We start from the raw sequence: 240,071 nt of genomic DNA on the forward strand, positions 1-240,071 counted from the left end.
GAGCGAGGGCGTATAGTGGGCATGCGGGAGGCCGGGTGGACGTACCGCCGAATTGCTCAACACGTGGGGCGTGAGGTCTCCACAGTACATCGATGTTGTCGCCAGTGGTCGGCGGTGGGTGCACGTGCCCGTCGACCTGGGACCGGACCGCAGCGACGCACGGATGCACGCCAAGACCGTAGGATCCTACGCAGTGCCGTAGGGGACCGCACCGCCACTTCCCAGCAAATTAGGGACACTGTTGCTCCTGGTGTATCGGCGAGGACCATTCGCAACCGTCTCCATGAAGCTGGGCTACGGTCCCGCACACCGTTAGGCCGTCTTCCGCTCACGCCCCAACATCGTGCAGCCCGCCTCCAGTGGTGTCGCGACAGGCGTGAATGGAGGGACGAATGGAGACGTGTCGTCTTCAGCGATGAGAGTCGCTTCTGCCTTGGTGCCAATGATGGTCGTATGCGTGTTTGGCGCCGTGCAGGTGAGCGCCACAATCAGGACTGCATACGACCGAGGCACACAGGGCCAACACCCGGCATCATGGTGTGGGGAGCGATCTCCTACACTGGCCGTACACCACTGGTGATCGTCGAGGGGACACTGAATAGTGCACGGTACATCCAAACCGTCATCGAACCCATCGTTCTACCATTCCTAGACTGGCAAGGGAACTTGCTGTTTCAACAGGACAATGCACGTCCGCATGTATCCCGTGCCACCCAACGTGCTCTAGAAGGTGTAAGTCAACTACCCTGGCCAGCAAGATATCTGGATCTGTCCCCCATTGAGCATGTTTGGGACTGGATGAAGCGTCGTCTCACGCGGTCTGCACGTCCAGCACGAACGCTGGTCCAACTGAGGCGCCAGGTGGAAATGGCATGGCAAGCCGTTCCACTGGACTACATCCAGCATCTCTACGATCGTCTCCATGGGAGAATAGCAGCCTGCATTGCTGCGAATGGTGGATATACACTGTACTAGTGCCGACATTGTGGTTCTGTCAGTGTGATCATGTGATGTATCTGACCCCAGGAATGTGTCAATAAAGTTCCCCTTCCTGGGACAATGAATTCACGGTGTTCTTATTTCAATTTCCAGGAGTGTAAATTGCGGCTGTGTGTGCCGTAAGTTTTAATAGCGGAATTGTTCGCCGCTGTAAGGCAGAGTGCCTCGGCCCGCCTGCGGTCTCGTAACATAGAACGGGGGAATGTCGAGAGGTCCGAACCCGTGTCGACGAGGTACCTCACGCCTGCCCCCCGTTCCGCAACAAACAGACGCTTCGATATCATACTGCAGCCGGGTGCGCCTAGGTCCGGTCGCAGCTGGCGTTTGGGTGCGAGCAAGGAGCGCGGCACCTGGTTGCTTCGTTGCCGAAGCGGGCGTGGTACCAGCAGTAGCCGCTTTGTGCGTGCTTTGACGTCGGCGGGGTACCGTTGGAGCGGCTGTTGCTGCGTTGCCGGCTGCGCGAGCCGCGCCGCCTGTCACCCGGTCTGCTGCCGCTGCGGCGCGTGCTGCCCTCTTGCTGCGAGCGCGCCAACCGGTCGATTTGCGTCGAGAGAGCTGCCACCTGTGCGGTCAAGTTTTGCACTAGCTGGTGCAGGTCGGCATCCGATGCGGGTGCGGGAGGCGCTTGCCGCCACAGACGTGGGGGGACGGAGTCGTAAGCTGCCGCAGCCGCGGTGCTAGGCGCCGTTGTTAGCGCGTCGTGCACCCTGTCGGCCAAGTTGGCGACGGCGTCCAGCTGCATCTCCGTCTGTGCGGCTGCCTGCACCTGAGCTGGGAGGCTGCGCACCCAGATAGTGCGTAACAGCGAATCTGGCACCATATCGGACTGCGCGAGGCTCCGCAAGTGGCGCAGGAACTGCGAGGGCCTCCGATCGCCGCATTCCTCTTGCCGCAGCAGTTGGTGCACTCGCTGTTCCTCTGACGACGAAATCCGCCGGATCAGCTCTTCCTTGAGCCGTTTGTAGCTCGACTGCGTCGGCGGGGCGGTGATTATATCCCGCACTTCGGCCGCATAGTTCTGGTCCAGCTGACTCACTACGTGCCCAAATTTCGCCAGGTCGCAGGTCACGTGGTTGCTCATAAATACCGCCTCAACCTGGCTGAACCACATTACAGGGTCGCGCGGCCAAAAGGGACGCAGCCTGATCAATGCCCGTCCAGCGCTTGTAGGCGTTCCGGCGGTTGTAGGAGGCGTCGGTGTGGCGGGGATTTCCGCGCCAACATTGTCCTGAGCTGTCTGTGGCTGCGCGGCGTCCGCGCGTGTAGTCCGTGCCTGTAGCTCACTCTCTAGCCTCGTGTTGCGTGCGAGCAGTTCTTCGACGGTCTTTCGCAACTCCTCTAGTGTCGCCATCTTAGTTCAGAGTCGAATACTCGTACAAGAGGAAAGTACACAGTGAAAATAACACAAGGGAAACACACGAAAAAAAAAAAAATTACTACGGAGCACTGTTCGGCGCGGGCGTATACGCGCAAGCCTACTCGCGGTTCCACGTCTCTCGTACCGACGAACGATCGTCACCACGTGTTTTTTTAGCCTCAGATCACGTCGGGGTCACCAATGAAGCGGGAACGTGTTGTATCTCCGCTTACAGTCGCTCATGTGCAGTGAACCGGCATTTATCGCCGCGCCCACGCACTATGCTCATGGCAGAGGCTTTGTGGCAATAAACGACTAAAGCGGTTTCTGGACAGGACACATTTATTTTTCCTACAGCTACGATAAATGTCACATAACAACCTTCGCTGATGTTCGTCTATACGGGTGCGTTGCACTGGCGGCACGGCTTGCTCACCGATCCCGGAGGGTGTACACTCCAGTGACGAGCCGTGGCGCGACCGCGTGGACCGAGCGAGGCAAAAGGCCGCGTCACCGAATGTTCCGCTCCTGGCGCGACCGGAGACGTGCGTCTCGCGGGCCCCGAGGAATCGCTTCATGACGTCATCAGTAAGGCTGAAAGCGTGACAGCGCTGCCTGGTGACTAGACCTGTAAGCAACTCTGTTGACGTAAGTGACGTCACATGTTGGCTACAGTGTTTATACAGACTTGCCTTCGGCTGTTGTTTTGGAATGTCAAATCAATCCAGATTGTTTGAATGAAGCTTCCGTTAGCAGAATAAAATGTAGCAAGAAGGTTTAAATGCGAATAATCTGCATTATGGTGACATGCTAAATCCGCAGCGTAGTCAAAGTTACATATTAGAGTCGTACGTGATTGATTGAAACCAACCGATTACAAATTATTGGTCGAAAGGCAGAGTGATTTATAGCATAACACATATTACGCATTGCGGACAATGTGTCTAAATGTTTTTCACGCATTAACTGCAGCTTACTACTGTAGGCTAACTACCACTGAGACGTTTGCAGCACGAATTTGTCTTTGAACCCATACCAGCAGTAGCAAATGCGGAAAAACAAATCAAATATGTTAAAGGATGCGTAGTGGAACGCCCATTGCATTTTTCCAGTTTGTGTACGATATCTGTACGTAATATTCGTCAAAACACGTCGGATGATTGTTCATTTTCTAATATATGTTTTTTGGGGGTGACCTAGTAGTTTTATTTTTTTTATTATGAGAAATGCGTTCAATGTGGGAAAGTGCATTTAAATATGCAGCAAACAAATATTAGGCAAAGACACACGTCTGTCTGTTACCACAACCTTTATTCCTCATTCGCTGTGTTCCACAACTGTCAACGAAATTATCGCTTTTCAACCTAATGTAGACCTCAGACTATGCTACAAATAAAGTTATTACTACTGACAAGGTTTCTAGGGAAAAGGGGAGGAGGGGGGCGAAATCCAGTATAGTGCTCTTGCCCTGTGTGTGTTACCGATATGCTTAAATTTTGATCGTTGTTTTTCTGTAAACAAACAGCTATATGCCAATCACATCTTCCTGTATGTAGTTTCTCAAAAATTCAGTTTATGTGATCTTAAGATAAAAGAGCTCAATGAGGGAATATTAATAGATCAATGCAATACTGACATCTCCAAATTGTAAGACTGCTATAGATGCAAGTCACTGATTGTCAGAGTGTGTCACTGGGACAAAACATTTGAAGTAAATCACGAAGCTTTAGGTTAGTTCAACTATTACTTCTTAATGTAGTAGGCAGTCACAATTTTCTTCCGTATTTTTATGTATATACATACTACACAAGCAACCAAATAGTACTGTTCCACTCGCAAATAGAGAGAGGGAAGAAAGGCTGTCTGTCATCCGATCCCTGATTTCTCATGCCTTCTAAATTTTCTCAATAGTGTTATACAAAATAATACTCGCACATAGTTTGAAACTACTGGTAACCTATCTAGAATCCAGCCTCTGACTTGCTTCAATGTGTTGCTTAAATCTGACCTCGATCTCAAACTTTGGAGCAGTACTCATGAATGTGTCACATAAGTGTTCTATACGGGTGGTCTAAGTAATCTTCCCCTCATTTCCAGTCACAAAAAGTATTCATCTTCCCAGAGGAAGGAAGTAATGACCCTGAAAGCTAGAAATGTTTTTTTTTTATTCAAGTGCTGTTTTTCTCTCATACTTCATACAAAGCATTTCAGAATTTTACAATGAGTACTGGCAGCCCTACATATAATGGTAACATTAAAACCCTGTTAATTTGAACCTTAGTGTGAATTAGCATATGCATCCTTGAGTCGAAACATTATGTTTAATTATAATTATAGAAGGAGAGGCTAATAAAATATTTTTTTTACTTTGTATTTTTTTAATATCTTAGGATTTTCAGTTTTCTGCCTGATGTCTAGCAGCAACCTGTTAAAGACTTTCGATCAGAATGTGAAATTCCGTTGTGAATCGTAGGCAGGGATGTATAGTCTACATGGATATTGTTTTTCCTTCCAGTATTTTGCAAGTTCGTTTCACCGAACAGAGTAGAATTACCCCTATTATGAACAGCAAATACTATTAGGGAGTAAATATGTTGACATGTAAGTGAAAGACTCCGAAGTCCCTGAAGAGACTTCTGTAAGAAGCTGCACTATCGATTTTACACAATAATTTTACTCACATGGATCAGAAGTTCTGTTAACTTGCCATATCAGATTTGAATAATATCGCAATCTTTTCATAACAGCCTCCATCACCGTCACCAGTAATGGTGCTGGTGTACTGTAGCAGCACATTAAAAGTGTTTCAACTGAATTGATTCTGCATTATTTCTCTTCCCCATGTCCTTGACATTAATGCTACCAAGTTATGTTCTTGTACGGTAATTAGTTTCCATGTTATAACATGTTAAATATAGAAAGTGTAACTGTAACCAAGCAGTAGTTTTCTTTGATGACAATATCAGTTCCAGTGCACAACTCAATTTCAAAATCTGTCTTGTGGGGTGAAAATCCGTTACTGCTGCTATCTTGTGCTGACAATGAGATGACTTTCATAGAAATACTGAATTATTTCATTTGTAATACAGTTTCATAGTTTTTGTAGTTGCTCATGATCTTTACACTTGCATGCAATGGATGTAGCATCAGCATACAGAATTATCCTTGAATTTGGGGAGCAGTATTTTGCCATTTACATAAATCAACAAAAGAAAGTGTCCCAGTACAAAGTTCTGCGTACCTTGTGTTACACATCAGTAATGTTAGATCTGTGTGTGTCACTCACCATTCTTAACAGTAAAAATTGATTCCTGTTAGATACGATTGTATAAGACCATGAACAATTAACAGCCTATTTACCCAGACATTTTCTCAGAGTATTTATCATCTGTCTCTGCAAGCATGTGATGGAGATTAACTAGAAAAATACCTATACTTGCAGATGGAGGACTGTCCATACACACAATTATGTGTTTCCTTTTCCATCTGTAATTCATCACAGAAAGTCCAATGACATATTCAGCAGGTAAAGAACTTACAATATGGGGCAGTAATTCTTCCAACTTTTTGCAAACTTTGAAACATCATCATAAAGCCTGAGTTTCCTACTGAAAGATGAGGACAGATTCTTTGTTAATGGATGCATACTAAGGTTCACCTTTGGTATCCCAGTGCTCAGTAATAACTGAAAAATCTCATTTATTAACGTATGTTAGATGTCCTAAGCACTGTGCTTACTTCCAAGGCTTATAAAATTTTGGTTTATAATCTTAAAACTGTATTTGGATTTGTGGATCATATCTGCAGATTTAACTCCACACTGTGTATTAACTAACTTTACAGGCTGCATTGTCACTACCTTTTTCATTTCTTTGTTTGAAGCCGTAAGTATCCTCATTAAGCAAAGCAGATGTACTTGTCAAACTGGTAAGAGGCCACACATGTAAAAAGATAATGATGATGACGATAATAATAATAATAATAATAATAATAATAATAACGAGCATAAACTAGCAAAATACACAAAGCAATCACTCATATAAATACATCGGCTACACCACTGCAATTTCATTTGCAAACAACAAATAGAAACAGTAGATCACATCGCAAGCGGATGTAAAATACTAGCAAATACAGAATACCCCAGAAGACATGATAACGTAGCAAAAATAATACATCAACAACTTGCCATACAACATAAACTAATAAAACAACACGTTCCCACATACAAGTACGCACCACAAAATGCAATGGAGAATGATGAATATAAATTATACGGGAACAGAACCATTATAACAGATAAAACAACACCGCGTAACAAACCTGACATCATACTCACCAATAAAAAGAAGAAATTGACGCAACTAATCAAAACATCCATACCCAATACAACAAATATACAGAAGGAAACAGGAAAAAAAATTGAAAAATACATCCAACTGGCTGAGGAAGTCAACGCAATGCAGCTACATCCAAACTTATATATACAATTACAGAAATCTGTAATTATTGATACATGTTCAATTACTCGAAAGTTCCTAAATGCAATGTAACATACACCATACAGTTAAAAGGAAGTCACGCTTGATCAAGGTCCGCGTCACTTTCCATTTTTGACCAGACATAACGTCTGAGAAAAGAAAGAATGATAATAATAATAACAATAATTATAGTATGGTTCATACTGTTATCCATTACTGTCAGAATGTCAACTACTACTACTACTACTCTGTAACAATAAAAAAATAATAATAATAATAATAATAATTATTATTATTATTATTATTATTATTATATTTCAAAGCAGTTTCTGACAGCTGAACATAAAACTTATTTGTTTTAGGAGATATTAAGTAATATCTAAGAATGCTGTTAGTTTTGTGTCTTCAAGGCATAATGCTGCTTCGTTGATCATAGCAACTAACAAGCCTGAGATAACAGTACTGTGGTATTACCTAAGAAGAAATCAATGCACTGGGTGTGAAGTGCACAATTTACTCTACCAGCAGGTATTCCACAACATGGCTTCACACAGTTCTATACCATCATGAATATCTTTGTAGTAAATACATTACTGATATATTCATCATTGACAGAAAATTGAGTCACATTTTTGCTTAAAGTCCCTATAATGGCAGTTGATCAGACCATATCTGAAGAGACAGCTACCAACCTGCACTTCCCACAGGAGGCAGAACTACCGATTAGCAGAATTCTGAAACGTGGATCTTGTAAACCTAGCAAAACAAGTCCGAGGTGGCATGTGTTCTACATGCGCGGTGGCTAGGAAGTGTCTCTAATGACTGTTCAAAGCTATGTAGATTTAATTCATGGTTTAAGTAATTTACATTATTTCATTGTTATGGTTCATACTGTTATCCATTACTGTCAGAATGTCAACTACTACTCTGTTACTTTAAAATCTTCACCAAGTTCACTGTGGTCAACCTAAACCACCAACCCCGTGCTTTCAAGTGTCACCTGCAGTGAACTGTGGAGAGAGAGGGAGGGAAAGAAGTTGCAATGTATTGGGAAGTCCTAATTCAGCTTCCTTTTCAGGTATGTTCATTTTGAAATATTAAAACTAAGAAGAGTTTCATTCCTAGGCCCCTAATTTTGAAATCTGGACCACCTCACCATGCCAGCAGTGGAACAAAAAGTACACCATATGCATGACAGGTCCAATGTAAGCTCTCCTCTCCCAGAAATTCACACCACAGAGATGTTGGGAACACAGGAAACTGCACCAAATATGTAATTATAATTCCACAGTTCATTTTCCAAGTATTTGAGCAAAACCAGTTCTGGCATGCCATAAAATTTGTACGAAGAGTTCTCTGAATATTCTGTACCTACAGCCAATGGGTGCATAACCTAGTGTGCCACTCGGATGGGTTTGCTTGTGTATCAATTGCCATGTTTGATTCTGGGGGTTTCATAAAATGTATTCCCACATCAGTTTTTAAGTATCTATTCTCAGTTGCAAAATATATTATGCACTTGTCAATGCTACTTCAGTGTTAACATTTTAGATCATGCTGGGGAATATACCAATAACACTGTTTGAACATACCTCAGAAATTTTATTTTCTTCAACCACAGAGAACTAGGGACCAAGTTCTGTGTAATAACTGGTTCGCTGGCACAAGGTGCTGGTGGTCACAGCGGATAGCTCTACTGTTACCGGTAGTATGTTATCAGCATTTTTACGCTTTAATTGTATTGAGCAAAAATATTTGCATCTGACATTCCTCATCATTTCCACAACACTTTTGGGATTGCAGTATCTTATAAAATCAAATGATTAAACGATTAGAAAGGTGTCCACAAATTCAGTTTTACACATATTTCAGCACAGGATACCTGACTGTGTAAAGGGCAATCCCGCAGACAGTATTCATGCTCCAGGTTACTAGGAGCCTGGTTAACACACTGACTGCCATCCTGCTACACCAACAATGGCAGAATCACACACCTTACTTGGTGTGCCCAGCCTGCCAGTGAAACATCTGTCACTAACCAAGTCAGTCAACATGTTAAATATAGAAAATTAAGGCCAGCAATTACTATAATCTAAAAAAAGTAAAATTACAACTGAAAAGGCAATTTACAATTGTGTCAATCAAGTAAATTTTGCTTTGTGTCCTTGATTTTTTTGCCACAACTGACTAGTAAACATGCATACTCAAGGACTGCTGAATATTCATACTTTACCTGTTAAAAATAAGCAAAGCCATTAGAAACAGCTATGCACATAGTCCAATTTATGTTGAAATTATTACCTGGGTATTTCAATTACATTTGGGAACTATAGGTAACAAGATAAAAAACAAAAGAAACACACAGACACAGAATTAATTTCTTTATTAACAATGCTTGGGTTTCCACATCACCATAGAGGTACCAAGCTTGATGCGTTACTCATTATTTTACATGGCGAGTTTCCCCAGTAGGCCTACAAACCATGAAACACTCACAAATCAAAGGGAGATCAAGTTAGATCTTACAGTACGTGTGATCGAAACCAGTATGTACTGTCAACACTTCAGATTCAGGTTGTTTCAGTGCACTAGCAATGTTCAACTTCTCGTCAGTGGTTGGTTTGGCAAACGTGCTCTTCGGACGGATGTTATGCTTATTAGGTATTCGTTGTACTTTCACCTTTTCATTACTGGCACAATGTCGACCTTCCCTATTGCAGCGAGAGTTAACAATTAGTAGCAAACTGTCAATTTCTTTTTCCACAGTACCTACAGTTTCTCTATCCAATTGGTCTACTTGGCCTAACAGAACTTTCAATTTGGCTTTTAACTGTGTTCCATGAGAGGCAATTTCCTCATTATCACTTTGTTTTTTCATCAAAGAAAAAATGTCAGAAGCCTCTTTGATTGAAGTAGTTTCCATCATTTTGCCTGTTTTAATAGAATGTAATCCATACATCATCGAGACAGCGTGAATATGTTTACATATATTCAAATTTATTAAATTGTCTGGGCAACAGCAAGAAAAACTGTGCACACATATCTCACATGCAGAGCACAACAGTTTGCACTTCAGGTCACAGTCCAAGGTTTGTAGGACAACAGTGTATGTCATACCACTTTTTGACTGAGATTTTACCTGAAAATGCTTCCCATCATTACTGGCCGCAATCTGTCCCCTGTCAATTTTTTTTGACTCTGTATGTCGTTGTTGAATCTGCTGCAGTCTATAGGAGTGCCCACCCTTAAAGAGTTTCACAATTCTCTCAAAAAATTTATCCCTCGTTAGCTTCATAAGTATCAGCAGCAACTTGTCCAGTCTGTTATTAGTCTTTCCGTCCAGATAACAATACTTCAATACTCTATGCATGGCTTCGAGGTGCATATTAGTGTTGATATTTAAACTGCGGCGATGACAGTAAGCCCAATGTTGAGGCCTGAATCCATAAGTATTCGAGAAATATATTCCAAAGTCTTTTGTGTTTTCATCTTCTTGGAGTTCCCTCTCAAACAACTCCAACAGCTCACCGAACTTGTCTACATCAGGTTCTTCCAGCAGCATGCGTAAGGCTTTGTAAACCTGGGTTTGTCTCTGTGGGCCACCACACACTTTCCTTAAGTTTTTTCTCCAGGAACGGTCAACATGCCACGTACATAGCAAATTATTATCTGCTAGGCCCATTACACGCGCCCATGCACATCGGAAAATTTGCGTATCATCTGACATAAAAACAGATGGTTTTATTAGACCTGCTTTCTCTTTGACACAGGTAAAAAATTGGGTCATTACTGTAGTGTTCTCTTTATTCGAAACACAGAAGGCAACTGGAATGCCGCTTCCAAATTCATCAAGAACTAATAGTGTTGTTACTAGTAACTTGTACACATTTGTACAATGTGTTGAATCTACACATACAGTTTTTGGGCCAAACTTCTGAAGCATCTGACACTGTAGATCTGTCATTAGCACAATCATCACATCATTGTCCGATGAATAGTCCACATTACCGATGACATTTTTGTTCATTAGAACACAGTCTTTTATTTGTTCTAAAAAGATGCTCACACTTGTTGCATCATTGGCATGGAACTGGTGACTATTAATTCCAAAGTCCCTCTTTATGTTATGGAGATCCTTTCGAGTTAAAAGGTGGAGTCTTTCTACCTCTTCGGAATTGATGGACTCTCTCACATCATCCAAAATTCTTTGGAAGGTCACGCCTTCGGCTATTTTACCTGTAACATTTCTACAATTAATAAAGCTAGAAACACATCATTAATCACATATGTTTCACTGTTTACTTAATTCTACCAGGACATATATGTGGGGAGGGGTAATAAATGCCCTCAACAGTCAACACAGTGCACAATTGCCATAATTTATAAAGCTTGCTATAATTCATAAAGGACCACAGAAACAGTCATTTCAATTCAAATATACAGGAATTTTATCTTTCCATTGACGTAAACTGTATTTGTATTTTTACTTTACATTTGTAAGGGATCCAGGTAGCACCAATATGTTCGGGTATATATTATGTGCCACATGAAATTTCAGGTCATACACTGGCAAAACAACACTATGTAGTAAGGCAAATATACTGAGAATGTATCAGACTTTAGCAGCATATTTAATTTTGACCTTTGTTAGTGTTGCTGCTGTGACTAACACTTTTATGAAAGATCAAAACAAATCATTGTCAAACTGTGATAAATAAGCCTTTGTACATGTAGTTTGCTATAGTAGAGTATGGAAGAGAGGCACAACAGGCAGGGCAAAACTGAGGTGGCAGTGACACCTAATTACTACATGGTAGCCAAATGAAAAATGTCCTGAGGGACTATACTGAGAAGGATGAAAAATATCAACATCTTTTCAGATGAAAGAATAGGACCATTACTTGCTATAGAATGGTGAGGATACCGATGTGCTAGACATACAGGTAAACCACAAGCAAACTGCAAAATGGTGGTCAGAAGAAACAGATAAAGGAATAACAAGGATAACAAAGAATGGAATATGAGAAAGGACAGATAGTGAACCAGGGAGTATCAATCTGGAGATTTTGAAACATTGTACCAAGATAGTAAAATCAGTACCAGTTATTCAACAAAATGGTATGTGGAAATTTAATATGTGAAGAAATGTCAGTTACATTACTACCAAATGGAGATCACTAAATTTGTTTGAACTATATAGGAATTTGTGTTACATATCATTAAGAAGAATTTAAAGGTAAAAAGAAAAGACAGGGCTAAACCTAATTTTAAGACTTTACCACATTTTCACACTATAACATTGCAAAAAAAAATTGACACCAGCTAAAAGAAAATTGCATGTTTTCATAGATTTAGATAACACTTATGATACTATTCCAAGGAATGTACTTTGGAAAGCATTACATATGGTGGGCAGGGAGGACCTCTCCATAAAAATAAACATAGTTATAATTACACCAAACTAGAACTACCCACAGCCCCAAGAACATATTATGAACACACTTTAGTTAATTTATTCTTTAAGAGTCACTATCTACATTCCCCATGTAAGAACCTCATAACCAGGAATGCCAATCAATGTGATACACATCAGTCTGCTATGTTTCCACCAGCAAATTTGTTGCATATGTTATGCACAATTTCTGGTCAAACTATGCACACAATCTGATACAAATACCCTTTCTGTAAATAATACAACACACTGTCCTGACTTAAATAGCCTTAAATTATTAAAAAAGTTATAACTAATATTAAATAAATCTGTATAAAAGCACTATTTAATACTGTTGCATCTATTCTACGGTTAAGGTAACACTCACCAGCAATGACTTCCCTTTCAGATCTAGGGAGTTGTAGAAACCCTATATTCTTTTCATGTCCAAAATGGGTTTTGAAATAAACAACATTACAAATACCATTTGTATCTTGGCTAACCTCTATGGCAGCAGTGCAATGACCTCCCATTTTCTTACTGCCTTGCGACTTAGGCTGCCTCTGACCTTTTGATTGAGATTTGAATACCCCAGATCTATGACACATGTAAATGGTCTTAGTGGCACCTTTCATAGGCTTAGCACCACCGTGTGTTACAAAGCTACTGCTTTCTTCCTTCTCTTCTCTCGACTTCCACATCAGAAAGTCTGAAACACCCATTACAAAGAAATATTACACTACTCACAAATCTGCTTTCTGTCGCGCAATCCATACCTATTTTACTGCCAAAAAGACTTACTACGGTCAGTGATGTAACTTTGAACCTCAGAAGTTTTCATGTCTGTATGAACATGTTACTGAACACTATTTGAGCGATACTAAACTTGAATGCAGTTACTACACAATTTCTGATCAACAAATCAGTTCAACATTACATCTGAATACTACAGGCACAAGGATCGAAATTTCGCTAGACATTTTACTTTTCTTGTACATCATAAAATTATTATACGATGATACTTACCGTCCATTGACTGAAATATAAGATTTTCTTTCTCTGTTGGAACCACGTGCTTTTCCTGTACATGTGCTCTCAACTTAGCCAAACCGTTAAACGAATAACTACAATCGTCCTGTGGGCATTTCACTGTACCATCCGTATTCGGTTCTATATCATGCACTTTCCTTATGTGTGCATATAAAGTTTTTCGTAACTGAAATGTCTTATCGCAAACAAAACACGTATTCAAACCCTCCATCTTACGCACCGTATCAGCAAAGAATGCCTTGGTTGAAAGAATATCTACGGTTCGAAAACTACCAGCGATATTGCCTAGCATGAGAGACGACGTCATGTCTCATGTTATGACGTCATGATTCCTCGGGGCCCGCGAGACGCTTCTAGCGTCGAGTCAACGTGACTCCGCCGTAAATGCGTACGCGCGGTCGCAAACGCAGTCGCCGTTAAATTGTCTTCCGTTTCTTCGCGGACGTTACGGCGCCTCCGGTCGCGCCAGGAGCGGAACATTCGGTGACGCGGCCTTTTGCCTCGCTCGGTCCACGCGGTCGCGCCACGGCTCGTCACTGGAGTGTACACCCTCCGGGATCGGTGAGCAAGCCGTGCCGCCAGTGCAACGCACCCGTATAGACGAACATCAGCGAAGGTTGTTATGTGACATTTATCGTAGCTGTAGGAAAAATAAATGTGTCCTGTCCTAAAGCGGTTTCTGGACAGGACACATTTATTTTTCCTACAGCTACGATAAATGTCACATAACAACCTTCGCTGATGTTCGTCTATACGGGTGCGTTGCACTGGCGGCACGGCTTGCTCACCGATCCCGGAGGGTGTACACTCCAGTGACGAGCCGTGGCGCGACCGCGTGGACCGAGCGAGGCAAAAGGCCGCGTCACCGAATGTTCCGCTCCTGGCGCGACTGGAGGCGCCGTAACGTCCGCGAAGAAACGGAAGACAATTTAACGGCGACTGCGTTTGCGACCGCGCGTACGCATTTACGGCGGAGTCACGTTGACTCGACGCACGTGGTCCGCGGCGGAAGAACTGGGGAGACGTGTGTCGCGTCCCGTCGACTAGCTCGCACTGGCGGCAGCTTTGTTCCCGTGCGGTCCGGTGTGCGACGCACCGTTGCCGAAATTCCGCGTAACGGTACAGCTGCGCCTACTTGTGTCGGCAGTGCCGTAGTTCAGCCCTTCGTGCGTTGGACGGTGCTGCCGCCACAAGTCTTTCAATATAGTAGCTGTGCAGATGACGGAATACGTAGCTGACGACAATGCTGAGCTGATGTAGTTTTCTCGTCGAGAACGTGAGTGGCCTCCAGAGCAACGGGTCAGTACAGAACGGGAAATAGTTACAACTCCAGATACCTGGGCCTGTTCACCGGTACCATGCTCTCAATACTTACAGGTTTAACAAAGTAGGTGCGCCTACACTGGCACTATCATAGCTGCACACCGAGACTGCTGGAGTGCACAAGAAACCCTTCCGCAATCCTTTATGATTCGAGCTGCTCTGCTTCCTTTCTGCTCGCAGAGTGACAGAGACTTCCCATACGCAAATATAAACTAATATAAACAACGGGACAGATACTGTCATTTCGTTGTCGCTCCCGATACATTTAAATAAAGTTAAACCAGCAGTTTACAATATTTACATTATAATTGAAACCAGTTATATACATTCAGAAATAAGTACACTATTATATGTATTACATATTAAATATAGCTTCTTAGACGTTCTGAATTAGCAATACAGAACAAGTTATCAATGCATATTAAACGTACCTTCCCTTCTGCCTCATCCTGCATATGTCCACTGAAGTGTTAAAGAAACTGGTACACCTGCCTAATATCATGTAAGGCCCCCACGAGCACGCATAAGTGCCGCACCACGATGTGGCACGGACACGACCCACGTCTGAAGTAGTGCTGGAGGGAACTGACACCATGAATCCTGCAGGGCTGTCCATAAATCAGCAAGAGTACGAGAGGGTGGAGATATCTTCTAAACAGCACGTTGCAAAGAATTCCAGATATGCTCAATAATGTTCATGTCTGGGGAGTTTGGTGGCCAGCGGAAGGGTTTAAACTCAGAAGGGTCTTCCTGGAGCCACTCTATAGCAATTCTGGACGTGTGGGGTGTCACATTGCCCACGTCCGTCGGAATGCCCAGTGGACATGAATGGAAGCAAGTGATCAGCAAGGATGCTTATGTATGTGTCAGCTGTTAGAATCGTTTCTAGACGCACCAGGGGTTCCATATCACACCAACTGCACACGCCCCACACCATTACAGCTTGAGAAATCCCCCGCTGACATTCGTGAGGCTGTCTCCATCAGTACAGTTCCATCCACTAAGACACAATTTGAAACGAGACTCAACCGACGAGGCAACATGTTTCCAGTCATCAATGGTCCAATGTCGTTGTCGACGGGCCCAGGCAGGTGTAAAGCTTTGTGTCGTGCTGTCATCAAGAGTACACGAGTGGGCCTTCGGCTCTGAAAGCCCATATCGATAATGTTTCGTTGAACGGTTTGCATGCTGACACTTGTTGATGACCCAGCACTGAAATCTGCGGCAATAGGCGGAAGGGTTTCACTTCTATCACGTTGATCGATTCTGTGCAGTCGTCGTTGGTCCCATTCTTGCAGGATTTTTTACCGGCCGCAGCGATGTCGGAGATTTGATGTTTTACCGGATTCCTGGTATTCATAGTACACTCGTGTATTGGTCGCCCGGGAAAATCCCCATTTCATCGCTGCCTCGGAGATGCTGTGTCCCATCGCTCGTGCGCCACTATACCGCCATGTTCAACCTTACACAAAGCTTGATAACCTGTGAAAGGTGGCTACACTGAGTCACAGCGCCAGAGATTGCGCCAAAGATTATTATTCCGCCGCCTCCACTGTGCAGTAGTAGTTCAGAGGATGTCGTGTGCAGTTGTTCTGTTGGGCGAGACAGTAGATGCTGTTCGGTTGGTGTAATGTATAGATGGAAGATGTTGCAATGATCACAGTGTATTTTTCGTCAATATATATGGAGGTAAAAAAAATTTATTTCACATTTCCTTAATGACAATGCCTCTTGGTCACAGGTTCAGTCAACAAAGCATCTGGCTCGTGTTCATGTATTAGACTTGTAATTCTGGTTTCTATGTGCAATTACACCATTTCTGGTCTTTCAATTAGTTCATTGTAAATGGTGTTTAAAATATCTTGTCGTATTGAGGAAGAACAGTGCCAGATACATGTACGTTGAATCACACTACCACACACAGAACAGTTACACTTGTGCTTTGTTGTTTCGTAGTTTTTATAGTTGCAGTGGACTTAATTAATCAATTGTGTTAACGGAAATTTCCTTTCATTCTTTATTGTTATTTTATGCAGTCAGATTGCGTACTAATACTAGTCGGCTACCAAAACTATTGCATAAGAATTAAGCCCCCATGCACCTGCCATTGTGGCAGCAGCAATCAACACTTGTGTTATATAGGCGTCGCCGTCCGCAGCGCCGTATACTGCATGTCTACATAACTCTGTACTTGAATAGCACGCCTATACCACTTTCTTTGGCGCTTCAGTGTATCTTCTAGTGGGTAATGCTGAGTTTGCTGATTGTGCCGTTGTCTGCAGCAACGGCTTAGGACCGTAGCGAAATGCTAGAGGGCGTCCAGAGGATCGACGCGTGTTGCAGGCACTGGTAGTTCACCCTGAATGTAAAGATATATAACGTGTTACATGCAAATAGGCGAAGAAATCCATTGCTGTTCGATTACACAGTGGTGAGAGAAAAAGAAGCCTACGAGTAACTATGCACAACGATTTGAATTGTAGGAAAAGCAGGTACCAGGCTGAGATCGGTTGGAAGAATTTATATAACATGTAACTCATCCACGAAAGAAGTGGCTTGTCGCGTGTGGTTGCGCATTTGCCAATTCGGCCTGCCGGGTCTTTATCTGTGCGACCCGTTCTCACGACCGAGAGAAAGTGACCTGCAGCGTTGTGCTTAAAATTATACAACTCTGTTAGGACCTGTTCCGAACTTGCACGTGATCGGCTGCCGGAGCTGGAATGACAGCTAGAGGTGAGAGGGAGGGCGAGGAGGGGAACGCATAGTCGGCGTATAAATAGAGGAGGCGGGGCGGGCGCGGTCCTTCTCTCCCTGAACCATGAGCCTGCTGTCCGCCGGTTGCGTGGCGCTGCTCTGGCTGGCTGCCGGCCTGCTGGCAGTCGCGGCCTGGCTGTGGGCCGCCCGCCGCCGGACGTCGATCCCAGGACCCCCGGCGCTGCCGCTGCTGGGAAACGCGCTCAGCTTCTACCAGCTGCCCGTGCTGTGGGGCCGCCTCGCGGAGCTGCACACCCGCTACGGGGACATCTTCAGGTGAGTCAGGCTTCTTGAACTCTGGCGCACTGCTGCGGTACAATACTACGTCTGCGTCTACGTCGACACGATTACTCTGCTGTCCAAAATTGCCTGGCAGATGAGCTATCGAACCATCTTGAAGCTGTTTCTCTACCGTTCCACTCCGGAACAGCGCGCGGGGAAAGCGAACACTTAACAAAATGAGAGAAAGCAGAGCTCGCACAGAATGATTTATGTTCTGTGGATGCCAACAGCCGGCCGAAGTGGCCGTACGGTTAAAGGCGCTGCAGTCTGGAACCGCGAGACCGCTACGGTCGCAGGTTCGAATCCTGCCTCGGGCATGGATGTTTGTGATGTCCTTAGGTTAGTTAGGTTTAACTAGTTCTAAGTTCTAGGGGACTAATGACCTCAGCAGTTGAGTCCCATAGTGCTCAGAGCCATTTTGATGCCAACAAAATATTTGCACACTTTGAGCAGAAAGATAGTGATTGAAATTACGTGAGAAGTGTGGTGTCACCGCCAGACACCACACTTGCTAGATGGTAGCATTTAAATCGGCCGCGGTCCGTTAGTATACGTCGGACCCGCGTGTCGCCACTGTCAGTGATTGCAGACCGAGCGCCGCCACACGGCAGGTCTAGAGACACTTCCTAGCACTCGCCCCAGTTGTACAGCCGACTTTGCTAGCGATAGTTCACTGACAAATTACGCTCTCATTTGCCGAGACGATAGTTAGCATAGCCTTCAGCTACGTCATTTGCTACGACCTAGCAAGGCGCCATTATCATTTGCTATTTATCTTGTGATCCATGTACCGTCAGACCGATGTTCACCAATTATGGATTAAAGTTAAGTATTCCAGAAGCTCCGTACCTTTTTACTAGACTCAACTCCTTTAACTGTTCCAGACCTCACGCCAGCCTGCGTGAGCTTAAACGCGTGCCTTTCGGCTTCCCGTCCTAGTGGATTGGCTGTCTTGCCAGTCCACAACAAGAAGATCCGGGTCCGATGACCTTTGTAGTTTGGTCCCTTTAATCTTTAACCCAACCAACCAAGAAGATCCTGCCGCAACGAAAAACACCTTTGTCTCAATCGGAGCCACCTCAATTCAAATATCATATCCGCGGCTCACTCTACCCTATATCGCGATCATACAAAACTAATTTTTTCTGTGTCCCCCGTCGATCATGTCTCATGCGGATTCCACGCCGCACAGCATTACTCTAGAAAAGTACGTACAAGCATAGTGTAAGCAGTCACTTCAGTAGATCTGTTATATTATCTCAGTGTTCTGTCAATAAATCGTAGTCTTTTGTTAGCCTTATCCACACCATTAGCTATACGATTGTTGCAACATAAGGTATTTGTAATTGTAATCCCTAAGTATTTAAGTGAACCTACAGCCCTTAGATTTGTGTGATTTATCATGTAACCGAACTCCAGAGTGCTTTTGGTACTCATCTGTATGGTGCGAAAAGTGGCAAATAACTCCAAATAATGAAAAGTGTGACGTCATCCACATATCTTATCTAAATCGTTTCGCAATTTCTTTTGATCATCTGATGACTTTGCAGATGATGCTGTCATTCATCGTCTTATAAACAATCTAAGAATGCTACTGAAATTATCTCCTAAGTCGTTTATCTACTTAAGGAACAACAGAGGGAGTATATCACTTCCTTGGGGAACGTAAGATTTTGGTTCTGTTTTACTCGATAACTTTCCACCCATTACTACGAACTGCGACATTTGTGACAGGTAATCACGAATCATGTCACCCAACTGACACGATACTCCATAGGCACGCTGTTTAATTAGAAGTGGCCTGTGCAGTGCGGTGCGAAAATCTAAAAATATGGAATCAATTTGACATCCTCTGTCAGTTGCACTCTTACTTCGTGAGAATAAAGAGCATGTTGTGTTTCGCAAAGAAACGGTATTTTCTGAATCGGTGTTGGCTGTATGTCAATAAATTGTCTTCTTCTACGTAATTCATAATGTTCGAACACGTCATATGTTGGTCTGTAATGCAATGGATTACTCCTTTTCTTTTCTTGGGTATTGGTGTGACTTCTGCAACCTTCCAATATTTAGATACGGATCTCTTTACTAGCGATCGGTTATATATGACTGCTAAATGTGGAGCCAATGTACACTATGTGATCAAAAGTATCGGGACACCTGCAAACAATTCGTTTTTCATGTTACGTGCATTGAGCTGCCACCTTTTGTCAGGTACTCCATATCAGCGACCTCAGTAGTCATTAGACATAGTGAGAGAGCAGAATCGGGTTCTCTGCGCAACTCACTGACTTCCAACGTTGTCAGGTGATTGGGTGTCACTTGTATCATACGTCTATACACGAGATTTCCAAACTCCTAAACATCCCTAGGTCCACTGTTTTCGATGTGATAGTGAAGTGGAAACGTGAAGGGACACATACAGCATAAAGCCTACAGGCCGACCTCGTCTGTTGACTGACAGAGAAGAAGGTCGCAATGTGTAATAGGCAGATATCTATCCAGACATCACACAGGAATTCCAAACTGCATCAGGATCCACTGCAAGTACTATGACAGTTAGGCGGGAGGTGAAAAAACTTGGATTTCATGGTCGAGCGGCTGCTCATAAGCCACACATAACGCCGGTAAATGCCAAACAACGCCTGGCCTGGTGTAAGGAGCGTAATCGTTGGACGATTTAACAGTGGAAAAACGTTGTGTGGAGCGACGAATCACGCTACACAATGTGGCGATCCGACGGCAGGGTGTGGGTACGACGAATGCTCGGTGAACGTCATCTGACAGCGTGTGAAGTGCCAACAGTAAAATTCGGAGGCGGTGGCGTTATGGCGAGGTCGTGTTTTTCAGGGAAGGGGCTTGCACCCCTTGTTTATGTGGCACTATCACAGCACAGGTCTACATTGATGTTTTCAGCACCTTCTTGCTTCCCACTGTTGAAGACCAATTCGGTGAAGGCGATTGTATCTTTCGACACAATCGGGCACCTGTTCATTATGCACGGCCTGTGGCGGAGTGGTTACACGACAGTAACATCCCTGTAATGGACTGGCATGCACAGTCCTGACTTGAATCCGTCCTCTCCTCAGTGCAGCACTGCGTGAACAATGGGCTGCCATTCCCCAATAAACCTTCCAGCAGATGACTGAACGTATACCAGCGATAGTGGAAGCTGTCATCAAGGCTAAGCGTGGGCCAACACCACATTGAATTCTAGCATTAGCGATGGAGGGAGCCACGAACTTGTAAGTCATTTTCAGCCAGGTGTCTGGATACTTTTGACCACATAGTGTATCAGCATACTTTGAGAGGAACCTGAATGGTGTACAAGCAGGACCAGAGGCCTCACATTTATTAAGTGATTTTAAGTGTTTTGCTACACCGAGGGTATCTACTTTATGTTCCGTTCTGCTACCAGTAACGATATTTATGGTTTAATATGATACATTGCTGCGCCTTTTGTGCATGTTTTGCTCATCATAAGGCGTTTTCCGTTGCTTGCAAATGAAGTTATGTGTACCATAATCTTGACGAAGTCGCTTCTTGTGAGAAAATTGTTTTAGGGAAAAAGGGATTGGTGGAAGGCGGCCGGGGGGGGGGAGGGGGGAGGGAGGGAGTGGAGTGAGTAATTTACAACCAGTGCTGTTGGTGTGCTCACTGCTTATAATATTGTGACGGAATTCTTCAATATAATGTAATCTTTCTACCAGGAAATACGTGTAAATAAAGGTTGATAGACACAGATCGTAGGCGAAATCTGTGACATGCAAAGGAAACGTTACGTAATTAGTGCTGCATGCTAACTGATGCCGAAATATCGTGATGTGTCTAATGCAGGCAGCTCCACGACCCAGAGTACGCAGCTCCGTCCACACACGTGTTCAGCGAACCACTGTGAAGTGTGTGGCAAAGCGCACATAGCGCGGTGCGACGTGCTGCGCTTTCTTCCGCTTCCTGTCGCGAGTGGAACGCGGGAAGACTACATAAATGGCTCTCTGCATGCCGTAATTAGCCTAAGTTAGGTTCACGGTCCCTACCAGAACTACGTATGGAAGGATGGAGAATGTGTGTAGTCTCTTCAGTCAATTTTATAACAGGATTTTCGCATGGTAATCGCCTTCTGTTTGTCGACCTGGAAAAGGCATTCGACAATGTAAAATAGTGTAAGATGTTCGAAATACTGAGAAAAATAGGGGTTAGCTATGGGGATAAACGTGTAATATAGAATATGTACAAGAGCCAAGAACGAATATTAAGAGTGGACGACCAAGAATGAAGTGCTCGGATTAAAAAGGGCGTAATACAGGGATGCATGCAATCTTTCGCCCCTATTGTTCAGTCTGTACATCGACGAAGCAATGATGGAAATAAAAGAAAGGTTCAGGCGTGGGATTAAAATTCAAGGTGAAAGTATATCAATTATATGATTCGCTGATGAAATTGCCATCCCGAGTGAAAATGAAGAAGTGTTACATGATCCGCTAAATGGAATGAGAAGTCTAATGAGAACAGCAGATTCTAATGAGAAGTAGCAGAAATGAAAACAGCGAGAAACTTAACATCAGAATTGATGGTCACAAAGTAAATGAACTTATGGAATTCTACTATTTAGGCAGCAAAACAACCAATGACGGACAGAGCAAGATCGAGATCAAAAGCAGACTAGCACTGGCAAAAAAGGAATTCCTGCTCAGGAAAAGTCTACTATTATGAAACAAAGGCCTTAATTTGAGGAAGAAATTTCTGAGAATGTACATTTGGAGCACAGCATTGCGTGGTAGTGAAATATGGGCTGTGGCAAAATCAGAACAGAAGAGACTAGAAGCATTTGAGATGTCGTGCTACAGATGTATGTTGAAAATTAGATGGACGGATAAGGAATGCGGAGGTTCTGCGCAGAATGCGTGAGGAAAGGAATATTTGGAAAGCACTGACAAATAGAAGGGACAGAATGATAGGACATCTGTTAAGACATCAGGGAATGACTTCCATGGTACTAGAGGGAGCTGTGGAGGGCAAAGATTGTAGAGGAAGACAGAGATTGGAGTACATCCAGCAAATAATTGAGGACGTAGCTTGCAAGTCCTTCGCTGAGATGCAGTGGTTGTCACATGGGAGGTGTTTCTGGCGGGCAGCATTAAGCCAGTCAGGAGACTGATGTCTCAAAGACTAAAAAGTCGTTTTTGCCTTCAGGCTTGTCCCCGAAGACCGTTCACGACATTTTTGCACATTGAAATCATCAGCTTCAAGTTCTTCTATAAAGTCAATAAAGTTTTCCTTTAGTCTACAATCAGTTTCCGTTCTGCTTATGCAACGAATCACCTAGCTCATTTGTTCCGTGTGAGACAAATCTGGAGCTGATGATTTCATACTGTATTGTCTTCGACAAACAGGATACTTCTCCTTTTTTTACACGATATAACTGGTACTTGGTAGGAGGACTGTGTTTGGCGAACATTGTTATCAAATTAAGAAAATTTCCTTGAGTATGTTGAGGAAAATTTTCGTTGAGATCACGTAGTGGGCCTCCAGTTGGTAGATCGACCGCCTGGTGCAAGTCTTTTTTTTTTTCGTTGACGCCACTTCGGCGACTTCACGTCGATGGGGATGATATGATGATGAAGACAACAGAACGCCCAGTTCCTGAGCGGAGGACATCTCCGACTCAGCAAGGCGCGGCCTTATAAACTAAAATGACTATTTAAACAAAACCCATAAAATGCAGACTTACATAAAGTGTACAACACGCTCTACATTACACATATTACCACCTCGCAAGATGATAGGCAAGATAAAAACATATTTCAAGAATTCGGCCTTTAAGCAATAAATTCGTTAATACCGAATCAGACAACCATGCCAGAGGCAGCTATTAACGTATCGCAGATTGACAGGGGGGGGGGGGGGGGTTACTAAACAACCCGAACCGCAGATTGCTCTAAACCTCCCCAATTCCACAAGGGAAAAACGACGGACCACCCAATTCACAAATAACCATCTTCCCGCGGGTGGGCAAACGGAGAAGAATGGTGGGACGACCCCAAAACAAGCGACTGGTGACCTCACCAAGAACACAAGTAGAATTTAACAAGTAAATGAAACAGTATCTCCAATCACTTAACTCTAATAAACTGCGATTTCTGGCGAAGACCCGACGCAGCACCCCAAACGCTCTCCAGAACCGTCCGCTGCCTGCCGCTTCAACGGACGCAGGAAGGCGCGCCCATCTCCCGTCTCACGGCGTCGCAGCTCGCCCCGTCCAGCCCGATGTCGTGGCTTCGCTTCTGTTGCTCTCGTGTGATCCGCGAAGCCACTACCCCTTTCTATACGGCGCTGCCCACAGGATTCACGTGGGGACCTCTCACGCGCCGACGCTCCAGGCGGACAAGTCATCTCGTGTCTCAGTGCGCGACCGACCAACCGACCGATACAACCGCCAATGACCGTTGCCCAAGCAACTCGAGCAGACTGGCGGCCTAACGCGCAGACTCAGATGCAGGAACTCAGCCCCACCGGGAGACCACTAGCTGAGTTCTGTTACTGGCGGAGTGGCAAGACTCTCATTGTCTGGCTTTAAAGTTTGATCCAAACGACAGACATACTAGCACTCCAATGACTGACGGACACTAACTGCCGCACAAATGCAAACGAGTGACAGACCAGCAACTGGTGACGCGAGTCTGACCTAGCCTCACTCCGACTGACCCCCTGACGAGCTGATAGCGCCCCTTAAATGCACGTGAACAGACAACCTTTCCGCTTTCCCACCAGAGGGAAACACCAAAGCTGCGATTACCACAGCGGCGCCACCGCCAGAAACGGAGGGCGACTGCTTCACACAACGCGCTGCGGCGCGCTCTTCAAAACAGCAATTTTTTACTACGGCTCAAGTAGGATAATTCGTATTGTTTTATCCACACGAGTTTCGCGCATCTGAGTGACATTAATGGGGAACAGATGATTCCAGTTAGTATGGATACTCTCGACCGAGGAGAAGTGACTCTGCCAACAGGTGCAATAATAGCCACTCTGGAAGTTTTGGAAATGACTTCAATAGGTCAAGCCTAGAGGAAGACCACAAGCAAACCGTCGATACGGAAGTGTTACGAGTGAAAGTAGATCATTTGGAGGGCAGTGATCGAATGGCTATGGAGAACTCGTCGCTGGGGTTTAGTGCTTTATTTTGTGCGAAATGAAGGTCACCGGCAACTCTGATGACGCAACATCACATACCGACAGGGGATAGCGCACCAGTTTATAGGAAGCCAAACCGTATAGCAAAGCAGCTGCAACCGTTGATAGAAGAAGTCATTGAACAACGACTACTGGATGCGATCACAGAATCGAGCGATTGTGCCTGGAGCACAAATATTGTGGTTGTGCCAAAGAAGTCGGCGGACAGGACACGGAAATACAGATTTTGCTGTGACTGCAGATACGTAAATGCGCGAACTATTGTGGATGCTCATCCAATTACAAACAGCATGGAAACTTTGGATACTCTGGGTCAGTGCCGGTTCTTTACAACTATGGACCTCAGGAGAGGATAACATCAATTGGAGGTGGCGCCTGGAGGTAGGCCGAAAACAGAGTTTGCCGTCTCAGCCGCAGTTCGAAATTATCCGATACCACAAGCAACTACTCAGATACAGTCATTTATTGGCCTCTGTCATTATAATAGACGGTTTGTGAAGGACTTTGCAGAAATAGCCGGACCCCCGAACGTGTTACTGAAGAGTGGACGAAATTCCATTGGTCGCAGGAATGTCAGGAGGCATTTGAAGAACTGGAAGAAATATTAGTTTCAGATCCAGTATTGATTTTTCCGGATTTCGAGAAAGAGTTTATCCTTTCGTGAAATGCTTCAAATGAGGCAGTCAGGAACACCCGGTAGCTTACGCTTCGGGGCAGTTAAACAAGATGGAGCGTAACTGCTCACCAACGGAGAAGGAGATGTTAGCTGCCAAATATGGTAGTACGTATTTTCGGTGTTACCTGTATGGCAGGAGGTTTCATATCGTGGCAGACCATACGTCATCGATATAGTTCCTTGATTTGAAAGATCCATCTAGTAGGTTAACTCGGTGGGCACTTAAACTTAGTCAATTCAAGTGCGAGGTAACCGCAAGCCAGGGACGTCACACGCAAATGCAGATTAGTTGAGCCGCAGGGTAATGATGTTTAAGTACGTTAGGGAAGAGAGTGAAGGAGTGGCAGCGGGCACAGGCAAGGGATAAGGAGTGCCGGGCATTTAAGTCAAAGTCATGTTTCATTATGCACGAGGCTTTGTTATGTACACTACGGCCATCAAAATTACTACACCAAGAAGAAATGCAGATGATAAACGTGTATTCATTGGACAAATGTATTATACTAGAACTGACATGTGATCACGTTTTCACGTAATTTGGGTGCATAGATCCTGAGAAATCAGTACCCAGAACAACCACCTCTGGCCGTAATAACGGCCTTGATACGCCTGGGCATTGAGTCAAACAGAGCTTTGATGGCGTGTACAGGCAGAGCTGCCCATGCAGCTTCAACACGATACCACAGTTCATCAAGAGTAGTGACTGGCGTATTGTGACGAGCCAGTTGCTCGGCCACCATTGACCAGACGTTTTCAGTTGGTGAGAGATCTGGAGAATGTGCTGGCCAGGGCAGCAATCGAACATTTCCTGTATCCAGGACCTGAAACACGCGATAGTGCATTATCCTGCTGAAATGTAGGGTTTCGCAGGGATCGAATAAAGGATGGAGCCACGGGTCGTAAGACATCTGAAATGAAACGTCCACTGTTCAAAGTGCCGTCAATGCGAACAAGAGGTGACCGAGACGTGTAACCAATGGCACCCCATACCATCACGACGGGTGATACGCCAGTATGGCGATAACGAATACACGCTTCCAATTTGCGTTCACCGCGATGTCGCCAAACACGGATGCGACTATCATGATGATGTAAACAGAACCTGGATTGATACAAAAAACTGACATTTTGCCCTTCGTGCACCCAGGTTCGTCGTTGAGTACACCATCGCAGGCGCTCCTGTCTATGATGCAGCGTCAAGGGTAACCGCAGCCATGGTCTCCGAGCTGATAGTCCATGCTGCTGTAAATGTCGTCGAACTGTTCGTGCAGATGGTTGTTGTCTTGCAAACGTCCTCATCTGTTGACTCAGGGATCGAGACGTGGCTGCACGATCCGTTACAGCCATGCGGATAAGATGCCTCTCATCTCGACTGCTAGTGATACGAGGCCGTTGGGATCCAGCACGGCGTTCCGTATTACCCTTCTGAACCCACCGATTCCATATTCTGCTAACAGTCATTGTATCTCGACCAACGCGTGCAGCAATGTCGCGATACGAGAAACCGCAATGGGGATAGGCTACAATCCGACATGCAACGCCGGTCAACTGCTGTTTGTGTATGAGAAATCGGTTGGAAACTTTCCTCATGTCAGCACCTTGTGTGAATGCTCTGAAAAGCTAATCATTTGCATATCACAGCATCTTCTTCCTGTCGGTTAAATTTCGCGTCTGTAGCACCTCATCTTCGTGGTGTAGCAATTTTAATGGCCAGTAGTGTAAAACGAAGAAGCGTGCACCACGTGTGGTGCTACCGGAAGGTTTTTGGAAGGACGTCCTGGAGAAAGTCCACGACCATATGTTGTCAGGTCAGGGTGGGCGTCGAGTGATGGACGGACGTGCAGCAGAGGAACAGGAAGCGTGACGCGGAGCAGTATGTTTAGGACTGTGTGCCATGTGTGCAGAGGGCCGACATTACGCATCAGAATGTGCCGTGGCAAAGGTTAGTAGATCCGTCCAGTCAATTGTCAGTGGTAGATTTGGATGTCCTCGGTCCATTTAATAAAACACCTCCAGGAAATAGGCATGTTCTCAAGATCATTGCTAATTTTTCTCGATGTGTGGCAATGGTAGAGATGCCGGTCTAGCGAGCTAGAACTGTACCGCACGCTTCAGTAAACAATTGGACATCAAAGTTTGTGGTGCCTGAGACCATAATTACCGATCACCGTACGAATTTTTTAATGAAAGCGTGTTGCGTATACGGAAGTTACGCACGAGTCCGATTCATCCGTAGACCAATGGGAGAATGGAATGCGTGCACAAGACAATTGCAAAGATGATGGGCTATTATGCACGTTCCAGGCACGACGATTGGGACGCCTATTTACCTTTTATAAGAATGCGTATAATTCGGAAGGTTCATACTGCAATGGGCTTGTCGGCATTTGACGTCGTGTATGGCATGAAAATACCATCTCCCTTTGACGTTTTGATTCCTAAAGTAGGACCGGATACTGAGTGGTGAGCAAGTTTGCCAAAGGAACTAGGGAAGTTTGGAGGAACGTTCAAAAGGCAAACACGAAGGCGCTAGAACGCCGCAAACAACCGAAAACAGATGCGTGGACAAATTGACAGTAGTGGGAGAATGGGTAACGCTTACCAGTGTCTATACGTCAAAGGCGATTGGGGTTGTTTGGGGGAAGAGACCAAACTGCGAGGTCATCGGTCTCATCGCATTAGGGAAGTACGGGGAAGGAAACCGGCCGTGACCTTTCGGAGGAACTATCCCAGCATTTGCCTGGAGCGATTTAGGGAAATCACGGAAAACCTAAATCAGGATGGCCGGACGTGGGATGGAACTCAAAGGGGAAATCGAAGTTTTTAACAAAATACCAGGGCCCATACCAGGTGGTGGAAATGACTTCATCAGTCAATGTGAAGGCACAGATTCCCACAAAAACGGCTCTTATACACGTCAGTCGCATAAAACCATTTAAAGGAATGGTATTGGGGATACCACAGTTACTGTCAACCAACCAGGAGATGAAAGTTACAAAGCGTAAAAGGAAGGAACCGATCTGCTGACCAACGTAAGGTTCGTGATTTGCGTAAGTTGTATAACTGTAATTTGTTTCTTTTTTCTTTTTTTGTTTGTTTGTTTAGCATATCAGGGAGCATGTAGGGCCTATTTTTACTGCCATACGGATATTTGCTCTTCTTCCGGCAGTTGTTAGTTTCGTCCATTATTTCCGGCCGTGAAAGTTTACATGCTGTTGTTACTAATATTGTTTTTCTTTTTGCGGACTGTGCGTTCTCGGAAGGAAGGAGGGGTGACTTGTAATCTGCCACAGTATGGACTGATAAGCGGACATGTGAAACGTGTTTGTTTCTGTGGAAGTAAACGGGAAGAATTGTGGGAAGGAGCTTGTGTCAGCCCGAACGTACTTACAGAGTCTGAATACACGTTGGTTATACTCTGTATTCATGCCGGAAACTGTATGGTCGCATTGCTACGAAGGAGGCAGACTGGTAAGGCTGAAGAAACTCGAGCTTTGAGAAGGCGGAAACGTTATGAATGGCACGATTTGTGAGGTAGTCGGGACTAGTTTTCCTCTTCCGGCTACACTTACAGACCCAGCTATTATGACATTGTCGCGCAATTGTTGTATTGGCCTAAAGGATCGGGTATTATCCGTTCAAAATTAAACTATTTAAATGACAAACTCAGTCCGGAGCCTCTGCAGTCAGATTAATAGAGTCCCAGCTAGGAGAATTTCGATGCAACACACGTGGCAGCATGTACACCACTCCCGGGAAGAACAGGAGCACAAAATAGCAGTGGTGAGTGTATCAGCCACGAGTTGTGGCGTGATTCTAGCAGGCTTTTGCGTACTGCATTTCTTAAAAAGACGCAGGAGGGCACAAGCTGTGGACGTGCCAACACACCAACTACGAGTACAATGGTTGACCGACATTGGTGGGGGAATCAACTAGTTTTAAGGTCTTAATTAATGTATAAGACTATGATCAGGAGTACATGGCAGTAGTAAAGTATGAGCGTAGGTCTCGAATGGTAAATTCGGGAATTTTCCTCAATATGTAAATTATTAGAGTTTAAGTAATTTATTAGGAGTACAATGTTAATGATTCGGGACGAATCATCTCGGAAGGGAAGAGGTATGCTGGACCAGCCATGGCTTGAGGTAGTAGTTCAGGAGCTGATTGCAAAATAACTGCATTGCCCGCGCCTCTCAGCTGATGTGCCAAACAGTTGTGCAGAGCAGGTTTATGACACCGCTCGCAGGCGAGAAGGCACAGCCTAGCTGGCATTGTATACCACTGTGTAGTACTCAGGACAGCACAGGGCTCTGGCGTGCGGTGATGAAGCCATACGTAGCGGTTACAACAGCGTCTAGTAACCTGTGTGTGGAAGCCGAAGTGAGCTGAGGGAAGCCGACGTCGTAACTATTAAAGAGCACACCAATTGTTTCCTCCACAAGAACGTCAGAGGCGTAGGGATAAGACGTATAAATAAGCGAGCCCGTTGGCTAAAAGCAGCTAGTCGCGTCACACAATCGTCATTCTCTCTGGTTCTAGACGTGGACAGATTGGCAAGATGCAGTCCAACCACGACGACCTTGTGGCGATGCATATCGCGGCCAACCGGGCCACTGAAATTATCTGCAGCCTACGCTGCACAGACGGGTAACAGCTGCAGCGGCCTCGAAGCTTCCTGGCGGCCTCGGAGCTCCACCGGCGCGAGGAGCGAGAGGAGCGAGAGGCCGGCAGGCTCAGCTCTCTGGTAAAGGCGTCTGGAGGAACGAAAGTTCCGTCCACAGGGGCGAGCCCGGGGCGCGAACTCGCAGCCTCCAGGCGGCAGAGCGGTCTGCTGCCACTGACCGAGCTGCTCGGGGCGGGCGGCCGGAGCTTCTGGGGCTCACTACGGCGGCGGTGGACGGCTGTCTCCCTTCGGCGCTTCACGTGGGGTCGCGGAGCTGAGCTCGAGGGAGCAGTCAGCCGTGTGGCGAGCTGACGCCGGAGCCAGCACAGGTGGCGGGCTGCTCGGCCGAGGCGTGAGCGGGAGTGCTGAGTCTGCAGGCCGGGGTGGTCGGACGCCAGCGCAGCAGATTCTCGTACTGGCAGTGCGTGCACGCACACCGCACGGCGCCCTCACCGGGCTCAGCAAAAGGCCAGCTGGCCACCTCCGATGCAATAAAGTCCGTGGCACACTCCCCGGCGTCTCTCTGCGCGCTTCGGTGTGAGTCACCCCTCTTTGTCTAACCGTACCTCTCGGTCGTTCTGACATAGCATTCCCACAAGTTCGGCAAACGTAGATGACTGCATCCTTCTAAGGCGCAGCAACGGGGCATACATAAGCACCGATTTATCACCTAATGCACACATCCAATAGTAATGAAGGCAAACAAAGCGATTACATGTTCACAGAGATCAAATCCCGTAACAGAAAGTGCCCCAGTACGTTTGTCCTCTACAAACCACCTAAAGTAGTCTGTCTTGCCTGCTTCGAAATGGCTCTCTCAAGTATCGAATCAACACACTAGGTTATAATTATAGCTAGTGACACTCATGTAAATTTTATATACAACAATCCTTCCTTCTACTGTAAAAATTTAAGTGGATGCTTCCTTCTTCAAATGTTACGCCAATACAGCTTGCCCCTACCCATCATCCCGGGTTCGATTCCCGGCTGGGTCAGGGATTTTCTCTGCCTCGTGATGACTGGGTGTTGTGTGCTGTCCTTAGGTTAGTTAGGTTTAAGTAGTTCTAGGGGACTGATGACCATAGATGTTAAGTCCCATAGTGCTCAGAGCCATTTTTGAACCCTACCCATCATAAGAACACTGGTCAGACTCTCAGAGATATATCTGAAATGAAAACCCAAATAGACATTTAATAATTTTTTCATAATACGGGGCACAGTCGTAACGTATTTCTTTTAAGTCAGTACCGCCATTTGACTGTTGTTTAATTGCAGTGTTACATTTACACTGACACGATCATGATTTCGGCTTCAAAGTGCACTGTATAACACTTAAAACACTTGATAATGGCACTTTGAAGCCGAAATCATGATCGTGTAAGTGTAAATGTAACACTGCAAATAAACAACAGTCAAATGGCGGTACTGACTTTAAAGCCAAATAGAGTAATTCGTATCTCTCAAATATCTGCCCCTGGTAAGTCTGCCTATGGTCCAATTTTTGGCGTACTCAGGAGAATGTCCCAGATATAAATCACAACTAACTGCGTGCCGAGACATCAGATGCGTAAATTTATCCGAACTTGCAACTGAGGCACAAGAAATAGTTTGTGGAAAGACGTCCATTCCCTTCTCGAACATAAAATAAAAACTTCATGGATTTACTAATAAGCTTACTCGACTGTATCACCAATATGTTCCCCTAAAGACTGTAAGAGAAAGGAAACCTGCACCTTGGATAACTGATGCACTAAAACTGTTCACGAATCTCAGAGACGCTGCACATCGAGCACACAAACTACGCCATACACCTGAAAATCATATTGCTTACAAGCAGAAACGAAGCATAGTCGGTCAAGCAGTGAGAATTGTTAAACTCAGGCAGGTCTATATTGTCGGTTAATGTAGACATAGACCTGCTGTGCTGTGGAAAAACCTGCGTGATCTTGGTGCAGGCATAGTAATAGATTCTGTTGATCTCACTGTCCCAGTGAAAGAACTGAACCCATACTTCACATTACCAACAACTATAACTCAACCGCAAACGAAACAGCGACTGATTGATTACTTCATGTGGATAGACGACTGTAGCCACGAAAAATTCTATGTAAAGCATGTTACTGCAATACTGTCAAGAAAAACATCATGCGTATCAGATTGGTATCTGCTGGACACGATAGCATCACAGTCCAATGATGAAGCTTATGATTGACTCACTACTGCCCACTATAACAGATATCTTCAACCACACCTTAACCACAAGTGTTTACCCTGAGACCTGGAACCACCACCTAAAAAATAACGTTACAACAGCACCCTTTAATTACCAACCTATCTGCATTCTTCCGCAAAATTCAAAGCATAACAATTCATAGTCCATTACCAGCTAACAAACTATTTAACTACAAATAACCTATTAGACGAATATCCATCAGGAATTTGTAAACATCGCTGAGCATATGCTATAAGTGAGTTAGTTAGTTACATGTTCCATAGATCATTTGATGGATTCTTTTATCGAAAAGGTGTGGAAAGAGTCAGTTTACAGAATATGTATATGTGATTAGTGTTAACGTTAATGAACACATTACGATTTTATTCCTACTCGTCCAACTACACTTAAAAAACTACATTTAGAAACAAGTTTTTTTTAATACTAGCTGCCAATTCTTAACTAGAAATTCGTCAGTAGAATAGAAAGAGTTGTCAGGGAGAAATGGTTCTAAATTAGATTTAAACCTTGTTCACTACTTGTCAGGCATTTTACGTTATTCGACAAATGATCCAAAATTTTTATTGCTGCGTACTGAACTTCTCTCTGAGTCATTGACAGGTGTAACCATGGGTATCAAAGGTCATTCTGCCCTCTGGTGTTGTATGTACATCACAGTTCTTCTCAAATTGTGATGAATTATTTATGAAGAATTTCATTACTGAAAATATGTTTTGTGACGCCGCAGTTAAAATGCCTAGCTCCTTGAAGAGGTGCCTGTATTACGTCTCTTGGGTGAATACCACATATTACTCTTAATATTACTGTTACTGCTCGCTTTTGTGCAATTAATACTTGCTTTCTAAGTGAGTAGTTAGCATACAGAATATTCCGCACGGAACTGCTGAGTGGAGATATGCAAAATATGTCAGGAGGTTGATAAGTTTGTTTCCAAGATTAGCAATATTATACAAAGAGACAAAGTAGGAGAAATAAACTGTTTGAGAAGCACAGTAATATGCATCTTCCAGTTAAATTTTTCATCAACATATTCATCCATAAATTTGGAGCATTCCACCCCAATTACTGTCTCCCGCTCATGTTCTACATCAATTGTTGGCGTGACTATTTGTTGCACAGAACTGAATGTAGTATGTTTCCTCAAAATTTAGGGAGACTCCATTTTCAGAGAACCACTGAATAATTCTTAGGACAATATCATTTACTAACCATTCCGTTGCTTTCTCTCTAATGGGATTTATTGTAATACAAGTATTGTCTGCAAAAAGTATCAATTTTACTTTTTAAATGTTAAATGTAAAATCATTCTCATATGTAAAGAGCAAGAGTAGACCAAAAATTAAACTCTGTGGGACACACTTTGTGATTTTATCCCAGTAACCAAAATTTTCTACTCTTCTGACGTTGTCTGGACTATTCAGCACAACCTTGTGCACTCTATGGTTCAAACTATCTGTGTATAAAGCCATCGATTCCTTAAAATTTGAGTTTTTTAAGAGAGTATCATGATCTACACGGTCAAAGCCCTTAGAGAGATCACAAAAAATACCAGCAGGTGATATATTATTATTTAAGGCTTGTACTGTTTGATGAATGAATGTATAAATAGAATTCTCAGTCGAGCAACCTTTCTTGAATCCCAGCTGCAATATACAAAGTAAATTGTTTCCACCTAAGTGTGCGACTACTCTTGAGTACATTAATTTCCTAGAACATTTAGTAAGGAAACTTGACGATAGTTGTTTAAATCAGTCCTGTCATCTTTCTAATGTAGTAGCTTTATTACTGAATATTTTAACCTGTTTGGAAAAATTACACTAACACATTGCATACACCAGTAAGGACATTGCTTATTAGGTAGGAACAAGCTCTCAGAATTCTGTTTGAAATACCATCAACCCCATAACAGCCTTTGTTTTTTGGAGTTTTTATAATTGTCTTAATTTCACGAAGGATATTAGTGCTACTCTTAGTTTTCGTGGAATGACATTTTTAATGTGTTCTCTTGTTTGTTCAATTGAACTATTTAATCTTATATTTGTTGTCACGTTTGGAAGGTGATTATTAAAGGTACACTACTGGCCATTAAAATTGCTACACCACAAAGATGACGTACTAGAGACGCGAAATTTAACCGACAGGAAGAAGATGCTATGACATGTAAATGATTAGCTTTTCAGGGCATTTACACAAGATTGACGCCGGTGGCGACACCTATAACTTACTGACATGAGGAAAGTTTCCAACCGATTTCTCATACACAAACAGCAGTAGACCGGCGTTGCCTGGTGAATGATGCCTCGTGCAAGGAGGGGAAATGCGTACCATCAAGTTTCCGACTTTGATAAAGGTCGGGTTGTAGCCTATCGCCATTGCGGTTTATCGTATCGCGACATTGCTGCTCGCGTTGGTCGAGGTCCAATGACTGTTAACAGAATATGGAATCGGTGGGCTCAGGAGGGTAATACGGAACGCCGTGCTGGATCCCAACGGCCTCGTATCACTAGCAGTCGAGATGAGAGGCATCTTATCCGCATGGCTGTAACGGATCGTGCAGCCACGTCTCGATCCCTGAGTCAACAGATAGGGACGTTTGCAACACAACAACCATCTGCACGAACAGTTCGACGACGTTTGCAGCAGCATGGACTACCAGCTCGGAGACCATGACTGCGGTTAGCCTTGACGTTGCATCACAGACAGGAGCGCCTGCGATGGTGTACTCGACGACGAACCTGGGTGCACGAATGGCAAAACGTCATTTTTTCGGATGAATCCAGGTTCTGTTTACAGCATCATGATGGTCGCATCCGTGTTTGGCGACATCGCGGTGAACGCAAATTGGAAGCGTGTATTCGTTATCATCTGCATTTCTTCTTGGTGTAGCAATTTTAATGGGCTGTAGTGTACTTGTAACTTGTGGATTATCAATCATAACATTAGCATTTAGTTCAACTGTTATGGAATCTTGTACACTGACTGGCTGTTCAGTCTCCCACTTCACAATGTCCCACATAGTTGTAATTTTAGTATCTGCATTATGTATTTCTGTCAGAGCATGCATTGTTCTGGACATTTTAATGGCTTTCCTTAAAATACTACTGTATTTTTGCAGTGTGCAAGTAATTTCAGATCTTGTCTTTCTCTGGCCTTTACAAAAACTTCCCCCTTCCTCTTATGTAAGCCTCTAATTCCCTCACTTATTCACAGCTGATTAGTTTCTTTAATGAATCTTTTGGATATTTTTTTTACAAAATCAACTTCCGAGTATTGACACAAATTTGCTGTGTAGTGCATTGAATTCGACATAAGTATCTCTTTCTACATATACCGCATCACATATCACCCCTTTAAGCTTATTCTTAAAACACTGCATCTCGTTCTCATTAACAAGCCTCATTGCTTTGTATGAACCAGCCTGTGGGCTGTAAGGTGCCACAATGTTAATCAGTTAGTGTCCTACTGTTTTGCTACACAAGAGTTGGAAAACTGACTACTGGAATTAGATTGATACAGCCAAATAATAATTCTAGTTCATTTTTCCTGTCCGTATCTCTTAAGAAATTTACACTGAATTTACACAAACTACTAACTCATTCTTCTTGCCTGACAGGTAGCTCAGTAATGTATCTAGATTTCTTATAAATATAAGTTTCCTAGAGGGGATCTGTAGACTGTTTCAATTATCAGAGAAGTATTACGCAGTAACAACTAACAAGCACAGGCGTCTAGGTTCTGATCAACACAAAAATATATGTTTCAATTTTTTTGACTTTGTGTCCAACTTTTACATATGTTGCATCTTCTCCTTTTTCTATAAAGGTAACGAATGACCTGAAGCTTGTCATGGATGCACAAGAGGCAACTATCATGTGCTTCTTAGACTTCAAAAAAGCCTGTGACACAGTCGGCTTCGTCGTTTTACTTGCCAAAATTAGAAACCTGAATTCCTCAGCAAATGTGTAATGCAATGGTTTCCCTAGTACATGACATCTCGCCAGCAATGCGTCATGTCCGGCACAATGAAATCACAATGGAGACAGGCAGCATTAGGCGTCCGTCAGGGACCGGTATTAGATCCTATACCCTCTCCATTGTACGTAATTTATCTGTCGTCAGTTTTGTCCTACTGCAAATACCATTTGAACACTAATGACCTCCATTTGGGTCTAAGTACGAAACCCGTTTCTAGCAAGACTGTGCAGTGCCAAATGCATCGCAAAGGCTTCCTATGACTTCCACACACTCAGAGTGTTTCTGTATCAGTGTGATTTCAGTGACAGAAGTCTGTAATCCTGATTAAAAGATAACAGCATCAAGACATTTAATGGGAAATGGTATCTATGGTCATGCAGTTCACACTACAGCTATATTTTTTTAAAGTTGTTTTTAGAATGAGCTGTCCTCTATGGGGATAAAAACAAAGTAATTGTTCAATACACCTTACATCAGTATATGCCGAGGTTTTGAAGGATGGAAATGATCTGTTGTGGTTCAACAGATGTTTTAGAAAGTTGTCACGATAAAAAGATAGCTTCATCACAAAAGTAAACGATAAAGGGAGATCAAAAAGTTCCTGTTCTAAGGAGGCCGTACAGTTCAGAATCGGTACGCGAAGCGGGCAAAATCGCTGTGAGCATTAAGGCAATCGTCCCAGGGACGCACCAGTCTGAACATGGCCTTTTTGTAAAAGACTGTCTCCTGCTGGGTGAAGAGGACCATAAACGCCTACGGCACATCCTGGTCCAACAGGAATCGTCGACATTTCAAGGCCTTTTCTAAGGTAATGAAGGCTCGACAATCACATGGCGTGAGGTCAGGACTGCAGAGCGGGTGACCGAGTGTCCCTCTCTGGAGTTGTCATAGCTTCAGCGTTACGACCTTTGTGACATGGGGACATGTGTCATCGCGACCATTCCACAATTGTGATTTACGACAGATGTGCTGCACCATACACATTCTTCGCTCTCCGACTGATGTCTACCGGATTTTACACTTCGGCAGCCAAGGAAAAAATAACAGCACGCTAGTACTGTTTGGACACATTTAGTAATAATGTCACCATAGTTCACGTTTCCGAATTTACCGCATGCGCGTCGGAAAGACAGAAATTCCACACAAGTGCCCTGACTACACGTCAGTGCTTATGTACTCGCATCGGAGTCGTGCTACGTTGCAGCAATGCCCTTAGATGGAAATTTTTTTGATCGTCCCCTCAAAAATCAAAGCCTGGTCGACAAACAAAAGTGAAAATAAATGAAAACGAGCATAAGGAGAAAATTACGAGAAGCGGCCATTGGATTTCAAAGTGAAATTTTTCAACTCCTCTGACTACACAGTGCTAGAACCTTCAGACTTTCGTAAAATCAGTAAGAGGATCGAAATCATCTACTGATCTGCACAGTGTCCATACTGGCACCGAAACGGAAGATGACAGAGAAAACGCCAAAACTCTGAATCTGGTCTTCCACAACTGTTTCACCGCGGAGACTGTAATAGTTCCTCCTTTGAGAACCCTTAAAGGGCAGAAACTGAGATAAGTGGTCAAGGAATCGGAAATGAACTAAAATCGCTCAATAGTGGAAAGGCATTTGGACCAGCTGAAGTGCCTGTGAGATGCTACAGAAATAATGCGAATAAACTCAATCCACTTCTAAAAAGAGGTAACTGTTTGTGGTCGGAGCAAAGAATTTACCTAGCGATTCGAAAAATGATCATTTCAGTTTTCAGGAATCGTCGTTACCACGGATGCTTATAATTATGTGCCAATATCGTTGACGAAAATCTGTTGTACAATCATGACAGCTGCTTTACATTCGCATATTACGATGTTTTTGGAGAACGAAGATCTCCTCCTCAAAAGTCGACATGGATTTCACAACCAGAGAGCCCGCAAAATTCAGCTCGTTCTGTTCGTTCATGAGATTCACCATTCGGGATGGTGCCGTATTCCTTGACTTCAGGGAAGAATTTGATACAATAGTACGCCATGACTTAGTTATCAGAATACAAGCTTACGCCGTATCGGACCAGATTTGCGGTTGGATTCAGCAGATGCCTGCTGATAGATTTTAACATGCGGCTCTTTTCCCTCTCTCTTTAGTGTTCAACCCTGAGGTCTGTCTGCAGCAGTACGCCATTCATCTTTTCTGTCTGTCTTCCTCTTCGTTCCCACGATAGTGCAATCCACACAATACGTAATCTGGTGCTTCTATGACATCCTTGGTTGTCCCCGGCGACACTTTCCCTCAATAGCTCCTTCTGCTATGTTATCAGTAATGCTGTTGTGTATTAAAATGTGACCTACGAGTTTGCGTCTTCTTGTTTGCACGTACCTCCACAGGGATGTAGTTTCCTGTGCTCTTCTCGGCACCTTTTCATTGGTAACTCTGTTCCTGAAGTTGATCTTCACCATCCTTCTGCTGCACCATATCTCCAGAGCTTCCAGCCGTCTTCTCTCTTGCTTTCCTACTTACATTTCCTTATTTCTGAACTGATGTTCTTGCTGGTGAACAAGTTCTTTCTAAAATTAAGTGAAATTTTGCCCTGATACATTCCGCTCATAATTTCTTCCCCGTTTCTACCATCTCTAGTGACCCTGCTTCCCAAGTACATCACTAACTCTATCACTTCTTGCTCCTGTCTTCTAAATCTTATTCTTAAAGGTTCATACTCTTCTTCAGTAGTTGAAAGGTGGCTACACTGAGTGACAGCGCCAGAGATTGCACCAAAGATTATTATTCTGCCGCCTCCACTGGGCAGCAGTAGTTCAGAGGTTGTCGTGGGCAGTGCTTGTTGAGAGGATGTCGAGAGCAGTACTAGTTCAGAGGATGTCGTGTGCAGTTGTTCTGTTGGGCGAGACAGTAGATGCTGTTCGGTTGGTGTAATGTATAGATGGAAGATGTTGCAATGTATTTTTCGTCAATATATGGAGGTAAAAAAAATTTTTATTTCACATTTCCTTAATGACATTGCCTCTTGGTCACAGGTTCAGTCAACAAAGCGTCTGGCTCTTGTTCATGTGTTAGACTTGTAATTCTGGTTTCTATGTGCAATTACAGTATTTCTGGTCTTTCAATTAGATCATTGTAAATGGTGTTTAAAATATCTTGTCGTATTGAGGAAGAACAGTGCCAGATACATGTACGTTGAATCACACTACCACACACAGAACAGTTACACTTGTGCTTTGTTGTTTCGTAGCTTTTATAGTTGCAGTGGACTTAATTAATCAATTGTGTTAACGGAAATTTCCTTTCATTCTTTATTGTTATTTTATGCAGTCAGATTGCGTACTAATACTGGTCAGTGCCAACCGGTTACGAGACTTCGTAACCGGACACACAGCTACTAAAATTATTGCAGAATAATTAAGCCCCCATGCATAGTGTATACCATAAGTTCAGTCTTTTGCTTTTTATTCTTATGTCATACTGATTGCAGAAAATCCTTTTCATTGTGCTGAGGTTTTTCTCTAGATCTACTTTCGTCTCTGTAGCCAAAGGAATACCACCTGCGTACTGCAGCACGTCTAATCTTCTGCCAGTTAATTTTGATCCCCACTACAGTCTTTTCACGAACTTGGTCTATAACTTCCCGTACGTAAGCGTTGAATATAAGAGGGGAGAGAGCACATCGTTGTCCTATGCCCCACTTTTTTAATTTTCCTAATGTCAACCGTTTCCTTCTTTTAGAAGCTATCAACCCCCCATGTCATTGGATTTCAGACCTATCTTTTACAGCACTCTGATCAGCTCATGCCAGGTAACATTACCAAATGCCGTTCCCAGGTCCACAGAAGCAGTACCAGCTGGTTTATTTTTCTGTATTTGCTTTTCGATAAAAAGCCCCAGTTCCAGGATCGCCCCTCTTGTTCGTAATCCTCTCCTGAAACCAAACTGGGCTTCACTCAGTATATGCTCCACCTTCTTTTCAGTTCTCCTCGGAATTACCTCAATGACAATTTTTAATGTAAGCGATAATAGCCTTAAGGTGTGTACTGCTTACAGTGTCAAGCTGCCGCCTTCTTTGATATGGCAACAATATGCATTTCTGAAAGTCAAAAAAACTTTTACCCATAATCGTTGAGGAATATTGCGACTGTAAAAAGAAAAGGTTTCCGGAAACTACTGCGAGCAATCGCCTTTTGTAATTCTTCAGTTTTTATTTAGCATGATCAGTTTCAAATCGCCTAGTGGTACTCACTGACACACACACACACACACACACACATACACACACATTTCTTTGTATACTATCCTCCGAAATGCCTACATAACATATCATTGAAAGGATCCATATGCAATGCTCTGATGTTTAATTCATAAGCAGTGACGAACGTTTGAGCAAAAAGAAACATGGCAAACGTTATTTAATTACTAAAATTGCAGACCAAATATCACTCTGAATCTTAGTTTGATAGATTTTGTAAATAGCACATGTCAGTACTGCAATATGAAGACATGTTCATATTGTAATAATTAAGATAATATAAATCAATACATACTTACTGTCACAAACATGCAATGGTAATCCTGAAGAAAGAAAGTTTCTGTCCCGACACAAATTCTTTGAACATAGTTTTAGTCAAGCTCTTTTGTTTATTTACTTTCTGTTAAGCCTATGGGAGGTGTTATCTGTCACAAAGTTTGTGAAGTGCTTCGAAAGTACGTTACTGGAAAACATGTATTATGTTTACCAGAATAATGTCTGCACTAGGAACAAGACAGCCGATACTAGTAACAGTAAGTGATGCATTTAAGTCGATCTCATAATGTAAACAATCCTCACCACATTCAGTGCTCACATGTTTCGTTTTCACATCTTGCCGTAGCTACGCGTCCCCCAAAATGCTCCAAACACGCAATAAATGTGTACCATCTAATGGTAAATCGCTAGGCAATTGGAAACAGGTCATGTTATATAAGAACTACATAATTACTAAAGGCAACTGGTTGCAGTAATTACTGTAAACATTTATTTCTGGAAGTCGGTTGGTATCTCTGTATTATAGATAGAACTAATGAGTTTCAACAGCACCATTTTCATGTTGTTAGTTCGTTTTCTATAAGTTTAATAAACACAACAGACACACATAACAGAGGTTTTAGGTATGTATAATATGCTCTCCTTTACTATTCACAATAATCTGCCAACACTGTCGCAACTTTTCGGTTCCACGACTGTAGAAATCACGTGGTTTTGAAGGGAAGAACTCGTCGAGCCGTGTTGGGACTTCATTTCCATCCGGAAAGGAAGTTCCTTAGAGTAGTTTGAAGAGAGAGAGGAAAAAATGAAAAAGTGAGGGCGAAAGATCAGGTGAAGAAGGTGGGTGCGCTGTGACTTCCCAAGTCAACTCCTGCATAGTACCTCTTGTCAGTCTAGCATTATTACGGCGTAGCATCACTTCACACACTCTTGCTGGTCATTGTTCTTGGACTGCGTCTGCAAGACGGCTCATTGTTGACATTGAATGTCAGCAGTGACTGTTACACCTCGGGGAAGCAGTTCGCAGTACAGCACACCGTCGCTCTTCCTCCACATACGTAACATTATCTTTCGTGGATGGGCGCGCGCTGCATGCAGATGTCACGCGGTAATGGAATGACCACTGTTCATCACATTTGACGTGGATCAGTGTGGATTAATACGATCAAACGATCGTCATCGAACCCGTAAGATCTTCCTGAACGTGGAGAGTCAGTGATGTCAAAACGATCTGCCCTAAAACTAGAAAGCTGTGCTCTGTCCAATGGCATTATCCCCATAGGCGGTGCACTGGTTGTCTCTCCCCTGCTAAGTCCAACAGAAGAATGTCGGAAATGTTCCGATTTCTCCACTTGCCACTCCATTTTTTAGCGTCCACAGCTCCACTCATTATCTCCAAGTGACCAAATGACAGTATGTAAACTCAAATAGGAACAGTGAACTACAAGTAAAAAGATGACAATCGATATATAAACCCATAGCAACCGGAACCCCAACATACAAAATAAAAACGCTACGAACTGATACGCCAACCTAATAATGTCTTGCCCGACACTATCCTAAACTTATTCTCTCGGAATTTCGAAGGTGAATTTCCCCGCGACGTAACATGCCTCTCTATTAGCGTCTTCCACTGGAATTTGGTGAGCATCGCTATAACACTCTCGCGCCGACTAAACTATCCCTTCGTGAAAGGCACCGCTGTTTTTTGGATCTTCTTTACGTCTTCTATTAATCTATCCTCGCATGGTACCCAGACAGATGCGCAATGAGCAAGAATCGCTCGAAGACGTGACTTGCAAGCCACATCTTTCTTGGATGGTACGCATTCTTACGACGAATCTCAGCCTGGCATCTGCTTTTCCTATTGTTTTCAGTGATATGTCGCAAACAGTAAATTGAATAGTAGTGGATTTTTGCTCCTATTTAGGCGCAGTACGTCACACGTATTTTTTCAGTGTCAGGTGCTAACCACTGCACCAATCATTCATCCTCTGGAGGTCTTCTAGCAATTCGCTGCGGTCTTATGGTGTTGCTACCATCTTACAGACAACCGCATCATCTGCAAACCGCTTCATTGGGCTTCCGACAGTACCCACTAGATCATTTATAAATATTGTAAATAGTAACTGACCTACAACGGATCCTCGAGGTTCTCCAGAAGTTACCTTTACATCTGCAAGAAGGTTTTGAGAAAGGTGTTACGGATCGACGGAACAACAATGCAACGAGTACTGATGACATTTCTGCAGAACTAATCAAGACTGTGGCTCACTGTTATAGGTACGGTAGGCGGCGAGGTAGGTGGGGTAGACGCATTCGCTCACGTTGACTGGTCGCGTCTCCTATTTGTGGCATACAGGCGGAGGGGCTGGAACCTGAGTCTCCTACATGTGGGTCACTGACCGAGGAACAGCGGAACCGCTTCTCAAGGACGACAGAGGGTATTTCGTGAGGGGAGTTTAACTGTTGTTGTTGTTGTTGTGGTCTTCAGTCCTGACACTGGTTTGATGCAGCTCTCCATGATACTCTATCCTGTGCAAGCTTCATCATCTCCCAGTACCTACTGCAGCCTACATCCTTCTGAATCTGCTTAGTGTATTCATCTCTTGGTCTCCCTCTTCGATTTTTACCCTCCTCGCTGCCCTCCAATACTAAACTGGTGATCCCTCGATGTCTCAGAACATGGCCTACCAACCGATCCCTTCTTCTAGTCAAGTTGTGCCACAAGCTCCTCTTCTCCCCAATTCTATTCAATACCTCCTCATTGGTTATGTGATCTACCCATCTAACTTTAGCATTCTTCTGTAGCACCACATTTCGAAAGCTTCTATTCTCTTCTTGTCTAAGCTATTTATCGTCCACGTTTCACTTCCATACATGGCTACACTCCATACAAATACTTTCAGAAACGACTTCCTGACATTTAAATCTATACTCGATCTTAACAAATTTTTCTTCTTCAGAAATGCTTTCCTTGCCATTGCCAGTCTACATTTTATATCCTCTCTACTTATATTGCTCCCCAAGTAACTAAACTCCTTTACTACTATAAGTGTCTCATTTCCTAATCTAATTCCCTCAGTACCCGACTACATTCCATTATCCTCGTTTTGCTTTTGCTGATGTTCATCTTATATCCTCCTTTCTAGACATTATCCATTCCGTTCAACTGCTCTTCCAAGTCCTTTGCCGTCTCTTACAGAATTACAATATCATCGGCGAACCTCAAAGTTTTTATTTTTCTTCTCCATGGATTATAATTCCTACTCCGAACTTTTCTTTTGTTTCCTTCACTGCTTGCTCAATATACAGTTTGAATAACATCGGGGACAGGCTACAACCCCGTCTCACTCCCTTCAATACCACTGATTCCCTTTCATGTCCCTCGACTCTTATAACCGCCATTTGGTTTCTGTACAAATTGTAAATAGCCTTTCGCTCCCTGTATTTTACCCCTGCCACCTTCAGAATTTGAAAGAGAGTATTCCAATCAATATTGTCAAAAGCTTTCTCTAAGTCTACAAATGCTGGAAACGTAGGTTTGCCTTTCCTTAATCTTTCATCTAAGATAAGTCGTAGGGTCAGTATTGCCTCACGTGTTCCAACATTTCTACGGTATCCAAACTGATCTTCCCCGAGGTCGGCTTCTACCAGTTTTTCCATTCGTCTGTAAAGAATTCGTGTTGGTATTTTGCAGCTGTGACTTATTAAACTGATTGTTCGGTAATTTTCACATCTGTGAACACCTGCTTTCTTTAGGATTGGAATTGTTATAGTCTTCTTGAAGTCTGAGGGTATTTCGCCTGTCTCATACATCTTGCTCACCAGACGGTAGAGTTTTGTCAGGACTGGCTCTCCCAAGGCTGTCAGTAGTTCTAATGGAATGTTGTCTACTCCCGGGGCCTTGTTTCGACTTAGGTCTTTCAGTGCTCTGTCAAACTCTTCACGCAGTATCACATCTCCCATTTCATCCTCATCTACATTCTCTTCTATTTCCATAATATTGTCTTCAAGTACATCGCCCTTGTATGGACCCTCTATATACTCCTTCCACCTTTCTGCTTTCCCTTCTTTGCTTAGAACTCGGTTTCCATCTGAGCTCTTGATATTCATGCAAGTGGTTCTCCTTTCTCCAAAGGTCTCTTTAATTTCCCTGTAGGCAGTATCTATCTTACCCCTAGTGAGATAAGCCTCTACATCCTTACATTTGTCCTCTAGCCATCGCTGCTTAGCCATTTTGCACTTCCTGTCGATCTCATTTTTGAGACGTTTATATTCCTTTTTGCCTGCTTCATTTACTGCATTTTTATATTTTCTCCTTTCATCAATTAAATTCAATATTTCTTCTGTTACCCAAGGGTTTCTACTAGCCTCCATCTTTTTACCTATTTGGTCCTCTGCTGCCTTCACTACTTCATCCCTCAAAGCTACCCATTCTTCTTCTACTGTATTTTCCCCCATTCCTGTCAATTGTTCCCTTATGCTCTCCCTGAAATCCTGTACAACCTCTGGTTTAGTCAGTTTATCCAGGTCCCATCTCCTTAAATTCCCACCTTTTTGCAGTTTCTTCAGTTTTAATCTTCAGTTCATAACCAGTAGGTTGTGGTGAGAGTCCACATCTGCCCCTGGAAAAGTCTTACAATTTAAAACCTGGTTCCTAAATCTCTATCTTACCATTATATAATCTATCTGATATTTTCTAGTATCTCCAGGGTTCTTCCATGTATACAATCTTCTTTCATGATTCTTGAACCAAAATTCTACAAGGCGGCTTCCTCTTTCATTTCTTGGCCCCAATCCATATTCACCTACTATGTTTCCTTTTCTGCCTTTTCCTACTCTCGAATTCCAGTCACCCATGACCATTAAATTTTCGTCTCCCTTCACTACCTGAATAATTTCTTTTATCTCATCATACATTTTGTGGTGTCACCACCAGACACCACACTTGCTAGGTGGTAGCCTTTAAATCGGCCGCGGTCCGCTAGTATACGTCGGACCCGCGTGTCGCCACTGTCAGTGATTGCAGACCGAGCGCCACCACACGGCAGGTCTAGAGAGACGTCCTGGCACTCGCCCCAGTTGTACAGCCGACTTTGCTAGCGATGCTACACTGACAAATACGCTCTCATTTGCCGAGACGATAGTTAGCATAGCCTTCAGCTATGTCATTTGCTACGACCTAGCAAGGCGCCATTACCAGTTTGTATTGAGCATATTAATGTACCGTCAAGAGCGATGTACTCCAATTATGGATTAAAGTTAAGTATTACAGCAACTGAGTCCGTTTTTATAAGTTCTCATTTCTCTGACCTGTTCCAGACCTCACGCCAGTCTGCGTGTAATTAAACGCGTGCATTTCGGCCTCCTCTAGCAATACGGTGTTGGCTCTTCTGCCAACACAGCACATTTCATTAATTTCTTCGTCATCTGCAGAGCTAGTTGGCATATAAACTTGTACTACTGTAGTAGGCATGGGCTTCGTGTCTATCTTGGCCACAATAATGCGTTCACCATGCTGTTTCTAGTAGCTTACCCGTACTCCTATTATTTTATTCATTATTAAACCTACTCCTGCATTACCCCTATTTGATTTTGTATTTATAACCCTGTATTCACCTGACCAAAAGTCCTGTTCCTCCTGCCACCGAACTTCACTAATTCCCACTATATCTAACCTATCTATTTCCCTTTTTAAATTTTCTAGCCTACCTGCCCGATTAAGGGATCTGACATTCCACGCTCCGATCCGTAGAACGCCAGTTTTCGTTCTCCTGATAACGACATCCTCTTGAGTAGTCCCCGCCCGGAGATCCGAATGGGGGACTATTTTACCTCCGGAATATTTTACCCAAGAGGACATCATCATCATTTAACCATACAGTAAAGCTGCATGCCCTCGGGAAAAATTACGGCTGTAGTTTCCTCTTGCTTTCAGCCGTTCGCAGTACCAGCACAGCAAGGCAGTTTTGGTTAGTGTTACAAGGCCAGATCAGTCAATCATCCAGACTGTTGCCCCTGCAACTACTGAAAAGGCTGCTGCACCTCTTCAGGAACCACACGTTTGTCTGGCATCTCAACAGATACCCCTCCGTTGTGGTTGCACTTACGGTATGGCTATCTGTATCGTTGAGGCACGCAAGTCTCCCCACCAATGGTAAGGTCCATGGTTCATGCGTTAACTATTCTATTTCTTTACAACAAATTTTTACTCTCTCTCTCTCTCTCTCTCTCTCCCATTCTTTTTTATTTCTCTCTCTCTCCCTCTCCCTCTCTCTCTCTCTCTCTCTCTCTCTCTCTCTCTCTCTGTGTCACACACACACACACACACACATCTTTTTTTTTTATTTGTTTGTTGTGCTCGACTATCAAAAATGGTTCAAATGGCTCTGAGCACTATGGGACTCAACTGCCGAGGTCATTAGTCCCCTAGAACTTAGAACTAGTTAAACCTAACTAACCTAAGGACATCACAAACATCCATGCCCGAGGCAGGATTCGAACCTGCCACCGTAGCGGTATTGCGGTTCTAGACTGCAGCGCCTTTAACCGCACGGCCACTTCGGCCGGCTGCTCGACTATCGGCGAGGCACAAAAACGCCTGTGAATGAGTTTCTTAGTTTTGAGTACACTTGCGAAAGAAATATAAAAACAACTATGAGAGTTACTGATTTATGATGCTTAGCTTGCAGTCAATTCTAAGTATTTTTAGCAACTACGCTTCAGTGCCTGAACCCAGTTACAGAAATGCAAATCAGTCGCATTACGTATTCCAGGCCGTAGCAGCCGCGACTTGGAGACACCAGCTATGGTCACTTCCCAGCCCGCTGTAGGATCACATCGGTTCGTCTTCTTCCTGCTGGTACTGTAACTGAAAAAAATGGCTCTGAGCACTATGGGACTTAACATCTATGGTCATCAGTCCCCTAGAACTTAGAACTACTTAAACCTAACTAACCTAAGGACATCACACAACACCCAGTCATCACGAGGCAGAGAAAATCCCTGACACCGCCGGGAATCGAACCCGGGACCCCGGGCGTGGGAAGCGAGAACGCTACCGCACGACCACGAGCTGCGGACACTGTAAGTGAGATTTGGCAACAAGGCAACGTATGTTTGGCAATTCTGTGATCGACGAGTTACTTCCTTGTGTGCACGGAATTAAGCCTCAAAGCTCACTTGATTTTACCTGTCATTTCCATTGAATAATCTCAGTTATTATCGCTTGAGGTGTGACAAAAGATTGTAAACTTACGGTTTTCAGCCCAGGAAAGTCGTTGCAGGTGGAAACCGCAACTAATCTCGACCTTCAAATAGCAGTTTACGAGTTCTAGTTACTATTGCCTTCGTAATAGGAAGCTAAGACTCATACCTCCTCGCCAGGTCTGTGGTAACGTGCTGACCTGTGAAAAAGCGTCTGTTATGGTTCGCAGTTCCAGTCTCAGTGAACCAACGTTTTTATCCCTTCTGTGAAAGAGCTACAAGCAGTCAGATCAAACATCAATAAGGAAATCGCAAGAAAATACTTTCGGCTCATAGTGCAATGGTGAAAAACTTACAATGCTGCACAACAGGTAACGCCTCTTTCCACTGCTGACAAGCAAATTTTGGGTTTCTAGAAATACATAACTATATTTATCAAATGCCACATTTGCATACCTCTTGAGTATGACACAGCATACCAATTAAACACAGACCCAATCAAAATGTAAGTCAGTAGTATTTTACTAATTCGTGTCGATAGAGGCATGCTTGTGTACAGATACTCAGTTTTATTAAAACAGACTTTCGTCGTAAGGTTATTGTAGGTAGTTTTATTTCATTTCTTATAATACAGTGCACAGTTTTCGTAAGGTTTCCTTTAGTGTTGTTGAAACAATAGTAAACATGAGAGCGAAATTAATCATCAACGATATATGCGAATTCTCTGTTGTTATCTATAACAGTCTGACGATGCACATGCAGTTTCTTGATTACATGCATGTAGACACCTTGTTCTGAGTTAAAGCTGTCAAACAATGTTTGAAGATGAATAAAATGCCACTACCACACGACAGCTAATGTAGAAAATACTTTTCTGACGTATTTGGGCACGATGCGCTCTCCCCATACATAATACAAAAGCTTCGAGATGCATCTGCTGCCTGGCTGTCTATTAAAACTGAAAAGAACAAAATGTCACAGAAGTTAGCCCTTTTTCCTCATGTGACTATTTTGGGTTGAGAAGTGAAGGGAATTATGTTCAAAGTTCCATTAGATTGGTAACTTCAGCAGACAGCAGAATTGCGCTTTAAAGAAATTTAGTAGTAAATGTATCCGAACTCACGACATGTTATCTACGGTGCACGACAGTTACCATTACGCTACTAGCTAACACATAGCTACAACCGCTCCAGAGCTGAACAACAATTCCAAATGGTTCAAATGGCTCTGAGCACTATGGGACTCAACTGCTGAGGTTATTAGTCCCCTAGAACTTAGAACTAGTTAAACCTACCTAACCTAAGGACATCACAAACATCCATGCCCGAGGCAGGATTCGAACCTGCGACCGTAGCGGTCTTGCGGTTCCAGACTGCAGCGCCTTTAACCGCACGGCCACTTCGGCCGGCCGAACAACAATTCCTCCAGAACTTCTGCATACCACAGCGCTGCGAGATAATGCAAATGGTCGGGTCTAGACTTCTGAGAGAAACAGTTACAGCTTTTCTTTTGCGCTGCACGACGTTTTTTTACAAACAGCTAGCGCAATAGAATAGCTCAAGAGGAAAGGAACACTTCCTATTTAAATTTCTGCATCCTACACTGTTGGCAGTTCCATGTAGGTGGCAGTTACGTGATTTTATTTCGGTGATTACATAATGGAGTTGAATGTATGCACTGGGTAGCCGAGGCAGCTAGTTCATGATGATTTGGTCAACCATGTAAATGAATTTACTCAGTACGCTGCAATTTACTACAGGGAGCCTGTGTGTCAGAATTCTCATCCAGTGTGGCGCAACGATAGAAGAATGAGTCATAGAAAAGAGGGTTTGGTGGTCTGTTCGACTGATGGTAGGTTCTTATACCTATGGTCTGGGTTCGATTCCCACTTCTATCAATGATTTTAGATAGGGAGAGAAAGATTCCATTCTCTTCTGACTACACCAAGTGAAGAAGATATAATGGCAGTGTGGTCTGAAATTCACATTTAAGATGATATTCCTTCTCTGCCAAGTAGACGTTATGTTGAACCACAATGAAGTCTGGAGTGGCGACATGTAGAAACTCTATCACCAGTAACCTTTCTTATACTAGTTATTTATTCCTAGTGTCGAAACAAACGCTATGTAGAGCCACAGGACACTTATTCCATCTTTTATCTGAGCTTCTGTATGTCGATAAAATTGGTTCTGAACTGAGAATGTGACTCAGACAGCCCTTAACGCTGAATTTGATCCCTTCGTGGCAATACAGCTTGGCTACAATTTGTTGTTTGCTCAAAACTGCCGATTCCTCAACATCTCCACATATTACGTGTGAATGGGTTCGAATCCTGGCCCGGCACTAAAGTTTTCATTATGTATTATCAAGCTCTAGCATGAGAACACCTATCTGCTGGTGGATAATAATTTTGATTTTTAATGTTTTTTCATTCGTTGTCAACACTAAAGATATCTGACGTTTTTGACTCCCAGTGGGACACAGAACTATTTGCGAGATCACTGTAAGTTCAAGATGTTATTCCGAGCCGGCCAGTGTGGCCAAGCGGTTAAAGGCGCTACAGTCTGGAACCGCGTGGCCGCTACGGTCGCAGGTTCGAATCCTGCCTCGGGCATGGATGTGTGTGATGTCCTTAGGTTAGTTAGGTTTAAGTAGTTCTAAGTTCTAGGGGACTGATGACCTTAGAAGTTCAGTCCCATAGTGCTCAGAGCCATTTGAACCATTTTTGTTATTCCGAGCTGCTGGTGGAGCAAAATTCGGTAGCTGACGTCTCTTTGTGTGTAGTCAACAACGATATGTGTGGGGCTCTATTCCCAGTGAGCGCTGAACTCTTCGTCATATTATTTCTAGTTCAAACATGCTCACATGTCGCTGCTGGTGCAACAAACCCATATTTAGCGTTCGTTTTCTCTAGAATATAAGAGCGATAGGTGCCGGGTTGGAGTCCTGGGAAGGAAAAAATTAATGTTTCTTCTCGTCATTTCAGTTAAAACATCTAGCTACTGCCGAGAAAATCCGATATGTCACAGTTGGCTGTGCTTCGATATCAATCCGATTAGGTTCTGGGTTCGAATCTCTGTCCAACACAAAGCTTTACCTCACGGTATTTCAAGTAAGTTACTTGTGAAGAAGCAATATTTAAAATCTCTCGTAGTTCGTTAACAGGGACAAGAGATGCTGGGGAGGAATTCGCGTCCGTTAAAAATGTTTGTGTTATGTAATTTAAAGTTGATATTTGCTAACTCATACTGTCTAAAATCGAGGTATATCACTCTCTGTATGCCTAATCAGGAATGACTGTTAGTTTGCGTCAGTCACGAAATCTTTGCTTATTTTGCATTACCTAGGTTTGAATCCATATGCAGAACGAGACGGTTCGTCGTGTCATTTGAAGTTCATACATATTCTCAACTAGCAGCTCGTGAATAACTTAAATTTTTAATGTTATTTTGTGTTAAATAATATGTACGGTATGTTACTTTGCAGAGGAAATCATGAATACCACGAACTTATCACGTGCATTACCTATCTGATGTAATAATGAGAGTGGTAACATTTCAGGTATGTGATTTACTGTAATAAATGTGAACTTACAAGCCTTAACGACACTCTTATCTGTGATAACGTGTTCCCTGATATTTGCAGTATCGTGGTATTACGAGGGCTATTCCGAAAGTAAGGTCCGATCGGTCACGAAATGGAAACGACTATGAAAATCCGATAAAGCTTTGCACAGATGTGTTGGGTAGTGTCTCTAGTATACACCCAGTTAGCATCACGTCGCTCTTCTCATTTCTGAGCTCGCAGTGAGTGCGTAAAGATGTCTAGAAAATAGTGTCTGCCGCCAAGTACGGGGGCCTGGTGAGAAATTTCCCCTGAAGCTATGCAGCTAACATTACATAACTGTCGTGCTGTTTCGTCTTCAAGACAATTCTCAGCCGCATTCTGCAGGGGCAATGAAGATGCTCCTGCATCGTTTTCAAATGGAAATGTGAGATTACCCACAATACAGCCCGTAATTGTCTCCCTCTGAGTTTCAGCTCAGGTCACATGAACCGCTGGTTATGAAGACAACATTTCGGCACAAGACAACGAGCCGTAGGCCAGCGTAGAGAATTGGCGGAGAGCACTGGCGGCTGCCTTCTATAGCGAGGGTATGGGAAAGTTGGTACAACGCTACGATACACGTCTAAGTCGGGTCGGCGACTATGGAGATAAGTAGCTGCAAGGTGTATCTAACTGTTGCAAATAAAACATTTTTGATTTTTACCGTGGTTTCCATTTCGCGACCTATCGGACCTTACTTTCGGAATAGCCCTCGTACTTTACATCAGGAGTTATTGCGAGACAGAGCAGTGTTTTCTAGTGGTGACATGTTGGGACCATTTTCAATAGTCAAACGACTGTACCAAGGAGAGATTAGAGGACCTGCTAGACAGCCGCGTTATGCCGGTTGCATGCGAATCAGGCGAAATGCAGTTCAGGTCGTTCGGATAGTTTTTAGCATGACTGTACATCAATGGAAAGACACAATCAATATCTTCATTGCGCGATAACAAGGGTCATGCTGCTAATGGCAGTGCCACCAAAGCTGAGTTACTAAGTTAGATTTTCCGAAATTCCTTCACCATGGGAGACGAAGAAAATAATCCAGCTTTCGACCAAGAACAACTGTAAACACGACAAACTCAGAAGTAGATATTCTGGGTGTAACAGAGCAGCCTAAATCATTTAATACAGGTAAGGCCTCCAGACCTGAGTTTATACCGCTCAGGTTCCTTTCGGAGTATGCTGATGCAATAGCTTCATATTTGGCTATCATATACAACTGATAGCTCGTTGAGACATTCTTACTTAAAACCGGAAAGCTGTATAGGCCGCACCAATACCCAGAAAGAAATAACAGTAATCCGCTGAACTACAGAGCTACATCGCTAACATAGAGTTGAGGTAGGATTTTGGAACATTATTAATTATCTCGAAGAGAACGATATATTGACAGACAGCCAACACGGATTCAGAGAATTTGTGAAACATAACTAGATATTTATTCTCACGAAGTAATGAGTGCTGTTGACAAGGGATGTCAAACTGATTCCAGATTTTTAGCTTTCCAGAAGGCTTTCGACACTGTGCCTGACAAGCTATCTCTAATAAAATTGCGTGTCTATGAACTATTGTCTCAATTGTGCGATTGGATTCCTCATTTCCTGTCAGAAAGATCGTAGTTCGTAGTGACTAAAGGAAAGACATCGAATAAACAAGAAGTAATATCTTTCGTTTGCCAAGGAAGTGTTACAGGTCCTCTGCTGTTCCTGATCTACATAAACGATTTAGGAGACAATCTTAGTAGCACTTTTACAATGTTTTCAGATGATGGTGTCATTCACCGTCTTATAAAGTCACTAGACGATCAAAACAAATTGCAAAACGCTTTAGACAAGCTATCTGTATGATGCAAATAGTGGCAATGGAGTCTTAAATAATGAAAAGTGTGAAGTTATCAACATGAGTACCAAAAGAAAACCGCTAAATTTCTGTTACATGATAAATCACACAAATCTAAAGGCTGTAAATTCAAGTAAGTATTTAGAGATTACTCACACTCCGTCTTCAGGCCACGAGTGGCCTACCGGGACCATTCGACCGCCGTGTCATCCTCAGTCGGAGATGTGGATAGGAGGGGCGTGGGGTCAGCACACCGCTCTCCCGGTCGTTATGATGGTATTCTTGACCGAAGCCGCTACTATTCGGTCGAGTAGCTCCTCAATTGGCATCACGAGGCTGAGTGCACCCCGAAAAATGGCAACAGCACATGGCGGCCTGGATGGTCACCCATCCACATGCCGACCACGCCCGACAGCGCTTAACTTCGGTGATCTCACGGGAACCGGTGTATCCACTGCGGCAAGGCCGTTGCCATTTAGAGATTACAGTTAGGGAAATGTTAAGTCGGAACGATGACATACATAATGTTTCGGGAAAGCAAACCGAAGACTGCGATTTATTGGCGGCACACTGCGAAAACCCAACAGGACTACTGAAGAGACTGGCTACAGTACGCTTGTACGTCCTTTTTTGGAATTGTTCTGGCGCAACCACAAGCGCCGGAACCGAGATGAAGAATGCGAGACCAGAGAAGGCGGTGAAACGACGTCGGCCAGTGGTGCGCGGAAATAGACCGCACCACGACAGGAGCGCCCTCAGGCCGAAGTGAATGTAAGCGCCGCTCCGGCCGCTCCGATCAACACACGCACGCACGCACGCACCCAATCACGCACGCCGCTGCCCGACTTGCTGCGGCTCACTTCGCTACCGTCGCTCGCGCACTCCGACGTCACCAGCCCAACGCGAGGGACAGCAGCTCGCAGCCGCACTGGAGCTTCTCGTCGCCGCGGTGGGGAGCGACAGCGGCCGCCGACGACAGCCTGAGCGCCCTCAGCGGAAACGCGAGGGCGTGCAGTGCTACAGGTGCCAGCAGCTGGGGCGCACTGCGAACGTTTGGGAGAACGGCGTCGCGTGCTCGAAGTGCGCGGCAGCCCACGGCACCCGCAGTTGCACCGAGCCTCGAGGGGCGGCCAGCAGGTGCGCGAACTGCGGCGGTCCAACACACGCCGGCAACTCGCGTAGCTGCGGCTGTCTTTTAAGGAGTTTCGCCGCGACACCCCTGCAGCGGTGTCTAGTGCCAGGACGTCCCCCCCCCCCCCCCTCGCGACGACACGGCCGCCTTCCGAGCCGCCTTTGCGGCCGAGCGGGCCGCACTTAAGGAAGAGCTCGCAAGTGTCCATCGTCAGGTCCAGGAGCTGCGTGGTGCCCACTCCCGCGCCCGCCTGCCCTGCGGGGCGCCCGGTGGGGGTGGACGCCGCCACGCAGACGCCCACCACCTGTCCACCTTCAGAGATGCGGGTGGCGATGGACGTCGACGCACCCGGACTGCCTCCCACTGTGGCGGCGGTCCTGCCAACCAGGAGAGAGGCGCCGCCAGCCACCTCCCACGTCGAGGCACGGACTTCCGTGGAGGGGGGGGGGGGGGGGGGGAGCTGCCCCTATGCCTGCTGCTCCCAGATGAACGCAGCGTGCAGCCCTTCCTTAAGAACAATAAAGCTTTTAACATGGCTGTCAATCGGCGACTGTTGTATAATACAAACTTTGAAAAACACAGCCCTCAGTAGCGAATACAATTAATTTGCGACCTAGGTTTCGGTGTCACAAGGGACACCTTCTTCGGACAAAATTAAAACTAAATGTTACACCGTAACGTACCAAAGCTGCGGTCATACCTGACAGCGTCAGATGGTCAGAATTAAAATAAAATGCAACAGAGGTGCTAGCCACTAGGGGCTGTCATGTGTCCTCCGCTACAGTCAACACAAAACTGAAACATCGTGTGACTTGTGCGCCACGGCAACTTCAAGGCAAGATTGCCATCTGGTGGCTAATTGGTAAAACAAGCTATTTTATAAACATCTCTCGTAACTGCAGAGAAGGAAATGAACGGTGTACATGAAGTAATTACAATTGCGGGATACTGCATGATATAAAATGCAACTAATGAATGACTGGCTGTAGTATAAAAATTCCACAATAAATGCATAAAGAAGACATATACCAAATAATCCATTAAATGACATTACTGCTTACTATAATAGACACGTTATAAAAACCAATTTTTTTTATTTACGTATATGAGCCGTAAAAAGTAGAAAGAAAAGGTATCTCTGACTCTGCAAGAAGTTTTTGGTACAGCAAAGTGTTAGACCTCGTCAAGCAGCGGCTTTATATCATTGAAATAACTTCCTCCGCGCAACTGCACCTGCTCGCTGAGAAAAAGAGCGTCATTCGAAAGTAAATGCTTGAAAATTTCCAGCTCCTCCAAAATATCAAGTTCACGCCCTCCTTTTTTTTTTTTTTTTTTTTTTCAATATGCAAAATTTCCAACTTCTCAACCCCTTTAGGAGAGTGTCCTGTGATTAACAGGTGATCTCCAAAGAACGAATTAGGGGCATACGAACCGTTTTTCCTCAGAAAATGTTCTTTACACCGAACTGAAAAGGCACGTCCTTCCTTAAGAAGATCGCGGCGTCACTCGAGGACGGGTCGTACCCTCACGTGGACGACCCATATCCATTTACGCCGCCTGATGTACCCGAACCTCCCTTCCACTCCACCTCGTGCAACAGGCGGAGGTCGCACGGGCGGAGTCTCGGCGGGAGCTACGAGCGATCGACGCCCTCCCCGTCTCCACACCCGACCACTGGGGGCACGTCTACCAGGTCGCCGAGAAGTGGCTCAAGGAGGAGTGGCGCTCCGGCAAAAGACGACCTGCCCCAGAGGACGCTGCCGCCATCGCCTGCTCCTAAAACCTTCTATAGTAGCCTGAGGACCATCTGTACCAGAGGCCATCGTTTTACCACGATTGCCTACCACGGAGGAACACCAGCTTCGCTACTTAGTCTCCTGCCCCATCTGACTCGAGGTTCAATCCGTGCTTTAAGCGAGTGATTGAGCTCAGATCGGCTCAGTATACCGACATTAGTGGACAGTATTAGCACGAGCTAGCAGAGAGTGTTATGATATCAGCTTGTAGTGATCCATATCCATCGCCTGTTTGAACATTGTGTATAGCAAGAACTCGAATTTATATTGCACGTCGCCCATCACGTGCGACACCATTGTACATTCAAGTTAAGTATTGTCAACTTGCTTCATTGAAATAAAACTACTAATGTTATTTGCTTGAATTGTTGTATAGCATATTGAGAACGCAGCGTCTCTTAGGCACGCTATACGAGACGCGTGGAATGTCAGATCCCTTAATCGGGCAGGTAGGTTAGAAAATTTAAAAAGGGAAATGGATAGGTTAAAGTTAGATATAGTGGGAATTAGTGAAGTTCGGTGGCAGGAGGAACAAGACTTGTGGTCAGGCGAATACAGGATTATAAATACAAAATCAAATAGGGGTAATGCAGAAGTAGGTTTAATAATGAATAAAAAAAAAACAGGAGTGCGAGTAAGCTACTACAAACAGCATAGTGAACGCATTAATGTGGCCAAGATAGACACGAAGCCCACGCCTACTACAGTAGTACAAGTTTATATGCCAACTAGCTCTGCAGATGACGAAGAAATTGAAGAACTGTATGATGAAATCAAAGAAATTACCGAGTAGGAAAAGGGAGAGATGGAAACGTAGTAGGTGAATATGGATTGGGGCTAAGAAATTAAAGACGAAGCCGCCTGGTAGAATTTTGCACAGAGCACAACTTAATCATAGCTAACACTTGGTTCAAGAATCATAAAAGAAGGTTGTATACATGGAAGAATCCTGGAGATACTGACAGGTTTCAGATAGATTATACAGGCTGTCCCAGCTATCTTGTCCACCCAAAATATCTCTGGGACAATAACAGCTATTGGAAAACGACTTTCACCGGTATCAATGTAGGGCTGGGGCCCATGAATGTACATATTTGGAAACATTCTAAAACGAAAGCATATGTGTTTTTTAACACAAACTCATGTTTTTTTTAAATGGACCTCCTATATTTTTTCTTCAGCAATCCATAGCATGACAAAGCACATACACAATGGCGTTGATTGCATCGCAATATTCCCATTACATCCCGAGATATTGAGACGCGAAGTTGACCCTTGAAACACCCGACATGCGCTGCTAGCGCACGTCCTGAGGCTCAGGCGTGAACCCCATGCTGCCCGTAATCGCGATGTGATTGACATGTGTAATCACACCTCCATACTCATCAGGAGGTCCGAAACGAATAATACGGTCTGCTGCCATCCTGCATTAACGTCGTACATTCCAGCAGGTATTTATCCCATAGGCTAGGGGTGATGCGGTTCTGTAACATATATGTGTACCGCAACGTTAGTCACAAAGTTAACTTCGCTTATCGTTAATCCGTTACTAAAAAGGTAATGCCGTTCAACGTTAAAACTTTACTTTACTGTAGATCTAGCGCAAGTGACAGTTAATCATTCACTCGTAATAGTAAAATTCATGTTGATGGTTTTAGTGAAACGAGCAAGTGGACTAAAAGTTTTACCGTTGTTTAGTTAAAAATGTTTTGATTTGGGAAGTTCAGGTAGGACATGGAAGATGAATGTAAATATGTTTAACCAGTTAGTTTTATTATCACATAATTATCAATGTTATGTTTATCTAAATGACAAATTGTTGCAAACAAATGTTTCTTAACATCACTGGGTAAAATGGTCCTTTGTAGAAACTTCCACTGTGATACCAGCACTACATACTAAACATAGCGTTCACATCTCATGCTCAAAGTGATGCCCATTGGCTTGCATACATAGGGTCACTCTGCGGATGAAGGATGCGCTACTTCGTGCTACTGTTTCCTCTTTGATGGCTGTACAAGCATCAATAATGCGTTGCTTCATGTCCTCTGGTGTTGTTGGTTCATGTTGGTAAACAGCATCCTTCACTGCTCCCCAAAGAAAATAATCCAGCGGTGTAAGGTCCGGAGATCGGGCAGGCCACCTAACTGGGCCACCTCGTCCAATCCACCTACCAGGGAACTTACGGTTCAGAAGTCGTCGTGCTCGTAAGGCGCTATGTGCAGGTCATCCGTCATGCTGATACCACATGACCATTCTCCGGTTCAGAGGTACGGTGTCCAAGAGAACAGGAAGATTGTGTCGTATAAATCTGGAGTATTGTCTCCCATTTTGGATGCCATTTATAAAGAAAGGTCCGATAATGGTATCTCCAATAATCCAACACCAAACATTAACTTTCCACGGACGTTGATGCTCTACCTGACGGAGCCATTTTGGATTGCCTGCGGACCAATAATGCATATTCATCATATTGACAATTCCTTTGTTGGAGAATGATGCCTCGTCGGTAAACAGAACATCTGCAAAAAAATTTGGATTAGTCAGAAGTTTTTGCTGAGCCCACCGCCAAAATGTTACCCTATTCCGGAAGTCATTTCCATGAAGATCCTGGTGTAAATGAACATGGTAAGGATGAAATTTATGACGTTTACGAATACGCTGTGCACTTGATTTCGACACACCAACTTCACGTTCAATTTGACGTGTGCTGATTTGAGGATTCACAGCTATGGTAGCGAGCACAGCAACTTCAGCACGTTCATCTGTGCGTGTTCTAGGACGATGTCGAGGTCTTGGATTTAAGCTTCCCGTTTCACGTAGACGAGATGTGAGACGACCAAACATCCGGCGCGAAGGCGATGGCTTGTCAGGGAATCGTCTTCTGTACAGTCGTTCTACCTGAACAGCATTTCGTCCACCTACAACAGGGTACAGTACAGGTATGTAGAGTAGGGTAGAAAACAGACATATTAACTTAATAATAATAATGTTCGCTAACAGTACTATCAACAAACAAGCAATCTCATAACGTATTTCCCGTCAACGTACATTCTCCATAGATCAGCAGCATTTCTACCATATCTTCATGTGAGTACATTATACTGTACAGTATAAGTTCCACAACAAAACGTTTATTCACAATGTGTACTACCTCCGTGCCGTCACTAGATTACTCTGATGCACGACTACACTGGCAAGCGGTGTACTGCACGCCAAAGCAAAAACAAATGGGATGCTCGGAGGGTTGTGGAGCACAGGAGTTTGCATGGGTCGCAAATCGTAAACAAGGCGAAGTGGTAACTGTGGCAGTAGTGGGAACTACGTTGGACACTTGACTAGGTAGAGCCAGGCCCTGCGCGACAGGCGCAATGGGTCATATAACGCAATAGATAACCCTTATTTTGGGTGTGCAGGATAAATAAGACAACCTGACGGGTGTACACCGATCGGTACTGGTTCATATTGTGTACGTAGATACGTAAAACGTGCAAGGGGGAAACCATTATGTGCTTATGAGAGTTGATGGCAGCAGATCGTATTATTCGTTTCGGACCTCTTGATACGTATGGAGGTGTGATTACACATGTCAATCACATCGCGATTACGGGCAGCATGGGGTTCACGCCTGAGCCTCAGGACGTGCGCTAGCAGCGCATGTCGGGTGTTTCAAGGGTCAACTTCGCGTCTCAATATCTCGGGATGTAATGGGAATATTGCGATGCAATCAACGCCATTGTGTATGTGCTTTGTCATGCTATGGATTGCTGAAGAAAAAATATAGGAGGTCCATTTAAAAAAACATGAGTTTGTGTTAAAAAACACATATGCTTTCGTTTTAGAATGTTTCCAAATATGTACATTCATGGGCCCCAGCCCTACATTGATACCGGTGAAAGTCGTTTTCCAATAGCTGTTATTGTCCCAGAGATATTTTGGGTGGACAAGATAGCTGGGACACCCTGTATAATGGTAAGACAGAGATTTAGGAACCAGGTTTTAAATCGTAAGACATTTCCAGGGGCAGATGTGGACTCTCACCACAATCTATTGGTTATGAAATGTAGATTAAAACTGAAGAAACTGCAAAAAGGTGGGAATTTAAGGAGATGGGACCTGGATAAACTGAAAGAACCAGAGGTTGTACAGAGTTTCAGGGAGAGCATAAGGGAACAATTGACAGGAATGGGGGAAAGAAACACAGTAGAAGAAGAATGGGTAGCTTTGAGGGATGAAGTAGTGAAGGCAGCAGAGGATCAAGTAGGTAAAAAGACGAAGGCTAGTAGAACTCCTTGGGTAATAGAAGAAATATTTAATTTAATTGATGAAAGGAGAAAATATAAAAATGCAGTAAATGAAGCAGGCAAAATGGAATACAAACGTCTCAAAAATGAGGTCGACAGCAAGTGCAAAATGGCTAAGCAGGAATGGCTAGAGGACAAATGTAAGGAGGTAGAGGCTTATCTCACTAGGGGTAAGATAGATACTGCCTACAGGAAAATTAAAGAGACCTTTGAAAAAAAGAGAACCACTTGTATGAATATCAAGAACTCAGATGGAAACCCAGTTCTAAGCAAAGAAGGGAAAGCAGAAAGGTGGAAGGAGTATAGAGGTGTGGCTAGAAAAAAACCGGACTAGTACTGGTGAAACAATAAAACGAATGCAATAAGGCTGAAAGTCGCGTGGCCTGTCACGTGACTCTCGCTCCGCCTACTGCTCGAGTTTCATCTGCCTCCTGCACTCAGTCTGCCCGTGGCGTCTGTTTTAAGTAGTTGACGTTTTGTCTGTGGGTCGGAAAATGTTGAGTGTACGGAAAGAACAGCGAGTTAACATCAAATTTTGTTTCAAACTAGGAAAATCTGCAAGTGAAACGTTTGTAATGTTACAACAAGTGTACGGCGATGATTGTTTATCGCGAACACAAGTGTTTGAGTGTTTTAAACGATTTAAAAATGGCCGCGAAGACACCAGTGATGACACTCGCACTGGCAGACCATTGTCAGCAAAAACTGATGCAAACATTGAAAAAATCGGTAAACTTGTTCGACAAGATCGCCGTTTAACAATCAGAGCAGTGTCTGAGTTAACAGGAGTTGACAAGGAAAGTGTTAGGCAGATTCTTCATGAAAGTTTCAACATGAACAAAGTGTGTTCATAAATGGTTCCAAAGTGTCTCACAATTGAACAGAAGGAACGCCGAAGAATGATTTGTTCTGACATCCTGGAAAACATTGAAAGTGATCCCACCTTCTTACAAAATGTTATTACTTGCGATGAATCGTGGTTTTTTACTTACGATCCCGAAACTAAACGCCAATCGATGCATTGGAAAACTCCTGGTTCTCCACGACAAAGAAAAACACGAATGTCAAAATCGAAATTCAAGGCAATGATGATTGTTTTTTTTTTTTTTTTTTTTTTTTGACATCAAAGGGATTGTGCACATTGATTGGGTACCAGAGGGACAAACAGTGAATCAGCATTACTACATTAGCGTCCTGGCTACCCTACGTGAGCAAGTACGGAGAAAACGGAACGATTTGTGGAGAAAAAAGTCATGGATCCTTCACCAAGACAATGCCCCAGCTCACAGTGCGTTGTCAGTGAAGACGTTTTTGGCGAAACACAATATTCCCATCTTAGATCATCCACCCTACTCACCTGATTTGGCCCCCTGTGACTCTTTTCTTTTCCCTAAAGTCAAGTCAGCTTTGAAAGGAACTAGATTTGAGACTGTTGAAGCAGTAAAAGAAAAAGCGACGGAAGTAATGTATGGACTTACCGAAAATGATCTGCAGCATTGCTATGAACAGAGGAAAATTCGTATGGAGCGGTGTAGAGACCGAGGAGGAGAGTACATTGAAGGAGATAACATGAAATTGTAAATAATTGTAAATAAATGTTTTTCCAGCATCAGTCCGGTTTTTTTCTAGCCGCACCTCGTATAGAGGGTCTATACAAGGGCGATGTACTTGAGGACAATATTATGGAAATGGAAGAGAATGTAGATGAGGATGAAATGGGAGATATGATACTGCGTGAAGATTTTGGCACTGAAAAACCTAAGTCGAAACAAGGCCCCGGGAGTAGACAACATTCCATTAGAACTACTGACAGCCTTGGGAGAGCCAGTCCTGACAAAACTCGACCACCTGGTGAGCAAGATGTATGAGACAGGCGAAATACCCTCAGACTTCAAGAAGACTATAACAATTCCAATCCCAAAGAAAGCAGGTGTTGACAGATGTGAAAATTACCAAACAATCAGTTTAATGAGTCTCAGCTGCAAAATACTAACGCGAATTCTTTACAGACGAATGGAAAAACTGGTAGAAGCCGACCTCGGGGAAGATCAGTTTGGATTCCGTAGAAATGGAACACGTGAGGCAATACTGACCGACTTATCTTGGAAGCTAGATTAAGGAAAGGCAAACCTACGTTTCTAGCATTTGCAGACTTAGAGAAAGATTTTGACAATGTTGACTGGAATACTCTCTTTCAAATTCTGAAGGTGGCAGGGGTAAAATACAGGGAGCGAAAGGCTATTTACAATTTGTACAGAAACCAGATGGCAGTTATAAGAGTCGAGGGGCATGAACGGGAATCAGTGGTTGGGAAGGGAGTGAGACAGGGTTGTAGCCTTTCCTCGGTGTTATTCAATCTGTATATTCAGCAAGCAGTGAAGGAAACAAAAGAAAAATTCGGAGTAGGTATTAAAATATATGGAGAAGAAATAAAAACTTTGAGGTTTGCCGATGACATTGTAATTCTGTCAGAGACGGCAAAGGACTTGGAAGAGCAGTTGAACGGAATGGACAGTGTCTTTAAAGGAGGATATAAGATGAACATCAACAAAAGCAAAACGAGGATAATGGAATGTAGTCGAATTAAGTCGGGTGATGCTGAGGGAATTAGATTAGGAAATGAGAAACTTAAAGTAGTAAAGGAGTTTTGCTATTTGGGGAGCAAAATAACTGATGATGGTCGAAGTAGAGAGGATGTAAAATGTAGACTGGCAATGGCAAGGAAAGCGTTTCTGAAGAAGAGGAATTTGTTAACATCGAGTATAGATTTAAGTGTCATGAAGTCGTTTCTGAAAGTATTTGTATGGAGTGTAGCCATGTATGGAAGTGAAACATGGACGATAAATAGTTTGGACAAGAAGAGAATAGGAGCTTTCAAAATGTGGTGCTACAGAAGAATGCTGAAGATTAGATGGGTAGATCACATAACTAATGAGGAGGTATTGAATAGGATTGGGGAGAAGAGAAGTTTGTGGCACAACTTGACTAGAAGTCACAAAAATATTAAAGATAAAGAAAACTGTGATGGCGAGCCACTAAGGGCTGCTCGTTACTGGCGTGGTGCAGGTTTCAACCTGATTCGTAGGAACATATGAGGTGTTTCCACTGAACAGGCGTCCACGACTTATGTTCCTGATACCATGTTTTACGCTTCTTTCCGTTGGTTGTCGTCACTAATGGTTTCAGTATAGCAGTTCGTCCGTGAATGTTCGCTTTATGGAGTTCTCGGCGGACAGCGTCGATAGATACGGGGCCTCGCAGATGGCTGTTGACCTCTGCAGTCACTTTAGCTGCCGTACTTTCATGTCGTTTTGACACAATACGTGTTAGCGTAGTACGATCTCTGTCATTTAGTTCTGATTGGCGCTCACTATTACGTTTACACCATGATGTCTTTCCATGTTTTATGAAGGCTGTCATGACTGTTGAAACAGTTGCTTTTGAAACACTGGCCGGCCACTGTGGCCGAACTGTTCTAGGCGCCTCAGTCCGGAACCGCGCTACTGCTACGGTCGCAGGTTCGAATCCCGCCTCGGGCATGTATGTGTGTGATGTCTTTGTGTTAGTTACGTTTAAGGAGTTCTAAGTCTAGAGGACTGATGACCTAAGATGTTAAGTTCCATAGTGCTTGGTGCCATATGATTTTTTTTCCTTGAAACACTCAGTAACTTGGCTGTCTTCATTACTGAAAGTCCAGCTAACAGGGTCCTCATAGCCTGCCCTCTCTGGAACTCTGTTAGGTCTTTCATTTCATGGCGACCTCGGCCTCTGAATGCAAATACGAATCATACACTACTCGTAAACAAACTGCACTGATGCCTGGTCCCTACTGAACATGCGCGGTCCAGCGCGACACGTGGTTTACCAGCATTGTCGACCACCAAACACAACCATCCCATTACTACCACTGTTCACATTATTTTGCCTATCCCCTATGTTGTTGCTGTTGTGGTTTTCAGTCCAGAGACTGGTTTGATGCAGCTCTCCATGCTACTCTATCCTGTGCAAGGTTCTTCATCTCCCAGTACCTAATGCAACCTACATCCTTCTGAATATGTTTAGTGTATTCATCTCTTGGTCTCCCTCTACGATTTTTACCCTCCACGCTGCCCTCCAATACTAAATTGTTGATCCCTTGATGCCTCACAATATGCCCTACCAACCGATCCCTTCTTCTAGTCAAGTTGTGTCACAAATTTCTCTTTTCTCCAGTTCTATTCAATACCTCCTCATTAGTTATCTGATCTATCCATCTAATCTTCAGGATTCTTGTGTAGCACCACATTTCGAAAACTTCTTTCCTGTCTAAACTATTAATCGTCCACGTTTCACTTTCATACATGGCTACACTCCATACAAATACTTCCATAAACAACTTCCTGACACTTAAATTTAAGCTCGATGTTAACAAATTTCTCTTCTTCAGAAACGCTTTCCTTCCCATTGCCAGTCTACATTTTATATCCTCTCTACTTCGACTATCATCAGTTATTTTGCTCCCCAAATAGCAAAACTCCTTTACTACTTTAAGTTTCTCACTTCCTAATCTAATTCCCTCAGCATCACCCGACTTAATTCGACTACATTCCATTATCCTCGTTTTGCTTTTGTTGATGTTCATGTTATATATGGCACAATTTGGTCCATTAGCTGAAGCAACACTTCTGCCAATATTCTATCACGTCCTGATGCTTTCTTCTTCTCCAACTTCATTATTGCCAGTCTCACTTCCGCCTGGGCAAATGGAATCAGAACACTCTTATTCACATGCTGCTCTAGTACTTCAGAGCGAAGATGCCGATGGAACTCTGTGTCATCCATCGTTTTATCTTTCGGGAACAAAGTTCTGAGTAGGTACTGCATGATGTTTCGCAGTCGTCATCGTGCCGTCGGGTCTTCTCAGGGTCGATACAATAGAGGGTGATCGAACATTATTTATTGCAAGTTTGCGAGGAAAGCTCCAAACATCTGTTACAATTTGATCCTTGATGTACGCCTTCCGTTTTTGTGCTCTTCTCTGGTGTAGTAGTTCTTTATATTGTTTTTTGGCTGTTCGATAGAAAGTCAGCCTCCTTTGTCATTCTGTTTCTCCTAAAGATCTCTGGTAATATCTCCTCGTCTGCTTTGCTCTACATCGTAATGACTGAAGGCAGGATTCAAATCATTTTTGATTTCCTAAAAAATGTTGGGATCAGCTTGTCTTGGGCCATCTGTAGCGTTCGCACCAGTTTCTCTGCTTTGAAGTCAACATCAAATCGGCTTCCTTGCAGTTGTTGTGTCTTGAATTCCTCCTCTAAAAGTTCCCAATTCGCTCTGCGTAGAATGTATATTCTCTCGGGCTGGATTCTAGTGTCTAAGTCATTATCTGCGCTTGTAATTGTGAGGTAAATGAGATTACGGTCACTTGTAAGTTCATAACGGACCTTCCAGTTGTAATGCGGCCACTGACTTTCGAATTTGCGGAGGTAAAAATCAATATTTGTTGCCGCAACAGCGCTATTTTGGGAAGAAGGTGGGTTGAGTGTCCTGTTGATGGTATGCAGATCAAGCTCTTGTATGATGTCCTGAAGGCAGAGCACACTTTCTCCCGTTACCCCCTATGCCAGAATGTTGAGGGGGTTGGGTTGTTTGGGGGAAGAAACCAAACAGCTAGGTCATCGGTCTCATCGTATTAGGGAAGGATGGGGAATGAAGTCTAGCGTGCCCTTTCAAAGGAACCATCCCGGCATTTGCCTGGAGCGATTTACCGAAATCAAGGAAAACCTAAATCAGTGTGGCCGGGTCGGGATTGAACCGTCATCCTCCCGAATGCGAGTCCAGTGTGCTAACCACTGCGCCACCTCGCTCGGTCCAGAATGTTGATTTTGCTTTTGTGTCCATTACGAAAATGTGTCTATCGTGTTGATCCAATATTGCTGCTGTCTTTAATTTTTCTATGTGTGGTTTTATCTTCTGACTGTTTCGAAAATATTGATAAGTTATGTAAAATTTTCCTCATTATTTCTAGTGTCGCTGGATGTTCGTCGCAGAGTTGACGTATCTTTCCCACTGTAATGTCTTTACCTGGCACCACAGTCGCTGCAAGTGGGTGATGTTCTGATGTTTTGATCTGTGCTGCAACTGGCATGTGGAGTACTGCTCCTTTTCTGGAACATAGCTCCCGTACACATATTATGTGTAGCTCCAACTACTGTAACATTTTCCAGAGTTCTTGCATCACCATGACACTGCACATCGCATTTAGCTAGCCGATTTTAATCATTTGTCTCTGTTCCATTGCCGTTGGGGTGAGATTTGATTGTACGTGAATGCGACGGGAACCTAGCGAGCACACAGCCACGAACCAGTGTAACCTGTAATCATATAGAGTTCGGCTATGTGTCATCACTAATTGCCTGTACAGAAGCTCAATATTAAGTGTTTTCTGTCTCCTCTTAAAGATGACTTCAGGTAGAGTCTGCAGTTCCTTCCTTCGTATTTGTAGGCAAGTTGTTGACACTGAGTTGAGTCTGATCAACTTCCACCATGACAGGAAAATTTATAGTACAGCTTTTTTTATGAGTGTACCTAACCCTGTGTCTTACTGCTGTGGTTCACGCATGGATATGCTCTAATTCAGTCGCACTGCATTATCACACATTTCATAAACAGGCCGCAGGTATGGACACAAACTTCATTTTTCATGTCATGTCCATCACTGTTTGTGTCCTTTTCGTAATTCCCATTACCATCTGTAGGTTCTCTTCCTCTATCAGCTGTTGCGTGCTATCACACTCCACTATTACAATGCGTTGGGTGCTCTCACACGTTGCATTATTGCACTTTCAACTTTTTCTGGTTGTGAGAGTATGTCCTTTAAGTCGTCCTCGTCTAGAGGTAAGCCTGCTGACCGTTCCTCCTTTTCCATTCTTCTTGGAGCACACTGAAAGAGAAGTCTGTTGTATGGCAATTACATGCAGACATTTCCCTGCTCAATTGCATCGAGACCTGTCATATCGCAAGTTTGGCGGAGTCCTGCCACCAAGCCATCATCACCGTGTATGCCATGCATTGACGTCTGTACCCCGTCCAAACTACCACTAAACGTTGCCAGCCATTAAGGCTGCTAAGGTGTGCAGTGTTTCATTTCCGCGGTACGTGACTGAGCGAAACTGCCTGCTGTGGGAGGAGGTCGGTGCTGACGTAGGCACAGTGGTCCAAGAAGGCCAAGGGCCAGCGTCCTGCATCTTGGATAGCACTCACGAGACCTAAATTCTCTCCATGCGACTCGCAGAATGACCCGTCTGATATGTATAGCCCTGCACATCGCCATGTCGAATCTCCCACATATCACAGAAGGAAAAGTCGCGGACGGCAAAACACAGTTCCTGGCAGCGGCTGGAGTGTAGTTGTTAGTCCATCCAGTGTAAAACGCAACTCAAGTTGAAAGGTCGAAAGCCACGCTCTCACTTTAACTACTCTGCCAGTCAGATTAATATTCGTATTTTAAATCCTGATCTCCGTGTTCCCCAATACTACATTTGGTATGTGACCTTTTTTTAGATGAGGAAATTGTGAGAAGAATGTTCTTATAACTGCATAAGGGAACCACAATTCATTACACCCCAAGTCAGGGACTGCTCAATATGATAGGGTACTACCCGAGTCATGCACACTAGTATACGGACTGGAATTTGTCTGTGGATACCTGGAAGATTCAGTAGCAAGGCACATGCGTAGCGCTGCGCAAACAGCCGCAAATTCAGAGGGGCTTCCGTAAATACCTACTGGTCACAGGAGACCCAAGAAAGGATTACACAGGAGATTATGTTAGGTAAGGATTACGAAGCATCGGGGTGCCGCAGTCTGGTAAAGTTTTCGAGACGATCGTCAACAAGAAACGTTACCTGGACCAACCACATAGTGATAAAGAGATAATGAGACACTGCCACACGAAACTGCCATTGAGGTACCAGGAACTGCCCATTGGCAAATGTAACGACGCGACACAGTCATTCAAGCGCGCTCTACGAGAGTCAGACTTTGTCAAGGAAACACAAAACGCGAGCGACCGAATGAGACGTAAGGAACGAAATTCGCAAGGTGTATCTGTAGGAAATAACGACGGGCAAAATACAAATAAAAACAGGCCAACAAGACCAGAGATTTAATAATGAGCCGTAGGGGATTAATAGAAGCAGACGGGGGAAGTATGTCGGTAACTTTAATGGAAACGGAAATAGTAGCATGAAGGAGGAATGTAAAATTCTAACCGCTTCTTCGAGTCAGTCTGGAACTCAGGACAAACAAGGAATAATGGAGGGAACGGTAGGCAAAGTCCGCAACGTGATCACCAGAATGAAGCAGTGGAAATCAGAGCACCTAGCCCCCTCCCCCCCCCCCCCCCCAAACAGACAGAAACCGCGTAGGAATTGACAGTCGGCCGCTGCGGCCTCATTATATCATTTATTGCTAAGTATCATTTGTTTCCAATTCATTTAAGTAGCCACTTAGTGTATTATTCTTTATTTGTATGTATTTACATTTTTTGGACGATTTATTATTGTAATTAGTGCATAACATCTTTTCCTGTGACATCTGATTAATGAGTTTGGAGATCGTGGTTTTCTGTCCAGCATTTTCACTTTGATAATTTACTGATATGTGTCGTACTGGTATCCTCTCCTGTTTCTCAGATAAAAATTTATTTCATGGATAGGAATGTGCCGATTTCTCGGAGGAAACATCTCGGATTTATGACAAAACTGGTTGGTTCAACACTTGAACATTTCTGTATTACTAGCGTGTCACGTCACATCAAAGGTATATGTTGGGACAACGTGAAAATTGCATTCTTTGGTTCGGGCATAATTGCACAAGGCTTGGAGATACAATTTTCAGAATTAATCTTGGAATATAGGAATGGTTTGGTTCCTTCCGTTGATATTGTGGGCACTGCCAGTGCGGCATATGCACGGTCCATTACGAAGCATTACGGAGTGAGGAGGTGATGGTGGCGCCACGGGCAGTTGATCTGTGATCCGACAGTGGATCTTGGCGTGATTTGGATCATGCCTCCGATACCGGTGGGGGTATCTTGCGAGATGGGCGTGGGTTGTCCACGCCAGAGGCGTGTTGACGCTCGACTATGGTTATTTTTCTCGGTGTGATTCGATTAGGATTATCGCCAGTGGAGCGATGTGTTCTCGTTGGTTGTTTCCGTGTGTGGTCGCACTTATGGATAATCGCCTACGGTGCGATGTTTTTCGCTGGAGGTACTATTTCGTCTGTGTTATCGCTTATGGATTATCGCCAAGAGTGCGATGATGTTCGTCTTGAGGTCTTTCGATTGTGGATCGCCAGCGTCAGAGGTGCGTCATGGGTAAAGATTTGTATTATGTGGCGTGAACACTTGGAGTGGGAGTCACGGTAGTTCATTTTTAGATGCATAGCAAGGAAATGGTGAATGGTACCGGATGAAAACGAAAGATACTGTTCACTCTGAAACAAAAAATTACCAATAAGACTTGGTATATTCATATCATTGCAGCATCTGTTAATTGATGATATTTGTTTGTCGATTTTTGACAGTTATTGGCCAGTTTTAGAGGGAAAGATGAATTTGTGCCAATGTCTGATCCAAGCTGACAACAGAGAGTGAACAGATGACGGTGAGCAATATTCGACCCAGATTCTGCCCCAGATATCCACATCAGTGTCACAATCCAATAGGTTGAAATGAGGAGAAGTATCAAAATCCAGAGCAGCGTAAAGTAGAAAGGGCTAGAGGTAGCTAAACTTGGTGATGGGTACGATAATTAGAAGTAAGTGATGCATGGTGTGAGAGTGCTTGAAGTATGTACATGCAGGCTGTGTCAGGATGCATTGACGGGTGGGGGGAAACTAACATGGCATTGCCGTACACAACAGCAGCGGCTTCACGACTAGAAATTCATTTTTTAGGTGTCTTTTGAGATAAGAGATTAATTTTTTGTTGTTCTTTATTGTAATGAAAGACAGAAACAGGGCACTTTTCTTCTCCATTAATAATACACTCCTGGAAATGGAAAAAAGAACACATTGACACCGGTGTGTCAGACCCACCATACTTGCTCCGGACACTGCGAGAGGGCTGTACAAGCAATGATCACACGCACGGCACAGCGGACACACCAGGAACCGCGGTGTTGGCCGTCGAATGGCGCTAGCTGCGCAGCATTTGTGCACCGCCGCCGTCAGTGTCAGCCAGTTTGCCGTGGCATACGGAGCTCCATCGCAGTCTTTAACACTGGTAGCATGCCGCGACAGCGTGGACGTGAACCGTATGTGCAGTTGACGGACTTTGAGCGAGGGCGTATAGTGGGCATGCGGGAGGCCGGGTGGACGTACCGCCGAATTGCTCAACACGTGGGGCGTGAGGTCTCCACAGTACATCGATGTTGTCGCCAGTGGTCGGCGGAAGGTGCACGTGCCCGTCGACCTGGGACCGGACCGCAGCGACGCACGGATGCACGCCAAGACCGTAGGATCCTACGCAGTGCCGTAGGGGACCGCACCGCCACTTCCCAGCAAATTAGGGACACTGTTGCTCCTGGGGTATCGGCGAGGACCATTCGCAACCGTCTCCATGAAGCTGGGCTACGGTCCCGCACACCGTTAGGCCGTCTTCCGCTCACGCCCCAACATCGTGCAGCCCGCCTCCAGTGGTGTCGCGACAGGCGTGAATGGAGGGACGAATGGAGACGTGTCGTCTTCATCGATGAGAGTCGCTTCTGCCTTGGTGCCAATGATGGTCGTATGCGTGTTTGGCGCCGTGCAGGTGAGCGCCACAATCAGGACTGCATACGACCGAGGCACACAGGGCCAACACCCGGCATCATGGTGTGGGGAGCGATCTCCTACACTGGCCGTACACCACTGGTGATCGTCGAGGGGACACTGAATAGTGCACGGTACATCCAAACCGTCATCGAACCCATCGTTCTACCATTCCTAGACCGGCAAGGGAACTTGCTGTTCCAACAGGACAATGCACGTCCGCATGTATCCCGTGCCACCCAACGTGCTCTAGAAGGTGTAAGTCAACTACCCTGGCCAGCAAGATCTCCGGATCTGTCCCCCATTGAGCATGTTTGGGACTGGATGAAGCGTCGTCTCACGCGGTCTGCACGTCCAGCACGAACGCTGGTCCAACTGAGGCGCCAGGTGGAAATGGCATGGCAAGCCGTTCCACAGGACTACATCCAGCATCTCTACGATCGTCTCCATGGGAGAATAGCAGCCTGCATTGCTGCGAAATGTGGATATACACTGTACTAGTGCCGACATTGTGCATGCTCTGTTGCCTGTGTCTATGTGCCTGTGGTTCTGTCAGTGTGATCATGTGATGTATCTGACCCCAGGAATGTGTCAATAAAGTTTCCCCTTCCTGGGACAATGAATTCACGGTGTTCTTATTTCAATTTCCAGGAGTGTATTTTAAAGTTTAATGACCACCAGTTCATATATTTGTTATGATTTTCTATGGATTTGTTTTGTAAACATTTATTGTAAAAACTCGGCACTAAAACATGTGCTAAGTATTGTGCAGAGGACTATGGCATGCCAAACAGTGACCAAACAGAAGACCGTGGCTGAACACGGCTTGGCACAATGCGGGCATCCATACCACAGTGCGACAGGCAGGGTTCGGGTGTCACAGCAAGACCTTGGGCATGGCTGCCAGCGTGACATCACAGCACGAGCGACACCCCACGACGAGAGACCAGCTGACTTGATGTTGCCGCAGGAATGCCTCGACTGCAGCCAGCAGGCTCGCCCCTGACGTTAACAACCGCCTGGGACCTCCACAATCTGACGCAAGGGTCTCAAGGGACGTGACCTAAATGTAACACCACTGCCAACCAGGAAGGAGAGTCCGTAGACACCAGAAGAAGCGACTGACGCCTCCGGGCACTTCCCAGTACACTGGCAACTGCTGCTGGAGGAGTGTCTTCAACAAGAGCAGCTGTTCGTCACCTGCTACCCCACCTCTGGTCTGTCAGTAGTCCAGATGCCTGCCATAGACTGGAGACAGCTCCTGCCCTGGCACCACTGCCACCACTGATGATGCTAAGTAATGGGGTAACCCTGCTCTTAGCACCAACTCACCTGCTACACCTGCCACATCCAACCTGTTACGCACCTGTCGAATGTAGTGCTGTGTTTATGTGTCTGTCTAATGTTAAAATTAATTTTTGGACTTCCTTAAGACCCTTGAGAAGGGAGCAATGGGAGACTTAAAAATGTTTCTGTTTTTAAACTCTTATTTTTTTGTGTCTTGCTGTAATTATTTTATTATATTAAAGGCATCTTTTATGGGACAACACAATTTTTAGATGTGTGCTAGGGTACAAGGTCACTCTCATCTAAAATCTAAGATTGACAAAAGATCACACACAAAAATCCGCTAATATTCAAACCACCTTTTCAAATTGATTCATGTATTTATTTTGTCTTTGTCATTTGTGTGATGTCTCACTGTATGGCACATGTCATTTACATTTTGTTCATTTTGTGTTAACACCGTTTACTCTGATGTAATAAAAGAACTAGTTTTGCTGAATGCTTCGATATAATTTGTCATGTTGTATTCTCTATGGAAGACTGAGTCATTGTCAATGCTTGGGTAGGCATAAAAAAATCTCCGAGGCAGAGAATGCAGTGCTGAATGATACTGTATTTTGGTTAGGGAAACCAGTCATCTCTAATCTCAGCTTTGGTGTGAATGGATTAGTTAAATGCTTGGGTGATGTTTTAACGATTCAATCATTGTGTTTATGGTCAGGTGTGTGTGTCAAATACCTGATAGTCCACAGGAACAAAATTTTTGCAAACCTGCAGCACTGATGGTGTGTACGACCCTTGGTTGAATGGGGACTAGACAAGGTGTGGTTTTCTTTTCTTTGTTTTTGGTTGTCAGAGCTGTCATGGTCCAGCATGTTAATCTCAGAGACCCAGTTAGATTGTCGTAATTTCTTCTGCTCCGTGTCACATAAACCTCTTTATTGAAGTGTGACACTCCCTATGCAGAAATTATTCAATAAGAGGGAAGTAGAGAAAGGTGGCAAGCCACTCTCTCACTTTAACTAGTCTATATTCATGTTTTACATGATGATCTCCATGTTCTCCAATACTACATTTGGTATGTATGGCTTATAACTATTTTTTTTCATGAGGAAATTGTGAGCAGAACGTTCTTATAGCTGCATGAATAGCCTTTAGAGAATTTGTACCTGAAGGGCCATAGTGGAGGCGACAGAGAACGGGTAGAAAACTGGACTGTCGGCCATAAATGTTGTGTCTAGCGAGCTGGTTGTGTGGTTGATTTGGGGAAACACAACTCTGTGAAATGCACCTGAAGAGGGACCTCGGGCCGCGGCGCTCCTCTCTTCCTACTTAGGGTCAGAGCAGGAGGGCGCCGGCTCGCAAAACATTTTCCCTGGGCCAAGCGAGAATCCATCGTGAAGGTGGCCAGATGGCGGAAAGTGGGTGGAGGAAGTCATTTACGAAACACTGATGTAATCTGAACTTTTGTGCAAATGGCAGGCTGGTCATAAAACTATAAGCATTCTCATGCTAGAAGCCGGGACGATACGATCCGAGAGGCCGGTGCACGTGATAAGTGGAGGCAAGACTGTAAGTCCCATGATGCCAGGAAGTCGTCAGATTGTTTCAGCGAGCGGAAAAAAATTATATTTCACAGGTACGACTGCCTGGGCAGCTTAACAGCCTTATTTCAGAAACTGGAAATGGTCGTCCTGAAAGATTAGATCTCATCATAAACGAGAGACCGTGGTCCCACCTAGGTGGACGTTTTTTGCCAAAACATGGCCATGCTTACCGTGAGAATGATGCCTCCCTAGTCTAAAATCTTCTTTTTTTAGAAAGTCAAATTTTGAATCGCTGATTGGTTCCTCTCGGGATACGCAAAGCAGAACCTCGCTGCCCCCAGAGTGGCAACTCCGGTGCTGTTTCTGGATTGGCTAGCAGGCCAGCAAAACAGCCAAGAGGGGAGATTCAGTGGTGGAGGGTAGTTTGCTTCGTTTGTACAACGTGGAGGAGTACTTTTTTCCTGCTCATTCGCTCCTGTATGAGGCTCGATGAAAGATAATTGTGATTCTTGGCCTTCTTATTCTTCTTCTTCTTCTTCTTCTTCTTGTGGAGAACTTCAGGTCTTTCCCCAGTGGGTGAGACTTGGGGTATGCGACTTGTGGACTAAGAGCCAGTGGCAATTTCCAACTTTGCCGACAGTGGAACTGCATATAATCTCGGAGATATCATGTGTCAAGAGGCTCAACGTACTTGTTCTGAATTGTTCAAAATGGTTCAAATGGCTCTGAGCACTATGGGACTCAACTGCTGAGGTCATTAGTCCCCTAGAACTTAGAACTAGTTAAACCTAACTAACCTAAGGACATAACAAACATCCATGCCCGAGGCAGGATTCGAACCTGCGACCGTAGCGGTCTTGCGGTTCCAGACTGCAGCGCCTTTAACCGCACGGCCACTTCGGCCGGCTTCTGAATTGTCCGCCTGACGTTTGTCAGTTCCAGCACGCACTGCCATGCCTGTGAGACACACTGGTCGGCCACATCAGTGAACAGGTGGACCTCGCACTGAAATCTGCTGTGACCCCCTCACCTCAGCGTGCCAGTTTGTGCTGCCGCCTGAATCAATGTGAAAGGGTAAAGTGTTGCTGCACCAGCAAAGAGTTCTTCAATGATATTCCCAGCGCAATTAGGCTGTTTATGTGTTTGTATGTTGGCAGCGCTGTGTAGCGCTCTGCATTAATACCTCTGACAGCGCCGTGCGCACTCTGCAAGAGACTCTGTGGCTGGTCGGAGTGGAAGTTGGAGGTGAACAGCCAGCAGTGACGGAAGTTGGGTGTGAGCAGTTGGCATCGATGGAGGTTAGAGGTTTGAAGTGTTGGCGGGAGCAGACGAGCTGGACGTGTGTCCTCCACGCAAATGTGATTTGTCAATGATTATATAATTTTTGGAAATGGATGTCATGCACGGTTATATAATTTTTGTACTGGTTGTCACAATATTAAGGCAAATACATTGTTTGCTCTGCAGCAAAATCTTTCTTTTGCTAACCACATGTCTATCAGCAGTTAGAGCCTTCAGTAGTATGAATCTTTTATTTAGCTGGCAGTATTGGAGCTTGCTGTATTGCAAAAGTTCGTGTAATGGAGATTTTTGCGAGGTAAGTGACTTATGTAATGTATAGGTTATTGTCAGGATTTCTTCTAATTCAGGGCCGTTCTTTTGTATTAATTATTTGAAGTCAGGTTATCAATTTTACAGCAGTCAGATCGCGTTATCCTTGAATATTGTGGGTAATTAATGAATAGGAAAAGTTTGAGTTCTGTTTGTCAGGGCAAATTCTGTGGGTCAGTGTCGATATGATAAAGAATAGTAAAGAGACAGTATAGTCAATTTCACTCAACAGCTTAAGAACATTGCGTGAGCATTCGGCAGTTTAAGTAAAATATTTATTAAGAAGCTTCACTCAGCAGTTGAAGTAAAAACAATGAAGTTTCAACAGCTCCCTGTTCTTCGTGAACCATAGTTTGTGGTGCAACTGGTCATAGTTGATTCGTTTGAATAGAATTTGGTCTCAAGTGGATTCATGTAAATGAATTCTGAAAGCGTTGTAAAATGGAATAATGCAGGGGAGAACTTCTATAGTTTCCACCCCAATGTATGCTTTGCCAGTCAAGCGTCATTGCTTTCCTAATCTCTGTTTGCCATTCTTTTTTTAAGATTTATGAGCACGATTGTAGTTATAAAAGGATGAATAAAAATTTGTCTTTATTTTTGTAAACTTAAATACGCCATTGTTCTCATGCATACTCCCCTAGCCATTCACTGTTTTCATTTCATTGTGGAGATACATGGATACACCAGCAATTCAGAATGCACTCGTAGTGAATTAGTTAATTTGATGATTAATTTGAGTTCTGAAAGTGACCGCAGATAAAAAATTAATGGTGCAGTTCACGATTTGAACGTTGCTGAGAAGATAATGTTTTTGTTTATGAAAAGACAATGACATTTAGCATCTCTTGGACATATATTTATGATAAAGCAATCGACTGCTTGCAAAGTCGCCCTCGCACCTCCCAGCAGTGTTCGTAGTGGCCGAGAAAGAGGGAAATGATCTCTGCAGAGTAAAATGGTGCTCTGACCATTCTACGGTGAGGACCAGATGGGCATACACATTTAGAATGCGGGCGCACATTATGGTGAGCACCAGACCTGTCACAGATGGCAGGTTAATGACATTCTCAACAGATATGCTCTCGTGGAGACACGTGGCCACTCCATGTCCGAGGTCGTCCCCAGGAGAGATGTAAGAGGCGTTACTGGCCACATCCTGCAAGGCGGACAAGTGCACGTCCTGGGGCAGTGTAGCATCAGCGTCGGAAGCCCAAATCATTTTCCACCGGAGCTGAAGTTTCTCGCGGATACTGATGTTGTTGATGGTGATCGTAGTCACGAGGTACTTCTAAAGCTACGGTATGGAAATGGAGGTGGCAGGTGGCAGGAGGGAGGCAGCCAGCAGCGCCGCACGCCGGCTACCCCGGGAGTCCACCGCTGCCATTGCTCTGCCACGGGCCCCGGCACTGCACGTGGTCCGGCACGCCTCGACGCCGTCGCTCCGCGCCGCTGTCGTCGGTGCCTCCCCTGCGTCCAGACGATCCACAGCAGGCACTGCCGACGGCGGCGGCAGAACAGCCAAGTCGCTAGTGGGGCGAAGTTGCTCTAGGTCGCCGGCTTGTGCAGGCATCGCACTGTCACAGCTGGTTCCTAGACCAAAGTAACGTTCAGACCCTCTTCATCTTGAGAAATCTCAACCGTGAATTTATTTTCAAAGAATATACTTAAGAATTTAAATGTGTTAATGTTCTTGATGAATCGCCAGTAAATAAAATAATCATACTATGTGAGCGTGGAAGTACTTGCTTTTAACAAAAGGGAATTTTATTCCTAAAAGCTTTTTTTTTTTAAGAAACAGATTTAAAATTATAAGCAGAAAGCACCCTCTAAATATCAAGTTACAATTTATTCAGAGGCAGAAAGAGTGTATGACCTTTCGGGTCGAGAACCTTGCCGCTCCCTTTTGACACGGCCATAGTCACGACCGCTCACAACAACCTCTGAAAGACTAATCTGGTGTGTTGCAGATTTGCACCAGTGTACTTTTAGTTTAAAGTTTTAACAATTCACACAAACTATACACCCCGTAGGAGGGATGGAAATGGTACAAAACACTAAAATTAAAAAATTAACATGCCACCGAAGGTGCAACTTGATTTTAACTTGTAAGAAAACTCTTACTGTGGAAGAGTGGCAACTTTATATACTAAAATGACCATTAAAATAAAAGCCCATGAAATGCAATCTTATATAAAATTATACAAGGTTGGCCAAACAAGTGAACATGCTCTACAGTACACATATACCGCCTCTCAAGATGACAGGCAAGATCAAAACATATTTCAGGAATTAGGCCGTTACACTCCAAGCAATAAATTCGTTAACACACCGAATCCCACAAACATGACAGTGGCAGCTACTAACGTACGGCAGATTGATAGGGAGATTACCGAACAACCCGAACCGCAGGTTGCTCTAATCCGCCCCTACTCCACAAGGAAAAAAACGGACCACTCAATTCATAAATAACCACCTTCCGCGGGTGGGCAAACGGAGAAGAATGGTGGGACGACCCCAAAGCAAAACAGCTGGTGACCTCACCAAGAAAACAAGTAGGTTGTTTGATTTACTCTTGTTAAATTCTATCACCAATCACTTCCAATAAACTGCGATTTCTCGAGAAGACCTGGCGCGGCACCCCCAAATCGCTCTCCCGAACCGTCCGATGCCAGGTGCTTCAACGGACGCAGGAAGGAGCGCCGATCTCCCGTCTCACGGCGTCGCAGCTAACACCGGCCAGATCGATGTCGTGGGTTGACTCCTGTTGCTCTCGTGTCGACCGCGAAGTCACTACCCCTCACCATACAGCGCGGCCCACTGGACTCACATGCACCGACGCTCAAGGCGGACAAGTCATCTTGTGTCTCAGTGCGCGACTGACCATCCCATCGATCCAACCGCCAATGACCATTGCCTGAGCAACTCGAGCAGACTGGCGGCCTAACGCGCAGACTCAGATGCAGGAACTAAGCCCCCACCAGGCGACCACTCGCTGAGTTCTCTTACTGGCGGAGTGGAAAGACTCATTTATCCGACTTTAAAGATTGCTCCGAACGACAGACATACTAGCACTTCGGACGACAGACAGACACTGTCTCACAAATTCGGACGAGAGACAGACTAGCAAGCTGGGGACGAGAAACTGACCCAGACTCCTTGACTGAGGAGCTTATAGCGCCCCTTAAATCGACGTGAACAGCAAACTTTCCCCCTTTCCCACCAGAGGGAGACACCAAAGCTGCGATTGCCACAGCAGCGCCACCGCCAGAAAAGGAGGGCGACTGCCTCACAGTACGCGCTGCGGCGCTCCCTTCAAAACAGCAATTTTTACCACGGCTCAAAATCACTCAGGTATCACAAGGGCGATCGGTTACAGAATCCCAGGTAGGAGGCGAAGCATCCCAGTCAGAGGCTGCTCGGTACTGCCACTTGCACTTCTAGAGTGACCGCTGTTTCCACATCTGACCTTCAGTGTCGGAAGACGGGAGTCATTCGCCGCCTTGTGGCACAAAAGTCGTCGTAGGAAAGAAAGTTCCATCGAAGCGTCATGGCGTCGATGTGGTAGGAAGAGAGAGGGATGCAGCCGCCTGCACTGTGTCAGGCTCCGCAGGTAGGCGTGTCACTTGCGTCAGAGGCTCTTTCGGTGGCCTACCGGTAGGCGGTCAGAGAGGGCCGCCGCCTAAGTGACCGGCAGTACCATCGGTGGAGTCTCTCTCGGCATCTCAGCGAGCGGCAGTCGATTTATGCGCCGTTGTAGGCATTCCGAACGGAGGTGAGCCTCCTTGCTACAGCTAGAACAGGTCTTGGGTTCGCCGACATATATGACCGCAAACCACCCATTGATGTTTACGTAGGATCGCAAGTGTCAACGAAGATTAGTCTCGATATGACGCACTCCGTTTAAAATGGGGTATGTACTGAACTGCATCCAGCGTTCTGCAACGCAACTGTCAACCACGCCGTAGGGTCCGAAGACCATTATGACTTGTTCTGCCGGTAGCTCCAAAGGCAACCGTTGTAAGTGTATGGTACGAACGCAAAGGCCAGCATACACTATGGTGACCGCACCGACGTTTCCGTCTGTGTGACAAAGCCGGAGATCATGCTGAGCAGATTTCGAGATCCTGTTGCACGCCCCATTGTCAACGACCTTGAGGTATGCGACACTACTAAAAATGGAGAGGTCTACGCCCAGTACGTCTGATGGCGGTATCCTCGCCTCATAACGGAGAAAGCGTTCCACTTCAGCGCTTTAGGTCGTGTGTATTCATTATTAAAGGTGGATCGAAGTGTTGCTTTCCTAAAGCGGCTGGCCATGTTCCTGCTCGCTATCAAGCGAAGTCCACAAAGTAAACAGGGGAAGCTTTGCCCGTCGCTGGCAGAGACACGGAGCGCGTCCGCACCGCTCGGCTTCTGAAGCCAGACTGCTCGGTCGCCGACCTCGTCCAACTGGAAACACGGAAACACAAAAACGTTAAGTCCATCAGTATTAGCTTTGGACCTCATATTGTATTAATAAAAGACGTTTCTTTTTAGACAATATTTCGATATATCGCACTGAAAATACGATCTTCCATCACAAACTTTGACCTCGATTTTCTCGAAACCTAGGGAGTTTCTAGCAAGCAGGCGAAACATCCGTCACTTTACTCTGAATATGGATCGCCCTTGCAACATTTTATCAAAAATGGGTTACCACATTTCACACTTTGTCAGAAGGTACCCAACCTGTGCCTTAGAAAATACGATGTGCTAACAGTTCAGATCCACTGAAGCGCCAAAGAAACTGGTGTAGGCATGTTTATTCTAATACAGAGATACGTAGACAGGCAGAATGCGGCGCTGCGGTCGGCAACACATATATAAAACAAATGTCTGGCGCAGTTGTTAGATCGATCACTGCTGCTAAAATGGTAGGTTATCAAGATTTAAGTGAGTTTGAACGAGGTGTTATAGTCAGCTCACGAGCGCTGGGACTCAGCGTCTCCGAAGAAGCGATGAAGTGGGGATTTTCCCATACGATTATTTCACAAGTGCACTATCCATATCAGGAATATGGTAAAACATCAAATCTCCGACATCTCTGCGGCCGGAAAAAGATCCTGTAAGAACGGGAGCAAAGATGACTGAAGATAATCGTTCAACGTGACAGAATTGCAACAGTTGCTACAGATTTCAATGCTGTGCCATCAACAAGTGTCAGCGTATGAACCATTCAACGAAACATCTCTCGGAGCCGAGGGCCCTCTCGTGAACCCTTGATGACTGCACGACACAAAGCTTTATGCCTCGCCTGGGCCCGTGAACGTCAACACTGGACTGTTGATTACTGGAAACATTTCTCCTGGTCGGACGAGTCTCGTTTCAGATTGTATCGAGCGAATGGGCGCGTACGGATATGGAGACAACCTCACGAATCCATGGCCCCTGCATGTCAGCAGCGGCTGTTCAAGCTGGTGGAGCCTCTGTAATGGTGTGGGGCGTGTGCAGCTGGAGTGATAGGGGACCCCCGATACGTCTACATACGACTCTGACAGATGCACGTACCTTAGAATCCTGTCTAATCACCTGCATCCACTCGTGTCCATTGTGGATTTCGACGGTATTGGGCAATACCAGCAGGACAATGCGACACCCCACACGTTCAGAATTGATAGAGTGGTTCCAGGAACACTCTTCTCAGTTTAAACGCTTCCGCTCGCCACCAATATCCCCAGACATGACCATTATTGAGGATGTGTGGGGTGCCTTTCAGCGGGCTGTTCAGAAGATATTAGGCAGGAGTACCAACCAGTTCCTTTGGCTCCTCACTGTACGATGACACTCGGAACAAATCTTACACGGCTCACAGACAGGGGGCGCACGAATTCCCTAGACGGCGATGGTGACAGGAAGGCTATCCAAACACACAACCAAAGAAAGTAAATTTGCGTAATCGTGAAAGCAGCGGACCTCGCATTATAGGATAAACGATAAAAGAGGCCATTCAAGAGCAGGTAAATATTGGTATCTTTTTCATTTCATTCATCATAGTCGATGTTTTTCCAACGCCTGCAGCTCTGGCAACAGAAGATCTTAGGCTATACCATTCCTTCCAGAAGTCACTTACGATGATAAATGGAGGATCTGGAAATTACTGTACACCACAAAAATTTAGGAAAAAAAGTTCTCACTGACGATTTACGTGGTGTTTGTAATTAAAACACTGCCACTCACGGGGGTACATATGTTGAAGCGTTAATGTGGAACCTATTTCCGCTAAAAATAATAGTTCTAATTTTGTCACTGTTGTGTTGGCAGAAGAGCCAACACCGTGTCACTAGTTGAGGCCGAAATGCACGCGTTTTAGCTCACGCAGGCTGGCGTGAGGAGGGAAGAACTATACTGACGTGAGGTCTGGAACATGACAAGGAATTAGAAATCAGAAAGCGGACGTAATTAGTTTGATACTTAACTTTGATCCATTAATGATGAACGTCGCTCTTGACGGTACGTGATTTACAATATTATCTGTTCAGAATATCTTGTAGTAATTATACACTCCTGGAAATTGAAATAAGAACACCGTGAATTCATTGTCCCAGGAAGGGGAAACTTTATTGACACATTCCTGGGGTCAGATACATCACATGATCACACTGACAGAACCACAGGCACATAGACACAGGCAACAGAGTATGCACAATGTCGGCACTAGTACAGTGTATATCCACCTTTCGCAGCAATGCAGGCTGCTATTCTCCCATGGAGACGATCGTAGAGATGCTGGATGTAGTCCTGTGGAACGGCTTGCCATGCCATTTCCACCTGGCGCCTCAGTTGGACCAGCGTTCGTGCTGGACGTGCAGACCGCGTGAGACGACGCTTCATCCAGTCCCAAACATGCTCAATGGGGGACAGATCCGGAGATCTTGCTGGCCAGGGTAGTTGACCTACACCTTCTAGAGCACGTTGGGTGGCACGGGATACATGCGGACGTGCATTGTCCTGTTGGAACAGCAAGTTCCCTTGCCGGTCTAGGAATGGTAGAACGATGGGTTCGATGACGGTTTGGATGTACCGTGCACTATTCAGTGTCTCCTCGACGATCACCAGTGGTGTACGGCCAGTGTAGGAGATCGCTCCCCACACCATGATGCCGGGTGTTGGCCCTGTGTGCCTCGGTCGTATGCAGTCCTGATTGTGGCGCTCACCTGCACGGCGCCAAACACGCATACGACCATCATTGGCACCAAGGCAGAAGCGACTCTCATCGATGAAGACGACACGTCTCCATTCGTCCCTCCATTCACGCCTGTCGCGACACCACTGGAGGCGGGCTGCACGATGTTGGGGCGTGAGCGGAAGACGGCCTAACGGTGTGCGGGACCGTAGCCCAGCTTCATGGAGACGGTTGCGAATGGTCCTCGCCGATACCCCAGGAGCAACAGTGTCCCTAATTTGCTGGGAAGTGGCGGTGCGGTCCCCTACGGCACTGCGTAGGATCCTACGGTCTTGGCGTGCATCCGTGCGTCGCTGCGGTCCGGTCCCAGGTCGACGGGCACGTGCACCTTCCGCCGACCACTGGCGACAACATCGATGTACTGTGGAGACCTCACGCCCCACGTGTTGAGCAATTCGGCGGTACGTCCACCCGGCCTCCCGCATGCCCACTATACGCCCTCGCTCAAAGTCCGTCAACTGCACATACGGTTCACGTCCACGCTGTCGCGGCATGCTACCAGTGTTAAAGACTGCGATGGAGCTCCGTATGCCACGGCAAACTGGCTGACACTGACGGCGGCGGTGCACAAATGCTGCGCAGCTAGCGCCATTCGACGGCCAACACCGCGGTTTCTGGTGTGTCCGCTGTGCCGTGCGTGTGATCATTGCTTGTACAGCCCTCTCGCAGTGTCCGGAGCAAGTATGGTGGGTCTGACACACCGGTGTCAATGTGTTCTTTTTTCCATTTCCAGGAGTGTAGTAACTGAATATGGCGCCTTGTTAGGTCGTAGCAAATGACGTAGCTGAAGGCTATGCTAAACTGTCGTTTCTGCAAATGAGAGCGTATGCAGACAGTGAACCATCGCTAGCAAAGTCGGCTGTACAACTGGAGCGAGTGCTAGGGAGTCTCTCTAGACTAGACCTGCCGTGTGGCGGCGCTCGGTCTGCAATCACTGATAGTGGCGACACGCGGGTCCGACGTATACTAACGGACCGCGGCCGATTTAAAGGCTACCACCTAGCAAGTGTGGTGTCTGGCGGTGACACCACAGTCACCGGGTACAAACCTGGCGCTGTACCAACATCTCGTCGATGTGTTCGGTGTTCGTATTGCACACTCTGTGTAAATAGCAGTTAATAGTAAAATAACCTTATGCCTCTCTCATTTGTTTGAACTTTTCTGCTCATATTCTGCTCCTAACCCATTACATACCGAAACATTTCTGTAAGTGTTTCTTGCACTGACAGCTCCAAATCTGCACTCGGTGGTCAAAATTGGAACTAACTTTTAGATTGGTTTCGCATTAATGCATTAGAATATGTACAAAGTTTCACTGCCGTGCGATAATTACAGCCCACCGTGAGTAGTTGCACTTTACCTACAACCACCCAGAATATAGCAGTGTACCGTTTAAGTTCTTTAGAACTTTCTCTTGTGTATAATAACGACCATAAATGCATAAAATGTTGTTCCCCTCATTCATTTTTCTCTCTATTTGCAGATAGTACAGAAATAGAATTGAAAGCAAAATTGTTGATACGAATAGCCATTGTTATTATTAATAGCAGTTGCAAGTGATAGTTTAACGCAAATAATGTACTTATTCATTTTATTTACTGTCTAATAAGAGTGACTTGATGCTACTTTGCATCGGACCATAAGAAACACGCACCAATAAATTTTATAAAAAGCTCTCTATTTTTATGCATACTTCTCGTTGAATCGTGTACATCTAAGTAATTAATTGAGAACAATGTAATTACGGACACAAATAATAACAGCGTATAATAATAATAAGAATTTTATCCGCTGAAACGGAATACATCTGACTCTTTGGGAAACAATTCTTTCGCAATAGTTCTGTACCATATTATGATTTTACGTAAGGAATCAAAACGAGTGATTTTCTGCGCATGTGTAAAATTCTGCACAATGAACGAGGCATAATACCTGTCACTGGTACAAGAGAAACACTATTTTCTAACATCAGCATCTAAAAATTCCGGGTTTTACATTTACCTATTGCCCTAAATCCCCAAATAGACGATTTAAAGATACGACAATCAGAACTACTCTCGCGCAGACATCACTTAGAACACTTAAGTAAATTCTAGAAGAGCTTTATGATACACATGAAAAAACGTAACAGGTTCAGTGTTTCATTAGTCAAATTATTTGTGTAAGTGATGAAGTGTTCACCTACAGATACGTTGTCTGTAAGTTTTCTGCTGCCCTGTACAGTTCTGCGGAGGAAATGAACGCTAGAAATCAGGTCACTGGCGGTAATTAATAAAATGGTTCAAATGGCTCTGAGCACTATGGGACTTAACAGCTGTGGTCATCTGTCCCCTAGAACTTAGAACTACTTAAACCTAACTAACCTAAGGACATCACACACATCCATGCCCGAGGCAGGATTCTAACCTGCGACCGTAGCAGTCGCGCAGTTCCGGACTGCGCGCCTAGAACCGCGAGACCACCGCGGCCGGCGGTAATTAACATTTCCAAGTCGTTATTTATCTCTGTTCGCTGAGGTTTACAACGATGCATTACAGTTTGCTAATTCACTCTGATTCATTGTTTTCCAAACAACATGTTTCAGACTCTACGTGGGCCCGAAACTGGTGATTGTGCTAACACAGCCAGAAGACGTCCAGTGCCTGCTTTTGGGCAGCAAACCGCGACAACGCGAACCCTACGTTGCGCACGTACTGCGTACATTTATGGGAGACGGGCTGCTCACCATCAACGGCGAAACCTGGAAAAGACACCGAAAGAACATCGAGCCGGCGTTCCATATAGAAGTGAGTCGAATTCGGTGTAAGATCCTTCTACCTGAAAATGAAGTATTATTAAGTCTACTCACCTGTAATTGCTTATAGGAGAAATGCAGCAGTGTGAACGCTCACGTGCCTTGTTACACTATATATCTTCCCTCTTCCTCTGCCTCTCCTCTCTCCAGCCTAGTGAAAAAGATGTTGCGTTGAGACATTTTCTTGCAGTTGTCAGAACTGCTGGTTCAGACGAGTTGAAATTAGGTAATGATGATTTGAAGTACCTAAGTTCGAGCTAGTTAGGGCGAAATCTCATCTAACCTTGAGCCACAGTAAGAGTGCTTATTGAGTACTGAGCTATATCAAATATTCATTCACTGTAAGCCTCATAGATTAACTTAGTTTGTGCGTATACTGATATAGAAGTTGAACCAGAAATCCGCAGACAAAGTTTCAGAGGTTGTTGAGGGACACCTTCAGAATATTTTGACATAACGGACCCAGTCTCTGGTGGTCCGTTGCAGAATTAACGCACGAGAGTGGCCCATAGAGTAATCCACTGCATTTTTTTTCTCAGCCGAAAACAATGCTACGAATGCGAAACGTAACTCATGTATTATTTGAAATCCCGTGAGTGAGCGCGCCAAGTTTCCGTCACTCTCAACAAATAGCGTAGCTGCAGAACAGTTTCAAAAAGGCGTCTGTAGGTGATGTACGTTACAAGCAACATGCCGTCATTGAATTTCTCACTGCAGAGAAAGAAACTGCAGCCGGCCGAAGTGGCCGTGCGGTTAAAGGCGCTGCAGTCTGGAACCGCAAGACCGCTACGGTCGCAGGTTCGAATCCTGCCTCGGGCATGGATGTTTGTGATGTCCTTAGGTTAGTTAGGTTTAACTAGTTCTAAGTTCTAGGGGACTAATGACCTCAGCAGTTGAGTCCCATAGTGCTCAGAGCCATTTGAACCATTTTTAGAAAGAAACTGCGGGGAATATTCACAAACGCTTGTGCAATGTCTGTGGAGCATCTGCTGTCAACAGAAGTACAGTTAGTCGCTGGTCATGGAAGGTGAGGTCATCGGAAGGCAGTTCAGTGCAGCTCTACGATTTGCAGCAGTTGGGGAGACCATCCGTGGCTGTCAGACTGGATGTGTTGCAACGAGCTGATGTTGTCATTCGCCCTTAAAGGATGCCATTCGTGGATGGCATTTTGAGGACGACGAGGAAGTGATTCACGGACAGGCTCCATCACCAGGACAAGGATTGGTACTGACAGGGCATACACGCCCTTGTTTCACACTGGAGGAAGGCCGTAGAACGGGATGGAGATCACGTGGAAAAACAGGGGGTTTAGATAAAACACCATTCTTTCATGCATGTAATTCACATTATGTTCAATAAATAACTGTTGAAGAAGAAAAAAGCGGTGCATTACTTTCTGGGCAACCCTCGTATTTCGTTTGGTTTCATGTCCCACTTAGCTTTTTATTTATATTGCCCTGAAATTCGTGCATGGTACTACAAATGCCGACAGTATGCGCTGTGTGTCTTTTCTCCATTCACTCACTTTACTCGCTGTTGTCAACTCCGATGCCCTCCTTACTTCGTTGCCCTCAAGTTCATATTCAGCAGTACTAGGTTCTGTGTAGGGTTTTGTTGAACGGCGGTGTTGACTGAGTGTTAACAGTCTTACACTGCAGCACTATGGATAGGTTTTCTGACGGAATGTTGGCTTCTATACATTTCACGTATGGGTTCACTGAATGCAATGGAATAGTGTCATGACGATAACATGCTGAGCAGTTCCTATGCCGATGGCAAGCACAAGGGCGGATTTAGGGGGGGTAGGGGAGGGGGGGTGCAATTGCTCCACCCATATAGTCAGAGAGACAAAACAGAGAGAGAATAATCACAGTTTTTACTTATGGGCATATTTGTAATGTGTAGTATTAGAAATGTAGGGTTAATGGGTGTAAGAGGAGATATATCTATTGGTGACTGAGGATGATGCACTTAACAACAGTATTTATGTCATTTGCAGACTAATAATTAGAACTGTTATGAGCAGCATATTTTTATGTTGGTTAGTACCTCCAAGTAAATGTGGTAAGAGAAAGCCATTAATGCTTATTTTCCCCTGGGCAGCATGGCAGTTGTCAAAGTATAGATGTATTGCTGTCAAACTATTAATGTACACTCCTGGAAATGGAAAAAAGAACACATTGACACCGGTGTGTCAGACCCACCATACTTGCTCCGGACACTGCGAGAGGGCTGTACAAGCAATGATCACACGCACGGCACAGCGGACACACCAGGAACCGCGGTGTCGGCCGTCGAATGGCGCTAGCTGCGCAGCATTTGTGCACCGCCGCCGTCAGTGTCAGCCGGTTTGCCGTGGCATACGGAGCTCCATCGCAGTCTTTAACACTGGTAGCATGCCGCGACAGCGTGGACGTGAACCGTATGTGCAGTTGACGGACTTTGAGCGAGGGCGTATAGTGGGCATGCGGGAGGCCGGGTGGACGTACCGCCGAATTGCTCAACACGTGGGGCGTGAGGTCTCCACAGTACATCGATGTTGTCGCCAGTGGTCGGCGGAAGGTGCACGTACCCGTCGACCTGGGACCGGACCGCAGCGACGCACGGATGCACGCCAAGACCGTAGGATCCTACGCAGTGCCGTAGGGGACCGCACCGCCACTTCCCAGCAAATTAGGGACACTGTTGCTCCTGGGGTATCGGCGAGGACCATTCGCAACCGTCTCCATGAAGCTGCGCTACGGTCCCGCACACCGTTAGGCCGTCTTCCGCTCACGCCCCAACATCGTGCAGCCCGCCTCCAGTGGTGTCGCGACAGGCGTGAATGGAGGGACGAATGGAGACGTGTCGTCTTCAGCGATGAGAGTCGCTTCTGCCTTGGTGCCAATGATGGTCGTATGCGTGTTTGGCGCCGTGCAGGTGAGCGCCACAATCAGGACTGCATACGACCGAGGCACACAGGGCCAACACCCGGCATCATGGTGTGGGGAGCGATCTCCTACACTGGCCGTACACCACTGGTGATCGTCGAGGGGACACTGAATAGTGCACGGTACATCCAAACCGTCATCGAACCCATCGTTCTACCATGCCTAGACCGGCAAGGGAACTTGCTGTTCCAACAGGACAATGCACGTCCGCATGTATCCCGTGCCACCCAACGTGCTCTAGAAGGTGTAAGTCAACTACCCTGGCCAGCAAGATCTCCGGATCTGTCCCCCATTGAGCATGTTTGGGACTGGATGAAGCGTCGTCTCACGCGGTCTGCACGTCCATCACGAACGCTGGTCCAACTGAGGCGCCAGGTGGAAATGGCATGGCAAGCCGTTCCACAGGACTACATCCAGCATCTCTACGATCGTCTCCATGGGAGAATAGCAGCCTGCATTGCTGCGAAAGGTGGATATACACTGTACTAGTGCCGACATTGTGCATGCTCTGTTGCCTGTGTCTATGTGCCTGTGGTTCTGTCAGTGTGATCATGTGATGTATCTGACCCCAGGAATGTGTCAATAAAGTTTCCCCTTCCTGGGACAATGAATTCACGGTGTTCTTATTTCAATTTCCAGGAGTGTATATTGACAGACGTAGTCCACATAGTGGTGCAGTTATGACCATGGAGAAAACATCAGCTACTAAATTATGAGACCTGTTTGTAGGGAGACTATTCGAAGCAGAGAAAAAGCAACCAACACATTTGCGTGTGTCCATTTTAAGGTACCACATTTAAAAGCATGTGTAGTTATAACCGTTACATCCTCTATGTACAGTGTGTCTCTCATAGATCGCCAGACGGATTTTCTCTAGTGTTTCGGCAGATACGTGCAATTTCATTTTTACAACGTGTAGCCAGAGCCAGCCCAAACAAACAATGCTCGTCACATCTTTCATGAACACACAGTATCCATGGAAAGCGTCGGCTTCTTTCCCGTTACAAACAAAAGTATTTTTAAAGAGGTATTTTACGTGCTCATTCCACAGAGTGCTCCAAAATCAGCCTCGTGCGGTATTCCTTTTATTGACGTGTATTGACAGGGACAGCAAAACACTGAGAATAAACAGGACTACTGCAGCGGCAACACCGCTCCGGCACCTGCTGGCTGCTACTGCCATGCTGATGCACCAAGTAGTACTCTGAAGGTAGCCGTGAACACCCTGCGAAAATTTGTCGGGGGAGATCTGGTACACTCTGAATATGTACTGTCTTGTAAAATGGGAAACAAAATGAAATTTCAGGGATCGAGACGGTATATGATGTTATTTCAATTATCACAAAACAGAGTCAAATGAAGAAAGAACTTAGCAGTACAAGCCCAGTTATTACAATGGGGTTGCACCCCCTCTGACCTGGATGTATGTTTCGGTTGAGAAGGCTGCGGTGAAATCTTGTCATCCTCTCTTGGGGCAAACTGGCCCACAATCGTTTTAACTGGTCCTCGACATACTGTATACCGTCGCTGAGATGCAGTTGATGTCCGGGCTGGTCCCACTCACGTGCTGCCGAGACAGATCCAGGGATCTTGCTGATAGATCTTGCCGTGCCGACCACTGGGGTACCACATAATTAGCAGACATGTGCCATGAGTGGACGAGTGTTATCCTGTTGAAAATGGCATCATGACACTGTCACACGAGAAGTAACACATGAGTGTGCTGGCTGTCAGTGACGTGCCAAACGCTCTGTTAGTTACTTCAAGCACTGTCGCCCCTGACCTGATGTCATACGAGATGGCTCCCCAGACCGTGATGTCAGGAGTAACACCGCTGAGCTACTGCAGAACATTGGAAGAGCAGTATCTTTCCTTGGGTTGCCGCCATGCTTGATAATGATGGTCATGAGGAGAACTGTGATTCACAGCTGAACACAACGCGACGATAATCATCGGCAGGCCGCGCATCCCCGTCACGGCAACACACCAAATGCAGCCGCTTGTGTTGTGTTATTAACGGCAGCATACACTACAGACGACAGTTTCCTCACCTGGTTGCTGATAGTCTCCAGCCAGTTGTGTGGAATGATACAGAATTTTGCATCGAGGCCATTACTTAATCTCGGACGGCAGGCACAGGTGTAACGAGGTTTCGAAGTGCATGGTCACATCACGACGATCCTTCCTTTTGATGGCCAGGCGCAGTCCAACGAAACATTGACGATGGGTATTCCTGTCCCCATATTCGCACGCAGTGCAACGTCAGACCACTGTTACATCAGAACACCCTACAAATCTTGATACTATTCTATTCGAATAGCCCGTCAAACGAAGACACACGGTGAGGCTCCTTTGGAACTCTGTCAGGCAACGATACTGCTATCTCACATGAGTGCACCTCATCTCTGTGTCGTTCACAGTGGTTGCGCAGCATCTGACGCTGTTCACGTCTCTAATCTACCCTACCAGCCCTGGTAACAACACTGAACACAAGCAACATTAATCCAATCTGATGGATTTGAATGCTAATCATTTACGTACCCACCGATGCCTTGTATGTGTGTGAAGTTACGTTGACATCTGACCACATCTTTGGGTTCTACACTTTTTTGGATCAGCAGCGTCTCTCCAAAGAGTCGTCAGGCCCATTTTGTTTGGTGTTTCTCAGATATCTGCAATTTTGTTTTTGCCGTCTATAGACGGGATCACGTCAAACAAACATTGCTCATCATACGTGTCATCTGCGATCGGTGTCAACAAAAAAATCAGTTTTTTGCCCCGTTACAAACAAAATGACGTTTAATGTCTAATTTTACGTGCACATTCGATAAAGTGACCCCAAATTGGTCTCATGCTATATTCGTTTCACTGATATGTATTAACAGCGACAGTAAAAGACGAAGAATAAGCAGTACTGCAGCAGGAACGAAGTAGGGTTTCTGCATTGCAGTTGCAGACAGCGTGAGGCAGGGAGGCTGGGCAAGCAGAGGTGCTGCAGTGCCTGTTGCTTGTTGTGCTCTACAGCCACTGTTAATAAATATCGAGAAAAGGAATATCGCATTTGGCTAATACAGGACCACTCCATCGAACGGGCGCGTAAAATTTCGCTTTCAAAATAATTTACTTTGTAATGGGAAACAAACTAACGCTTTTCGTTGGCAATGGGCGTCGCATGAAAGAGGTGATGCGCAGTTATCTGTTTGGGCTGACTCCTGCCACACATTACAAAAACGGAATGAAGACTGACAAAATGACTGGGAAGTTGCACATGTCACACCAATACCAAAGAAAGGAAATAACGGTAATCCGCTGAATCATACACCCTTATCGCTGACGTCGATTTGTAGTAGAATTTCGTAACATATCCTGTATCCGTACATTATGATGTATCTCGAAGAAAACGATATATTGACCAACAGCCAATACCGATCCACAAAATATCGTTCTTGTGAAACACAACTAGCTCTTTCAAAATGGCTCTGAGCACTATGGGACTTAACAGTTATGGTCATCAGTCCCCTAGAACTTAGAACTACTTAAACCTAACTAACCTAAGGACAGCACACAACACCCAGCCATCACGAGGCAGAGAAAATCCCTGACCCCGCCGGGAATCGAACCCGGGAACCCGGGCGTGGGAAGCGAGAGCGCTACCGCACGACCACGAGATGCGGGCAACTAGCTCTTTATTCCCAGTGAGTAATGAGTGTTATTGACAGGGAATATCAAACTGATTCCACATTTTTAGATTTCCAGAAAGCTTTTGACACTGTACCTCACAAGCGACTTCTGATCAAGTTGCGTGCCTATGGACTATCATGTAATTTGTGCCACTGGATTCGTTATTTCCTGTCAGGAAGGTCACAGTCCGTTGTAATTGACGGAAACTCATTGAATAACACAGAAGTAATATATTGCGATCCCGAAGGCAGTGTTATAGGTCCTCTGCTGTTCCTGATATACATAAACGATATAGGAGACAATGTAAATAGAACTTCTACATTGTAGTAGATGTTAGTGCCATTTACCGTCTTATAAAGTCATAAGATGATGAAAACAAATTTCGAAATGATGTAGACAAGATACACTACTGGCCATTAAAATTGCTACACTACGCAGATGACGTGCTACAGACGCGAAATATGACCGACAGGAAGAAGATGCTGTGATACGCAAATGATTAGCTTTTCAGAGCATTCACACAAAGTTGTCGCCGGTGGCGACACCTACAACGTGCTGACATGAGGAAATATTACCAACTGATTTCTCATACACTAACAGCAGTTGACCGGCGTTGCCTGGTGAAATGCTATTGTGATGCCTCGTGTAAGGAGGAGAAATGCGTATCATCACGTTTCCGACTTTTATAAAGGTCGGATTGTAGCCTATCACGATTGCGGTTTATCGTATCGCGACATTGCTACTCGAGTTGGTCGGGATCCAATGTCTGTTTGCAGAATATGGAATCGGTGGGTTCAGAAGGGTAATACGGAACGCCGTGCTGGATCCCAACGGCCTCGTATCACTAGCAGTCGAGATGACAGGCATCTTTTCCGCATGGCTGTAACGGATCGTGCAGCCACGTCTCGATCCCTGAGTCAACAGATGGGGACGTTTTCAAGACAACAACCATCTGCACGAACAGTTCAACGACGTTTGCAGCTGCATGGACTATTAGCTCGGAGACCATGGCTGCGGTAATCCTTGACGCTGCATCACAAACAGGATTCCCTGCGATGGTGTACTCAACGACGAACCTGGGTGCACGAATGGCAAAACGTCATTTTTTCGGATCAATCCAGATTCTGTTTACAGCATCATGATGGTCGCATCCGTGTTTGGAAGCGTGTATTTCGTCATCGCCATACTGGCGCATCACCCGGCGTGATGGTATAGGGTGCCATTGGTTACACGTCTCGGTCACCTCTTGTTCGCATTGATGGCACTTTGAACAGTGGACGTTACATTTCAGACGTGTTACGACCCGTGGCTCTACCCTTCATTCGATCCCTGCGAAACCCTACATTTCAGCAGGATAATGCACGATCGCATGTTGCAGGTCCTGGATACAGAAAATGTTCGACTGCTGCTCTGGCCAACACGTTCTCCAGATCTCTCACCAACTGAAAACGTCTGGTCAATGATGGCCGAGCAACTGGCTCGTTACAATACGCCAGTCACCACTCTTGATGAACTGTGGTATCGTGTTGAAGCTGCATGGGCAGCTGTACCTGTACGCGCCATCCAAGCTCTGTTTGACTCAATGCCCAGGCGAATTAAGGCCGTTATTACGGCCAGAGGTGGTTGTTCTGGGTGCTGATTTCTCAGGATCTATGCACCCAAATTGCGTGAAAATGTAATCACATGTCAGTTCTAGTATAATATACTTGTCCAATGAATACCCGTTTATCATCTGCATTTCTTCTTGGTTTAGCAATTTTAATGGCCAGTTGTGTATCAGTGTGGTGCGAAATGTGGCATTTGACTCTTTAATGAAAAGTGTAAAGACAACCACATGAATACCAAAACGAATCAAATAACTTTCGGTTATAGGATAAAACACACAAATCGAAAGGCTATAAACTCAGCTAAATGCTTGGGGATTCCAGTTATGAATAACTTATTCTGGAGGGATCACACAGAAGAAAGCAAACCATCCACTGCGGTTTATTGGCAAAATACTGAGAAAATGCAACACACCTATTAAAGAAACTGCCTACACCACGCTTGTACCTTCTCTTTTGGAGTAATCCTGTGCATTGTGGGATCCGCACGAGATAGGACCGACGAAGGACATCGAGAAAGTTCGAAGAAGGGCAGCTTGTTTGGAACTATCGCGAAAAAGGGGAGAGAGCGACACGGATATCATACATGCATGATCTGGGGTGGCAATCATTAGAACAACCGCGTTTGTCTTTGCGGCAGGATCTTCTCGTGAAGTGTCAGTCATCAGCTTTCTCCTCAGAGTGTGACCATGTTTCGTTGGCACCCATCTACATAGGGAGAAATGATCTTCGTAACAAAATAGAGAAATGAGAGTTCTCACAGAAATATTTAGTTGTTCGTTTTTTTCCTGCAGGCTGTTCGAGACTAGAACGGTAGAGATAGCTTGAAGGTTGTGCGCGGAACCCTCTGCCCGGCACCTACTTGTGAACTGCAGAGTAATCCTGCAGAAGTAGGTGTAGATAACCACTGATGAACCAAAACATTATGAGCACTTCATGAAAGACATATTTATAGAGTTATACTTTCAGCTGCTGTCAAAAACTTTATTTAGTTGGTATTAGTTGTACCATACACACTGACCACCTTTTGGCACTGGTAAAAAAAAAAAAAAAATTCGTTATGACACTTTGCTTTTCGATGATTTACAGATTGTTACCTTAATATTAAATGAGATAGGGAAGCATCACTGTGTTGCCATGAGAGGGTGATAATTATTTAACTATAAGAAATAATATTCTCATAACTTCTGAACGGTTTGCGTTAGGACGTTCAAACCGCACGTTCGGCCGCAGGGCATGATGGGAATTAGTATGTGAATGCGCACGCGCCTTCTTGTCGCTCACTTGCATCTGAAGATGTCACGGTGCAGTGTGCTAGAGTGTGTTGAGCTTCTGAAGGCCTACTATGCGAGCAATAACAGCTCAACTGCGGCTCAAAGGAAGTTTGAGGCTGAGTTCAAGCTGAAGATGGCCGATCCAAGTGCGCTAACAATCGAGAATTTGATTTGCAAGTTTGAGAACGGATACTGTTTATGATGACAGTGTTGGCAACGTAGGTCGTACAAAAAGGGCGAAAACGCCAGAAAACATCGATAAGACACGAGCTGTGTTTCAAACCAGCCCAGGAAATCGATCAGACGAGCTGCACAGCAGGTGGGAGTCAACCGGGAGACACTGGGACAAATTATTCTTGGTGACCTGGATCTGCTCTCATACAAAATCCAAACCCATCAGCCATCAAGCCCCAGGGCCATGGAACAGCGGTTGTGTTTCGCCAACACTGTTGTCCACAGAATTGACGGACAGGACTTTGATGCGAATATGGTTTGGTGTAGCAATAATGCCCACTTCAATTTGGATGAGTTCGTCAATAAGCAATACTGACGCACTTGGGGGGCTCAGAATCCCCATTTGGCGATCGAGAAGCCTCTTCACCCTCGGCAAGTGACTGTGTGGTGTGCAAGGTCCAGTTACGGAATAATCGGTGCGATATTCCTTGATGTCACGATGACTACCGAACGGTACACGAAGGTTTTGGAAGATGATGCCATCTCTAAAGTGACCCTGATTTCGATAATATGTGGTTCGTGCAAGACGGAGCTTGACCCCATCGAATAAGGAGAGTGTCTGGCGTCCTGGAGGAGCACTCTGGCCTCCATATTCTTCGGATCTGAACTCATGCGACTCCTTTTTATTGGAGGTAAATTAAAGATAAGGTGCACAGCAATAATCCCAAAACGATATCTGAGCTGAAAACAGCCATTCAGGAGGTCTTCGACAGCATCGATATTCCGACACTTCAGCGGGTCACGCAGCATTTCGCTATTCGTCTGCGACATATCACCGTCAATGATGGCAGACACATCGAACATGTCGTAATCTAAGTCCGAATATCTTTAGTGACTTTTACATGTTGAATAATGTGTATGCACACCGAAGTATACAGGGTGTATCATAATTAATGGCGTAACGCATGCAGTTGAAAGTACACGATACTAGAAGCAACAAAGTCTCAGTAAACATAGGGTCGAAAACGCATATCTTAAGAGCTACGAGCAATTTTTCCATCTTCGGTTCTGTGTAACAAATCTCTTCTACTGCAAGTTCTTTGCTTTCCATATTTTGCGAAGTGGTAGTGTGCACCAAAATAAGAAAAAAAATGTCGAGCAAACATGTGCTCTAAAACGCATACCTTAAAAGCTACGAGCACTTGATCATTAGCAGAGTTGTGTTTCAAAGTAGCAAAGATGAACTAGTACTCATAGATCCTAAGGAATGCATTTTAGAGCACATGTTTACTGGACTTTTTTTCTCTTGTTTTGGTCCGTACTACCACTTCCCAAAATATGGAAAGCAAAGAACTATAGGTGCCTCCGTATTATGTCTTTGGAAAAGTAGTAGCACTTTACATGTTGGTAACATGTATTACAAATTATGAAAATGAAATTGTTATATTTTTTAAATGAACACACGGCCATTTGAGTGTATTGTTGTTTAATTACGACCCAGGTTTAGGCCTTTTATGCCATTTTCACTTGAAAATTATTTTAAAAATTGCTGTATGACTGTTGCTCAGCAACATCAAAAACTGTTCACTAAATTGTTAAATTGTTATATGATTTTGAAAGCACACTATCATTTCTAAAATGTAAAAGATTCGCGGTAAATTTTATAAGGTTAAATAGACAAAGTTCCTTTTTTTCCAAAACATTGTTAGTTGTGAGAGGATCATGTATTACAGTTTTTGGTTTTTGAAATATTTCGTTACAGATGTGTAGAAATGAGTTGTTCGCAAAGTCTGTCCGTTCACTGAGAATTATGTGTGATGATTTGGAGTTAAGGATGTAAATTTCATTCTCCTCAAGGAGATTCATTTTCTTTCCTTTGCTGACAGCATGTCTTTAATGGCTGTGGCTGAGTGGTCATATTCTTTCAGATTTGTTGCAAAAGTGGATTTATAAAAATTACTTAGCCAGAAGGCATCTATGTTTTGGCTAAAATGGCTCTGAGCACTATGGGACTTAACATCTGAGGTCATCAGTCCCCTAGAACTTAGAACTACTTAAACCTAACTAACCTAAGGACATCACACACATCCATGCCCGAGGCGGGATTCGAACCTGCGACCGTTGCGGTTGCGCGGTTCCGGACTGAAGCGCCTAGAACCACTTGGCCACACCGGCCGGCCATCTATGTTTTCCCAGTACCTTATAGTGAAACTCCTTCCTGTCTGGTCTTTGTAGGATTGTAGGCAATTGTCTCATAAAAGTTAGTAAATACGTGATTTGCTGTGAAACTGGGTGTGTGTCTGGTTGCAGTGAATCATGCGCTCCTGTAGCTTATTGTTGGTGCTGAAGAGTATTCGAACACCACTGTTACAATGAGGATACACTAGTTTTCTGTAAGTGTTACAATATTTTACAACACACGTCGTTCAGCCACTTGCAGATGTTCGATTTGTGTCTATTTAATCATCACCACATCATCTGTTTTTGATTTAAATAGTGATCTCCTGAAGGTAGGCACAAGCTCGAAACAGATCGTGTGTCAAATAAAATCACCGTCTGTTGTGACTGGTAGCAGTCATTATCCTGCACCGTACAGTGCAAAAGTATTTCGGAGCACACCGCTCAGAGTGCATTGCTGAACGTGAGACTCCACAGTAGACGACCCCCATGACTTCCCATCTTGACCTAAGGGCATCATTAGTAGGCTTTAGGTCATCGAGATTCGACAGTGGATCAACGTAACCGTGTAGCAAGGTCGGATGAATCGAGTTTCTTGTTACGTCAGGTCGACGGTTGTGTCCAGGTGAGCAGCCGCTCGAAACACGCACCGCAGCGCGGACACAGGCCAATATGGTCATGTTATACTTTATGGATTTTCACCTGGACTTCTGTGTGACCTATGGCAGTATTGGAAGGCACAGTAACAGCTGTGGTATATTTGAACGTTAGTTCTGACCACCTGCATTCCTTCATATTTGATGTGTTCGCCGACAGCTTCTGCACAAAGACAAGGGAGGGTCTACGTTTGGCCACTTGGGTCATCAAAAGCTTCCTACGTTCCTGAAACACATTGGTTATCAAAACACAGTTTGCTTTTTCCTTCTACACACATCAAAAAGTTTTTAATCACCTCAGTTCCGAGAGTTCCGGAACCTGTATAGAAAATTGGAGTAGAGATCAACTTAAACATCATCATTTCCGTCCTTTTTATTGCTCATGAAAACCACACATTGTATGTTTTACCACCATACAGCGACACCTTCAGAGGTGGTGGTCCAGATTGCTGTACATACCGGTACCTCTAATACCCAGTAGCACGTCCTCTTGCACTGATGCATGCCTGTATTCGTCGTGGCATACTATCCACAAGTTCATCAAGGCACTGTTGGTCCGGATTGTCCCACTCCTCAATGATGATTCGACATAGATCACTCAGAGTGGTTGGTGGGTCACGTTGTCCATAAACAGCCCTTTTCAATCTATCGCAGGCGTGTTCCATAGGGTTCATGTCTGGAGAACATGCTGGCCAGTCTAGTCGAGCGATGTCGTTATCCTGAAGGAAGTCATTCACAAGATGTAAAAGATGGGGGCGCGAATTGTCGTCCATGAAGACGAATTCTTCGCCAATAAGCTGCCGATACGGTTGCACTATCGGTAGCAGGAGGCCTTCCTGTATCGTACAGCCCTTACGGCGCCTTCCATGGCCACTAGCGGCGTACGTGGGCCTCACATAATGCTACCCGAAAACAGCAGGGAACCTCCACCTTGCTGCACTAGCTGGACACTGCGTCTAAGGCGTTCAGCCTGACCGGCTTGCCTCAAAACACGACTCCGACAATTGTCTGGTTGAAGGCACATGCGATACTCATCGGTGAAGAGGACGTGATGCCAATCCTGAGCAGTCCATATGGCATGTTGTTGGGCCCATCTGTACCGCGCTGCATGCTGTCGTGGTTGCAAATCGCCATTCGTCGCCATGGACGTCGGGAGTGAAGTTGCGCGTCATGCAACCTATTGCGCACAGTTTGAGTCGTAACACGACGTCCTGTGGCTGGCTGCACGAAAAGCATTATTCAACATGATGGCGTTGCTGTCAGGGTACCTCCGAGCCATAGTCCGTAGGTAGCGGTCATCCGTCCTTGGGCGGCGTGAGCGAGACATGTCATCGACAATTCCTGTGTCTCTGTTCCGAACAAGATCGCTTTGGTTCACTCCGAGGCACCTGGACACTTCCCTTGTTGAGAGCCCTTCCTGGTAATTATGTGCATCCGATTTTCTACCCTTTTTATAGATTGCTATGATCTGAGCCTTCTTCCAGTCCCGTGGAACTTCCCGCCGTTCCAATGATCTCTGATAGATGACGGATGAGAATGGTGCTATGGTGCTATATTTGTAGCATAGTCAACATAGAATCTTACGGGGATACCGTCTGGGCCAGATGCCTTTATGGCGTCTAACGTTGTTAACTGTTTTACAATCCCAAATACACTAAACACTATGTAAGCCATCCTTTCGTTTGTTCGATAATTGAAAGGGGGAATGGTGCTGCAGTCCTCTATCGTAAACGAGTTTTTGAAAGCTAGGTTTAGAATTTCGGCCTTCTGTTTATCATCATCAGTTACATTACCTGCACTGTCAACAAGAGAAGGAATTGAATTATCTGTAGCGTTCTTAGATTTTACGTACGACCAAAATTTTTTGGGGTTATTCTTAGAATATGCAGATAAAATATTGCTTTCAAATTCGTTAAAAAGAGTCTCTCATTGTCCTTCTGACAGCTACTTTCATTTCGCATAATTTCTGTTTGTCAGCGGGGCAGTGACTACGTTTAAAACGACTGTGCAAAATTCTCTGCTTTCTCAGCACTTCCTAATATGTTTGTTGTACCAAGGCGGATCCTTTCCCTCCCTTATACTTTTGCTAGGCATCTGTAGCACATGGTGGACAATACCTTTAAATTCCGACCAAAGATGCTCAATATCTTTGTGTCCCGCGGTGAATACTTGGAGCTGACTATGAAGATATTCATCATTGATGACACTTTTATTTGCTTTTCCAAACAAGAAAACTGTACGTTGCTAATATGTTCCCGTCTCAAGTTGGTTTTCTAACCAATTGCTCGAGCTTGTATGTTGAGAGCGCTCCTAGAATGACTTCACACGAATCTTTGTCGATATATGTCAAAACAAGCAAATATATTCAAATAAAACCATTTATAAGAATGCAGTCAAATACAGTTTCAGTCACATTGACATAAATTACAAGGCACAGAGTAGAGCAAGACTTGAAATACACTGATGGAAAGAAAAATAGTTCACCAAGGAGTTGTGCGACAGAGATGAAAGTAGGTAGGCCTGTTTCTATATTTGAAAGGTGATGTCCATTCAAATTTCGCACCAGCCGCGTAAGGGTGGCTCTAGTAGCGCCTCTATGAGGTTGCGATTCAGCTTTGCTTTACATAAAAGCTCCAACGGCAGTGTGCGTCAGCTCCCTTGAGATTGGACGTAGTGGGTTAATGTTAGACAAGAATGCTTTCAAGGTGACAAGGGTGTCATTATCAACACCTCACCGAGTTTGAACGAGGTCGTGTAAAACGGCTACGAGAAGCCGGTTTTTCCTTCTCCGATACTACAGAAAGACTTGGCTGGAATGTAGCCACTGTGCACGATTGCCGGCATCGGTGGTTACGGGAATGTACGGCCGTAAGAAGGCTAGGCTCCAGAGCCCACGCGACAGTACCGAATGAGAAGACCATCGTAGTCAGCGTACGACTCTGGCGCATCCCACTGCTTCTACAGCAGCAGTCTGAGCAGCCGGTGGCACCGCAGTGGCACGACGAACTGTGGACAGACGGGCTACTTCAAGGACAGCCCCGAGTCAGACGCCATGTACCGTGCATTCCACTGCCGCCAGTCCACCGCCATTTGCTACTTCAGTGGTGTCAAGCGACAGGTCACTGGAGAGCAGGACGGAGGTCTGTTGTGTTTTCTGGTGAGAGCTTGTCCTGCCTCCATGTCAGGGAAGGGGAGGCCAGTTGAGGGCCCTCAACCAGCCTGCCTGTGTTCTGGACACACCGGTCCCACACCTGGAGTTATGCTGTCATACGAAATCTCACACCAGACCATAAGTACGCTCGTGCTTATTGCACGCACCCTGACTGCAAATTTGTACGTCAATCTGATGATTGGAGTTGTTGTGCTGCCATTCACGATCAGCGTTCCAAGGGGTGTTTCGACGGGATACTTCTGGCCCAAATACCACCGTTGTAACCCAACATGCTCTACAAAGTTGTAGTATTCAACGAACTGTGGATGAAGCCCGACCAACAGGCATTACACGCATTGAGAATGGCTAGCTTCTAGGCGAAATCTAGTTCTGCACAGCAAAATTTAAAAAGGACGACTCGTCGCTGCAGTCTATAATTTACAAGTCAAGATAACAAGTCGTCCATTACTGATCGCAAAAGGTCTAAAATCTTAGATGGTGGATGGAAAAAACGCGTTGATCTGAGATTTACAGAGAAGTTTTGCTGTTTTAAACCAAATGTTGTCCACGAAGGGAAGAAAATGTACAGATTCTGCCGGCGCGTTCTCCTCTTTGTCTACTTCCTGATTCCTGGTTTTAACTGGCAATGCCCTGTTAATTTTCTGGATGGAATATCCATTTCTCCTGGACACATTATTTAGATGTCAGAGCTCATTTGACAAACTGTCTGCATCTGAGACTGTGTGAGCTCTATGTACGAATTAGTTAAGCACGCTCATAGTTTGCGACGGGTAATGACAACTTGACGCTTGCAAATACAAATCAATATGAGTGGGTTAGCGATTAACTGAATGCCCCAGACAGTCGTCATTCTTTCGTTTGCTCAATACATCCAAGAAAGGCAGACAACCATCTTTCCCCATTCACATAGTGAACCTAATGTTGTTATGAAGGCAATTAAGGTAGTGGAGGACCTCCTTGAATTCGTCTTTTCCATGAGGCCACATTATGACAGTATCGTCCAGATACCTCTAAAATACAGTTGGTTTAAGAGTAGCTGGTTCCTCTCTCTCTTAGAAATCTTTCACTAAGGGAGACAGAGGGCTGCTTCTGGCGACGCCGTCAGTCTGTTCAAAATATTCTTGGTTGAACGTAAATTACACTACTGGCCATTAAAACTCCTACACCAAGAAGAAATGCAGGTGATAAACGGGTATTCATTGGACGAATATATTATACTAGAACTGACATGTGATTGCATTTTCACGCAATTTGGGTGCATAGATCCTGAGAAATCAGTGCCCAGAACAACCACCTCCGGCCGTAATAACGGCCTTGATACGCCTGGGTATTGAGTGAAAAACACAGCTTGGATGCGTGTGCAGGACAGCTGCCCATGCAGCTTCAACACGATACCAAAGTTCATCAAGAGTAGTGACTGGCGTATTGTGACGAGCCAGTTGCTCGGCCACCATTTACCAGACATTTTCAATTGGTGAGAGATCTGGAGAATGTGCTGGCCAGGGCAGCAGTCAAACATTTTCTGTATCCAGAAAGGCCCGTACAGGACCTGCAACATGCGGTCGTGAATTATCCTGCTGAAATGTAGGGTTTCGCAGGGATCGAATGAAGGGTAGAGCCACGGGTTGTAACACATCTGAAATGAAACGTCCACTGTTCAAAGTGCCGTCAATGCGAACAAGAGGTGACCGAGACGTGTAACCAATGGCACCCCATACCATCACGCCGGATGATACGCCAGTATGGCGATGACGAACACATGCTTCTAATGTGCGTTCATCGCGATGTCGCCAAACACGGATGCGACCATCATGATTCTGTAAACAGAACCTAGATTCATCAGAAAAAATGACGTTTTGCCATTCGTGCACCCAGGTTCGTCGTTGAGTACACAATCGCAGTCTGTGATGCAGCGTCAAGGGTAACCGCAGCCATGGTCTCCGAGCTGATAGTCCATGCTGCTGCATACGTCGTCGAACTGTTCGTGCCGATGGTTGTTGTCTTGCGAACGTCCCCATGTGTTGACTCAGGGATCGAGACGTGACTGCACGATCCGTTACAGCCATGCGGATAAGATGGCTGTCATCTCGACTTCTAGTGATACGAGGCCGTTGGGAACCAGCACGGTGTTCCGTATTACCCTCCTGAACCCACCGATTCCATATTCTGCTAACAGTCAGTGGATCTCGACCAACGCGAGCAGCAATGTCGCGATGCGAGAAACCGCAATCGCGATAGGCAACAATCCGACCTTTATCAAAGTCGGAAACGTTATGGTACGCATTTCTCCTCCTTACACGAGGCATCACAACAACGTTTCACCAGGCAACGCCGGTCAACTGCTGTTTGTGTATGAGAAATCGGTTGGAAACTTTCCTCATGTCAGCACGCTGTAGGTGTCGCCTCCTGCGCCAACTTTGTGTGAATGCTCTGAAAAGCTAATCATTTGCATATCACAGCATCTTCTTCCTGTCGGTTAAATTTCGCGTCTGTAGCACGTCATCTACGTTGTGCAGCAGTTTTAATTGCCAGTAGTGTAGGTTTAAGGTACAGCATGACAGAACGAAGCAGTCATGTCCTCCTGAAACTTTTTGCCGATTAATGCAAAACAAATATCCCTCTCTCATATTCTGTGGCGATGAATTAAACGACCACCGGGTCAGGCCCGAAATTTTTGTGAACGCCGTGTGCGATTTCGGTCTCAGGCCTCGTAATAGTTGCCGCGCTGGGTAGTCCCTAGGTCTAGGGCGCCTAGCCACGGTTCGTGCGGCTCCCTCAGTCGGAAGTTCGAGTCCTCCCTCGGGCGTGGGTGTGTGTACTGTCCTTAGCGGCGTGCGGTCCAAGGCCCGGCCTGCCACTCGGCTCTGCTCGGTCCTTTCCGGAAGTACTCGGTACAGCGCGACGTTTCATTTGGCACTGTGGAGCGGCATTTTGCGGTCGGCACAGCTCTCTGAGTTCCGCGTAATCGTGGTGCCAGCACTGTTTACCATTCGCTCTTTGTTCGTGGCGTCAAGGAGGTCCACAGGTCCACTGGTTGCATTAAACGAGGCTGTCTAGATATCTATCGTCACAGCCCTTTAAAATGAAAGGCAGCGACAGAAGGAAGGGCTGAGAATCCTCTATTCGCACGAGTGACGAGTACTGCTTACATGCTCAGAAACGACATTACAGTACGACGCAGAAAGAATTTAAACTTTCACATGACCATGAAAGAACAAACAATTACAACGCTCGTCAGATGGGATTCATTGTTCTGTACATCGAGAACTACTTTGTGCTAAATTTGCCGGTTCGAAGCACTTGATGAAACTGGTACTACTAATAGTAAAATTTCTCAAGTCGCAACAGTTATTCCATTTTCGGAGCAACTATTTTCGATGTAAATGAATGAAGAGTGTGGAGATTTCATATATTACTGCATAGTACGTTCGTTAAGTCGAGGGGCACGCCTGGAAAGATTTTTCGATATAAATCTCGCTATTGTTGAATTTGTGAAGGAAAAAGTAGTGCAGGAACGAAAATTAGAACATCTGGAATGGATTGCAGAACTCGCTTTTTAAGTGGACTCGACTGCTCACCGCCCACAGTAAGAAACTGCACGGTAGCGCCTTTTTGATTTGATGGGAATGCATTTAAAAAGAAAACCGCGTTCTGACAAAGACAATCCAGTTCCCTAAGCCCACTACCGTTAAAGAGTGTGCGAGCTTTGAAGAATTCATTGTGGCCTTGCAAGAATTGCAAAGAGAGTTTCATAAAGATTTTGAGGGCAGCGCAAATCTTATATCTGATTCGAGACTTCTGCCGTTTCAGTTGAAAGTGCCCCTATGCTTGTGCAGATGTAACTGGTAAACCAGCAAGGTAATTTCGGACTTACTTACAAAACATTGTTTTCCTCAGGATCGGTTTCCACATCTCCATAATGAGTTTGCAAAAGTGCTGCAACAGTTCGACGTATATGTGTGAAACGCTTTTTTTTTCGACTATGAACCTGAATAAGTCACGATTATGTGGCAACTTGACAGTTTCACACTCTTCTTCTGTCCCTATGCCGACAGTTTATACCAGATAAAAATTGCATTATTTCTTCAACGAGCCAAAATTAATGAAATAATATTGAAGACTTGTTTTGTTCGTGTTCTGTGTTGTTGAGAAGTGTGAGATATAAAACCAAGTGATACGCAGTACTACTGTACTGTCATTTCAGCGCGGCGCGTTCGCCGTTTCCGCTCTTCCCCCTGCTTGTGCTCAGACAGTGCAGCGTGGTTGCGGCGTAAATATGAAGCTGAGCGCCTCGTCACTCAGGCATGGGCAAGGCCTGCGAGTTGGAATCTCGGCCACCACTGTCATAGCCTGTCCAATCTGCGACGCAGTCTCAGTGGTGCATTCGCCAAACCAAATGGTATTCTGCAGTACTGGTAACGGCCAAATAGTAACATACTCGTAAATACGAGTTCAAGTTTGTCCTCTACCACTACTTACAACTGACAGTACTCACCGTGCATGTCTATAGTGATAAAAGGTCGACATGGCCCCATGTTATCCCAGGTCTCTGTGATTTGTGGCGTAGGTGCTCATCTCTGAACATAAGCTGATTCAAATGTCGATAGTTACGTATACATACATATTCCACAAGCCAACGTACAGTGTGTGGTGGAGGGTACATTGTACCACTACTTCTCATTTACTTTCCTGTCCCAACTACAAAGAGAGCGAAAAACGACTGTCTATATGCCTCTGTACAATCCATAATTTGTCTTCTATTTGCGGTCCCTATGCAAAATGTACATCGATGGCGGTAGAATCGTTCTTCTGTCAGCTTCAAATGACAGTTCTCTAAAGTTTTTCAATATTGTTCCTTGAAAAGAACACCGCCTTCCCTCCAGGGAATCCTATTTAAGTTCTCAAAGCATCTCTATAACACTTGTGTGTTGATCGAACCTATCAGTAACAAATCTAGCAGTCCGCCTCTAAATTGTTTCGATATCTTCCTGTTAATCCAGTCTGGTGGGGATTGCAAACAACGGACAGTGTTCTGGAATGGGTTGCGCTAGTGTTCTATATGTTCTCTCCTTCACAGATGAATCACACATTCCTAAAATTCTCCCAATAAACTGAAGTCAGTCAGCCGGCCGCTGTGGCCGAGCGGTTCTAGGCGCTTCAGTCCGGAACCGCGCTGCTGCTACGGTCGCAGGTTCGAATCGTGCCTCGGCCATGGATGTGTGTGATGTCCTTAGTTAGGTTTAAGTAGTTCTAAGTCTAGGGGACTGATGACCTCAGATGTTAAGTCCCATAGTGCTCAGAGCCATTTGAACCATTTTGAAGTCAGTGATTCCCCTTTCCTACTACAATACTTACATCCTCGTTCCATTTCATATCGCTTTGCACTGTTATGCCTAGACATGTAATCGATGTCGCTGTGTCAAACAGCACTAGCACTACTGATGTTGTGTTCGAACCGTATAGAATTGCAACATCCTGGCAGATTAAAACTGTGTGCTGGACCGAGACTCGAACTGGGGACCTTTGCCTTTCGCGGGAAAGCTGTGGCTAAGCCATGTCTCCGCAATATCCACTCTTCCAGGAGTGCTAGTTCTGCCAGGTTGGCAGGAGAGCTTCTGTGAAGCTTGGAAGGTAGGAGACGAGGTACTGGCGGAATTAAAGCTGTGAGGACGGGGCGTGAGTCGTGCTTGGGTAGCTCAGCTGGTAGAGCACTTGCCCGCGAAAGGTAAAGGTCCCGAGGTCGAGTCTCGGTCCGCTACACAGTTTTAACCTGCCAGGAAGTTTCATATCAGCGCACGCTCCGCTGTAGAGTGAAAATTTCATTCGCGTGTAGGATTGTTTTTCCTACTAATCTGCATCAATGCTCAGCCTGTCTGTCAGATCATTTATGTTTGTAACGAATAACAGCAGTCCTGTCACATTTGGCTGCGGCTCTGGTGATGATATTCTTATCTATGGTGAGCACTCGCCGACGAGAACATCGTACTTGGTTCTGCCACTTAGTAAGTCCCCCAGTCCACTCACACATCTGCGAAGCTATTTCGTTTTCTTGTATGTAGGTTAATAATCTGCACTGGGGCACCATGTCGAAAGAATTTCAGATAATTGGCAATATGGACTGTGCCGGTTGTGCTTCATGTGTGGTTCGCAGGGTATCTTGTGAGAAAAAGTCAAGCTGAGTTTTGCTCGAGTGATGCTTTCGGAAACAGAGTTGATTTGTGGACAGAAGTTTTCCCATCTCAGTGAAATTTATTATATTATAAACGATAATACGTTGAAGAATTCTGCAGAAAATCTAGAGACGTATATCCCTAACACAATTTTGTGGGTCTGTTATCTTATCCTTCATATATACGGGAGCCACCTGTGCTTTCTTCCAATCACCTAAGATTTTGCGCGTACTGCAAAACCGATTTGGGATTCCATCTGCACCTGGAGATGTATTTGTTTTCAGCTTTTTTATCCAATTCAGTTTTTCAGAGATGCATATTACTATGTCGTTCCTACAGGAGTCCGTGCGATTATTAAACGACAGTACGTTTGTAAGATTTCCCTGTGTGTTAGTTACGACAGAACCTGAAGCCTTACTGCCGACTGAGGTCTTTTCAGTACAATAACTGTCACCCCTCCCCAAGGGCTGGTACTTCCATCCATACTGGTGTGCCAAGCTCAACTCTGAAAGTAGCTTTTATGTGATGCGTCCCTGCCAACTGGGATAGCTCGATGAAAATCTGAACGTGTATTGAAAGAATTGCTACACTACTGCACAGGAGGTAACTGAAAGAATCACACAGTGAGACAAACGGAAATGAGACATTTATTCAAAGGCAAAAGAGGGATGTGGTTCTTAATAGGATGTGTGATCACCACTGCAGTGCATGCACTGAAAGGTGCTTCCATGCTGGCCACAAGGTTGGAGAGGACTTACTGTGTAGGACACTCAGTTCCTTCACCACTGCGGTTGACAGCAGGTGGACGGTCGTTGGTGCATGTGGACATACTGCAGCATATTTCTCCACGACATGCAACACATGTTTGACGGGATTAAAGTCGGGGGAATGGGCCTGTCCAGGCCTGTCCTTTCGCCGTACATCCTGTCCCACCAAGACATCCTCCACGTGTGCTTCTCGCTGCGGTCATGCACTGTCATCCATAAAAATGAAGTCGGGCTGAGTGCATCCCTGAATAACGCCCACGGGGAAGGAGTACAGTGTCACGGCAACATTTGCAGCTGAGTGTACTGTGTTCATAGATTTGGAGGCTAATAAGCCCACGCAACATTATGCCTCCCTACACCATAAGACCTGGACCACAAAGGCCATCATGTTCGACAATGCTGGACGTACAGCCATACGGGATGATTCAGGTGGAATGTCACATAATTTATGAGGTGATTCTACATGTGAAAATAAACCGAAAAAGTCATATGAACAGGTGTCGTTAGGAACTGGAGTGGGTTGAAGAGTACACACATCCACACATGGTTATGAAGACAATTACGACTATCACTTACTGAAATGCTTTGTAGACTATGTGGTGGACAGGATAATGGTGGGACTGATCAGTCCTACAAGAGATGCTCAAAGAGTCCCTCACCCATCTCAGGTCATTTGTCAACACATTTGAGGTTGTCTACCCCCCCCCCCTCTCTCTCTCTCTCTCTCTCTCTCTCTCTCTCTCTCTCTCTCTCCATCTCCTCAAGAACATCATCTCAGCGTACTTTCATGTGGGCAACAGTGTTAGTAATGCCGGCAACAAGTTCTCCACATGTATCCACCATCGTACGATACACATCCTCCTATAACCAGCCCAATTATCAGAAGTCCAATGACCCTACATCTGGTGATCTGGCAGGCTGCTTAATGGGTCAATCATGGCAAATCTGCCATTCAGGAAATGTGTTACTCAGAAACTGCGATACCTGCCTGTTATAGTGAATCAGTGATCCGCCATGTTGCAGGTATATTTGCCATCGTTCAGGTAGGTGTTCTATCAGGAAATGTGTGTATGCTGCGGCTGTCATGCGTTTTTGCAGGAACACGGGACCCAACACCAGACCATCAATCACGCCACACCTGACGTTCACTGAGAACCAAACTAGGAACCTAGTTTTCCTAGAGGCATTGGGTTCTCTATTGCCCATGTATGAAAATTATAGGTATTCATGATTCCATTGCATTTAAATGTAGCTTCATCTAAATAAAGCATTTTGCATTACGTTTCTGTGTGCAGCTAACCATTCACAAAATTGTTGCCTGCTTACTGAGTCAACTGGATGCAGATGTTACACGTGCTGCACATGGAATGGGTAAAAGCCCTCAGAACGTAATGATGGCTAATGCGCCATGTATTGATGCTGAGACTCCGTTCTACCATTGCAATAATGTCGTCCGTTTCCTCAACTGACTGGATAGCCTCACTTTCTGATGTTACGTGTACACTGGGTAGTGTTCTCATTTCACATAATTTTTGAAAAAGCTTGGAAAATACCCTGACAGGGGGGGCTCCTTCGATCAGGGAAACGTCTCTGGTATTCTGTCACTGCCACACACGGATCGCCTGTATCCTAAAACGTTTCTGCATATTCTGCGTGGGTGAGCGTCTTTGGCATGTTGGTATTCACAGTCACAATGGACTTGCTCAATTAAATGAAACTCAAGCACGACACGCACAGTGCCTTACGACTGCCAACAGTTCCAACCCACGACTGCTCACTGTGTACACCTGCAGCTGTTCCCTTGGTGTGTCACCACAGTGCTGCCATCTGTTGAGGAACCCCCAAATATCTAGTAGGATGGATCGGTCATCTGCTCCATCATTAACCTGTCCAGCACAGTGACTACACAGCATTGTAGTATGTGATCGTTTATGGATGTGTGTAATCTTCAATCCGCTCCAGTTCCTTAATGATCGATAATCGGACACATGTTCATGGGACACTGCGGTTTATTTTCACTTGTGGAATCACCTTGCAAAGTATGTGACTCCCCTCCTGAATCACCCTGTATGGCGAGACGAGGGAACACGTACTCCACCCAAACACTGCCTACCATTACTCCTCACATCAACCTTGGACTGTTGTGTTATACACGTAGTATGCTTCTCATTAAGATTCAGGAGAAATACAAAGTCCTTTTTGCAAACGAACTTTCAGGACCATTGTGAAACACACTGCGCTACGATCTAGGGCATGCGTGTAAAGTCAAATATACGGTAATGGCGTTTCGTTAACGTTACGCTATCTGTGCAACATGGGACAGCTTTAGCAGCATTATTAGGTGGAACGGGGTAACGATAGAACTCCACAAAAAGACGAAAAATTTCGAATTTGAATCGTTGAAAACTATGTTGAATTAAAAAGCGTCTGAAATTCTGTCCATCCCCACAGGAGCTGGAGAAATTCATGGAGAAGTTCAACGACGCTGGGCGTTTCTTGTGCGAGCAGCTGGCGGAAAATAAAGGAGCAGAGGTGGAACTGTACCACCCACTCATACACACTACTTTTCGTGCGGCTGCAGCCACTATTTTCGGCACCGACGTGGACTGTATTTTACCAGGTCGTTTCCGGCAGGCTGAGGTGGTTGATCTAGCGGCTGATTTCGGAAAAACTTTATCGGTAAGTTGATGAAATGAACTGTGACTTACGTTTACATTTTCCATTGTTGGCGGAACTGCAGGAACGCAGTTGTATGATAAACTGTGAGAATGAATTATCCTCAGACTGCAATTAAATGATCTTCAACTTTTTTAACATAATCGGTTTCGAGGCTTCTAGCCTCATCTTCAGGTGTACCTATTTACATAAACCTCACACATAAAACTTTTGCTTCAGTTATCGACAACGTGCTAACAACCGCCTTTTAGGGTAAGATGTTAAGAAGTTTAATATAAGGTTTTGACTTCTTTTTTTTTCTGACGCATAAACGCTAGGTGCTGCTGGAATGTGACTCACACAGTCATACTGAATGGTTGTTTATTTAAGACAAAAACTGTCAACAGCATTAGATGATAACATGTTTAAGTTGCACAGTATCATGGTACAAATGTTTCTTGCCTGTGGTTATAAGAAATTGTGACATTGTGCGTATTTTTGACTTGAAAATAAGGAATTTAATTAACCTCACAATCTAAAAAGATTAAGGAAGTAGTTAACAAGTAATCAGCAAGAAACGCAGGTGTTTTAAGAGCGTCGTCAGTAAGTAATGCAACACTCTTTCTTTTCTCAGCCAACTTCGGCTGGAAACATGCGGGATTTGTTTTGGAATATTCTCCTTCGGCCGCTATTGTTTTATGAAGTTTCAAATGTTGGCGGCGCTACAGGTAGCCTTAAAAGTGGCGTCTTTAACGGAGATACGTTCCTAGCAGGAAGCTGTCCCTGAGTTTCTCTTGGCGGAAAATCATAGCCGCTTGCACAGTGTGTGCGATCTGTCCGTGAACAAAAACACGGCGAGTCGTTGGGCGAAGTGACTATCGTCGTAGCAGCAAGGTCGTGCAAACGTGTCCCAGCTCTTAGGTGCTGGCCGGCCACACACAGCTGTCGACACACTAACTCGATGTGATCGGCGTTTACAACTTAACAACTCGCTGCGCAGCTGGACACCTGTCCCGGTAGTGCTGACACACTCGTCCACCTGTTGGGGTACCCAAATGTATGCGCCCGCTCTTCTTCACCGCCTAACAGAAGACCTTAAAGAGCAACAAAGAACTACTTGCGCGGAATTTGTCACGATCAGCATCGCAACGCGCAAGCAGTTTTTGTCGAACATCGTCACAGGTGCTGAAACACGAGTGCATCACTACGCACCGCAAATAAAATGGCAAACAATGGAGTGGCGCCACACCATCTTTCCTCCGAAAAAGCTTCAAAGTATCCATATTTTTGATTTGCAGCTCCTTGTATTGGCCGTGTTTGCAGTTAAAAATTTTTGGATGTGAGGTCCGCCAGTTACGCAAAATACCGTTTTTCTCAGTACCCAAACATGTTTCGCCACCACTGTGCCATCATCAGTGGGTTTTCGTTTTTATTTATTGTGCAATGTGAACATTTTGTTAAATGATTATAAAATTATGTGCATTTTTAGTTCAAACAACAGATCGTTTCTTTTTGTAAATACCTTTACATTCGGTGAACATGAATTTTCTGGATCACTTTTGTGTTAATTATTACAGGTAGCTTCTCATCTGCAACCAAACGATGTTGATGAGAAAAGTTTTTTGCTGGGAGTTAACCTATCTTCTAGAATGTAATTTAGTTTTTCGCGCCTATTTTTGTATTTACTTTCGTTTTCGTATGGCAAGCACTTTCATTCTCCGCATCATGCTGAGATGTTGTGATGCATACGTAACTATAACAAGTATTTTCCACAAAATAACATAGTAAAACACTTTTTACTACACCAGAACACAGTGTGATTGTGGTTTGTTATGTGTCCCAGCCCAATCAGTGTTCATTTGGTCACCAGAGTTCGAAAACCCACTTATGATGGCACAGTGGTGCCGAAACATGTTTGGGTACTGAGAAAAACGGTGTTTTGCGTGACTGGCGGATGGCGGACCTCACATAAAAAAAAAAACACTTCAAAGCCCCACTCTCAACCGGTAAGGCCAGGTGACGGTCTTCTGGGACTCTGTTTCACAATGAGGGAGGACATCAAACAGAATGACCGCTTCAATCAACTCGAAACTGTATTGCGCTACCCTCAGGAGCTTGAAGAAACGACTTCATTGTGTTCGTCGCCACAAAAATGCAAACGAACTTCTCATTCTCCATGACAACCGGAGACCTCACACAAGTCTGTGCAACGGATAGGAGCTCAGGGAACCTCACTGGACTATACGTCCTCAACCATCCTATACAGCTCGGATCTCGCACCTTCCTACTCCAAACTCTTCAGCCCACTGAAGGACGCACTCTGCGGGTAAGGGTACGTCGATGACGGGGAGATTATTCCTGCACCAATACGTTGCCTGCTACATCCACCTGTAGAGGGGTACCACGTGGGCATACAGGCCTTTCCAGCGTAAGGCTGTCACATTGAACGGAGTTTATGTTGAAACACAGGGTTACGTAGCCAAAATGTGGGGACTAATATGGTGTACTGGAATCCTCAATAAAATCAACCTGCTTTCAGAAGAAAAGTGTCAGTTAGACCGTCAGCGAGAGCGCATCGCTAGCTCCTGCTACTACTAAGGCGAGTACACCGTTTGCTTCTTACATATTTTACAAACAGCAGCGACTTATTTTCAGTTATCTGTGTAATTACTAGTTTATTTTTGTAATTTCTTGCGTGTTCGAGTGCTTACTAGGTAGAACCTTTTATTTCAATAACAGTGTTTTTGTACTTATTTGCTGCGCTTAGCTTTTAAATAGTTTTTCTGGGAAAACCTAGCGTAGTTTTCGCGTCTCGTATTTCAGTGAGTGTTTCTTGATTATCAGAGTAGCTCATCAGAAGATTATCTTGGGAATTTGTCACCGTATAGAGTAGGGTAAACATAGTCATGTGTAGGGACTGTGGTTGTTGTGAGCGGACGCAAGGAGAATTGGCCACTCTTCGGGGACAGGTGGAGGCTTTGTCTGTTAGGCTCATCGAGCTCGAGGCGCAGGCGTCGGCTCGTAGTGGCGTTGGGGCAACTGTGGTGAGACCTATGCCTACTTCGGTGGCCTTGAAATCACATGGAACCCCTGATGTCGCTGCGTCTTCCGGCAGTGAGCATCTTACCGGTCAGCCATCACTCCAGGGTGAATGGCGGACAGTGGTGGGCTCGCGCGTGCCTGGCCGAAAGGCGAAGGTGGGATCTGGCCGCGTGGCGGCTGCCTTACCCCTTTCCAACAGGTACGGGGTGCTTCCTAGTGGTGATGACATCGTTTCCGAGCCACCACAGGATGCCTCGCCTGTTGGGCCAGTGGCCGATTCTCCGGCAAGGTCCCGACAGTCACAGAGGGCGGGCCTATTAGTTATAGGGAGCTCCAACGTTAGGCGGGTTATGGAGCCCCTCAGGAAAATAGCGGGTAGGTCGGGGAAGAATGCCAGTGTGCACTCGGTGTGCTTGCCGGGGGGTCTCGTCCGTAATGTGGAGGAGGCCCTTCCGGCAGCTATTGAACGCACTGGGTGTGACCGGCTGCAGATAGTAGCACATGTCGGAACGAATGACGCCTGCCGCTTGGGTTCTGAGGCCATCCTTGGTTCCTTCCGGCGGCTCGCTGATTTGGTGAAGACAACCAGCATCGCACGCGGAGTGCAAGCTGAGCTTAATATCTGCAGCATAGTGCCCAGAGTCGATCGCGGTCCTCTGGTTTGGAGCCGTGTGGAGGGTCTAAACCAGAGGCTCAGACGACTCTGCGACTATAATGGTTGCAAATTCATCGACCTCCGTTATTGGGTGGAGAACTGTAGGGCCCCCCTAGACAGGTCAGGCGTGCACTACACACCGGAAGCAGCTACTAGGGTAGCAGAGTACGTGTGGCGTGCACACGGGGGTTTTTTAGGTTAGAGGGACCCCCCCTTGGGCGAAACGATAAAATACCTGACGGCTTACCAGAGAGAACATTATCATCGTTGATAAAGAACGTCCGTCCTCAGAGACCAAAAACAGGAAAAGTTAACGTAATATTGGTAAACTGCAGGAGTATCCAGGGCAAGGTTCCTGAATTAGTATCTCTTATTGAAGGAAATAGTGCGCATATAGTATTAGGAACGGAAAGTTGGTTAAAACCGGAAGTGAACAGTAACGAAATCCTAGACACAGAATGGAATATATACCGCAAGGATAGGATAAACGCCAATGGTGGAGGAGTATTTATAGCAGTAAAGAATTCAATAATATCCAGTGAAGTTATTAGCGAATGCGAATGTGAAATAATCTGGGTTAAGTTAAGTATCAAAGGTGGGTCAGATATGATAGTCGGATGCTTCTATAGGCCACCTGCATCAGCAACCGTAGTAGTTGAGCGCCTCAGAGAGAACCTGCAGAACGTCGTGAAGAAGTTTCGTGATCATACTATTGTAATAGGGGGAGACTTCAATCTACCAGGTATAGAATGGGATAGTCACACAATCAGAACTGGAGCCAGGGACAGAGACTCTTGTGACATTATCCTGACTGCCTTGTCCGAGAATTACTTCGAGCAGATAGTTAGAGAACCAACTCGTGAAGCTAACGTTTTAGACCTCATAGCAACAAATAGACCGGAACTTTTCGACTCCGTGAATGTAGAAGAGGGTATCAGTGATCATAAGTCAGTGGTTGCATCAATGACTACAAGTGTAATAAGAAATGCCAAGAAAGGAAGGAAAATCTATTTGCTTAACAAGAGTGATAGGGCACAAATCGCAGAATATCTGAGTGACCACCATCAAACGTTCATTTCTGAGGAAGAGGATGTGGAACAAAAATGGAAAAAATTCAGAAACATCGTCCAGTACGCCTTAGATAAGTTCGTACCGACTAAGGTCCAAAGCGAGGGGAAAGATCCACCGTGGTATAACAATCATGTACGAAAGGTACTACGGAAACAAAGAAAGCTTCACCATAGGTTTAAGAGTAGTCGAATCATAGCTGATAAGGAAAAGCTGAACGAAGCGAAAAAGAGCGTAAAGAGAGCAATGAGAGAAGCATTCAACGAATTCGAACATAAAACATTGGCAAACAATCTAAACAAGAACCCTAAAAAGTTTTGGTCATATGTAAAATCGGTAAGCGGATCTAAATCCCCTATTCAGTCACTCGTTGACCACGATGGCACCGAAACAGAGGACGACCGAAGAAAGGCAGAAATACTGAATTCAGTGTTCCGAAACTGTTTCACTGCGGAAAATCGTAACACGGTCCCTGACTTCAGCCGTCGCACGGACGCCAAAATGGAAAATATTGAAATAAACGATATCGGAATTGAAAAACAACTGCTATCACTTAGTAGCGGAAAAGCATCCGGACCAGACGAGATACCCTTAAGATTCTACAGTGATTATGCTAAAGAACTTGCCCCCTTTCTATCAGCAATTTATCGTAGATCTCTGGAAGAACGTAAAGTACCTAGCGACTGGAAGAAAGCACAGGTCGTTCCCATTTTCAAGAAGGGTCATAAATCAGATGCGAATAATTATAGGCCTATTTCACTTACGTCAATCTGTTGTAGAATAATGGAACATGTTTTGTGTTCTCGTATTATGACGTTCTTAGATAATACAAATCTCCTTCATCATAACCAACATGGATTCCGCAAACAGAGATCATGTGAAACCCAGCTCGCCCTATTTGCCCAAGAAATTCACAGTGCCGTAGACACTGGCGAGCAGATTGATGCCGTATTCCTGGACTTCAGGAAGGCATTTGATACGGTTCCGCACTTACGTTTAGTGAAAAAAATACGTGCTTACGGAATATCGGACCAGGTTTGTGATTGGATTCAGGATTTCCTAGAAGAAAGAACACAACATGTCATTCTTAACGGTTCAAAATCTGCAGATGTAGAGGTAATTTCGGGAGTACCGCAAGGAAGCGTGATAGGACCTTTATTGTTTACAATATACATAAATGACTTAGTTGACAACATCGGTAGCTCCGTGAGGCTATTTGCAGATGACACGGTTGTCTACAAGAAAGTAGCAACATCAGAAGACTCGTACGTACTCCAGGAAGACCTGCAGAGGATTAATGAATGGTGCGACAGCTGGCAGCTTTTCCTAAATGTAGATAAATGTAATATAATGCGCATACATAGGGGCAGAAATCCATTCCAGTACGATTATGCCATAGGTGGTAAATCATTGGAAGCGGTAACGACCGTAAAATACTTAGGAGTTACTATCCGGAGCGATCTGAAGTGGAATGATCACATAAAACAAATAGTGGGAAAAGCAGGCGCCAGGTTGAGATTCATAGGAAGAATTCTAAGAAAATGTGACTCATCGACGAAAGAAGTAGCTTACAAAACGCTTGTTCGTCCGATTCTTGAGTATTGCTCATCAGTATGGGACCCTTACCAGGTTGGATTAATAGAAGAGATAGACATGATCCAGCGAAAAGCAGCGCGATTCGTCATGGGGACATTTAGTCAGCGCGAGAGCGTTACGGAGATGCTGAACAAGCTCCAGTGGCAGACACTTCAAGAAAGGCGTTACGCAATACGGAGAGGTTTATTATCGAAATTACGAGAGAGCACATTCCGGGAAGAGATGGGCAACATATTACTACCGCCCACATATATCTCGCGTAATGATCACAACGAAAAGATCCGAGAAATTAGAGCAAATACGGAGACTTACAAGCAGTCGTTCTTCCCACGCACAATTCGTGAATGGAACAGGGAAGGGGGGATCAGATAGTGGTACAATAAGTACCCTCCGCCACACACCGTAAGGTGGCTCGCGGAGTATAGATGTAGATGTAGATTATATTACATATTGAACGAACCTCGTATATGTGCTCTGGCTTATTGTAAAGATGAGGCCGGAACTGAGCCTTTTAAAATGAAACATAAAATCAAACAATGGAGAATCCCGGATGGAATGTAACAATATTATGAGAGACAGAGTTGCTACTCACCATATAGCGGAGATGCTGAGTCGCAGGACACACACACACACACACACACACACACACACACACACACACACAACTGCTATATCAGGCAAGTTGCACAGTAGGTAGTAGAGGGCCAGCATATGTCAGTATAGGATATAAGAAACAAGTACACAGATTCATAAAAGCAGAGGTCTATTTCATGTCAGCTTCACACTTGTAGTGATCCACAATGCAATGGAAATGTCTCTCAGAGTATATAATGATCTACTCACGGTGAATGCAATAGCTCAACTTTGAACGAAGTCACTCAATAAAACCGGTTCACACATGCAACTAGAGTGTGGCCACAGCTAGTGGCGTAACGCCACAATAAAAACTTGGTTGTCCTTTGTTGCGCGGATTTCCTTCCATCACAGGTCCCTCGTAGCACTCTTTCGAAGAAAGAGCATTCTGCCACCGTTATCATGGAGTAATTGCTGCTTTGCTAAATTCGATTTCATTGTGTTTTCAGTTTATTACTGAAGAAAGTGAAAACAAAGCTTCTGGAACTGCAAGAACAGCAACCCATGTTTGATTTCCTGCAGCAGTGTGCGTGTGTCTCGGGGGGGGGACAACATTTGCAAAGCTATGACGTCTCCCAGAATCTTAAAAGATTTTTGGATGAAGAAATAAATATACTTATTATATGTAACCAAAAAAAGCGAGTCGTACAAACTCAGATCAACACAATCTCTACAAACTGCTTTCATTCTCTGATGTATCTCCTTTGGGGTGACGACACCTTCTGCTGTCAACAATTCAGTGACTGCACGTTGCTTAAATCGCATTGACCGACGGTCTGCGCAGGGTTCCATACTTAACACTGTAACAACACAACCGTTCAATGCTAAGGCGTCCCACCAACTGGAGTTGTAGAGAAGAAGCTGCGGAAGAAGCCAATACCTGCCGTGTACCAATACTCGCAACTGTTGAAGAGTTACAAAGGTGGAGGCATTACTTTTCAGCCAACCCTCGTACAATATGGTTTCCGTTTGTATTCCACTTATTCTAGCAAAAGGATGAACGAAGGTCAGAAGTGAGCAATCAACCCAAAATCCATTAATAAAACGTATATATTGCACTTCATCAACTAAAGGCGGAAAATTGCTTGTGCACCACCTCGTAGTTGAATTCACTAAGCCTCACAGCCCATCTAGCGAGTATGGTGGGCGAATCCTTCAACCCCAACACCCACTTCAACCCAGCATGATCTATGACTACCCCAAATCTTCTCCCATATAAATGACATTTAAAATAAGTGATTCCATAGATTACACTAAGCATATCCGTCTCTGTTGCTGAGTAATTCCTCTCTGCTGCATTCAACTGCCTAGACGCATATGCTACAGGATGTTCTTTCTCATCAATTTCCTGACTAAGAACACACCCTAATGTTTGATTCGATGCATTGCATGCTAATATAAACTCCTTTTCAAAATCTGGAAACACAGGAACCGGACTTGATGTCAACACTTCTTTCAGTTTGTCAAACGCTCTCTTACACTCTTCTGTCCACTCAAATTTCATACCCTTCCATAACAGTCGCGTCAACGGCTGTGCTAAATCTGCGAAACCCTTCACGAACTTTCGATAGAAATTGCAAATTCCGATGAATGACTGGACTTCCTTAACTGTTTGCGGTTCCCGAAAATCCCTTACAGCCAGTACCAACCTCGGATTTGTTTGCACTCTGTCAGTACTGGTAATATGACCCAAATATTTTACTCCTTCTAATGCGAAATGACACTTCTCCAGGCTCAATGTCAAACGAGCTGCTCTTAACCTCATACAGACTTCCCTTAACCGCTGTCTGTGTTGCTCCATACTACTTGAAAACATTATGATGTCATCCATATAGACAAGACACTGCCGTGGTTTAAATCCCCTCAATACGCTGTCTAGCAACCTCTGAACCGTTGCCGGAGCGTTTTTCAAACCGAATGGCATTCTAATGTACTGATAATGGCCTCCAGGTGTATAGAAAGCAGTTTTTGGACGTTCCTCTGGAGCCACCTCTAACTGATGATAACCACTTGTCAAATCCATCGTAGAAAAGTACTGGCACTGTCCTAAGTGATCCAAAGTCTCCGATATGTTTGGAATGGGATATGCGTCTGTTACTGTCTTATTATTGAGGTATAGGTAGTCACAACAGAACCTGTATTTCTTAGTTCCATCCGCAGGTTTTTTTTTAGGGGCAACGACAATGTCTGCTCCCTAGCAACTATTACTATGCTTTATAATACCGTCCGGAAGCTGCTGATCAATGAAATCCTCCACAATCGGCTGCAAATACCTCGGTATTCTGTATGGTTTACGGTAAACCGGTGCTTCATTCCCTGTTGGTATCCTATGTTGAACTAATGGAGTTGCTCGCAACGGCCCTTGTGGAAAAAACAAATCCTTAAATTCCCACAATAATTCTTCCATATGCTCTCTTTCTCCTCCTTTCAACTGCTTAATTTTGTAACGCAATGCGGTTCTATCAGCAGTTAGTGGCTGATCGCTTCGCCTACCTCTCGAACACCAGTCTTCATCATCCGGCACCTCCAAATTTGCTACTAAAACTCCTTTCCTCAAATTCGCGTCAACAGCGCTAAAATTATCAACGTTCACGGAAACTACTCGCCCGTCGTTCCCCTCCTGCACGCGTACAACACTACGTCTCACAAAACAACCCAGTGAACCAAAACTTCATTATCCCCCAATGGTTCAATAACACATACTGCACCCACGCGTATATTCGACTCCACACTTACCCACGGCGACTTCCCGGTGCCACTAGACACACACTCATGCGAATTAAGCCTTAATGCTAATGAACGCGGTTCAGTTGGTTTGTTCATTACGTTGAACGCCAGCTCTGCACTGACGACAGTTTCCCCTAGCGGAAATAACATTCCACCAAGTTCCACAGTTCGTTGTCCAAGGTCAATTTTGGCATGATGTTGATACAAGAAATCTACTCCTAGGATCATGTCGTAGCCCTCGCTCACCCTTGGTTCTACCTCCATGCATGCAATAAATCGGACTTCCCTATGCGAAAGTCAACTGTCACCGACCCCAAAGGCGTGACCTCCTTACCCCCCACACCACGCAACCTAACTTCCTTCGTCCCACTATATTCTTAGTAGCGGCCCTGTGTCTAACAAAATCTTAAACTTTTTAGTTCCTATGGATCCTGCCACTGAACATTCTACCTCTGCATACGTATTCGTAGCATTGAAATAAAACGGGAGCTCATTTAGGTGGGTCTTGGGCCCCCTCTGTCGTTTAACGCTTGTCCTCCTCTCCTATCTCCATTTCTCCATCCTCCACGCTGCTGATTTCCACCCATTCCTCTATTCCTTGGTGACTGGGTACATTTCCTCTGCACATGTCCCATACGACCACACTTATAACATTTTAGACCCACTGCAAATACTATTTGCCTCTCGCGTACTCTTGTTGCCATGCCTACTTCTTCACACTGAATTGCCAGCTGAATGGCCGAATACAAATCTTTCGGAGTCCATTCAAGCACTTTCCTTGACATATGCGCCGGTAACCCTCTCAAAAATACATCAAGTGCCCTTTGCTCGGCCTCCTGAAACAGAACAACAGAACACTATTCGCTTCATCATTCTGACCCAGCTCGTAAGTGTACTCGTTAATTTCCCTTATTCTGTCTGCAAATTTCTCCGTCTCCCCCTGTCTCTTTGTCATTGTACTTAACCTCTCCCTAAAGTACCGAGGGCTATTCTGTTTCTTGTACCTTTGTAAAAGCCCTTCCTTTAACTGCTTAAACTGTCCTGCCTTCCTTAAGGCCTCAGAACACCTTACATATGTTTTCGCTTCACCCGTTAATCTAATCTTGGCTACATGTAACAACTGCTCATCAGACCAACCATTCATCGCAGCTGAAATTTCCAAGTCCTCCACAAACGCACGCACATCCTCAGACGCCTTGCCAGAAAACAGAATAATCAAACTCATGGCGGCTGGATCAATCTCCTGCTCCCTAGGCAACAACGACTGATCAGATGCGGTTTGCCACTCACTTCTAGGTGTTAATTCATTTCTCAACTGCGTATTGTCTGCTGTCAATTGTGCTACTTTTGCCAACAAAATCCGCACCGCTACTGGTTCTGACACACCTTGCGTCCTTGACTCTGCCATTGTGTCGCTTTCGTTCCCAGTCACTCGTTTTGTTTTGGGACTAGGTACAAGAATAATCTGACTTCCTACAACTCCATATCATCATAGTAACATCATAAACCAATACAAAGTAATCAAATGCCACGAAAACAACATCTTACTGTCCCAAATACACTAACACTTATTCTGGCAAAATAAATAATATGCATACGCAAAACATCTAAAATGTGGCTTCTGGCAAGCCATTCTCAAAACACCAACAAGAAAGGAAACGTCCAACACCCAAAAGAACAATTTTGACAGCACCCACCACATCTTGTGACTACTGGCTGTGGGCTCGAACGTCGTACTGGACAGACAATGTCCGCTATTCTGACACCCAATGTAGTTGGTGCCCGACGCCAAATAGGGCATGGAGACACCAAATGTAGTGGATGGGTGCCAGGAGGTGCCATATTAAAACTCGGCCGAGCTTTTCAAATGATTTATTCGTTTCCACTAGAGTGCTTCATTAACCTCGGTCCGCGTCACAGGCCCCGGCAATGCTGAGGCCACTGCCCCAGCGACCTGTGCAACGCAACGCTGTGTCGCGCCGGCCTTGGTCGCCAGCTGTAGAGTTCCGATTACGTCAGGCCGACTCAGCGGCCACCGTCCCCGTTGACTCTGTGCTGCTCCGCCGGGAGCTGTAAGCCGGCCCCACTGCTGCTTCTTCCTCGGCTGGCATAGCTGGGAATGCAGCGGCAACGACTACACGCAATCCGACGTCCGAATCTGCGACCCTCGCCACGAAAGTCTCCGGCGTGTGTCGGGAGCCGAAACGAGTGCCCGCGGTAGCGAGCCAAAGAGTGGTCCTCCCTGGCTGGCTGCGGACTTCGCATCAGCCTCAGAGGATCGAATCATCGTGGACTGGGACGCTGTCACCCCATGTGTTGCTGCGTATAGTCCGGTGGAGTGACACGCACCGTCATCCAGGAGAGCTGCCACACTTGAATGACGCTCGTTAGAAAACAACACCTATGTATACTCAGGTTGCTCTTCTGTTTTGCTAAGACGTCACTTCGTGTCACGTACGCACCACACCATGCTTGCGCCAGTGGGCCCCTTCTGCCTATAGCTTGTGCCATGCGAACCACTGTGTTTACTCTTTTCAGCGGTTCGACAGCCCTGTGTCCTCGATTCCACTTCACAACCGCTGGTCAACGTAACTTGCTGCAATCCGGCCTGCACCTGGCTGTAGCTTGCACTCAGAATATCGCACAAAACTAACTTTCCCTATCCTAAACGGTGGTGCCGATAGAACACGGCTTTTTTGTAAGGAATTTAATATAGTTTAATTTTGTACCGGGATATGTTTTCGTCAGAGGCCCAGATTCTCAAGTTATTCCATAAGAAAGTTCAAAAGTGATTTTCAAAAGAATACCCAATCCTGTAGTCATTCCTCCTCGTCCCTCCCCCCACCCCAATTAGGATTTTTTTCTTTGTTTCTCATGGCACTCACTCCTACCACTGTACAAAAATTTGAGACTACACGAATTATTTCCCATATTCGACGTTTTTTGGTCTTCATTGACTGGGCTATTACGCCATTGCCTGAATTAGCTGTTTCGTTAACGTTATTAATTTTAAGTTTCCTTTATGGCTATTGAAAGAAACACTTTTCCAAGTGTTATGAGTAAATTAATTACTTTTACAGCTAGATCTCAACTTCTGCACCTACATATATGCTCCGTAAGCCTCCGTACGATGTGTGTACCGCTACAAGTCATTTCTTTTCTTCTCCAATTGCAAATAGAGGTAAGGAAAAATGACTGTCTGTGTGCCTCCTTACGAGCCCTATATTCTCTTATCTTATATTCATGGTGCTTACACAAAATGTATGTTGGTGGCAGTAGAAGCGTACTGCAGTCAACATGAAATGCCGTTTCTCTGCATCTCCACAACAGCGTTCCTCAAACAGGAACGTCGCCTTCCTTCCAGATATTCCCTTTTGAGTTCCCAAAGCATCTCATTAGTTTCGCACTGTTCGTATCCACAGGTAACTAAATCTAGCAGCTTACCTCTGAGTTCCTTCAATGTCTTCGTTTACTCCGACTTGGTGCGGATCGCGGACACTCAAGTGATACTCGAGAATGGGTGATACATTATTCTCATATATGGGTCTCCTTTACAGGTAAATCATAGTTTCCTAAAATTCTCCTAGTAAACCAAAGTCGACCATTTGCCTTCCCTATTATAATCTTTAAATGGCCTTTCCATTTCACATCACTTTGCAGTGCTACGCCCAGATATTTAAACGATGTGGCTGACTCAACAGCACACTACTAATACTGTATTCGAACACTACAGCCTTGTTCTTCCCACTCATCTGCATCAACTTACATTCTTGTATATTTAGAGTTAGCTGCCATTATCACGCTTAACCCGTATAATCACAGTGGTATCGTAAAGAGAAGGATACACAGACAAAAAGATTTATTTGTTAATCGTATGCCCTTAAAATAGATAAAATTATAAGGTAAAAATCACACAAACGTCAATTTCACTATTTTAAGTGGCATTATAAAAGCAGGAGAAAATGAAAACCAAAAAAAGTCTACTATGGGAAATAATTCGCATACAGTACACTGACAGGAGGGAATGGCATGAACAACATACTAAAGATTTAAAGATCCTGAACAGCAGGGAGGGGGGTGGCGGTGAGGGGTGGAACGGGGGTGCGTTTCAAGGTCATTTCTCTACGTTTTTCATGAATAACTCTAAAAACCCGGCCTCTGGGTAAAACGTATTGCAGTACAAAATGAAAGTACATTAAGTTTCCTACAAAAGGTCCTAGTCATACTTTTAGGGCCAGTACTTTGCGTGCAGATAGCGAGAGAATGCTAAATATCTCGTGTATCATGTTCGTACAGTAGCTTAGGTGGTTTTCTAGGTGAACTTGTAGTTTCCTAACTTGATAGGGCACAAGTGCCACTTATCAAATTGTTCCCTTCTATTTCCTCTAAACCACTGTGGTACGTTGTAAACAATTATTGTGTGTACCTTTTATATAGGGGCTATAGGTTTCCCATTTTATGTTTAAGGATATTATGGCATTGTACTTACGACATCTAGTAACACAGAAATTGATGCCTTCTAATTAACTGTTATGCTGTACACATAACTGATAAGATATGACGCAGGCAACTGTTCTTGGTAGCTGCCATGGTCCCGTATTTTATTCACTTCCACATGGCACTTATTGTCAACGCTGAGCTTATTTATATTACGATTGGAAAGGTGTATTGCTATGGTATTAATTTTGATTCTGATTACTTCAATACATGTATGACTGGGCCTTCATTACGTGTATGACTTGGCCTTTTCAAAAAGATGATTTTCACTGACAACTGCCTGAATATGACGAATAAAAGCTCTGGAAGTGATAGTATAGTAATAAAATGTGTGTAGCAAGCATGAAAGTTTATTTACAGCATTTAACAACTAATGTAGACATATCACAACATGGAAAACCTTATAACGTCACTTTCTCTCACAAACATCTCGTGAAATGACCTTCATGTTGGTTGGTTGTTGATTCTGATGAGAATAACCCTGTCAGAAAACTGTGCACATATCACAACATGGAAAACCTTATAACGTCACTTTCTCTCACAAACATCTCGTGAAATGACCTTCATGTTGGTTGGTTGTTGATTCTGATGAGAATAACCCTGTCAGCAAACTGTGCACAGTACCTCTATGTTTTCTGTACCTTTGTATTCGCAATGAACCCGACTCCCACTATTCCATTTATTGCTGCTGTTATTACTGCCCTGAATCCATTTGACTGGAAATAATTACGACTTTTCTGTTAAACTTCACCGAATCCTGATATATCTAAATCGATTATTAGCATCCCTACCACAAAAAGACTACTGAAACTACATTCTCAGACTCATAGGTTGTTATTGTCTTTATTGTACTCAGTCTTTTCTGATGGTAATCTCTCCCTTGGCAGTTCCCTCCTAAGGATAAAAATAGAGGACTGATCTGGCATCTTTTTTTCTGATGAAGAGAACGTCATTATGCTTTCTTCAATTACATGTCACAGGATACTGGAATGTAATCTAGATGCAGTTAACGTTTCTGTTAAAGGACCCAGGGGCAAAATGTGTAGATACAAAGGCTTACAAATAATACAGGGTGATTCAAAAAGAATACCACAACTTTAGGAATTTAAAACTCTGCAACGACAAAAGGCAGAGCTAAGCACTATCTGTCGGCGAATTAAGGGAGCTATAAAGTTTCATTTAGTTGTACATTTGTTCGCTTGAGGCGCTGTTGACTAGGCGTCAGCGTCAGTTGATGCTAAGATGGCGACCGCTCAACAGAAAGCGTTTTGTGTTATTGAGTACGGCAGAAGTGAATCGACGACAGTTGTTCAGCGTGCATTTCGAACGAAGTATGGTGTTAAACCTCCCGATAGGTGGTGTATTAAACGTTGGTATAAACAGTTTACAGAGGATGGGTGTTTGTGCAAAGGGAAAAGTTCTGGACGGCCGAGAACGAGTGATGAAAATGTAGCACGCATCCAGCAAGCATTTGTTCGCAGCCAAGGAAAATCGACTCACAGAGCTAGCAGAGACCTGCAAATTCCACAATCAACTGTATGGAGAGTCCTACGAAAAAGGTTAGTTATGAAACCTTATCGTCTGAAATTGGTTCAAGCACTGTCTGCAGCTGATAACATTAAAAGAATCGATTTCTGTGATTTTATCCTTGCTCAAATGGAAACAGATGAATCTTTCGTTTCAAAGATTGTGTTTAGTGATGAAGCAACTTTCCACACTAACGGGAAAGTCAACCGTCACAATGTCTGTATATATGGCACTGAGAATCCGCGGGAAACAACTCAGTATGAACGTGACTCGCCTAAGGTGAACGTTTTCTGTGCCATTTCAGCCAATAAAGTTTTTGGTCCCTTTTTCTTCGAAGGTGCTACTGTAACTGGACTACAGTATCTGGAGATGTTAGAGAATTGGCTGTTCCCTCAGCTCGAACAAGAAGCACAACAATTCATATTTCAGCAGGATGGAGCGCCACCACATTGGCACCTGAACGTCAACTACCCGAGACGATGGGTCGGCCGCCAGGCAGCCCGTGACAGAGCACTTCATCACTGGCCTCCAAGAAGCCCTGATCTTACCCCCTGCGATTTTTTCTTATGGGGGTATGTTAAGGATATGGTGTTTCGGCCACCTCTCCCAGCCACCATTGATGATTTGAAACGAGAAATAACAGCAGCTATCCAAACTGTTACGTCTGATATGCTACAGAGAGTGTGGAACGAGTTGGAGTATCGGGTTGATATTGCTCGTGTGTCTGGAGGGGGCCATATTGAACATCTCTGAACTTGTTTTTGAGTGAAAAAAAAACCTTTTTAAATACTCTTTGTAATGATGTATAACAGAAGGTTATATTATGTTTTTTCATTAAATACACATTTTTAAAGTTGTGGTATTCTTTTTGAATCACCCTGTATAATTTATCAGTAGTAACTATGAAAAGCTGGAACATAAGTGCATGATTAAAACTGGTAAGTGATGAAGCCAAATTGCTAAACACCGAAAAGTTGAATAATAAGAAAAAAGCAGCGTTTCTGCATTTCTTATTTCTGCTTGTGGTGCTCCACATTCGTTAGCAGTGGTCATACAGACACTATGTTCTTTACAAAAATTTATTCATGAAGATCATTTCAATACTTAAAATGGGTGAGAGTGGGAGAAAGAGAAAAAGTTAATTATATACAAGAGGGGTTATCGAAAATTTTAAAATAGCTGACTGAATTACATTGCAACGAGTTAATAAACAACAAAACAATACAATGAAGTGTCAAACCATAAATATACTGCAGTTAATCATAATGGAAATATGTAGGATGATATTTTGACAAATATATATCATAAATAGTTACACACTATTTTGTACAAAATAATTTGTGTGGTAAAGGAGATAATACAAAAGTCAATTAGTTTTTGTGAAGACTTATCCTTTGTTTTGTGCTATTTTCTGCTAGTGTAGAATTAATTAACACTTGTAAATGAAAAGGAAATAGACTGGATTAGAACATAAGAAAATGTAAGTATATTATGAATTTTAGAAACACGGATGTTGTAGAACTTTTGACTTAATATAGACTTCTTTTAAATTAAAAATTGTTTCTTAGATTTTCCACAAAATACAAAGTGAAAATTAATTACATGATTAATGAGTTTGTAAGATGCAATTTATGAAAAAGAAAGCTGATATCTAGAACTCCAGGCATCATATCACTACATGAGCAAAAATATATTTCATTACCCTAATTTATATATATATATACAGCACTCCCACTAGTTTCAATAAATTTATACAATCACTTAAAGATGAGTGTGTGATACAAATATCAATATTTTTCTATTTTCAACTGACACAGTGACTTTCAAACTATTACAACGCTTTTACATTTAGTCACACATACAGAAAAATTTACAGAATCTCATGAATCACAAAGATCAACTAAATCTTAGCTGGAAGATTTTTAATAGTTGTGCATTATGTGAAAGTAACTTTGTGGAGAGGTATTGTAGGTGATATGCAATGTGAATATATTGAAAAAAATGTTAATACTACAAAACAAACAATTATAAGCCTACTGCATAAATGTATTTCACATTACTTGAGTTACCTGTTTCATTGGTGATTACATGGCTAACTTTTTAAATATCAAATATTTAATTTGAGATACCTCTAACAGAGGTTAAGCCTGCACATTACTTAATTTAAATCAACATCTTGTTGTTACCCACTGTTAACCAAAACAAAAGCTATTTCAGTAGTATAATATAGGAGAAGAGTGGCATCTTTATCAAAATACCTTCTACATTGTTATTTCCATAATATTTATTTGTTTTCAGAAGCACATGTTTCCACTATCTATTCTGTATCATTACATAATTCTTGGGCAAGTGAAATTTGATTTCAGTTATGTTTTATGTTAACCACACATGTTATTATGATAGTTGTTAATAGTTTGTATTTGTAGTTAATTTTATACTCCCTGTAGTATTGGACATTTCAGACTTTTCATTTGAACACTGAGGCTATCACAACCACAAATCACTCAAAGCTACAATTGTTTGCCCTTTGGAACACTGGTTGCCTATAAGTAATATGGTTGGCTAAAGCCAAGAGTATTTCATAATACTAAGTCTCTTGTACATTCATTGACAGGCAATTATATACCGTCCATGGACAACAGTCAACTTGACGAGGTGGATGACTGCACAAGGTCGGAAACTGTCAAGATTTAATACTGTTATCAAATACATAACTGATCGTGGTTTTGCCTTAGCCAGCAAAAATGTTGATGGCCTAAAGGCCAATGATAGAACACTCCTCACCTTGCTTCTTAAGGAAGAACATTCAGGCACGAGATTTACTGACAAGGAATTAAGTGATGAAGTGAGTACACTCTTTCAAGAGATTAAATTATCCATAGTTATTATAGGTGTTACATGTGTAAATAAGTTTTCCAGAATTTTATGGCTGTTACAAGTTTGGCTCCTTGATGGCATGATTATACACTATTTATCATATAGGGAGCTGAATTAAATATCAAAAATTGTCTTTCATATGCTTTCAATCACAGAATTTTGTAAAAGCTAAGGCATCCTACAAGTGAAGTTTAGTTATTTTTATTAGTTATGAGATAATAGCACACGAGTGTTGCATGTGCAGTTAATTTAATAATCAAAGAGGAATGTCAACACAATACATTAAATGGTTTTGTGTCTAAAATATTCTATGTAGACCATAGCTAATCAGTTTTAATTATTATTTATAAAATATGACTACAAAACATGACAGTGATTAAGATAGGAAAAGAATAAAAATCTTTCAGAATCACATTAAAGCAGGTATTTATGTTATAAGCCCATTATGCATCTTATTACCAGTCAGTGCACGTAGTATGCTGCAGACGAGAATACATGAATGCGAGCATTGTGTACGATAGCACATTTCCATGCTGTGTGAATCAAGGCTATGGGCAACGGAAGTTGTCGCGACCAGTCGGTACAGGACACACAACAGTCAATTGTTGGTCCCTGAAGCTCATGGCAATGTCCTGTGTGACCTCTGAGCAAAGGTCGAATAGCTTTATTTCAGGCTTAGAACTGAAGCGTTTCGCATGAAGACATGAACGCGTTCATTCCCCTAGAATTATGAGAGTGTGTTCAGCCATCTGACTGGCCAGTCATGGTTATTCATCTCGCCACTCGAATACCACAGCTCAACGACAGAAATACTCATTTAATGAAAGTGCGATTTTTAGAGTGTTCCCTTCTAACACGATAACGAAAAAGCTAGATCACCAACTATATTTTACAATTAACACTCTGTAACGTCCCATAGTGCTTACAGTCATTTGAACCATTTGAATTAACACTCCATAGTTGAAAAATGCGTTTTTCGTGACATACTCCATATAATATTTCAATTTCTAAATATGCAACTGCACTGGAAGTTAGTTTCTCTGGTTAGTATGTATTGTAACTACTATGACAAGCTGTTTGGCTCTTCTTCTTTTTTGGACGAGAACATCCACGTCTACATCTATACTCTGCAGACCACTGTGATGTATTTCCGCTGTGCCAATCATTATAATTGTTTCCCAATCCATTCAAAAGTGGAGCGAGGGTAGAATATTGTCTAAAGCCCTCCGTCCATGCTGTAATTAATCTAATCTTATCCTCACGGTTCCTATGGGAGCGATACACAGGGGGTCCTGGATAGTTCCTACAGTCGTCTATTAGAGTCGGCTCTTGGAACTCTGTAGGTAGGCTTTGTCAGAGTAGTTTGTGTATCTTCAACAGTCGCTCGCTTCAATTCTCTCAGTATCTTTGCGATGCTCTCCCACGGATCAAACAAACCGCTGTCAGTAGTAGTGCTTCTTCTCTGGACCAGGATCTATACAGAACAACTAATTTTGAAGCTAAACCCTTCCTGCTACTTTGTTGTTCAATTATTTCCAGTCAGTCTACACCATCTCACTGTTTACTTTTCGCCACTTCCTTTATCAAAGAAGATAAGATGCCCACATCAACAACAACAAATCCACTACAAACAGCGTCATTGTTACACAAAAATTTGAGTCACCAGGAGGCATGCCATGTAGGAGTTTCTTCCCTGAAGAACTGATACATAGGTTACTTTCAACAGTGTGGCTTGCTTTGTTTGTGTACTGGTTGCCACGGAATTTCCTTTTATTGAATTTTTTGATGTGTGGCATAGTTCGTATTTATTGTACACTAAAGGATATGTACTTCCACAAATATATATAGCACTTGAGCAACAAACATTCAGTAACACGCGAACAAACTGCTTCAGCGAAACAAAAGTAAATGCTAGCAAAGATAATTATTTACAGACACTAGAAACCTGCACTGTTACGAACATATACAACGTATCATACGTATAATGGCTGGAAACAGAAAGTTCACACTTCTTTTCGAAATAATGCTGGTTTCTGTAACAGAAATAAAGGTGGGATGGCGGCATACATGACTGTAACTTTCAAATTTGGTGTACATAGGTCATTTTTCATTTGAAAACCTATAATGTGCATGTCAATGTAATCAGGAAAGACTATAGAATTTAATATAGTCATAAAAAATTTCAGTTTTTCCATCATTTATAATGTGACAGGACTGTGTAGCTATTGTTAACACTAGATTTGTGCGGCAACAGTGCGCGTAGTTCATTCAGCTGCCGGTACATAGCAGCTCGCTTAAGCTTAACAATAGAATTCCTTTTGCCATTTTGCTATGGTACTGTAGGATTTCAAAGGTCGGTCGACGGGAGACTGCTGAATCACATGTTGTGTTTGAGAAAAGTCTTCCGAGTTTGCCGATTTCTGCCTACTGGAACGAGACACGACCGTGAACGAAAAAACAGAACTTATGATGCTCTCACTTTCTATAGGTACGATCTGCTGTGTAACTGAATTCTATAACTTGTGTTTTCTGTTTGATTAATAATATTACGGGAATTGCTGGTCGTTGTTCCTATAGACAGTTATACTCTGTTAATTAAATTCAGCCCTTGTGCCAATCACGCTCGTGCTACTGCGGGATGGGAAAGCTCAACGGGCAAATTATTAGTCACCCCTACACAAATCAATACAAGCATAATACAATGCCGCGTAATTCCGCACCTGGACTTGATAACCGCTTGGGTTTGGTTAGGAAGTGGGTCCAGAACGTTGTGCTTGTACGTCGCATCCAAGTTAAGCCAGTCTGAATGCGCAATTCCACCAAATTACGAGGATGCTGATGGCGTTTCGCCCGCTCTTCCGCGATGTTCCACAGATTTTCTGAGTAGTTCAAGATGGGTGATTTCGTAGGCCAGTCGAGATGTAATAGGGTGAGGGAGTGTTCAGAAAGCCAGTCACATATTATCACAACCCAATGACCTTCGCCGTTATTGTCTTTATGTGCCTGTGTGAGCAATGGCCTCTGGCGAGGTGACGGACTCCAAATGTTAATTGCATGCCGTTCACGTCGCAATGTTCTCTCGCTAGCAGCTTTGGCTAGGCCTTAATTCAATGATTTCAGTAATGTCTGTCGGATTTCGAGACGATTTTGATGCAAAAGCCATGGAGCACGCCTTCAGTTCCTCTCAGTCGGGATGTTTTTCCGACCTTAATTCTGACGTCGTGTTTCGCGGCGAGGTGTGGTACACCACAGCTTGTAGACACACACGAAAGATCAAAAATCCATCAATTTTATACACCGTATGCCCATGGGCATGGCCAAATACGCTTGCCCCTTTTCACGTCTCTGTCATGTCCTTACGTTTATCTATGTTCACATACAACTTCCGCCTGAAACACAAATGTCTCACATATTTTGGAATGGGATCGTAACTGTATCTCCGTGTGGGTACTATCGAGATGAACCCTGCACTGATTAACGCAAGATAAGAAGGGGAAAAGGGAAACATCTCTATTGACGATTTCTGCATGGAATGTGAAGACATTGAATAAGAAAGGAAAATTAGAGAACGTGAGGGAACAGATGGAGGGACATAATAACAGTCTTGTAAATTTAAGCAGTGTTCGATGGGAAGTGAAGGAGAATTTGAAGCTGGAGAGTATGACAGAATTTACGAAGGTTCGGAAAGCAAGGAAAATGGGGTTGGAGTTTTATACAAGAAACAAGTAGACAGTAACAGATGGAGGATTGTTCCATTTAGTGACAAGAAGTCAGCAGTGAAATTAAACAGCAGCCCTATAGGTACATTAATTATTCAACTTTACATGCCACATCATATGCAAACCGAAAGGAAGTGGACATTATGAACAGAGAAAGTCTAGGAAGAAAATTGGAAATAACAACAACTGTGATGATGGGGGAATACTGTAGTGGGAAAGGGAAGAACAAAGAACATAGCTGGGGACTATGAACCGAGGAAGACCAGCGAAAGGGGAAAAACACTGATGCCTTCAGTGATCTCTGGATTGCTGACAATTCGTTTAAGAGCTATCAACGAAATTTACACACGTGGAAAGTTCCAGGTGATGTTTCTAGATGTGAAATAAACTGTACTGCAATGAACTAAACGTTCATAAAAAGCATTAAGATGGCAAAACGTTTCCAGGAACAGACGCCAAAACACACCATTATTTACTCCTAGCGGATATTAGGACAAATTTAAAGCATACTCAGATAAGACAACACACAAAGAAATGGGATGTTGGGATATTAAAGAACGAAAACTTTAAGAAAAAGTGACGAATTGGCAACGTGTAAGGCAAAGTGCAGGAATCACTGAAGAGTGAAATACTTTTAGACGTGCTGTGTTGCAGGGAATAAAAATAGAAAATGGAGAAGTGAAAAAGGACAAGGAACAAGAAAGAGTGATAAGAAGTGGTGGTATATTGGATAAAAATGGAAGAACACATGAAATGGAAAAACGACAAGTCGGAAGAAGACTTAAGACAGTACGGAAAATTCAGCCATGAACTACGAAGGTTAACTGATCAGGCTAGAAACGACTGGATGCGGAAACTTCGTGAGGTATTAGGAGCATTGGAAAAGAAGGGAAAGTTGCAAGGACTGGACATAGCAGTGAAATCTTTTAAAAAAGAGCAGTAAGGGAAATAGGTAAACAAAGAATATTAAATAAACATGAAAATAAGGCAATAAGCAAGTAGAGGAGAAGAGTTTCAATGTATTACACATAGGTAACAAAAGTCGTGAGATAAGTCCTAAGGTCGTATCAGATCGACTTTTGCACAGTGTAGTGCAGCAACTCGACGTGACATCGGCTCAACAAATCGTTGGAAACCCCTGCAGAAATTTCGAGCAATGCTCCTCTATAGCCATATATAATTTCTAAAGTTTTGTCGGTGCAGGATTTTGTGCAAGAGCTGATCTCTCGATTATGTACCATAAATGTTTGAAGGGATTCATGGAGGCTAATATTGGTCCTGAAATCATTTGTTCAAATTTTCCAGAATGTTCTTCGAACCAGTCAGGAACAATTATGGACCAGTGACATTGCACACTTTCATCCATAAAAATCCCATCGTTATTTGGTAACATGAAGTCATCAGATGGTTGCAGATGGTCTCCATGAGGCCCAATATAATCATTTTCAGTCAATGATCGGGTCACTCGGACCAGAGGACCCATCCGTACCATGTAAACAAAGCCCACACCATTATGGAGCCACCGCCAGCATGCACAGTGCCTTGTTGAAAACTCGGGTCCATGGCTTCATGGGGTATGTGCCACATTCGAACCATACCATCAGCTCTTACCAACAGAAATTGGGAGTCATCTGACCAGGTCACAGTTTACCCATCGTGTAGGGTCCAAGTGATACGGACACGAGCCCAGAAGAGGCACTGCAGGACATGTTGTGCTGCTAGCAAATGGGCTCGCGTGTGTCAGATGTTGCCACAGCCTGTTAACGCCAGATTTCGCCACATTGTTCTATGGATACATTCGTTGTACATTCCACATTGATTTTTGCGGTTATGTCAAGCAGAATGCTTGTCTATGAGCACTGACAACTCTACGCAAACACCACTGCCCTTGGTCGTTAAGTGAAGACCGTGTAATGTAATAAAATAAAAATTTTTATTTTGTTTGTGACTATTAGTGCAATGTAATGAAATAAAATATGAGCCGTGACTTATATAAAAAAGAAACACACATTAATGCAATGGCTCAGCATAAAAGAGAAATAACTAATGTAGGAATATTATTAACAGTGTAATATGTTGTTTACTTTAGCCCGATGTGTGTAAGCACTCAGTAAACTAGCTCAGTTCTCAGGGTAGTTACGTAATCGTCGATAATTAATTGTCCTTTTCTTATTTCCCAACACCAGAGAATATTTGCCAAGTCTGTTCGATGCACACTACTGTAATACGTAACTTGATCGTGGTTTCATCTCGATTCCCCAATATAAGATAACAAGAGTAGCATCTACAACTGAAATCCTATTATGGAACTGGAATCCTGTGACCAGACCTGTTCTGCCTGGAATGTTATCTCGCTGTGTGAAGAAAATCTGTGATTAAAATTGTTAAACTATTAGTAGGTGCGTCCGGTTTCGTGGGATCTGAAATAAAGTTAATTGTCCTAACCGACGGCACATCTCGTAGATGAGCTAAATGAAAAATGTTAAAGATTTTTCTAAGATGGCGCCTAACGATGAAAATTCTTTGTTAAGACCCATGTCTACTTAAGACAGTCTAGATATCAGACGATCAATTAATTGACCACATACACAAAGTTGTTTTGACAAAATAACCATTATATTTTTCGGGTTTTAAGTACAACTTACATTATCAGCTGGTACAGAAACATGAGCTTTACCCAAGAACGTCCTCTTAGGTCCGAATCCAAGCAGATGAGATAAGCGAATGACAAAGGAAAGATAGCTCAAGAGCTAGCGCAAGAGATAGCGCAAGAGTCCATGGAATAACATGTCCATTGTAGTTCTATCTCTTCGTCTTTGGCGTACTTGTCGATTATTTGTGAAATTTATCTTAATATTTAGTTTACATTTTTTTTAAACCCAAGTCCACCCAGGAGAAACAGTACAATGGCCCCCTCGTATGGCTGGGTCAAAATCCAGACGATTGTACATGCATGTTTATTCAGTTAGTTTCTAAAATTAGTTTGTGCGTGTTATCATTTAAAATGCATGTTTTCATAAAGTGTAAGGGAGAGCAAGTATAATCTTCTTATTTGTGTGAAAGAAGTTTCAGTCCGGAAAAATGTTGACTAACCTCACCGGAAAACGACTTATATTAACCCCCCCCCCCCCCATTCGGGTTTATGGGCATAGGAAAACCGGGAGTCCAAAACCAGCCCAGGGTCTTCGAACTATTATAATATAACATTTATCCAGTGTCTCAATAATACATCACAATCTGAATATTGTTATTGCTTAAGGATATACTAATTGAATGATTACCAAGTGCATTAGGTCGGAGAAAAGGTACAATAAAAAAATACAGTGACAGTAGTTACATATTGATACATGTTACATAAATTTCTCATATGTGATAATCGGAGTGGCAGACACACTTTGACTCTTATAATTGGAGCTTGCTGCCACAACACACGCACTCATCACACACAATACACGTCGCCGATAGTTGATTCTCCGCAGTGGCGGCGCCGGTGTAACGAAGATGGCGGCGCGGCGGTGCTGCACGGGGCGAAGCTGCCTGGCGCCCCCCAGCGGTCGTTGGCCCCCTGATCAGCTGTTTCACCTCTGCTTGCGAGCCGTCTCCGCATCGTGTTCGTTGAATGCGCGTGAACGTGAAATAACCCATACTACCATTAGTGTTAACTAATTCCGTAACAGATGTTAACGGCTAGGGGAAAAGAGAGTTATTCCAAGTTCATTCATCCAAAATTCATTCACGAGTGTTTGTTTCAATGTTCTGTAACGTATTCAGGACACGATGTGTTTTCTGTCAAATTCCTTAGAAAATTATACAGTTTATTACTCCGTGACTAGCTAAGTTTGACACTCATAGAATGTCCTGTGAACTTTTTTAGTCACTTTACATAAAGTCCAACTCTGTACCATCGTCCGCAACACGCACGTACGCAGTTGTATAACACACACTGAGTTTTCTACCTTGTCACTATGGTTGGTGTCCAAAGGTAGATTCACTTTTGTTCAGACTTACTACCGAGTTCCCCGCGTAAAGCATTTAGCTTCACACGATATTACCATCCATATTACTTCGTGAAGTCATCTTTGCTGCACAGCTATAGTCTTCACACATTAACTATTTAAAACTACTTTTTTATATCAGAACAAAATAAATTACTATGTCAGTCGTCAAACTCGAATTGTAGAGTCTTTTTCTCCTTAAATTGTTAAGTGATAAACAAAATGCACATTGACACAGTCTTGATGCGTTTGCTAGCACTTTTTTTCTTTTCTTATATAGCACACGCTGATGCTTCTACAACTGACATTGTTTCACATATACTGTCTATTGAAACATTATTTATCCTGTTAAAATTGACATTGCATTTTCAGTTTGGCAAGTCATGACATTAACATTTTGTCCACATTAGGATTTGATGTTATTTATAAGATTTTGTCATCAACTGTCCTCAACCTTTCGTGCCTAAAGTAGACCTTGGGCCATCTGGACTACCGATCCTCAGGCAGTTACATGTGTGTTATGAGCCATGCCTCATAGATCCACACCCTTAACTATTCTAAATTTTAAGTGAGGAACTGTTTGCCGTAAGACCAGGTGTCATCTTCATGGATACAATCCATGTTTTCGTACGCTTCATTTCCTGATAGACCTCAACCTTACACTTGGAGTCATGAAGTTACTTTCTCTGCATGAGATGCTCTCTATAGTTCTCAATACTGTCCCCCGGACGCATGCAATTACATGGCTGAAGGCCACTACCGGAAGAAACAAACTGTCATGAGGTCTCAATAGTGTTCTTACGTAATCATAATATGCTTGTTTATATTCACACACCTAGAAGTCAATTATTACTCACTATTTCACATCATTATTTCCCATGTACTCTGGCAAGTTCTTGATCACATAACATTAAATCACATTTTATTTACTAAAATTGGGTACTCACAAAAAATGCACAAGAAATTCTTATATTAGTATACGCACAAAACTGACAACTGTCTTTTAATTCTACCTTCAATACAAGTTATTCGTTGCTACTTCTTATTGTTTCGAAATCAAGTTCATCCTTCAGACTGAAGGTCTTATTACCACCATATCTGATTTTAAAAGTACGAAAATATCAATGATATTGACACATGAACATAAAATTTCTCACTTACTAAAGTAAATTCCGGTCCTAGCACAGTGTCTAATGCAGAGATCAATACACCCGTGCTGACATTCAAGCCGAATGGAAGCACGCGAAATTGGTACGTCCTCCCACCAAAAATAAAGGCAGTATATTTCCTGCATTGTTCTGTTAAAGGGACCTGCCAATATGACATTTTCAAATCGATACTTGATAGAAACATTACTCCATGAAACTTCTGTATTTGTTCATCCAGGTTTTCTGGCCTTGTCCTTACTGGTATTATAATTTTGTTGATGTCTCTAGCATCAAGTACCAATCTGATACTCCCATCCGCTTTTCCCACAGCTAGTAAGGCACTGCTATAGGGAGAAAGGGACGGGTCAATGATTCCCCAATCCAATATTTTCTTTATTTGCTTCCACACAGCTTCACGTTTACTCCACGGCACGGAGTAAGAAGCATGATAAAACATCTGATGCGGATATACCTGCATATCACATACGTAGCCCTGAATTATTCCGGGTTTTCCCGAAAATGTGCCAGCGTAATCACTCAATAATTTAGAGCTCATGCTGTTGCTCATCGGTTAATATCCTGACTCCTTAACCTTGGATTGAATCTCCTGCCGTATCTGAACGACTTCTTCGTCATATTGCTCATTTGTTTCAGGATACGCCTTTAGTGGTACATTATCGTGAATATTGAGTACAAAGGGTTCTACTTCTATCTTTTCGAACCACCGACAATACCTATTGTACCTTGCCATTGTTTTAATCAATGGTAATTGCAACTCCTTGGTAGGCGTTCGCAGGAAGCACAAGCCCTGAGGGATGTCGATTATAGCACTCCTTTCCCTCAGGATGTCCCATCCCAGGATGCAAGTTGCAGTTAAATTTTTAACAATGAGGAACGTGCATAATATCGTATCATTTCCTATTTCTAATCCTGCCTGCACCTGGGCCTTGACACTTCGTGCCTTTACCCTTTAGCCCCCTCGTAATTTTACAATTTTGAACCGGCAACGTAGGCAGTCTTTTATTGTCGTTAATAACGTTAAAGAAATCCTCAGACAATATTGACAGAGCCGCTCCTGTGTCAATCAAAACCTTAGCAAGTGCACCGTTTACTTTCACGTGTACTGCGGCCTGCACAATCTCTGTTTGCTGCTCAGAATCTTTACGCGGTTCGGTGATTAATTCCTCCCGCAAATCCGGGCTGTTATTATAGCGCAGCATAGCAATCCGATTATTGTTATTTTCGAGTCTGCCTTCGCTACTATTCCTGATGGTCGAGTGCCGAAGGCTTACATCGACCCCCTGCAGTTTGTTGGTTGGTTCTCCTCGGTAACTTGTGCTATTTGCACATTTTGCTGTCTGTTCGCACTATTTTGTGAGATACTTGGTTTATTAACCCATGTTGGAATCGCAGTATTCCCCGGCATGGGAACAGCTTCGACACTATTAATCGGGACTCCCTGCTCCGGTCTATTTGACTGCGCCGACCAGTTAGCAGTCACATTCTGACGCCACTGGCCAACTTGTTTCATACTTTTGGGTTGAAAATTACTTCAGTAATTCTCATCGTTTCTCCTTCTTCGATTCATCGTGTCATTTCTATCCTTATGGGTAACAGAAGAAATACTTCAGTTGATTGAAGAAAGGTGGAAGTACAAACATGTTCCGGGAAAATCAGGAATACAGAAATACAAGTCGCTGAGGAATGAAATAAATTGGAAGTGCAGGGAAGCTAAGACGAAATGGCTGCAGAAAAAATGTGAAGACATCGAAAAAGATATGATTGTCGATAGGACACACTCAGCATACAGGAAAGTCAAAACAACCTTTGGTGACATTAAAAGCAACGGTGGTAACATTAAGAGTGCAACGGGAATTCCACTGTTAAATGCAGAGGAGAGGGCAGATAGGCGGAAAGAATACGTTGAAAGCCTCTATGAGGGTGAAGATTTGTCTGATTTGATAGAAGAAGAAACAGGAGTCGATTTAGAAGAGATAGGGGATCCAGTATTAGAATCGGAATTTAAAAGAGCTTTGGAGGACTTACGGTCAAATAAGGCAGAAGGGATAGATAACATTCCATCAGAATTTCTAAAATCATTGGGGGAAGTGGCAACAAAACGACTATTCACGTTGGTGTGTAGAATATATGAGTCTGGCGACATACCATCTGACTTTCGGAAAAGCATCATCCACACAATTCCGAAGACGGCAAGAGCTGACAAGTGCGAGAATTATCGCACAATCAGCTTAACAGCTCATGCGTCGAAGCTGCTTACAAGAATAATATACAGAAGAATGGAAAAGAAAATTGAGAATGCACTAGGTGACGATCAGTTTGGCTTTAGGAAAAGTAAAGGGACGAGAGAGGCAATTCTGACGTTACGGCTAATAATGGAAGCAAGGCTAAAGAAAAATCAAGACACTTTCATAGGATTTGTCGACCTGGAAAAAGCGTTCGAAAATATAAAATGGTGCAAGCTGTTCTAGATCCTGAAAAAAGTAGGGGTAAGCTATAGGGAGAGACGGGTCATATATAATATGTACAACAACCAAGAGGGAATAATAAGAGTGGACTACCAAGAACGAAGTGCTCGTATTAAGAAGGGTGTAAGACAAGGCTGTAGCCTTTCGCCCCTACTCTTCAATCTGTACATCGAGGAAGCAATGCTGGAAATAAAAGAAAGGTTCAGGAGTGGACTTAAAATACAAGGTGAAAGGATATCAATGATACGATTCGCTGATGACATTGCTATCCTGAGTGAAAGTGAAGAAGAATTAAATGATCTGCTGAACGGAATGAACAGTCTAATGAGTACACAGTATGGTTTGAGATTAAATCGGAGAAAGACGAAGGTAATGAGATGTAGTAGAAATGAGAACAGCGAGAAACTTAACATCAGGATTGATGGTCACGACGTCAATGAAGTTAAGGAATTCTGCTACCTAGGCAGTAAAATAACCAATGACGGACGGAGCAAGGAGGACATCAAAAGCAGACTCGCTATGGCAAAAAAGGCATTTCTGGCCAAGAGAAGTCTACTAATATCAAATACCGGCCTTAATTTGAGGTAGAAATTTCTGAGGATGTACGTCTGGAGTACAGCATTGTATGGTAGTGAAACATGGACTGTGGGAAAACCGGAACAGAAGAGAATCGAAGCATTTGAGATGTGGTGCTATAGACGAATGTTGAAAATTAGGTGGACTGATAAGGTAAGGAATGAGGAGGTTCTACGCAGAATCGGAGAGGAAAGGAATATGTGGAAAACACTGATAAGGAGAAGGGACAGGATGGTAGGACATCTGCTAAGACATGAGGGAATGACTTCCATGGTACTAGCGGGAGCTGTAGAGGGCAAAAACTGTAGAGGAAGATAGAGATTGGAATACGTCAAGCAAATAATTGAGGATGTAGGTTGCAAGTGCTACTCTGAGATGAAGAGGTTAACACAGGAAAGGAATTCGTGGCGGACCGCATCAAACCAGTCAGTAGACTGATGACAAAAAAAAAAAAAAAAAAATTTGGGAGAGCAGTTACCGCTCGACATACCACTTCCTTTATTCCCATTGCCTCCTTTTTGCCCATTTGCTCTCTCATTACTATTGCCGCCATATTCATGTCCCCAATTATTATTTCGGCTTAGATTTCCATAACCGTTATTTCTAGGTTTGTGGTTACTATTTATCCCCTAGCCGTTACTGCTTTGTTGTCGTGCATCCTATTCTATCAAATCTAGAGAATCCACAACCGTCATGAATGTCTCTAAATTGTTATCAGGTACGTGTAGCAATTCTCTCCATACTGAGATCGGCAACATAGATTTCAATATCCTAAGCACGTCGCGTGTAGCGATCGGCTCGGACCGTACCTTATTCTGTTATTATACTTTTCAGAGTATTTTCTCAGTGTTCCTTGCTTGAAATTGTAGACCTGTTTCCTTAATCTCTCTTGTATACCAGCCGACCAAAGTTTGGCCAAAAATTGTTGCTCGAACTCACAAAAAGAATGACAGTTCTCTGCAACTTTGGATACCTATATTGCGACATCTCCGGTAATGTATGAGATAACAAACTGTATATTTTGCCTCTCCTGCCACGATGCAGGTAACACATTCTTAAAACTCTTTATAAATATTACTGGAGGACAGGGTTTTTTCTCTTCGGAAAATACCTGAAATTGCCTATGTTTCGGTAATGACTCTTCCTGTTTCAGTGTGGTCAGAGTATGTGGTTCATTGTGAACAATTACTAGGTTATTTTTACCTGTATTCGCTGCAAATGAACTTGAAGTTATACTGTTTGCTAGTGGGTTTGCGCACGCACCTCGATTTGAAGCATAATTTTCGCCCTGCTGTGCGTTACATGAACGACTGCAACAGGTACTAGGTGCGGCACAGTTCATGATTCTATTATCATAGTCATTCCCTGGCTTTTCTGTAATCTCAGGTCTTACGGGTTCGTGGTTCATGGAGGTACCTTGCTGACTCTTGTGTTCAACATGGTCAAGCATTATAAGCTTCACTTCAGCTTCTACCTTTCTCTCAATAGTTATAGAGATTTCTTCGATGCCTTTGGTTAATTGCTTAACTTTGGCATTGAGGGATTCCTGCATCTCTTTGACCTCTGATACCTCTCCGGTAATTCCTGTAAATTTTTCTTCACTTCCGATACTTCAGATTCAACCTTTTCTATCTCGCTGTTAACATGTTCTAATATGCTTTGATCCCTATCGTCCAGAGAACAATTCAGTTTTTGTATCAACGATTGTTCGCATTTGACTAACCGCTCGTCCACCGTGGCTATTAGGCTAGTCTCAACTCCTTCGAAAAACTCATTCTGGCGTTGGATATCCTCCTCGCGCTCTCTTTTCCTCTGCTGTTCCATTAATTCCTGTTCTTTCTTTCTTTGCTGTTACATTATTTCTAATTTCCGGAATATCTGTGCAAGCATATCACTTGGATTTGCAAAGTCGACCTGCGCGCGAACACTTTCGTCTGCTTTCTCGCAGTTCATTTCTCTCGTGGTCTCGACATTCTCTTGTCCGCCCAGCGACTGTATACTCGGTTGAGAAATGTCCATCTGCGATACTACACTATCATGTGGGATCGTAGCTTGTTCATTTTCATTAACTCCCGACCCTCCTGCCAATGATCCAGGAATATTCTCTAATTGGTCATCACTTTTAAATTCTCAACCTCCACACGATTACGTCTAGTATTTGGCCTAACAATGTTGCTAGCTGATACTAATCAGTTCACACAAAAAAATTCAGACAATAACTGCCCAACACTGCCTACACTAATAATCACAACTGAAAAACTAGAAGATAGCTATATGTACATATTGTTTTAACTGCATGTGCCCGGGTGCTACTGAGTAGTTTTAATTAGAAACCTGGTCACATGCATTCGGATCCTTAGCTTACGGTCTGTGTCAGATGTAAGAAACGTGTTGGTTTGTGATCACTCATTCAGTTTTCTATCAGCTTGCCGTAGTTCCCGTGCGTATGGTACATGAAACGGAAACGTTTTATGCATTAATTACAATTCACTATTTCTGGTGTACGTATAGGTAATCAATTACAACAATGGAGATAGGTCGTAGGATTCCACTTTAGATTTCGGACCCACTAGTAAGTGTTCAGTAAATTCAGTTATTGGTGCATATGCACCGAGCTGTTTAAACACAAAAACTATACTGATAAGAATTCTTTAGATATTCAATCATAGATGCTGCAAAACACTTACTACCGGCGCCAAGTGTAATGTAACAAAATAAAAGTTTTTATTTGTTTTTTGACAATTAGTGTAATGTAATGAAATAAAATATGAGCCGAGTCTTATATAAAAAAGAAACACATATTAATGCAATGGCTCAGCATAAAAGAGAAATAACTAATGTAGGAATATTATTAACAGTGTAATATGTTGTTTAATTTAGGCCGATGTGTATAAGCACTCAGTAAACTAGCTCAGTTCTCAGGGTAGTTACGTAATCGTCGATAATTAATTGTCCTTTTCTTATTTCCCAACACCAGAGAATATTTGCCAAGTCTGTTCTATGTACACTATGGTAATACATAACTTCATTGTGGTTTCGTCTTGATTCCCCAATATAAGATAACAAGAGTAGCATCTACAAATGAATCCTATAATGGAACTGGAATCCTGTGACCAGACTGTTTTCTGCCTGGGATGTTATCTCGTTGTATAAAGAAAATTTGTAAATAACATTGTTAAATTATTAGTAGTAGATGAGCTATAAGAAAAATGTTAAAGATTTTTCTAAGATGGCGCCTAACAATGAAAATTCTTTGTTAAGGCCCATATCTACTTAAGACAGTCCAGGTATCAGACGATCAGCCGGCCGCGGCGGTCTAGCGGTTCTAGGCGCTCAGTCCGGAGCCGCGCGACTGCTACGGTCACAGGTTCGAATCCTGCCTCGGGCATGGATGTGTGTGGTGTCCTTAGGTTAGTTAGGTTTAAGTAGTTCTAAGTTCTAGGGTACTGATGACCACAGATGTTAAGTCCCATAGAGCTCAGAGCCATTTGAACCATTTTGTATCAGGCGATCAATTAATTGACCACATACACAAAATTCTGTTGACAAAATAACCGTTATATTTTTCGGGTTTTAAGTACAACTTACATTATCAGCTGGTGCAGCAAGATGAGCTTTACCCGAGAACATCCTCTTAGGTCCGAATCCAAGCAGATAAGATAAGCGAATGACAAAGGAAAGATAGCTCATGCGTAGAAGCGCATTCCATGGAATAACATGTCCATTGTAGTTCTATCTCTTCTTCTTTGTCGTACTTGTCGATTATTTATAAAATTTATCATAATATTTAGTTTACTTTTTTTTAAACCCAAGTCCACCACGAGAAACAGTACAACCATCAGCCATTGCATTGTCTGTGGTGAGAGGTAATACCTAAATTTGGTGTTCTCGGTACACTCGTGACACTGTGCATCTCGGAATATTGTATTCCCTAATGATTTCCGAAATGAAGTGTCCCATGTGTTTAGCTCCATCTATTTTCCATGTTCCAAGTCTATTAATTACCACTGTATGTCCATAATCGCATCAGAAACATTTTGACGCGAAATATCCGAGTACAAGTAATGTCTACACCTATGCATTGCCCTTTTGTACCTTGTGTACGTGATACTACTGCTATCTGCATATATGCACATTGCTGTATCATTTTTGTCACCTCATTGCATATGGAAGAGCTAGAAACTGCACAGGTGGATAATTTCAATTCTAAGTGGGCCTGTTTAGCGTGTTTGGAGGTCATTTCGTAAACCACTCCAGTAGATCTTCCACGATCTAAAAAGAAGCATAACATATATAAAAATTTAGATAAAAAACTCAGTACTATTTTATTTATTAACTAATTTTGAGACTATATCAGTCCATCCATAATTTCTTTGTAAGACAATTTTTTTGCTTTGAGTGTTCTGTTACAGCTCTCTGCAACAGATGCTTCTATTTCCAAAAAAGTTGAGTAATGGCTTATGTTATACTTTTTCATAAGCCACACTTTAACCTGCTTTATCTTTAACTGGAATAGCATATTTTGAAAAAGCATCATTAACAGTTAATAAATATTTTTATGTTTTATTTATTTTTTTATATTCCTTTCATTTCTACTACATCAGCTTGTCATAGATCACCTATACACGTTTATGTAATTCTTCACCTACAAAAATTTTATAAAAACTTACTCTTTTTAGCCTTGCATGTTGTGAAGGCCTTCAATCCTGTCTACTCCTTTTAGTTGTTACTCTGTGAGGATTATGTATTTTAGCAAATTTTCTTCACTCCAAAGATGAGATATGTTTATCCATTCATATAGATAAAATTTATTAATTTTCAAACTATTTCACCAAATACAATTAACTTTACATCTACTGTAACAATTGTGACTGTATCTTTTATCTTACAGTTAGAAAATAAGATTTATGTACTGTAATTGATTGATAACTATTATTTACTTCATTTAGCTTGTTGTCAATAACAATAATTCCTTTAAATCAAAAACTGTATTTAGAACTATTTATTTTTTCTTCATTTCCAATCATAAAAGTAAATTCAATTATTTGTTTGTCACATACTTTATTATTTTCTCTGTTAAACCTAACTAAATCAGATGTAAGAGTTGTATACATATTTTTCATCTTTTCATCAAGAAGTATTATTGTGGTGATGAATCTGCATAACTTTTCATTAACATGTTTTACAGTGACATAATTCCTGAATTGTGTTAAAATACTTGAATATACAGTTTTGCTAACAAGACTGGCAATTTATTTTTCAAGTACAGTTTAGTAACTCCATCAAACCATTTATTGGATCTTTTAAAGTTACTAATCTTCCGCATTTAAAATCAATATAACTTTTAGTTAATTTAAAAGGCCACATAATTCTTTAAGAAAATTTTTAATTTGACTCTATATTTGGATTTGCTTCATTTCTGATATTTTCTCTATTACTCATTCTACCTTCAGGGTGTACCCTATTTCCAAAAATGTCCATTTACAAATTCAGAATTTCACTATCTAACAATAGCTTTAACACAAATATGCATAAATGCCCACATATTATTTCATTAAACTTCTGTATTCTCTCAGTATTGTAGTATAGTTCACTTTTTCACAAATAGTTACCTAGTTCTGGTAGAGTACCATCAAATGAATGAAATACTAATTTTTCGCCATTATTCTAATAATAGCATATCCAATGAGTACCAACATGATGAGTCCAAATTAAGTACTCCACATTCAATATTTTTTGGTTTATTATATAATTCACCACTCATTAATATGCCACAAAAGTGTAAAATTTTTAATTACATCACAAGTTTTCCTGTATCAGAATTACTTAGTGCATTAGGATATATATAGGTTATTTTCCGAAAAAATTTTCTTCCAGTTCCTGTCTTCTCAATTTTAAATTATGTCTTTTTTATTCTTATAATTCTGCATCACCTTTTTTCTTGTCCATTACAGCTTTGGCAACACCTGCTCCACCTGCTAGTGAATCAATAGTAGCAAAATATGGTAATTCAGCCAACTGTAATAGAAAAAACACCTTTGTGTTTTGTTGGTGCTGAATTGTGTTTCTTTTATGGTAGAGATTCAGTAAGCTTCATTATAACAGCTATACCTTATGTTACAAGTAGACTGCTACCAGTTCTTTATCTCTCTTTCATTTTCGTGTACCAGTTAAAAAGTTATCAATACTGTGCAACTGATCATTACGGAGCTAAATTTTAATTCATTTTGGATTAGTTTTGCCATCCGATAGCAAAATATAGGCAATGCTGAAATTATTCATTCATACAGATAAATTTTTTGTAGGGACTAATGTTTTTATAAACCCCAACTGTTTTCATCCCTACCCATACCCATTTTCGTTTTCCATGCATTATTCCTCTAAGTGTTGTTGCTGCTAATTTGTTGCGAAGTGATGCATCTTTAGTGTCCATTCTCTCTTGTGCACCTAACTGAAGTTCATCAGCATAATGCCTAGATTCTATATCTTTATTATCTCTGCATGCAATATGATACATTTTACAAGCTGTATCTAGTGGACTTATAACTTTCTCACCAAATGCTAGTTTTTCTTCTAGTTAAGTAAAATGTCTACAGTACAGGAATCCTTGTAAATCCATCTCTTATAATGGGAAATTAGTTAAACCCCAATTGACTCAGTTTTTCCCATTTTTACCACTTTCCAAAATGTATGTGGTAAACTTTAATAAAATATGGAACTCCTTTTGGATTATTAATAATGAAATCGTTTAATTTATTTGTTAACATTTGCAATATTCCAACATTTTCATTATAATAATTCTTGTTTCCAGCTAATTCTTCACCATGAATTGCTGCAAATCTGTCAATTCAGTCTCTAACATGAATCTTCCAGATATTTTCAACCAGTATTGGTGTGTATTTTTGATTATACCTTCATCTGTTTTCTTGTCTACACATGAGTCTAAACCTGCAGCTAATTTTGGGAAATAGGTATCAACGATTGCTTTTATCAATTTAGTATATTTAATAGGTCTACCTGATTTTATTTTATTTGGACAATATAATACTCCTGAATGCTACAAAGTATTTGCATAATTTGATAAATCAACTGCATCAGATTCTGTACTTGTATCTCACATATAAACTATTTATCAGTTAGAAGATTCATTTGTACCTTATATGACCTATCAAGAACTGTTCATTTATCTTCATCAAATTTTTCTGTTTATTTGCCAACAAATTTTAATCTGATAACAGTTCTTAATCCAAAAACGTGGTCTCACTAAAATATGTATATTGTAGCAACCTTTGCCTTATAGATTTGTTTAACATCACCCTCCTCTTTTTTAATAACACTGTGCGATTTCTCCTATCTTTAACATCTTCTTCGTATTTTCTCAATACATATTGTATTTCTGATCCAGTTAGCTTATAGTCATGCTGTGAACTTTCATATTGTTCTGTTGGTGGTATGTCGTCAAATAGATCAAAAGATGGTGATGTTGATGAGGAACCATCTATTTTTCAACCTCTCTTTCAAAACTTTACCTCCATTCCTCTGTTTGTTTCAATACAGGTTGGCCTCATTTTTTTAATATGTTTCATACTCTACTCTAGGTTGTTTCATCCATTTTTAAATTGTTCTTTTAATTGTTCCTTTATCTTCCTACTTTGGCTAGATTTTTTAACCCCTCCTGTGTCAAATTTTACAGACATTTATATCTTATGTTTGTACTTTCCTTCTTTAGGCTTTCTAGTCAAGTCTGTTGTAAAAAAAGGAATTGGACCTTATTATAAAACTTACTAGATTTATCTTCAACATCATCAACTTAAATCGTCACCAAGAAAGGTACATGTAACACAAATATATATCATGTCCTTAACAATATATAAAAACGTTGGATTATTCTTTGCTAATGGTTTTGGTATTTTTGAATATGTCTGAGCTAAATAATAACAGTCTATACCTAGATATCCACCTCTAGTAAAATATTATCTAATTACATCCTAATTTTTAAGAATGCAGTCATCCAATATAAAAATATGAATTATGTCCACATTTAAATAGTGGTATACTTTCATCATTATTTTCAATGAAAGTAGCTACTTTTTATTATTTTATCTTCAATTTTCTGTACCTTTTTATAGATTCTGTGTTGCCTCACCTAAACATTTCGAACATACATACAAGTAATTGATTTGTTCTAATGCATACATTCTGGAGCTAAAATATAGTTGTTAATCATTAATCTTGTTTTCCCACAACCACTTGGTTCTATTGTTGGTTGTTGAATAGAGTTTGGGAAAAGGTTACCATATTTATTTTTTATTTCTTCTCTGGGATTCGTCATAGGATCCCAATCTGTTTTTAATTAATCACGTAAATTTTTATTAATATTAAATGAGTCCCTTATATCAAATGAATGATAAGTAATCTGTCCTCAGAAAAGATTGACTGCACCTATTTGATAAATTTTTCATAACATTGTATTAGTTGGTTTTTATACAACTTTTTAGCTCCAAATACTACATCAAAAAGTAACAAATTGTATTCTGATGAAGAAACAATAGAAATTCCTGTAGTTCAACATTGTTTAAAATCTTTATAGAAATGTATTCATGCAAGTAAGCCAAATGTTTACATTAAAGCAGATTAAATTTTAAAGAGAATTATTATAGAGGGTGATGTTAAATTACATATGAATATAAAAGATAGTGTAGGAAGTGTACCTGTATTTAGTGGCAACACTATTGAAGCTAATGAAAAACTGTTGCTAATGATTAGTCTACATTTATTACTTATGAATTAATTAATGTAAATTTTAATTTAGCTGATGGAAGTTTTGTACAACATGCTGATCCTTTTCATTAAGAAATCAGTATAATTGCTTCATTCAAGCCTACTGCTGAATTTGACGAACCACTAATTATGAATTACAATATCCTGCATACATCCCAAGTTTTGATCATACTTAGGATTCAGAAATAACTGTAAGTAATGGAAATGAAAATTTGTTGACTTCAATGCTTCTAATGTAAGAGTCATTTTAGAAATGGCTTAATAAATTTTTATCGTTATTAAATAATGAAAAAATATAGATCTAACAATTTCACTCAATCTCCGTGAATCATGAGACTAAAAATAACCCACATCTTTGCAACAAGACCACAGGATTAATGTGAACGCTGGAAGTGGTTGGGTTCATCCTAATCATATTCAGAATTACATTAGCTTAAGTATTACTGCAAGTTTATTCAACATATGGTGTAAAATCCAATAAATGTTGACAACCATGTGTCAAAGCTGTCATGGTTATCACCACAAAGAAAGGAAATAATGCAACATCCATTTATTTCTTCATCTGTCCTTATGTGATTGATGTCATCTCTAGCCAATGAGTTGGCAATGAAGGGTCATATACAGAATGAATGTGTTAACTATTCAAAAAACAACAATGAAACTGTGTGCCAGGTTCAATTGTAAAATTCCGAATGATGACTTTGCCTATAGAGGCATGTATGGAAAGAAAAGCTTAATATATGATGCTGAGCATAGATATTTGAGTGAAAATTTTTAATCTTAATGAAACCTTAATCTATTTAAATAGAGGCTCTAATGAAGAACTTCAATAACACAAACAGTTCTAATTTGTTCAAAAATATTAGTGAGTTACAAGTAAATATTTTATATTGCATTACTGCATCAGTTATCGTGGAAAAGTTTGTTCAGAGCTTGAGAATATCTCTAAAATTACTTTGCCTAGCAGCTACTTGAAATTAATTAGTGATGGAGGTTTTCAAATTTTTTAAAATGAAAATATTGAACTGTGATACATGGAAATTAAGAAACCTAAAAAAAGTTCATGGTATTGAGTTTTTAATTTCATTTTTCAGATTTATATATATACATATATATATATATATCTGTTTTAATTTTGAGAAAAACATTAGTGAAATTAAACCCAAGTGCACTGAATAAGTCCACTTAGTAGTAATTTCAGACTGTTTTTTGAATATGAAAGCGAACAGAATGAAGAATACAGAGGTCCTGTGATACTGAAAAGGATATTGGAGAAAATAATTCAGGATCTTACAAAAAGGAAATATTGGACTCTTAGAACACTATCTAGTGCACTGAAAGCATTACATACCGGTTTAGTAGCTAGATTTTGAAGGTATTAAACAGAATTTATCACACAGGAATTTGGCTTCAGTATCTGCTTAGAACCATTCAAGTACTCTGCCTAAAAAGTGCAACATAAAAGAATATAAACATTGTAGGACAGTTATTTTTATCAGGCATGTTACAAAGGCGAGAGTCATACTAAAGAGGACTGAAATGGAAATGGAGGAAAATACTGGGGAAAATCAATTTGGGTTTGGAGAGGGTATGCCAACAAGAGATGCTATAGGTTGCTGAGTATGACAGAATAAAGAATGAATCGATATGAACAACAAGGTGTATATGTGATTAAATTACTGGGAACAGGTTGCTGAGTATGACAGAATAAAGAATGAATCGATATGAAAAACAAGGTGTATATGTGATTAAATTACTGGGAACTCTGTCTACAGCTTTGTAGTCCACTAAATTCATCACTTAATGCTTGCAACATTGCTTGGATTCTCACAACAGGGAAAATGAGACAAGGAGGAATTGAGACTGGTGTTGTTACCATCATGTGCCTGCCTGGGCTTCTGATACTTACATACTTACACGAATGTCTGAAAGAACATGCACTGTTGACGATCCACAGCTTGCAACGTAACCTGGCTTTCAGAGCTAAATTTTTCATAAAATTTGATTTGAGGTGTAAGAAATTTTTCATACTATCCATGTTTTCGCACCTGAGAAAGCCATGACACCTGAATATAAGGAGTACTTCATGTCAAAATGTCAATGTACAAAACCTAAACTTTGCTAATTATGATGACTTGCTCAATAACTGCTTTGTAGTAGACTAGGGCTTTCTTAGTTTTAATGTATTTCAATTCATAAAACACTGTACAGACATTATGTGGGTGGCCTTGCATGTGGGTAACGCCATGTGCAAAGAGCATGAATAAAGGTGGAGATAGGAAACAATGGCGAGTGTTTAAATGTGCATGAGAGTGTCACTATGGTAGATGCATGTGTGTGAACAGGAGTGAGATCCATTCTCTCAAATGTGTTAAGTACACCTTTTTTAATGTGAGTGTCATCAAAACAGGTGATTGTTGGGTTGGATGAAAGTAAACACGACTCCGTAACACAAACACATGGAGTGCAAAATTTTCTGACCACCTTCATGGCAATGTGGTGTGAGCCTAACCAGGATGCAATGTTGTCAAAATGTATAAAGACACACAGGTAACAGTGGTTACCAGTATGCAGACATGAAAGCAATATCTCTACAATGGAGTCTCAACTTGTAACGACATAAGGCAAGCCAGAAAACTGTTGTTTAATAACTTTCTGATAGGTTCAGAGAATCGTCAGTCAGCAATTTCAGTTTTTGCTCACATTAGAAAACTGTGGCAAAAAATGGATCAAAAGGCTCACAGCACTGTGAGACTTCACGTCTGAGGTTATCAGTCCCCTAGAACTTACAACTACTTAAACCTAACTAACGTAGGGACATCAAACACATCCATGCCCAAGGCAGGGTTCGAACCTGCGACCATAGCGGTAGTGCGGTTCCAGACTGTAGCACCTAGAACCGCTCGGCCACTCCGACCAGCGAACACTATAGCAAGTCAATGATATTTTCCGAAAGCAAATTCAGTTCAAATATCAGTACTGATAACCAAATGAATTATTAGCACAGTATGAAGACAAGATCTCATCATTTTAAACACCATTATATAACGATTTTGTATGCTCCTTCAGAGTAGCCCTGTTAGTGAAAAGACAGTGTGGTCGGTTTTTATAGGTCAGTTGTTCAAAACTTATCCTTCATTTAACCAAAAAGTTATTGAAACGAGTTATTGAAGTTAAAATCAGTTCAATACATTCTTGGTCACTGCACATAACAATAACATGGCACCAGTAACAAATACATTAAGAATAATAAAAGTTCAGTTTAATTTTCCATCTTTCATCTGAGTACACAATGAAATAATATTTCATTCACGGAAGTAGATTCTCAGTAGAACAAGTGAGTAAAGCCTTCTAAAATTTGCTAAAATTAGTTTCAAGTTTGAATTTCAGTACGTTCATGTTTCCTCCAGAAATGTAGAACAAAATTTATTTATTCAGAGCTGGAGACCAATATTAGGAGAACTAGTTAATGTTTTATGGGGGATAATTCATGGTAAATTATTAGAACTCTTGTCGGTTCTGGCTGAGATTATCTGCTGCTGTGATCGCTGACTGCATGGATGAAGCCACAATTCTGTCAAAGGGATGGTCCTATTTGTTAAAGAGGACCTCAAAAGGCTTATGTTTCCATTCCATTTCTCTAAAGCTGCCATATTTATTTATTTTTTAATTTTATGTACAAAATTTGCTTTTGGGGGTCTTCATGTAAACAGTATTTGGTCTATAAAAAATTAAGCAAGAAAAGCTTTCCTTAAAGAAGTATGACATTTATTCTCAGTATTGTATATATGAGAAATACCGAAATACACAATTAAATGTTTCTTTATTTGGCAGTAGATAACTTCACTTTATTGCCAAATGAACTAAATTTCTGATGTAGTGTATTGCCTCGTTGCTATGAAAATATAACTCAGAACTCTGTCTTCTAATACGAAGTCCACTAATGCAGAGGAGAAGAATCTTAAAGTTGGGTTGAATATCTTAAAATGTTAAACGGGTTTAATTCTCTTTTGACAATAGCTATCATTCTGATACTACTATCCTGTCATTAAATGTACGATTCATTTGAAAACAAGTCAGAATTCCAGCAGCATGTAAAAGTATCCCCAGTTCCTCACTTCAGTCTAAAACTTTATTATAGAATGTTTCATTTCATTAAAATTCTTCAGTTTTCTTTCATGACGAAGAACTTTCTTTGAAATTATTATTTCAACATCAAACTTGAAAGCAAAACAATGAAATTTAATTATGTAAAAAAGGAATAAACAAAGAGTTCAATATAGTTTTGGGATCTTAAAATTCATTCATTCATTCATTTCAACTAAAATTCTAACGTATGAGATCTTATACATGCGTTTGTATTTATCCATGATATTATGGTTATACAGTCTTTGATGGTAGCAAACTCCTTTACATTTTACAACATACTTTGTCATTTATATTACGTTTATTTTCTTTTAGAAACAAATGAAGTATAGAGTGTTCGATAATCATACATCTCTTGTGCTCTCCACAAACCCTTCCTGACTGTTATGTATAAAAAAACTGGCTTTCACAACTGAGTACCGCCTGGGTGACCAAACTGAGCGATGTTTTGGCATTTCAGCTACTATGATAGAATTTTTTCCATTCTTTTAAAGAGATGCAACCATCACCATTTGAGCGATTTTTCGTTCATTAACGCGATTTTTGCGCAACACAATGATTTTAATATCATGTTATCTGTAATGATGTTTACCACTCCACTGCCTTGTGAAACACTGGAACACTGCAACCCCAAAGTTCTACCAGTCGCCTAATAACGACCTCAGTGCTAGTATTCAGTTGCTACAGTTCAATAATTAGGCTATTATAGCAATGTGTATATATTTTTTACTTACCATAACGCTAATGGTCCATTCAGAATCGGTTTTCCATTTCTTTCTTGTTACAAACTTATCCATAATTAGAAACTGTCACAACAGCACACAGCACAAAAACAATAAATACCAGCAATAACATTAAATTCACTTGCATGTAAGATCCAAACTGCTTAACAAAACAGCAGCCGAGCTAAAGTAAGGCCAACAATGTACAGTAGTTGGTCTTGGATGAAGTCACAGCCTATAATGTACTGTCACAACACGCTCTGATTCAAAAGTTGTTACCATTTGACATCTGGAGCGACACTAGCGCTTCAAGCAGTGCGAATCCAGATAGTCACATACATCATAAGGTTAATATTTTTTGTAGATATTTGCTGCTTAATTAACGAAACATCTATTACATTTTTCCATAGCATGCATTCTTTATTTTCCAAAAGACATGAAATGTCATCAAGTAAATGTGAAAACAGTCGAACCACACTGATTTAATGATATAAGCTATAACTTATTTATGAAGTAATTCTTTTGAATATGTGTATTTGCAGTTTATCTGCTGAAAGCAGAAGAAGTAAACATGTATCCAATGTATGTCAAGCAAGGCACTCTCCTTGACACTTAAATGTGTTAATGTGGTCTAGTGTTTCGCCCATTCGTACACTTCAATTGACGTTCTAATAAAAGAATTTTTTTGCTTCAAGAGCAAATTTGTTGAAGATTCTTACCGTTTTTAAATAACTCAAGTATTATATTCCTTGCAGGTTTCCTATTTTCCACATGCACTGATTTGGTTGCAAGGATGGTGATCAAAACTCCACATCGTTGTGTATATAGCTGACGTCTTTCAGCAGAAGGCCATGTCTTTGGAGTTCAAGAGCAATTTCGAGGACACAGAAGATAGTGTGACTGCATGGCCAATGATCGTGTTCACTGCAGATGCGCTCAAATTGCCCAAACTCTTACGGGAATCGGTAGATTGACTGCCGCGAGTAATGAGTATGGTGGGCAGGGGCACTACCAATGTATTGTGTGGGCAGAAAGTTGAAAGTGTAGGTCCCACAGGGAGCGCGTCAGAGATAAGTCCCTGCAGTCCCACTATTGTCTGTGTTCTCGGTGGCTCAGTCGGATAGAGCGTCTGAGATGTAAGCAGGAGGTCCCCGGTTCGAGTCCCAGTCGGTGTACACATATTTCAAACGTCGCCGTTGATATTTATCAACGCCTGTAAGCAGCGAAAGGTCTAGATTTCATTATAACTTGATTCACCGAGAGCTGCAAGATCACCAACATTATCTGTACAGATACCAACTTCATATAGATTAACCATATATTTTGTGCATTATCCAGATTTGATATCTGCTGTAGCGACATGTATCAAACAATTTTATTAGTGATAAGATAAAGTGGGAATACTGTTTGTAGTATTTCGCTAATGGGCTCAACTGGGAGAAATGGCCGAATTACGTAGTTGAAGCAAATAAATAGGCCGCAGTATTGTTCACGGCACCTGAGAAAGTCACCAAACGCATGGGTGAAGAAGTAATGTGTGACTGCAGTTCTAGCCAAGTTAAAAAAAATAGTAAATTCAGTTATTCGCCAAATCTCATTTATTCTAACAACAAACATGGCCCATAGATGAGATTAGGGGTTAGGAGAGCCAGTTGTATTTGACATTACAGAGACAGAAATTAAATAAATTTCATTTACATGGTAGATGAAAGAGATGTCAAAGTAACAACTCACAAGCAATGCGATCTGGGTTCGTTGTTAAGGGTTCCACTCCTCAACCCTATTTCAGTCCAATAACAAATAATAATATCAATAAAAGGTAAATTGTTGTTCCATTGATGGCCACTGTAGTCTGCATCAAATTGTTCAAACTTAATTCACCAGCGCGAATTGCTTGACATCAGCTTTGCTACTCGATAGCGACAACATGCATGTAAAACAAACGAAATTTCCTCACATAATATACACGACAAAGAACACAATATAAAACAAAATTTAGTTAGATTTCAGATTTTCGTGGTTGACCCCATAAATATCCCAATTTATATTGGGCATATTTCAGTACATTGGTAAGCTTGGCAAAGAGAATTAACTGTGTACTAATGACTGCAGCTTGATTATATTGTTTTTCAAGTGGAGATTGATATCATCATCATTCAACAAAAGTAGACCTAATAATCTTCTCACAAAATTCTTCTCATGTCGAAAACTGTATCCACATCACAACTGCACCTCTTCCCTGAGCCCTTTGGGATCACCAGATGAATGAGTTCCTCATCCTCGAATGTCATGAATGATAGTCAGAACGGTTTTTTAACACTGACCACGTGCCTTTTCATAGTTTTAAGAGAGTCTAATGGTGAGTTTGTATTGAGAATTCGAGAATCTCATTTTGAAGGTCCATATGTCTTTGTGATAGCATCGAATTTTAGTAAAAGATATTTTAAATATATTTTCTTTCCCAGTAAGTGGGAAAATCTGTATTATTGCTAGATTCTTTAGGCTCTCTGGGTGAAAGAACCATGTATAATATCACACCTCAGAATAAGGGACCTGTTAATCTGATGATCCCAAAGAGCTTGATGACAAAGGTTGTCATGATATGTATATATGTCTTACAATGTTGGAAGAACTATGTGAGATGGTTTGCGAATATAGTTCTGTTGAATGATTATGGTGTCAACCTCTACTTGAGAAACAATGTAATCAAGCTGCAGTCACTAGTACAGAATAGTTACCTTTGCCAAGACTTACAAGTGTATTGAAATATGCCTGATACACATCTGGATACTCACAGTGTCAATTATGACAATTTGAAATCCTGCTGTACTTGTTTTGTATTGTGTTCTGTCAAGTATACTTTGTGGAGAAATTTCGTTCATTTTATGTGTATGGTGTAAGAAAAAGTTACGTTTTAAGCATTTATCTACAGCTTACCATTACTGTAATGATTTTATATCACAATAATGAATTACTTATTATTTTCAATTATTTAAATACACATACGTGAAACGGTAAACTAAAAAACATAAAAAAAGTTAATCTAAAATACAAAATAACAGTATAAAACACAAAACAAATATCAGAAAAATAGACAGCTAGACTAATAGTAAAAATTTAGGTATTTTAATTAGGGTTGTTGAAAATACTTTGACAGCATATGTTAGAAAGTTTACTTTTCAATAAAGGTATTTCAGAAATCGGCTTTATAGAAAGCTTCTTCAGTTTATGTTGTAACAAAAGTTTTGATTTTTCAAAATTAATTAATAGTGGTCTAGTATTTTGCGAAATTTCAACGAGTATACAGTGTTCAAGAATGTTGATTATGTATTAGCTCTTATATGAGAAACATTTTTATATACAAACATTTTGAAGATATTCCCTCCAAACCTTATATGCTAAATTACATTTTTTGGCATGTTTTACCACTTAAAAGTGAAACTGGGCACAAAAGAAAAAACAGTTTTAAACATGGCTGCCTGTCAGCAACTCTATACAAGTTTCAATACAAGAATCAAACAGCCAACCGGCTGCAAATAACTGTTTGGTATTCTGACCTATGTTTTCACACCTCCAAGGATGTCTTCATTGCACTGAAATTTTAAGAAACTGTAAAATTAAATTTCGAGAGGGTAATGGTCAAAGTTTAGAGTAGATATGCTCAAGTCAAAAATTAGATGAAACATGTTCCAGGCTTTGGCATGTATGTGTTACTAGGAAATTTTCTTAATATTCCATTCTGATGAAGACATCCTTAGAGGTGTTGGAACCTAGGTCAATCTACCAAACATTTATTTGCAACTTGCAGAATAATTGAACTGAACAACGTTTCTTTTGCTATATGGTGGACAACTTGAATTGTTCCTTGATTTCACAAAGTGTAGAAGTAGTGCATGAAAGAGTTATATTTCCTGAAATTGTTCCCAAAAATGATGTGCATTGTAATGGAGGACATTAGCACGATCAGTTCTAGAGCAGATGGAAACAGCTCAAAGGAAATCAGAGACATCCTGCTAGGATCACAGTTATGTATCACACAGATGGAAGAGTAGCGGTATGAGTCGAAATCCACTTCTTTATGTGCAAATTTCATTGACTTCATCACAAAATTGGCCAGTTTTGAGAGACATTCTATTATTTGCTATATGTATGTCAACAGTCTCTATTTATAAATCCTATGGAGTAATCCAATGTTAAGTGTGCAGCATAAAATATATAGTGAGACTGTAATCCATAGATGGTTTAGTATCCTCACCAGCAGACATTATGATGGAAGCTGGCGAGCTTCCCATAGACTGTCTTGTGCAGGGAGTTTTCGTTTTGTCTCATGGAGTTCTGTTCCCAATTGTTTCTGCACCACCATTGGCACATGAATTGTCTGTGCCGGTGCTAAAGGTTTGTTTTGTGGTTGCTGTCAAGTGTCGTTTGCTGAGTGGCTAATTGCATTTGATTCTTCAAAATATATGTTTTGTGGTATGAGGATAGAACTGACGTGGAAATTGTGTTATGTATGTGAAAAATAGGTTATTTGGGTAGTATGTTTAACAATCTCAACACAAAGTTCAGAGTTATTGTACAATATTGGTTGTGAAAGCATAAGACTGCACCTGGAGAGGAACTTTAAACTTCTTTAGCTATAAAATTCATTTATTTAGATACAGTATTCATTGACTTCAGCGTGAAATTGACTTGAGAATTCAATGTCTTGTTATATGCAAGTAGACTACATCCATTCAGGAATTCTATGGATACGTCTGAGCTATGTATGCACCATAAAAGATGTAGAGAAGCATGATCCCTTAGATGAAAACGTTCTGTGGATTGACTCCTGTCACGTTTCATTCGCTGAGAGTAAGTATCTACATCTGATGCACGAGTTCTACGGTAGAAAAATAAATATTGCAGAGAAATTTCTCCTATGAGCTCCAATAATTACCACACCTGGCTGCAGACACAAGGTGTCCAGCAAGGTGCATGCTCCATAAAATGCCGCCAATCAAATGATTGCTATGCATTTATGGAGGCACACCATTTTCTCCAGTGATGGTAGTGCGAGGGCAGTGTCACCTTCTGTTACATGCCTGATGTTAGGGGAACCTTACGTCTACTAGATGGCGGCAGGTTCTGCTGCTGGTAGCAGTTCACCTTTTTCGTATGCAATTTGGTGTACAAGTAGGGTACTGAGCACTACTATCAGAAGATGTGTCATACTTTTCCACCAGATGTATTTACCGTGTTTTTGATGGTTATGATTCGGCTTGTACCTAAATATTAGAGTGTATCATTTTCAAATACGTTTGATATATTTTATATATATAGACAGAAGTGTCAGTAGAACATTTTTACCAAGGCCAGGAATCGAACTCGGGTCTCCTGCTTATTAGGCAAGTGCAGCCTTGGTACAAGTTTTCACTCGCCACTTCAGTCTATATAAATAAAATCATTTCTGTACAAAACCAATAAAATGGCTGAAATTGTGTCATTTCATTTGTATAATTACAAAGGGCGTTCAAAAAGTTTTGCACAGTTGCCTCTAATTTTTTTTTATTTTTTGCAGGAGGAGAATGGAATTTTTTGTGAACATACTTGGAACATTTAGCTATACATTGAGCCTACTCAATGTAGCCTCCATCAGTTGTGACACATCTGGCCCAACGTTCTTTCCATGATGTAAATACACTTTGGTAAAATTCTGAGGATTGACTTTTACACCGTCGCTTGACACAGGAAATGAGGTCTTTCTATCAAATGTTTTATCTTGCAGGTAGGCCTTTAGACGACCAAAGAGGTAAAAATCAGATGGAGCCAAGTCCGGACTATAGGGAGGATAAGGAAAAATTTCGTCCTGCGTCATTAGGGCTGCATGGGGTTTGGCGTTGTCATTGTGTAGTCTGATGAGCTGACACTGATGATGTGGTCTGTGGGTCTTGACGGCACGTCGTAGCTTGTCCAGTGACAAACACTAATGGTCCCGGTTAATTGTGGAGCCGGGTTCCAGAAAGTCAATGGAAATGTCGCCACTCTGATCCCAAAAGAAGGAGGCCATCACCTTTCGGCCTGCTGTTCGTGAAAGTCTTGGTTCCTTTTTCTGAGGGGAACCTGGATGACGCCACTCCATGGGTTGGGTTTTGCTCTCAGGTTCGGACAAAAACAACCATGTTTCATCCTGGTTAACGATGCCGTCAAAACACTGTTTCCACTCTTCAGTAAATGTCTTCATGAGATCCTCGCACACATTCTTCCTCATCGATTTCATTTCTCTTGTCAATAATCTAGGCATCCAACGTGCACAGAAATTTCTGTACCCTAGTGACTATACCAGTGATTACACACTACCCAATGACAAACGAGTCATTTCAGCAAGCTGTTGTGTCGTCACACATCTGTCATTTTGGATGATTTGATCAATGATCTCCTTATTCACATCACTCACTGCCGTCGATGGTTTACCGCATTGTGGATTTTCCAGTAGAGAGAAATCACTTTGTTTAAACCTCTGCAACCACAGCTAGATACAGCTGCAATTCACTATGTCTCCCCATAAACAGGGAGCAACTTACCGTGAATGGATGTGGCAGAGTCATCCCTGCTCTTGAAGAGGAACTCCATCACCAACCGTTGTCGCAACCTGACATCTACTTTACGGTCCATTAGGGCTCACCTGTAAATAAAAGAAAATACTCTTATATACCAACTTATAGCTAAATGTTCCAAGTATGTTCCCAAAAAATTTAATTCTCCTCCTGCAAAAAAAAAAAAAATAGAGACGACTGTGCAATCTTTTTGAACGCCCTTTGTACCTGCGGCTGAGTTTCAGGTTGGACCCCCCATTTACGTTCGATGCTGAGGAGCTATTCCAGAACATGGAGAGCCTCAGCAGTTCTGTTCATGTGCAAGGGGAAATTTCAAGTAGCCTGGGACAGCAGTGATAATTTGGATCATGGAGGGAGGCACGCCAAGGCAAACTGTCCCAAGGTGGTGTAGTGTCTAACCTACCTGCCTGGTAGGCAGGAGAACCGAGCTCCATTAGCGGCCTTGGTATAACTTTTGACGTGCCGCTTCAGTCTATGTACATGAACCCATGTCTGTACGAGATCAGTAAAGTCTCTGAAATTGTGTCATTTGATACATTTGAAATGTGTTTGGAAATAAGAACAACCAATGCATGTCAAAGTTTCATGTGCGCTATGAATAAATCAAGTCACTGCTCGTCTTAATAGCTGTCAGACATCCTGCACATTCATTTCTCGTGGTGAATGTTGGAAGCATGGTACTTAAGCACACACGGCACAAATCCTACTACCCACAGGTCGAGTGTATGTCCCCCCCCCCTCCTCACCATCGAGTTTTAAACTGCCCCTGCAGAGCGTTTGTATGGGCTATAGATCGTTTTGAATGTCCCACTATTTTACAGTGTGTGTTAAAGCACGTTCATGATGCTTGTATTTCCAGTTTCACGCTCCATTTTCACTTAGGTCATATTGGACCTTGACTGTAGCTCCATCACAAACAGCATGCTTGTGTTGGGAATCGTAACTACTATTTCGTGTCTCACATTGGACATGTTATGTAGCCTAATCGGCAGTATGTGTCACGCTGTTCGATCCTATTCAATTATACTGCTGGTGGCAGCGGTGAGGCAGTCGGCGACTCACTCTCATCTACTCGGCACACACGGAAGAGATCAATGCAGCATGCCATGAGTGAACTTTGCGACACGGGTGCTCAGGAGGTGGCAGTGGTGTGGGTGTGTGGTGCGCCACTCTCGCCAGTCTTGTGTTAAATAAAGACTTGATTGTTCTTACTACACAATATGGTAGTGAGAACCATACTGTTTTAAAGTAATCTCCAAGAACAAGTTGTTTAAACTGTGGAGCCAGAAAGACAGTGAGTGGGGAACACTCTCAAGTTCTGTGAGTGACCTGACTACTATAAGTAGCTGTACATGTCGGAGTGAATAGCAGCTCGGGGAGAACATGATAAATAGGTCATCAGACTGGCTACTTCCCTTTGTCCTAGCATCTTGGGTTCTGACATCGTGGTGGAGCTGCATTGCATCGATATCCCGGCGGGGGGGGGGGGGGAGGGGGTGACTGTTCTGTGCTTAACACAAATGATCTAATTCCACGGTGATCTCACGGATCAACCCAGTAGCCATGAACTACTTTCCCCAGCATGACATTGCCCTATCTTGGACGACAAACATACTTCCACAGTAACATCATAGGGGTGGGGAAAGCTCTGGCTGCTTTTGTATTTACCACTAAAATCTGAATTTCCTTCCATTTTTTAAAGGACAATTGGCCTTTGTCAGAAATTCGGCAACACTGCATGACTTTATTGATGATATCATGGTGGGGGGGGGGGGAGTGGATGGAATCTGGCAACAATGTCTGTGTACCTGAATTTGCCTCGTCTGTTCACTGTAACTGTTCCACAGATTCAGTCAGCTTGCAATGAGGACAATGAGCCTTGGGCTGCAGATCAATTTTATGGAGTCTTTCTGCAGTCGGGACAATGTCGTATGAACTCACACCTAACTCTGGTAGATAGGATGGGGTTGCAGATGTTCCAAACAAGTTTCCAGTTTTTTCGTAATACTCTACCACAATGTGCTTTTGCGAATGCTATGCTGTGAGTAATTCTAAGGTCTTCCTGGTAGCTATTTGCTTTGGGGTCAGGATGAATACAGGTAAATCCCACAAATTATTTGTATATGTTACGTAGCTCTGTGTTTGAATGGCCAGCATTGCAGGGCGTGACACTGACCAGGGGCACCACAGTTTCAAATACACTCCTGGAAATTGAAATAAGAACACCGTGAATTCATTGTCCCAGGAAGGGGAAACTTTATTGACACATTCCTGGGGTCAGATACATCACATGATCACACTGACAGAACCACAGGCACATAGACACAGGCAACAGAGCATGCACAATGTCGGCACTAGTACAGTGTATATCCACCTTTCGCAGCAATGCAGGCTGCTATTCTCCCATGGAGACGATCGTAGAGATGCTGGATGTAGTCCTGTGGAACGGCTTGCCATGCCATTTCCACCTGGCGCCTCAGTTGGACCAGCGTTCGTGCTGGACGTGCAGACCGCGTGAGACGACGCTTCATCCAGTCCCAAACATGCTCAATGGGGGACAGATCCGGAGATCTTGCTGGCCAGGGTAGTTGACTTACACCTTCTAGAGCACGTTGGGTGGCACTGGATACATGCGGACGTGCATTGTCCTGTTGGAACAGCAAGTTCCCTTGCCGGTCTAGGAATGGTAGAACGATGGGTTCGATGACGGTTTGGATGTACCGTGCACTATTCAGTGTCCCCTCGACGATCACCAGTGGTGTACGGCCAGTGTAGGAGATCGCTCCCCACAGCATGATGCCGGGTGTTGGCCCTGTGTGCCTCGGTCGTATGCAGTCCTGATTGTGGCGCTCACCTGCACGGCGCCAAACACGCATACGACCATCATTGGCACCAAGGCAGAAGCGACTCTCATCGCTGAAGACGACACGTCTCCATTCGTCCCTCCATTCACGCCTGTCGCGACACCACTGGAGGCGGGCTGCACGATGTTGGGGCGTGAGCGGAAGACGGCCTAACGGTGTGCGGGACCGTAGCCCAGCTTCATGGAGACGGTTGCGAATGGTCCTCGCCGATACCCCAGGAGCAACAGTGTCCCTAATTTGCTGGGAAGTGGCGGTGCGGTCCCCTACGGCACTGCGTAGAATCCTACGGTCTTGGCGTGCATCCGTGCGTCGCTGCGGTCCGGTCCCAGGTCGACGGGCACGTGCACCTTCCGCCGACCACTGGCGACAACATCGATGTACTGTGGAGACCTCACGCCCCACGTGTTGAGCAATTCGGCGGTACGTCCACCCGGCCTCCCGCATGCCCACTATACGCCCTCGCTCAAAGTCCGTCAACTGCACATACGGTTCACGTCCACGCTGTCGCGGCATGCTACCAGTGTTAAAGACTGCGATGGAGCTCCGTATGCCACGGCAAACTGGCTGACACTGACGGCGGCGCTGCACAAATGCTGCGCAGCTAGCGCCATTCGACGGCCAACACCGCGGTTCCTGGTGTGTCCGCTGTGCCGTGCGTGTGATCATTGCTTGTACAGCCCCCTCGCAGTGTCCGGAGCAAGTATGGTGGGTCTGACACACCGGTGTCAATGTGTTCTTTTTTCTATTTCCAGGAGTGTAGATGTTGCAATATCCCAGGGGCGTAGATGTGGGGTGGGTGGGGGGCGGACGAGGGGCTGCAATCCACCCAGATCTAGAAAGAGGATTTTTTAACGTACTCGTGTGAATTTTTAAATTTTATTTAAAGTCGCATACGCTGAAATTTAATCATTGTATGAATATGAGATTAAACTTCGCCACTTGAACACTTACAGTGACTGTTAGACAGCGAAGGTTAGCAGCAGCTAGAAGCAGCACGATGACTGTAAGTTGTCGATGTTAAGGTGAACTTCCGCTCCCTACTTGTTATCGATACATATCGGTACTTTGTGTCGTCTGTCTTAAGTTTACGACTGCTGCCAACTCCAGTAACTACTGTATGACCATAGTAGCGCGACTAACTCGTGTTGTGAATGTCAACTGAAAAATAAATAGCGTAAGGAGTGTCTTTGAACATAACAATTACATGACTTGGTTTCACATAACCCTGTTACTTCCGAATGTCATTTATATATAGCTGCTGATTTTCTGCCCACTTTTCCCTAAAGTAGCATCATTTTATAGCAGACAGATAACATTCCACCCTTTTACTTCTCTCTTCAAAATGGTGACAAAATTCTGCTTGCTGCGTTTTCCAGATGGCACAATACATACAAGTCAAAGCTTAACTTAGCACTGACAACTTACATCGACTTGTGTCGATATCTATGGAGCGCAACTAAGGCACGTGAGATCACTAAAACTTGAAATAAAAGAAACATGGCTTAAATAAGATGTTAATTACCAAAAACTATAACGCCTTTAATCCGTTAGGCTTTAGAATGTTCCAGAACTTCTTCCGTAGTTATGTAACAGTATACCCACAGGCATCCACAACAGGACCTTCAACTCTGGTGTACAGAGTTCTTACTCGTGTAATGAGTGGATAACCATTAATTCCCTGTTATATAGTAACCGTTATCTTCCAGATATTCATTTTAGTTCTTTTAGGATGTCATGTCCCGGAACTAACGAACTCATTTATGTGGAAACTGGAATTTTAGTCTTCCGGCCCGGCTCTCTCAACCCCCGCCTCCTCCCGCAAAGGAAAATTTTCTCTGGGCGCCCGTGAGTATACCTGATAAATATGTTGGAGATATTTCTAATAGTGTACCAAAACCCAGTGCTGTGTCATAGCATCACTGGGCAATCACCGAGCAGGTGATTACACGAGAGATAAATAACGGATAGAATATGTGGAATTTTGAAAACGATTCATCGCAATTGCAGCAAGAAAGGACTTGCAGTACTTAGTTGCTCACCTAAGGCCAACAGCAGTACAGCCTGTTTAGTGGGATGTTGCAGTTGGGGGGAGGGTAGGGCGGGGGCAGGAGAAAGTCTCCCTCAGTGCTGGAAACATTTGCTACTCGCGGAACGATCTGACCATTTGGTGTGCTGGAATTTACGCAAGGAAGTAACAAGGTTTCGTGAAAATGCATTGCAGCCTGTGGCACTCATTTGTAGTTACGAATATGAAATTAGTTTAATGCCACAGCTCAAGGTGAAGCAGTTAACCAGTGTAGTACCACTAGTGTCAACTGCTATATATTGGCAAGCAAGGTGGTAAGCGTCCCGAGAACTTCTGAAATCTGTCGACCAAGACCGAGCAGTACCAGGCGTCACTGCCAAGAAAAGTTGGAGAAACTATAAACACATATCAAAAAAAGTTTTGCATCACCTCAGTTCCCAGAACTCCTGAAGATAGACGTTGACTGTGGATGCTGTATCACAGACACAGTCCCTTTGACTGTTCAGAGATGTTACTAAACCCGCCCAAAGACGCAAACACCCATGCATGAGCAGTGCGTATTAGACGGAGGGGGTCCGACAACCGATCCGTTCCAGTCATTTCACCAGGAAGGAGGTACACGGCTTGTGTTGTCTGAGTTCAGCCATGCCCAGACGGTCAGTAACGCGGTTCGATCGCGTCCGCATTCTTACTTTGTGCCACGAAGGGCTCTCATCAAGGGAAAAGTCCTTGTGTCTCGGAGTGAACCAAAGCCATGTTGTTCGGACATGGTTGAGATACAAAGAGACAGGAACTGTCGATGACATGCATCGCTCAGGACGCCCAAGGATGGATAACCGCTACCTACGGATTATGGCTCGGAGGAACCCTGACAGCAGCGCCACCATGTTAAATAATGCTTTTCGTTCAGCCACAGGACGTCGTGTTACTACTCAAACTGAGTGCAATGGGCGGCTTGATGCGTAACTTCACTCCCGACGTCCATGGCGAGGTCCATCTTTGCAACGATGACGCCATGCAACGCGGCACAGATGGGCCCAACAACATGCCGAAGGACTACTCATTATTGGCATCACGTTCTCTTCACAGATGAGTGTCGCATTTGCCTTCTACCAGACAATCGTCGGACACGTGTTTGGAGGCAACCTGGTCAGGCTGAACGCCTTATACACACTCTCCAGCGAGTGCAGCAGGATGGAGGCTTCCTGCTGTTTTGGGCTGGCCGACGTACACCACTGGTCGTCATGGAAGCCGGCGTAACGGCTGTACGATGCGTGAATGCCATCCTCCGACCGACAGTGCAACAATCTCGGTAGCATAATGGCGAGGCAATCGTCTTCATGGACGACAATTTGCGCCCCCATCGTGCTGATTTTGTGGATGACGTCCTTCAGGATAACGACATCGCTCGACTAGACTAGCCACCATGTTCTCCAGACATGAACACTATCGAACATGCCTGTCATAGATTGAAAAGGGCTGTTTATGGACGACGTGACCCACCAACCACTCTGAGGGATCTAGAGGCATACATCAATGCAAGAGGACGTGCTGCTGGGTATTAGAGGTACTGGTATGTACAGTAATCTGCACCGCCACCTCTGAAGGTCTCGCTGTATGGTGGTACAACATGCAATGTGTGGTTTTCATGAGCAATTAAAAGGGCGGAAATGATTTTTATGTTGATCTCTATTCCAATTTTCTGTATAGCTTCCGGAACTGTCGGAACATAGGTGATGCAAAACTTTTTTTGATGTGTGTAGCAGGGTCACCTTACACAAATTCAGTCGCCCTAGCGTGCAAAGTAAGCAACTGCAAGGTTATTTGACGCAAATATTTACGTATGACTTGAGTTAATTGCATGGATCCAGGCTACATGAGTGTGGAAGAAGAGGATATGATAAATTACATGTCCACTACTTTAACTTACATAGGGAAGTTTTAGTTTTTGAATTAAAAAAAAAAGAATACGAGTTACCTGTGAACAGTGCTGTGATAAACACATTTTAATTTAAACTCAAAAAACTTCAGAATGTAAGTGTAAGTCATAGAAACATGACTCACCCGATCCCAATTAGGCTATTCAGCTTACCCTATGTAGTTGATTTCATTCTTTTCAAATTACGCATTAAAGAACACCTATTCTAAAAACTCACCTAACATAGAATACTTTCATTCTTTTATTTTTAGTCTAGTTAACAAAGACCAAAAACTGAGGACTGGGAAAAAAATTTTTGTACAGTGGTAACGGGGGCTGTCTGAACAATATACTATAAAACGTAATCGGTAGGGTGTGGACACTGGTTTGCGTAAAAGTCAGTTTTTTTTAGGTTTTTCTTGAATGTCTCGAAAACTGTGGCATCTAGCTAAAATGATTATCAGTAAAAAATTACTCGAAATTAAATTTCCTACAACGGTGGTTCTCTTTATTTATCTCTCTATGTGTTACAGGGGATGGAAAAATCGCAATTGTTGAAAGTTGTGTTTATTGGTCTAACATTAAAGTTTAATGTTAAATAACTTGGGTTAAGAACAAATATTAAATGTGTGCAGCACATCTAAGTGCAGTAAAACTTTGTTAAGGGAAAAATCCTGTTCTGTTATAGAGGTGTAACAGGGTAGTAAGGGTGTAGGATGGAGGTTTATAAAAAGCAACCACAGTGTTTTTCCCAAAGTTATACCGACACTTCTGCAACTCGCCTTATGAATCACTAGCGATACAGAGCACAGACAGTGTGTGTTTATTTTTCAAAAAATGTGTCAACAGTGCATTGAAAACAGATATGGGCTGCTAACAACACAAACACAAGAAAAGCATGTTGACATATTCTACGAAAATCTCTGCACTCTGTTCTGGAAACGTCGACTTTCTTCATCACGAGCACTCCTTGATTTTCAGTTTACAGACAGACGCAATGTCCTCACTATTTCCTGTCCAGTTATCTTATGTGAGTAGACAAAATACGTTCACTGAGCTCGTGTTTATGTTGTGAAGTTGCTTCTAGTTTATTAAGGGAGTACTAATTTGCAGCTGTAAACTGAGCTTTTAAGTAAAATGTGTCCCCATAAACAGTACCTGAGAGGTACTTAACTTGGAAGTGTGATATCAATGTCCTATGTAGTGTTGGTGAGCAAGGGAGGATTACTGAATGACCAAGACGTTTCTGCACTGCTATCACCGTTAATTGACTTACTGGTAGACAGCATAAATCTCTTCCATTCACGAACTGCTGGCACTTGTGTGTTACATTTGATACACTCAAGCTTCAGAAAACCATCGATAATAGAGACAATGAAACTGACATTGGTGAATAAATATTGACAGCAGTTGTACTTGAGGCAGGCTCCTCAATGTGGTAGGTAGACAGCTGGCAGCTCCATCTGTTGAGTTTTCTTACATAATAGGCTCATTTCACAAACGTCAGTACAAACTAAACGTACTGAAAATAACCCCACCATATAAACATGAGCTCAGTGATTTTGTATACAGTCATGATAGACAGGAAATGCTGGGAAGGCGTAATCTGTAAACAGAAAAGTGGGGGAGGTTGCCTTTCCCTGAAAAACACTACAGCTGACGTACAGGAAGACTAGTATCGTAGAACAGTGTGCAGAGATTTATGTAGATTCCATGTATGTGCTTTACACGTGTTAGTACTATTAGTAAATCATATTTCAATTCCGTGTATCTTCAATCACATTTGTGGAACATAAACTGTGGTGTCACCGCCAGATACCACACTTGCTAGGTGGTAGCCTTTAAATCGGCCGCGGTCCACTAGTATACGTCTGACCCGCGTGTCGCCACTATCAGTGATTGCAGACCGAGCGCCGCCACACGGCAGGTCTAGAGAGACGTCCTAGCACTCGCCCCAGTTGTACAGCCGACTTTGCTAGCGATGGTTCACTGACAAATTACGCTCTCATTAGCCGAGACGATAGTTAGCATAGCCTTCAGCTACGTCATTTGCTACGACCTAGCAAGGCGCCATTATCATTTGCTATTGATCTTGTAATTCATGTATCATCAAGAGCGATGTTCACCAATTATAGATTAAAGTTAAGTATTACACCATCTGCGTCCGTTTTTCTAAGTTCTAATTTCCTTGTCATTTTCCAGACCTCACGCCAGCCTGTGTGAGTTAAAACGCGTGCATTTCGGCCTCCTCTAGCAACAAGGTGTTGGCTCTTCTGCCAACACTACATTGGCGACGAGTGTAAAAACGGTGTTCTTCTCTATACTGCCCTGATTTCATTGTGTAATGGCTTCGCCACAATCTCCAGATGTACTGTCCGAATTTTATCGCTTACAGAATCAGCAGACGCAGGCCTTATTGGATGCCCTTGGACAGCTCGTCCAGGGTCAACGCGCAATGCAAAACGATGCGGCGGCCGCCGCTCTGCTGCTACCGCAGCCACAACACGCTGTTGCACCACCTTTTCGTCCTTTTGATGCTGCACTGGAAAGCTGGACGGAGTGGTCACGCCAATTTGGATTCCATCTCGCCGCCTACAGAATTCAAGGTAATGAGCGGCAGCCTTTTCTCATTTCTTGCGTCGGAGTGGCCACGTACCGTGTGATAGTGAAATTATTTCCCCGACGCGACGTCGCAACTCTGTCCTACGACGAAATTTTGTCTGCATTAGATGCATATTTCAAAGAATCAGTCAATGTAGTTGCAAAAAGGTATACCTTCTTTCGTACAAAACATACGGCCGGTCAAACTAATCGGGAGTGGGTTGCAACTTTGCAAGGCCTTACTACGGATTGTGCTTTTGAGTGTCAATGTGGCCTCCCTTATTCAGATGCTATGGTATGTGATGCAATTGCACAGAACGTTTCTGATGTTAGTATATGGGAACAGATTTTGAAACTAGTCAATCCCTCCCTTCAACAAGTGATGGACATAGTGGATTGGCAGGACACACTTGACTTTGCTCAGGAATCATTTGAAACTTCGCCAGCCATGTGTCACGTTAACCGGCCCGCCGGGCGAACTGCACAGAACAGTAAACAGCCCTCGCGCCCAGCCGCGCATCTGTCGCCAAGCTCTCCGCCACGTGTCCCGCGCCGGCAAGCAAATGCAGTGAAATCATGCCCGCGGTGTGCTACTAGACATTCGCGTGAGAATTGCCCGTCACGCCAAGTTATTTGCTTTTTCTGTAATAAAAAAGGACATGTTCAAAGTGTCTGCCAGCAACTGCTCAGAACGGACACTCACAACCATTCCAGGCCCTTTGCTTCACGCCGTAATCGGAATCGAACCAAGAAAACTCAGACTCGTGAACCTTTGCCCATGGAAATTCATGTAGTTCATTCCACTCCGCCCAGTGCCACTCTCTCTAACAGTGACTGTGTTCGTCCCACAAATAGTGTGTGTCGACATCGCCGGAAACCCCGTCAAGTCGCAAGTGATTCTGTGCCAGTGTTACTTCACGGTGCACGAGACAGTCGCTCTTGTCGTCAGCAGGACAATAACCTTTTTGTAGACTTGGACATTAATGGCACCGTGATACCATTCCAGCTCGATACCGGAGCTGCGGTTTCACAGATCAATCACGACACGCATAAACAGCTGGGCACACCTCCGTTGTGTGCCGCAAATGGTAAGTTAAGTAGTTATTCAGGACAACCGATCCCGGTGTTAGGACAGTGCAGCCTTCTTGCAACATACATGGGACAAACAAAACTTGTGTCATTTTACGTCCTTCGTTCTTCTTCTGCAGTGAACTTGTTTAGTTTAGATTTATTTCAGTTGTTTAACTTGTCTATAGTCAATCAGGTCCTATCAGTGAACCGGACTGTGCCTTCAGACAGTGTTTCTCGTCTATGTGACGAATTTGCAGACATTTTTGCACTGGGCCTTGGTTGCGCTAAGGACTATAAAGCACATTTGGAACTGAAAGTAAACGCGCAACCGAAATTTTTCAGAGCGCGCAATGTTCCCCACGCATTGCGTGATGAGGTCGCAAGAACATTACACGATTTGGAATCACAAGGTGTAATTGAACGTGTGCAGGCTTCTCTCTGGGCCTCACCCTTAGTAATTTTGCCAAAACCTTCCGGAAAATTGAGACTTTGTGTGGACTTCAAGGCAACAGTAAATCCACAACTAGTGATTGCAACTTTTCCTTTACCCCGCCCGGAAGATCTTTTTGACAAACTGTGCCCGGGTAAATATTTTTCGAAGTTGGACCTCGCAGATGCGTACTTGCAAATACCGATGGACGAAGAATCCCAGCGCGTTTTGGTGGTTAATACGCATCTTGGTTTGTGTCGATTCAAAAGACTGCCATTCGGGTGTGCATCCGCCCCTGCATTGTTTCAGCAATATCTGCAAACTGTTTGTGCGTCGGTCCCTACTGCAGCAAACTATCTGGACGGTATTGTGATCTCCGGAAAGACGAAAGAAGAACATTTAGCCAATCTCAGAACATTATTTCAGGTCTTGCGACAAAATGGTCTTCGCTTGCGGAAGGACAAATGTGTGTTTTTTGCTCGTGACTTACCCTACCTGGGACATGTAATCAATGCCCAAGGCATACATCCCAGTCCCGAGCACTTCCGTGCCATACAAGATTTGCCTTCGCCGCAGAATTTGAAGCAGCTACAGAGTGTGCTGGGAAAAATCAATTATTATCATCGCTATGTGCGCCACGCCTCTTCCCTTTCAGCTCTGCTTCATCGCTTACGCCGTAAAGGTGTTCCGTTCGTCTGGACGACGGAATGCGAACCCGCCTTTCTCCAGTTGAAATCGGCGTTGCTTTCCAATACTTGCCTTACGCCATTCCATCCCCAGAAACCCCTTTTGTTGATGGTAGATGCATCGGATTTCGGGATCGGTGCTGTGCTTGCGCACAAAGATGGATCGCGCGATCGCCCTATTGCCTTTGCGTCCAAATTGCTCTCGTCTGCGCAAAGAAATTATTCACAGATCGAGAAAGAAGCTTTGGCTCTCGTATTTTGTGTTATTAAGTTTCATGATTTCTTGTATGGTCGTCACTTTACCATCATCACAGACCACAAACCTTTGACGTCGCTTTTTCATCCGCACAAGCCTGTACCTCCACGTACAGCGCAGAAATTCATTCGCTGGTCTATTTTTCTCTCGCAGTACCGCTACGATATCTTGTATCGGTCCACTGCTAAGCACGGAAACGCCGATGCGTTGTCCCGTTTGCCTGTTGCTGAGGATAGAGCATTCGATTCTTCCGAACTTGCTTGCATGTTCATTGATGCGGAAACCGATGACGTGGTCGAATCGTTTCCGATTGATTTTCATCGTGTAGCTACAGCCACAGCTGCTGACCCTGTCCTTGCTACCGTTTTGCGTTTTGTTGCCACGCAATGGCCCTTGTCAAAGTCACGGATCGAGGATCCGTTGGTTAGCCGATTTTTTGCTCACAAGGAGAGACTTTTTGTACGACGTGGTGTTTTGCTGTTGCGTTCTGATAATGATCAGTCCAGGGTCGTGGTCCCACGTTCGTTACAGTCCTCTGTCTTACGGCTTCTCCACCAAGGACATTGGGGTATAGTGCGAACGAAACAACTTGCTCGTCAGCACTGTACTTGATCGGAATCGATGCTGCGATTACGAATATGTGCTCTTCTTGCAGGGCGTGTGCCGAACAACAATCCGCACCACCGCGGAAATTCTTTGCTTGGCCAACAGCCACTTCCCCTTGGCAACGCTTACACATCGATTTTGCTGGTCCATTCTGGAATGCTCGATGGTTGGTTCTGGTAGATTCATTCAGTAATTTTCCTTTTGTTGTCTGGATGTCTTCCACGACGTCATCTGCCACCACCCAAGCGTTATCCGCTATCTTTTGCATTGAAGGTCTGCCACAGACTACTGTTTCCGACAATGGCCCACAATTCATGTCCGCAGAATTTCAGTCATTCTGCAAGGCCAATGGTATTCATCACCTGACATCCGCGCCGTTTTCGCCTCAGTCAAACGGTTCCGCTGAACGATTGGTCCGGACTTTCAAGTCACAGATGTTGAAGTTGAAAGAGTCGCATTCTCGGGAGGACGCGTTATTGCTCTTTTTGTCCTCGTATCGCTCTCAGTCCCGAGATGGTCGCTCGCCGGCTGAGTTGCTCCACGGTCGTCCTCATCGAACCTTGATGTCTTTGCTACTTCCGCCGCATCAGGTTCCTGTGCAGCGGCAGACACCTGCTTTTGCTCCGGGCGACGTTGTCTACTATCGTAACTATCGAGGTTCACGGCGTTGGCTCGAAGGGGGCATTCTTCGCTGCCTCGGCCGCGCTATGTATCTGGTTTTGGGGGCCTCTGGTGAGGTACGTCGGCATCTCAATCAGCTGCGCCTATGTCGTCACCTGGGTTCTGCCGCTTCCCGTCTGCTTTCAGGGACGGTGCCGTCCGGTCAGCGCCCTGGGGACCCATCTACTGGCTCGCCTCAGCCCCATGTGTTACCGACGCTGCCTTCCATTTTGCCCCATGGCGACGCGCCGCGGCCGCCGCCTGTTCTCACGCCGGCGACGCCCGAAGTGGACGCGTCGCTGCAACCGCCAGGCGCCTCCCTGGGTCGCGCGCCGCCGATCGCTTCCCGTGACCAGCTGTCCTCCGACATGGAACTCTTGTCCGCTCCGGACCACATGGCGTCTTCGCCCGTCGGGTGCTCCGACCCGATGGAGGTCGACCCTTCGGCCCCTCCTGTCTATCTACGGGCGCATACACCACATGTTGGCGTGCACCCTGGATTAGGTTTTCAGGCGTTTCCTAGCTCCCCTCGGACTGAATGGCAGGGTGCGGATGGCACAGCCTCGCCTGTTGTTAGGCTGCCCACCTCGTCGCATACGTCAACATGGGGTCCTCCCCACGGTGGGCGGAAGCCTTATAACAAAACCGTACGCCGATTTGCGGGGGAGGAATGTGGTGTCACCGCCAGACACCACACTTGCTAGGTGGTAGCCTTTAAATCGGCCGCGGTCCGCTAGTATACGTCTGACCCGCGTGTCGCCACTATCAGTGATTGCAGACCGAGCGCCGCCACACGGCAGGTCTAGAGAGACGTCCTAGCACTCGCCTCAGTTGTACAGTCGACTTTGCTAGCGATGGTTCACTGACAAATTACGCTCTCATTAGCCGAGACGATAGTTAGCATAGCCTTCAGCTACGTCATTTGCTACGACCTAGCAAGGCGCAATTATCATTTGCTATTGATCTTGTAATTCATGTATCATCAAGAGCGATGTTCACCAATTATGGATTAAAGTTAAGTATTACACCATCTGCGTCCGTTTTTCTAAGTTCTAATTTCCTTGTCATTTTCCAGACCTCACGCCAGCCTGCGTGAGTTAAAACGCGTGCATTTCGGCCTCCTCTAGCAACAAGGTGTTGGCTCTTCTGCCAACACTACATAAACTCCCTGTGCATGTCCGTACACTGAGTCACCAGTGATTCATAAGATGAGTTGTGGTAGGGTAAGTATAACACCCTGTACTTGCTTTTTGTGAAATAGTGTCGTCGAGAGGATGGGGAGTTGCCTGCTTGCTCTTAGTTAAGCAGATCTATGGAGGAGGGAAGTGCGTGACCACAATCTGAGGACCCACTTTCTCTCAAGCTTCTAACCTCCAGCCCCACCTTTCCACTCTGTTATTCCTCCAATACACAATTTCCCCTAATATGCCTCTACTGCACTTACATGTGGTACAAATATTTAATATATGTTATTAACCCACGTTATTTAACAACATACATTAATTTCGTACAGTTCACACAATATTTTTAAAACCTGGCGGTTATTTCATCCCCTACAATGCTGAAATTATTAGGTGTAGAGAAAAAACTGAAAGCCATTTTTGTAGAAAATTTAATGTAGGTTCGTTCATACAGGGAACATTTTCGGTGGATGCCGCGGTTTTAGAGACGTTCAAGAAAAACCTTAAAAGTGACCCATACTCGCCCCACTGTGAACTTCCCACGCTCACACCCAGCCCATCAGGATTTTTAGTATGTTGTTCATGACACTCCCATTACCACTGTAAAAAAATTGCGACCACGCAAATTACTCCCCTAATTCTCCTTCGTTGACTGGACTGTTTAAAATACAGTATTCAGGATTATTTTATCCCTACAACATGGCAATATTTCAACGCTGATAATTTCACATGTTTATTGACCCTTTTTTGTGACTATCATGGAGCCAGAAGCTCAAAAAAGACCTATGCAGCCTTCAATTACATCATTTTTCAAAGTAAAATAGCAAAGCTGGATTCAGTCTGAGGTAGTCAGTTCAGAAGATAAGTGTGACTGTGTCAACGTTTCTCCATTTTCAACTCCAGCGGTGAGAAATGACATTTCTTCGTTCGTTGATAGAAATAATCAAAGTAATGGTAATCGACTTGAAATATTAAGCAAAATATGGATAAGTATGGTGAGAAAGAAAGCGTTTGAAGTGGACCTCCGCACAACATGCACTTTACAGACGCTAAATACTAGTGACTAACAGAGCGGTTTACATCAACATAAAAAGTGTCGCAATTATTCTACTCCAGTGCTCTAATTTCCATTCATTTGTATCAGAATTTTCTCTACGTGTAACTTGTGATTCAAATCTAAATGTTGAAATAGATTACGTTGTTTCAGTGTTATTAAAAACATCCCTAGTTGAAATCTTCCTGTTGTTATCTCGAGCCACATTGACTTTGCCTTATTGCTTTATGGGGCTAGATGAATTACGTGAGATTTTTGAAGACTAAGCTCTGCCCTAGAAGAAGTAGTATATTTTGAATGAATTCGTCTGAGTTGTTGCAGTTCTTCCTTTGTGTTTATAATAACACGTCGTTTATATTAGCATGACTTACTTTTTGATGTTAAATACTTGCAGAGCTGTTAAAGCCGAGTGCAAATCCCAAAGGAAGAGTTCCACATCAGAGGCATATAATGTTGCTATTGAACTGATTGTCTGACCTGTATTGACCTAGTTAACTGGCCAATAATTAGTGATCCTTGAAAAGGTTCCACGCATACGTTTCCGAATAATCTGGAAAAATCCGTCAGCAACCACATATTCTCACAGACATCAAAAATGTTTTGCATCACCTCTGTTCCGAGAATTCCTGAACCTGTACAGAAAATTGGAATAGAGATTTACGTAAACATCATTTCCGCCCTTTTTATTGCTCATCAAAACCACACATTGCATGTTGTACCACCATATAGCGATACCTTCAGAGGTGGTGTCCAGATTGCTGTACCCACCGGTACCTCTAATACCCAGTAGCACGTGCTCTTGCATTGATGGATGACTGTATTCGTTGTGGCCTACTATCCACAGGTTCATCAAGGCACGGTTGGTCCACATCGCCCCATTCCTCAACGGCGATTCGCCGTAGATCCATCAAAGTGGTTGGTGAGTCACGTCGTCTATAAACAGCCCTTTTCAATTTCTCCCAGCCATGTTCGATAGTGTTCATGTCTGGAGAGCATGCTGGCCAGTCTTGTCGAGCGAGGTCGTTATCCTGAAGGAAGTCATTCACAATGTGTGCACGATGGGGGCGCGAATCGTCGTGCATGAAGACGAATGCCTCGTCATTATGCTGCCGATATGGTTGCACTATCGGTCAGAGGATGGTATTCACGTATCGTACAGCCGTTACGCCGCCTTCCATGACCACCAGCGGCGTACGAAGGCCCCGCATAATGCCACCCCAAAACAGCAGGGAACCTCGCTGCACTCGCTGGACAGTGTGTCTAAGTCGTTCAGCCTGACCAGGTTGCCTCCAAACACGCCTCCGACGATTGTCTGGTTGAAGGCGTATGCGACGCTCATCGGGGAAGAGAACGTGATACCAGTCCTGAGCCGTCCATTCGGCATGTTGTTGGACCCATCTGCTCCGCGCTGCATGGTGTCGTGGTTGAAAATCGCCATTCGTCGCCATGGACGTCGGGAGTGAAGTTTCGCATCACGCAGCCTATTGCGCACAGTGTGAGTCGTAACACGACGTCCTGTCGTTGCATGAAAAGCATTATTCAACATGGTGGCGTTACTGTCTGGCTTCCTACGAGCCATAATCCGTAGGTAGCGGTCATCCATCCTTGGGCGGCCTGAGCGAGGCGTGTCATCGATAGTTCCTGTCTCTCTGTAACTCCTCCATGTCCGAACAACATCGCTTTGGTTCACTCCGACGAGCCTGGACACCTCCCTTGTTGAGAGCCCTTCGTGGTACAAAGTAACAATGCGGACGCATTCGAACCGCGGTGCTGACCGTCTAGGCATGGTTGAACACAGACAACACGAGCCGTGTACCTCCTTCCTGGTGGAACGACTAGAACCGATCCGCTGTCGGACCCCCTCCGTCTAATAGGCACTGCTCATGCATGGGGTTTACATCATTGTTGTGGCCTAGCGGTTCTAAGCGCTTTAGTCTGGAACAGCCCGACCGCTACAGTCGTAGGTTCGAATCCTGCCTCGGGCATAGGTGTGTGTGATGTCCTTAGGTTAGTTAGGTTTAAGTAGTTCTGAGTTCTAGGGGACTGATGACTTCAGATGTTAAGTCCCATAGCGCTCAGAGACATTTGAACATCTTTGGGCGGGATTAGTGACGTCTCTGAACAGTCAAAAGGAGTGTGTCTGTGATACAATATTCACAGTCAACGTCTATCTTCAGGAGTTCTGGGAACTGGAGTGTTGCATAACTATTTTTGATGTGTGTAGTTCTGACTAAAAATTCGTGACTGATCTGTGAAATGCTTTATTAAAATCTAAAAACATTAATGCTAGCTACCATTTGACATATCCACGTTAAATTAATAATATATCTACATTCGCAAGGCGTATCAATCATTCATAGTCCTCAAAATATCCACGGGTGTGCTGCCGGTCTATAGTGTCCAACGGGCACAATATTTCGGCGATCATACATGTCGCCATCATCAGGTGAACTGACGGACTGAGCTCCTGTGAACGTGCCGGCACGGAGATCCATACACTATGGCTGCTTAGAGGTAACTGGGTTCGGCCGCGGCGGCGGCCGATTTAAATACCCTCCGCCCGAGGCGCGCTCCCTCCGCCGTCCACGCCTCGCGCCACGGTCGCGCGGTGGATCAGATTGCGACGGCGTCTGAGATGACGTCGGTGTGATGGCTCTGTCCGCCGTGGTCGTCACAACTGTACGTTTGCTCGATTTACTCTTGATTAACCCAATCGCTGGTTCCCAGGCCTTGCTAAGATTATAGCCACAGTCACGGTTTATGAGGTCGTCATTGGTGCGAATTTCGATGGCCTCTCTAACAACGCTGTCCCAGTATCTCGACGTCTGTACCAGAATCCTCGTGCGGTCGTACTCCATAGCGTGATTTTCCGACAAACAATGTTCAGCGACCGCCGACTTGCTCGGATACATCAGTCGAGTGTACCTCTGGTGTTCACGGCATCGATCCTCGACGGTACGCATCGTCTGACCAATATACGACTTGCCACATTGTCACGGAATCTGGTACACGCCGGCCTTCCTCAAACAGAGGTCATCTTTGGCGCTCCCCACCAGTGCACGAGTTTTATTCGGAGGACAAAATACAGTTCCGACCCGGTGTTTCTTCAGAATGCGGGCGATTTTCCCCGAGAGTGCGCCTGTGTATGGAATAAATGCAGTGCCTACCTCCTCCCTCGTGACTTCATCCATCTCAACAGGTTGTGCTGCAGTGGTTGGGCGGAGAGCACGTTGAATTTGCCACTCTGAGTACCCATTTTTCCGAAATACAGTTCTCAGATGTTCCAATTCCTGGGGTAGACTCTCTGCGTCAGAGATAGTGCGCGCCCTATGTACTAGAGTTTTAAGTACCCCATTCCTCTGTGAAGGGTGGTGGCATCTGTCTGCGTGCAAATACAGATCAGTGTGCGTTGTCTTCCGATACACCCCATGACCTAGGGCCGAGCGCAGTTCCCTCTGAGCAGCCATAGCGTACGGATCTCCGTGCCGGCACGTTCACAGGAGCTCAGTCCGTCAGTTCACCTGATGATAACGACATGTATGATCGCCGAAATATTGTGCCCGTTGGACACTATAGACCGGCAGCACAACCGTGGATATTTTGATTATCAAATACGCCGGGAGAAACTCAAGAATCACATTCATAGTCCTATTTGGGCACTAATCTGATATGGCCCAATTAAATATTTTTCATGACTGGGTTTAATCTGGTGTTTATTGTGCATGAAATTATTTTAAAGTAGCCACTAGGAAGTGTTACTAGGCTAAAATCTTGCGACCTCTCACTTTTTGACGTTTTAGGAATAATTATCTCTATCTACATCTACATCTGCACAGGTACTCCGTAAGCCACCGTACGGTGCATGGCGGAGGCTACCCTGTACCACTACTAGTCATTTCCTTTCCTGTTGCACTCGCAAATAGAGGAGGGAAAAACGACTGCCTTGTATGCCTCCATATAGCACTAATTTTTCGTATTTTGTCGTCGTGGTCCTTAAGCGCGACGTATGTTGGTGGTAGTAGAATTCTTCGGCAATTCTCTAAATTTTCTCAATAGTTCTTGTCGAAGTGAACGTCACCTACCCTCCAGGGATTCCCATTGAGTTCCAGAGGCATCTCCGTAAAACTTTGCGTTGTTCGAATCTACTGGTAACAAATCTGGTAGCCCGCCTCTGAACTGCTTCGATTTCTTCTTTCAATCCGACATGGTATGGATCCCAAACATTCGAGCAGAGCTCAAGACTAGGTTGTCACAGAGTCCTGTATGGGGTCTCCTTTACAGGTGAACCCCTCTTTCCTAAAATTCTCCAAATAAACCGAAGTCGGCCATTCGCCTTCCCTGCCACAGTTCTCACACACTCGTTCGACCTCATTTCACTTTTCAGTGTTACGCCCATATATTTGAACGGCTTGACTGTGTCAAGCAGGGCACTAGTGATACTGTATCAGAACATTACAGGCTTGATCTTCCTATTTATCAGCAGTATATTACATTTTCTACACGTAGGGCTAGCTGCTATTCATCACACCAACCGGAAATTTTGTCTAACCATCTTGTATCTTCCTACAGTCACTCAACTTCGACACCTTACTGCACACTATGGCATCATCAGAGAACACCCTGTCAACCAAATCATTTATGTATATAGAGAACAATAGCGGTCCTATCACATTTCCGTGGGGCAGTCATGACGATGCCCTTGTCTCTGATGAACACTTGCCGTCGAGGACAACACACTGGGATCTGTTATTTAAGAGGTCTTCGAGCCACTCACTTACCTGTGAACTTGTTGCATATTCTCGTACCTTCATTAACAGCCTGCACTGGGGCACCGTGTAAAATGCTCTCCGGAAATCTAGAAATATGGAACCTGACTGTTGAACTTCATCCGAAATTGTCAGTACATCATGTGAGAAAAGGAAAAACTGAGTTTCGCACGAACGACACTTTCTAAAACCGTGCTGAATCGTGCATATAAGCTTCTCAGTCTCAAGAAAGTTTATTATATTCGAACTGATAATATGTTCAAGGATTCTGCAGAAAACAGAAGCTAGGAATACTGGTCTGTTATTTTGCGAGTCCGTTCTTTTACCCTTCTTTTACTGGAGTCGTTTGCTTTTCTTTCCAGACGCTTGGAACTTTGCACTGGGCGACAGATTCGCGATTAATGCAAGCCAGGTAAAGGCCAGTGCCGTAGAGTACTCTTTATAAAATCGAACTTCAGTTGTTTCTTTATGCCAGGTAAGCTTATTATCGTGTTATCCACATGGGAATCTGTCCGATGGTCCAATTACGGTATGTTTGTACGATTCTCCTGTGTGCACGATTTCTTGAATGTGAAATTAAAAATTTCGGCTTTCGTTTTGCTATGTTCAGCTGCCACACCAGACTGGTCAACAAGGGACTGAACGGAAGCTTTAGACCCACTCAGCGATTTTACGTACGACCGGAATTTTCTCTGGTTCTCTGCCACATCTTTTGCTCAGGTGTGACGGTGGTAGTTGTTGTATGCTTCGCACATAGATCTTTTCACAGACGCACGAATCTCTACTAACCTTCGCTTGTCGTCATTTATACGGTCCCATTTAAACCGAGAGTTAAACAGCCTCTGCTTCCTGAGCATCCGCCGAATTTCCTTATTAAACCATGGTAGGTCTTTTCCATCCTTTAACCACTTACTGAGCAGATAACTCTATAGACTACGATTTACAGTCTGCTTTAACTTTGCCCATAGTTCTTTTACATTCATCTGACTGGAACTAAGTGATGCTAATTCACTGTCTAAGTGACATGTTAATAACTGCTTATCTGCTCTATAGCAGAAACACTCTCGTAGCCTTCTTGAGTGATTTATTAACTTTCGTAACATAGTTGCTGTAATAATATCATGATAGGAAAAATTGGAAAATTGTGGTAAATTCCTATGCGACCAAACTGCTGAGGTCATCGGTCCCCAGGCTTACACATTACTTAACCTAACTTACGCTGAGGACAATACACACGTCCATGCCCGAGGACTGACTCGAACCTCCGTCGGCGGGAGTCGCACGAACCGTGACAAGTCGCCGCAGACAGCGCGGCTACCCCGCGCGGTGACATCGTGATAGCTGATTCCCGTTTCTATACTGATACCGTCGATAAGGTCGGGCATATTTGTAGCTACAAGGCGTAAGATATTTCCATTGTGTGGCTTACCTCCCTTCTGTAAATGTGGATGCGAGGGGCTTGTCTGTTAGTTCACTGTATATTTCTCTCATCGGTATGCCAGTTATGTCACACCCACATAAAATTCTAGTGGGACGCCATCTACGCCAGTTGATTTTCCTCGCAGCGCTTCTTTGGTTACGGTTTTCATTTCCTCACGAGATACATTCCCGAAGAATTCTGTATCATTGCAAGATTAACTGTGATTGGGATATTTGACAGAAATTCCTTACCGACCTCCAAGTCAATGTCTTGTATTATACCGAACCGTACACAGAACTTCATGCGTAACGTTTGATCGCAATTTGTATACCATATCTTCATCGTCTCCCAGATTGTTAATTAGTTCCTGACGATGTGTAATAAGGAAGTGCGTTCCTGCACAATGTCATCCATATTCCGTTTCCTTATTCGCCTAAATATCTCCGAGGTGAAGCAGTTATATTCGATTTCATACGTTTTATATCTGATACGTGATTAGTCAGATCAGATCGGTTGCCATACAGGTCGTGCAAGCAGGAGTAGTAGTATTAAGACGTGCTTCCTTTGTGATTCAACGCACTGAACCCACCATAGAATCCGTTCTTTGTATCTTGACTGAAATGGGAGACATTTGGCCGCCATTTCTTCAATCTCCTGTTTTAGTCCGTTGTCATGCACTAGTGAGATGTTAAATCGCCAAGTGCCTCATCCGAGAAAGGTCGTTTGCTTCACGTGTCTAAATGTTACGAAGTAGGCGACATGACCCGAAAAGTTCAGAGGCCAATACTCACAATCTATTAAATGACACAAAAACCCTGCAAATGCGTAGATTTAGTATCGTCTGCTCACGAAAAGTCTATTAACAAAGTGAAGCTTTCATCCTCATCTCTGTTTTCTTTTCGCAGGCGATAACACTAACCATTTCTGCCATCGAGACGACTTCTTGCTCGATGGGCTACGTGCTGTGTGCGCTGGGACTCTACCCGGAATGGCAGGACTTGGCACAGCGCGAGTTGGACGACTGTTTTGGAACTGGGGGCGACTACCTACGACCTGTCACCACTGCAGACCTTTCCCAGCTGAAAGTCATCGACGCCATTATGAAGGTATTTATGGATTTAATTTCCTTGATTTTAACGATTCTTTCCTTTTTAATTTTATAGTTAATTTCAGGGATAGTTTCCTACTAGTTCTGGAGAATATATTTTACTGTCGATTTTACCAAATCTCAACCATACAAAATTAAGCAGTTTCTTCACTTATCGTCACAAAATACAACTTGTTCTTATCTTATCATTCAGATAAACAAAAAAATGAAATTATTAATGATGTCGTGATTTTATTAAATGACAGAGCATTTAATAATTACTCACACTTCATAACTTCAAGGAGAATGCTATGACTGTAGCCTGTATCATAAATTAACTATTCTACAGTATAGAAATAATCATAATGACACAACCATAAATGATGTTTCACTTTGAGAATACTGTATGATGGGAAAATCTCTCAGCTTCAAAGCATGTGTGCAACTACCGAGCTCGCCACAGTTTGCAGAGACCTTCTCCCATGAGAAGAGAATAATCTTTGGAAGGCGCAGAGAGAGTGTAGTGCGATCTCAGTCTCGGTCTGAGGCAGTTGTGTAGTATCCTGCCCGCTCGTCCAATATAGGGTGCCTGGGAAGCAGTTTTCTCGGATCTCCAAACAACAGTTCAAGCAAATCGTATTAATGCAGTTTATTACAGTAAGTTGATTTGACGATATTTAACTTTCCGTATTCACAAAGGTATGTCGCAAGCAAATGACAACATGAAATTAATCAAAGCCTTTGGTATGTACAAGTTCAATGCAAGCAAAACAATTCAGTTAATACGTCACTCCTGTAGCGTTTGTATGGCGGGTCGTCTTCTACTCCGGAAGCAGCTACGCTGGCGCGGAGCTTACGTTCTCTTCGGGTAGATGCCGCTCCTATCGTGGTGGCGTCCTAGTCAGCGTGCTATTGGCTGACGTCGTCTGACAGCCCTCTCTGCTCTTCCGTTCTTCATCGTCGCGCCGGCGCTTGTCGTTACACCGGAAGATTCCTCGCCCCCCCCCCCCGCCCGCCCCTCTCCTTCGCTGGACTGGAAGCTGTGGCTTCCAGCGGACATGAAGGTTCCGGCCGTACCACGCCATGCAGCCTTCGCTCTGGCAGAGACGTCCCCCGGAAAAAGACCAGAAGGGTATGCGTCCACCTCCTGAGGTCAATAACCAGATGTGGAAGGCGTCGGCTGCTGCGCTGCGGGTGGGTCCAGCTCCGTCGGTAGGACGAGATGAGGCGGAGCAGGCGGAGGCTCCGTCTCCGTGGGATCGTGCAGAGGTGTCGTGATGACACCCTTTGGCGGCTGCTGTGGCCGCGGTGTCCTCGGGATCCGTGTATTTGGGGGAAGAGAGACAGAAGGATCAACGTGCACGAGACAGTGGCGAAGTTGATTGTGATGCCGGCGCTACATTCCGTCTGGACCTGAAATGAGACACATGCGAGCTCCAAGTCGATGGACGATCTCGCCTCGCGCCCACCGTCTGCTGCCGATAAAAAACCTGTAACACACAACATCACGCGGTGCGAAGCTATGCTTACGGCCTTCCTTCGGCGCCGGATGCTGAGGATGGTGGAGCAGGTGGAGCAGTGTCCGATGGCGGCGGCCGTGAAGCAGTTCCGCCGGCGATGGTCCATCTGGTCGGTGCGAACGACAGGAGGCGAGAAACAGCTGCAATGCTTGATCCCTAGTGTATGCGGAGCGAACTTTGAACATCTGTCACTTGAAGGTTCTGACAAAACGTTCCGCCTCGCCGTTTGACTGTAGACAGAACTGTGCAATAGTTAGGTGCTGTACGCCATTGCGTTCACAAAATGTTTCAAATTAATTTGACGTGAACTGAGGGCCATCGTCTGACACTATGACTTCAGGTAAGCCATCGAGGCAAAAAATAAAGAACAGCACCTGAATTGTGCTACGTGAAGTTGTCGAGTTCACTGGCACAGCAAAAGGAAACTTGCTATATGAGTTAACCACAATCAACCACCGAGTGTTCCAAAAAGGTCCCGCAAAGTCTCTGTGCGCACGTTGCCGTGGTGATGCGACTTAGGCCAAGGAGAGAATGTCTGTCGAAGAGTGGACTGATTTTCCGCACATGCGTGACACTGTGACGTCATCTGTTCTATTTGGATGTCCATACCCTCTCAAGTACAGTGTCGACAGGCTAGCTGTTTCGGACGAACAATCCCCCAGTGTCCTCGATGAAGTAACTGCAACACTTCGTTTTGGAAAGCTTTAGGGATGAACACACATGACTGTCCACTTTCATTTTGAACAAGAATCACACCCGTCTGTATAGCGAAGCTATGCCGACGTTCAAAGCATCGGTGCACTACACAGTTCTTTATGCTATGCAGGGAACGAGGCCAAGATGTGCGAATGTATGCTAACAAAATGTTCAAATCTGAATCAGTTTCCGTGGCCTGTGCAATTTTCCTATAGTTCAGTGGAAAAGACTGAAGCAATTCTGAATTCCGAGCATCGATGTGACAACAAGCAGCAGAAGCGTCAAAGTCTGTATCAGGGCCAATCTGAAGATGAGAAAGTCCGTCCGCATTATGATGTTGAGCTGTCGTACCTGTACTGAGACAACAACAAAGCCCATCTTTGAAGTTTTTATGCAGTTCGTGCGGGAACCGCTTCGTCGGACGAAACAAGACTCTAGTAGCTTGTGATCAGTTACTAAGTAGAATTTACTGCCATACAAATAGTGGTGGAATTTGGTGACACCATACACAATAGCCGATGCCTCTTTCTGAATTTGTGAATGGTTGCACTGAGCTCTGGACAACACTTTTGATGCGAAAGCAATAGACCTATCTTTATCGCCAATTCTGTGCGAAAGCACTGCACCGATTTCGTAAGAGGAGGCGTCAACTTACAATACACCTGATTTGTCAGCATCGATCACTGAGTAATGCATCTTTCAATTTTTGAAAAGCTACTTGGCACTCATCAGTCCTCACAAAGGGGACATTCTTGCAGCGCAAGCGATGCAATAGAGCTGCGATTTGTGCACCTCTCGGTAGAAACCGAATATAACAGTTCATTTTTCCCTAAGACTGACTGCAATTCTGGGACATTTCGAGGAAATGGCAAATCTCGTATGGCTAACAAATGCGACTGAAGAGGATGGACACCTTGACTGTTTATGACATGACCAAGATACTGCAACTCAGGTTTACTCTTTAGTCCTGCATCAGATAACACACGAAACAAAGTACGCAAATTTGCAATATAATCTTCAGGTGTACAACCTGCTAAGACAATATCGTCCAAATAGTTTGAACAGTTTGGCACTTGAGCAGTCAGCTGTTCCAAATACCATTGGAAAATGGCGGGTGCGGAAGCATTGTCAAAAGGCAAACGCAAACATTTAAAGAAGCCCAAATGAGTATTCACTACAAACACTTTGAGATTATTCATCGAGTGGTATTTGAAGATACAGGTCGCGCAAATCAATTTTTGAAGCTTGTAGTGCCGCAGTAGCTCCGCTGTCTTGCAGTTCTTTAAGTTCAGCAGCGACTTCGTCCCGTAATGCAACTGGAACAGTTCTGACCCGGCAAAATTTCAACTGAGCATTGTATTTCAGAGTAATATGTGCAACAAAATTGTTAGCCTTGCCTAAACCTTCAGAAAAGAGTTCCGGGAATTCTTTCAGAGAGCTTTTGCATGGAATGCAGACACTGACAAACATGTTGTTCTCAATGTTAAAACCAAACCAATCAAATGAATCAAAACGAAATATGTTTTCACAATCGCGTGATTGTAGCACAGTAAGAATCACTGTCAATGTATGCGAGCGATACATGGCAGGCAAAATACATTTTCCAAGAACGGGAATGTCTTGTCCATAATAAGCCATCAGTTACGTGTTGGTTTTAGACAGGCATGGGGATCCCACATTTCATATGTGTGACGATTCAGCAATGTAACAGAGGCACCCATGTCCAATTGAAAATTTATACGATTCCCACAAAGAAGCAAAAGAACAAGAAGTTTATTGGACTGGTGTAGCACTGAAGAAACTGCTTGCTTGCTAGTTTTGCTAATGCCCATTGCAGACTTTGAACATACTCCGTTAATGTCACGGACCTTGTGACTAGGTTTTTGGGAGTGGGCCGAATTTTTATGGTTGTTCCATTTCAAACATACGGACTGTACATGTCCTTTCTTGCCACAAGCATAACACTGTGCTTGTCGGGAGGAGCAGTCTTGGCACTTCTACCATGAATAATACCGAGGGCATGACTCATTCTGTTCGCCTGTGTAGCTGCCTGTTTAGCGCGTTGCTTATGTGGCGTGGAGAGTTGTTTACGCGGCGTGGCGAGCTGCCACTGCCAAACGGGCTGGTCACCAACAGGGGGCTCAACCCGACAAATTGCTGGCTGCCCAAATTTATCGGCCGACAGGGCACCTGAATCGCACTGATCTAGTATTTGCCCTACTTGCTCAAATGGTGGATCGGACTGTTTCAGAATCTGTTCTCTGAGTTTTACATGAGTTACATTGTACATGATGGCATCATGCAACGTAACATCTGAATATAAAGGACCACATGCGAATTTGAATTTGTACTTCCTCGTCATTCCCTGAAAATCTGTTAATCACTCATGATAAGCTTGTTCTGACCGTTTTTTGCTATTAAAGAATTGATACCTTGCTGCTACCACATTCACTTGTTGGTCGTAATAGTTCGTTAGCGAATCTACAACCTGATCATACGAAAGTTCACTTGGAGTGGCGTTAGGGAATAACTTCTGTAGGAGGCAGAATACTGCACTTCCTACTGTAGACAAGAAATAGGGGTGTTTCACAGTACCTCGTACATTGTGAGCAATTACGTGGGCTTCAGACTGTTGTTTTCACTCTAGCCATTCCTTGTCTTGTCATGAAACTGGAGAAAAGGCGGTATAGTTGTAGGTGTTGCTTGTTCCATCGGGCACGCAGCGTTGGCCAGTAGCTTCTGCACTGTGTTTAGCAATGTAGATATTTGCTGGGTGCTGGGTCTGGAACTGAAACATCTGCATTAGCTGCATTGCCTCTGACGCCTGCAGCTGAGGCACCTGAGCAGGGAGTGGGATAGGAGGGGTGGGCATGTTGGAAGAGACAAATGCAATAAACAGACATGGCAAACAAGAAAAATAAGTACAAAAGCAAAGAAAATTTCTGCAACGCCCACCTGAAGCCACTGATTAGCATAAACACGCTAAGAGACTGTTAAAGCAAGTAAATACCCCTGAAAAGAAAGGACAAGAGAGAATTAAGGCGCCAGCAAAACCCAAAAGAAAATTCCGTGGCTGCGAGACACTGGGTTCTTCTTATAACTCATCGCCAGTGTAGTATCCTGCTCACTCGTCTAATATAGGGTGCCCAAGATGCTGTTTTCTCGGATCGCTAGACAACAATTCAAGCAAATCATGTTAATGGAGTTCATTACAGTAAACTGAATTGACAATACTTACCATTGTGTATTCACAAAGGTATGTCAGAAGCAAATGACGACATGCAAATAACCAGTGTCCTTCGGTATATAAAAATTCAGTGCAAACATAACAATTCATTCCATGTAGGCTTTCACGGCCGGCGTCTTTATCAGTAAACTCTTCCGGGCTAAGTTGCCGTGGTCGATATGTAGAAATTCTTCTCCCTGACGTTTCGTTCTCAACTACGGAGAACATCTTCCGAGGTGAGTCGACGACTGGCTGCTAGGAGCTGGGGCCGCCGCTTATATAGAGATCGTAGGGGGCGCCACCACACGTCACGTGGCGTCGATGTGCAGCTATCTCTGGCTTTCGTCTGTTCTCTCGATTGCAGGCAATCGATTGTCACGTGATTGATGCAACGTCGACCGCCATATCTTATCCAATTTTAATCCTTCTTCTTTACGATTAAAATTGTATTGATGTTTGTGGATTTCAATTGCCTCTCTATACATACGTGTATAATAGTGCGACGTCCTCGCTAGCACGCTTGTTTCACCAAATTTTATTTCGTGATCTCCATCCTTAAAAACATGTTCCGCTACTGCCGATTTGTCGATATGTCCCAAGCGACAGTTTCTTTTGTGCTCCGTCAACCGTGTATTGATGCTTCTTTTTGTGGTTCCTATGTATGCCACAACTACACGGAATTTTATATACCCCGGGGGTGGCTAGGGGGTGACGAACATCTTTTGTTGATCTTAGGCATTCACTAATTTTCTTAGTAGGTCTAAAAATGGTCTCTACCTGAAACTTGGCTAGTACTTTTCCAATGCGATCCGTGATATTATGGATGAACGGAAGAAATACTTTTCCAGCTGATGGTTGTTGCTGTCTCCTATTTTTAGGCATTTTTCTATTTGGGTGAAGTGCTCGGTTAATCTTGTTTTTCGTATAACCATTTTTCGCAAAGGCCATTCGTAAATGATTTAGTTCTTCTTGTAAGTAGCCTGGTTCACAAATCTTATTGGCCCTATCCACTAGTGTTTTTATGACCCCCATCTTTTGCCTAGGGTGGTGGTTTGAGTTCTTATGGAGGTAGCGATCAGTATGTGTACCTTTCCTGTAGACCTTATGGCCTAAGGTCCCATCCGCCCGTTTGATAACTGATACATCCAAGAAGTTAAGTTGTCCATTCTTCTCCTTCTCCATAGTAAATTTAATCTTTGGGTTGATGCTATTTAAGTGTACCAGAAAATCATTCAAGTCTTCTTCCTCATGATTCCATATTACAAAGGTATCATCCACATACCGATACCACTTCGAGGGGCTTTTTTTGGCCGACTGCAGTGCTTGATGTTCAAAATATTCCATGAATAAATTCGCAATTGCGGGACTTAGGGGGCTTCCCATGGCTACCCCATCGACCTGTTCATAAAATTCACCATTGTACTGAAAGTAGGTTGAGGATAGACAGTGTTCGAACAAGGCTACTATATCAGTAGGGAACATATCGGCTATATGGGAGAGAGCTTCATCAACTGGAACCATCGTGAACAAAGACACTATATCAAAACTGACAAGTATGTCATTAGGACCGACAGTAATTTCCCTCAATTTCTCAATTAAGTGTAGAGAGTTTTTAATATGACTCTCAGTTTTGCCTATGTAAGGTTGTAACAAAGAGGCAAGGTGTCTGGCTAGTTCTTGGGTAGGAGCTCCAATTGCGCTGACTATTGGTCTCAAAGGAACATCAGGTTTATGTATCTTTGGTAATCCATATAATCTCGGAGGATAAGCCTCCGTTTTACAAAGATACTTTTTAACTTCTGTAGGAATGGAAGACTGTTTTATCAGACGATTGGTGGCATTCAGCACATTCGTTGTGGGATCCTTTTTCAACTTCTTGTATGTGCTGGGTTCCAGGAGATCACTGATCTAGTTGTAATAATCCTCAGTATTCATTAAAACTGTAACATTTCCCTTGTCAGCGGCAACTATAATAACATTCTTATCTGCATTGATCTCCCGCAATGCCTTCCTTTCCCCTTGAGACAGATTGCTGCTGGGTGGCTTAGCTTTGCGTAATATCCTGGAGGTTTCCATTCTAATTTCGTCAGCAATCGAGAGAACAGACGAAAGCCAGAGATAGCTACACATCGACGCCACGTGACGTGTGGTGGCGCCCCCTACGATCTCTATATAAGCGGCGGCCCCAGCTCCTAGCAGCCAGTCGTCGACTCACCTCGGAAGATGTTCTCCGTAGTTGAGAACGAAACGTCAGGGAGAAGAATTTCTACATATCGACCACGGCAACTTAGCCCGGAAGAGTTTACTGATAACAATTCAGTTCGTAAGTCACTGATGTAGCGTCTGTATAACGGCTCGTCTTCCGCCAAGGCTAGGCAGCTCGGCCCTTATATTCTCCTCGGGCAGACGCCGCTCTTGCCTCGGTGTCGTCCTAGTCAGCGAACAATTGCGTGACGTCGCCTCACAGCCCCCTCTGCTCTTCTGTTCTTCATCATCGTGCCGGCGATTGTCGTTACGCCGGAACAAGTTGTATGTATTCATGTTAACTAACAAAGTTTATCTAGATGTATCTGATGGATTCGTTATTTATTATAGCCGTAAGTTCAAACCCTTCTTACGATCCAGCTACAGTGGTGACCCCGAATCCGTCGTTAAAAGCGCAATTCTTCGAATTTACGCTTTTTTTCTTGGCGAGAATGTGGCCGCGACGTAGCACACTGACCGATACGCCACTTCGGAATAGCATTGACAAAAGGATTGCAGTGCTTGAAATGAAGTGTTCCCAGATTGCACAAAGAATGCCGAAAACCGAGTGCACCGATTACTCAAGACTCTTCCCTACCAACATCATCCAACCTCTGGTACATCACTTACGACTTAAGATTCCACACTTACACCATGAGTACAGTTCCACTTTTAATAGTGTTACTGGTGTACAACGATCCCAGATTGTTTATAGGAACGTTTTCGCGTCATCAGAACATTCCCCGTCGTGTCTGCAGTATGAAACAGAGTAAAACATACATTTGGCACAAATTGCGTGCCTGCTAGGTCTTCTGCGGCGCGAAATGCAAACGTCAAGTCGTTTACCATTTGGTCACAGCAAACCAGACTTCACGCACAATTGTCAGCCACCTTGCCTGCCGCAAGACACAATGGCCTGTGCTTTATGCCCAAAGCTTAGTACTCGCCTCAAATTGCCACCTTTTATTGTTATTGTCAACCCCCCTTGCTGTTTGGGATGATTGAAAATGTTTTTATGACAACAGGAGTCCCCTATGATGATGATGATAGATATCGCCATCTAGAGGGTCAAGTGGGAGTAATCAGTAATGCCATACTGTCACCACCTCAAATTAACAAGTACGGCGCAACAAAGTTTGTACTCTTACAGTGCCTTTTAAGTATCCCTGGAAAATAAGTACAGGAAGCTAGGGGAAAGCTGGGTAAAGTGGCCACCCTAAGAAAAACGTTTTGTTTGATTTACCTTATTTGACATACAAGCATGTAGAATATATCTTATTAAGCTATGTACATTCTAGAACCATAAAAATGTTGTGCTATTACACAGTACCTTGTTCTGTAGTAGAGAATTGGGCTTAAATGAATGTCTGCAAAATGGCCACTTTCCCCAGCAGGTAGGGCAAAGTGGCCACAGGTGGATAAAAGGTAAAAAAGACTCAAAAAACAAGGTTAGGACACTGTGAATAGGAAGGAATTGCGAAATTTTACATTTACAGAATGAAATTTATTTAAATTTGAGAAAAAATACTCATACTTATTAACGATTTACCAAATTATACAAAACGTTAATAGTTTTACTTTCCAAGTTACAGTGCATAATTTGTCATGAGATCAAAGTCAAATTAGGGTCATAAGTCACTTATCTCTACAATATTCACACACGAACACGTCGTCATCTTCATCACATCCGGCACATTCTTCGTGAGCCCACACCTTGCAATCAGAGCACCTAATGCAACCTTCTTGTCTTTAGATTTAGAGAAAGCCTCATTACAATAAAAAGCGTCAGTGTCCTTATCTTCGTCTATTCTCCAAAAAGCTTCTCTTTGCACTTTAGTCCTAGCTTTACTATTTGCACTTTTGCTTTGTTATTAGGCCTTTTTATTTCAACAGCTGGTTTAGAAGTGTTAGTCATTTCTTCTGTTTCTACAGGATGTCCGTAGCTCGTGGTCTTCCAGTAGCCGGCACGGTAGCTCAGCGTGTTCGGTCAGAGAGCCGGTTGGCCTCTGTAATAAAAAACTGAGTGGAAGTATCAACCATCGAATTTGAACAGGATGTCTTGCGACGTCCGCAACGGCCAAACACAACGATCAATAACGAACAAAATGAAAAAAAAAGAAAAAAAAAGTAGCGCTCTCGCTTCCTGTGCACGGGGTCCCGGGTTCGATTCCCGGCGGGGTCAGGGATTTTCTCTCCCTCGTGATGACTGGGTGTTGTGTGTTTTTCATCATCATTTCATCGTCATTGACTCGCAAGTCGCCGAAGTGGCGTCAATTAAAAAGGACTTACAATATGGCGGCCGAACTTCCCCGCATGGGGCCTCCTAGCCAACAATGCCATACAATCGTTTAATTTTTTTTTTTTACGGGGTTTGTTCTTCTTTTCTTGATCTGCTTTTTCTTCTCCGCCTTATCTTCTAACAGCTCGGTTTTGTAAGGTCTAGAGGTTATTATCGTTGCCTGACCCCTTCTTTGCCCCTTCTTTGTTGTTGCTGCTGGCCTAGTCTTAACTTGGGCTTACTGCAAAAGATGTTGACTGTGTTACCTTCTCATTTGCGTCAGCCATGAAAGTGCCCACATTATTGTTATCGCCACTCACTTCTCCTTCCTGCACAGCTTCATTTTCATTAGTGGGACTATCAACTGCTTCTTCGCTGTTTGCTGCTACAACATCAAATTCATCTTCTTCAATTTGCATAGACCTATTAACTACGTCTTTAACACCTTCAGTTCCTTTGTTTGTCTCATTTACTGTGTCCCTTCAATTATCATTTAAGTTTTCTCCACAGATTATACCTGTGTCCGATATGCACGCCTCTGCAGCAAGGAAATCTGCACCTGAAAATATAGACGGGTCCAAAGGGACAACCCCGCATTTACGAAATCCATTTATCGCTGCAGACGGTACTGCTGCCAGCAGAAATGCCTCTCCAAGAAGCTTACTAATTTGGAATTGTGTTAGTACCCTTCCTGGGTTGTTTCGGAGAAACTTATCACAAGCTCTCGCATACAATGTTTTGAAAGGTGCCATAAATGATACATCTAGAGGTTGTAGTTTGTGGCTACAATGTGGTGGCAAACACAGTACAGTTGTATGATTTTCTCTGGCATTTTCTATGAAGTCTGTATTTTTTGTGTGGGTGGCGTGTCCATCCAGAATAAGTAGGACTGGATCGTCAGCCGTAGGTTTTATGTAATTCAAGAAATTATCAACCATTTCATGAAAATATCCGTCTGCATCCATCCTCTGTGATGGCACGCAAATGCGGCTCCTGGAGAAGCACCATCTTGAAGTTTAACTTTCATTCTTTGGCTGGGAAACATCACAAAAGGTGGAATAAATGTCCCCCCTGCAGACATGCATATGGCTACTGTTGAAAGCAAATCTTTTTCTGCTGACGTAATACCACCAAATTCGCGTCTGTCTTTACAAGAGAAGACTTTGAAATTTCTAGACTGAACTGTCATTAGACCAGTTTCGTCAACATTGTAGATTTTATGAGCACGGTAAAAGTGTTGTTCTTGCACTCCCTGGAGAACGTTGAAAAATCTTAGTACATTAGCTTTATTAAAGCCCTGAGCCCTGGCCATTGAAGTGGATTCTGTTTTCCTAAGGCTTATGTTTGGATGTCTTTTCCGAAACTGTGCCACCCAGTCCTTGCCTGCCATCTTTTTTTCTTTATTAAATGGGTGTGGTAGATCATTCCGCTCAGCAAGTTGAAACGCCAAGTGTGGTAAATCAGTTACTGATATGCCATAATATATTCGGTCCATGTTAAAAATATGGCTAACAAGTTCTTCTTCTTGCTTTTTGTTGAAAACACATATAAAGTTTCCAAGAATCTTCTTATTTTCAATAGCATCACTGTTTTTCTTCTGGAATCTTCGTTTAAGTGTGTTTCTTGTAACATTGAACTGTTTGGCTGCTGTTGCAAAGGGCATCTTTTCTTTTCTTACAGCTTCCAGTGCCTTTTGCATAGCCTGGGAATCCCACGATTGTTGCAGTGATTTTCTCAAACAATTTGATGGCGTCTTAGCACATTCCTGTAATAATAGAACATAAGTTTCAAAAATCGGTTAATATACTAATGCTTTAGTGTACCTACGTATTTTCAGACAGACTGTTTTCTTATTATCAATCGGTTGTTTTAAAACAGATAGCCTAAGCAAGTTACTGAGGTTACGTTCGGGCAAAGTGGCCACTTGGCCGCTTTTCCCTGCCAGACGACTGACCACTTCGCCCGACTGGACGAAATTACCCTGATTGATGTCTGAAAACGACAATAGGTAACTACCAAATACATAAATATATTGTTCCCAAGGTTAAAATATAACGTTTTACCAGCACTATAGCAATTAAATGTCGCAATACATGCATTGTAAATATACGCAATGATCACTTACTTTCCATCAGACGTATAGAAAACACAAAATATGTTACTGCAGACGAATGCGCCCATCTATCTCCACGGGACTCGCTGGCAATACCAAAGAAGTCTCTTCAAATAGTTTTGAGTGTTCTCCACTAGGTTGCAGCACTCTCGAAGGAAATTAAAGCAAGTGGCTACTTTACCCGCCCTTGCCACTATAGCCGTTCATACGCTATATACGATCAACAGCTGCACAACACCACTCCATCACACTTCTGGCGACATCTCCGTGTTGCTGTCGATTGTGACCCCATACTGGACGCGGTACTATGAACACAATGGATGCTTAAACTTCTGCTGTAACTACAACTAGCGATGTTTACACATGGGTATGAAACTTTCGACAAACAAATCATACTAGCCAACGGTACGTTCGCTGCCATCCGTCACCATCGATTAATAAACAACCAGGACGATGACACAGCAGGCAGTGCACAGCCATTATCATCTTGAATGCCATCCACTGCCAGCTCAGCCAGCTCAACGCGGCCTGAGAGTGACGTCACACCTCACTGTCTGGCTCCAACACACTGCAGCATGAACATCTTGTCCCCACTGTGGGATAAAGACATGCCTGACGACAGCATCTTCACAACTGTCATTCTGTCTACCAGGCGGACAGCTTGAAAATGTAGAAAACAATATGAGTTCCCAAACGCGTTCAGTGGGCTGAAATAGGCATTCAGCCGGCTTAACACAACACAGTCGCCCATCACCCTAGCATGTTCCATAGGCTCACGTCACTTCCATATCACCTGTGGACAGACGCTTCTTCTTTCAAGACCTAACTACAAAACAATTCTTCCTTTGGGATACGGACTCTGATATCAGGTCTTGGCACTACCACAGAACGCCCGCTTTTGAGGCGTTGTTCTCTATTACTCTACACTCAGCAGATGACTCGGAAATCTCCATACACGGCACCACCTTGCCCACTATTCAGCCCACACCGTATTTACAGAGCACCTGGACATTTTATGCCATAAATTTGTGGGCCTGTTAGTAGCATGGACTTCCTACACCATCACAAACTTTCGCCCAATACAGGGCACACAGCGTCAACCCAATTAACGCCCATTGTCTTCGAATGAGGAGAGCCTGTTTTTGGGTCATTATTACAATGTATGCTACTCCAAACCAGCAATCGGCTTTCGTTGTTGTAAAGTAAGTTTTCCATAAACAATTAGTACCGTTGTTATCTCTCTGCTACAACTATTCAATTGAAGACTGTTAACAAAAAAATGTTCATATGGCTCTGAGCACTATGGGACTTAACATCTGAGGTCATCAGTCCCCTAGAACTTAGAACTACTTAAACCTAACTAACCTAAGGACATCACACACATCCATGCCCGAGGCAGGATTCGAACCTGCGACCGTAGCGGTCGCGCGGTTCCAGACTGAAGCGCCTAGAACCGCTCGGCCACAACGGTCGGCCTGTTAATAGAAGTGGAGCATTATTGCAGAGCCTGCTGGTTATTTCTATTGTTATTTACGTGGTTTCATTTAAGATAAGTATCACTGTCGTTTTCTGGCGGCTGCGTAATTTAATACTGTGATATTGTTTGATACTTATGAAGGCGAAAATAAGTTATTACATTATGTCTCCCAGTGCATGAAAACTTGCTGTCCTCGTTTGAGAACACTGGCCTTTTCCGTGCTAAATGTTATTCGGTATTTTAAGATTTCTTTGCCATGGCTCGCCATGGTTTTAAAACTGTTGAAAAGGCAGTAGAGTACTTGTTTTCTGAAGAAATAGAAGCAGAGGTAGTAGCTCTGCCTCCACATGTAGATGAGCAGATTGATTACGAAAATACTGAAGATGACTAGTCACAAGCAAATACGTATGTGAGCGATATTGTAGGTACTACCGAAATTTTACGTGAGACATTCCTCATATTTCTTCTAAAAGAGACCGTAAAGAGGAAATTAAGTGCTGTGATTAGGTTCCGAAATAATTCCCTGGTTTAGGGATAAAAGCTCATTGTCTGTTAGATGAACTGAAAGAAAAAATGTATGGTTTTACTTCCATAAAGGTTTTAGAAGAAGTTGTAACATCAGTATAAAGGAAAGTGAAAAATACGATAAGGAATGTAAAAATAAAATATATTTTTCAGTTTTACCAGAGGAAATTCGTGTGTTTGTTGGGTTCTTGATCTTTACTGGCTATCGTAAATTGTCTAGTGAAAGAGATTATTGGTCTGAGGAAGATCATCTCGGTGTTCAGATGGTGAAAGAAGCGAAGAGTCGTAACAGGTATCTTGGATTGAAATCTGTAACACGTTTCAGCGATAGTGAAAAGGCCAATGTAAACAAGAGTGACAAATCTTTCAAAATAAAACCATTAGCAGGGGCTCTGGTAAAAAATTATCAGACATGGGGAGTCTTTCGGGAAAATCTGGCAGTTGATGAAATGTTTGTGAGATACTGTGGGCATCACCCATAAAGTAGTTTATCAGACTGAAACCTATACGCTTTCGATACAAACTTCCCGCCTTATGTGGTCTTGATGGCTACTGATACGCTTTCTTACTGTTTCGCTGGAATGACCAGAATGATGTCAATGCAAATCTGTCACTGGGTTCCAAAGCAGCTTTGCAAATGCTGTCCTTTGTTGATGAGCCGAACAATTACAAAGTATTTTTGACAAATACTTTACTAGTCATGACGTGCCCAACCAACTGAAGGAACTGGGATTCCGTGAAACTAAAAGAGAGAGCAGAACAAGGAAGTGCCTCCTACCACCACATGATGTCAAGAAAAATGAAGAAAGGGGGCATTTTGAGTTCACATTTGACAGAAGAATGTTCTGGTCATAAAATGGAATGACAACAAGTGCGTTACACTAGCAACTAATTTCGACACTGTGCTTCCTGCTGTCAAAGTTCAACGTTGTAATTCATCCCACAAAGAAAGTGTCAGTGGTCCATAACCACGTGGATTGAAAATATACAAAAATTTCATGGGAGGCGTCTACATAATCGAGAAACATACTATTGCAGTGCATGGTAAAAAGTGGTACTACTGCCTTTTTACGAGGATGGTAAATATAACTGTTGTGAAGGCATACCTTACATTCAAGAGCTGCAGTGAAGGAACTTCTCTTTCAGTGAAAGAAGTCAGACGACAGATTACGAGAACACACCGTTGGGTGGCTTGCGGAGTATGAATGTAGATGTAGATGTAGATGTAATATGAGAAACGTCATCAAATGAGGTCAGCTAAGGGAAGACCACAAAACTCATCTTACCTTCAGCAGTAACGTACCAGATATACAGTATGACCAGGAGGTACAGAAGAGTGAAAAGTAAAGACGATGCCAGTACGAGAAATGCAAAGAAAAGCCGAGAAGATACTGTGGGAATATAATGTTATACTCTGCATGGAATGCTTTCGGAAATATCACATTACGCCTTAATGGAATTTCAGTTTTGGAGAATTTTTAGGAAAAAGCTTTTGTAAATGTTACTTATTATAAAATATACACATATCACCAAAAGTTTTGCATCACCTCGGTTCCGAGAGTTCCGGAACCTGTATAGAAAATTATAGATGAACATAAAAATCATTTCCACCATTTTTACTGCTTATGAAAACCACACATTGCATGTTGTACCACCATACAGCAAGACCCTCGGAGGTGGTGGACCAGATTGCTGCACACACCGGTACCTCTAATACCCAAGAGCACGTCCTCTTGCGTTTATGCATGCCTGTATTCGTCGTGGCATACTATCCACAAGTTCATCAAGGCACTGCTGGTCCAGATTGTCCCACTTCTCAATGGCGATTCGGCATGGGTCCCTCAGAATGGTTAGTGGGTCACGTCGTCCATAAACAGCCCTTTTCAATCTATCCCAGGCATGTTCGTTAGGGTTCACGTCTGGAGAACATGCTGGCCACTCTAGACGAGCGATGTCGTTATCCTGAACGAAGCCATTCACGAAATGTGGACGATAGGGGCGCGAATTGTCGTCCATGAAGACGAAAGCCTCGCCATTATACTGCCGATGTGGTTGCACTATCGATCGGAGGATGGTATTCACATATCGCACAGCCGTTATGGCGCCTTCCATGACCATCAGCTTCGTACGTCGGCCCACATAATACCACTCCAAAACAACAGGGAACCTCCACCATGCTGCATTCGCTGGACAATGGGTCTAAGGCGTTCAGCCTGACCAGGTTTGCTTCCAAACACGTGTCCGACGATCGTCTGGTTGAAGGCGTATGCGACTCTCATCTGTGAAGAGAACGTGATGCCAATCCTGAGCGGCCCATTCGCTATGTTGTTTGGCCCATCTGTACCGCGCTGCATGGTGCCATGGTTGCAAAGATGGACCTCGCCCGCGGACGTCGGGAGTGAAGTTGCGCGTCATGCAGTCTACTGCGTACAGTTTGAGTCGTAACACGACGTCCTGTGGCTACACGAAAAGCATTATTCAACATGTTGACGTTGCTTCAGGGATCCATAATCCGTCATCCACTGGAGTAGTAGCCCCTGGGTGGCCTGACCGAGGCATGTCCTCGACAGTTCCTGTCTGTATATCTCTTCCACGTCAGAACATCGCTTTGGTTCACCCTGAGACGCCTGGACACTTCCCTTGTTGAAAGCCCTTTCTGGCACAAAGTAACATTGCGGAGGCGATCGAACCGGCTGATAACCCGAGAAGAATTCATCATGATTGGAACTGATTAGCTGTCGGACCCCCTCCATCTAATAGGCGCTGTTCACGCATGGTTGTTTACATCTTTCGGGGGGGTTTAGTGACATGTCTGAACAGTGAAAGGGACTGTGTCTGTGATACAATATCCACAGTCAACATCTATCTTCAGGAGTTCTGGGAACCGTGCTGATGTAAAACTTTTTTGATGTGTTTATAATAGTTCTGAAATGTTATTTTAAGTTTATAATTACCGATATCTATATCTCTTGTCATTTTTCGTAGTAAGGAGAGCAATGACAAAACAACTGCCAAGGGCCCAGCGTCCTAGCATGAGGACGGCCAAAACGTTTCGCAAGTAGGCAACAAGTGAACAAAAATTCTTCATATTTCCATAAATTCGGTTTCCAGAACACAGTTTCCCAAAATTGCAGAATATGTATTAATTATAAATAAGCTGAGCGCTAATGGGTTACTGCACCACACTACCGGGCCTTGGGTTCAAAGATGATTCTCTAAGGCAACGACCATTATGCCTTGGTCTGCCAGATGCGTTTCTGCTCGTAAGTCTATGACAGAAATAGTCTGTTAGTGCATCTCCACTCAACGACAGAACATTGACTGCTTTAAGGAAAATGATTACTTCACAACGAAAATTCCTACCTCTGCCTCTGCATCAATATGTCGGAAGCCGAACATGTGACAGCAAACACACATATACAGAAGTCGTTTCACAATGGCCAGCCACAACAAACAGGACGCCACCCCGCATGGCACGTCGCAGCCACAGCCCAGACTTCATAGGCATTCTGCCGTACTACACACAAACGCCAGAAGTCAAGAGTCATGAGGTGCCCCCCTCCTCCTCGCCACCTGCCTCCACAGCGGGTCAGCTCGAAATTTGCCACAAGCTGCAATTTTTTCCTTCTTTAAGTTGCATTATGACTATTAGGGCCTGCCATCTTATTACTTTATGTTGGCCGTAGTGCTCCACACAAAACTCTTAGCCCGTACCCATGGCCACCACCACACAGCAAAATTGCGCTAGCAGTTGTGGCCATGGGCACTGTTGCCCGTGCAGCACCACGTGGAGGTGACGCTACGTGGAGTCCTTTCGACTGCACTTTGGTGTCATCTTTTATTTACTTACAGCCATTACACTCATTTTTTGCAGAGAAAACAGGAATTTGGAAGTAGGAAATTGTAAATTTGTGGTATAATTGAAGAAGAGAACAAAGGAAGACAGGAAAGAATAGATACCCCTTCACCAACACCACCAGAGGAAAGGGACTTGGCATTGAAATACAAGTCCAGTTTTCGCATGTGGTCCTGCTCATTCTAGCAATTATCCACATGAACATCCCTCTTCAGGAAAACTCGATTTGTTCAGTCCATGCAGATCTACTCTACATCAGAGCTGTTTGTTAGAGTGCTATATCAGCTGATGTGTGTTAGGTTACATAGCAACTACTACTATTAGGTTGGTTAGTAAACAAATACTGCATGGTTTTGGAACAATATACTGCCTCAGTGTAATTTTTTTAAGTTATATACTGTTCCTACATAGCTGTAGGAGAAATAACAAACCACGACTAACGTATTATTATTCTTGCAAAAACTTTTCTGTAGAATAAAACTAGACTTTTCTGAGTAGTGGACCCATTAATTTTGTATATTTAGGTAATATGCCTGCTCTGTTTCTGTTGTGTCTTTCACTACTTGATTTTGATTTCTTATTTTATATAAAACTTATATTACATACATGTTATTACATTTACAAAAAAGTGTCCATTTATGTAATTACTTAAGGGGACATTTATGTCCTATGCCGCCAATGTTAAATTATCGAATTTTGTGATGTATTATCTTGGAAACGTTTTAAGGTGTAGTCAATCAACGAAAATTGTAAGTTGGTGAACTTACAATTTTCGATGATTGAATACACCTCTCTAGATACACTGAACTAAAATTATTACTACTATTGTATTGTGGGGCATATTATCTTTTTTTCAAACACTCAATTTGTTGACAGTATTTTGTAAATAAATGAACATAAAAACAAAACAGTTAAGGATATTTTAATTATTGTAGTTGCATATGTGTTGAATCTCACACTTGGCATGCTGTGAAAATTTCATGTCTCTATCATCAGGCCTGTTTTAGAAAACGGGACATTTATTGCAAAAAATGTAGTTAAGAGATATTGAGATTTAAAACTTTTTTATTACAAATCCTTATACAGACTTACATTTCTGTGACTTTTATGCACTAGAATTGCCCTGGCCCATAGTCTGTGTCTTCTTCAGTGTCACAAAAGCCCAGTGCTTGCCTCCTCCATTTCTTTCTTGCTTCTTTTGTCATTTGCTGAGCAGTTAACTCTGCTTCACGTACACGAAGCTCATCCAGTTCCTACAGTCCTTCAGCTGTGTTCTGTTCAAATATTACCCCTGACTTCTCCAGAACATTAAGTCTTCCGTAGTTCCCACCATTAAAAGTTATTACAGCATCAGACACTGCTAACTTTAGAGTCATGAAGTCAACAAATACATTTTTAGGCACACGGGACCACGCAACGTTATTGAAGGACTCATTCACACTCTGGGTCCCATGTAAACACTTATTTAGTAGCTCAGGATTTCCCGTATCTCTATAAATAGGTTTGATTCCCATAATATCATTACATTTACCACTATCACCCGTTTCTAAAGTTACTTTCCTTTTCGATGCACTAGGGGGCGTGGTCACTTCAGAAACATTATCTTGGTTTCCATCACTGCCAGAACAATTGTTTTCAAGTTCTTCAGAGGAAACTGCAGGTCTCACATATCTGTTACCCGCAAATTTGCGTTTCTTGAAGTTACTTTTACACTTAGTCATTTTATTTACGTACAAAAATCAATAGAAGTTAGCTTACTACAAAAAAGACCAATAATCACACTACTTTCAACGAAAACTAGCATCAGAAACAAAGGTCTGATTTGCTTATTCGTAATGCCAACTTCTGAAACGTAGCAGTAAGCACAAAACTAAGCAATTCACAGCCTTGTATACTGTGTGGTTTCCAAGATATGACTGCTCAACTGTGGCAGTATATACGTAGCTGTGAAATTTGACAGTCACACATCAACATTCAAAAGGTCTCACAGTTGTTTAGGTGCAGGTTTAACACGGATTCTAGAACAATAGCTATCAATTGACTGTTCTAATTGCTCTACTTTTCATTAGATCTATTCATAATAAGATACAAATTGCAATTTTTTATTAATGTGCACATGAGTAGTAGTGCATGTTTAACATGTTTTACATTACGTATAGTATGACAGTGTTGTCACTGGCACTCATACCATCGTCAGTACTGGATCTACTCGAGCTATCTATGTTGGCCTGTCTTCGTCTTCTGCGACTTCTGTATTGCTGAATCTGTTTGTATAAGTCATGTTCTGCTTTTGAGATGTTGGCATTGCATTCAATTGCCTCTATCTACCTGGATTCCTCAGTGGACAGTGTAGAGAGCTGTTTCAGCTATATGTTCTATATTATTACGTAAGTGCCTGTATCTAAGGCATTTCAAAAGGAAGCGTTCTGGGGAACCAATTTCCACACATGTGCAACGATCGCTTTCTGAAGGCGACATGTGCTGCGAGTGCGTGGGATAAGGGCCACATCCAGCCTCATAATAAGACATGCCTCGGCTGAGGTTGACATGGTGCAACCGTAATATTTTGGTTTTCTCGCATTCCTCAGAGGAGTACACACTTCACATCGCAGCAGGGTGGTGTTATCATCAATGATGACAAGTCACAGCTGCGTCAGTTGGAAGTAACATTTCTTGGTCACTTATGTTGTTTCCTTGAGATTCTCAATTTTTATCCCAGACATCTCTCACATGTTGCCGAGACTGATTTCTCCTACAGATGCCTTGTCAGCAGTGTAAGACGAAAATCGACTAGACAGCCTAGATGTCTGAGGCATTCAGTAAAGCAGACAACAATTTGGCACGAGACATCTCTCTCTCTCTCTCTCTCTCTCTCTCTCTCTCTCTCTCTCTCTCTTCTCAAGGACTCCAAGTTTTTTCGTGGTGTACACGGCTGTCAGAACAAGACATCGAAGGACCTTTGGTTACAATTTACACTGACCACAGGCTATCAGAAATGCCTCCGAGGATGCCAGCCCTCAGCGGTGCAGATTATGAACTTAAGGCAGCTGAGTAATAGAAAGACTCCATTATCATGGACCTTCTCAACGATATTGCTACAAAGTTACAGATCGAACATTGCAGTCTGCCTTCCACTAATAAGGCACTGTTGTGTGATGTTTCTCAAGACAGACCACAGCCCATAGTTTGCTCATCATGCACCAAGGTGTGTTTGACAGACTACACAACCTTAGAGACCTGGGCTTCAAAGCATCACTGTGATTAGTGACAGCCAGTTTAGTGTGGCTGACATCAAGCCTGACTGATGTCACAAGGCGCAGAGTTGCCTTACATGCCAACTTTAGACAGTATTGGCCATAGTCAACCACAACTCAGATAATTCCTAATTTCCAAGACAAGATTCTGTTATGTGCAATTGGAAATTGTTGGCTTACAGATGCTGGGGGATTCCGTCACCTACTTTCAGTTATCAGTAGAATGTCTCATTGGGTTGAAGCAACTCCCCTACATGGCATCACCCATCACCCCCAAATCAGGTGCATGGACCTTTTTGGAGACCTGTATCATTCATCTTAGCATGCCTTAGCTGCTCATGACTGATCAATGCCGCCAGTTATAGTCACGTCCATTCAACGTCCTGTGCTGTCAGCACAGGATTACACACACATGGACAGCAGCATATTATCTGCAGAGCAATGGCATCATAAAGAGGTGGCACAGGACTATGAAGACACCCCTAATGTGCCACACTGGCTCGTGGACTGAAGCGCTGCCCTGGATTCTCCTCAGTATCTGCACCTCATATAAAGAAGACTTTAGTGCCTGCCTAGCAAAGCTAGTGCATTGGGAACCACTAGTCCTACCATTTGAATTTGCACACATATTACCACTGGCCATCAACAGGACTTACAGCACTCACACAACGCATCTGTCAGCACATTCAGATGATACACTTGCTACCTCTAGCTCACCACACAACCCCCAAGGTATTGATACACAAAGAGCTCTCTATGGGTGAATTCATCACAGTGAGGGATGACATGATTCTGGCAGCCCTGCAGCTGGTATACACTGGGCCACATTGGGTATTCCAGTCCACATTGTGTACTCCAATGCTGGCCTCAGACATTTGTTATATTGTTTTGCGGCAAGTTCATGACAGTCTCGCTCTCCCACCTCAAGCCAATGTGGGTCCTGCAAGATTCTCACATCACATCCCCAAGATGACATTTTGGACAAGACTACTGTCAATCGAAACACGTTGCAGCCTCCTACCTCAATAGGAGAATTGTGACTCAATGGCCAATCTCCTGCTAATCTATCATCACCACCATCACTTTTGGCTTTACTGTCCAGGTCATGCTACAGCTGCCCATGACATCCACAGCAACACCTGGCGCTGTACCATGTCTACAATCTATGCATCAGTTACAACAACCACTCGAGAAATGGTCCAAACATGTCTCTCAAGTGCCAGCCACGAGACGACTGGTCAGGTGCACCTGAGCCTTCACTTCCTCACATACCACTGTATTCAGTATTGTACTGGAACAACAACATATAAAAGACACAGCCCCATGACAAATGGTCCCGCCGTGAAAGAAGCTGCCTCTATTAGGAAGCAATGTTCCACCTGAATACTTAACTACATTGAAACTCCAAAGAAACTGGTATAGGCATGCATATTGAAATACAGAGATACGTAAAGAGGGAGAATACGGCGCCATAGTCGGTAACCCCTGTTTAATACAACAAGTGTTTCGCGCAGTTGTTAGGTCGGTTACTGCTGCTACAATGGCAGGTTATCAAGATTTAAGTGAGTTTGAATGTGGTGTTATAGTCGGCACACGAGCGATGGAACACAGCATCTCCGAGATAGAGGTGAAGTGGTGATTTTCCCCTACGACCATTTCACGAGTGTATCGTGAATAACAGGAATCCAGTAAAACGTCAAATATCCGATATCGCTGTACCCGGGAAAGGACTGAAGAGAGTTGGTCAACGTGACAGAAGTGCAACACTTCCACAAATTGCTGCAGATTTCAATGCTGGACCATCACCAAGTATCAGCGTGCGAACCATTCGACGAAACATCAACGATACGCATTCTCGGAGCCAAAGGCTCACTCGTGTACTTTTGATGACTGCATGACACAAAACTTTACGCATCGCCTGGGCCTGTCAGCATCTACATTGGACTGTTGCCGATTGGAAACATGTTGCCTGGTCGGACGAGTCTCACTTCAAATTGTATCGAGCGGATGGATGTATACGGATATGAAGAAAGCCTGATGAATCCATGGACCCTACATGTCAGCAGGTGACTGCTCAAGCTGGTGGAGGCTCTATAATGGTGTGGGGCGTGTGCTGTTGGTATGGGACCCCTGGTACATCTAGATACGACTCTGACAGGTGGCACATACGTAAGCATCCTCTCTGATCACCTGCGTCCATTCATGTCCCTTGAGCATTCCGACGGACTTGGGCAATTCCAGCAGGACAATGCGACACCCCACACGTCCGCAATTGCTACAGAGTGGCTCCAGGAATACTCTTCTGAGTTTAGACATTTCCGCTGGCATGAACATTACTGAGCGTATCTGGGACGCCTTGCAACGTGCTGTCCAGAAAAGATCTCCACCCTCCGTACTCTTACGGATTTATGGACGATCTTACAGGATTCATCGTGTCAGTTCCCTCCAGCATTACTTCAGACATTAGTCGAGTCCTTGTCACGTCGTGTTGCTGCAGTTCTGCGTCCTTACGGGGGCCCTACACGATATTAGCCAGGTATACCAGTTTCTTTGGCTCTTCACTGTATATTACATATATGAATTCAGTGATTTGCTTCTGGTAAGAAAAATTCTGCATTTAAATTTTGAAACGTGAAGCTGTTCGGACGGATTTTCATCTGATTAAACATTTGCTTCTCTAGAATAAATCTGAGAGAAGAAACGATATTCACTGTCGCTGTATCTGTAGGGGAAGACTTAGACATTACCATGTAAAATGAGATTGAAATCTCTGTGGAATTTGACCTGGACGCAGAAAAACTATAATGAGAGCCGCATACTGAGAAAGAACAGGGATCAAACCCCTCATACTCCATCCCGACTTGTTTAACCTTACACACAGTAGTACGATGTAAGATTTTTGCATGTGCAAAATTTTTTGTACACTGCTGCCACGTCTGTAACAGGACGTAGTAATTGCAAGATTTTCGATCGATGCCTGAAGATCAATTTTGTTTTGTATCTTTTTACCTGGTCACTTGCCTTACCCAACTCAGAGCCACGGAACTGCAAAAAAAAAAAAAAAAAAAAAAAAAAAAGAAAAGAAAAAAAGCTTTTTTTGCTGCAATTATGTCACAGACTTCAGAAATGCTGAAGTTTACTAAAAAATATTCACTGATATTTTGAGAATTTCTATTAACTTCCGATACATACCAGAGAGTATACATCTACAACACGACCTTGACACATCAGTCATGTATCGTCAACTGTAGCTTAAGCTTCATCAATTAAAAACTTAATGCCAACAAGAAACCAATAGGCATAGGCCTAGAAATGCAGTGTCGAACCTAACTGTCTGTGCTGCAGAAGAAACTATGGCACCTGCTGGAGGGTGTTGGAGCAGCGGTAAGTGTGCCGAGAGTCACAACTTTATGTGGCTTGCGTGGAAGGTACTGGTCAAGTTAACAACTTAGCATACACATACACAAAAGCATGAAATTTGGCAATGGTCGACGATCTCGATCAATGGAATTTTTAAGGAATTTACTAAATAACATTACAGAATAAAAACATCTAAATTCATTACAAATACAGTAAAAGTTGTGGAAATTCTTTATAAAAGCACCTGTACATCAGGTGACAACTTGCTTGTCTAACTTTACAAATATGTTTTTTAAAGATACGAGTAAATCACATTTAAGGAATTTCAATCCACTTTAGTGTTCCTGTTCTTCGTTGGTACCTTATGGTGATTCGTTCTTGAGGTCACTTCAGTTATTGGGTGATCGTTGTAGCCATTGCTCCTGAAGACCTTGTGTAGTCGACTCTGCTAATGGGTCAGGTTAACGCTTTTTGATATTTGTTGTTGCATGATGCGCCAACATCTGCATAATAGAGACGTTCTGTGCTGACTGATGTTGGCTGATGGCGTGCGAGTAAAAAATCCATGTGCGGAGGTTTTCTGAAGACACTGTAGCCAAGGCATCCAATTTGTTTGCTACATGCGGGGACATCGAGGAAGGGTAAGGCAGCAGCATCTTCTTCTACTTACTTTGTAAACCCGAGTTTTTGGGATCCCCACCAAATCAGATTAAAGGAAGACGCCAAAGCAATCCGTAATTGTACTCCTAGGCTTGTTACCCATAGGTACGGAAATTCTCGCCGATGCAAATTAGAATTCCTGTGGGGAATACGATCTCTCTGCGGAACATTAGGGCCAACTGAGAAAATTTAGAGAAACGGTATTTGTGACAAATTGCAGGGCAATACTTGTACATCTTGTGTAAGGCCACAAACACAAAAAAGAGAAATCACGACTCCTATTTGATTTTATTCACCGTTGTTTATCTCTAGTTGCGTTTTCGGTATTGAAACACGAAAGAAAATGATTAGCAATGATCCTAAGTAGCCACCACCAAGGTCTTGCGGAGTATGTACATAGACATAGATGGCAAGTAGAAACTGCCTTACGTTAAACAAAGGCAGTAATTTTTTGGACGATTTCTTGCCATTTTCGAGTCAGTTTTGACGATCATGTGTCCTCTAAAAGCTAGCAGTGAATTCAGGAAATTAATAAATATAAACAGACATATTCAGAAAATTACACTGGACCAGAAAGTGCTCTCTAAGGAAAAGAAGAAGAAAATGACGCACCATGAAGAAATTATCTGAATGGGGTGAAAACCGGAAGGTTTGATGTGCATTTACAGTCAAATTATTGCAATTTCACAAAAATTGGACGAATTATGGCCAGGGTCCTCCAACTAGCAAGATAGTTTGATGAGCTAACACGGTAGTTGTGCAGAATAAGGCACAACGTCCCGCAGGAGGACATTCGACAACTCTATCAATCAACACCCAGCTGAGTAACTGCTTCCTTAAGGGTCAGAAGTGGATGAACGTATTATGTGCTTGCTCAGTTTGTGAAGTTCTTTCTCTTGAACAAATAATCCAGTTTTTCTGAAATTGTAATCATTTGTTTTTCTGTGCACGTGCATGACACGTACCGATTTCCATTCCATTCTGGCAATTCCTTGGTAGTGCATCATTTTTTATTGCCTAATAGTGCACCTGAGACAGGCGACCAAAATTAAACGTTGCATCGCGGGTGCAGTCGATGTAAGATGGGTTGCCTGTCTTAGACTGCACGAAATAATTTCAGAGCCAGTTTTACTTAGCCCGCCCTGTATAAATGCACCTAGTAAAATGTTGTTGAGGGGAGGTCACGATAGCCACGACCCCGTGCACAACCTTTGATCGGAACCTGCTACACGTGTCCTCTGTTGTGCTGGCAGGAGGCTGGGCGGCTGTTCACGACGGTGCCCTGCATGCCGTACCTGGTGACTGAGGACTCACCGCTGGCAGGCGGCCGCCACGTCGCGCCCCGGGGCAGCACCGCGCTCATAGCCTACTACCTGATGCACCGCCACCCCGAGCTCTTCCCCCAGCCGGACAAGTTCGACCCCGGCCGTTTCCTGGAGGGCGGCAGCGCCACGTTCAGGAAGCCCTACAGCTACATCCCTTTTGGCATCGGCGCTCGCAAGTGTATTGGCAGCCGATATGCAGTACTGCAGATGAAAGTCATCCTAGCGACGGTTCTGCGGCGCTACCGAATACTTCCCGGAACGAGCAGGGAGGAACTGGAAGAGAGTGTGATCTCAATGTCGTCTCACCCAATAACCGGCTTCAGAGTTACTTGTATCCCACGAGAAAACTTGCCCTCCAATTCAGTGTAAGAGAGGACTGTATTACTTTTTTTTATGCAGCCCACCAAGGTTCCTATCCTGCGCCAACCTTGTCAGAGTGTTACTTGCAACCTACGTCCTCAATTATTAGCTGGATGTATTCCACTCTCTGTCTTCCTCTACAGTTTCTATGGCCTACAAATTATTTTCAACATTCATCTCTAGCACCACATGCCAAATGATTTGATTTTCTTCTGTTTGAGTTTTCTCACAATCCATGTTTCACTACCACACGACGCTGTCCCCCAGACGTACACTCTCAGAAATTTCTTCCTCAAATTAAGACCTGTGTTTGATACTAGTAGACTTGTCTGGTCTGTTAGACGACTGTCAGTTTGTCTTCAGGAAAGCTAAAGGCACCAGATAGGCAGTTCGGACGTTGCGGCTCGTAATGGAAACCAAAGCACTGACAAATCAAAACACTTTTATAGGATTTGTCGACCTGGAAAAAGCGTTAGACAACGTGAAAAGGAGCAAGGTTTTCGAAATTCTGAGGAAAATGGGGGTAAGCTACAGCGAAAGAAGGGTAATATACAGATTGAACAAGAGCCAAGAGGGAACTATAAGACTGGAAGACCAAGAATAAAGTGCTAGGATTAAATGTGTGTTCAACTTTACATAGAAAGGGCAATGATGGAAACAAAAGAAAGGTTCAAGGGCGATGATGGAAATAAAAGAAAGGTTCGAGGGCAATGATGGAAATAAAATAAATGTTCAAGAATGTAATAAATAATTCAAGGTAAAAGGATATTGGTGTTAAGATTTCCTGATGACATCGTTATTCTCAGTGAAAGTGAAGAAGAATTATAGGATCTGTTGACTGGAATGAACAGTCTAATCATTACAGAATATGGACTGAGAGCAAACACAAGAAAGACGAAAGCAATGGGAAGAAGCAGAAATGAGAACAGCGAGAAACTTAACATCAAGATTGGTGATGATGAAGTAGATGAAGTAAGTAGATGAAGTTAGGGAATTCTGCTCCCTAGGGAGCAAAATAACCGAGAATGGACGGAGCATGGGCTGAAGTACACTAGCAGTGGCATAAAAGACATATATATATATATATATATATATATATATATATATATATATATATATATATATATATATATATATCAGACCTAGACATCAGTGTATGTATATATATATCAGACCTAGACATCAGTATTTGGTAAATGAATATTCTATATGTTACTTCGGTTGTGCTCGAAATAAGTTATTCCTCTTCAGCTAGCGGTGGCTAGAAGCAAGATTCGTGTGTGGAATATTTATTGTTTCCATGATATTAACGTATAACCAATGCAGACACTTTTAACAAACAATTTGTCTGAATAATAGGTGACTACTATACTCCATGAAACCGTAAGGAGCACTAACTATACTGACTTTAGTAGCTATTGTTGTGTTTAAGAGTAATATGAATTTAACTGTACATACTAGCAAATAGTTCTATGCAGCATAATACTGACTAAACTGCAATGTGCCCAGTGTATACACATGACATGAACATTTATGGTGCGCCGAAGAGATTTTTTTAATATAAAGATTTTACATTGAAGCAGTACCTATTTTATGAGTAAATGTATGTATTTTGCTCTTACAGTATTTCATGTAAGAAACTTGAGACCGTAGTTAAGGTATTATTCTGACAGCATTATGGAGAAGAAGAAACTAGTAGCATCTAGTGGACGAAAGTTAATTGTACTACACTGTCCAGCACTGTTCAGCATATATATATATATATATATATATATATATATATATATATATATATATATATGCTGAATTTACTGGCAAAATACCGGGTGATCAAAACGTCAGTATAAATTTGAAAACTGAATAAATCACGGAATAATGTAGATAGAGAGGTACGAGCTACAAATTGACACACATGCTTCGAATGACATAGGGTTTTATTAGAACAAAAAAAAAAATACAAAAGTTCAAAATATGTCTGACAGATGGCGCTTCATCTGATCAGAATAGCAATAATTAGCATAGCAAAGTAAGACAAAGCAAATATGATGTTCTTTACAAGAAATGCTCAATATGTCCACCATCATTCCTCAACAATAGCTGTAGTCGAGGAATAATGTTGTGAACCGCACTGTAAAGCATGCCCGGAGTTATGGTGAGGCATTGGCGTCGGATGTTGTCTTTCAGCATCCCTAGAGATGTCAGTCGATTGCAATACACTTGCGACTTCAGGTAACCCCAAAGCCAATAATTGCACGGACTGACATCTGGGGACCTGGGAGGCCAAGCATGACGAAAGTGGCAGCTGAGCACACGATCATCACCAAACGATGCGCACAAGAGATCTTTCATCCATCTAGCAATATGGGGTGGTTCTAATAAAACCCCATGTCATTCCAAGCATGTATGTCAATTTTTACCTCTCTATCTACATTATTCTGTGGTTTATTAAGTTTTCAAATTTATACTGACTTTTTGATCACCCGGTAGATGTAACTGTAGATGCAAATAGTAGCAAAAGACAGTAACAAAAAACAGCCAACATGAGTAAAATTCGCCTTAGGGAAATATTGTGAAAATAATAACTGTGTAATGATGTCCCATGTATCGAAATGTACTGCTGACATTGGTAGGAATGAATAAGATCATCTGTCACTCTTGTAATTTATAAAAACGTAATTACAAACAATGTGTGATGCAAAGTAATTTATCAAACATTACTACTATCATAATTCAATGTAACATTAACCCAAATGTATTTCTATTAACTGTTCTTAAGCTTGTCATGTGTTCAAAGCAACAGAAACAAAAACTGCACAATTCATGATGAGGGTATATTAGGAAATGCATACAAATCTAACTTTCTGATAACTATCACGAAATTCTATATTTAATTCATCTCTCAATAACTGGTAGGAACTCTTTTATTTACTAGTGTGACCATAAGTAAGGAAAGAAGTAACTGAATTGTTGTTAAATTAAACAACTTTCATTTCGCTACAAAAACCTAAAAATGACTGTGGCCATTGTACATAAAAATACGTAATTGTAAATTAGAAAGATTTTGCCATCAAAACTGTCAACTCAGTGTCAAACTTTTAACTGTCACTCTTAAAGTCTGTTTATAACAATGAACCCATTGCAGTGTTTACCACAAATACTGGCAGATTTTTGTAGCCATGAGATCAGTCTTCCACCAGATTTTGAGGCAGGATCTATGTTTGTCATCATTCCTAACAAAGTGATAATAAACAGTATTATTTAAATTGGTGCATCTGTAAAGTTGATTATTAAACATATCACATGTAAAGTCTGCCAGGAAGATCCAGTTCCACTCATCCACTTTGACCCATGATGTCATCAGTATAGTGGAAACGTCTACGTCCAGCATATACAAAATGGCGACGATATCATCACTACATACACATGCAAACAAACACGAACGAAAATAAAAACGACACAAGAACATCTCACTCCAACGATAAATAGGAGGTTTATGGCCTCAGCAAGCTAAATGTATGACAACACAAAACACTTTGCCATCAAAAAATAAATAAATAAGTAAAATAAAAACCTTCAACTTAACAACGAAACGCTACAGCTACAAAACCAGCAGCTATCGTACAATTCAGTCGACTTTATATCTCAAACCAATCTCACAATACCAAAAAAAGAACATCCATAATTCTAAAAAGGGGAATTGGACATTTTCCTTGACTTATATAGCTCAAACTAATCCTTCAATTCCAAAAAACCAACACCTATAACTCCATAACACTAAATTAAGTGCAGTCTCTTTTTGTATGGCCAGCAGCAGGAAAGCTAAACGTACTGTACATATAACACATACATGACATACAGAAAAAGGTGTAGGGATCAAAACCACTGTTCACCTTGGCGATAGCGTATGTTCAGGTAGTGTATACACGGAGAAAAAATGTGTGTGCAGCTGTTGAATAGTATGACTCACTTGTCAGAGTGTATAAAGGTGTATACATAGCTACATATGTGTACAGTACCAAGTTTGTGTGTGTGTGTGTGTATGTGTGTGTGTGTGTGTGTGTGTGTGTGTGTGTGTGTGTGTTTGTATGTGCGTTTTGTGCACACCATGTGTGTGAATAATGTCTTTTTTTCACGTCATTTGTGCTAGATATACCGTTTTCTGCACACCATACGTGCGAGTGCACGTCATTTGTGCAAGTTAAAGTGTTTTCTGCACACCATGTGTGTATTATCTGTACAGTAGGTTAAGTTTCACTGCTGCTGTCCATACCAAAAGAGATCACATTTAGTATAGTACTATGTCTCACCGGAAGAGCTGTAAGCAAATTTTCCATATCAAAGTGTAGCTACAATCAACTGTGCCATGAGTATTCTAACAATGTCAAGTGTAGTTAAAATGCATGACTCTTCCAGCTGTGTCATGAGTATTCTGCACTGTTGGAAGAATAAAACTGTTTGTAAGCTTTGGAAGCAGTATGAAAATGTAACCATAGAGACATAGTGTATATATACATATATATTCCCATAAATTGTCAAGCTCCTTTTTTATAGATTGCATACAGTTTTTGTTTTGTACTTTCTTTTTCAGTGTATTATGTAAAAAAATGTAAGCATATAATTTTCCTATGCCAAAAATTATGCAAAATATTTCACCAATTTTTGTAAGAAGGTATAGGATGTGCAATTATTTACTTTCATCATTTGTTTTCTGTATTCAGAACAAATATATTATTAACAAAAACAAATAAAATAATGCAATATGATTGTGGGACATCTTTTTGTAAGATAAAAAGCATTTCTGCCATTTATTTTAATGATCAAATAAATATATTTGTTAAACTCCAGTCATTCGTTTTCTTTCATTGTACCCTGCCATATATATATACATAAAATTGCTTACAATATGCAGTTACATTTGCATTGCAGTTCTTTTATTATAGTCAGAGACATCTGCATAAAGTGTTCAATTATTTTTACAACAGATAGACAAATCTGCATTCTACATTTCCTTTAGATCAGGAGAGATGCATTATTTATAATAATGTATTTTCTTCCATTCAACCCTGTTATATATGCAACTGTTTCCAATATGCATTTACATCTACATTTTGTGTGTCCTTTCTTCAAGCAGATACAGCTGCATAAAGTGTTCAGATTTGTTTACAGTGTTCAGAGACATCTACACTGCTAGTGTCCTTTTATAAGGATGGGTTCATTAAAACTACTGAAATATGAGCACATATGCTTAAATGTCAAACACATGGGAAGAGTAGTGGACTTAGTGATAACTTTACGGAGGGAGTCAGAGGTGAGATGCTGGCAGTGTTGGTAGCAGTCTGGACATGCTGTGCTCCTGCAGTCAATGCCATACTTGTGGATGCAGGTTGGTTGTCGGAAGGGGCGGAAATATCAGAATGGGGGTGACAGCACAGGGGTGGTAATAAAGACACATCCAAACTTAGAGTATCAGTGACCATACACTGTTGAATGAATAGTAGCTTACAGTAGGACTAAGACAGTTTCTCAGGTCTTTAAGTCACCTTTTTTAGCCAGAAATAGAACGTGACAGAACTAACAGTCATACGACGGCCATAAAAAATTTACTGCAAAAAGCAACCATTTCCAGCGAATATCGCTTTTCTACTTGCTTCAGAGTGTCACTAAGCACGTGCTGTTCAAGAGAGTGTGTGCCAGTTGGGTGCCTAAACATCTGATACCCAAACATAAGAAGAATCGCTTCGGAGCAGACAATAGGTTCCTCGAAACTTTTGTCATGGTCAGTTAGACAAGGGTTGCTTACTTTACCCCGGAAATTGAGCAGGAGTCCATACATTGGTGACAGAATGAATCTCAGCTACATGCATTGGTGTGGAAAGTGATGTGTACGTTGTTCTGCAAGAGGAAGGGCATTCTTTTGATTGGCCTCCTGTCCAGGGAGTAAATAGTAAATGCTGACTGGTTCTGTGAAACGTGGTTGAAATATCGACAGGCCATTCCAAACAACAGGAATAGAATCCTTGGTGAAAGTGTCGTTTTGATCTGTGAGAATGATCACACACATACGGTGTAGTAACCAATAGTATTGGGACAAAGAGAGTACTAGGCCACTCTGCATTGTTGCCAGATGTATCCAAGATGGCGGCGAAGACGTCATCCAAGATGGCGACATGTAAGCATGGCAACATCGCATGACGTCATCCAAGGTGGCGGCCATGACATCATTCAAGATGGCGTGAAGCTTGAATTTTGGCAGGAAAGTGCCACACCCCCTCCCACAGAAAAATGGCGCCAAGTTCAAATTCCAATAGGATAATGTACCACACCTCTCTTATCTCTACTAAGCAAAGAAAATGGTAGACAGATATCTCACTTGTGCTACCTACACTAAGTCACCCGATCACCACTTCCTCCTAGGAACTGGTGACAAGTTTGAATTCCAACAGCATAATGCACCACACCCCTGTTATCTGTACTAAACAAAGAAAATCGCTGGAGCATACCTCACTTGGGCTACCTCCACTAACCAAAGTCAACCGACCGCCACTTCCTCCTACGAACTGGCGCCAAGTTTGAATTTTTGCATTAAACGAAGCTCACTTGGGGTTTCGCTACCAACCTAAGAAAAATGCGGGAAGATAGGTCACTTGTACTAGCCAAAGTCATCCGACTGTCACCTCCTCCTACGAACTGGCGCCAAATTTGAATTCCAACAGGATAATCCATCACACCACTGTTAACTCTATTAAGCAAAGAAAATCACGGGAAATGCACCACACCCCTGTTACGTGTATTAAACAAAGAAAATCACTGGAACATACCTCACTTGGGCTACCTCCACTAACGAAAGTCACCCAACCGCCACCTCTTCTATGACCTGGCACAAATTTTTAATTTTGGCGCTAAACAAAGTTCCATATATCTACCAAGCTAAGAAAATGATGCGAAAGAAAAGACACTTGTACTAAGCTTAGTTGCCAGACCGCCACTTCCTCCTAAGGATTCATGGGAAAGGACTTGGACATAGCTCTTTATTTAAACAATTCCATGCAGATGTGTTCACCACAAGATCAGGACTTCAACTCACATAGTACACATCGCCACCACCAGAGAGCACTCTCATCTGTGATGTATTCCAATATGGCAACACCCAGTGTATTCACCAAGAGCTCCAGACCAAATGACTTAGTACACATCGCAACCACCAGAGGGCGTGACGTCAGATGAAGACGCAAGTACCATTATTCAATATGGCACATACAGTGTGTTCACCATGAGGCCTAGTACATATTGACATCACCAGAGTGCGCCACTGTGGACTTGGAATGAATTTTCGCGAATGCCACACTGATCTGGACAAGGAAGGAAATAGTTAAAGTCTCCACCATGATCCTCAACCGGCCGCCACGTCCCCTTACCGATTGGAACATTTTATTTAGATACGGAGTATATTTATCACACTGATACAAAACACATGCTTGGGGTCACGCCACACAGCCCACAAATCTGTAAACTACTCCTAAATAATACTCTCCAGACATGTTAACAATTCCTAATTTACCCAAATAATTTAAGTACACACATTCATACTCCTAAATAATGCAGCACAGTGATCCATAGACACGCACGGTACTCGTAAACTGTCCAAATAAGGCATAGCACAGCCTACAGACCCGCTCAGAAAACAATGCAACAGACATGCAACCAACGTACGCAGACACCACCCCCTGTCCACTAGAGCGCATAGCAGGCTACCGACAGCCCCGCCAAGTGATGTGGATGTCAGCTGTCACACCACACACAGCTGCCCACAGGCATGATGTGCATACTTCCCTTTTCATACTTGACACTAGAGAAATTCCTGTCACAATATGTGTTCACCTAGATGCCGATGATGACACGATCATATGGGAGCAAAGACTTACGTACAGAGCACAGCCCCGTGCGGTCATCATAGCCGATGCAGATGAAATTTGCGTCTATACAGTTTCCGTTATACCGACATCTGATGGCTGGGTGTTGTGTGCTGTCCTTAGGTTAGTTAGGTTTAAGTAGTTCTAAGTTCTAGGGGACTTATGACCACAGCAGTTGAGTCCCATAGTGCTCAGAGCCATTTGAACCATACCGACATCACAGAATTTCAAGGTGCAGCCCCAATATTCGAGACACCTCTGGACAGCACACGTCTTTACCGCGGATGGCAGAATAGCACAGGCTGCTTCCAGCTAACTGAATATACGAGCTGCTTTCAGCTGTGCATACTCGTCCCAGTGTGGCTCTCGCCTCATCATGAAATGTCTGCGTAGCAACTCGCCATCTAACAATGTTCCCAATGTTACTTTTACGTCACATGGCTTTGTAAAAAAATAAGGGCCAAGTCGACCTCTTAGCAATTGTACAGCCTCCCAGAAATAGTTAACTCAGTCTTTCTACATGTCTCAGCTTGTGTGCATGGAAATTCTAACCCTAACAGAACCTGTCTACCAAAATAACATCCAATTCACTCGTCCCAGAGATTATTTCCAGTTCGTGGCTACTTCGTATTCGAATTTTTGTTATGAGGCCACCGTTTTTGGGTGACCATCTTCTATATTTGGGATACCCATCAACTCCGTTTTATGTGTCTCCAAGTAAGGTTTTGGATACTTTTTTTGCACAATTTCCGTCATTCATACATGGTGAATTGGGTTTAATGGCCCTCATGGTCCGTGAATCTTGTTTTTCACTACTATGTCGTACAGTTCCGGACCTTCATGTGACTTTGGAAATTCAGCTTGGATGATTTTATCAATATTCGTCGGATTCTGTCTTGTAGCCATATGTGATTGTGTGAGTGAGACAGTCCTCGTTTTTGTCATTGATTGTGTACTTCCAGCATCTGACGGTTCCGAAGATGTTGTATTTTGTGATGACTTGAATAAATCTCATTTGTTTTTGTTGGAAAACTCCATCTATTGTGGTGTGTCGATGGACTGGGGCTTGTCCATATCTTAGCTGTTCTTTGATTACTGGCCACGACGAGTTGCATGTGATTGTTACGAAGAGGTAAGGTCGTTCATATTTTCTTATGTAGGTCATAACATCTTGAGTATATTCGTGCATGTTTCTCGGACTTCCTATATACGATGAGAGTAAGAATACTGTTCCGGCGTAACATCAAACGCCGGCACGTCGGCCTGAATCGTCATAGCAGAGAAGCTGTGAGATGACGTCAGCCAATCGCGCAAAAATCGTTTCATATAAGTTAGAAAGTTGTTGAGCTACCCCAGCATTTCCGTACATGAGTGTAGAACACTGCAGGGGATCAGCTAGGAGGCTGGTCATTGTTGAGTGGACACGTGTCAACGGTCGCTAAGACGGCGGGCACGTTCTAGTTCAGCTCTTTATCTCTGTCAGCTGATGAACAGACCACTTTATTCAGTAGGAGATTTATTAAATAAGGAAATAGTTCTATGGTGACTACGACATAGTCAGCATTCAGACTTCGTATTTTAAAAAATATGTGCTACCAGGTGCTGGGGTGGTGACACCGAAATGCAGTCTATTCAGAATCAAAGAAAGAACTAGAGGACTTAAATAAGTAATTTAACATTTTTTACTGGAAGTACGATGGGCGCTTGATACGTAATACAACATATTTCTTTCCTCAACCAATTTTGTTTGAAAAAATGCGGAATCTGTTGTGTGACGTAGTGGAATATTCCCGCTTCAGGCCTTATTGTTTCATGATGTTCCAATAGGTGGCGGTGCTAAATGTAGCCTTCAAAATGGCGTCTATAACGGAGGTTCGTGCCAAGAAGAGAGCTGTCATTGAGTTTCTTTTGGCAGGAAGCCAGAGCAACGCAGATATACGGAGGTGGTAGCAGAACGTCTACGGAGACCTACCAGTGAGCAAAAGCACGGTGAGTCCTTGAAGCCCTTCTTGCCCCCCTTCTTGCAGTGGTGTACCGTAGGTCTCTAGAAGAGTGTAGCATTCCAAAGGATTGGAAAAGGGCACAGGACATCCCCGTTTTCAAGAAGGGACGTCGAACAGATGTGCAGAACTATAGACCTATATCTCTAACGTCGATCAGTTGTAGAATTTTGGAACACGTATTATGTTAGAGTATAATGACTTTTCTGCAGACTAGAAATCTACTCTGTAGGAATCAGCATGGGTTTCGAAAAAGACGGTCGTGTGAAAGCCAGCTCGCGCTATTCGTCCACGAGACTCAGCGGGCCATAGACACGGGTTCACAGGTAGATGCCGTGTTTCTTGACTTCCGCAAGGCGTTCGATACAGTTCCCCACAGTCGTTTAATGAACAAAGTAAGAGCATATGGACTATCAGACCAATTGTGTGATTGGATTGAAGAGTTCCTAGATAACAGAACGCAGCATGTCATTCTCAATGGAGAGAAGTCTTCCGAAGTAAGAGTGATTTCAGGTGTGTCGCAGGGGAGTGTCGTAGGACCGTTGCTATTCACAATATACATAAATGACCTGGTGGATGACATCGGAAGTTCACTGAGGCTTTTTGCGGATGATGCTGCGGTATATCGAGAGGTTGTAACAATGGAAAATTGTACTGAGATGCAGGAGGATTTGCAACGAATTGACGCATGGTGCAGGGAATGGCAATTGGATCTCAATGTAGACAAGTGTAATGTGCTGCGAATACATACAAAGATAGATCCCTTATCATTTAGCTACAAAATAGCAGGTCAGCAACTGGAAGCAGTTAATTCCATAAATTATCTGGGAGTACGCATTAGGAGTGATCATATAAAGTTGATCGTTGGTAAAGAAGATGCCAGACTGAGATTCATTGGAAGAATCCTAAGGAAATGCAATCCGAAAACAAAGGAAGTAGGTTACAGTACGCTTGTTCGCCCACTGCTTGAATACTGCTCAGCAGTGTGGGATCCGTACCAGATAGGGTTGATAGAAGAGATGGAGAAGATCCAACGGAGAGCAGCGCGCTTCGTTACAGGATCATTTAGTAGTCCCTAAAGCGTTACGGAGATGATAGATAAACTCCAGTGGAAGACTCTGCAGGAGAGACGCTCAGTAGCTCGGCACGGGCTTTTGTTAAAGTTTCGAGAACATACCTTCACCGAAGAGTCAAGCAGTATATTGCTCCCTCCTACGTATATCTCGCGAAGAGACCATGAGGATAAAATCAGAGATATTAGAGCCCACACAGAAGCATACCGACAATCCTTCTTTCCACGAACAATACGAGACTGGAATAGAAGGGAGAGGTACTCAGGGTACCCTCCGCCACACACCATCAGGTGGCTTGCGGAGTATGGGTGTAGCCGAGCACCTGTCGTCATCGCGACAAGGTCTTGCAAACCTCTCCGATCTGCGTGCGAGACGGCCGCATACAGCTGTGACTCATGGTGAGTGTTCCTCGTCACATAAACGCAAACGAACTTCTCCTTCTCCATGACAACGCAAGGCCTCACGTAAGCCTGCGCCCCGAGAGGAGTTCGCAAAACTTCACAGAACTGCTGTTCCTTATCCACCGTACAGCTCGGATCTCGCACCTTCCCAATTCGATCTGTCTGGCCCGATGAAGGATGCACTCTGCAGGAAGCAATATGTGGATGACGGAAAGGTTACTGATGCAGCAAGATGTTGGCTCCGACGTCCACTAGTAGAATGATACCCTGCCGGCATACAGTCCCTCCCAGCATGGTTGCGTAAGGCCGTCGCACTGAATGTAAGTTATATTGAAAAACAGAGTTTTGCAGCCAGAAGAGTAGGGAATTATACGGCGTATTGGAATCCTGAATAAAAACAACCTGATTTCAGAGAAAAATAATTATATTGCATTACTTATTGAACGCCTCTCGTATTTCTCTCTACATCTTTTTGCCAAAAATGAGTGTTGTAAGTAGAAAACCCTTCGAGCTGTACCCAAATAAATGACGATATTTCTATGCAAGACAACAGGAACCAGTGTTAGACCTACACCTGCGCTCTAGGAATCGCTCTGAACCGTGCAGCTAAGGGTACTTCCAGCGTTTCAGCTGTTCAATCCAGAGGAGGAGTGCAAGGCGAGTGGCTGACTGCGCGCCTCCGTGCGATCTGCTGTCTAGATGACACTGTCTGCACTGCTCCTGTAATGTCGATACGTTGGAAGGGCCCTGAAAGGTATCTCTTGGAGGTCTCTGGAGAGTTTCTCGCGGCGTGTACAGCGCCATTCTTCCAGTTGCTGTCAGTGAAAATTTTTCAACGTTTCTTTCATATTTTGTCTCCAGTCAAACATTTGGGACCATACGCAACACCCATCTTCCCATACGCCTGGCTAGCTCTGTTAATCCGATCTAGTGTGCATAGCTTATACCTGAGAAGTACTTAAGTACGAGACCACATAAGTGTTCTCTAAGCAATCTCGTATGTAGGCAATCTGCAGTTTCTTATGAACTGATCGCTTCCTATCGTTGGTTCTACGTAAAATACAACCCATGCGGTCTTTCCGCTTCATATCCCTACATATAGCCTGCTCGAAAACTATTTTTGTCCACTCTCATCAACTGCATAGCTGCATCGCCAATCGAAAATGGGACAACGTCGCTTTTGTACACTGCCCGTTCTGACAATATGACTCGATCGGTCGTGTGAAACTCAGTATCGTTTTATGGCAAGAAGCGTCCTCGGCTCGGGAAGCTGCCCGCTGCATTTCCGCACACCACACAGACGTCATTCGAAGCACGAACCGCTGTCGTGAGACACAAAACATTGATTTTCTCTAAATCGGTGTTTTTCAATCTTTCTGAGTACCCGTTCCCTTGACTACTAAAAAAGTTCTGGCGACACCTCCAGAACTCCCCAGAACGGTGATAAAACTATGTCAGTGATTTCGAAGGCAACGTATTTAATTGTCTCTGTATTGATACTATACCGATCGAGAAATAAAGAGCACTGTGCAAGGAAGTCGCAACGATCTGTCGCCAGTGACGGATTCTTTGCTGCGGCAGAGGCTTTGGGTAGGACTGTTGATAAAATATCGATATTATTCAAAAGATGTCGATATATATCTGCGGTACCATTCCCCGCAATATATCGATATCAAAACGACAGTATCGAGGACAGATATTTTTATTTTACATGATATTTTTTTCACATTTCGATAAATATTTGAAGCAGTTCTATTGAACTTGTAGTGCCACATAATTTTACTTTGACTGTGTGAATGACTCTTCCTACTTTTTGAGCTTTCATGCCATCCAATCTTTCTCTTCGACTGTGTGTAGCAAGTATATGTGACATTCCACAAACTCTAATCTATTTTGCAGACTGCTTGTTTCATATCCTTTTTGTCCAGAATGTTTCCAGCTGATCTAAAAGAATTTAATGACTAACAGTATCAAAAGCTTTAGAACGATGTAAATTATCTCCTACAACACTACTGTTCTGTTAAGTTTCTAATTGTTTGATCCGTGTAATCCATTGTTGCTGTTTCTGTATTTCTACATGTTCAAAAGCCATTGATTACTTTTCAGTAGCTTGTGGCTGTTGAAGTACTTGTAGATTTGTTGTTTTGTTACTTTTATTAAAGTACTTAAATTATTCAAGAAACACAATAAAACAGTCTAGATTGCATTTTTATGCGGTTTATTATATTTTTTGACAGAATTTTAAGACCGCTGATGTTTCAAAAAAATTTTATTCCCATTACTCTATAACTTTTCAATGAAGATATTGTTTTCAGAATTTCTAATCTGTGGGGCAATATTACCATAGTGAATGACAAATTAGCAATGTGAGGCAAGGGCTTTGCAATATGTGAAGCAGTATGAATTGTACTTCATCTACATCTGCCGACATTTTGACACCTTTTTAGTGGCATGGCTGAAAGTGTTATCACTCAAGCGGTACCACAGGAATCAGCATGTTTCCATATGCAGCCTCAGTGACATCACATCGAAACCTGGCATGTTTCAATAAAGATTGATTCACACTATATTTAACACCAACATCTCATCATAGACAGGCAACACTATGTCAGCTCTGCCACCTATTTACACTACACCATCATAACCTGGCATGGTACTGTCACAGAAAAAGATATGCCATTTGCAATTTGTCCATATTCAGCTCCTTCATTACTTGACACTGTTAGTCTAGCCATTTCTCCAAATGTCGAAATTTACAACATAAAATGTAGCAATGACTGCATTAATTTCAAATGGAGAAAGAGGGAGCTATAGTCAATCCAAAAAAACTATGGATGTGAAAAATTTTGCTGGAGAATACCACACATTATTTTAGAAATTAGAAGGCATGAAATTTTCTGGATTGAGAAGCTGCATATTGAGATAATTCCCGATTTTGAAGTAAATACTCCCTTAAGTCACTCATATCTGTTTTTCCTGATGTAACATGATGCAGCTGTCTTTTTTTTTTTTTTTTTTGTTGGAAGTGTTCACAGTGGTGGCAGAACAGACTGATGTTTGGAAGTATTTTGTGGTTGGTTTTCTCCTACGTTTTCCTATAACTCTTCACTGTCAGTCTTGTTTCATAAATTTACCATCACTGGAGTCTTTGTAGTGGCGTAGCAAGACAGCCAAGCCACTCGGAGGTAGCCAAAAGGCACGCGTTAAGCTCGCGCAGATTGGCGTGAGGTCTGGAACAAGGTAAAGTAATTATCCTATAAAGAAAAGAACGTAGTTCTTGGAATACTTAACTTTAATCCACAATTGGAGAACATCGCTCTTGACTAGACATTATTACACTGAATATAAACTGGTAATGGCGCCTTGCTAGGTCGTAGCAAATGACGTAGCTAAAGGCTAAGCTAACTATCATCTCGGCAAATGAGAGCGTATTGGTCAGTGTAGCTCCGCTAGCAAAGTCGGCTGTAAAACTGGGGCGAGTGCTAGTAAGTCTCTCTAGACCTGCCGTGTGGCGGCGCTCGGTCTGCAATCACTGACTGTGGCGACACGCGGGTCCCACATATACTAATAGACCGTGGCTGATTTAAAGGCTACCACCTAGCAAGTGTGGTGTCTGGCGGTGACACAACATTCCTCCCCCGCAAATCGGCGAACGGTTGTGTTACAAGGCTTCCGCCCGCCGAGGGGAGGACCCCATGTTGACGTATGCGACGAGGTGGGGAGCCTAACAACAGGCGAGGCTGTGCCACCCGCACCCGGCCATTCGGTCCGAGGGGAGCTAGGAAACGCCTGCAAACCTAGTCCAGGGTGCACGCCAACATGCGGTGTATGCGCCCGTAAAGAGACAGGAGGGGCCGTAGGGTCGATCTCCATCGCGTCGGGGTAACCGACGGGCGAAGACGCCATCTGGTCCGGAGCGGGCAAGAGTTCCATGTCGGAGGACAGCTGGTCACGGGAAGCGATCGGCGGCGCGTGACCCAGGGAGGCGCCCGGCGGCAGCAGTGACGCGTCCACTGCGGGCGGCGCCGGCGGGAGGACAGGCGGCGGCGGCGGCGCGTCCCCATAGGGCAAAATGGAAGGAATTGTCGGTAACACCTGGGAAGAGGCGAGCCAGGAGATGGGTCCCCAGGGCGCTGACCGGACGGCACCGTCGCTGAAAGCAGACGGGGAGCGGCAGAAACCGTGCGACGACAGAGGCGCAGCTGATTGAGATACCGACGCACCTCACCAGAGGCCCCCAAAACCAGATACATAGCGCGGCCGAGGCAGCGAAGAATGCGCCCTGCGAGCCAACGCCGTGAACCGCGATAGTTGCGATAGTAGACAACGTCGCCTGGAGCAAAAGCAGGTGGTTGCCGCTGCACAGGAACCTGATGCGGCGGATGTAGCAAAGACATCAAGGTTCGACGAGGATGACCGTGGAGCAGCTCAGCCGGCGAGCGACCATCTCGGGGCTGAGAGCAATACGAGGACAAGAAGAGCAATAACGCGTCCTCCCGAGAATGCGACTCTTTTAACTTCAACATCTGTGACTTGAAAGTGAGGACCAGTCGTTCAGCGGCACCGTTTGACTGAAGCGAAAATGGCGCGGATGTCAGATGTTTAATACCATTGGCCTTGCAGAATGACTGAAATTCTGCGGACATGAATTGTGGGCCATTGTCGGAAACAATAGTCTGTGGAAGACCTTCAATACAAAAGATTGCAGATAACGCTTGGATGGTGTCAGATGACGTCGTGGAAGGCATCTTGACAACAAAAGGAAAATTACTGAATGAATCGACCAGAACCAACCATCTAGCATTCCAGAATGGACCAGCAAAATCTATGTGTAAGCGTTGCCAAGGGGAAGTGGCGTTTGGCCATGCAAAGAATTTCCGCGGCGGTGCGGATTGTTGTTCGGCACACGCCATACAAGAAGAGCACATATTCGTAATCGCAGCATCGATTCCGAACCAAGTACAGTGCTGACGAGCAAGGTGCTCCGTTCTCACTACACCCCAATGTCCTTGGTGGAGAAGCCGTAAGACAGAGGACTGTAACGAACGTGGGACCACGACCCTGGACTGACCATTATCAGAACGCAACAGCAAAACACCACGTCGAACAAAAAGTCTCTCCTTGCGAGCAAAAAATCGGCAAACCAACGGATCCTCGATCCGTGACTTTGACAAGGGCCAGTGCGTAGCAACAAAACGCAAAACGGTAGCAAGGACAGGGTCAGCAGCTGTGGCTGTAGCTACACGGTTAAAATCAATCGGAAACGATTCGACCACGTCTTCAGTTTCCGAATCAATGAACATGCAAGCTAGTTCGGAGGAATCGAATGCCCTATCCTCAGCAACAGGCAAACGGCACAACGCATCGGCGTTTCCGTGCTGAGCAGTGGACCGATACAAGTATCGTAGCGGTACTGCGAGAGGAAAATAGACCAGCGAATGAATTTCTGCGCTGTACGTGGAGGTACAGGCTTGTTCGGATGAAAAAGCGATGTCAAAGGTTTGTGGTCTGTGATGATGGTAAAGTGACGACCATACAAGAAATCATGAAACTTAGTAACACCAAAGACGAGAGCCAAAGCTTCTTTCTCAATCTGTGAATAATTTCTTTGCGCAGACGAGAGCAATTTGGACGCAAAGGCAATAGGGCGATCATGCGATCCATCTTTGTGCGCAAGCACAGCACCGATCCCGAAATCCGATGCATCTACCATCAACAAAAGGGGTTTCTGGGGATGGAATGGCGTAAGGCAAGTATTTGAAAGCAACGCCGATTTCAACTGGCGAAAGGCGCGTTCGCATTCCGTCGTCCAGACAAACGGAACACCTTTACGGCATAAGCAATGAAGCGGAGCTGAAATGGAAGAGGCATGCGGTACATATCTGTGGTAATAATTAATTTTTCCCAGCACACTCTGTAGCTGCTTCAAATTCTGCAGCGAAGGCAAGTCATGTATGGCACGGAGGTGTTCTGGACTGGGATGTATGCCTTGGGCATTGATTACATGTCCCAGATAGGGTAAGTCACGAGCAAAAAACACACATTTGTCCTTCCGCAAGCGAAGACCATTTTGTCGCAAGACCTGAAATAATGTTTGGAGATTGGCTAAATGTTCTTCTTCAGTCTATCCGGAGATCACAATATCGTCCAGATAGTTTGCTGCAGTAGGGACCGACGCACAAACTGTTTGCAGATATTGCTGAAACAATGCAAGGGCGGATGCACACCCGAATGGCAGTCTTTTGAATCGATACAAACCAAGATGCGTGTTAACCACCAAGACGCGCTGCGATTCGTCGTCCACTGGTATTTGCAAGTACGCTTCTGCTAGGACCAACTTCGAAAAATATTTACCCGGGCACAGTTTGTCAAAAAGATCTTCCGGGCGGGGTAAAGGAATAGTTGCAATCACTAGTTGTGGATTCACCGTTGCCTTTAAGTCCACACTAAGTCTCAATTTTCGGGAAGGTTTTGGCAAAATTACTAACGGTGATACCCAGAGAGAAGCCTGCACACGTCCAATCACACCTTGTGATTCCAAATCGTGTAATGTTCTTGCGACCTCATCACGCAATGCGTGGGGAACATTGCGCGCTCTGAAAAATTTCGGTTACGCGTTGACTTTCAGTTCCAAATGTGCTTTATAGTTCTTCGCGCAACCTAGGCCCGGTGCAAAAATGTCTGCAAATTCTTCACATAGACGAGAAACACTGTCGGAAGGCACAGTCTGGTTCACTGATAGGACCTGATTGACTATAGACAAGTTAAACAACTGAAATAAATCCAAACCAAACAAGTTCACTGCAGCAGAAGAACGAAGTACGTAAAATGACACAAGTTTTGTTTGTCCCTAGTATGTTGCAAGAAGGCTGCACCGTCCTAACACAGGGATATTCTGACCGGAATAACTATTTAACTTAACATTTGCGGCACACAAGGGAGGTGTGCCCAGTTGTTTGTACATGTCTTTATTGATCAATGAAACTGCAGCTCCGGTATCGAGCTGGAATGGTATCACGTGGCCATGAATGTCCAAGTCTACAATAAGTTTATTGTCCTGCTGACGACAAGAGCGACTGTCTCGTGCAACGTGAACTGACACTGGTACAGAAGCACTTGCGACTTGACAGGATTTCCTGCGACGTCGATGCACACTTTTTGTGGGACGAACACAGTCACTGTTAGAGAGAGCGGCACTGGGCGGAGTGGAATGAACTGCATGAATGTCCATGGGTGAAGGTTCACGAGCCTGAGTATTAGTGGTTCGATTCCGGCGCGAAGCAAAGGGCCTGGAACGGTTGTGAGTGTCCAATCTGAGCTTTTTCTGGCAAACACTCTGAACATGTCCTTTTTTATTACAGAAAAAGCAAACAGCTTGGCGTGACGGGCAATTGTCACTCGAATGTCTAGTAGCACACCGCGGGCATGATTGTAGCACTGCATTTGCTTGCTGGCGCGGCACACGTTTTGGAGAGCATGGCGGCAGCTGTGCGGACGAGCGCGACGGCTGTTTACTGTTCCGTGCAGCTCGCCCGGCGGGCCGGTTAATGTGACACACAGCTGCCGAAGTTTCAAATGATTCCTGAGCAAACTCAAGTGTGTCTTGCCTATCCAATATGTCTATCACTTGTTGAAGGGAGGGATTGATTAGTTTCAAAATTTGCTCCCATATACGAACATCAGAAACTTTATGTGCAATTGCATCACGCACCATAGTATCTGAATACGGGAGTCCACATTCACACTCAAAAGCACAATCCCTAGTAAGGCCTTGCAAAGTTGCAACCCACTCCCTATTAGCTTGACCGGCCATACGTTTGGTACGAAAGAAAGCATACCTTTTTGCAACTACATTGACTGATTCTTTGAAATATGCATCTAATGCAGACAAAATTTCGTCGTAGGACAGAGTTGCTACATCACGTCGGGGAAACAATTTCACTATCACATGGTACGTGTGCACCCCGACGGATGCTAGTAAAAAGGCTGCCGCTCGTTACCTTGAATTCTGTAGGCGGCGAGTAGGAATCCAAATTGGCGTGACCACTCCGTCCAGCTTTCCAGTGCCGCATCAAAAGGACGAAAAGGTGGTGCAACTGCGTGTTGTGGCTGCGGTAGCGGTGAAGCGGCGGCTGCCGCATCGTTCCGCAGTGCACATTGACCCTGGACGAGCTGTCCAAAGGCATCCAATAAGGCCTGCGTCTGCTGATTCTGCAAGCGATAAAATTCGGACAGTACATCTGGAGATGGTGGCGAAGCCATGACACAAGTAAGTTAAGCAAGTATATAGTTAGGAACGGAAAATCCTCGGCGCCATGTACTGTGTTAGCAGAAGAGCCAACACCGTGTTGCTAGAGGAGGCCGAAATGCACACGTTAAGCTCACGCAGATTGGCGTGAGGTCTGGAACAAGGTAAAGTAATTATCCTATAAAGAAAAGAACGTAGTTCTTGGAATACTTAACTTTAATCCACAATTGGAGAACATCGCTCTTGTTTAGACATTATTACACTGAATATAAACTGGTAATGGCGCCTTGCTAGGTCGTAGCAAATGACGTAGCTGAAGGCTAAGCTAACTATCGTCTTGGCATATGAGAGCGTATTGGTCAGTGTAGCTTCGCTAGCAAAGTCGGCTGTACAACTGGGGCGAGTGGTAGTAAGTCTCTCTAGACCTGCCGTGTGGCGGCGCTCGGTCTGCAATCACTGACAGTGGCGACACACGGGTCCGACGTATACTAATGGACCGCGGCCGATTTAAAGGCTACCACCTAGCAAGTGTGGTGTCTGGCGGTGACACCACAGTCTTCACGTTTTTTCTGGGTCTGATTTGTCACATGGGTTTCTCTTTATTTAAAGAAGAGGAGAACAAAGGAGGTGCACTCTTCATATTTTCTTTGTTTCTTTGTGTTTACTGCTTGTCCACTTTTCATATTTTTTTTATGGGCTTCCTAAGTTGATCCTGCAGATATATCGATCTAAGTCTTCGTTTTGGCCCTGAAAATGAATCTGATAGTAGTATAACACATTGCTGTAAATCTTTTTTTTTTAAAAAAAAAGGAAAAGGGCTAGTACCTTAATATCCAGATATATTGAGTAAATTTAATTTACAGTTACATTTTTTAGGGGGAATATCTTTATCTTAATTATGAAACATATCATTACAAATCAAATGTAACCATAACTATTAAAATATTGCAGGGTTGGCTAATTTTATATCTTCCAGAACTACCAATTATTCATCACACCCTAACAATTAATGCATTTCTGATTAAGGTGAGCATTAATACAGTTTATTTGGTTACCACTGTGCACTCTACAGTAAAAGATGTATGCAAAACTGTAATAAATCAATTTTTGCCAAACGTAATGCCATTGCTGACAAAATAACATTGGAAGAGAATTTCAGATGAGTTCTGGAAGATATGGAACTATCCAAATTGTTTTGGAGCACTCGACAGCAATTATGTAGTAAGTTTTGGTTCCAAAATAGTGGCTCCAAATTGTTTAATTGCAAACTCACTTTCTCAGTTGTTTTGTTAGCTTTGATGGCTGGAAATTAGAAGTTTATTGCAGTTGATGTTGATTCTTATGGAAGAACCAGAGATGATGGAATTTTTGCAAAATCATATTATGGAAAATTATTTGAAAAAAAAATAGAGTAAATGTACAACAAGATAAAATTCTTCCTGTAACTGAATGTCCATACTGTATGCAATTGTAGGAGACCAAGCATTTCCATTAAAGACCTACATATTTTAGGCCTTACCCTCTTTCTACAATAAGAGACAAGCAAAGAAAAGTTTTACCACAGGCTATGCCACATATGTTTCAAAAAGTGCTTTTGGACATTTGGTTCAGAAATTTAGAGTCTTCTTCTGTGCCATTAATTCTTTTCCTGAAAGTGTGGACAACATAATATCGACTGCCTGCATCTTGATAATTTGACCTCCTGATCCCCCTGAGGGAAAACCTAACTGAGGATATCTACCCAGACAAGGAGGAAATGCCAACAGATCGGCATTTCGCGAGCTTGAGATGTGTAAAACATTTTACAGCTACAATAATGGGGCAGCACATCGGTAATGATTTATTATCTATATATTGACAGAATCTAGTTATTTGTAATTACAATGCTATATGGAATACAAATGATCTCTGGCATGTTAATAATAATATATCATGTAACTACAAAGTATCTGTTGTATTTAATGTTTCTGCTACTGTCTGCCATATCTTGTTTTTGTGAAAATTGTCGCTGTATGTCTTGTGTGGCATGTTGTACAACTCTTTGTATTATCGCGCGTTCTCAGTAAGTTTTTCACCACACATTTTCAGGTTTTTTAATGATGCAAAGTGACACATTGATGAAACAGAGACTAGTCGGTACCTACATCAGCAGTCTAAAGTTCAGTGCAACAGTCCGATTCTACAATAAGATTATCCGAACGGAGCAGGAACATACAAGTCCTGGGTGGCACCATCATGTCGAACTGTTCTTTTCGTAATACCTTAACATTCCATGAAGGTGATGTTCCATAACGTTGACAGTCTGTGTATATAATACCGTAGCCATTCACAGTTCTCCAAAATAACTAGATTAATACACTTGTATCAACCCTAATACCAAATGGTTATTATTACTCTGTTAAACACTTAAACCACAGTCTAACATAACAGTTGTGACACTCACTGCTGTGAAAGTTGTTACTGTTTGACAGTTGGAGCGACACTGGCGCTCCAAGCGGCGAGAAAGGAGAACTTGAGATGCGTTGTAAGCATATTGTTTTTTTCTGCATCCCTTTCATACGTGATTTACATAATATTTAAATTATTTTTTTGTCTCCAAACGTTTTTGTAATATCAGAAAGCATAGGTGTTCCTAAAAATGATTCTAAAATAAGCACAAGTAGGCATAAAACTCATGAACCCAGTGGCAAGTTATAATACATTCGTTAACAAACACTTGTGACATTGGATAGAACTGCAGCTTACCATGTTGATATCAATGGAATACAAACACATCGATTCACACATAAGAAGCACAGACATGTACTTCTACATGCAAAAGGAATCGACATCCCATTTGTCGTTCCATAGGACTACTGTATTTTAGTCAGCGTCACCTGTTGCCACAAGTACGACCTTCAGCTTTATATTATTCTAAGTGGGACAAGCAACTGCCATATAGTGGGATAAATATACTGTGTGTGTAAACCCCAAGTCCTCAAAACCAATAACACTGTCATATGTACTGTCATTTGTTAAATCTGCCATTAGAGACTTTTCAACCAATGACATATACACTAGATCAGTGGTCATCAAACTTTTTTGCTCAAGGGCCAAACTAACAATATGATGAGGCACCTTAGACCACAAATTTCCAGGTCTTTTTATTAACTGGCAAACCACGTAAATGGTGTGTTATGAACAACCTCCAATAGACTAGGTATAGTAAAGAAGCGAGAAGCTTACCACTGACTTTCTAGCACTTATCGTTAAAGTCGGTACCATTCAGACCATGACATGTGGAATGTTCTCTGTTTCAGATTGTTGCCACCCTCAATGACCCGTAAATTGTAACACTACCCAACGTAATGTTGCTGCATTGTCTTTGTGAACAGATGGTTAATAACAGCAAATGGACTTATACTTAAATGTATTATGTAACATGAGACATGATCATAACTGTTTTCTTCATGTTTTGAAAGTCATTTTTCTTCAACTCACTTGACTGAACTACAACAGCCTTAATTTTATTTCATACTAGATGAGGTACCTGGCATTGGCTAGATTTGTATTTATTCCAATCTTACGTTATTCTGTCTCTTCCTTCCCTCACTCTCTGTCGTCCATCTCTACGTTCCCCTCACTCACCATCTCTTCACCCCTTTATCTGTCCATTTCACACTCCTCCTCTATGTGTCCATGTCTTCCTACCGCTGCTCCCTCGACATTACCATCCCCCACGCCAATAAGATGTTGCCTTCGTTTACCCCACAATATTTCTCTACAGATTGAAAATAACATGTGTATCAGTGTGGCTGCAATCGATCCAAGGGTTTAGGAGGAGAAGTGGAAGATAAACACACACACTTACATTTTTAAGAGCTAATGACTAATTATTTCTTTTAACAAATATGTACCACATATGACCATCTCTGTAATGCGTATTCATGAATCCAACACACTTTCATTTAAGATTGATACAGTAGCAGATAATTGGTACGAGGCACATGCACCAATTTGTTGTCAGCACTGAGAAACAAACAAGAAAACATTTCCATAATTACTTCCCCTCCCACCAAAACGACAAATCTATATGCTCCTGTACCAAGTGACACCTGTAAAGGTGATAGAAGAACTTTACGTGCTCCTACTTACAATTCTTCAGTATATTTTTCATTTGACAAAGGAGACATGTACAGCCGACAGCTGCAAACCATTTACTCTTTACTTTATTGGGATATATATCATTTATCGTTCTTCAGAAACTGTAAACATTAGTACCTTCTAAGATGAAATAGAGCTTTTGGAAACAAACCACTCGCAACTGTTGAATGTATGTGACTCCTTCGCCAAATAACATTGCTGTGCAGTTGCTGACAACAATATGCTTTGTTTATGACACTGAAATTCTGCAATACAGGGAAAAAGATTTTTAAATACCCTTCCGCCAGTTTGACAACTATTAGATTATGAGGGATATATTCGTAGGAGACATACGAGTAGTTGTGTCACGTTGTCAACAATTACATTTTTAGTCAGTCTTCACAGGAATCGAGTGTTGAGACCTACTGAAATAATCGCTGTGGTAGCATAAGTCAATGATGATGTGCGCCATTCACAGACTTTCACAGACTGACTGTCACCATGTTTGTGAGTGTTGAAAAGTGCATAAAATGCTGCTGATCACATTTCAATAAACTGGAAAAAAGCATACAATGCATCTGACTAATTCATTCCAGTTTAATTATCTCTATGAAAATAAAATTCACATGTCTTGCATAATCTTACAATATTCATGAAGCTAGGCAGGAGCATATGGAGGGTGAAGGGAAGGAAGGAAATCATTAGTAAGTTTGAGCCACTACTAAAAACAAATCTGGGATCAGTGTTTCTTGTTCCTGAAATTTATTTTAAAGTACTTTCATGCAAGATGAGACAGATATATTATTAAAATATTATATCAAATTATTCAAATGGTCACAAAAACTTTATTATAATTGCATTAATCTCAAACTTTCAGAAAATGTAGAAATAAATACGAAATTTAAAAAATAAGAAAAGACAGATGCACTGCACATGCAACAGGCTATATAAGAAAGCTACAGGTCTCTTATTGAATCTGGTTTTTATTCATTATAATTGCAAAACAAACGTAAATACAAATATATAATTTTTCATTAATGTGACTTGTGATGTTGAACTTTTTTGGCCATGTCGTCTATATCTGCGTCTTTTGGGCTACATGCAATCCTCATTGCAGCTTATAAATGACTGGACAACCAATTACGATATTTATTTTTCAGGTACTCCATGAAGCTTCACAAAGGTGAGTTGCAGGAAATAGTGTTAAAATGAACTGTGCACAGTCTCGTAAATTTTTATAATTGTTAGGCACACATTTCCAAAATTCAGTGTACTGTTGTGTTTCATGATTTTTATAAACAGAGCTTTAATCTGTGTGTCATGCTGAAGTTCGATTATTTCATTTAGCAAATTAGTTTTAAGAAATCCAAATTGGCAGAATAATTTGAGATCATCATGTCCAACATGCCGAGGGTTCTCTACAAGAATGAAACAGCTTTGAATATTTTTAACATCTGCAAATCTGTTTTTTATATTTTCCAAATAGGCTTCCAAATATTCTTTTATGTTTTGGTAAATAGTTTAGGCGATAGTGAAGCCTGATTGGAGCATAGCAACAGTTGGAAAATTAGACACATCTCTTACTTCGAGTTCATTTATATATCATTGCAGTTTGGCTTCAGATGCAAATATTTTGTTAGTCATTTGCCCAATTATCTTGTTTGGTGCTTGTAACTCCAAGTTACATCTGTCGAATTTTTGTGTAGTATCGGTCAAAAAAGCTGTAAGTATCCACCATTCATCATCATCAAGTTCAGGACAGTTTTTGCCACTTTGTTGTAAGAATACAATAATTTCAGATTTCAAATTGACAAACCGTTCCAGCACTTTTCTTTTGCTTAGCCATCTGACAGCAGTATGTAGGAGAATATCACTGCAACATTTTGCAATTCCTGCAGAAGTTCTTTAAATTTTCAGTGATTAAGTTCACGGGCATGAATGAAATTTATAACACTTATAACCATCTGCATAACATTCTTCAATTTGGTATCTGAAATCGGACTTCTTGATGCAATAAGCAGTGAATGGAGAGTAAATTTCGCAAATTCCATTCCTTCTTAATCATTACTATCAAAACATTGTTGACACCTGTCATTGACGGACAACCATCTGTACATACTGATATTAATTCGCTCAAAGGCAAGTTTTTTTTTATTTAAAAATTCCTTAATTGCATCCACAAAATCACATCCTTTTGTGTGAACTTGCGTGGTTATAGTTGCTAGAAAGTCTTCCTCTATTGCACCATCATTTGTGCAGTAACGCACAAATAATGAAAACTGAGACATCGAAGCTAAATCTGTACTGGAATCACATGCAAGACTGAAGTATCTGCATAATTTGACCTTATTAATTACTGCCTCAAACATATATTTTGAAATATCTTATATATGACGTCGAAAGGTAGATTCTGAAAGTGTGAGCTTATTTATTTCAGCTGATATTTATTTACTGTTGGAGAAATTTTGAAACAAAATTTCAGAAACAGTCATCATACATTGCTTCACTAATTCAGCATCAGTGAAAGCTTTCATATTTTTTGCCAGAATATTACATGCTTTGCATTATGCTCTTGTGACAGCTGCTGCTAACATAACGTTCTGTTGACGATGAATGGTAGAATTTAGATGAGCAATTTTTTCCTTTCTTTCATCTGAATTCAAAGGAAAACATCCTGTAAATGAATTGTGCTTACTTGTGTAGTGGCTAAATAAATTGTCTCTCTTCAGTCCCACTGGTGCTGGGAGTTATGAGTATGTTTACGGTGGTCTCTACAGCAACGACAAAAAAAGAGCATTACAAAAATATTTGTAATTACAAAGGAGATGACTTACCTTACTCGTTGTTGGTATTAGCAGATAAATCAATTTCCAATGCTGTTGCTTGCAAGGTGTAGTCTTGAATCCAGCAAGATAGAAGAATCACGCTGGTCTGGATGGATAATTTGGAAGAGTGGAACCACGTATTCTTCCTGATACTCGTTCGTTTTTCGCACTGTCCGCAATGAAATTGTAATGGTACTTCAGAGTCGAAACTCTTCTTGCGAAATTGTAGACACTTCGCATCACCATAGTTTACACAGTCCCTCGTTTCCTTGGCTGGTAGTACTCCATATTTACGACGAAATGTGAAACAATTTTCTACGCCCGAATTAGCATGGAATTACATTTTTCCATCTGAGAGAATCCGCCTAAGAAACGTCAAGAACACCAGACATCCCACTTACTACCGACAGAAATCGTCTGCGTTTCCCTACTAACTCACAAACAATTCGCTGAGGTATGTAATTTACAACAACAAACGGAAAGACGGAAAACAAATAAAACTATCACAAATAATTGATCGTAACGCGTGCCATCGAGAGTCGCATGATCGATTTACAATCGCAAGTTCGATATGTATAGTTTTGAACCCGCGACTTCGATAGGCAAACATTCTTGGAAATAACCTATGCACGGCTCACATTGTTGGCTAACAGGCCACTCACGCCTTTAGCGCTGCGGAACACCGGCAAGTGGCGCGTTAAATGAAAGTGGTGGATGGTTTTCAGTTACCTAATTACTTCACCGACTTTAATCACAATTCTACGCAGTTTCTGTAAACTAAACACCGTTACGCCAGACAAGTAGATAACTAAGGCTACCCGTGCGAAGCCGAGGAGGGTCGCGGGCCGCACGTAAACACGATCTGAGCCACATGCAGCACGCGAGCCGCAGTTTGACAACCACTGCACTAGATTATCAATATCGGAGAAATGCTACTGCTTTAAAAGCTGTAACGTATTGTCAATTCTCTCACATTTTATTTGTATGCCTTCCACATAGCTGTGTAATGTACACACTGATGGAAACATAAAACATTCTGACAAAACTTGTATGCCTGAGTGCTGTAATATAATAAATTGAGAACAAACAGCTTAGTTTTGTCTTTCCATCTTGCAAATGGCATGCTGATCTAGTTTAACTACAAGTCAATGGCATCTTTTTTTTTTAAATATTGGCATCCTATAGTCTTCAAAATTTATTTGTCCTTATTCACTTGATCCTTCTAATACCGTTTCTGTTACTGACTGTACTTAAAATGATGGGCACTTTCCCTGTCCCATTACAGTTTTGCATGAAGTGTAGCTATCTGCACATTCTGATACTCCACATGCTTTCTCTAAACACGAATAACTGCGCTTAAGTTTAGCACTTCATCGTCAAAGCAGGTCTGTGTTGACGATTCAGATGAATCTGGCACTGATATGGAGGGTTGAACTGGCTGCTTTTGTGCTGTAGGAGTGTTTTATAGTTTTAGACGGATTGTCGAACCTTTGTGGCAGTTTCCTCATCATCGTCAGTCGAGGTGGTATATTTGGAATGTAATTCCACACAGGTTTATTATTGTCTGCATTCATGAACTGGTTTTGTTCGACGTCAAGCGGAAAAAACTTAACATTATCATAAAGGTAAACAGGGTGGTTTTTTTTTTAATTAGATCTTCTCGTCTGCTATTCTCTAGCCATTTTCTACTCCTAAAACAAAACATTAATCATCAATATACATGTAATTTGCAAGCGAATCCTGATGTTGCAGTTTAGTAACATGATGGTATATCCCAGCTAGCACTCAAGCTTATTTCAAGGTGGATATTGAGCTTAGATTCAGTTGAAAATTCAAGATTGAAAAA

General features: G+C 43.2%; 1 protein-coding gene and 1 pseudogene across 1 annotated transcript; one reads left to right on the plus strand and one right to left on the minus strand.

The window, feature by feature from the left end:
- The first annotated feature begins 17,459 nt into the window (after positions 1-17,459).
- LOC126195787 (cytochrome P450 4C1-like) lies at positions 17,460-212,702 on the plus strand. Its single transcript, XM_049934421.1, has 6 exons — positions 17,460-17,671; positions 85,868-86,069; positions 111,135-111,362; positions 129,698-129,928; positions 184,571-184,771; positions 211,215-212,702. The coding sequence occupies exons 1-6, from the start codon at positions 17,460-17,462 to the stop codon at positions 211,653-211,655; spliced, it is 1,515 nt and encodes a 504-aa protein (XP_049790378.1). The 3' UTR covers positions 211,656-212,702.
- Positions 53,940-54,057, minus strand: LOC126195987 (5S ribosomal RNA; annotated as a pseudogene).
- Positions 212,703-240,071: the final 27,369 nt, after the last annotated feature.

Source organism: Schistocerca nitens, chromosome 7 (assembly GCF_023898315.1).
Source record: "Schistocerca nitens isolate TAMUIC-IGC-003100 chromosome 7, iqSchNite1.1, whole genome shotgun sequence".
In the NCBI taxonomy this organism is placed as follows: Eukaryota; Metazoa; Arthropoda; class Insecta; order Orthoptera; family Acrididae; genus Schistocerca; species Schistocerca nitens.

Bases quoted from the DNA above. Each gene is read 5' to 3' on its own strand.
- LOC126195787 (XM_049934421.1), top strand. From the start codon at position 17,460: ATGAGCCTGCTGTCCGCCGGTTGCGTGGCGCTGCTCTGGCTGGCTGCC. The intron at 111,363-129,697 runs GTAAGTTGATGA...ATTCATTGACAG, and splicing joins ATTTCGGAAAAACTTTATCG to GCAATTATATACCGTCCATG. The intron at 184,772-211,214 runs GTATTTATGGAT...TTGTGCTGGCAG, and splicing joins TCATCGACGCCATTATGAAG to GAGGCTGGGCGGCTGTTCAC.